The sequence below is a fragment of the Filicampus tigris genome, chromosome 9 (assembly GCF_054856515.1).
Source record: "Filicampus tigris isolate MCC_2025a chromosome 9, RoL_Ftig_1.0, whole genome shotgun sequence".
NCBI lineage: Eukaryota > Metazoa > Chordata > Actinopteri > Syngnathiformes > Syngnathidae > Filicampus > Filicampus tigris.
This window is the reverse complement of record NC_141225.1, coordinates 2,690,001-2,944,640: the sequence shown is the minus strand read 5'-3', so window position 1 is coordinate 2,944,640 and position 254,640 is coordinate 2,690,001. Positions and strand designations below refer to the sequence as shown.

The window sequence follows — 254,640 nt, the reverse complement described above, 5'->3', positions numbered from 1 at the left end:
TTCCAGAATAGGTTAAAGTTCCCATCTGTGCCCTCTCTCAAATCTTTCATCACACAAAAACAGACATCAGAAACAAAATGTCCTTATTTGCATATGATTATCTTTCACACCTTGGTAATCTATGGAATTTATTTGTGAAAATACAGCTGAAACATTCTGTATGTGTCATGTAAATTGTTTTCTCTTAAGTGTGCGGTTTCAGTCAAACAAACAAAAAAGCACACAGAATATTATTGCTTTGTTTTACTCTGCTGTCTGCAGCCTGGTTGCAGGAAGATAATTCCTGTTTAAAAAAGATATCAAAGTGCTGTCACGCACAGCATTACCGTGAATAAGCAATGTATATATTTTGGTGCCTCTAACCGCATCCTACCCTGAGAATTAATGACTGGGACAGAGGAAACGCAGTGTCATTATTTTAGTTGCATTTTCGTTTTTCTTTTTCTAATTTCCCATTTCCTGAATAATGTGTACAAAATGCTTGTGGCTTTCGAACAAACATTTTTTTTTAATATGAGGCACTTCTGAATACATGCTGTTAGTTTTTCCCAGCATTCCGTAATCATTATTATATTGCATTAGATAAAGCGTGATGTAAGTTGCACTCCAACTTTCCAGCTTTGCACCCTTCATATAAAATCAGGCAGTAATTGTGATATTAAGATTGAGATTTCTTTCTTGTTCTCTTTGTTAATAGCCATATGAAATCATTCTACTATAGTGTTATTTAATATGTAAAATGCATTGCTATACATACAATAAAACATGTTCTGGAGTTTTTATTTTGATTTTTTTTTTTTTACCCACCTGTGCTCACCTTACAGAAACATTTAATCATTTTCAGTCAAGATGCAAGAGTTTGATCTAACTTTTCTAAATGTGATAGTGTGGACAGGTTCCTGCTCACCACAACCTAAACTGGATAAAGGCATAGAAAATGGATGGATAAATACCTATGAATTCTTACACACTACTCAAATGTTTCAACATTAGGTTACCTTGTTCAAACTTTTTTTTTTAAACATTAAAAACAGGGTGGCATCGTGGACGACTGGTTGACTAATTAGCACAGCTACCTCACAGTGCAGGCGTCTAATAGGCTACAACCTGTGGAGTTGATATGTTCTCCCTGTGCCTGTATGGGTTTTCTGTGGATACTCCGGGGTCTTCCTGCCAAAAAACATGCATGGTTTGGTTCATTGAAGACTCTAAATTGTTCGTAGGTTTGAATCGTAGTTCGTTTTTTTTGTGCCCTGCCAGTGGGAGTGCAATGCAGTTCAATTATTACTATTAAGCAGCCTTGTTGCATGAACTGATGAATCTTGCTCGGATCGGAGGCGGAACCTCTTCTAAGAGAACCGGTCCTGAGAATGGCTCAAAGTACTATTTAACATCAGAGTACCACAGTGCCGATCTGAGGGATATGATTGGCAGAAGCAATTCTGAGTTCAATCACCCGAATATATAATATATATAAGAGGAAGCATATAAAGACTTGAAAGATAAAAATCTTGAAACAGCATCACCAATTAAACAGCTCCATGACAGATTAAAAAAAAAAAAGCTAAAAACATTTTCCCCTATTAAAAATAAAACACTGCAAATGGTACACTAAGGAAGTAGTTCGCAGGGCATAGGGGAATCTGTTTGGCCAAATGGTTCTGGTGGCCCTGAGTTGCAAGCTACATATGAGGGCAAAAATAAACTTTTTATTAAATGCTATAAAAAAAAAAAATTATCGTAGTTTAGCTATTTTTCTGGTGTGAAATGTTAATGTTGAGTTGTTTATCACTAAGACAATACAAATATAAAGAAATCATAGTGTGATTTTGTTTGATTGATGGACAGTCTCTCTCCTTACTGAAAATAATGATAGGTATGCAATCCTATACGGCCCGAATATGTCACTGTTGGAGTGCAATAGTCCTGCATCAAAGAGAATCTGCATGTTTTTGTGTGGCATTGAGTGATGTGACATGTCTGTAAAAAATGTACGTATTTGTAAATAACGAGAGCCAAGGACTCAACTCAACATAAGCGTAAAAATAGCTTAGATTTGCTTAATAGATCAGAAAACTGCAATCACTCGTAACGAGAAAAAAAATTAGACATCACTACTTATGCCCACATCCTCTAAAAATATCAGCCACCACCTCAATATTTTTTGCTCGGTGTTTTCCTCATTAAGCCACATAAACTTTGTAGTGAGCGCCTCCATGGAGGAAAAAATATTAGCCATAATAGTTCCAGAGCTTGATGTGTGCATTAGTACAGTTGTCAACATAAATTGAGGTGATGATTGATCACAGTTTGGACATCATCAGGTGATGTTTAGTACTCGTATATTACATGTTTAGACTGTCCCTGGCACAATCACAGTATGGCAAGTGGGGATATTATTTTGGTGTCAGCGACTAGTTTCATAAAAGAAGCCACAGTAGCCACAAAAGCTTTTGGACATCAAAAATGAAGATCGATTTTATTTCCTTTTTTCTATTTATTTCTGATGCAGTCACCCAACACATTTGCTAATTTAATATAGCCTACCAAACAAATCCCTCCATGAAGGATAGACACAGCTGCTAGTGCACTGTCATTTGCTTTATTGAACAACACATAAAATAAACACATAACACACACATTCCATATATGAGCTGGACAGCTACAACTGACTTCGAGTCACTCAACAAGCAGAATGGCTAACGTTTAAGCCAGTTAACAGCCAGCCAACTCTACACTCTCATTTGTTGACTCCCACATAATGTTTAGGGGACACTCTTTGTGTTGCAGGAATGGTATGTTCCCGTGGAAATGTGATGCAGAACGGCCTTTTACAATACAGTTCTGAAGACTACGTACATGCCTCGGTGTCTTCTATATGAAACCACAAATAGTGTCAGAAAAACATGGATACCTTGAATAGCTGCGAGTGGAAGGAAGTGTGATATGTCTTTTTCAAGTTTTCAAGCGGATTTAGGCAAATGAGTGGCGGCATGGTATTGCGTATTCTACCTCCCCAGGAAATGAAGTTGACCGGGGATGTAGCAAGCAACTTGGACAATGTCAGGGCTGAATTAGAGGATTATGCTCTGGCATCTGGAATGGATGCAAAATCAGAGGCAGTGCAGGCGGTGACATGCAGACAACTGATGGGCAGGGAATGTCGCCATACACATTTACAAGCACTTGGATTTGTTGGGGGAGCAACAGGTGGATGTGAAAGCAATTCTGGATGTGCTGGAGGGCTATTTTAAGACAAAGAGGAATGCCATATTTGAGAGGTACATCCCATCTGGGAATACTAACCGGAGCTGGGCAGTCCGTCCTGGGGGCGGAACGGTCCGTCCTGGACGGACACCCATTTTTGGGACAGAGGGCAAGGGGCGACAGATTTTAAAAAAGGGACGGACTAAGCAAGGGCAGAGGTGTATTTTAGTCCAGCCCACTAATCGTCCCTCATTCATGTGACGTGGTCGCGAGTTGGCCAAAAGTTCATCCCAACCTACTGGGCGAAATGGGCAAACGACAAAAATTGCCTTCGAACAGTTCAAACACGCCACTAGTTACCCAACTGAGCAGGAGATTTTTCAACAGGAGATACAGCGCGAGTTCTACTACTACGACAAGTGATGAGACCCAGTAGCGCCAGCAGCGTCAGAGCCAGCACACTGGTGATTCCATCAAGCTACAGTGGAGTTGTCCGAAGAGAGGCGAGTGTCAGGTTCAAATAATCCCGATGATGACAATGCTCTATTTTGCACTTGAGCATCATGCTTCAACCTTGCAGACACAGGCAGCCATACAACTACACGAACACTTGAAGCGCTGAGTCACAAACACTGCTTCCAGTCTGGAGTCTGAGTGTGTTAACCTTAGCAACACTTCTAGACCCCAGATTCAAATTACTTGGCTTTTGCAGTTCCTCAAGGTGCACAGAGGCCATTACCAGACTGCGGTCAGAAATTGTGCGTGTCAACGGGCGCACAAACGAGGCCCAGCCTGGACAATCATCACAGCCCACTGCAACCATATATGGCATGTTATTCATCATTATTTGTTTGTTTTTTGGAAATGTGCTAAAATTACATTTTATTTTTTTTAGATAACGTGGCAGCACTTGGATGAAGTCGGGAGACGTGAAAGAAATGCAACTGCAGATGCTTTCTCAGAAGTGCAGCAATACATCGCAGGGGGGAATATCGGACAAACTCAGGATCCACTTGAATATTAGCGAAACCTGCAAACCTCCTATACCAAACTCTTTTTGGAAAAAGAGTTCTTGTGTACACCGGCATCATCTGTATCGTGTTTCTCCTGCGGTGGAGAACACACGCTCGTTCTCCACCGCAGGAGAAATTGCAAGCAAAAAACGCAATAGACTGAATCTTAAAACATTGGAGGAATTTTTTTTTTTTTAAATACAAATTTGTAATGGGAAAAATTCCACAAGCATCCTCATTTTCAGAATATGATACATATTCACATATTTAAAGATATGGAATAATACAATATGAATGCCAACACTTGAATGATATTGTATACACTCGACTCGGTCATCAAATCAGTGACAGTTCAGTCTCTTAAGTGGGTTGCTTGAAGGGTTAAAGTCCACCAGGTGTCAGGATTAAGTGACACAGTTCAACACAGTGTGTCATTGTGTCAGTACACTTTATGACGCCCCATCAACCCATCACTACCATTTGCTAAAAAACTGTCTAAACAAATGTCAACTATTCAAAAGCAACTTGCAATGTTAAAAGGCCACTCACTGCTAAGAAGATCCCTGAGGAATCAAAGCCTGTATCTTTAAAGCCTGGGTTTTGTTTCCGCTGTGGAGAGGATGGTAACATTAAGCCACAATGTGGAAATGCCCCAAATCCATCTTTAGTAAGTGCCAAACGGAAACAGTTCATGAATAAACAAAAGTAGCAGAAACCAAGCAGCTCTGGACATTTAAAGTAGTTGCAGCTCCTGCTAAGGGACAACCAGGGGCGGTGTTGGACCAATACTGTCCATAGTCCGATGTACAACCGAAGAAGCAACTACCAAAAGGTTTAATTGGTTCGCGATGTACAGCGGAAGTCAACTTTGCTGGCCAAACTTGTTTGTGTCTTCTTGATACTGGCTCACAAGTGACCACAATTCCCGTGTCATTTTACAATGAACATGTCATCTCAACCCATTCATTCTCTCGACAAACTTCTTTATATCGAAGGTGCCGCAGGTCAAGCTGTTCCTTATTTAGGATTTGTTGAAACGACAGTAATATTTCCAGAAGATTTTCTTGGGACTAGTTTTGCAATACAAACTCTTGCTCTTGTTGTTCCAGATGCCAGACCTGGTTCCTCAGTTTCTGTTCTGATTGGCATGAATGCTCTTGAAACTCTCTACGAACAGTTTAGCAACAGTGATTCGTCCACCTTTCAGCCGAGTTCACACGGCTATAAGGTTGTTCTACAAACTCTTCAGCTGAGAAATCAGAGCAATTCTGACGACCGTATTGGTGTCGTCGTACTCTGTAGCAAGACCCCAAAGCTCATTCCAGCAGGTGGAACTGTTGTGACTGAAGGCTCTGCTAAGGTGTCTAGCCCAATAAACAGCCAGTCTGCAGTCATCCAACACCCGGTGTCAGGCCTGCCGGGTGGTCTGTGTTTAAGTACTAGCTCGGTTACATTGCTTTCTCACTCGCCCCACAAAATTCCTGTTGACAAATGAATCAGAGCAGGACATCTTCATTACTTCATTATCACTGATTGCAGATCTTGACATCTATGAACGTATTATCTCCAACCACCATGTTGTCTGAAAACCATTGAAATCCTCTTCTCCAATATCCTTCAACTTTGGGGAGAGTTCTAGTCCACCTGAGTGGCGAGATAGACTTACCTCCAAGTTGAACGCCATGCCGGAAGTATTCTCGCATCACGACCTTGATTTCGGTTGCACAAGCCATGTTAAACACCATATCAACTTCACAACAATACACTATTTAAGCATCGTGCCCGACCCATCCACCCTAATGACATCGAAGCTGTCCGAAGACATCTTCAAGAGCTTCTTGATGCCGGGGTTATTAGGAGTCTGAATCACCATTTTCATATCCTATTGTAGTTGTGAAAAAGAAGAATGGATACCTCAGGTTGTGTATCGATTACAAGAAATAGAATTTACAGATGATAAAAGATGCTTACGCGTTCCCAAATCTGGACGAGTCCTCTTCAGCACTCAGTGGTGCCAGACGGTTTTCCGTTCTTGACCTCAAGCCGGGATATTTTCAAAATGAGATGCATGAAAAGGATAAGGCCAAAACTGCCTTTGTTACTCCCCTGGGTTTCTGGGAATTCAACAGAATGCCTCATGGTGTCACAATTGCGCCTTCAACTTTCCAACGTCTGATGGAGAAGTGCATGGGGAACCTGCATCTGAAGGAGGTCCTCGTGTTGATGATCTCATAATCTTCTCTGACACACTTGAGGAGCAGGAACGGCGCCTACTAAGAGTACGATACAAGCTCAGAGAGTATGGACTTAAACTTTCTCTAGAAGGACAACAAGTTCTTGCAGACACCTGTTTGTTATTTGGGCCATGTGGTGTCAGAAAATGGTGTTGAGACAGATCCTGACAAAGTCACTGCTATAAAATCCTGGGCAGTACCACACAATCTAAAGACTTTGCATTCATTCCTTGGCTTCCCAGGCCATTACTGACATTTTAGGGGGGAGGGATGTGCCGCCATTGTGAAACCACACAATAACCTGACTCGTGGCTATCCACCTACACGGAAAGTATATTCAAAGAACAAAGCCTCCAATTCTTCCTTTGACCCAAAGCAACCCATTGATGTTTGATGGACTCCACAGTGCCAGCAAGTTTTTACTATACTTATCGAGAAACTTACTACTGCTCCCATGTAGGGATTTGCCAATCTGTCGCTGCCATACATACTTCATACGGATACCAGCATGACCGGACTTGGGGCAGCCCTTTACCAGGAACAGAATGGAAATCTGAGAGTGCTGCTTTTTCCAGCAGAGGATTGTCGCAAAGTGAAAGTCGCTACCCAGCACATAAATTGGAGTTTTTGGAACTTAAGTGGAGCGTGATCCGTCAAAGGGCACCGCCGAGGCTTGTGAGGGAATTCCCAGTAGATAAGGTAGGAAGGAAGAGTCAAGGCTGAGGGACCTAGAGACCCAGGAACGTTCCTCATGGCCGTAACTATTCAAGTCAACTACAGTAAATACCAACCATGGTGACTTACAGCAGAAATATTCTGGACAGCGTAGGTGGGTTGACAGTCAATGATCAGGGGTGGATGAGGTGACTCAGAAGGAGGGCTTGGAGGCTAGAGGATACTGGCTTTGGGACAGAGACATGAAAAGTGGGATGAGTCTGAAAGACGGGTGGATGCTTGCTTCTCTGGAGAGTCGAGGAGTAGCGGCATGAGGGGAGGAAGGCGGTCAGGTATAGTGCTCCGGCAGCGTTCTCTTATGCGACTGTTAGTCTGAACCACTTGGGAGATTGACTGCTGGAGAGACTGTGGCTCATCCCGACTGAACAGCTGATCTTGAAGCTCCTCAAAAAGTCAGCAAACAAAAGCTGCCTTTTGATTGACCTCATTCTACCCACTCTCAGAGGCTAAAATCCTAAACACGATGGTATAGTCAGCAGCTGACTGAGAGCTCTAACAGGGCTCAGGGAGACCGCCTCCATGCTCTTCCCCCAAAGCAATTTAATAAGCCAATTTGACGTGATCATCTAACTAAGCACGAGGTTGCTGATCGAAAACCAAAGATCAATTCAGCAGGTATCTTCCACAAGCTCCTACATTCTCTTGCATAATGTTCAGGTGACAGAATGTTTGGTTCCCGGTGAAAAGGCACTCACTCCCTGATTAGAGGTGAGGGGAGGTGACGAAGTTTGCAAATAAGGGCTGGACGTCGTATGGGCACCCAGTGAGCTGATGGTGGTGGAAAAGCTCTGAGTCCATCACCTCCCACAGGAGATGCTCGTGTCTGCCGAGCAGTGCTCCCTGAGCCCTGGCGGCTTCGTGGATTGTGTCTTAGTCTGTTAGGTCCATGACCGGCCAGAACGTAGTGTGACTTGAGGAGCGGAATTTGGACCCAGCAGCAGACAGGACACAGAAAGTAGAAGTCAAGTCTTTATATGGACCATTCTACTGAATTGGTTCAAATTCAGAGTTGGAAAATGTGTGAAATTTGTATTCTATTTTATTTGCAATAATTTGTTTATTTATTTATTTTTTTTTTTTTTATTGTATTCATGTTCCACCATATCTAAGGGGCACAAATATAGTAAAAGTACAGTCAATTTTCAAATACTATTTTCTAGCTTTTTACCTAATATCTTGCCTGTCACTACCGAAACACACAATTACAGAAGAATAAAAATAATTCTACTAGCCGATTCATATTTTTTTTCTATTCCCCCCTCTACAGAGTATTTTTTTTATAAATTAATATGTATGGTTTTGACATCAAAACCAATCAAAATGAATTTTTAACAGAATTTAATATGACTTTTTCTGAAATAAATCAAAATTTATATGCTATTTTTCATTGTAAAATGTAGAAAGTTGATCATATTGACTTCAAAAGTCATCATTAATTAAAACAAACATACCCTTAAACAATAATTATCAAAAATTGTTGGTTGATAATTCAATACTTTTTATTTTTGTTAAAACATCAGTTTTTTCAGTAGTGACTGCAACATTTCAGTAGTGACCATATTGTTGCTGCTGTTGCAGTAATACTTTGTGTGAGGGTAGCGTTGTAATCACTTCACTAGTTTTGCTATATTTTAACTTTTAACGTGTATTATAACTAATGAAACATTATTTGTTTCCATTTTCTACTGCTTTGTGCTGTACTCAGGGTCGCAGGGGGTTGGAGTTGATCGCAGCTGACTTAGGGAAAAAGCAGGATACACGCTGGACCGGTCACCTGTTCATCACAGGGCTCTTCATCATTGAAAAACTCTGGTTTCACCTTTCAAACAGAAATTTAATTGGAATGACAAACATTTTTGTAACAGCCATTTCCCTGTATGTATGTTCCCTCTCTCTCTGTTTTTTGAGAGACATCTGGTGGTTTTGTCTTTTCCTCCATGCTCTTCTGACTTTCCTTTGCTCTCTGCTGGATAATTCATTGGTAGACTTCAGCTTTCCTTCTTCCTTCCATCGCTTATTTCTTTCCTTTTCCTTTATTAAATATTCTTTGGATTTCACTGGGTCATTTTAACCCTTCGCCTGTACTCTGTCTCTACTAGGCTTTTTGGCATTTTGGTGTTTTTCCCTTCAAATTAAGATAAAATATGAAATAGAATATTGTTAAAATCAGAGAGATCTATGTATAACATATGTATCTATGTATTATATTATTTACTTTATTTAAAAATAAACATCATATCGTCAATACCGAAACCATTATGTCACAACCGAAACCTTTCTGTATGTTTGGGTAGTGACTGTTTCGGTTTTATTTTTCCCTTCAAATTAAGATAAGATATGGAATCGAATATAGTTCAAATCAGAAAGATCTATGTATTACATTTGTATCTATGTATTATATTATTTAAAACTTACTTTATTCAAAAATAAACACCATATTGTCACTACCGAAACCATTATGCCACTACCGAAATGTTTCGGTAGTGACATTTTATGATAGTTGTTGACAATACTCAACAATGCTAGGCACAATGTGGCTACCACAGACAGTTTTGAGCATGTGTACAGAGATAGAAAACAGTACATTTAGCATTCAAATCAAAAGTGCTCATTTTATTGCCGAAATGAGGTGTTCGGTAGTGACCACATGCTGATTTTCAGACTTTAGAGGGCACATAACTTAATAATGCTGCCAACTAATTACTCGCCATGTTGCCAGTGATGAACTTGAAGGTAATGTCTCTTACTGGTGACATTTCTGAGGATGTGGCTAAAACCAAGTCCTGCCTACAGACAAATACTCTTTGCGTTTCGTTAGTGGCATGAAAAGTTGGGACAGGTTTTTTTACATTGAAAAACTTCTAATTTGAAAAAAATCTACAAAATCAATGTAAATCTTTGACTATTAATTTAAAAGCAACCAAAATGTTCTATTAAAGTAAAGTATTTTTAAATTGGCAAAAATCTTCTACATTTTTTTTTCATGAATTGAAATTTAGGAGTTAGAGATTGGGACAGCCACCCCCCAATAGGAAGTGACATATAAAAGATGACTTTTTATACATTCAGTTTAATAATATTTCAATTAATGCCTTCTGGTAAAATAGATAATAACAAGATATTACTAAATATGCAAGATCTGAACACTTCATTGTTTTTTAAAATTAGATTTTCATTGTGGGACAGCAATTTCAACCAATTCGGTAGAATGGCTCATATTCAAAACAAAACAAAACCACCCAAAAGGTGGGGTGAATGGCACAAACAAAGTAACAAAAAAGAACAGGGCTGGATGCAGCAGGACTGAAGCAAACTACAACGAGGCCTCTAAGAATACTAGGCACGGCAAGGCCGTTTTATTTATTTCGCACATTTCATACACAAGGCTCAATGTGCTTCACACAAGCAAAGACACAACACCTAAAAGCATTTATAAACACAACAATTAACAGGTTAAACAAACCCTGAGTATAATCCGGAAGTCTGAGTTGATCTACTCTGAGATAGGAATCTCTGAGTTTCCGGTTTCAGAACAACTAATTTGAATCAGTTTACTCAACTCGGAATATCTTCACCTGGAGTTACAACTGTGAAAAGGCAGCATGTAGCCCCCATTCGATGAGTCACCTTGGCAAGGAGGGAGGGGCGTGGGAGAACATTGCTTCTTGGGTCAATATACACAGAAAAAAATGGAATGTTACTCATTTTATTTAATCAGGTGGTTGCACAAAATAAAATCATCTGGCTCCAGACACATTTTTTAAGAGGATGTTGTCAGGTTTTCGTGGAGGAGGAACCAAACGCAAGAGGCAAAATTGTGTGCAAGATTAATTATTTAATTTAAAACAAAAGGCAAACAAGGTGCTGGGATAATAAACTAACAGAATGTTGAAGTCTCCAAAAAACAAAAAGGAACAAAACAAATTAAACAAACACTAGGACTAGGACTATGACTGGACTTTGACAAGACTGTACAAGATAGAACAGACGAACCAACAAGGGCTGAACGAAAGCTGGCAATAAAATACAAACAAGTTAACGATACAACGAGGAACACCTGGACAAGATACAGAGGGTAGGAGGAAGCTAGTTGGTTAACACAAGGGACTGGGATGACAAGGACAGGTGGACTCAATCATGATGACACAGACACAGAGCAAAACATAAAACCAACAGTCAAAAACCAAACTCAAAATATAGACCATTACAGATATCTAGACTTAACCCTTAAGGCCTGGATCAGGGGTCATAGATCAGGGGTCAACCTTTAACACTCAGAGCCATTTGGACCCGTTTTCCATGGAAATGAAAACAATGGAAAACAACATTTTTTGACATCCGCAATGAATATATTAGCATATTCATCGCTAACCGCGTTTATAAAGTCCATATTAAAATGAAATGGTCTTACCTCACGACACCCAATTGAGGAGGGTCTTTTTGCAACGAAGCATCTCTTCGATCCAAACAGTATTAAACAAGCCTACGTAATCCAGCGAACATTACTATTGTCACTCGTAATTGTCTAAAAAAGAAAAAAAAGAAAAACAAAACACTACTAGACGGCAGCGGGGCCGCTATTACGCCACACGGCTTCCGCATTACGCGTTGTGTTGCACACACCTCCGGCCGTGAAATTGTACATTATTTGAGTATTGGCTATTTCACATTTTCATTTAAATTGGCTAGAATTGCATAAAAATGTAAGACAAAGTAGGGACGGACCATTAGAATCGATTTGTGAAAAAATTAATTTTACCATATTTGGACTTCCGAGGTTGTCGGCTGACAACAGTGACATACAATTTTATTTTAATATTTCGAGATCACAATAATCTTTACAACTACAATTAAACAAACGAAAAAACCCAAATAAAAAAACTTTGTTCAGATATTGTGTAGTTTTGGTATTGCTGGCTGCCTCCTGACATCAATTGCTGTCAAACGTCTCTGGAGAAAGTGAATGCTAATCACTGAAATTGCACAAGGTCTACTCTGAAGAAAGGAGTTAAAAACTTTGACTTAATAAGACACGATATACGTTTATGAGGCAAATAACATACACCTCAATCGGACACTTAGAATTTATTTTCCCAAGCCATGCAGAGCCACAACATAAGGATGAAAGAGTCGCATGCGGCTCCAGAGCCCCGGGTTGCTGACCCCTAACCTAGATACACCAATCCGAGATTGGACGTCAGTAAGCGTCAAGGCGTTGGATTGCGCCGCGTCTGATTGATGTAGCGAACACCATCGTAACATCGCACCCTGTCACGAAGCATCTGGTGGGCGTTTCAACGTGTTTCAGCGGAAGTCATGACATTTAGTCAATCTGATTGGCTGTTAGCTAGCGATTCAGTGCACAGGGAAAGAACAGGAAGTGAAAAATGTGAATAACAGTGAGCGCAGCTTTGCTGCCTTAATCGTCTTACAAGTACAAGAGCGAGGGTTGACAATGAAAGTATTTCACAATACTGTGTCAAGAGAATGAGGGTTTGCTTCGCGTTGGAGTTCATCGTGAGCGAAAAGTATAGCTGAATTATTTTCAGCTATATTTTTCATTCTTTTCCATTCTTTTCCTCTAACTGTTGCTACTCTCCGTCCTTCCAGGTTTGTGCACTTCATCACCTCTTGTATTATATCATCAATAAATAAAGAGCTTCCATGCATCTTTGGTAAGACAGTGGTGCTAAGCCCTTGTGCAGGCCTTGACTGACTTCTGAGGATATTGTGGCTCTGTGTTCTGCCTTCGGTGACAGGTAACTCGCTCCAGTAAGAGCCCTTCCGACTCATTCTGTTGGACATGATTTGGACACTTTCTTCTTCAGAGGACACATAAAAGCCGTCATGTCCAGCTTTGGTCCTCAAGGGCCGGTGTCCTGCCCGTTTTCCTGTTCTCCCTCCTGCAACACACCTCATTCAAATGATCAGCTCATTAGCAAGCTCCGAAGAAGCTTGATAACGACCATGATCTTTTGAATCAGGTGTGTTGCAGCAGGGGTAGATGGAAAACAGACAGGACACCGGCCCTTGAGGACCGAGTTTGGACACCCGTGCATAAGAGCACTCTTCTGAGTCAGATTGTTCCTGTTAAATTCGATTTCCAGGTGGACAACTGCCACCTGGACAATAGTCTGGGTGCTCATCATCAGAAATTTCAGACTTTGAGTACAACCCCGTTCCTGCCTGTACATCATCCAGCATCTGTAGAACCATTTCAGCTGTGTATCTGTGTGTCTAGCAGCCATGACTCCTTGGATGAAGAAACACAAGAGTAATGTTTTCAGTCGATCAATATGTAGCTATATACAGTAAATAAATACTCACACATACACACGAATGCGCACACGCACACACATGCGTGCGCGCACACACGCACATTTTTATTAATAATGAATTAATTTTATCCATATTAACACATTAACCAAACATAGTTGAGTGTAAAGTTATATTACTTAATACTTGGATTATGTTACTTTCTACATTTTGTAACAGGTTACTGTGTTGGTAGCTGTAAGTGCGGACTCCACTAAATAGACGAGACTCAGACGGCTCCGTATTGAACGGTCACCCCCCTGGGCCACAAGAGGGCGCTCTGGGTTAGCGCATGCAATGAGTCTCTACCATAACAGTAACTAGTAATTGTATCTGAATACATTTTTAAAGTAATGTGTGCATACGTCAATGCTCGCACCACCCACTATTTCATGGCAGAATTTTTCATTTTTCATCCCTGAATTTATCATCAAATTTTGAGCCCATGCTTCGGCCGAATTAGATGGCATAGGGAAAAAATCTTGCTGATTACCTGTCAAGTATAGTCTTCGAGTAATTATTTTTTCCCCCACCATGAAATAAAGATCATGAGAGTCCTTGTTAGACATGTCCACAGATGTTTGTGTTGATCAGTGAAACTGGAATCAGGAGCGCTAATTTTTTCAAACTTTTTCATTGTGATTTTGGGTTATCATGTTGGGGATCCTATTTACATTTTCCCCAGGGTTCACACATTTGTGAAAACCGATGAGTTTTCAGGTACCCCAAAAGGCGATCATTCATTTGTTGGAAGTATTGACTAGCATCCACTGGTGTATCGGGGCCTAATTACAAGAGCCAACAGAGAGCCGAACAACTGAACTACGTTACAACTCACAAGCTTGCAGTGCATTCTTGGATATCAGCATTATGTATTATGTTCAGTTTGGACAAAAACTGTTGCATGGTGACAGCTGCAGATAAAAGTCTTGGTGATTTTTATTGTCAGTATGCTGGAAAAGTTGTAACCTAGTTTTTAATGAGCAGCAGTCAATTTTGTTTTCTGAAAATGAGGAACAGTCATTTCATTATTAGAATGTTAAATGCTGCAGGACTTTGAATTCTTTAGTTCTACTGATTGCAAGAAGGCATTCACGTGTCACTCTTTTGTCCAACATTTGAGCCCCTGTATTATGTAAAGGAGGTGAAACCAACAACAAACCGAGGCTCTGAGAAGCAGAACTAAAAATAGCAATGCAGCGTCTTATTTTGTCACATGGTGGCAGTATCGCGACTCTGAGTAAGTTAACCAACAAATATACAGCAAGAGAAGAAGCGTATGTTTAGATCGCTAAATTACGTGAATTTGAGCAATTTCGCTGAAAATAAATGGAGCTATTTGAGAGACACGAAGAAATGTAAGCGTGAATAAGTTTTGTCTGAGTAGTGATTTATTCTGAATTCTGATTAATGGTGTCGTTTTCATATGTGAGAATAACGTCGCAACGAATGAATCACTAAACGACTAAGTTGGAGCATTTTAATTCATTGCACTCTTGCTCTACTTTTACTGTTTTACTAGAAAAAGTCTTGCAAACAATAAAAGCTTTTGAATTACTTTTATGAGTAAAATAATATGGTGTTATCCTTTCTTTCGTTTACCTTTTGCGCCCACCAGTTTAGCAAATAGGGCACAGCTGCTCGAGGAGATGGAGAGCCGCAGAGAGACCTTGAAGATCCAAAGTAAGCAGCAGTTCAACAAGTCAGAAGTCGCTCATCAAAGGAACAGCGTCCTGCTACAGGTACAACACCCAATCCTGACCAGAAATGTTTTATGGCCACAATACTTGGTGGTGCACCCTCAAACCTAGCAATTCAGTGGCACTCACATACAGTAGTAATAAGGGACATACAAGGTCTGCGTTGATAAACCACGGTGTTGTTGTCTCATGTTTTTAACATTGAATACATTTTTTGTTGTTGTCAGCAAACCTGTTTACTCAAAATGTTAAACAACTACGTGTTACTTATGAACAGGATAAAACTCAAACAGACATGAACCAGACTTGCTGCTCCTCAAATAAGTTGTGCAGTAAAGGGAGTTTTGTAGTTGCACACCAAAACTACCAAGTTCCAGAGACAAATACAGTTATCGAGCCTATTGTTGCAACACATTACAAAAATGATGGGACAGGGGAAACAAAAGAAGAGAAACGTTGAGGAATCCTCCCTCATTAAAAAAAAAAAGTGCCATCCATTTGGAAAAGGACCATCCGTTCAAAAGCCAACATCTGTGACTGTATAAGGCCGTGTTAGTGCCCATGGCATGGATAATGTGCAGATCTGTGAAGGAACCATTGATGATGACATGCGCACATATAGATTTTAAGGCAACAAATGCTGACATCCAAGCAACGTCTTGAAATGTGTTGCAGGCATCAAATTCAAAATGAGTAAATATTTTCATTAAGGAAAAAAAATTAACAGTGTGAATATTAAATATCTTTGTAGTGTATTCAGTCAAATAAAGGTTAAAAGGGATTTGCAGATCATTGGAAAATGAATGAATGTATTCTGTTTTTATTTACATTTTACACAACCTCCCAATTTCTTGGGAACTTCAAGTCGCTGATCACACGTGTGTGCAGATCTGTGTATGTTGTACATGCAGCTGATGCATTGCAAAACACAAATGACTTCCCGGTCCCCACCCCATCGACAGAACAATCACGTATATGTCACTTATCTTTCAGACAGTGTACTCCAGTTGTCGCTTGAAAGTTACAGATGTTTGCCCAGATTATCTGCCAAGTCAAACTCTGTGTGGGGCTAATTACTGTTTGTAAAATTAGATAAAGTAGCCAAACCTCAGAATTACCTCAGACCTCAGAATTACACCTACAACTTAGACAGATCACGAGTGAGTCACAGTAAGAGATGCATAGACGACAGTCTATTTGCAATTATGAAACAATCAGAAAAGTGTCGAAACAGGGTTAAGGTTTTGGACGTTGAGAGTAAACACTAATCGAGGTCATGTTTCAGATTGAAATGAATGGAAATGCTAGTGTAGGCGACTATCAAAAAAGCAATTATTAGTCACCAAGAGGCTGAGTACGGGGAGTCTTTACCTTGCCAGACATGCCACTTGTCCATGCGTCCACAAAAGGTTGCCTGACTTATTATAACATGTTCACTACGTTCCATTAGTGCAGTGCTTCTCATTTATTTTCTGTTATGCCTCCCCTAGCAAGAAGAAAACAATTTGCGCCGCCCACCCCTCACTCTCCACCGCAACTATAAATAATAGCATTTGTCTATAAAATAGTTATAGTTACATAAAGAAAACAAAAAGAAAGAGATATAGTTCAACTTACAAGAATAACCTTATTAACATTATTATTCTGTAAAATCAAAGATTTTAAGTGCATGTTCCCCAGGGTCACACGTGCTCTCCCTCAGACACTCATAAATAATATATATATATATATATATATATATATATATATATATTATTTATGAGTGTCTGACAGTCATTACCCGTTGGAGGTGGAAATAATTGAGGAACCACCACATTTCGCGAGCAACCATAGACGATGTAGCAACTGCTGCTGCTTTGTACTTCTTGCGGAAGTCACAAAATTGACGCAACGCCAAAATACCGTGGTGTGTGGGTACACGTCAGCAACTAAAGCCGCAAACAGTTTGGTAAATTTCACCGCCTTCTCCAAGCGCTGCATCTGGATGACTGCTGTTTCCAGCAGTACATGAGGTTGACCTGTGCCCCGTTTGAGGACCTTTTGGACCCCAACTACAGGCGTTCCATCCCAGCAAGCCTGTACATTTGTCTCTGGTAAATGACAATTTCATCTAATTAATTAGTGTATCATAATACAAATGTATACAAAAAATACAGTAACCCCTACATCGTAGATGGAGAAAATGCCAATGTCTCATCACTGATTAGCTATTTTTATAACAGGCCCGGGGCCTCCTCATGTGTTCTTTGTTAACTACTTGGTGGCCGTGGGCACCACCTGAACTAAATCATGGTGCCTGAAAATAACTTTTAAAATTGTGTTCACTGGCCCTGTGTTCACACAGGAGTTTGGATTGAGCAGGGCTCATGTCGTGTCTTTTTGGAAGCTCTTTCACCAGTCATTATACACACTGTACAGCTTCAACATTGTATTGTATGTAGTGTAAATCATCGGAATTTGATGATGACAGCAGCTGTTCAGCCATATCAATATAGAGTTAAAACAACTAGCGACAGGTTTTATATAGACTGCAGTCTACAGTATCTTATAACTCAATTAAATGTAATGCTTTCTTTGTTGCAGATATACTAGTTTGCCACCGGAGACTCATACAGAACAATCACCAATAGCTTCCGTATCGGAGTCCCCACACCTCCAAGATTGTTCCTGATGTTTGAGAGGTTTGAGGAGCAGTGGAATTTTCCTCTCTGCTGTGGAAGAAACATTTAAATAACCCGATTGAAACGGCGACACATGGACGGCATGGCGCAATTTGCGTCATATCCGCTTGTTACTTGCTTCCGTCAATGAAACACATTATATTCATGTCACTCATCGCACGAATGAAGCAGACAGTTTTCTCCTCGCTTTAAAAGTGTGGTGTCGTACTTACTCTAGCTTTCGCCATGTTTTGTTGATCACTAAACGTGTATATCCAGTGGATTGTGCGCCAAACAGCGTGCATACAAACACTTCCTGCACTACAAAGAGCAAAGATTCCTTGCGGTTGAGCATGTGCAGAGTGTCCCGTGCATTCGGAATATTCCGGCTGCCGTATGCATGCACGCATGTTCGGGTTAGAAAGGGAGTAACCCAGGCATGATGTTCGGGATTTTAAAAACCCGAATAAAGGCATATTTGGGTAATTGTGATCGTTTACATGGCTTTTAAAACCTGAATACTGCCAATATTCATGTTTTAAAATGTTTATTGGCTGCATGTAAATACAGTCAATGGGAATACAGAATCACACACCCAAAACAGCCACCTATTCTTAATATTGAGCAAACTACCTGCATCTTAGCTGCTGTCTGTTGGTGCACAGGTCATCAATTCATATGCCCATCTTCGTGAATATTGTCTGTTTTCTTTAATCAATGTAATACCGTATTCTTGTGCGGTTCCGAATAGAATATCCACAGTGAATTGTTAATAATGTCACAAACGCCACAATAAAAGCAGGTATCACTGTCATCTACTCATTGTCTACATCTTTTCCTGTATATGCTTCTAAAGCACTTATAGAAGAGGAAAACCTGGAAAGCATTTAACAGCTAAATGAAGCAGCAAGATAGACGATGAAGTGGATGGAGGATACTATGGAGAAGATTGCAATGTGTCTGCTGAGATCTTGATCAGTGCATTAAGCAATTTCAGTCGGTTCTTTCCGCGACAGCCTCATCTGCTGTCACATCTTGTTATTGCACCGAGGGTGAATGGAGGCTGCCTCTATCAGATATCCTACTTTGACAGAATCAAATGTTTTTCGTACTTCAACTGTTTAATCTGTTAATTCATACTGTATAATTGGCCAGACATTATGAAATTCAAAAGAGAAATGAAAATGTATAAGGTAATGGAAAGGCAAAAATGTTTTCATATTTGTATTCATTTAAGGATGCATGCATGTGATTAGTTCACATCATTGATGAGAATGGCAACGTTCTGCAGTGTGTTTATTGCAGTGTATTGTCAGTCCCCATGCTTGTACATGTAGATTAATTTTTCTTTCTTTTTTTTTTTTCACAATTTGATCATTATGTCTCTCAATCATTTTTTATTGCCATTTAGTCTGGAACATTTATGGGACGAGTTGTTAATTGTGCTGACTTTCTGTTACTATAGAATGTACAGAAGTTAGAGAATCACCTCTCTGGAAGACCGCTACACCATCCAAATGTCCTTGCCCTTGAGGTAACAAAGATTTCATCAGAATGACAAATACAAATTTCAAGTAATTTTTGTTACTTGTCGATTTTTGGTGCACACGGTGCTTCCGACCTGGACACGCCGTATAATCAATGTGATTGTTCCTCCCAACAATTACACTGGTCAACAGTATATTTTCATAAATCATCAATTAATTTTAATACCCTGATCATGGATAAGAGGATTGATTTTCTTATGCAAATACTTTATTCAAGCGAAGTCAACCCAAACATATTATTTTTTATGAATATGCTCCATGCAAGCCCACTAGTTGAAACAAGGCATTCTGATAAATATTGTGTTTGTGGAATAAGAGTTAATCCACCTGTTTTTAGTCATCACTGGGAGCGGCCATTTTGTCATGTCTTTCAACTGAAAATGATATCACAGATGCTCAGGGCTCACGTAATGACCAATCACAGCTCACCTGTCAGCCATGATTGGTCATTTTTGAGCCCTCAGTGCATCTGTGATGTCATTTTCAGTTGACAGAAGTAATAAAATGGCCGACCCTTGAGATGGTAAAAAATGGATGGATTCTACAACCTAACTCATAGTCTACAAACACAATATTAATCAGAATGCCTTGTTTGAACTAGCATAGGGGCCGGCATAGAACATATTCTTGAAAAAAAAATGTTTGGGTTGACTTTCCCTTCAATTGAAAAATCAAGCATTGGATTCAATTCACGCAAACAGCCCCTCAGCCCTTTTCAAACACACACACATACACTCACACACACACGCACGTGCGCGTCTTTCAGCTGTTACTAAACGCATGCTACTGAACACCAATTGATTGGCTACCCTTGTCTTGCTTTTGAAAGAAAATATATTTGACAAACACAACGCTGCATTTTAAGGGCAAGCAAGGAAACTATCTAATCTAAGCAGTCAACATACAGATACATGTATCTGTATGTACAGTATTTATGTATATGCTCCAGCTACGTATGATATAAGCTAAATATTAGCTGGATATATGTGCATTTGTGTGTTGAACTTGTTGGCTCAATGTTGCAATTAGCCGATTGCATAGCCGATTCTAACTTTGGGTCAGAGCCGGCCGGGCCAGCTCGGGCGGGATCACCGACCCCGTGAAGGGCGACTGCTGCCACCGCGGTGTCCAGCGGCCGCTGCAGCTGTGGAAATCCGTGGGAAGGGCCCGGCGCACGCTCAAAGTCGCCTCCGCCGCCCACGCTTGCCGGCCGGGACGAAGCGAGCCGAGGAGCTGAGCGCGAGTGGGGGCGAGCTAACGTGCTATTGCTACGCAACTTCGGCGGCAGGAGCCCGAGGCTGCGCGCCATGCGCGCACACATTTTTTTTTTAATCGGTCGTACTTCGTTAGTAGCTCTTCCGCGCGGCTAACTGGCAATCAAAACTTAGCACCGACATTCTAAAATCTGAACGGTTCCGGATGAACCGTAATGATGGAACCGATTCCACTCGATTCCGGGTTTTCGGTGGCCACCCCTAAGGGGCACACAGCCGTGCATGTGTCTGCCGAGCAATTCATCCTCATCGTCAATATTTTGAAGCAGGTGTAACACCTCCTCTACTCTAAAGCTTTTTTTTAATATGTATGTATAGATCGTGGTGACCAGCAGCCTTGATAAATGCAGCCGCTGGTTGCTATGGAAACCTTAATCACGCAATCAAAAAAATTGACGGCGTCAAAAGGGGGTTGGATTAACGCCGAGAATAGCGCACTAAACTGACAGCCCTAAAATTAATACAATGCAAGTAAAATTGACTCAAAACTCTCCTTGAAAAATGTACTTTGAATTTCTGAATGAAAAAACGAATAGTCTTTTTCAAGTAAATAACTCTCCAAATGTTTTTCTGAGTAAAATTTACTCCGAAAATTATTCTCTTCCAAGTGTAAATTTTGCTGTGTTTGGACTGGGACCAAATCTATTCTTTTGAGAGTAAAATGTACTCTACGAAATTTACTCTGCTGGTTGCACCTTGGACCATGGCACGGCGAGAGATCCTTCCCAAAGTAAGCCATTTTAAACTAAAAATAGAATTTTTTCTGGATTTGGAAGCAGCATCCCTAAATGTGCCAGCGTACTTTCCAGTTCAATACATAGTTTTCAAATAAGGGGCATAGTAGGATGTAGATAAAGCACTATGTAAATGTGCTCCATTTACCATTTTTATCAAATTTGATGACACGAGGTGGCGAAGTCTGAGGAATGGCGTCTCACCACTGCCGCTCTCCTGACGAACTGAACAAATGAACCAGGGTGCGCATGTCTTTTGGGGGGCAGTAGTGACGTTAGATGATGTCTCTTGAAATTTGCACTGAAGTCATTTCCTGCCCTCAACAGCAACAACTATTTGTGAATAGGGATTCAGGCTACGAGTCCAAACTTTAATAGGGAAGAATATTGATTAAAATCACATTTTAAAAAATCCACCTCATCAGCAAATGCACAACTTTACATGCTTATACAGGAGGTAGTCACAGTTTTGAGCTCTGATATTGGCATTTTGACATCTAACCATTAGAGGTGACGAAAGGCTGCAGCTCTAAGTTGTATTGTTTCTGTCTTCTGTCAGGCACGCTATTGGGCATCTGTGGAAAAGTCCATTCCAACCTGGGAGCGCTTCCTTCTGGGCAAAGAACCACATCCTACTGATTTCCGTGGACCATCGCCCAAGAGCGCTTATCACGAACGTCTAAGAGCAAAGGACCATGGCCTGCCTCCTCGTCCAAAATCCAGACCTGCCTAATAGTTCAACTTTAGTTCTACTGCTTTTAAAAGACCGAGATCACTTGAACTCAGTCCTTCCCAAATAACGTGGTGGGCCCTTCTTTGGGGGCGTGCGCGACCCCAGGGAACATGATTTTTTTCTTTGTTTGTTTGCCATACTAGCATAAAGTGCAATTGCACATCCGCTATAGTAAGTGGCAGTGGCTCTCTTGTTGTCAGAGTGTGCATAGGGAGTATTCACTCTCTGGTGTAGGACTTTTTTGCACAGAACATGCACACACAGCAAAGAGCAGGAGATATCAAGTGCAGTGAAAATACTCTCTACAACTCTTAGTCACGTACTCAGAGTTGTGCAATGTTACTGTCCAAATTCACAGTGCTTGGCCTTGTTTTTCAACATCCTTTACCTACGAATCTTTTGACTCTTTTGGGCTCTTGTGAAGAACATGTATGTATGGTTGTTGTTTTTTTCTGGGCTAACAGTAGTCTGAAACCTCTCCTTTACCACATTTATTTTGTCCTTCTCATCAAAGATGAAAGTGTTACATACTTTAGTCACTCCCTCCCCCACGACGTGAAGAAACGGTGCACACTGCACCTTCACAGATTTTTCTGCGATGTCGCTGGCAGTGCAGAAGAGCTCAAAATGCTGGCTCCACCTCCGCCAATTTTCTGCAAGATTGCCTTGCAGACTGAGGTTCGGTGGAGGTTGAAGCTGTGCCATCGTCGCTCTTTTTTCACTCTTCTGACACCATGTTATATATATATACATATATATACCATGTATTACATTAAAAGGTGTGACGACCGAGTGTGTTTTATGACCATACTTTAATAGCATTCTGTGTATAATGGCAGTCATGTCATTGTAATGACACCAACATTAGGGATGTTTCGATGAGGGTTTTAAGAGACCGATACTGATCATCCATGTGTGAGATTGGCCGATACCAATTGCGATCACATGGATTATCTGTATATTTAAAAAAATATAACCCACAATGTATCTCCCTGTGCCAATGTCACATATACTGCACTGTGACAACACTGGAACAGGGGGCGGTGAGGCCACACTGCTAGTCTCTCATGGCTGTAGACTGCAAAGCATGAGCTGTGGGTGATCGGATTTTTTGATTAGCAATAAAAGATTAAATAATTTTCCACGTAAATTAGCCGATCGATCAGAGCATCCCAAAGCAACACACTTTACTACGCTGTATATCAAGTCTTCACTACGGAAGCCTGTAAGGTTCAGAAGTTTATTCAATCTCATCCTGGATTAATTTTAACGAAAATGCATGTGACCCGGGCGGCACGGTGGTCGACCGGTTAGCACGTCCGCCTCACAGTTCAGAGGTCGTGGGTTCGATCCCGGCTCCGGCCTCCCTGTGTGGAGCTTGCATGCTCTCCCCGTGCCCGCGTGGGCTTCCTCCGGGTACTCCGGCTTCCTCCCACATTCCAAAAACATGCATGGTAAGTTGATTGGACTGTCTAAATTGCCCCTAGGTATGATTGTGAGTGCAGATGTTTGTCTCTGTGTGCCCTGCGATTGGCTGGCAACCAATTCAGGGTGTCCCCCGCCCACTGCCCAAAGACAGCTGGGACAGGCTCCAGCACGCCCGCAACCCTTGTGAGGATAAGCGGTGTGGATAATGAATGAATGCATGTGACCCTGTTTTAGATGCAAATTGGCCATCGGTGGTTTTGATCAAATGTTTGCAGACACTTTTTACTTGCCCCAAACAGGTTTAATTGTCGCCAAGAAAATAATTCAAGGATTTTGAACATGTTAAAAATTTCTTGGCACAATTAAAAACTGTATGCGAACATCTTTGCAACCAATTAATGGCCAATCACAGCTCACCTGTTTTCTGAAGCTGAGCCATGATTGGCTATCTGAACCCTAAGCAACTGTAATGTCATTATCAGTTGACAGCAAGTGGCAAAATGGCCGCCTTCTGGAATGGCAAAATCTTTGAAAACTATTTTTTTTACAGACTAATCTATTATTTTGGTTCATATTTTTATATCCGACTGCTGAGTAATAGTCATGCACCTCACCACACGTCAATGCCGTTCAATGAGATACCAGTTAACAGCGTTGGCTTCCGGGGTCCACCTTCAAGAGACGGCTGGTATTGGGCTGTATCAAGTGGTGTCCAAACTACGGCCCGGGAACCATTCACAGTCCTGCCGTCCACTTTTCATCAGCCCGCGGCATATGCTAAAAATGACATTTGACACGACCTGCAAGGCTAGTTTAAAAAAAAAAAAATCTTTGAGCTGGTCAGAGTAATAAGGGAAGGTTTTGGATAAAATCGGTGTCACCGCTACTAATACAATGGTTTATCCTTTATACTGTAGAGCAGGGGTATCAAAGTCAAATGGATGGAAAGGTGCTGACTTCACATGGTCAATGCCATTTTGCTTCATGACAGTCTCAAATTCAGCTCTGGTGAAACGTGTTCCATTGTCTGAGACTAACATTTTTGATAGGCCAAACACACTAAAACTCTGTCTCAGTTTCTTAATGGTAGCCTGTGATGTTGCTGATTCCACAGGGTAGATGTCCATCTACTTCGAATGAGCATCAGGAATGATTAGGAACATCTCACCAAGGAAAAGGCCCTGCATAGTCAACATGAATCCTGGACCAAGGTGACTCTAGCCATTCCCATGGGTGCAATGGCGCAGTGGTTGGTGACCTTTGATGTTCTTGACATTGTTCGCATGCCTGGACTTTTTTCTATATTTCCATCCATCCCTGGCCACCAAACATAAGGCTTCGCCAAACCTTTCATCTTGGACATGCCTGAATGTGTCTGGTGCAGGCGTTTCAATATTTTGTCTCTGCCTTTCGTGGGAATTATTTCCCTGGCTCCCCAGAGCACACAACCATCCCTCACACTCTGTTAAAATTTCCTTTGTTGATATGGCTTGAAGCAAACATCAGTTTTTTCAGGCCAGCCTTTTAAAGTGAATTCATGAACTTGCGACAAGATCACATCTTCGCAGTCCAGCGTTTGATTTGAGCAGTGTCAATTAATGGGGCATCCAGCACATCCATCGTTAACACTAGTTCAGTCATTTCTTTGTCAGGCGCTGCTTCCGACAATAGCAGTGTGCTGAGCGTGTCTGTGTTAACATGATGTCTACCTGGCTTGCACACAATGTTATACTCATATGCGCTCAGTGTCACAGCCCATCTCTGCACTCTCGGTGAACCCATCTGAGGTATCGTCTTTTTCTCATTGAAGAGGGAGATCAACGGTTTGTGATCCGTATAGATAGTGAACACTCTGCCATATAAGTACTTGTGAAATTTCTTGATACCAAATATGACAGCTAAACCTTCTTTGTCGAGCTGAGAAAGGTGAAAGTGTGCGTGACACAAAGCCTAGAGGTCTCTCGCTGCCGTCATCCATCTTGTGCGATAATACAGCACCCACCCCATATGGAGACGTGTCACAATAAATAATTAACTTTCTGTCTGCTGAGTTCAGCAGATTCTTTGATTCCTGGAAAGCATCCTCTTGCCTCTTTTGCCATGTCCAGCGCACATCACGCCTCAGAAGTTCATGCAGGGGTGCTAACCTGGTGGCTAGGTTTGGAAGGAATTTGTTGTAATAGTTCAATAAACCCAAATATGCTTTGAGTTCAGTGACATTAGTTCATCCATGATGGCTTTTACTTTCTTCTCCACCGGATGAAGCCCCTGAGCATCCACTATGTGTCCTAAGTACTCAACTTCCTTTTGCATGAAAGCGCACTTACTTCTTTTCAGTCTCAAACCAGCCTCGTCCAACCTGCACAGCACCTCATACAGATTACGCAGGTGGCCAGCCTCATCAACCCAGGACCCAGTCACGTGACTCTGTCCGCAATGCAGCCGCTTCGTTTCAAGTATGGAGGAGTGTCCAGCGGGGAATAATAGCAAGGCGTAAATCCACGTCGTCACTCGTCAGTAAATGGTTTGGGCTTGACAAAACTGACGTCGGTGGGAATAACATTGTTCGATGTGCCAAAACGGTCACCGGGAAGAGCAATCCTGTTCCACCATATGGATTACGAGGAAAACTTGGCGACTGCGCAAACATGCTAAACAAAAGCTTAGTAAACGCACAAACACTCAGAAAACAGTCGCTGAGTTGAGCCAACAAACACAAACGCACTCACGCACACACACGCTTACTACTTTAGCGAGCAAGTCAAACGTGACAGCCCGGATGTTTGGTTAACATTCAGTTTACATGCTTTTATTCCGCATCATTCATAACTATCCTGTATTGCTGAGGCATGTTGCGCAAACTACGGCGGCTTATTAGTGTGATGCCAGCATACAGCCAAACATAAATAAAGTCACAAGTCTGTATATCACGGTGATGAATGAGTGGGAAAATGCACTTTTCGGTAAGTTGCAGCTTTGTTATTCATCGTTATTCTGAATACGGTGGCCAATGTATGAGAATGGGTGTTGTCATGACGACGTCTCTTTTTTCTCTCGCTGGGTGACACTCTGTCACACGTCACATATCAAATGCATTTTTTCCCATTCTGGTGTAGTTAACACCTTTTTTTCATTCTGATTGCTCTAATAGTTAGCAGTGGTACACCAGTACTTACTGCAGCTCAAATTGTCACAACATTATGGAATAACAGCAGAGACATTTAAATGACATAAATACAGTATTCCCAAAAATCAATGTAAGTCTATACATGTTTTTTTTTATTGTTAAATATTGTCGTATTATATCATTATGTTTTGGAGAAGCTGAATTTAGCAATTTAAAAGAGATGTTTTTCACAAACGCCGTCTATCAACAATTGGTCTGTGAAGCAAGTGCAGATTTAAAATATTTTTTGTAGAATACTCTCAAATTATCGTTATCGAGTTTTTAAAAAAAAAATATAGAGAGATTTTTTTTTGCCCATATCGCCCACCCCTACATTGCAGCTATAATGTATGAATGAGAATAGCAGTACTGTACTTTCACTCACTGAATCGTTCGTGAACCGGAAATGCAGTACGTTCACTCATTGAATCATTGGCGAACGGGGAATGCAGTACGTTCACTCACTGACTCGTTTGTGAATGGGAAATGGCAGCACGTTCACTCACTGACTCGTTCGTGTAGGGGAAATGCAGTATGTTACTCACTGACTCCTTCGTGAACAGGAAGTTACGTCACTGATTCCTTCGTGAACGGGAAGTTACCTTACTGATTCCTTCGTGAATGCCAATAGTGTGGCAGTATGTTCATAAAATCCCTCCTCCATCTGAGGCTGGCTACTGATTAGTTGTTTGCGAAGATTGACGGCATGCGCGTGGCTGAGCTCAAATGAACGGAGAAAAGAAAGAATCACTATGTTATGTACCTGTTCTTTGCTTGTACATCCATCCATCCATATACCGCTTATCCTCACAAGGGTCGCGGGCGTGCTGGAGCCTATCCCAGCTGTCTTTGGGCAGTAGGCGGGGGACACCCTGAATTTGTTGCCAGCCAATCGCAGGGCACACAGAGACAACCATACAACCGCACACAATCATACCTAGGGCCAATTTAGAGTGTCCAATCAACTTACCATGCATGTTTTTGGAATGTGGGAGGAAAACGGAGTACCAGGAGGAAAACCACGCAGGCACGGGGAGAACATGCAAACTCCACACAGCGAGGCCGGAGCCGGGATCGAACCCACGACCTCTGAACTGTGAGGCGGACGTGCTAACCAGTCAACCACCATGCCTTTGTTTGTACAAAGGTATTTAAAAAAAGAAAAAGAAAAAAAGAAACACTTGAAGTGATCTATTCACTCACGTTCACTGAAAAGATTCATTCTTTTTGAACGAATCGTTCGAGAACGACCCAAAACTAGGGTGATGTAGTCAGTCCCTGGGCTCGCTGTGGGTGATGTAGTCAGTCCTTGTTTTTGTGTTTGGTACTGGTGTCTTTTGTTTAGTGCACCTTCTTCACCATAAACTTCATCCGTGCCTTTATTTAGCCACTCATTTCCGCCACAATCTCTAATTCATTAATCAATCCATTTTATCAATTTGTGTGTGTACTAGCTAGGGCAGTCGGGATTCGGGGGTGATCACTCCATTTTGTTTTCATATGGCCAGACTTCTGTTTATGTTACGACCGCTCCTCAAGATGGCAAGGAGGAGGGGTCTAACATAGGTGTGAGAGTTGGAAGGGGTAAATGAAAAAGTGCGCTAACATTAACACCACACTAACCGGACAACTACAATACACAAAGAAATAGAGTAATCACCCCCGAGACCCGACTGCACTGTAGTGCACACACACGAATGGAAAAAAATGATTGATTAATGACTCAGATGTTATTGCGAAAACTAATGGCTAGAGTGGCTAAACAATGGGACGGATTACGTTTATGGTAGTGATGTGCTTCTTGGGTCGAATCCCTGGAGCGTGTGCCTGTGCCGAGGAATGTAGATGAGTGGTTCTTGAACGGCGGGTCGATTCGCGTGTTGATGACGTACGTGGTGACGTTTGAAGCCCCGCGAAGCGGGTGTACCACGTGACTGATTCAGGAAATGATTCACTAGGTTTGAGTGTACAGTAGTTCGACATAAAAGCGTCAGTGAAATCCTTCCAAATCTATACAAACTTGCGATCTCATATCTATGCACCCGTGCTTCATCAGTACCATGTGAAAGAGTTTTTTTTCAAAAGAAGATTAAATTCTATGCAAAAAAAGAAACCGCCTGAGTCCAAAAACTTTGGGAAAAAAAATATTGTTTTTTAATAAAAATGAAGGAACACTTTATTTTACCTCCTTATTTCACATTTTCACTTGTTGCATAAGCACAAACATAAACAAAGTAACACAGAACAATTCATGTTAAAACACTCTTCAAATAATATTTTTTGTATTCGGAGCATGATTTACACTCCACCGTTTTATTGCAAGCACCAAGCATGTTATACATTTTTCTGTCCACACGATGGCGTAGTCGAGGGAATGAATCATCTTGAAGCCCCTACGTGTGCGTGACGTATTTCCCTGCAGGGCTTGAATGCTTTATGGGGCTTCATTTTGCCATCACTAGTTTATAGCGAAGAAGGAGCACTAAACAAAAGACAGCAGTAACACACAAGAATTCATGTTAAGACACTCTTCAAATAATATTTTTTGTATTCAGAGCATGATTTACACTCCACCGTTTTATTGCAAGCACCAAGCATGCTATACGTTTTTCTGTCCACACGGTGGCGTAGTCGAGAAAATGAATCATCTTGAAACCCCTGCGTGTGTGAAGTATTTCCCTGCAGGGCTTGACTGCTTTATGGGGCTTCATTTTGCCATCACTAGTTTATGGCGAAAAAGGTGAACTAAACAAAAGACAGCAGTAACAAACACAAAATTAAACAAGGACTGACTACATCACCCGCAGCCAGTCCCGTCCACCAGCAACCAAGTCCCTTCTGTCACTGTTGGCCAGCGTCTTTTTGGTCTATCTAATCTAGGCCTTTAAACTAATTACTGGTGCCACACCTGAAAGCAATTGGTCACCCTCCCCCTCACTGTATTGGCTGGCTGAGCTGGTGATGAGAGCCACCAATCAGGAAGATGCAGGGGGAGACCTCCCCCGCACACACAACTTATGAGGTATGGTCTATCCATTCATTTTCTGAACGTCTTATCCTCACTTGGTAATGTGACACCAAAATAGCTTTTAGATGCTTTTGCAAGTGTTCATAATGCATTTATTTATCCTCCGAATTGCTTACCCTCAATAGGGTCACAGGTGTGCTGGAGCCTATCCCAGTTGTCTTTGGGCAAGAGGCAAGATACCCTGAACTGGTCGCCAGCCGATGGAAGGGCACAAACAGACAAACGATTCACACTGGCATTCACACATACAGACAATTTAGAGCTCTCACTTAAGCTGCCATGCATGTTTTTAGAATGTGGGAGGAAACCCGAGTACCTGGAAAAAAAAATGTAAACTCCACACAGGAAGGCTAGAACCAACAACCTCTGCACTATGAGACGGGTGTGCTAACCAGTCATCCACTGTGTTCATAAGTGGTTAAATAAACATAATAACACACTTATTAATCTATCTCAAGTAGTAGTTTTAGTCAGAGTGTTTGGGGATATGGTATGTGCCCCAATAGAGCTGCATGCCTAGCAACGCCTCTGTTTATAGTTTTGTTTTTGAAATCATTTCAGTTCAGGTCATTGTAGACACTCACTTTTTTGTGTATTTAAATTCAACCCCATCCCTTCGCCCATCAATATGTAAAACGCATGTAATTTTACAAATGATGTGAATGAAATACGACCATGTGACATATTTGAAAACCCCGACAAACTTTACCAAAATACATCACCGTCTCATAAAGCTGTCCATTAAAGGGACACTTGGATGAACTTAACATTGGCACTTATATAATAGGTTTGCATTTAAAAATGACATCAGTACTAAAATGCCCACCTCAAAATACATACAAACGCCTTTTCATTTGGAAACAGCTGTACCTATTATAGGTGACATTGGTGACACTAAACACGACACGGGCTTGGGGACATGGCAGGGAATTCTGGACTGTGAATTGATGGAGCTGAAGCAAGATGCACAGGCCACGTTGACCAGAGTTGGTTATATGCAGTGTGTATTGACTCACTGTCAGAACTATTTGAGTAATTTGATTTACAGATTTAAAAAACAAAACTGTTTTTTTCTTTTTTCTTCCAAATATATGAACAATAATGAACAAACTTTGACCTCGGAAGAGGAAAGTAGTGATATTTCAGATAATGAAACTTTTGAGTTTGATCCTGGGACAAATATACGCTTTCTTAAGTCAACTGAATATAAATTATATGATTTTGAGACTAATGTTGACCCAGACACATATCTTTATCACAATTACAAATGTAAATCTCACTATTATACTACAAATAAGTTTGATAAATTGAATATAAATGTCTTTCCACTTATACATTTCAATAGCAGGAGCCTCTATACAAAGTTTCATCAAATTAAGGACTTCTTACAATCATTGAAACATAAGTTTCATGTTGTTGCCATTAGTGAGACCTGGTTATCAAATGAAAAGGGCTGGAATTTTTATTTAAAAGGATATAATCTCACCATGGCAAATAGGAACAATAAAAGAGTGGCATAAAAGGTGTGGCATTTTATGTTAAGAACGATTTTCACTGCAAAGTTATTGACATAACAGTTATTGATGATATTATGGAGAGTTTGACAATTGAAATTTGTTCTTGTAAGTATAAGAATATTTTTCTGAGTTGTATATATAGGACACCTGGTTCTTGTATTGATGCATTTGTTAATATTGTTTCTAATATTTTGAGAAGGGTAAGCAATAAGAAGTTATTATTTGTTTGTGGCGACTTCAATATTGATTTGATAAAATGGAATGAGCATACTCCGCCAGCCGATTTTTTCAACAATATGTTTAGTTTGGGTCTATGGCCACTTATAAATAAACCTAGTAGAATAACTAGAGGAAGCGCCACACTTATTGACAATATTTTTACAAATGCTAAATATCAGGAAATAAGTGGTTTACTGATTAGTGATGTAAGTGATCATCTTCCTGTTTTTGTCATCATACAATACATGAAAAATGCCTGACGGATAAAAATGAAGAACAGTGCATGCTAGTGAGATTAAGAACTGCTGAGCGAATAGATGCGTTAAAGAATCATCTTCTAAACTACGATTGGGGAAAAGTGTATGTGAATGATCCAAATCAAGCTTATGATTTTTTTTTGTCTATATTTTTGTATTTGTATAACAAGCGCTGCCCAATTAGAAGGCTCAGGGTGAAGAGGGTACCCACAACAAAACCATGGATGACAAAAGGTCTACAAAGAGCATGTAAAAAGAAAAAACAACTTTATAAGAAATTTGTACAAGTGAGAACTGATGATAGTGAAGAAAAGTACAAGCTGTACAAGAACAAATTGATAAATATCATAAGGGTGCAGAAAATGAACTATTACAGTAAATCTCTGGAGGAGTGTAAATTTGATATGCAAAAGACTTGGAAAGTAATAAATCACATTATTCAGAACAGACGTCAATCAATGGATTATCCGACTTCGTCTATAAAGAGTGGTGATAAAATAATAAGTAACTTAGATGATATTGCCAATGAGTTTAATAATTATTTTGTGGATGTTGGCAATACACTGCCTCAGAGAATTATAGGTTCCGATGATAAAAATGGGAAGTATAATAACTTGATAAAAGCTAATTTAACGTCCATGTTTCTTAGTGGTGTAGATGAGGTATATTAGAAATTGTAAGGAAAATGGGAAATAAAAGATCAAATGATAAAAATAAAGTTGACATGGAAATTGTTTAGAAGCTCATTGGAAGCATTGTCAAACCTCTGACCTACATATGTAATTTGTCATTTCAAAAGGGAGTCTTTCCTGATAAAATGAAATTGGCAATAGTAATTCCAATCTTTAAAAATGGTAACAAACATTGTATAGAAAATTATAGACCAGTATCCCTACTTCCCCAATTTTCCAAAATATTAGAAAAGTTATTTGTGAAACAATTAAATGTGTTTATTAATAAAAATAACATTTTGAGTGAGAACCAGTATGGGTTTGGGGAAAATAGGACCACTACATTTGCAGTTATGCAAATGGTAGAGGACATTGCAAAAGCTAACGAAGATAACAAATATTCTATTAGTTTGTATCTCGATCTACATAAAGTATTTGACACAATAGATCATAGAAAACTACTATTGAAATTGGAGAAGTATGGGATCAGGGGTGTTGCCTATTCGTGGCTAGCAAGGTATTTAGAAAATAGACACCGATGTGTAATAATGAATAATAACAGGTCAGAGTTTAGAAGGGTTACAAATGGGGTACCGCAAGGGTCAGTTATTGGTCCAAAACTATTTATATTATATATAAATTAAAATAGTAGAGTGACAGATTTTTTCAAATATGTAATTTTTGCTGATGCTACAAATGTGCTATGTTCGGGGAAAAATCTAAAAGAGCTTTTGTGCAAAGTTGGAAGAGAGTTTGATAATATTAAGTCATGGTTTGATGTAAAGAAATTATCTCTGAATATCAAGAAAACCACATTTATGTTTTTTTGGAAATCAGAAAAAAATAAAAGAAAATATCACGTTAAAAATTTGCAATGTTAATATTGAACGAGTTTTTGAAACGAGTTATGATAGATGATAAATTAACATGGAAACAACATATTAACTATATAAAAGGACAATTTTCTAATAAACAATAGCAATATCAAATAAGTCAAGACATCTTCTAAATCATAAAGCCTTACACATAATTTATTATTCTTTGATATTTCCCTATTTAACTTATGGCGTAGAATTGTGGGGATCTACACACAAAACTACAATAAATGCAATTGTAGTTCTGCAAAAGAGAGCAATTCGAATTATTAAGACTCATTATTATGCACATACAGACCCACTCTTTTTCAAATCAAACATTATGAAGTTAAAATACATATATTATTATAAAATCATGCAAATAATGTTTAAAGCAAAAACTCAATGTCTTCCTCACTGTATACAAAAGCTCTTTGAAATCCGGTAGTCTCAATACTGCTTAAGAGGTGTTTGTAAGTTCAGTGTTCAAAAAGCAGTTAAGGGAATTAAAAGAAGATGTGTTTCTATTGTCGGGGTGAAATATTGGAATAATGCAAATATACATTGGAAAACCTGTGAATGACTTTTATTTTTTTTTCAATTGTTCACAAAGCTATTTTGGAAAGTCGCAGAGAATGATTTAGATGATGAGTTATTTATTGCTATTTTTTGTATTTTGTCTTTGTGTTTGCATAAAATGTAAATAGGTAAATGTAGTTTTTCATTGCCTTCAGTGGGAGAAAAGGCCAGGCTTAAATAAGCATTAGCTTCTGTCTGTGGCATTCTGTCATGGGATATATGATTGTAACTGTTATGCTGTGTATATATGGATTGTAATGATGACTGATGACAGAATAAACAATCAATCACTCAATGAAAAAAAAGACTCTGTAGTGATTTAAGGGCATGTTTGTGATTAGATTTATGACAATTTGGCCCGCCCCTTTTTGGGGCGTGGCTTATGTTATGTTTTCGGTCTCAGCTGTCTACGTCACGGGAGGGAGCCAAGCATGGTAATTTGCTTTCTCAGTTCTGTTGATCGCCACCAAAATGCAAATGCACATTATTACTCTTGTCCACTTCAACCTGTGAAAGTGTAAAAGTGTTCTGCACAATAGTTTGGATTTATTGACATAAAACGTGATCTCATCATGATCACCTCTACAAAATCAAAAATACTGTGGCGATCGCTTCTCCACATACACAGGATGAAGCGGACAAGAGCAGCAATGCGCACATGAACCCCGACTAGTTATATTTCGGACATTTAGCGACGCAAAACACGTGTAAACTCTCGGGAGGCAGACGGCGACTGGCAGTGGGCAAGACATCAGGCAAGCATGGATCTTGATTCCACCCCGCCCCCCTTCCCTCCCCTCCCCAGCTATTAGTAGGATAACAGTAGAGCTAATAGCAGCAACTAGCTTCAGGCTGTTCAAACAAAAGGCGCTAGCACAACAACTTTAGCTCCTTACTGTCCGTGCAGCGTGTGCAGGTGATCATGAGCCTGCGTCTTGGGTTGCCTCCCAATTAAATAAATTTTGGTGCCAATTGATCACCGTTTTTGGACGTTATAAGCAATGAAAGTACAATGATTTCCAATGGAGAGTTTGTAATCGGTCCCTCCAGTGTCTCCGACTGAACAAGGATAGAACGGTAGCGGGCGCGGCCATCCTCCTCATTAACAAGAGGCGTTATTCATAGAGTCACTTATTTCCTAATTTCTCCCAAATTTATTGATAAAATGGAAAATGACAACTCATTTCATTTTCCTGATCAAAAAATATATCAAATGAACTTGTTAGTGAAAACATGGCCATCCCGGCCCCATCGTCCCTTTAAGCTGTGCACGTTCCCGAACACACGCACGTGCTCGTGTGCTGTATACCCTGTGAAGCAGACTTCCTGCACTCGCGCGCATATCATCAGGTGGCCATTGTGTTGCTCAAAGCCAGCTCAAACTGACCCCAGAGCAGCAGGTCCCAGCGCCACGGTCATCTCCAAGCCCTGCCTTTTCCTCCTCTTCCTCCTCCAGCTCTGAGCATCCTGCTTTCTCTTCGTGCGACCCCTCCCCCAAATGTCGTCTCTGCTCATGAATCACTCCCGTGTGCGTTTGATTGACAGTTAAAAGATCGGAAACTGCTTCTACAACGTGACGCGAACTGCATTTTGTAGTTTGGATTTGTTTTGTTCCTTTTTTCGCCGAGTCATTTTACGGCAGTTTATTTTTCTCTCTCAAGAAGAAGCAACATTTTTCAGCTCCTCGGGGGATTCGCCCCCACCTCTCTTTCCCCCTCTCTGAAGCTGTGAAGCGTCCTCCTGTTGAGCTACTAGTGGAGTTGTAGCCGAGCGTCGGAGCAGGTGTCGCTTCCGTCCAACACTCAGCAGCATGTTAGATCCGTCTTCCAGCGAGGAGGAAGGGGATGAGATCCTGGAGGTGGAGCGCAAAGAGGTGGCGGCCCCGAAAAGCCTCAAAGGAGAGCGGCCGTCACCGAGCCGAGACAGCGACGCTCAAAGCGGCTCAGGGGGGCTCCAGCCACGGGGCCGAGCGAGCGGTGGCGTCCGAGCCTCGAGCCCCAGTCCGTCGGTGGGAAGCGACAAAGAGAAGGAGGATATTGAGAAGATGCAGAGGGAGGAAGAGGAGAGAAAAAAGAGACTCCAGCTCTATGTGTTTGTGATGCGCTGCATCGCTTATCCGTTTAACGCAAAACAACCCACTGACATGGCCAGGAGGCAGCAGAAGGTAAGATCAGGTGAAAAAGCCCAACTGATCACACGCCCTGGAATTGTGCATCGCTCACATCTCGTACGTGGACAAGTGTACAGACACAACTGTTGCTTCCACATGTGCACAAGCAGAGCTACAGTATACCCTTTGTTTGAGTATTCATGACGAGAAAATGGACCATTTTAGATGGTAAAATGGCTTAATTGCTGAATCTTGATTAAGTAAATCATACTTTAATATATAGTGGTCGTTGTTTGACTGCAATTGAGGAAGTGCAGAGGCGCGGCTGTGACTCTCCATTAGCAAAGTCTCAATTTAATCTCGCAGCCATCATGATGAAGCGGAAAAAGTGAATGGTAGCTAAAATGTAGACGTGCAAACAAAATGCTAATTTATGGGCATGAAATACAAATTGGTAGCCGCGAATAGGTGAAATGGTCTCACAAAACACATATTTGTGGGCTTAACATGCCTATGAACAATTTGTGGTCACTAATGAACATGTTTGTGACTACATTACATTATCATCTATTTGTCTTTTTCCACGTCATGTAGGTGAATATAGGGTTAAAATTGTTGTCAAGGTAACAGAGACATTTTTTTCAAACTAGAGGATATGATATAGCTGAAGGTGAGATGAGAGAGAACACGTGCATTCATGTTCTTCCCATCCATTGTAAAAGCTCTTGCATCATTGCAGATGAATGAAGCGGCAGTGGTTTCTTCCTGCTAGCTTGTTGATCATCCAATCTAGGGAGAAACGGCTCATTTGCATGACCTACCCAAGGCAGAACACACTGAAAAATACCATCTTCTATTCTGTAGATCTTGCATTGAGAAAATCCTTCCATTCTGGATTAACAGGGATCTTGCTTTATTTCTGAGTGAGATTTTCACACTCAAAGACACACTTTTCTAATCTATACTACTATAAGGATACACAGAGGGATGTAATGATACGGTTTTTTTTACCAATACGATACATATCGATATCAGGCCTAACGTTTCAACACAAAGCGATATATCACTTTTTTGAACGATGCAAGTCTATACGATAAAGGACACCTTGATACAGTATTTTGATATGATGATTTGATACAGTAACAATGGCTTTTCTGTAAACAAACCTATACTAGTAACTCCAAATGAACACAACAGAATGCCGTTTCATTGGATTTTATTGTAAAACCAACTGAGCTTTACTGATTCCAAAATGTAAAAAAATTTGATATCAGAACAAGCTGGTTCTCTTAATATTCTAACAAAGTGCAACAGAACAAACTAGTTCTTTTTTATACACAAACTTACCTTATTAAGACAATAAGATGGTTCTTTTCATGCATTAAAATAAAGGTGTAAACACACCCTTTGGATAAAGTACTTCATATATCTGAACAATATTCAACATTCTCTTTTGTCGAACAAAAAAATATATACATTATTAAACTTGTATTTGAGCTATTTAAACAAACATGCTATTGCAATTGTAAGGTTTAAAGAACAACTGTAACAGTAAGCAATTTTGCCAAATCCATACATTTAAAAAAAATAATATTCGCTGGTCTGCATGGTCTGGTAGCAAGACACTTCTCTATGTGCTCTCAATGGACCTCATTTACCTACTGTGCGTATGCACAAATTTGTGTACAAAACATACGTACGCAATTATAAGAAATTCTTTGAGCACGAGGAGATTTATGATTTTTGAATAAATAAGGCAACAACACCGTTTTTGTCTGTCACATTACATTGCACAACAGTCGCCGCTATTGATTCATTTAAGTTTGTTGCTGTTTGATGTCATGTCGCCGGTCGAGTTGCATTTCAGTCGGTATTTGTTGAGGCTATACACAGTCTTGTCAAGACGATCTCCTTTCTTGCAAGATCCAAACACAAACGCATTGTGTTGTCTTAAAAATCTTCTATTCCTCCACGATCTATGTTACGTGCTTGACTTGTACAAGTGACGAATATAAGTTGACTAACTATACATTTTTAAAAATTAAAGGGATCAGGAATGTTGAGTATAACATTATTTTTTTTTAACCTCCAGGATTTTAAAACTATTAGAACTATGAGCGCCATCGTTTTGCTGGTATTGCGCTGTGTTGCGCTGTGTACGGCATACAAAACAACTCGAGCGCAACTTGGAACTCTTTTTTACCATAGGGCAATTATGTCAACAAGCTCCACATAACTCATAATTGTATTTATTTCGACTGTCTGGCATGCACTACCCACAACGTCATGACCATCGCATCTAATAGCCTGTTTTACCACACGCGACATGGCTCCTCCTCCTCGTCCTCCTCGATTTGCAACTTTACAAACGATACATTAAATAAAAAACAATAAAGCACGTATTAATAATTATAGATTATACACAGATTATAGATTATAGATTTATTAATACACATATTAATAAATATAGATAATAAAAATATAAATAAATAAAGCCAATAAATTAACATAAAACACTATATACAATTGACGCCGGAAAAGAGCCGAAAATTTCAGGTCTGAACAAAAGCCAGAGAAAAGAAATGTGTCTTCAACCGGGTTTTAAAAATGGACAGAGACATTGGTTGCCTAACAACCAATGGGAGGTCATTCCAGAGGGAAGGACCAGCAACAGAAAAGGTTCGATCCCCTCTGAGCCTCCGCTTAGTCTTCGGCGCCTCGAGCAGCGCCTGGTCCGCAGACCTGAGGCTGCGGGAAGGTGCGTAGGAGTAGAGGAGCTTGGAGAGGTACGCCGGGGCGAGGCCATTTAACGATTTAAAGACAAATAGGAGAATCTTAAATTGAACTCTGAAATGCACTGCGAGCCAGTGAAGGGAGGCCAGAATTGGTGTTATGTGCTCCATCTTCCGAGCTCCAGTTAGTAGGCGGGCAGCAGCATTTTGGACCAATTGGAGAAGTTTGAGAGAGGACTGACTGATTCAGAAATAAAGTGCATTACAGTAACCTAGCCGAGATGTAACAAAGGCATGGATGACTGTTTCTAAGTGCTGATGGGAAAGGAGAGGCTTTACCTTAGCCAGCTATCTAAAGTGAAAGAAGCTCAACTTTGCAACAGCGCTGATTTGCTGGTCCAATTTAAGATCACTGTCCATTTTAAAACAAAAGTTTGAGACTGTTGGCTTTAGATATGAAGACAGGGGGCCCAGGTCAACAGGGTGGGATGGAGACGAGCCACTGGGACCGAACACCATAACTTCTGTTTTCTTTCCGTTGAAATTTAGGAAATTCAGTGACATCCAGCCTTTGATGTCCTCTAGGCAGGACAAAAGTGGTCTTAAGGAGAAATATAGATTTGACAGTCGTCCACGTAGCATGTCATGTCATGTCATCTTCCAAACCGCTTATCCTATACAGGGTCGCAGGGAATTGCTGGAGCCTATCCCAGCCGTCAATGGGCGAAGGCAGACTACACCCCGAACTGGTCGCCAGCCAGTCGCAGGGCACACATAGACACTGTCACTGAGCGGGAATCGATCCGACGCTGCCCGCACACAACTCAGGCGTGTGTACCACTACACTATCAGTGGACCGCCCACGTAGCAGTGGGAGGAAATACCGTGTTTTCTAAGGATGGTACCCAGGGGCAGCAAATACAATGAGAACAGCAATGGCCCCAGAATAGAACCCTGTGGAACACCATACGATAAAAAATAATTTTGTGTTGTGATGCAAGGCCAGCATCGATGTAAACTATTCCAGTGCCATTGATGTAGCTGGATCACACGGTAGACACATCGATTAAATAGATGTATCATTACACCCCAAAGAGATACCACTTTTATCAGGCAAAGTAGAAGTACAAGTACTAGTATTTACATTACCCACTGGTACAGAATATGTAATAATCAGAGTTGGGCATTTTACTAAAGTTTACCGGTCCATCCGTCATTCCCCAACAGCCTGGGTACCTGTCAGTCCGTCAATTTTTCAAGCCGAACCAAACTGTAATAGTCTTTCGGTCAGGCCGTCAAATTATTTTAATTGCGCTTCCATCAGTAAACGTCACTGGTTCGCCGATCTGTCAATCAGCAATCGGCAATGCGGGGGAAAAAAGGTTATCTGAACCGATTTGATTTAAATGGCAACTATGTACATATGCACTATGTACATCATATTGTGTCGGCTTGCTGTTCAAACGCCTTTACACTCACATACATTTGAACCAATCTATTGAACTGTTAAGTGGGAACCTGATGCCGCTTTAACGCTTAAAATTTTTCTAAAGTTTTGCTTACCATAACCCTCCATTAAACCTACCATTAAAGCCGGGAGCGCTGTTGCGTGTTTCTCCCTTTAAAGCCGGGAGAGGGTATACGTCATTTTCTTTTTTTAATCCAATTCTGGGTCTCTTGGCCAATGAAATGCATCAGAATATACATGTGATGGTGTCGTGAGCTGTCGGAAGATATCCGGAATTCTTTCGAGGAGTAAAGGAGGCACAGTGGATCGCGGGGGCTCTGATATAAGTCACGGCAGTGATATAGACGACACGCTCGCAGACTTTAAAGCCGTGAAACCATCCGAACGTGATGTATGCTTAAGATATATGTTCGTAGACAATGATGATTTCAACGTCTTTGTAAGAGAACACCGCATGGAAATTACTACTCGATTTTTTAAAATGAAAGATTGTCAGTCATCACTTGCATCTTCGATTGAAACAGTAAAGATTTATAAACTTGGGCCTGTGTGAAAGTCACGTCTAAGCTCTCAAATTTTGGGGGAATTATGTTTCTATCTGCTACAGGGGCTAATAATATTATTAATTATTTTGTAGGTGGCGAAAATGACAGGTTTTCAAAGGCGACCGTAGATTTTAGAGAGATGTCTCACAAGAGGCTTCAGCCTTTAATGGGTTAACCAGAATCCCGTGTCACATTGCTGCCAAAGGTAGAAGCCTAGTGGATTAAAATGCTTCCTAGTCCTTGTGCAAACCGAAATAATATTGCCTTGATGATAAATGAATGTTTTTTTTTCTTCTTGTTCTTCTGTCTTTTAGCGGTTGGCAAACAACTTTTGGTGCATTACTGCCACCTGATGGAGTGTGCGGCTGCAAAATACCGTTTTGCAACCTCCTAAACCTACTCTTTCCAAAAATCAAAATAGAAATGTAAAACCTAAGTCAGAAGAACTTCTCTGTAAAATGTCTCTGTATTCAAAGCTACGTTATTACTTCTTAGTCAGCCTGAGTTATTCATGATTCTCTCATTGGTGTATACCGCCACCTTCTGTACATAGACAAAGGAACACAATCTTCATTAGCCCCACAATGGGTAAATTTGCCTAGCTACAGCAGTAATAGTTGATACATGTAAAAAAACCAAAATAGCATGCAAGGAGGACACAGAAAATTTACCCGTTGTATGTGCTGAAGCATTAAACATGATCTACATAACATGAACCTGGACACAGTGCAGAGAATAATGGTTCACGCAATGCTTCTGAAATGGGAACTTAACACAAACATTTTCTTTGCATGAATATGTTGTATGTGCCCCCACTAGTCTAAATGCATTATTCTGATTAATATTGTGTTTGTGGATAAGTTAGTGTTAGTTAGTGAAGCAACAGGGCATGTTAGATGTGTGACCCACACGGATCGCGCATGACGAGTTGGGCCGCACAAAGTCCGCGGATTGGTCGGTGAAAAAAGACAGCATGAACATTTACATGCTCAGCGGTTTTATTTATATAGCACATTTCATATACAAGGCAACTCGATGTGCTTCACACAAGCAAAGACAACAGCTACAAGCATTTACAAACACAACAGTTAACAACATCCAAACACAAAGCAGAGAAAACAAAAGTAGTTTACAATAATTACTACAATGTACATTGACAACATTTAAACACATTAACAGAAAACTTTAAAAACATTTACAAGTAAAGTGTGTTATGTTAGTGTGTGTCGGAAAATAATGAGAGCAAGAGAGAGAATGACTTGCTTCGAAACTTTACTAGACTGCTCTCTAACCAGCATATATGGACACTCCCCCCGACGGGGACCTCCCTCTAACCAGCCATCCCATTGGCTGAGACATCAACATCGATGCACGTAATAGGTTAGATTAACCTTTACACAACATCTCCCCCTTTTAAATAAGAAACATCATTATTTCACTTCAAGCATTGAAACTCTTTTTTTTCCCATAGAACATTGGCAATAACAGTCAGGAACTCTTTTGACCGTCAAATCACAAAGCCAGTGTTTTAGGCGGACGTGAGTGTCTGCCTGAGCTTGTAACATAAGCAGTATCTGGCTCTGCTGCAGGTTGATTTGCTCTCTGTATGTCAGTTTCCTCCCTGTTGGTTGGAACAAATGGTGAACCCTGGGTTGCTCGCAAGTGTGTACGGTTTCTCCTCAACAGTCCATCCTCTGTTCTGACGAGGTATGATCTGGGGGTATCCGTCTGCTGTACCACCGTCCTGTGAGTGCTCTCTGTAGTGATCCATACGCTCTGACCTGGATGTAACTGGGATTGACGACGTGTTCTGTGGTGTCTGTTGTAATATTCCCCTTGTCTTCGTTTTCCTTGAGTCCCTGTGCTCAGGAACTGCTTGATGTTTGGCCGGCGTGGACTCAGTGTTTTGGGCACTTGTGAAAGTGCCCTTAACTGTCTTCCCATGAGTAGTTGGGCTAGAGATTAACCGTTCTCTAGAGGGGTAGCTTGATAACTAAGCAACGCTTTTGCATAGTCCTCTCCCTCTTTCTATAATCCTTTGATGGTGGCCACTGCTCACTCAGCCTCACCATTGGCCTGTGGGTATCGCGGGCTGCTGGTCATGTGAGTAAAGCCGTACTCTCTGGCAAAGTCCTTAAAGAGGGAAGCAGCAAATTGTGGCCCGTTGTCCGACATGAGCACCACAGGAACTTCATGCTGAGCAAAGATGTTCTTTAGTGCCGCTGTAACCGTTCCGGCTGATGCGACATGGAGGTGTGCCACTTCAATGTAGCGAGAGAAGTAATCTATCACTACCAGGAAAGTTTTCTCTTTCCAGATGAACAGATCAGTTCCAAAACGTTGAAACGGTCTCTCAGGTATAGGGGTAGGTATCAGGAGTTCCCGCTGAGTGGGCCTGTGCTTGATACACGTGGGACAGTTTTCCACTATGTTTTTAATATCATTTGAGAGCCATGGCCACCAGACTGACTGACGAGCCCTGGCTCTGCACTTTCCAATCCCTTGTTGACCCTGATGGAGAATGCCAAGCATGTCGTCTTTTAAGGAGCTGGGAATAACAATCCTTTGTCCCTTCAGGAGCAGGTCTTCTGACATGGAAAGGTCATTTCTCGCATACCAGTAGGGTCCGATATCAGCTAGCAGGTGAGCTCTGTCAGGCCACTCTGTTTGGCAGTAATATCTCAATTTACTACAGATTGGGTCCTCTTTCTGTTTCTCTGCAAGCTGTTGCTTCAGTGGCTGAAAGACACAGTCTGATTGAGTCCACGGAAATTTGGACGTCCGCCTCCAGCTCTTTCTCTTCCAGTGTGGTTAAGTGACATACTGGAGCTCGTGACAGTGTGTCTGCCGTGACGAGTTGTTTCCCTGGCACGTGTACAATGTCATAGGTGAACTTTAACAGTCTCAGTCTAAATCTCAAGACCCGAGGAGGAAACTCATCCAGCGTCTCAATTGTGAAGTTCATCCCTAGCAAGCATGACTGTAGGCATTCACATGCCCAGGTTACTGCTAGCGCCTCCTTCTCGATCTGAGCGTAACGTTTCTCCGCATCAGATAGCTGTCTGGAGATGAACACAACTGGTTTCCAGTCCTCACTCTCTGGCTGTTTCTGTATCAGGACTGCCCCTATTCCAAATGACTAAGCATCAGCCGACACAAGCGTCTCTGCATAAGGTGAGTATACAGCCAGGACTCCGGGTGAGCTCAGTTCAGATTTTAGCCTCCGAAAAGCTTCTCTCTGTGGTGTCCCCCAGCACCATTCTGTCTTCTCTGACTGAAGGACCGTTAGGGGCTGTGCACATACGGAGAGGTGAGGCAGGAACTTGCCCAGGTAGTTAGCCATGCCCATTACTCGCCTGACATCAGCAACGTAGGTGGGCTCTGGCATCTCCAGTATGGCTCTGACCTTGCCTGGGACAGGCGTAACACCTTCCGTTGAGAGACTGTGTCCAAGAAACATTAGTGTGCTTTTGGCAAATTCACATTTGTCCTTATTCAAAGTTAGCCCCTCCTTATAGAGTTTCCTCAGCACCTGGTGTAGTCTGATATCATGTTCAGTCTGGTCTTTCCTATACACTAAGATATCGTCAGCATGAAGTACCACACCGTCACAGCCCTCCAGAATTTGTGTCATCCTTCGCTGAAAATGTTCTGGGGCTGAGGATAATCCAAATGGAAGCCTTTTGAAACAATAGCGACCAAATGGAGTGATGAAAGTCGTCAGGAGAGCGCTTTCTTCAGTCAGCGGAATCTGCCAAAATCCTGACGTGGCATCCAATTTTGTGAATATTTTTGCTCCCGTCAACATCGCCAGTGAGTGATCCACATTTGGCAGAATGTGTCTTTCCCACTGCACCCACTCATTCAAATGTGTCCTGTCTATACACAGTCTCAGTCTTTCTTTTGATCTCGGTTTTGGCACCACAACCAGACCTGCACACCATGGAGTGGGTTGTGTGACCTTCAATATCACCCCCATAGCCTCCATCCGGTATAGTTCCGTCTTCACCTTGTCACGTAATGGGAGGGGAACCCGACGTGGAGCAGACAGAGCATATGGTGTGGCACCTGGTCTTATTTGAATTTTGTATGGGGTTCTAAATTTCCCCAGTCCTCTGAAGACTGTGGAATAACACTTTATGACATCTTCTCCCACTTGAACTGTGTGTATTCGCTTCACAAGAGTCGAAGCTTTAATGGCTGGAAGCCCCAACAGTGGTTTTGACAAATTGTTCACCACATAGGTGTCTTGTTCAGTATGCTTGTCTTTCACCTTCAGTTTTCTTCTAAAGATCCCTTTTACCTCCAAGGGCCGCCTGCCCGGGCCATACAGTGGAATTTTAGGAGGTTTCAAAGTCCCATGTTTGTCTGATGTGTAGTGGTGAAACGGGATAGCTGTGACTCCTGCACCAATGTGTAATTTAAACTCTCGTGTCTCTCCATTTAATTCCAGATGTACTATCCATTCATTTTCAACACTGTTCATGTCGATAATCATCTCTCCAAGAAAGGTGAGGTCAGAGTCACCCTCTGTAGAATCATCTGTGATGTCATGGATGCCGCCAGCTGACCGGCATTTCCGAGCAAAATGTCCTTTCCTTTTACATTTGTGGCATTCTGCATCTTTAGCGAGGCAGTCTTTCCACTTGTGGTTTATTGTATTTCCACATCTTCCGCAGCATGTGGCTTTGTCCGTATTTCCTCGTTTAATATGTGTGATGTTCTTGTGTCCTCCTTTTGGAACATACTAGGTTTTGGGCCTTGCCGACATAACCTCTACGTTTTCAGACTGCCTCTCATTCATATTGCCACGCAGTACCGGTTGCTGCCTCTTTATTTCTTCACTGTGGCGTACTCTGGTTATTGTCTTTTCCAATGTGAGGTCAGGATCCATCTGTAATGACTCAGACAACTTTGTATCTTGCAGACCCACAACAATCCTGTCTCTAATAAGCTCCTCTCTTAGTGCTCCAAATGCACAGTGTTCCGCGAGGCTATGCACAGCAGTGATGAACGGTTCCACACTTTCTTTTGGTTCTTGATTTCGTCTATTAAATCGTGCACGCTCAAAAATGAAATTTTCTTGCTCACGCAATGGTTCTCAAAAGCTTGTTTCACATCTGTATATTTCTTTTTCTGATCACTGCTTAAGGGCAGAACACTCAGTATATCTTCGGCTTCGTCCCGTAGAGTATACATCAGTGTGTTAACTTGATACTCTTCGGACTGTTTATCCAGACTTGATGCTATACTGAAACGTTCAAAACGTCGAATCCACTTTGGCCATTCATTTGCATTGCTGAAGTCAAAGTTACCAGGTGGAGCTAATTGGACACTGCTCGCTAGTGCTGGAGGGTTGCCTTGCATTTTTTTTCTCTGTATTATTGTTTAAACTGCTCCTTGGTTTGTTTTCTTCTTTTGGGTTTTGCCTGCTGCCTGGTCGCCTGTTTACGTCACCCCGACGCGACTTCGGCTGAGTCCACTCTCCTCTCGGCCTTCTCGACAGCCGTTAGCGAGCCGTTGTTAGCCTCAAGCGCTAATGTAGTCTCCCGCTCGTCTGGTCCGGATAATTCACTTCTTAGAGGCGTATTACTCCCGCGACTATAACGGTTTCATTCTGTCACCATGTTATGTAAGTGTGTGTCGGGAAATAACGAGAACGAGAGAGAGATTGACTTGCCTCGAAACTTTACTAGACTCCTCTCTAACCAGCACATTTGAACACTCCCGCCGACGGGGACCTCCCTCTAACCAGCCATACCATTGGCTGAGACATCAACATCGATGCACGTAATAGGTTAGATTACCCTTTACACAACAAAGTGAAGAAATAAAAGTGGGTTTGAATTTAAAATGAAAATTTATAAAAGGAAAAAAATATTTAAAATTGTCTAGAGGACCTTAAAGCAGAAGTCAACCCAAACATGTTTTTTTCAAGCATATGTTCCCCGCAGGCCTACTAATTGAAACACGGCATTGTGATTAATTTTGTGTTTGTGGAATATAAATTAAGCAGCAAAATGCATACGATTCGTGACTCAAATCCGTGATCTGATCCAAACTGTGAGTTTTTTTATCCTGACCAAACCTAGAAAACAGGCGAGCCGTGACGTTTGCAATGCAAGCCCAAGGGCAGTTTGATGTCACTTTCATTGGTTGATGCTTACTCCTGGCACAACATCCCCATCACTTCCTCCTCAGCTCACAGTAAATGTCAAGTCATGCTCTGGGAGCAGTAGTGTTAGCATGGAGTGCTACCAGCTGATCCCAACTGTAAACAAGAGCCATGGCTCCGAGCCAGTCCAAATTTGCATACATATTTAAACATTAGTAGAATTACACTGAAATTTAAAAATAAAAATAAACATGTAAAAAAAAGACAAGAAAAGCTTGACGGTCTCACAACGCCTTTGGTCAAAAAGCACATTTAAATGTCATTAAAAAATATGCGGAGATTTAAACATAATCCGAAAATGTAAAGCACGTGGCACAAGTACAGTTCTTACTGTGGCAGTTCATTTAAAGTGACAGGCTGGGCAAGGATAGCTTCAGGGAAGCTTCAAAGAGGTCAAAGGTAACTGAAAGAGACCCACAGCTCAGGTGGGAGATTCTATGAGTCGGGCATTCCACAAATCAGGCCTTTGTGGAAGAGTGGCAAGAAGAAAGCCATCGTGGGGAAAAGAAAGAGTGCCATTTACCATTATAGAAAACAGGGCAGAACATGTTTGAGTCAAATGACAACAAAAAGTGTTTGGCTAAAATATTTTTCCGGAAAAAGAACACCACATGACACCCTAAACCAACCTTTTTGAAACGGATTTGGATACTGATTAAAGCAAAGGGCTACCAGTTTGATAGACACTTGTGAAATAACAAATTTGCTCAAATTACCCTCTACAATATTCCTCGGAAAACACAATGTCACATCACTGGTGAGCTATTCTTAGAAGGGAAGGGAAGCAACATTTCTTCATAATGGAGAGGAGAGCTCATCCCAGTGTGTGGTCAGCAGGATGGAACTAATTACAAGGCAATCTTGGGTGAAAAACCCATTGGAGTACGCCAGACTCGGGTGGAGGAGGTTCACCTTCAAGTGGGAAAAACAACCTTAAACATATAGCCAGTGCTGCAATGTCCCTAATGGTTTTAGATGAGTGCATACTGTATTCATAATGGCCCAGTTCAAGTCCAGACTTACACCCAATTGAGAATCGGTGACAACACTTAAAAATGTCTATTCATAGACATTCTCAATCCATTCTGACTGACAGAGCTTCAGCTATTTTGCAACGTAAAATGTGCAAAAATGTCTTGAGGTGTGTGGGCTTTGTAACAGTCAGTTATTGTAGTCCGGTGTCTCGCCATACGTTGTCGCCTCTTTGGTTTATTATGTCAGTTAGTCACTTCTTTTTCCCTAAACTTCAGTGCAGCTTTTGTCATGGACTTGGTCGGGTGTACCTGACCGCTATGTTCTTCGTAGTAGCGCTCGGTATGCTGGGGAAGTATTGTTTTGTTGCTAATTAAACAACGGCTTGTGGAATATCAAGAAGTCTTTGCGTGCCAAACTTTTCAGATTTGTATTTTTAAAACTATTTGAAAACAATGTCAATTTTGTTTCACTTTCACTCATTTATAGTTTGTGCTCTTTTGTGTTGGTCTATCAACATAAAATTCAAATGAAAAAAAAACCTTTGTGGTTGTAATGTGACAAAATATGGATGATTTCAAGAGGTACAGTTGTAATGTACTTTGCAAGCCACTATGGTAACTACTGTATGTACAGCAGGTTTTGGTGAGGTAGACAAAGAATGAAAGAGTCAGTTGACATTTTGTTTTAAGATCACACTCAAGACAGACACCTTATAAAACACATTATCTAGTCAGCTGGGAAGTGGGCGGTACTGCTTGAGGGCACGAAATGCTGTTGGCCAAAGAAATATGGCTGTTTCTTGCAAATTCGTTTTTTGAAGTGAGCTTGTAGAACATGCATGTTTTTGTTCATTTTGTTTTGTGTATGTAAAAAAATCTATGAATACTACAATGCAGGGGTGGAGCCATGGGTGGGCCTGGGTGTGCACAGGTCCAACCAGATTGACAGTCTGCCCACCCAGTGGGTTCATGAATAAATATGTACTTTTAAATTTGTAGTAAATGATTATTAAATTATTTTTTAATATGTGTTTTTTATTGTATTGATTATTAAGAATTAATATTATTAATTCTTAATAATCAATACAATAAAAAACAATTATATAATGAAGAATTAATATTATTAATTCTTAATTAATATTAATTCTCAATAGTAATAATGATTATTAGGGAAAGTATTCAGACCCCTTGACATTTTTCACTTTCTGTGTCATTGCAGCCATTTGCCAAAATAAAAAAAAGTTCATTTTATTTCTCGTTAATGTACACTCATCACCCCATCTTGGCAGAAAAAAATCAGAAATGTAGACATTTTTGCAAATGTATGAAAAAAGAAAAAATTAAGTATCTTATGGTCATAAGTATTCAGACCTTGACGCATTTTATTCAGTAGAAGCACCCTTTTGAGCTAGTACAACCATGAGTCTTCTTGGGAATGCTGCAACAAGTTTTTCACACCTGGATTTGGGGATCCTCTGCCATTCTTCCTTGCAGGTCCTCTCCACATCTGTCAGGTTGGATGGTGAACGTTGGTGGACAGCCATTTTCAGGTGTCTCCAGAGATGCTCAGTCGGGTTTAGGTCAGGGCCCTGGCTGGGGCAATCAAGAACGGTCACAGAGTTGTTCTGAAGCCACTCATTTGTTATTTTAGCTGTGTGCTTCAGGTCCTTGTCCTGTTGAAAGGTGAACCTTTGGCCCAGTCCGAGTTCCTGAGCACTCTGGAAGAGGTTTTCTTCCAGGATATCTCTGTACTTGGCCACATTCATCTTTCCTTCAATTGCAACTAGTCGTCCAGTCCCTGCAGCTGAAAAACACCCCCACAACATGATGCTCAACCAAAAAGTTCAATCTTGGTCTCACTAGACCAGAGAATCTTATTTCTCATAGTCTGGGAGTCCTTCATGTGTATTTTTGGAAAACTCTACTCCGTCAGGCCGCTCTACTATAAAGCCCCGACTGGTGCAGGGCTCCAGTGATAGTTGACTGTGTAACTTTCTCCCATCTCCCTACTGCATCTCTGGAACTCAGCTACAGTGATCTTTAGGTTCTTCTTTACCTCTCTCACCAAGGCTCTTCTCCCACGATTGCTCAGTTTGGCTGGAAGGCAAGGCAAGGAAGAGTTGTGATCTTGCCAAACGTCTTCCATTTGAGGATTATGGAGGCCACTGTGCTGTTTGGAACCTTGAGTGCTGCAGAAATTCTTTTGTAACCATGGCCAGATCTGTGCCTTGCCACACTTCTGTCTCTGATCTCCTTGGGCAGTTCCTTCGACCTCATGATTCTCATTTGCTCTGACATGGACAGTGAGCTTTAAGGTCTTCTATAGACAGGTGTGTGCCTTTTCTAATTAAGTCCAATCGGTTTAATTAAACAGAGCTGGACTCGAATAATGGAGCATAACCATTTCAAGGAGGATCAGAACAAATGTACAGCATGTGAGTTAAATATGAAGGGGTTTTGCACTTATTTATGATTAAAACTTTAATTTAATCGAAAGACTATAACTAAAACTAAATTGAAATATCTTATCAAAATTAACACTGCAGGGAAAGGGAAGTTACAGACTTGCCGCGTCGTGAGACTGCACAACATCAAATTAAATTCTGACACATTTTAAAGTTAAAAGATAGTTTGATCGCAGATTGCAGAAATTAAAAACTTCGTATAGACAACACAAACAACTAACTGCAAATAACTGCATTGGGTATGTGCCCATTCACCCATTTCTTCTGTAAAGGAGAAAGGACCAGCTAGCTATGACCATACAAGTGTGTCAACTTCAGCTATATCTGCTCCTGCGTTCAATATCATACACAAATATTACACCTTTTGATGGACCTATTCCTTTGTATTTCACAGATAATTTTTTTAGCCCTCTAACTACCGTATGTGAATAAAGAAATATTTATAATGCAAGATGAATATAATGTATTTTGTTTTAAATTAGTAATTGATTTTACACATAATTTGGAACCAAACTAAAATTGAATAGCCACTTGGGAGCCGAAAGAGCCGGTTCATTTTGGGCAGCCAAGCCTTATAGAGACTGTTCTCGAAAAAGAGTCGACATCACGAGTGCCTCTCTCTGTGGTAACAATTTATCGTATCTGCATAATTCATGAGGACAGCATGTAAGCTACTAATGATGAAAGCCTTGCCAGTTGCCCTGCTGTGTTTTTACTCAAGCACACACAACCACATATGAACATACACCACATGCTTGATTGTCTGTGTGTGTGATGGTCCTCTCACACTCCCACTTATACAAGGCCATGAGTGTAGCAAAATTATAGGTCGTGGGTGAGTCACCCTACCAATCAAATCTATTGAGACTCTGATACTCATCAGCGCTTTGAGGCCACAGGACAATTAGCATCTCAAATTCTCAGGCTTTTAGAGAAATTTGGAACACTTCTTCCAATAGGTCTCCATAGACAATGAGAAAGCTGGAGGTGGCGCAAATACATACGGCCATCGTGTTGACCAATCACGGCTCACCTGTATTCTGAAGCTGAGCCCTGATTGGTTATTATGGGCTATCACTTATATAACTCAAGGATACTTTGACATGGTCACCATGGCCGGGGATCAAACCCACAACCTCCAGGTTAGGAAACAACCACTCTACCAATGAGCCATGCCACCCCACATCTGAGCCCTGAGCATCTGTGATGTTATTTTCAGTTGACAGCAAGTGGCAAAATGGCCACCCCCTGACATGGACAAAAAAACGGGTGGATTTTACTTCTTAATTCATATTTCACAAACTCAATATTAATATAGGCAGCCCCTAAAATGACATGGAAGTAAAACTAAAAAAACAACTTGGCATTCCCTCTCAAAAAACTTTGCGTTCCCTTGCCATTTTGCGAGACAGTTCAAAATTTTTTTTAAAATGCTTGTTTGAAAAAAAAGCATTCACTTGGAAAAAAAACCCTTTGCATTATCTCGCAATCTTTGCGAGGGAACGCAAACTTTGCAAGGGAACGCAAATCTTTGCGAGGAAATGCAAAGTTTGTTGTGAGGAACGCTGCGGGTTTTGTTTTTTTTACTTCCATGTCATCTTAGGGGCTCCGTATTAATCAGAATATCGTGTTTAATTAGTAGGCCTGCACAGAACATATGCTGGAAAAAAAGACGTTTGGGTTGACATTCGCTTTGATGATATGGATCAAAACATATAGCAAAATAGTAGCACAGATGACATGGTCATGACTTGGGTTGCACGGTATACCGGTACCAGTATTTAAAACGGTACTATACCAGCATTTAAAAACAAATGGTACTTTTATTTCATTTTATTGAATGTGATTGAATTGGTAAATTGGAGCCTGTCTCTTTAAGCGAAGCGCGGCCAGCGAGTGGACGTAGTTGCCCACGCGCCTCCGCCTCCTTACATGCTCACAGGGTGAGAGAGAAAGTGAAGTCGTGCAGACAAAGCAGGTGGAAGACAACGAGGAACAGAGATAGCAGCTGCAGAAAAGCGCATACTCGCTGATAAAATGGGGAAACCGAATGACAAAGGACACTGAACACAGAAGCACCGCAGTGCAAGCGGTGCTACAAAGTCTGCCTCGCGAAGGGAGGCAACATGACAAATTTGTCCAAACATTTGAAGGACAACCAAGCGGAATTGTTCCGCTACTTCTGTCAAGAACGACAGGTGATACTGTTGTTCATCAGTTCACTACATTGTAATGTCAATGAAATTAGTATAAAGCTCCTCCCAGCCCAGTCGTAAACTTTCAGTAGCCGACATACAGAGCTAAGACATCTTCAGGGGGTGAAATTAAGCTGTTTTATTCACCAAATGTGAGTGATTTTTGTATTGTTTAGTAATTTATGAAGACCAGTGGTCTAAAAAAAAAAAAGTAAAGTCCATCATATCTTTCTCGTGTAGAAGCTTTTAATAAAATATTGTGAAGAGACACAATGTGATGGCTTTGATTGAAAATCAATTTAGACAGACCAACATATGAAAAAGTAATTCTAACAAATGACAATTTTATATTACTGTATTGTCTGGTAAAAAACAGTTTGTCTAAGTAGAAATTACTTCTGTCTAAGTAGAAATTACTAGACAAACTGAAAATGACATCACAGAGGCTCAGATAACGACCAATCATGGCTCAGCTTCAGAAAACAGGTGATTGGTCGTTGCCTGAACTCTGAATAACTGTGTGTCATTTTCAGTCGACAGAAGTGACAAAATGGCCGCCCCTAGAGATGGATAAAAACGGGTGGATTAACCATATTCCACATCCGTAATATTAATCAGAAGGCCTTGTTTCAACTAGTGGTCCTGCATCGCAAATATTCTTGAAAAAAAATGTTTGGGTTGACTTCCTCTTTAAAACTAGAGCCACAATTTTTAAACTGTTACTATGGCCGCACATAAAAAAAAAACAGCATATGAGCTAGCTTTGCTGTGTATTTGTCATGGTTTTGCTGTTTTGTTTTTGTTGTTTGTTTTTTTAGTGGGGCTGCCATTACATTCAACACAGTGTTAAAACGCTTTGTTGAACTTCATTTTTTTTCAATTAATTTTTTTTTATTATAGTCCGATTTTTTTTCACCTCCCATTTTGAAAGTGAACTTGTTAGGCAAGACTCCTCAAGGTTTTTTTCCCTCGATCTCATGTGCGTCAACGTGCATGTGTGAACTGCAGGTAGCTGGTACCTCGCTTGCCGAATATACTCTGTTCAATCTCGGCATTCGGACAAGCCTTTTATCAGACAGGCAACAGCGTGCCCATATTTGTGGGCTGACGTAGCGGCCGACCAGGAAGTAAAAAGTAAGGCTTTAACTACTAGTTTAAAAAAAAAAAAATTGTATTTCATTGTTACATCGGTCGACTTGCACAAATCTGAAAATTTCCCTATTATTTTTGATATTTGTTTTCTTGTTTTACTTCAATACTTTAGGCTTGCCATATCGTAGTGGTTTCTTGTATGTTCCACTAGTTGTAGTCAATAAACATTGTCCATATATAGAAGTGAAGCGTGAATTGTGTGTGTTTGGGTCAAGGTATTAACCTCTATTTTATTCCAAGAGCTCACAATTTATTCGATTGTAGCGCCTTCACATTTTATGACTGATTTATTGAGGTTTTTCGACAAATTCCCCTCCAAACCTAAAACCTTGACGTGGTGCCGCTAAAGGCGGGCAGGAGTAATGCAGGCCTTGCTCCCGGCCGCTACAATACAATACATCCATCCATCCATCCATTATCGATACCGCTTCTCCTCACAAGGGTCGCGGGGCGTGCTGGAGCCTATCCCAGCTGTCTTCGGGCAGTAGGCGGGGGACACCCTGAATTGGTTGCCAGCCAATCACAGGGCACACAGAGACAAACAAACATCCGCACTCACAATCACACCTAGGGGCAATTTAGAGAGTCCAATCAACCATGCATGTTTTTGGAATGTGTGAGGAAACCGGAGTACCCGGAGAAAACCCACGCAGGCACGGGGAGAACATGCAAACTCCACACAGGGAGGCCGGGGCCAAGATCAAATCCACGACCTCTGAACTGTGAGGCGGACGTGCTAACCAGTCGACCACCGTGCCGCCCCAATACAATACAATACAATACGATACAATTTTATTTATATAGGGCGTTTCGTAACAGCTAGAGCTGTAACAAAGCACTTTACAAACAATACAATAAATAAAAAAAACAACAAAAGGCTGTGATACACGTATTAATAAATATAGATATAAATAAATAATATATATTATATAAATAAATAAAGCCAATACTTTAGCAATTTACACTCTTACGAGTGACCCCCGTGTAATCTTAAATTATCTCTGTGAATTGAGGTTTTCGTATACATAATTTTTATTGTGTGGAGAAATTATTAAATATTTTGGCTTGTCTGTACTCCATTCTGAGTCCTCAGCATGGGATATTTTAGTGCTTGCCACTGCCTTGCCCGCATATGTAAGCCTTGTTATCAGATAGCAGCTCTTTCCCTGATGAGCACTCTTTCAATCCTTTCTTGGTCTGTCGATGTGTAATCTGGGATTACCCAACCATTTGTCGTTATGTCACCAACAGCATGAGCGGGAGAAAGCACACCCTAGCAATCACGTTTTACTGGATAATTCTGCTGTGTACATTCTTTATTAATGCACAATGCTACTATTGGAGGTACAAGCTATGTTTTTTGTTGCAATTGAAAAGGAGAAGTGGGTGGTGTTTATCATCAAAATAAAAAATGCTTTAACTGTGTAATTAATTACTGATATTAATGTGTTAATGTAATGTATTAATTTTATGTAATCATTAATCGAAAAGGGAGGGCTGGAATTGTCAGGTGTGATTTTGATTTGCAGGACCAGAGGTGGGTAGCAACGTGCTACATTTACTCTGTTAGATTTCCACAAGTACCTTTTGGGATAAATTGTATTTACCAGAGTAGTATTGATGCAACATGCATTTTTCAAGAGGAAACAGTACTTCTACTCCATTATATTGAGCTGCATTCCATTTGCTACTTTTATTCATATGTACCGGTACTTATAAATTTTTTGCTCAGGCAATATATTTTTTTTCTTTCTATTTTTTTGTCGTGTCTACGGATTTCGCGACGGACACCATATGCATATGGCACAGCTTGCCAACTGTTCAGTAACATATAATAAACTGTAACAAAATAACAATTAAAGATCTACAAATTTAAACACAGAACACAGAATTGCAGTTGAGATCATCTGCATTTGCAAAAATACAACACAAAATGCGGGTAAAAAGGTAAATGTCTGAGACATTAATATCAATAGGAGCTCACAATAAAGGTTGAAATTAGTCAGTGTCATCATATCTTGAGGTAGATGCACTTTAACAATAGTCACACTCACACAGTAGAACCTTGTCAAATCTCAGGTCAACACGTAGAGCATGAAGTGCAGTAACAATTTACTACAGCAAACAAAGAGCAATCCAAACAAAGCCAGGCCACTACAACTACTGCAATTCAAATTAATTTCAAATTAAACAGCCACAGGATAAAACGAAAATAAAACAAGAAGTATACTGTAACTACAATAAATTCAGCTGTAAACAAACGTGTCCACCATAGCAGCACGAGGCACTTCCAGAAAAGGAAAGCACCGATGAAACACTTTAGGTTATGTCCATTACAGCTCAAGTCTTTTAGTTTTCTCCATAACAGCAACAGCAGCCACAACGTTCACAGAAAGCTTTATCTGACTCGTCTTTCACTGGCTTCACCCACAGACAATGAGTTCCCAGACCTTGTTGTAACTGTATTTCATTTTCTTTGCAGTCTTCTTACTTTCCTTAGAGCCCTCCATTTTCATTAATTCAGCACAAATTTCTGGAATGCGTCGCTAAAATGCTTGTTTTTGGTAGGTGTATCTTTAAAAACAACTATTGCCTGCATGTGCGCCCGGCAGTTTGATTGACAGCATACGCCTGCCTCTCACAGTCCCGCACACAGACAGTCACACCCGCCCAAACTCCAACCCCGCCCCACCACACACACACACACACACACACACACACGCACACACACTGAGCCCGAGACCCGCCCCCATAATAGTCTCCACTGTGTGTCGTCTGCTCTCATCACACAGGCGTTTAATAAAAACAAGATTTTAGACGCACGTTTGAAAATTGCTGCCTGCCGATCAGACATGCGGGACATCGAGTCAATTTGCGGGACGCATTAAAAATCATTAAAATGCGGAACAGTCCCGCGCAAATCGGGACATCTGGTCACCCTATCCATTGCACAAATCAGACCCAGGCAGTCACATGACTGCATGCAGTCTTTGGGGCCCGTCAACGTCATTTCTGTGAAGAATGGCCGATGAGGTTGAGAATAGACCGGCATGTGACGGTCATGTAAAATCCAGCTTCTTTCACCTTAGACAGCCGGCTAAAGTAAAGCCGCTCCTTTCCCATCAGCACTTGGAAACAGTCATCCATGCCTTTGTTACATCTCGGCTAGATTACTGTAGTGCACTTTATTTTGGAGTCAGCCAGTCCTCTCTCAAACGTCTCCTGTTGGTCCAAAATGCTGCTGCCCGCCTGCTATCTGGAGCTCGCAAGATGGAGCACATTACACCGATTCTGGCTGCGCTTCACTGGCTCCCTGTGCATTTTAGGGTTCAATTTAAGATTCTCCTGTTTGTCTATAAATCATTAAATGGCCTCTCTCTGAGCGTCTCCACTCCCACGCACCTTCCCGCAACCTCAGGTCTGCGGACCAGGCGCTGCTCAAGGTGCCGAGGACCAAGCGGAGCCTCAGAGGGCGTCGAGCCTTTTCGGCTGCTGGTCCTTCCCTTTGGAATGACCTCACATTGGTTGTTAGGCAAGCCCCCACTCTGTCCATTTTTAAGACACATTTCTATTCGCTGGCTTTTGATACGACCTGAGACCTGTATATAGTGTTTTATGTTAGTTTATTGATTCCACTTGTTGTATTGTGGCCTTTTTATTGTATTGTATTGTATGTAAAGTGCTTTGTTACAGCTCTAGCTGTTATGAAATGCGCTATATAAGTACAATTGTATTGTATTGTATTGTATAGTTCAAGTTACATTTGATGCTTGCGCATAGATATTTTAGTGATAGTTATTTTTATTTTTTTGAAAATCCAAAGTTACTCACCAGTTACTCAGTACTTTTTTCACTGAATATTTATTTACTGTCACTCAAGTTATCATTTGGAGGACTACTTTTTACTTTTACTTTAGTCCCATTATTGTAAGTGTTGAGTATATGCATGTAGGTATGTATGTATGTATTTTTTTATGTATTTATTTATTATTAATTCATTTATGTTTGTTGGAATCATTATTAAGTTAATATTATTTCAAGTTGAAACACTCTACACATTTACCTGACCATTTTACCAATTTTTTTTTTTTTTTTTCAGTACCCTTTTTCTTTTCCCTGAAGTTTAGAATGCCATCTGAAAATTTGGATTTGTGATTTGTGTGATACTGGAGCCTGAGGATGCACGGGGCTAGTCAAAGTTATCTGAAATTGGCTTCACAATGTGATACCACCTCCACCTCTGTTGCAGCTTCCATGCTGACTGGAGCAATTATTGCAAAAAAGATAGCAGCAGATGAACGTTGTAGAGCCATGATATCTTGTTTTTCAAATAACCAAATGGCAGCTGTAGGGCCATTCTTTTCTTGTACAGATGATTAACCACCTACTCACCATAGTTCAGTTTCACACTCTAGTATTTTGTTTTGGACAGGAAACCCTGATTTGGTAATTATTCATTGCAGCACAACCCAATCCAACTCATGCATAATAATAATACATTGAATTAGTATAGCACCTCTCAAGAAGCCCAAGGACACTTTACAAAGGCTCACATACATGGACAAAGTGTATGTGTGTGTGTGTGTGTGTGTGTGTGTCGGGGGGTGGGGGGGGGTAGATGAGTGTAACTGGTGGTTTTATGGAGACTGTGTGCTGAACCTGGTGAACAAGTGGTGCTTGAGATATTGTTTGAGGGTGGGGGCTGCAGCACTGAAGGCTCTGTCTCCATAGGTTTGGAATTTAGTTTTGGGTGTAAAGTAAAATATCTGCTTTCTCAATAGCACTTTGAAACAGTAATTCGTGCCTTCGTCACATCTCGATTGGATTACTGTAATGCACTTTATTTTGGAGTCACCCAATCCTCCATCAAACATCTCCAGTTGGTTCAAAATGCTGCTATTCGCCTTTTGACCTGTACTCGTAAGAGGGAGCACATAACTCTTACTCTGGCATCCCTTCATTGGCTCCGTGTACATTTTAGAGGTCTTCATAACCCCTTAAACTTATGCCCCATTTTACCTCTCTGAGCTCCTCTACCCATGGTCTGCGGACCAGGCGCTATTAGAGGTACTGAGGACTAAGTGAAGGCTCAGAGGAGATTAAGCCCTTTCCGTTGCGGGTCTCTCTTTGGAATGACCTCTCGATAAATGTTAGGCAAGCCCCCTCACTTCCCATCTTTAAAACTCATCTTAAAACTCATTTTTATTCTTCGGAGCTTGACTCAACTTGGTTTTGGTTTAACTGTTTTTGTGCTTGAACTGTCTTCATTGTCAATTTGCTTTATTGTGTGTTATTGTATGACTTACTTTTGCTCCATGTACAGCAATTTGTATACAGCGGTGGTTGTCTTAAAGTGCTTTATAAATACAGCTGAGTTGAGATGAGCTCAGTTGAGTTTAAAAAAATAACGTTAAGAACTAACATAAAGCAAAAGATTCTCTCTGTCAAAGGTGTTAATTTATGGAAAAATTCTGAAAATGAATTGAAAAGGTGTGAAAGGAGATAAAAAAAATATTATATAGAAAATTCTAAAAATTTCTAAATCTAAAGTGTTGAAAATGGCTTGCTCTCAAACGATGCCGTGGAAATGGTTGAATACATATGCCTTATTTTGGGGTCCCCTGAAATGCGTATGTAATATTTGTAATGTGAATGAAGTTATGCAGCCAATGTTATTTAACATTTAGGAGTAGTTACATTTATTTTACATTACATTTGGTTACATTTAGTTACATTTATACTGTCTTACAGCTAGTTGCATGGCCTTTTGAGGTTCTCAAGAGGATGATATGGCCCTTGGTGAAAATGAGTTTTACTCCGCTTCGATGTATTTTCCCTGCCTTTCATCCGCAGAGAAGTATCTCCTCTCTGGAGTGGCAGTTTTGACAGATTTGACATGTCACAACAGATGGCTCTTAACATGCACTACTAGAGTGGATCATGATCTTCAGAAAATACTTCATGGCTGCTGAGTGGCCCAGGGGATGATTTCCGAGGCAACAAAATGACTACAAGCACTCAAGTGTTAAAATAATGAGTTTAGGAAACGTCTGACACAAAGAATAAGAATACTACAGAATAAGATCCATCGCTATGTCTCCTTGTCTTCTCTCTGCATGTGAGAGAGCCCCTATCTAGCCTATCTGTTTTACATGTTTCCCTCCTCCAATACACCTGATTCAAATGATCAGGAATCGTTATCAGGCTTCGGCAAAGTTTGCTTTAATTTAATGTCAATAAAATCGTATGTATATTATATTGTCGCTGTCCTGTGAAAAACACTTATCTACAATTTTGGAAACTTTTAAAATTTTCACATTAATGCGATGGCTGTAACGCGGAAACACCATTCATGTAAAAATAAGAAAATGAAAAAAAATGGAGATATTTGTTTTTCACATGACAGCGACAATGTATTAAATATTGTGCCGATTGAATTTATATTTGCACATTTTGAAGTTGACATGAGTAGAGCCGTGCCCATGAATTTTAGTGACCATTGGTTACCGCTTTCTGACACTAGGTGACAACAAAAAAAGCAAGCCAGGATCACAATATCACAATACTGTACTTGCCTCCTTCCTTCAATGGCAGAGTCATGCTGAGGTGCAACAAACAATCCCCGCTCAACTTGTGCTGAAGGCGTCACAAAAACGAACCGTAAATCACTCCTGAGTGTTAATTTGTATTACTGATCTACAGTATTGTACGGTATATACACGTTTAAACCACACTTGTGTGGCAGAATTGTCTTGTCATGGTGAACGCTTACCAAACTACGCATATTTACTAAGTTTATACCTGTAGTAGATGAACTGTCATTCATATCCTATTATGCATCATAGATCAAATAGATAATAGACAAAGAATGGTTGTTGAAAAATACATTAGAAAAGGATCTTGAAAAAAAATTTCACGTTAAACTGCAATTGCAAAATTGAGGGAAAAAAATAGAAATGATTTGTTGCGATTATTTTCCATAATCGTTCAATCCTAGTGCCAACGTGTGTGGACGGCCCTTTTGCGCTGACATTAACTATTCGTTAGAGACACTCACCTTATATACAATGTAAATAACACACACACTGTACATTTTTTAAATTTATTTTACAAAAATGAATTGATTTTCAGACTTTTTTCACCACATCATTCACAAAAGCAATCGCTAATAGATTTGTGACTTTCCCCCGAGGAATACAACTAATTTTCAATTTACAGCAGCGCATTTTGCATTGCCAATGATGGTTAGCACGAGAACAAGTACAACAGAGATTGTGCGTAAAATGTTCGTAAAAGGGACATTCGTAACTAGGGTTGCCAACTCCCTGAAAAATAAATAAGGGACACCTCAACTAGGGATGGGCGTATCGATACCAAAATATCAATATTCTGATCCAGAGGCCTCAATTTTAAGTATTGATCCTCAAGATAAAGTAGTGACATTTGCAATAAATTCACATATAAAATATAATTATTCATCTATAATTTAGAAGGTTGTATTGTTATCCAATCAGAATTTCCACTGTGTTGCCAAGGGCAACGAGCTTTCTGTTTTCTTTGACTACTGAGACAGACATGTCATAGCATGTTAAAGCTCACCTTTAATCAGTTCAGCAGAACATTTTCACATATTTGTCCACTTACTCTTCATAAAAGAGAAAAATAATGTAAACGTTTTTTTTAACCTTTTTTTTCTTATTATATTTATAGTTAAAGCGTAGTATATCGACTGCCTGTATAGTAAAAATTATGCATATCTGTTTGAACTTGTAATAAATGTAAGGCTGTGTGTGTATTCTTTATCTATTATTCATCAATGTATTTCTTTTATGTATTATTAATCCATTTAACGTACTTGTCAATCAATTGTACTTGTTTATTCCACCCCAAAATTATTATATGTTGTTTGTCCATACAATGCTGACATTCATTGCACATTCCCATATTAACCTTGATCGGAGGGTTAAAAAAACCAAATAATCCTTTGCATATCATAGCTATCTCTGGCGTTGCCTGGTGGACAACAAATTTGTCATGCTGCTTTGTTGACTTCCGCTATCTATTTTGGCAAGCGACATTACCTCGACCAACAAGATAAGCGGATTCTGTATCCTGATATGCACGAATGTGCTGTCAGCTCATTGGTCACAGAGAGATGATGTGTGAGCCTCCACTGCACACTCAAAGTGTGCGGGGTCCTGCCAGAAGGTGTCACGAGTGGCTGAGCTTGGCCGCTGGTTTTGCGGCGATTCAAAATGAGAATTGCAGTTGCACGATATGGCAATGTCACAAATTAGCAGAGCTGGGCACTTGACCATTTTTTGCCCGTCTGGCCGCGACCCTCCACCCTTGACTTGGGTACCCTTCCGGCCGCGACCTGAGTTGAGCTGAGTGGTGCGTTCGCCTCCGTGTGGGAAACTCATCACAACATGTGAGACAGCAACTCAAGTGTGTTTGTATTTTTTTATGTCACGACTCAAGACGCCGATTCAACATGCGTAAACGCCCACCAGACGCTTTTTGACGGGTTACGACGCTACGACGGTGGTCACTACACCAATCAGACGGCGCAATCAGAAGCCACGACGCTTCAAGACATCCGACGTCGGATTGGTGTATCTAGGCCTTTAGAAAATTAACTGAAATTTAAATAGATAGTTACTTGAAGTTAACACAGTTTTAAATTGATTTGTTATCAGCCATCAGATTTAAAAAAAAATCCCGATAATTCTACAATTTGACGTCAAATTGCCGAATATCGGCCGGGCCGTTAATCACTTATCCCTAAATGTCATATGTAAACATTTTCACAAAGCGGCGCGCACATTTTCAGGTCCATTCAACAATGAATTAAAAGATGTTCTCTTCCCATTTGAGTTGTACAGTTGTACATCTGATTATCTGATTGGCCTACATCTGTCGGCCAATCGGATGACAGATGAACAAGTTTGGAAGAGGTTCTGAGGAACGGTTCCACTCGAAAGTGTCATGAAAAAGCGACCACACAGGGAGGAACCAAGCTGTTTCAGGGGAGAACTGGTGCAATGGAAAAGGGCCTATTGGTTTTTACATGGTGATAGTGGAGAATGCTTCCTTTGGTATTCTCCACGATCGCCCAAGGTAACTTCTATAAGCAGTTGTGTGCAACTAAGAAGTTTATGTGGTTGTGTTTTCTGATAGCTAGAGTCTTGAAGCTTACACAAATAACATAACATTTTAAATACCAGCATGCATGCACTTCCACTGTGAGCACTAGTCAAGACGAATTGTCACCACTGTAGTGCTTCCCATCTGAATGTCACTTAGACAATATTCATATGGATTAAGAGTAGAAGACAGATGGTTCCTCTGTAGCTGTGAACTTTGACCCCCATTAAGGAAGCTGTAATCACAGACTACTTCTTCTGTAGCAGTGGCCATGGCAACAGTTACCAGGGCTCCGGACGGCAACTGGTCAGTGTGTCGAGTCTCTGAGCAGGGAGTCTTATTGGTCATTTTTCAGGCGAACAATACTGTTTCAGTTCAGGGATCCTAAGTCACTAAAACATACAGTATAACATGCATTCATATTTAATCAAATGCTACTCACCCAGTGATTGAATAACAATGGCAAATAGACCCACCTTATTGGTTCTGATGTTCAAATCAGTAGACATACTGATGCAGTATGGGTTTTAATTCTGATGAACTATAATAGTTTTCTCCTTTTTATGTTTATGTTTGTATTAGATCAATAAGCAGCAGCTGCAGACAGTCAAAGAGCGTTTTCAGGCATTTCTCAGTGGAGAAACACAGATTGTAGCTGACGAGGCCTTCATCAATGCTGTCCAGAGCTACTATGAGGTAAGTATAGAAAGGAAACTGACGTCAACACCAATGTGGATAATTTTCTCTTTGTTTTCAGGCTGTTGTGGATGTGATCGGGCTTATTTTTGTATTTATCCTCTTTAAGTCATTACTTACTATCATTTTAAACGCACATCTATTACCATTGTGTTACCCTGAGCCTATAACTGAAGAAGAAGAAAGGAAATAAAGAAGAGAAATGACATGTTCCTTCACTATTTTATCGTTCATTATGCAAACTTTGCTATCTTTTATGTTCTTTGTATAGGTGGAGGGATACTAGCAAATGAACAAATCCATTGTGTTTTTACTGTGCTTTTGACAAATAAACATCTTCAATCTTAATGTAGAGCACAGTGGGCTAGACACTCCTGGCTCAGGTCTGTGATAGCGGGTGGAGTTTGAATGTTCCACACATATTTGGGATTTCTCTGGGTATTTTGCCTGCCACCCAGATCCTAAGATCTTCCACTGAAGGTAAATTGAAGAGTTTAAATTGCCAACATGATAGGCTATTGACCAGTCCAGCGTTTACCAAATCGAATGAAATTGAAAAATATTATTGCATCAAATATTATTATTTGATTCAATGAGATGACTTTTGCAAACTCATGAAATGAATAAATGAACATTTAATGTTGCTTTTACCTTTAACAGCCATTTACAAAACGGGGGCCATGGGCAAGTTTACAACCCTGGACTTCATAAATGAGAGGCAGACATGTTAACCACCTGCCCACCATGGTGCTGTTTACAATATCGCATTACTCAATTTTTTTTCTAGATTTTTTTTTTCAAATTGCAAGACCAAAGCCAACAAGTCACTCAAAGTATTAGTCTAATAGAAAAAATCGTATGAGAAGGAAATGAAATACTCAGTAATCTACGAGAAAACCATGGCAAATTTTAGAGAGGAGAGGTGGAAAAATTGTGGCTGGTGGAAAGTCAGATATAATTTCTGAATCAATTGTTGTTCTGCTACCCAGAAAATGGTCTTGGGCAGAACGTAATTGACATGTGTTTCCCTTTCATTTCGGCGGATACAGGTACATAAATAATCCTTACTGCTCATTAAATCCATTACAGTATTTGACTGTACAAACAGTCAGTCAAGGGCACTTCCGACACTTTCACAAATCCATAGATATCACAGAAATAACACCATTTATTTTGCTGTCTGCTTTTGTGTGAATGCAAAATGGCTGCCTCATCCTAGCACTTCAGCTCACAAGGAACATTGAAGACACTAAGATGCATTTGCATTAGTTTTCATGGAAAAGGTATACTAAGCAACCCTAGAAAGAAAGAAAATCCTATAAATTCAAAAGTGTAATTTGTATCTTCAGAGAACATGTTGCAAATCATGAAACTTTATTTTGGATTCATTTGGGACACAAAAGACATTTTGGCATTGTCCCCTTATAAAACCCGGTTGAAGACACATTTTTATTCTCTGGCGCTTGATCCAACCTGAGACTGACGAATTTTGGGCTGTTTTCCGGTGTCTATTGTATATCGTGTTTTATGTTAAATTACTGATTTCACTTGTTGTATTATGGCTATTTTGTTGTTTGTATGTAAAGTGCTTTGTTACAGCTCTAGCTGTTATGAAATGCGCTATACAAATAAAATTGTATTGTATTGTAGTGTATTCTATCCATCAGTCTATCAGTAAAATGAATAGTTTTCATTCAGTGGGCAACGTCTTTACCATTATTGATGAAAATTATAGTCGATAATTACAATCATGATTAAAATTCCAATAGAAAGGTCAGCTGGTATTGTCTTTTGAGCTACCAATATATAACTGTATATTTGAATTACAACCAACACTTCTCTCCCGTCTTTTTGTTACTCTAGGTGTTCCTGAAAAGTGACCGAGTGTCTCGAATGGTGCAGAGCGGCGGCTGCTCAGCCAGTGACTCACGCGAAGTTTTTAAAAAGCACATCGAGAAGCGTGTGCGCAGCTTGCCAGAAATTGATGGCTTGAGTAAAGAGACTGTTCTCAGCTCATGGATAGCCAAGTTTGACAACATTTACCGTGGGGAGGAGGACCCAAGGAAACACCAACAGAGGATGACTGCCAGTGCTGCCTCTGAACTGATCCTCAGCAAAGACCAGCTATATGAGATGTTTCAACAGATTCTAGGTATCAAGAAATTTGAGCACCAGCTTCTATATAATGCCTGCCAGGTAAGTCTGCATTTGCAGTGTATTTAGTACAGCAAATACTTCACTGGCATAGCAATTAGATCGATCAATTGATCAATTTTCAAATGGTGTCTTGTTCAGGATCTAACTAACCTTCTACCCGGACAGTTTACCAGCCGATCATATGACCTTGATACGAAGCGTTTGATATTTGTCCTATCTAGCCAAAGTGAATGGAACAAAAACAAGAAATACATTTACCAAAAGAGAACCGGATTTGTGCTAAACAAGTCTTCGTGGATTGGACTCAAGTTGACTTGAATTGCTGTTTTGGTGTTGAGGTGTGAAAAACTAAAAGATTTCAGACTTGACCGCCATTTGGGAGGAAAAGACTCTGGACTTGATTTGACTTGATTGTTGTGCAGTGCATTTGTTTGGTATAAAAATAAATAACTTAATTAGTTACGGTATGCATGCGCATGCACGGAAATGGCACTGCCATGATCAGAGGATTTGCCTGTAAATCTGATTGACACTGTTGTGATTGGCGCATTAGCTCGGCACTCAGTTAGACCCCTCGTTACTCAACTCACCTTTATAGAGCATTTAAAACCAGAACCAGACCTGAAGCAAAGTGTTGTATTATAATGATAATAATAATTAATAATAATAATAAATACATGCATACCGGTAAATAAATAACAGTAATACATGACATTTTATTTAAAGTGAAAGTCAAGTCATGCATTTGTGGAATATGAATTAAGCAGCCAAATCCACCCGTTTTATCCACGTCATTTTGCCACTTGCTAATGTCTGAAAATGTCTCCACACTTTTCAACATTTTTTTAAATATTTTGAATTAGAAATATATATACATACTGTGTGTAAATATATGTATATATATATATATATATATATATATATATATATATATATATATATATGTATATATATATATATATATATATATATATATATATATATATATATATATGTATATATATATATATATATATATATATATATATATATATATATATATATATATATATATATATATATATATACTGCATATATCCATCCATGCTCCCGGCCGCTACAATACAATACATCCATGCATCCATGCATTATCGATACCGCTTATCCTCACAAGGGTCGCGGGGCGTGCTGGAGCCTATCCCAGCTGTCTTCGGGCAGTAGGCAGGGGACACCCTGAATTGGTTGCCAGCCAATCGCAGGGCACACAGACACAAACATCCGCACTCACAATCACACCTAGGGGCAATTTAGAGAGTCCAATCAACTTACCATGCATGTTTTTGGAATGTGGGAGGAAACCGGAGTACCCGGAGAAAACCCACGCAGGCAGGCACGGGGAGAACATGCAAACTCCACACAGGGAGGCCGGGGCCGGGATCGAACCCACGACCTCTGAACTGTGAGGCGGACGTGCTAACCAGTCGACCACCGTGCCGTGTATATATATATATATATATATATATGTACACACAGTATATATATATATATATATATATATATATATATATATATATATATATATATATATATATATATATATACACACACAGTATATATATATATATATATAGGTGTATGAATCGTCAAAAACACAATTGAATCAATACTTTTTATTTGCCTTCAGGCTCGAACATACACAAACAGAAGTCCAATTATAGGGATAAGATTTCAAGATCAGTTTTGAGCAGAGTATACTCACAAATTTTTATCAGTGAATTAAAGTAGGCTGCATTCAGGTTTACGACTTCACGTAAACTCACGCACTTCACGTCTGAGACAGCAATTTGTGCTTGAAGCTACAAGACTGAGTTTTATTTGCTACCGGGGAGCAAAAGTCTGCACGTTCCACGTTTTCCCTCCATTACAGGGAGTGACAGCACTCACGTTGTTAGCTTCACCCACCTCTTTCACTTGCCCTGCACAGCAAAATATAAGATGGTAGGTGCTATTGGTGATCATTAAGATTAAAAAGTGACTCATTATTGTGTTATTTGTTTTATATCAATCTTTGGTTCATTTTAAGATTACAAAATTGAAAAATTGGTCACAGGACTGAAAATTATTTTAATATTTAATTGGTTTTGTTTATGTGACTCAGACATTTATGTTAGTTTGTAAGCCACGGAGGCCACAATCAGTCTGGACTGATCTACCACAGTCCATTAAATGATCCATCAGCATACCAAAGATGCTCCTGATTGATTGTGGCGGCTAAAAGCTAATGTACAGTACAGATTCTTTAGTGGCACATGTGACTTAACTTTTGAGTCACATAAACCTGACCAATTAAATCTGAACATTTTTGAACTTCACAGGAGTGATCCGAGTAAAAAAATTATATATTAAAAATCGAGAAAATTAAAAGTAAAAAAATGCATCATGAATAAGAAAAAACATATTTACCTTAATTAGTGTTGCATGGGATAATGGTACCAGTACCGTGCCGTGATTTTTCGTCGCCAAAAACGGCTCGATACCATTTTTTTAACACACCGGTATTAAAAAAACAAACAAAAAAACATGCGCAGCTCACCAACACTGTCTTAAAGGTAAGTATAACCTGTACATACGCATTAAGGCGCCTGTCTACTGACGTGAGAAACGCCTTAAGTCGCACGCCTCCTTCTGCATGCGTACAAGAGGAAGATGGCCTCAAGCATTGAAGCAGTCATTGAAAAGCATGAAGCGCGAAGTTTCTTATATGGGATTTTTTGCTTATATGCTGCCATGGCAAGCCGACCAACATGACAAAGCTCGTCTGTAAGGCTTGTTTTAAAACTACCGTGGCTCGAGGTGGGAAAACGTCCAATCTGGCCAAGCACCTCGCTGACCGGCATCCAGAGTTAAACCTCCAGTTTAAAGAGCGACAGGTTTTGATGCATTTCTAACACATCCCTCAAAAATAAGTTGAGTGTGAATTATTTTGCTCACAATTTGTATAATTTGATAAGGTATTTGACTAACTAACTGACTAGAGAAGAGTAGAAACACACACACGCACACGCGCACACACCGACACTCGAAGCAACATTGCATTGAATCATTACCATTTAAATGAACATATTTGCTTGAGCGTAATGGTGCAAATGTATTGTCAATATCAACAATGGATGACATGAAATGCAGTCAAATAGGTCAAGAATATGGCATGTAATGGTACATCTTACAGTAAATAAATATACATCTATATATGTACATACATTGACATGTATACTTTATTCTTACATAAACATATAAATGCAGATGCAGTAGGCTGTCTGAGGAAAATATTGATACCCTTGTTTTCCAAGCAAAGAATTTACAAATGGAAAAAGAACTGCCAAAACTTTAGCTCAGTTTTGTGTTCAATAGTGTTTAACAATGTTTGTCATGCTTGCAGATATTCACAAGTATTAACAATGTTCAAAATGTTATTTTCTTATCAAGCTTATCCTGATATTTTGAATTAATACAACAATAAAAACTAATTTAAAGTTTTCTGAATTCTTATTTTTTGTCAGGGTACTGTTTCGGTACCGGTACTTTAAGCAGGGATAGTATCAAAGTCAAAATGTTGGTATCGTGACAACACTAACCCTAATTAATGGAAGTGCACATGATTAAAAACCGCTACAGCTAAATTTAGCCATAAAAACTCATTTGTACATATATTGGCCGCGTCGCTTTATTAGAGGCGGGTCTCCACATTATAACCAGAGCTGGGCATTTTATTAAAACTTCCCGGTCCATTTATCGCCTTCCGCCTGCAGCGTGGGTACCATCCATCTATCCGCCTTTTTGTCTGGCCGGAACAAATAGTAATCGCCTATAGGCTGGTCCGACTAGCATTTTAAACGGGCTTTCGTTATCGTTGCCTTCTACAAACATCGACCAACCTCCAACATTTTAACACACGCGACACAGCTCCTCTTCCTCCTCGCCAGGGAACCTTTTTTACCCAGACTTGCTGTGTGTCAGTCAAGCAATTCATCCTCAGACACGTCAATATTTTGAAGCAGATGTAACGCAAAGGAATAATGACTCGTAACTACTTTTACATGTTTTATACCACAAAATTAAACCATGGTAATTAAATATATCTGTCCTGTGAAAAACACGTATGTCCAATTTTTGATTTTTTTTTTTTCGCGTTAATGCGATGTCTGTATCAAGGAAAGCCCATTCACCAAAAAATAAGAAAAATGAAAAAAATGGACATACGTGTTTTTCACAGGATAGCGACAATATACAGAATAGGGAAAAGTAAAGAGGCCAGGAGCATCTTATATCAAATATATACGCAGTGTAATAACACCTTAAAATTTGGAAACAGTCAAAATGACGGGTTTCGTAGTCATTGTGTTAAGAAGACGAAGTAAATCAGAAGTTTGGCACACAAAAATACTCTGTTTCGACCCCACCCCGAACTCTTTTTTTCCATGGGGAAATTAGGTCAACAAGCACCAAATAAGATCATTATTTTATTGATTTCAACTTTCTGGCATGTACAGACAGTCGAAACAACGATACAGTGTCATGATTATCACATCTAGCAGCCTATTTTACCAAACGTGACACGGGTCCTCTTGGCCAGGGCTCAGGGACTTTTTTACTCAGACTCGCTGTGTGTCAACTAAGCAATTCATCCTCTGGCTCCTCAATAATTTGATTTTTGAACCATATGTAATGCCTCCTCTGCTCTGCCAGATTTTTTATAGATCATGGTGGCCAGCAGCGTTTCTCAATGCAGCCACTGGTTGCCATGGAATCCTGGCAGCGCTGTCCAAGCGCGATGTGCGTAAGGTTAAGTAGAGCTGCCAAATTGACGGGCACACCGTAGTTAATGAACAATAACTCGGAACAATTTTTAGATTAATACCATAAAATTGCACCATGGGAATGAAATATATGCAGAATTAAGAAACGTCAAGAAGTCATGAGCATTGCTAATCTATATACACAGAATAATAACACATCAAAGTTTGAAAACAGTCAAAATGATGGCTTTCGTAGTCCTATTGCGAATACCAGTAGATGAACGCAGCTCGTTACACAGGAGCATCCCAGAAACTTTTTCAGTCACTCTTTTGTCACATGAGGCTTATCACGGACATGTTGGAGTTGGAATTGGCCAGAGTTGCTGTCCTCTCGGGATAATTCCTATTGACACTACAGACAGTCAGACAGCCCACCCTTCCCTTACGTCTGCGACTCTAACCGCAAATGGCTGATATGAAGATTCAGTTTGATTGGTTCACTGTCATGTGTTCGGTAATTTCATTGGTGATATGTGACGAGCCTATAGGTAAATCCATTGGCGGCTTGACACACATCAGTAAAAATTCATAAACCGCGTCACATTAAAAGCCGCAGGGGCAAAACGTAGCGGCTTATAGTCTGGAAAGTATGGTCACCCAACTATATCACCCAGCTACATCACTGTGCAGCTCAAGTTTTTATATAGTGGGCGAGCGGCAACTCATGCCAGGTGTTGAGGTGCGTCACTGGTCACCCTTTTAGCCAAGCCCCAAAAAAGTGAAATACTAAAAAACAGGTTCACGCTATATCTTCACAGATGAGTACTATAGAGTTATTAGTCTGTGCAATTGTTTTCAGTAATTATCGTAAACATGTCAAAGGTTTTCAAAACAAATCTCACAATTTACTTCACAGGGTTTTTAACATTTAGGTGTAACATTTGATATTTGAATTTAACTATTTGAATAAAGCTTTAAGTTTACATATATTGTTGTAAATGTGCAAAAAGTTACTCTCAAAACTGTACAATAGTTTTATAAACATTGTTTGAATCTTGATGTGACAAAATGTTATTTTCAGCGTGAGCCGAGCCGCTTCACAAATGACCGCGTCCAAGAGGATCCTACAAGAGCCATGTCAGCTAAAGTGTAAATAAATTGTTTGAGAAAAAGAAAACGCTTACACTATAACCAAAAACAACAATCCCAGAGTATGATACTTCTGATTAAGTGAGCAGCAGAGCTTCTTCCCATTAGATACGGATTTAGAGACACAGCAAAAACAAGGCACACATTTGAAAAACCCTGGGGGAACTAGTGCCGGGCAAGTCAAACTCACTGTGTGTGTTTGTTTCTGAGTTAACTGTGGTAGAAGACATTGATTTTTTTTTTTTTTTTTTTTTTTAGGGTCAGGATATTGCTGATTATGACCATGATAAATGACAGTGCTAAAACACCAACATGTTCATCCTTGATGACTGTTGGTACCAAATACTAAGCTGGTTAAACCCCGTGTGTCTGTTTTTGTTTCTTTGCATCACTTGTTTTAAGTCACCATGGAAAAATGCTTTGATGGTTAAAGCTCAAGAAAGGTTATGTAGACAAGGAGAGTGCACGTGGTGCAAAACCAAACTCTAGGTTCATTAGTTAAGACATATAAAAAGACATTCTTGACATCTACAACCAGGAATTGAAAAATGCAAGACAATCATTCTTCTCAGAGGTTATCAATAGAAACAGTAATGCCCGTACATTGTTTACTGTTGTAGACAGACTGACAAACCCCACAGCATTAGTCACTTCTGCACTGCTGTCCAACAACTTATCCAATGACTTTCCAGCCTTTTTCACACATAAAATATTTCACATTACCGGTAGACAAAAAGGTAAATGGCTCCCTCTCCGGAAATATCGGATTAATGCCTTCAAAAAGTCTTGGTATTGCTAGATCTCAGTGCTGCATTTGACACAGTTGATCTTAATATACTGTTCGACAGACTAGTACAGTGGGTGGGACTTACTGGCACTGTATTAAATTTGCAAGATAGGGACTACTCAATTGGTAGTCATGAGTCCGTGCGATCAAAAAACACACGTGGGGTTTCGCTAGGGTCCATTCTTGGACCACTTCTATTTATTATCTACATGATGCCCCTTGCATGCATTATCATACTTATGCACGCACAACTTTACATTTCAGCGCCATCATGTGACTATAGTACCTTACTTTCATGAAGTAAGAGTATTCATCAAATTAATGAATGGATGAACCCGAATTTTGTCCAGCTCAATCCAAAAAAGACAGAAGTGATTGATTTTCGCCCCAAAAATGAAAAGTCCAAGATCAGCGGTCACCTTAAGTCTATGTCATTGAAAGCTACAAATCAGGCCAGAAAACTTGGTGTAATTATTAACTCTGACCTGAATTTTAACAACCACTTCAAAAGCCGTTACTAAATGTGCATCTTTCCACCTGAAAAACATAACTCGAATTAAGAGATTTCTGTCTCAGCTAGGGCGGCACGGTGGTTTTGGTTAGCACGTCCGCCTCACAGTTCAGCCTCCCTGTGTGGAGTTTGCATGTTCTCCCCGTGCCTGCGTGGGTTTTCTCCGGGTACTCCGGTTTCCTCCCACATTCCCAAAACATGCATGGTAAGTTGATTGGACACTCTAAATTGCCCCATAGGTGTGATTGTGAGTGCGGGTGTTTGTCTTTGTGTGCCCTGCAATTGGCTGGCAACCAATTCAGGGTGTCCCCCGCCTACTGCCCAAAGACAGCTGGGATAGGCTCCAGCACGCCCCGCGACCCTTGTGAGGATAAGCGGTATAAATAATGGATGGATGGATGTCTCAGCTAGACACAGAAAAACTTGCTTGCATGCTTTTATTTTCAGTAGGCTGGATTACTGTAATAGTGACTGCGTTTACATGCAGCCAATAAACCTTTTAAAACTGAATTTTGGCAGTAGTCAGATTTTAAAAGCCATGTAAACGCGTGCAGTAACACGAATGTGCCCTTATTCGTATTTTTTAAATTTTGAATATCATGCCTAGGTACCCGAATATGCGTGCATGTATATGGTCACCGGAATAATGTATTCTGAATCCATGGACACTCTGCGCATGCTCAACTGCAAGGAATCTTGGTCTTTGTAGTACAGGAAGTGCTTGTAGGTGCACTGTTGCGCAACCCACCGGAATTACACATTTAGTGATCAGCAAAACATGGCGAAAGCTAGAGTAGGTGCGACACCACACTTTTAAAGCGAGGAGGAAATCGTCTGCTTCATTTGTGCGGTGAGTGACATGAATATAATGTGTTTTATTGACGGAAACATGTAACAAGCGGAGATGACGTAAATTACGTCATGCCGTCCGTGCGTCGCCGTTTCAGTCGAGTTATTTAAATGTGGGTGGTAACTCTCCGCTCAAGCCATGTAAACGGGTTATTCTGAATGACTCAGACATCGGAATTTTGACCTTAGCCCGAATATTGACTGTATGTAAACATAGTCAGTATCTCTACAGGTCTTCATAAAAAAACAATCAGGCAGCTTCAGCTGATCCAAAATGCTGCCACCAGAGTCCTTACAAACACCAGGAAACTGGACCACATCACACCTGTCCTCAAATCCCTATACTGGCTTCCAGTGAGTCAAAAAATTGAGTTTAAAGTCTTGCTGCTGGTCTATAAATCTCTAAATGGTCTTGGAACAAAATACACGCAAGATGTATAGTAGCCTACGAAGCATCCAGACCCCTCAGGTCGTCTGGGACAGTCCTCTTGTGTGATCGCAGAACCAGAACCAAACAAAGTGAAGCAGCATTTAGTTACTATACTCCTCACCTTTAGTGACTATGCTCCTCACCAGAACAAATTCCCTGACTACTTGAGGTCTGCTCAAACTGTCAGTTCATTTAAATCAGGGCTGAATGAATTGATCCTTTATTCTCTTGGTTTAATCCCAATTTGCACACTATCTTTGAATTTATCTAGGATGATGCTTTGTTTTAATAATTTTAATATAATTGTTTTAGATGATTTTGTTGTGATTTTTGTAAGGTCTTAATATTTTGTTTTTCTTTTTGTAATGCTTTTAATATTCTATGTAAAACACTTTGAATTGTATACAAATACATTTGCCTTGCCATGCCTTGCCTAGCCTTCATTCGCCAACTTTTGTGTGTGACAAATTGTGAAAGATTTATTTTGTTGTGGTGATGCTAATGATACACTGAAACACACATTTGCATACACAGACACACCCGGTGGCTTTTATCTGAGGTTGCTATGGATACTGTACACAGAGGCAACCACTCTTTCCTGTTTCCGTACCTCTCCCATGCTGACATAACACATTTGAATAAAGACTGATTGTTTGTCTTTTATAGTCAGTGAATTTTTCACTGTTAATCCATCCATAGAGATGGTCATTTAAATAAATGAGAGGCAATGTAAACAGGTGTGGGTGAGGTATGCAGCTTTTAGATGATTAATAAAGAATGCTGATGACAAATGATGATATGATGGGTAGTTTGTGTGTGAAGGAAGCTGCATCAAATTTCAAATTGTGCTATATGCAATACTATTGTGAAGTACTTTGTGGTGTGGCGTAGTGCATATTACGTTCATGATATTAATGGTTAAACACATGCTTTTTAAAGTAACCTGGATAATGCATCAGTCCTTCCCTAATTCAAGTAAATGCAGTTTTGTCTGACATGTAGAGTACGTCAAAATGTATATGTACAAAGTTGTATCAGTTTTGTATTAGGCTGCCTCTAACAATGACAATTACAAATGAGGGATTCCCAAGCCTCAGGAGGTGAGAGTGCCCTCAAGGGAGTGCATGAGATAAAACATTGTGGCAGTAGTGCATATTAGCGTGTGATACGCAAGCTATATATTGTTTTCCTGAAGGGCTTTCAAAGCAATTCATGCTTTGAGATCTTGGCCCTTATGTTAGGTCCACAGTGTGTGGGTTCACCATTACTATGACACTCACTGACCTGATCTAGCTAATATGTGAAGCAACTGTTTTGTTCTGATATTTAATTGCAACACTTTTTTCCCCCCAGCTGGACAACCCAGATGAGCAGGCAGCACAGATCAGAAGAGAGCTGGATGGACGATTGCAAATGGCAGATCAGATCACCCGTGTAAGCAATTAAGAATGAATGGATTTGACTGAAAAACTCTCCTTGTAAAATTTACTTAGAATTTTTGAGTGAAAAAAAAACTTTTTTTTTTTCATTTGTAGGGATATTTACTTGAAAAAAAACGTAACTGAGTTTTTTTTCAAGTAAATATCCCTACAAATGTTTCTGTGTTAGCAGGGAACATGCTGCTAGCTGGTGACACCAGCAAGACCATCAAAATTAGGCTGGTTTATACTGGTTGCCAGTGAAAAGCCTGCTGGTCTTGCTCGTGTCAACAGATACCAGATTCCCTTACTGTTATGGTTCTAACCAGTGTTGAACAACATTCTCTATTGATAGCAGTCAGACAGTGAGGTAAGATTAATCATAAAATCATTTTTGAACTAGTTAAAACTTTAAAAATGGACAATTAAAGATAAGATCACTATAATGCGAATGCCAATTTGTTCTCATGCAAAGCCTTTACCTGGATAAATAAAGGTTCAATAGAAACAAAATGTAGAATATACAGTATTGGAAATGGAAACATAAATAGCTAAGCCCTTTTTGCCTTTTCTGAGACTGCCTCCTCCATCCCATCTATGCCTTAACACATCCAAACTCTACACCAGGGGCGCCCATTACTTCGATCGCGATCGACCGGTCGATCGCAAAGGCATTGTGGGTAGATCACCATCATCCGTCCTCACTACCGTTCACACCAACTGCGTTGGGAGCGTTTCTGCCGGTGCGTTTCAATTGGAGTCAATGTAGTTCGCGCAGGCGGGCGCGGTTTCGTGCGGGGTGATGCGAATGATGCGTTTGAAGCGGTGTGACACGGAGCGAAGCACTGGAAATCCGCCCATTCGCTCCAGTCAGCGCGTATAAACAAGTCATCTATTTTACCATTCCGCCTCGCGGCAGCCAGTCAGCGTCTGGCATAGTACGTCACACAGAGCCACACAGCGTCCTGTTCACTCGGCGGCTTTTTTTTAAACATTTCTTAAACTTTACCAAGACAGCAATATTGATAGCATTAGCATAGTATGCAAAAACGTTGACTTGTTTTATACGCTCCATTCGGCGCGTATGGGCGGATTGTTGTTGCTGCAAATCTGCTTGAGGCTGGCTATCAGCAGCTACTGTCCGGACTATGCGTCCCTGGCTGATTCCATTCAGTGCAAGTCATCAGAGTATGGTAATTACAAAACGCTTTTTTTTGTTGTATTGTGCTATATAGGTTGATGCAGTCATGGAAGGTACACCATCATATACGGTATATATAAAAATAATTCGCAATATATTTATACATAACGTGTTTTGCATTTTTAGTAGATCATTTTGACTCAGTCATGTCATAAGTAGCTCTCAGGCTGAAAAAGTGTGAGCACCCCTGCTCTACACAATCAATAGTCCTCTTGAGTGAAGGCTAAATAGACTGTTATTAATTGCTATTTGTTACTATTAAATTACTCAATTTGAACCATGGTCATACTTTATAATTGATAAATAAATAAAATAATGATGGAATTAACATTAAAAATCGAGTTAATAGCTGAAGTACCCTAGATGCTCATGCCATTAACTTAATTTTAAGGGGCGCCGGCCCAGTACATTTATTGTTTAATAGCCCCTGACCGGACACACCAAAAATAGCATACACAGACCAATTCAGCAACACAGGAACAACTGTGCTGGTAAATCAGTTTTACCAGTATCTTGTACTGTTCCACATCCCATGATGCTCCAACAGCATTCTCATGCTGGTTCACTGGAATCCCATGCTGGTTTACCAACATCTCATATTGGTAACCATCACTACCATGCTGGTCGACCAGTAACACCAGCATCAAACCTGCACAAACCAGCATTGCCCATCTTATGCTAGCAAATAATCCTTGCTGGTCGATGTTCGTTTTCATTTTAGCAGGGTACCCCCTATAAAACAAGCGCCCAATATGATTCTATTGCACAGAGGCAGTATTTCATCACCATGCAGCCATTACATTTAGCCTAAACACAAGTACCCCCATTTCAATGTACCGGTATACAACTTAGCCGAGGATGTGCCATGAAACAAATTAAGTTTATAAAAGTATACTATAAGTATACTCACCAAGTGTACTACAAGTACACTCATTTATATACTACTAGTATACAAGTCATATACTTATAGTCCACAATTTAGTTTACCGGTTTATACTTGAAGTGTACTATAAGTACACTCATTTATATACTACTAATATACAAGTCATATACTTCTAGTCCACAGTTTAGTTTACAGGTTTATACTTGAAGTGTACTGCAAGTGCACTCATTTATATATTACTAGTATACAAATTATATATATCTAGTTAACACTTTAGTTTACAGGTTTATACTTTAAGTATAACAAAAGGACACTCATTGATGCACCATTATACTTGTACAGCACATTTTAAGATAGCTTACTGTGCATTTCCAAATATATAATAAAAGTAAAATGAAAAGAAAAAAGTCACGATATCAAATATTTCTTTGTTGAGAAAGGTAGTCCAGGATTTCAATTGTTTCCATTTTCCCCATTTATTTGTTTCACATAACTAATATTACATTTTTTCCTCTAATTATCTTCCTCACATCTTGGATTGTGGATCAGGGAACTTCACCTGAGTATGTGCTGTGAGTGAGAAAAAACACGTGAAATAAAACATTTCTCAAATGTTATTTTTCGGTAAACCACTCACAATTAACAAGACATGAAGGGTTTTTTCTATGCCGCTCTGAATTTAACTTTAGAGCAATAAGCAATACATGCTACAGGGGAACTGGATAAAATGGTATAAAATGGAGGTAGTGTACACTACATAGTATCAGAAATCATTGTGGGTCGTTTACAATCCTCATACAATGCATTCACCAAGTATAGCATCAAGTTTTGAATCCATCCAACTTTGTTGTCCAAAGGGCACTCCGTGATTTGTTTTGGGTAATTTTGTTGATCCTCCGAAGTCATACAAGAAATCTTGCCAACCTCCACAGCCCTATCTTTAAAATACCGGTAATAAATGGCAAAAGCCATGGTCTTATTTTAATGCTTATAAAAAAAACGAGACGACACGAAGCAAAGTATCCGTTTGAACCTAGACCGTTTTTTTCTTTTGATTCAAGTAAGCGTTGGCGCCAAGGTTTAAATCTGCTACTCTCGCCGCCCATTGGTTACGTGGCAGCGCCTGCTGATGATGTCACGCTGTCATCGCATATTTCTGTAATTTATTTCTTTTCCGTTATGTTTTTCAAACCATGGTTCTTGTGTTGGTATGTTCTGAGTTACTAAAAATAAACAAATAAATAAAAAATAACTAAAATAAAGTGCATTATTGCCACATTGGTGAAGTCACTTCCGCATATGTCCGACGACATTTCCTGCCCGTTGTCGCGAACGGTAACAAATGTGATCGCGGAAAGGGGGGAAAAAGATGCGATCGGGCTGCAAAGTTGTATGTATGCGAAATATCTATTAATAAAACGTGTACATGTTCTTCCTCTCAATAAACAATAACCACATTCCGATTCCCAAAGCCACCATACATTCTCGTGACATTCTCACGTGACTTCTTCTCGCTATAGGTTCGCATAGGATATCTGTACTGCAGAAACTCCCTTCACATAAAAATTTAAAAATTGGGGCAAAAATGGACATAAGTTCAATGTTCATCCAATGTAAGTGAACAAATACTCTCTTGCAGTGCATTCATCAATCGTTGACCAACCGTCTTAGGACTACTTTATCTATTTAGCGGACTCATTATTGCCATAGTCCATTCGTATTTTATTTGCTTGATTTTACCTTGAGTGCGATGCCGGTGTCGGATAAGGCTAAATACTGCTAGCATGTCAAAGACAAGAACTCCTCTGCTTGTACACCATGGCTCCATCTATGGGTTTTTAATAGGGTTATCATGCATAGTATAATTTAATTGTAAGAGTTGTACTGAGTCGAGTGGTCATTTATTTGAGCAAAGTTACGGCGCTCGCTCGCTCGCTGGACGCGAGCGTAGCGCACGGCCGCCGGGCCCACGGGCGTACCGCATGGCCGCCGGGCCCGCGAGCATGCTCCGTTGAGTTAACAGCTTCTTCTTGTTGGTTTAAATGCTTCTTCTTCATGTTTGGAGGCGGAAGCGCGCTGCCTAGATCACGCACCATGCTGCGCTCGGGTTTGTTTTTCTTTTTTTTATTGAACGTTTTATCGAAGGCATTTTCTATTGGTATCGATCACGTGCCAATCGCGATACATATCGATATCGAATTATCGGCCCAGCCCTAGGTGAGGCACTGACTCCTCTGGAGTCTGACATAAAAATATGAACCCAAATGGAAGATATAGCCTGTATTTCAACGATTGACCTATTGAAACATTTGTTTTCAAAGCTTTTAATTATGCTTCAATACATTCCACGCTGTTCAACAATGTGATAGCAAGAAAATGAAAATAATATGAAATATAAGGCCAAGTACTTTTTTTTCAGCACTGCCACCGGTCGGAAACAGCTCTGTACTTTATTGGCCACCATGCACTTTCAGTAGCTTTTCTGGACGATCAGAAAGACAAAATATGTCACACACAGTCAGGAAATATATTCGACTGTTGAACGTCAGCATGTGCAATACATCTGTGATAAAATTTGTATAATGGCGATAGAAAGACAAACAGCAAAGGTTCTTGTGTAAGGGCACGCGCCAACTACCTGCGTTAGCAATTAATGTGTGCGTGGTCGCTGGAGGCACTGTGCAAGTGCAATGCGTCTGTTCCCTTCTCGCCCATGTTTTTGAACAGGAAATACACGACTTCACCTAATTTATTCATTTTAATGATGAAATCATTTACTTTATTGGATTGAACAAGAAAATCAACATAAAGCACCGACCAGATAACTAAAATGGAAAATAATCTAATGTAATCATTATTAGTTTTTTTTGTTTTGTTTTGGTTTTTTTACTCTTCACATGCAGGTGTGGGCAAAGGGAGACTCTGCCTTCCATGCCTGCCTTGACCGCACATCCCTGGACGGAAGTGCAGATTGACTCGCTGTGACAAAGGCTTTACCTGTTTGTTTGATTTCACACTTGAAAAAGTACATTTTTCCATCCCATATAAGGATTTTACTTGATCTCACAGTATTGACTAGAAAATGGGGTGGTCTTAGAACAGGGGTATTAATCATTTTAACAGAGCGGCAAATTGATTTTTTTAAAATTTGAGTGACATCCCAGGGCAGTGGATGCAGTGTTTTAAATAGTATCCAAAGTACACAGCCAAAGCAATAATTATGGATTTAAATATACAATGTGTGATATTATTTTTGTTGTGTGTTTAGTTCTACAGTAAACTCCAACTTGGGTGTTATTAAACAGTTTAAAGCACACTCTAGGGCCCAATCCCAATTCTTTAGCTTATAATAAATTCAGTTTTTTTCCTAAATAATATAGGACCAAAATTAAAAAAAAAAGAAAAATCCACGCTTGAATTCAAGTGGTTTTATTGAGTGGGAAAAAAATCCCACATTAAGAAATAATTGTTTACATTAAATAATGTGTGCCACAATTAGCACAGCTAATGTTAAAGCAACATGCCAAATTCATTTTCCTTCATTCTATTAGGCAGTGTGTATAAACATCCATCCATCCATTATCGATACCGCTTATCCTCACAAGGGTCGCGGAGCATGCTGGAGCCTATCCCAGCTGTCTTCGGGCAGTAGGCGGGGGACACCCTGAATTAGTTGCCAGCCAATCGCAGGGCACACAGAAACAAACATCCGCACTCACAATCACACCTAGGGGCAATTTAGAGTGATCAATTAACCTGCCGTGCATGTTTTTGGAATGTGGGAGGAAACCGGAGTACCCGGAGAAAAGCCACGCAGGCACGGAGAGAACATGCAAACTCCACACAGGGAGGCCGGAGCCGGGATCGAACCCACGACCTCTGAACTGTGACGCGGACGTGCTAACCAGTCGACCACCGTGCCACCCCAATACAATACAATTTTATTTATATAAGGCGTTTCGTAACAGCTAGAGCTGTAACAATGCACTTTACAAACAATACAATAAATAAAAAAAATAAAATAAAAGGCTGTGATACACGTATTAATAAAAAAAAAAGATGAAGTATCAAAATAATGACATACCCTGCGCAGCGCCTTTTATACTATGTACAACCCCCTTTTGCCAACAAAACAGCACCTAATCCTCTCCTCTACCTGGGGCCTCTCCTCTGCACTCTCCTCTTTAGCGCACTCCAGGTTATGTTTCTGCAATAAAATAAAAATGTTTTAAGGCTTTATCAGTGGTGCTAATAATTATGGAGGACACTGTATTTTGGTGATTTCCGTGATGATAATGTCAAATTTAATTTCCACCGAGGTAGCTTCAAGTCCTCTACTTGTATTTTCTCCTTCTGGGATCCCATTGTGAAAAATGCATCAATTATTTCTAGATGATCATGTATTCATCTCAAAATGGACAAAGTGTTTCCAAATGTGCTTTTGCTCTGTGGACAACAATACACCTGCTGCCACATTAATGCATGGGGGGATCAAAGTTTGTAGAAGAGTGGATAGAACAGAGAACAGCAGATGTTAATTGACTATCGAATCCGACATCTAGTGGAATCCCTGTGAATAGCAAGAACAGTAAATGTAAATGAATTCATTACTTGCTTTGGTGGGCTGGCTGATTATAGTTGATTGGTTAGAAACTTAAATTGATTCTAATTACGTTATTGTGAACAGGTAATCACTATGTTATCTCCCTGGTTCAATTAGCTCGGTGGAAAATTCCCTCGGTTTGCCTCAAGGGAGATGGAAGCCATGTTCATCGAAGAGCTGCGGTCATCAGTCAACCTGCTGATGGCCAACCTGGAGAGCATGCCGGTGTCTAAAGGTGGAGAATTTAAGCTTCAGAAACTGAAACGAGGTCACAACACATCAATCATGGACATGGGACAGGAGGATGAGAACACCCTTTCCAAATCAGACGTGGTGCTATCATTTACCTTGGAGGTTGGTGAACAGTGATGAATGAAGGAGAGTGGTTTTTTTTTTTTTGTAAATAAAAGCCAACGTTTAGCCTAAATCCAGCTCATTTATTTTTGTTTTGACAACAACAATTAAAGTATTATCCATCCATCTATTTTCGATACTGCTTGTCCTCATCAGGCTTGAGGCTAACTAGAAATAATCCCAGTTAGGCAAGACTGGCCTGGACTGTTCACACCTATGGACAATTTAATAAACCAAACTCACATGAATTTGGAATGAGGGAGGAGTAGCAGTAGTGGTAGTGTTATGGTTATATTAGCGTTTTTCATATCGGACAACTTCTGCCCTCCGAATATCTTAGGAACAGAATCCTGCTTCATTTGTGTTTTATTTTCCCGAAGAGATGGGCGGATACTAACAGAACATTCCCTGTAATTTTAATTTGTTCCCTGTAGGTAATTACCAGGCCACAACCCTGGGATAATTACATACGGCATTTGTCTGGTGTTTTCCAGCTGTTTTTGTTGTTTTTAATTGAATCCTTTGCACTCTTTAGATTTTTGTAGTTCATGTAACAATTAATGGGTACAATATCAATGTTAGTGTACAATTTTCAAAAACCCTCATAGACTTTTGAAACTATGATAACCATGAATGTTAGGTTGGCTTACATGAATTAGTTGTCAAATCAAACTTGTAATACTTACAGTATATTTGCAACATCCACAAAATTGAACAGGGGATGTCACTAATCTTTGTCAACTGTGGATTTGTGAAACCCTTTGAGACTATTATTAAGGGTGATACAAATACATTTGACTTGACTTGCACAGCTTTCTACTTTGATATTAAGAATTGTTATCATTTTTGCCCAAAAAGTCATAATTGAATTTCTATACCATTTAATTCACAGGTGCCAAACTCCAGTCCTCGAGGGCCACTATACTGCATGGTTTAGATGTTTCCCTCAAACAGCCCACCTGATTCAAATGTTCAGCTCATCAGCAAGCTTTGCAGGAGCCTGATAACAACCCTGAAGGAAACATCTAAAACATGCAGAATAGTGGCCCTCAAGGACCGGAGTTTGATACCTTTGATTTAATTTATAATACCAAAGCACCTGTTTATCATAACCATGCAGTTACTGTGTGTTTGTAGAAAAATGCAATGCCTCAGGGAAGATAAAATGCAAGAATTGTTGTCGCATAATTTAGGTTTAAACTATATTGAACCGTTTCATTTGGCCCTTACGTCCTCTTATATAGTGTTAACCCGTGATTGTGATTGTGTGTGTTGCAGGTGGTCATCATGGAGGTACAGGGTCTTAAGTCTTTGGCTCCAAACAGAATCGTGTACTGCACCATGGAGGTAGAGGGTGGCCACAAACTGCAGACAGACCAGGCTGAGGCATCCAAACCCACGTAAGTTTCCCTTACACAAAACCTACCGCACACGCAGATATCACACACTCAAGTGTAGCTCAAGTCATTAAACATACATTTGTCATTGTCAAGTGTGTACTTGATTTAAAAGTGTATTCACATACAATGCAGAGCTCATACACCAGATTTATGCATGTTCTGGAAACACCACAGCAGCGATTCTGCATGCTGGAAAAAGACAATTTAAATAAATCAAGATGTCGAACGAATGTAATTCAACACACTCATTTGTCGCTCCCTCCTCTTCAAGCCAAAAATACATAATAAACGAGTAGTCAACGTCATTCTTTAAAAGTCAATGTGGCTTAGTAAAGTATTCTGTATGTCTATATTTAGTAACCCCAAAGAGAGAAATTCTTCCTACCTCATTCCGAAAATGTGATTTTTAGGTTAATTGGAGGACCCATAGGTGTGAACTCTTCTCTGTCTATAAGTGCCCTGTGATTGTCTGTGATATAGAGTACCCCACCTATCACCTGAAGTCAGCTGGGATAAGCCACCCTGCGACCTTAATTAGGACAAACAGTGTCGAAAATGAAGAAATTAAATAGTTTGTTTACCATGTAAGCCTCAAAACATGAACTAACAGAATGTAGATTTAGTCGATGTCAATTTCTTTGTGTCTCCGTCATGCAGTCCATTGGACTTCAAATAACTTAAATAAAAAAACAGTTATGTATCCCACGTGTTAAAATAGTATCGCAGAGGTACTGTGTGACAACACTACATTGGTGTTGTGGTTGGCATGTCTGCTTCACATGAACCGAGAGTTTCTGGGTTGAATCTCGGCTCGGGCCTTGTTCTCCCTGTGTTTACGTGGATTTTTCTCAGCCTTCCTGCCACATTCCATAAACATGTTTATACAGGGTTAGTAAGTGGGAAGCTGAACGTAAGTGGTTGTTGTTGGAGTAATGCACCTCTTGTCCAAAATCAACTGTGATAGGCGCAAGATTACACTGACCCTAATGACAGTAAAAGGTTTAGAAATGAAATGGTAACATTGGTGTAGTACTGCCATCTTATGGTGACTAATTAGACACAACTGAGATTTTTTTTATACATCTATTTTTACAAACCATATTTTCAAGGTCCAACCTTAGTTGATCGCCTACAAAACCAGTAAAACCATTCCAGTGCCATGTACTAAATGCAATTTATTTGAGTAACTGAGCCACTCACCCATCCAGTTACACATTATAGTGGATTTGAAAACTAGCATGACCGTGCTCTGACAAGCTCTTTTTATCTAGTAAGGTAGAATGAAGTTATGTTTTATTTTTTACTGTAAGTTTAATATACTGTATATTTAGTTACATTTGCCCAAACTTCACTTTCAATTGGGTTTACTGACTTGATTACTATCTTGGCTTTGGAACGAAAGCATTATTAATCGTGGGTGTGGCACAACTGATGTGATATAAATCATTGGATCTTTTGTAGACAATAAAGCAGAAGAAATTCAGTGTATGCGGGTTTGATTTTAAAGAAACCATTTTATTTATTAAAGCACACAAACACACTCACTAACACTGTTATAGTCTGTTGGACTCAGAATTGAGGAAACAGCTTCTTTGAGCAACAAAAAAATGTTTTTAAACTGTTAGCTTCTATACTTTAAATAATGTTTAGTGAGTTTTGAAAAGCATAGTGTCCTGGATCACATTGGTGATTTTCATGCAGCTGGTGCAGGCTCACATAAATGCTCACTGTGACAGACTGACCATCGGTCCAGAGTAGAGTATTCCCTTCACCTAAAGTAAAGCGGGAATCCATGGTTTATTTAACTGCATGAGAGAGCTCAAACATTACACTCAAATCTTCACCGCGGTGCTGACCTGTTAATTCATCTGTGTCTAGTTGGGGAACCCAGGGGGATTTCACAACGACGCAGCCCTTACCTGCTGTCAAAGTGAAGCTCTTCACCGAAAGCACCGGAGTGTTGGCCCTGGAGGATAAGGAGCTTGGAAGGGTAAATCCTCCAGCCACAAACCAACTTTAAACCTGCACACATGTACAGAGCGGACACCTGTAACTTATTGATGCTGTTTTTAAATGAAAAAATACAAAATATTCACCAACACCTTCACTACCATTGCCTCTCACCAAGCCTGGGCCCCCTCCCCTTGTCGGTCTTTTTCCACTTTTGAACTCCCCAATTTCCCTGTAATTGCATATCTCATTCATAAATCAAAGTCCTCCACTTGTCAGGTCGATACCCTCCCTACATTAAATCCAGTCTCCCCTCACTCCTTCCCGTCATTTCAGCCATAATACACTCTTGTTTTTCCACCGGTAGAGACCCATCATGTTTTGAAACCTCCAAAATTCTTGAAAAAAAAAAAAATAGTTGCCACTCACCTCCACTCTTACTTATCACATACTAGCCTTGAGCCTTTCCTGTCCAATTTTCGTCCTCTCCACATTACTGAGACTGCTCTCATATCATATCATATACCATCCTCCTTGACCAGAGTGCATCCTCTGACACCATTATACACACCTTCCTCCTCAATAGACTATCCTGCATTGGCATCACTCACACTGGTTCATTCAGATTGGTTCCATTCCTACCTCAAAGACGGCCCTCAGTTCATCAGCTAAAATCCTTTTCATCTTTCCCCTCCCCAGTCACTTCAGGTGTGCCCCAGGGCTACCTTCTCCCCTTGGCGCTATTTTCCATAAATTTATATTCTCTTCCAATGACATTTACGGTTCAGCCTCTTCCCTTACCTCCTGCTTATCAGACATTAACTCCTGGTTCTTATCTACTTTCGAGAAATCAAACAGCGACAAAACCAAAATTCTCATAATTGGCCCCAAATCTATAGTATCCAAAGTTGACAACTTTACCATCCCACGAGGTCACTCCTTAGTCTCACCTTTGCTTCAGGTTAAGAGTCTAGGTGTCATCCTCGTATCACACTATCATTCCACTGACATATCAAGAGCATAACCTGCACATCATCAATAGACTCCGCCCTTCCCTCACCCCCCATTCTATCACTATCCTGGTCCACAGTCTTGTTACCTCCTGTATTGATTGTTGCATCTCTCTCCTCTTTGGGCTTCCTCACAAGTCCCTATAAGCGTCAACTGTTCTATTAATGTAATGTATTACTTGTAGGTTGTGCTCCATCCAACTCCTAACAGTCCCAAGCAGTCTGAGATGCACAAAATGTCAGTTTCTAAAGCCTGCTCAGACAGTGACCTGAAGATCAGATTGGCCATTCGAATGGATAAACCCCAGAACATGAAGCATTGTGGGTAAGTATCTCTAAAGACATCAGAGTGGTTTTATCCTATTGTCATGCTTACTCCTGTACTTGATTATTTAAATGCTTACAATTTTTGTGTCAAGAAAAAAAGTTTCCGTTCGCTTGTAAAATACTTACAAACGTTATTGTGATCGAACGGCAAATCCTTATGTGCACAAATGTACCTCTGGGTGAACTTCTGTACACCACCCTATTGCAGTGGCTTCTGAAATAACTCTTTTGGTAGACATAAACCCAGGAAGTTACACCCTTTTGGAGGGAGCAAATGCTGTCTTTATTTTTCCACTTCATCATTGAGGCTGACTCTCCATGAATGACCAGTCGAACTTTGCTGAATTTGCTTACAATAATAATGGTATGTTAACGTTTGTGTATATGAAGATGAGACTTAGTGTACGAACAATGACAGATACTGGATGTTTGAAGCATTGCTGCCATTGCCTTCGATTATACCACAGGTACGGAGGAAATCATTCATTTATTCAGTACTGGACCAAATGACTTTGTAAGATGCACTAATGAGTCCAGTATCAATCCACTGTGCCTATATCATGATGCGCCTCACAGTTCATAGGTTGTGGGTTCAAATCTAGGCTGTGGCCTCCTTATGTGGAGTTTGCATGTTCTCCCTGTGCCTGCATGGGTTTTTGCTGGGTATTTTGGTTTCCTCCCACCTTCCAAAAACATTTATGGTAGGTTAATTGAACATTGTTGGTAGGTGTGAGTGTGAATGGTTGTTTGTTGATATGTGCCCTGCAATTAGTTGTACCAGCCTCTCAACCCAAAGTCAGCTGGGATACTTGGCTGCAGCACACTCACGACCGTGCAGGTGACGTTAGGCAGTACAGTACAGAGAACGGATGGGTGCATTGCAAGAACCGGGTGTCAACAGTCATGTATGTGAGAATGGCGACCCCAAGTGGATAACAATGTTATCTACACCTTGGCAACTGTATGAACTACAGTTATTGAGAATACTGTTGTCTTGTGTTGTTTAACAATCGCGTTGTATAAACCTCACTAAATGGTGAATACTATAATTCTATATTACATGCTAAAATAGTATTTATGCCCTGACCTAGACAAACAGCAGCAAAAGCATGGACATCAGACATTGTGTTTAACATGTTTATTGAAATCTTGGACCCTTATAGCGGAACAATTTCAATATATGAACAGGAAGGCCATACGAGGACCACAGTTGATAGTGGAATCCAGTTTACCCATAACACTGGTAACTATTTATAGTAGCTGTCCATGTGAATGAATTCAACCAGGACCGTCAAGCCACGGAACGTTTTCCGACAGAAGAGTCCTTTTGCTCTGAGCAGATGTCTCTTTTATTTTAAGACTAATCAACGGTTTTCCACGAGGGAATGCACTCCACTGTTGTTGGAAGGACATTAACACGCATAAAAAGCCTCGCAATAAACTTTTTATGAATATTTAGCAAGGGAACGCACATTTTCTTCTTCCATGTCACCTAAGGTGCTCCGTATGAATATGACATAAACATTGAAGTAAACATTTGTTGAGATTTGAAGCATGAATGAACAGCCATTATTTAAGGCATCACATTTATTTGATTTATTTTCTTTTTGACAGACATCTGATTTATATGACATCCGACATTTCTGAATTTATGGAGCTGTTTGAGTTACTTCTTACGAAATTACTATGAATGTAACATGTATTAATCATGTAGTAATATGAAGTGTATTAGCTAGAAATGTTTTTCTTTTCTTTTGTGATTGCCAATGTTACTACACCTCAATCAAACAAATCTACGGACACACAAGTCAGACAGAATATCAAAGCGGAAGTCAACCCAAACATGTTTTTCAAGAATATGTTCTATGCAGGTCCACTAGTTGAAACACGGCATTCAGATTAATATTGCATTTGCGGAATATGAGTTAAGCAGCAAAATGCACACGTTTTTAGCCATCTCAGGGCTGCCATTTTGCCACACGAAAATGGGCGATTAGATTGATGGCGAAAAATGGGCTTCCGAGTATGCCTAATCCGACATTTTGTTTTTAAGTTAACCGTTTATCGCCTACAAAATGGGCGTCCGTCATAGGCGGATAGGCGGACCGGTCCGTCACATAGGGGGAATGCCCAGCTCTGGTAACGAACAAGATGAGACATGATGGCAAAACACGAAATAGACTTCAATCCAAACAAAACAAATGCAGCAAAACACAGATTATATGAGAACTCTTTTCCTAACTTCTAATTAGTAATAATTGGAATAATTGATGTATTGTAGTACTGTGGAGCCTTTCTGTTTGCCCTTGTCCAACACTCCGTTGCATCAATGTTTTCTTTGAGAGAAGGCTGCCAGACTTCTCTGAAAGATGTCCCTTCTGCCACTGAGGCACTTGCTGCACCAAACAGGCGAGCCTCTTTTGAGTCACCTCGGAGACGCTGTTTTATTTAGACCGACAAGCAGAAACGGCTTAGAGAAGGACCTGGGGGAAAGGCAGACTAAAGCAAGCTCATCAGAGTTTCTCTCAGCAAGCCTGTGAGCGGCAGCGAACTGGGGTCCTCACCCTCGGATGTTCTTTTAAAATAAAAAAAAATCCCTCCCGCTCACTCCTCCTTCACTGTCTCAGTAAATCATTCTTCTTCTTCTTCTTCTTCTTCATCTTCTTCTTCTTCTTCTTCTTCTTCTTCTTCTTCTTCTTCTTCTTCTTCTTCTTCTTCGTATTATTATTATTATTATTATTATTATTATTATTATAGTGATCTTGTGAAAACTAATTCAAATTGCTCTGACATTTTCAGAATACGACTACTGTTAAAATACACCTATATGCCAGTCTTCACATTTCCGTACTCATGTGCTGATCAAATCAAAGTCTTTATTTTATTTTTCTCTCGGGCACGTGATCTAACATTTTCCGTTGTAACTGTTTGTAGTTTATGGTAGGCTAACTGCACTAAAATTAATTAGAACCTTTGTAATTGACATTATTGTCATTAGTGTTTTTCACAGCATAAACATTTTTTTATTAAATTTAACCAGCCCATTCTGTACGCAATGCCACCTTAAACTGTATGTTTGTGAAGCAAATACAAAAATGACTTTATTGTTGTATGTAAGCCATTTTACTTGTATTTTATTTTATTGATGAACATGAGGTAATCAATACTGTTATTATTTACAGCACAGAAAAAAAAAAAAAACATTTGTCATACTACAATTACCACCACCCCTTGTGTCAGCTCAGAAAACTTGTGTTGCTAAGAAAACCCTGTTATGGATTTTCTGGTTGTAATATCCCACTTCAACCAGGTGATGTCCTAGTAGAATAGACTTCAGTCGATTTGTTCTCCAAGCTAGTGGGACTCCTTCTGTGACTGTCACAAAACATCAACATAACAAAAAATTGCCTAGAAAATGTATTTTAACAGTTGCGCAAATGACATTAATCATCATTTTTTGTATAATTTAATGTTCATACGTTGTTGTTTTTGACCACACAGGTACTTATGGGCCATTGGCAAAAATGTATGGAAAAGATGGAAGAAACGATTCTTTGTTCTTGTTCAGGTAAGAACTTTTTTTTTTCCCTCAAAGCCTTGGTTCCTACAAAGTACAGACCTCTTTGTAACTCAAATCAATAATAAAAAAAAAAAAAAAAGAAATATTTACTGGGATCATGTAACATAGCATAACTTATTACTCTTACATTAATATTACATTGCTGCATTTCCAATAAGTGTAAGATTAAGATAGTCATTGATAATAAAAGTGAATGTCATAATTTTATACAATTACATTAAATGAAAATATGTTCACCTATTTTACTAATGTACTTATTTTATTTCATTTTTATTTTTTATTGTGTGATGAATAAGGTCTGAGGTGAATAAATTATGAGTTTGGTGCTTGGTATTACAGAGTGGAGAAGGTTGAATCTTTAACATCACCTCTGCGTTGAGCATTACACTTTTCGTTGTTGTCGATAATGCGGTGCAGGAGGGAAATGCAGCCAAGATGTCGTCCCTCGGCTGTCAAAGGAATGATGGAGAAGCCAAGCAGGCTTTTGTCGGGAGTTTGGGGGCTGAACAGGCTTGTAGCAGCCATTTCCTGGTGACTGCATCGGGACATGGGCAGCATGCAGGGGTGTGGGGTGGGGTGCGGGGCAGGCTGTCTCTTGTGCATTGGAGAGAATATGTCTCAGAGCTACACGTTGACAGGGGATTGACAAAGTCGAATGAACACTAGCTGGCCTAACACTTGGAGCTAGAAAAGCCCGAGCACTGCCAACTTGAAGCCTCTTGGTTGCTTCAAGCTAAATATATTGCAACTGACAAATACTGGTCAATCGACTACGCACTCAAGTGTGTTTAAGTATAATATGTGTGCATGCAGCAACGGAAAAAAAACATATTGTGTATGTGCTTTTCACTGCTTTTCGATATAACTTGCCCTACAAAATGTGCATGGCTGTGTTTTTACTGTGCAGTTTTATTCAAACATCCTACACATATATATATATATATATATATATATATATATATATATATATATATAGTGTGTGACGGTGCATTTAGATGTACTCACAGCAGCGCTATGAACCCTTTCACTAGTCGTAACTCGGCAAATGTCAAAATTAAAGCATTAACTATGGAGATTAATTTAAATTTCATAACGCACAAAAAAAATTTACTCAGTTAACTCCGTTTTTTTTACTTCCTGTAGCAGCTGAGCTCTGCTCACTGTGCAGCCAAACTTAGAGGAGAGTCATTGTCGCAAAGACGGACTTTTACGTAGTTTTACCTTAAAATGTTGATTGACAGCTCATTGGAGAGATCCAAAATAATTTGCACACTTTGCACAGACAAATTCAAATACCATATTAGTTGTACGTCTTTGGTGTATCGTTCAACAGTTGTATTTTACAGGAAAAGAATCATATTCAAGGATCAAAGAAAGCTATTAGAACAGTCTTTGAATCGAAATATACTTTTATTTTTTTTCCACATTAATTCCAAGATTTTACTCAAGTAAATATTGGTTCCAAGCTTCATAAAAAAATGTAGTTGAAAAATATGATCGCGATTAATTATGGAAAATGTTGCGATTTATTAAAGAATTTTAATCGTTTGACAGCACTAATAACTTTATGAGAAAGTGAGGTTTTGGGGGTCACATTTATGTGTCAGGTGTGCCTGCCCAGGTTGAAAAAGCAAATACCGACAGCAAAAATCAACAGCAAACCTGATTGAAGCGCCCTGTTAGCCTTTCGAGGTTTGTGCAGGTGACTAATAAAAACAAAAAAAATCAAAAGAAATGGCAACGGCAAGTCGAAGCAGACTCTACTCACATAGGAGAGTAGAGTTGCACGATCCTAGATAATTTTAGCTGAGAAATATATGATTAAGTCCATAAATCCACCACGTCTGTACATATCCATGCAGCCCATGCAGGCTCCATGTTTTTGAAATATTTTGAAGTGACATCACTGAGTTGAATATGAAGACAAAACTAGATACACTAGTAAAACGCAAGTGCCAATCGTAGGCCCCAGCCGCCACTGCTTTGATGTGAGATGTGAGAAAAAAAAAAAATTCCATTCATAAAATCAAAAATACTATAGCCAAAAATCCTCATTTTTAAAATTGAAAGTAACAATGACCTGAACTTTGTGTTTCAGACATTCATCGTCTAAATTTATGGGTTCCATCCTTATGTGTTGTATTTTATTGCTGTCCTCACATCACCTCCTCCGCCTCCTTGTTTCTACAGTATTCTTAATCAGCATGGGGCTGAGTGTCCCTCCTCAAAGCATGCAGACAGATTACAAATAAAGCTGTGCGTGAGGCTGGTCTCAATGTACTGGCACACATGTCCATGTGCTTAAGAATGCTTAAAAATACAGTATTTTGATATTTATTCATTTAACCATTTCATTCAACCATTAAAGAATTTCTTCTGAAAATCCCTCATACGCACTTTTCAATCATAATGAGGCGTTAATCAGTGTTTAGAACATTCCACAGAATACTGACACACATCTAAGTGTTTTATGATTGATCAAAATACTTTGCTATACTTTACTATTTTCTGTGATTTTACAGTTTTATGTCATTATAGGATACAACATATCATTATTTCTTATAATTTCTACATAAATCCTTGCATGAATGCATGAACAACATCAAACAAACTTGCATCAAGGAGATGTTATCATTAGTGGCATATTATTTTGATAAAAAAAAAAAACACAAAACAAAACAAACTGTATACTTTTTATAATGCTCTCCAGGTTCGGTGTATCTGCCCATGCAATGACAATGAAGGCTTTCTATTCTATTCTATTCGATTCTATTCAGACATATTCACAATTACTTAATCAATTTCATAGAAAAATATACAATGGGAGACAACTCATTTAATACAGCAGCACCTATACATGCACATTAACCATATGCCTTTTTTTAAGTAAACCAGCCCCCTGTAATGAGTATTAAAAAATACCAAAAATGGACCTTGGACTTATTTGATAAACTGTCATATTAAATCGACAGAAATTGACATAGGTGAATCCTTTCAGTAGTACTGTTTAAAATCCTCCCTTTGCTCCTCCCTCTCTGTGTCCTCATAGGAGTTAGAATTTACTGTTAATGGGCATACAGTCAGTGAGCTTGCCAGCCGGGGCGTAGGCCTGGGGGGAAGATATGCAAAGACTTCCCCAGGGCTCCACGCATGTGAGAGACCTCTGGGAAGCGTCATCCTTCACTTTTGTTTTCAATGGTCAGCACCACACCCCACATCTCCCACCCTCGAAAAAAAGAAACTATAGTTTTTGATCCGTAAATTCCGTCAGCAGCACCCCGCCGTCCTTCAGGAGGATTATGTATGGGGGCCAAGATTTTATGCCACTCCACTGCATGTCAGCAGCACCCTGGCACTCATACTAACACATGCACTGGACACAGATGTTTGTTTCTCTCATTCCAATTCAAATAAACAAATAAATAGTGAGCTATGATTAAATGGAGCAAAAATGGGCAACGGTAATGATAATAGTGTGTTGGTATTGAGTGGAAGAAGTTCAGAATTATTCCATATATTGTGGTTTAAGCCAGGTACTTACGGCATTACGGTGTACAGTATAGTAGAATTGAAATGTGGCATAAAGCACACCCTGAGGCAGCCCAGTTGGGAGACGTGGGAGGGATTTGGTGGAACAAACCAAATGGAGGCTAGGGGGATGCTGTATTTTGTTGTTAAAATATTTTGTTTACACTAACTATTGTATGGTTATACACTTTTGTAGCATGCTTAATTTAAAAAGGACAGAAATAAATCATAACAGACAAGCTCTCAAATTTTAGGGGTGCTCTTATTCAATTTAAGGGTGCTTGAATATGCTTGAAAAGCTTGTGTCCTCTTATTTCTTGTATATTTATGTATGTGTATTTAAACAGTATCCGACATCATTTTTTTTAGTGCCGCCTGCATTTTAGATTTTTTGTGCTGAAGTTTGTTTCTACATACAAATACTGAACATACCTGACGTGCATTTGGCAATCATGTCTGCCTTTTGCCTGTGTTGGGTGACAGATGAGGAGTTCAGTGGAGGGAGAACCATGCAGAGAAAGGCAGTGGTAGAAAGGAATGGTGTTTTGGGGTGGCGGGTGGGGGCTGTCATTTAGTCTCAGATTTGCCTCTGTGGTTTCCTAAAGGCCAGGGAACTGCTTTAGAGTCCCTCCATCCTTTACTTTGCCCTAGGTCTCATCAGTGTTGTCGTTTGGAATCTCATTTGGCACACATACACACACACACACAGAATGCAGCTGCGGTTAGAGTGAGAGCTGCCACTTGCAGCAACAGAGGTGGCGACAGTGGCTGATTGGCCAGGCCTGTTGATTTGTGACGACAGGCTGGTATGACTGGCAGCAACTGTAGCAGCAGAGTGTCACTACACTTCCTGTTACTGGCATAGACGGTGGCTGTCACGTTAGATTTCAAAGTAAAACCAATGTATCAGTCGATACTGGCCTTTTGAAAAAATATTTTTTATGTATATGGGTCATTTTCATATAATCTGATCAATAATGGTAGAGTCATAAGCAACAGAATTTCCTTTTGAAAATCAATTAATTTTACTCATATGAGTATTTGAATTATTGGTAGTTGTTATTCCAACGTAATAATTGTTTCTAAGAAAAAATTATTCTTCTCAAAGCGGAAGTCAACCCAAACATATTTTTTTTCAAGAATATGTTCTTTGCAAGCCCACTAGTTGAAACAAGGCATGCTGATAAATATTGCATTTGTGGAATAAGAGTTAATCCACCCCTTTTTAGTCATCTCTGTGGGTGGCCATTTTGTCACTTCTGTCGACTGAAAATGACATCACAACTGCTCAGGTAACGACCAATAACGCATCAGCTTCAGAAAACAGGTCAGCCGCGATTGGTCATTACCTGAACCCTGAGCAGTTAAGTCATATTCCAAAAACGCAATATTTATCAGCATGCGTTGTTTCAACTAGTGGGCTTGAAAAGAACATATCCTTGAAAAAAATGTTTGGGTTGATTTCCCATTTAAGTAGTATTTTTCGAACCTTTATTGCCAGAATGTCTTTACCGTTACCCAAATTAAGTTTCCTGATTTGCAACGTGTTTATTGAAGAAACTAATTCCATCTATGTATATACGGGGATTTTCTCCTATTGCTTAGTATACTTTCCATGAAAACTACCGCAAATGCATCTAAAACACATTTGTCAAAGTCAAGGCCCGCGGGCCACATGCGGCCCGCGAGAAGGTTTTCTACGGCCCCTGCAATGATATTGATTTATTATTAGATCCGGCCCGCAGCAAGCCGGTGTGGGTAGCAGATGCGATCGGGTGCTTCATGCGTGCCGATGACATCACGCTTTAAAATATACTGTAGCGTCTTTCAAGAACACAGACGTAGTTTAATTATCACGTTTTTATTAGTCCAACCGGCTAATAAGGGCCGCAGCCGACGCCAATACAGTACGACAACTGTTCAGTCAAAAAAGAGCAACGGCTCTCCTGTTCGTCCTCCACTACTCTCGCTCGCATGCCCTCCCATCCAGCGAGCCGCACGATGCATTCAATAACCTCGGAAACAAAACAACTTGGCAAGACACAAAATACGACCACAACACAGATAACATCTTGCATCTATGTTTGCCACCCCCTGGCTGTTGTTATAACGAACATTACCGCTACTTTTGCGAGGATTGTCCTTCTGTTGTCTACGTGCCGACTGAAGACTTCATGTCACTTTTCGTGGCTTTCAGAATAGGATTGTGGTGAAAAGTTATTTGGAGTAAAGCACACTTTATTAAGAAATACTTCATGTTAGAAATCTCACGTTGGTTTATTATTAGTAATTGTTTGCATTTGAATAATTCATTGAGTTTCAATGTAGTACGGAGATGTACCACACTGTGAGCAGGCATTGAATGCTCCTCGAGCGCTAAGTGTTGATAGCGAGTGACATTTCTTTTCTTTTTTTTCTCCCTTCGACACAGCTTGTAGTTTGTTCGTGCCAGCAAACTCAGTATTTGCAGATTGCCCGTGTTTCACCACGTTTGTTGTTGTGTGTAAATGTTAAAAGGTGAGTTTAATAAGTCAGGTTCGTGTCAGGTAACTGCTGTACATATTATTATTATTTTATTTTTTTACTGCTGTACATAATAGCCTAGATGTGTTCTCGTGAGTGATGCCACGTTGATGAACACCAGTTAGTTATTTCAGCTAGTATGCTAACTATTCTAGTGATGAAACGTGTGAATATGTATTGTATGTATTGTTTGGCTGTTTAATTGCTTAATACAGTGAATTGTAATGTTTAGGCATATTGTTAACAAATGGATATGCATTGAATGATGTTGCTAGGTTATTCTTTGTCTGTGTTGTTGCAGACCACAATAAATAGACGTGTCAAGTGGAATACGGGCCTGTGTTTTCTGACGGGCACACACATTCATACCATCCCACTCTAAAATAGAGTCAGTTGGAGACATCATACCAGTCATATGATCCTCACCGTTTTCTTCAAATTATGTACAGTTCAAACAATCTTGCAGCCCGAGTCAACCAGAAAATTGTTTCCAGTTTGGCAGGAGAAACGTAAACGAAAGTGATGTAAGAGCTGCCTCGCAAAAGTAGCAGTAATGTACTTTATTTTATTTTTTATTTCGTAACTCCAAAGATAAAAACACAACAGCCAGGGGGTTGACAAACATAGAGGCAAAGAAATATATTACAGAAATATAAAGCATGACATCATCAGCAGGCGCGAAGGACCAGTTCCAATCTGGACATTTAAAACATTTCAATGAACATTTTATCAGTCCGGCCCTCGGCTTGTCGCAATTTTTTTTATTCGTCACTCCGTCCATTTGACTTCGACACCCCTGATCTAAAGGGACCTACTTTTGTTCCCAGTGCAAGTCTCTGGTATTTGGCTAGACTTTGCACAGGTAGAATTGGGCTTAACGGGGGGTTTGCGCCGTTGTGCCTCATTGTGGGATGGAACGTAGATGAGTCCCAGTCAATCATAGCGACATCACACATTTGCATTTAAATCAGGGTGGTCGCAGCGCACGCCATGTTTGACATTGCTGAAAGAGAAATAGACTCGCTGGGGTCTGTTCATGACATTGATATGCGCTAAGTGCCATTTATACAGGTATACTGCAAGACCCCCCCTTGCGGATGATGTGACTTGGGAGACAGCATTGCACCCACGATGTGTCTGTTTCTGTGTCTTTACGCCGAGCGCACGGATGCCTGGCGATCAAAATAGTGCATTTAATAGGGTCTTCAGAGTTCCTTTTTTTTGGTTCTTGGTGACAAATCTTTTACAAATGCTTCGTTACTCATCCTATTTTTACCGTTAATGCCGCTGGAGAGAGCCTCATGATGTTGTTACAATACACCAGAGGGATCTCTGAGCTGCAGTGTCAGGATAAGGCAGCCATTTTTCATATAATAGCAAACAGCAACATAAATGGTGTAATTACTGAGGTGAATGTGTCTAAACTATTGCACGTTGTTATTATGATTGTATAGAAACAAAAGTGTAGTGGGTTTAATAAGTAGTTAGCATCATTTATGCACTTGTAGCCGCAGAGGTGGAATGGCAAAACAGGTAAATTTTGCAAATCACATAATTTTTATGAACCTGCGTTTTTCTTTCCTGTTATGCAAAAGTGTATTTCAGTTGGCCATTACCGTTTGCTCTGTCATTCAGGATAGCTTTTACCATGGCTGCTAAAAATTTTAAATAAACAACTTTTGAAAATATGACTTTGCTGTTTCAGCATGGGAGACATTTGCCCAAGGTGGTTAGTTAGAACTTTTGTTACAACTCTTTCCCATTATTACCAATTTGGTCAGAAGTATCTAAGTACAGTATTGCTATTTTTATTGTTTAAAGATTGTGTCTGGAAAGTACAGTACTGGAATATAAAGTGTGATATTAGAAAATCCCCATTTTCATTTGTAAACTATTTTTCTTTCTCATGCTATAAGTTGACACATCTGAGCTCATTCGCAAACCGTTTCTTGGCTTCATACAGGTCAGTCAGTACACATTTGCCATGTGCAGCTACCGAGAAAAAAAGGCAGAGCCTGTGGAGCTGCTCCAACTGGATGGCTACACTGTGGACTACACTGACCCCCAGCCAGGTGACACACAGTTACACAAAAAAATTGACATCCGTTACTTTGGTTGCTGACATGATGAAATCTACGACTACAAATATGACAATTATTATCATTGCTACTTGCAAGTGTGCATGAGCAAAAGATTACACAAATGATTACTGCTTTGGTCTGCTGGCTACATGTCTAGGAAGGCTGAAAATGTATTTTTATTTCGTCTGTCCCTCTGTGCGGCCTAGTACCAAATGGGCTGCGGAACGGTGGTTGGGAACCACTGGTGTCGACCACAAGCAGGAGACAAGACTGTTGACTTTCACACCGTTACCACAAATTTAAACTATAATAGCTACACTTAAATGGGCCGCTGTGCTACCACATGCATGGTTAGTACAGTAGTGACGGAAAATAGGTCATCCAGTATTATATAGACCACTAAAACGGGCGATCCAGGATTGCTTTGGCAATAAGGTTTAACTCTGTGTAACAATCTACAGTCTAAGACTAAAGATTTTGAAATTGTTTTAAGTTAAAACTACATGAGCTCAAATCCCGGAGCGTGCTGAGGGTGGCGCCAATGGGACAGAGGCCCTGAGCATCATTTTCTGGGGCTCCAAAAACTGACGTGGGCCTTCACTCTGTTTTTCTCGCCACTGCTCAATCTTCATATGAATGTTGTGTATATTAAGCTATGTTTTGTGGGCAGCATGTTTCCAATGTTTTTGTTAGCTTGTACTGTGCTTCATACTTTGATACTTGAACACTTGATCAGGAATATATTCATCCTCCAGGCCTGGATGGTGGTCGGACGTTCTTTAATGCTGTGAAAGAGGGCGACACTGTAATATTTGCCAGTGATGACGAGCAGGACCGGATTCTATGGGTGCAGGCCATGTACCGGGCCACTGGCCAGTCCCACAAGCCAGTCCCTCCTACTCAAGTCCAGAAATTAAACTCTCGAGGGGGCACAGCGCCACAGCTTGATGCACCAATATCTCAATTCTGTAAGTGCTTCTTCACTCTCAAATTGTCACTTCTCAAATGATCATTATTGCAAAAACAAATAAAACACACACCCATCCTGAAATTGATTGAAAAGACTTAGAATATGACTATTGGATGTTCCGTCCTTACCAGTAAATCAGGAAAACTACATCCAAACCAAATTTCCTGTATGATGATCTTTTCTTTCCACATTTTGTTCAGTCTAATACATCGTCTGACAATGCTTTCTGCTGTTTCCTCTCTGCTTTGCTCCCTATTGTAAATTTGCTGCACATTCTAGTGTTGGTGGCTTTGCTATGTGTCTTTATGTTTCTCTGTTTGTTCCCTCTTCCTTTTTCCCTCTTTTTAACCTTGACCCCGCTATCTTGTAGCTGGATTGAACGGTAAGTGCTTTCCAGCCTCTTTTCTCCTTTCTCTTGTTGTTGCCAAGTTCTTCTCTCCTTGTGCAAACATTGTGTCTTCAATGACACTTACAGAGGTTACAGATTCCTTTATTATTTTACAGGAATCCATAAATTATTTTACTTTTAAATCAATAACACTGGCCAACATTTTCTTTTACTAAATTATTATTTTACTATAATTATCAGAGATGCAAGTAAACTTTTTTTTAGATGAATGTCATTCTCTAATTTCTAATCTACTATATATAATCTTTCTCTAGCACATCAAGTTTCATAGTACTTCTTAATAATGTAATCCGCAGAACTGAGCATTTTACAAAAAATTCCTGGCCCGTTTATTGCCTGTCCGTTTATCCTCCTTTTTGTCTGGCCGGACCAAATAGTAATCACCTATAGGCCAGTCCGCCTATCATTTTAAACAGGTTTCCGTTAGCGTTTCCGTCTACCAACTTTGACCAACTTCCACTACCAGCCCCCGCTGAGCAATATTTGAAATGAAAGACTCACCGCGGCCGGACTAAATGCATTTTTTTTTTAAGACACAAAAGATTTCAAAAAGCCATGGCCGATGGGAAACGAAAGTCTCGCCGCGGTCAATGAAGCCTCACCATGAAAATAGACGATAGACGTTTACATAGATGGAAACAATGGGCTTCCGACAATGCTTAGCCCATCTATTTTTTTAAGTTTCCCGTCTATCATTTATCGCCTACATAATGGGCGTCCATCATAGGCGCATAGACGGACCGGTCCGTCACATGGGCAGAATGCCCAGCTCTGGTAATAACAATACTATAATATGCAATATAGTAATATTTACGAATTAATGGTGAGGTTCAGCAACAGGTGGATTTTTTTCCTTAAACATCATAGCTAAAAATTACAATTGCATGGTACAAGTAAACAAAAAAACAACACATATCAAAAACCTGATGTGCTGGAAAAAAATAAAGATCTTTTTAAAATCAAAAATACTTCTAGGGAGACATAAAGACATCTTTGATTAAAATTCTCTGTTGACTAGTGTAATGTATTCATAAATTGAACAAAGACTGTTTCCTCTACCAGTTCAGGGTTAGGCAAGAAATGGAACAATTATACCAAATAAAATTGACTAGATTCACATTTTTGAAATTATTATTATTACGATGGCTCAATGAGGTTACACAATACAGAATTGTGCCAAAATTATCATAAAGAATTGCCTTTAAAGTCACAAAACTTTGGAGTTAAACCCTCCATCAAGCATCATTCACATCTCAAAATGTACATATTGTAACCGTTTGGCATTTGCAAGTTTCCCTAGTCACAGATGTTTTAAAAAAAAGTCAAAATTGTACTCTATTATTGACCGAATGAGGTTTTTATGTGTTCAGGCCAAAGCAATCATAGTATTGTTTTAATGCAATCTCATGAAATCATGGTGTCGTTGTTGGTAGGTTTAATTCATTAATGGGGGTTTTTGGCTGAGTTTGAAATGCCCTATTCTGTCGATGCTCCTTGAATACAGCTCATGCACAGTCAAAAGTAAAAGTGAACATATTTGTCTGTGTTCCCTTACATTTCCAACCCCTGGTAAAATTTATAGAATCACCAGTCTGAGACTCTGACGTTCATTCAGTTGTTCAAATTTTTAGGAAAAAAAAGCAGATTGCAAACATGACACAACACTGAAGTGATATAAGGATAACTTTACGAAACACAAAAAAAAAATAAAAAAATCAAGGAATAAAATGTGGTTGACAGTAAGTCACATTTTTAGGCCAAGCAGAGGGGAAAAAACTATGAAATCACTGAGTTATGAGGAACAAGATATCTAATAAAGGAATAAAACTGGGTTTCTAAAATATATAAAAGAATTAAAAAAAAAAAAGTCTTAAAATTGACTAGAGGACCTTAATCAAAGGTATGAGAAAAAAGAAAAGTTTTTAATCTGGATTTAAAAGCATCTACACTCAGGGCTGACTTCACGTCTCTTGGCATCGTATTCCATTTGCGTACAATGTAATAGCTAAATGCAGCTTCACCATGTTTACCTTGAACTGTCTGTTCCACTATTTGACCCAAGTCTGCAGATCTCAGAGCCCCACAGGGTTTATTTATTTCATTCATGTATACAGGTCCCAAACCATTCAGTGATTTATAGACCAGTAGCAAAATTTTAAAATCTATTCTACACTTAATTGGGAGCCAGTATAAAACCTTTAGGAATGGGGTAATATATTCCGATCTCTTTGTTCTGGTAAAAACCCGAGCTGCAGCGTTCTGAAGAGCTGCAGCTGTTTGATGCTCTTTTGAGGGAGACCAGTAAGAAGACCGTTACGATAATCAAGTTTGCTGGAGATGAAAGTATGAATAAGTTTTCCTGGTCTGCTTGCAGCATGCAACCCTTCAGTCTGGATATATTTTTCAGCTGATAAAAGGCTGATTTAGTGATTGATTGTTTATGATTGCTGAAAGTCAGGTCTGAGTCTATCAGTACCCCAAGATTTCGGACTTGGTCTTTGGTTTCTAAAGACAGTAACTCCAGGTGTTTTCTAACAGCAACCCTCTTTTCTTTATTGCCTTTTGGCAATTACAATTACTTCTGTTTTGTTTTGGTTTAGCTGAAGGAAATTTTGGTTCATCCAGTTGTTAACTTGCTCTAGGCAGTGACACAATACCCTGATTGAACTGGTGTCATTTGGGGACATTGATATATATATAGCTGTGTGCCATCTGCATAATTGTGATAGGCAACATTGGTGTTCTGAAGCATTTGACCCAAAGGTAACATATACAAACTGAACAGAAGGGGCCCAAGGACTGACCCTTGAGGAACCCACATGTCAAGGCTCTCCGATCTGATTCAAAACTTCCAATGGTCACAAAGTAACTTCTTTCCTCTAAGTAAGACCTAAACCATTTTAGGACTGTTCCATGTAATCCCATCCAGGTTTCTAACCTGTTCAACAGTATGTTATGATCAATTGTATCAAATGCTGCACTGAGATCCAATAAGACTAGCACCGACACCTTCCCTGCGTCAGTGTTCAATCTTATGTCATTTACTACTTTGATAAGAGCTGTTTCTATACTGTGATGATGTCGGAATCCTGATTGGAATTGATCAAAAAGTCAGTTCGAGTTCAAGAATTTGTTGAGTTGATTAATAACCACTTTTTCAACAATCTTGATAAGAAGGGAAGGTTTGAGATGGGTCTATAATTTACTAACGAGAGTCATCCAGCGTTGTCTTTTTTAGAAGGGGCTTGACTTCAGTTACTTTCAGGGGTTTAGGAAACTTGCCTGACTGAAATGAGCAGTTGATTATTTGCTGCAATTCAGTTAGAACAGGATTCACAATAGTTTTGAAAAAGTCAGACGGTAATGGGCAACTAGTTGATGGTTTCAGCTGATGAACCAAATCTGTTATAGTTTTTTGATCCACTGTATCAAATTCTGTCATGGTAACCAAATTATTCCTCTGTGATTTTAAGTGCTGCATCATTTTGGAATTTGGCTGGTTTGTAATTATGTTTGACCTGATGGATTGTACTTTATCACTAAAGAAGCAGGCAAATTCATTGCATTTATCTGTTGAGAGGAGTTCTGGCGCTATTTGATTTGGGAGATTTGTCGACCACAGCAAATAGAGTGTGTGTATTGTTTAGGTTCTTACAAATGATTTCAGAAAAGTGTTGGTGCCTAGCTATGACCAACTCTTTGTTAAAATTACAAAGATATTGTCTGTTCAGGTCAAAGTGAACTTGAAGTTTAGTTTTTCTCCACTTACACTCCGCTTTCATGCACTTTGATTTCAAAGTCATTACATTCATAGTGCACCTCCAAGGTGTTTTAGGTCGCCATGAAATGGTCTTAGTTTTGAGAGGAGACACAGCATCCAGGACATTTGAGATTTTCCAGGTAAATTTATCCAAAAGTTCATCAACAGTCTCTGCACTCACAGATGTTGAGGCAGCCATAATTTTCATAAACATATCACTTGTGTTCTCGTTTATATATCTTTTCTTAGTAGACACAAAGGTTGACTGAACTTTTGGGATTATTTGTACTTCAAAGAACACACAGAAATGATCTGAAATAGCCAGATCTTGAACATCAGTTGATGAGATGTCAACACCTTTCGAGATCATGAGATCAAGAACGTGACCTTAAGTATGTGTTGGACTTTTCATATGTTGTGAGAGACCAAAGGTGTCATCCATCCATCCATCCATTATCTGTACCGCTTCTCCTCACAAGGGTCGCGGGGCGTGCTGGAGCCTATCCCAGCTGTCTTCGGGCAGTAGGCGGGGGACACCCTGAATTGGTTGCGTGAATTGGTTGCCAGCCAATCGCAGGGCACACAGAGACAAACAACCACACTCACCTAGGGGCAATTTAGAGAGTCCAATCAACTTACCATGCATGTTTTTGGAATGTGGGAGGAAACCGGAGTACCCGGAGAAAACCCATGCTGGCACGGGGAGAACATGCAAACTCCACACAGGGAGGCCGGGGCCGGGATCAAACCCACGACCTCTGACCAAAGGTATCAAGTATAGTATAAAGTTATTTTGTATTTTTATCCAAATTGTTGTCAACATGAATGTTAAAGTCAGCAGCTATGACCAGGTAGTCATAGTCCGTACAGATTACTGACAGGATTTCTTCAAATTCCTCCATAAACTTGCCTTTTTGTTTTGGAGGTCTATAAATTATTACAACAATAATTTTTGGATCACCTTTCACTAAAAAACTGAGATATTCAAATGAGTTAAAATCACCCAATCCAATTTATTTACACTGAAATGATGATTTAAAAATGGCAGCAACTCCATCGCCTTTTTTGCCAGTGCGATATTTGTTCAGGAAACTAAAATTTATTGGTGTTGCCTCATTCATAATAGTGTTTTGGCAACCTTCTGTTAGCCATGTTTCGCTGAGGAGAATTAAGTTAAGATCATAAGATATAATTATGTCATTAATCAATAGTGCTTTGTTAACTAGTGATCTAATATTAAATAGAGCAAATCTTGCAGTGATAATGGGAGACACTGGCTTGCTCAGAGATATCCTAACTAGGTAAGAAGATCTAGACTTATTTCTTCTCTGTTCTTTAGGTGACTTTCTGTCACTTGTAATCACAGCTATACCACAAGTTTCGCTAGTTTCATTGGGCCTGACCTATTCTGGAGACAAGCATTGTGTGTAGCGCATATGCAGTCTGGACCAGACCGGACTTGAGTGAAGTTTCATCATGAGCAAGGAGGGAGATCGGCAGGTAGGTGGCGGTTTGCTGAGTCTTGTTGGAGTCAGCTGTTTAGTAGATAGCTGTTTGGTGAGTCTTGGGGTTGGTATAGGCGAATGGTGATCAGGAGTAAGAGGTGTGAACATGGGGGATGGAAGTGGTGTCAGTTGAATTCCAATATTGACAAGCTTGTTCATCTTGTCGGTGAAATCTGGGAGGGAGTCGTTCATAGACAACGGGTTTTGTGTCGTCAGGGCTGAGTCGTTCGGGGGTGATGTACTGTCCAGGGGTGAATCCAGTGGTGGTGTTTGGCAGTGTGTAGATGGCTTCAAGGTTTGGGTTGAATCCAGCGGTGAATATGGCCCAGACGTTTGGGCTGATGAGGAAAAATCAAAACACAGAACCCTTGTGTGCTTTCTGCTGCATAGTCGTTTGACACCAAATAAGGCTTTGTTGCCTATTATCAGTGTTTGTGGCCCAGTAGCTGATCTCTCATGGTGAGAGGGTCCACTTGCATACCTTTCATTGGTGCTGTGATTCACCTAAGCTTGCTGGTCAGATGACAGTAGGGCAAACCTGTTTCTCAGTTCGATGCCCGTGTTTTGTTTTCTTTGTCTGTAAGATGGTTTCCTTTTTCTTGCCGGTGCCAAAGTCCAAGACTGATTTCTTGGTGTTGATGCGACCTCTTGGATGAGACCAATTTGTTCGCGGTCAGATCTGGCTGTTGGGTGACAACTCCTCATTTTTTACTTTGTTCCCTGCAAATTCCATGGAAGGCTGGTGGATAGAGCTAGCTGTCTGTTAGCATGCTCATGTCCACTGTTTGGAGACACTCGGTGCGTGATATCATTGCCTGATTTTCCAATCACCTCCACAAATACTTCGAGGCGATGCATTTTTGCCTCCGGCACTGCCATCTTCTGAAAGAGTTTGTGGTTTTCTTCTGTGGAGACGGGAGGCATCTTGCTTCTAGTCTCGTTGCTACTTGATGTCTTGTGCTAATTAGCAGGCCGTGCTGACATTATCGTGAGGACACATCAACACATGTAATACCATGGATTACGCCACGGGACTGATTCACTGACTGAGGTAGATTGCAATTTTATACCTTATCCCTTTGCATGCGAACTATGTCCTTGTCTGGGACTATGGGACATCTCTAGAGCGTAAAAATCTCTCTAATTCGTCATTCATGTCAGTGTTGTACACTTTTTTTGTCTCTTTATTTGAGCATCATGTTTAAAACAAAATTTACAAGTTTCAAAATAAAATTACAATTGAATCTCAAAAGGAGTAGGTTGAAGTTCAAAGAACTTATAAATATCCTTCCCCAGTGTTGCATATATATCAACAGTGGTTTACAATAATAATACAAAAATAATATAATTAAATAATTAATGATTAAACAGGGGCGGCACGGTGGTCGACTGGTTAGCACGTCCGCCTCACAGTTCAGAGGTCGTGGGTTCGATCCCGGCTCCGGCCTCCCTGTGTGGAGTTTGCATGTTCTCCCCGTGCCTGCGTGGGTTTCCTCCGGGTACTCCGGTTTCCTCCCACATTCCAAAAACATGCATTGTAAGTTGATTGGACTCTCTAAATTGCCCCTAGGTGTGATTGTGAGTGCGGATGTTTGTCTCTGTGTGCCCTGCGATTGGCTGGCAACCAATTCAGGGTGTCCCCCGCCTACTGCCCGAAGACAGCTGGGATAGGCTCCAGCACGCCCCGCGACCCTTGTGAGGAGAAGCGGTATAGATAATGGATGGATGGATGGATGATACCTTTGGTCTCTCACAACATATGAAAAGTCCAACACATACTTAAGGTCACGTTCTTGATCTCATGATCTCGAAAGGTGTTGACATCTCATCAACTGATGTTCAAGATCTGGCTATTTCAGATCATTTCTGTGTGTTCTTTGAAGTACAAATAATCCCAAAAGTTCAGTCAACCTTTGTGTCGCCTAAGAAAAGATATATAAACGAGAACACAAGTGATATGTTTATGAAAATTATGGCTGCCTCAACATCTGTGAATGCAGAGACTGTTGATGAACTTTTGGATACATTTTCCTGGAAAATCTCAAATGTCCTGGATGCTGTGGCTCCTCTCAAAACTAAGACCAAGGCACTCTTGTGCAGGAAGTAGCATCGTACACACCTCAGTTCAACAATCTTCAAAAGCCATGTGTTTTGTGTTTTCTTTGTTAGTTAGTGGCTTTTTGTGGCACTTACTGTGTTGAGAGAGTGAGTGATAAGAGTGGGAAAAAAATCGAGGAGGAGGATAAAACAGATGAGGTGAAGTGAGAAGTGGGATCAAATTCAAAGCAGTTAAAACTCCAATGGGGTGCTAAAACTTTTTTGATTATGGTGTCAAGTGCTATGTCTTGCATCGTCATACCTGTTGTATTCTAAAAGTTAAGGCAGAATAGCATTGCTCTTTGTTTTCATGCATTATAATAATAGTTTGACCCTGCAATAGATCATTCATACATCATATCACATTTGGTTCCTGTGGATTCATAGACATCCATCCTCTGATGCATTTTATATGAGAGGAACACAAGTCAGTTTTGTTTTGTTTTAAATCACATTAGGATTCTCCATGTTTATAACAATACTTGAGAATTTAACATGTACCAAAATGGTATCTTAATATCCAAACTGTTTATATTTGGACATTTTTGCTCAAAGATGTTAAGACATTCAATCAGTTATATTTGAGCTTCATTTGAACAGCAAGTTGCACTACGTAGGCTGTTATACAGGTGGTGCTGGGGTGAGGGTGTTTTATGCGTAACATACGAGGTCAACATAAATCTGTGACTTGGTTTAAGTTTGACATCTATGAGGTTTGTCGTTTGCACGCAAAACTAGTGGGTTTGAATTAGACGCCTATGGGATGTAGATTTGTAACTCATTATTCAAGTACATGCGCACTTTGTGGTTGCTCCACGTCGACTCAACTAAGAAATGACTGACAGCAACAATGCCCCCCCCCCCCCCCATCTTGTGTAAGGTACAACCGAGAACCAGCCGGGGACTGTGGCTTCGTACTGATCAGTCCACCTCACACAGGGCGGCCGCCAGGTCACGCAGCATCACCATGGTGGGAGATGTAGAGAAAAATAAAAGAAGGAGGAAAAAATTTCCTCCAGAGGCGACCCTGGGGCATTGCGCTGAGTGCATCATCCACAATTTTACGGCCGGCCCTTTGAATTCCAACAGAACATAAACAATGAAGAGACACGGTGGCCACAGATGCCCACATATCGGGAGCTAATCAATCAGAGGAAAGTTTTTTTCCATATCAATTTACGGAGAACAACGATCCAATCGTAGCAAAGCTCATTTACATATTGATTTTTTTACTATTAATAAATGTCACAGGCATGTGTAATATTTCTAACCCAAATTATCTTGAAAACCCGATAAAAAGACATCAAAGATTACAAAAAAATTATATTGTGGCATGGGGTCTTTAATGAAAGAAAAAAAAATCACAATTGTCACTGAAATAACTTGAATCGGACGAAAACAAATGATGTATTGAAAATTGAAAAAAAAAACATTGGGATTGTTTTTTTTGGGGGGGTTCAATAGTTATTTGAAAACACCATTGTGAGGACAGAAATAGTGGTACCCATAACACAGTTCTCAAGAGAATTTTTTTTTTTTCTTAAAACAAACAAAACAAAAAAAAAACGTCCAAAATGGAGGAGTCGTATTATACACGAGTATATGCAAAATTACGAGAATTCGTCACATTGCATGAATGTTGATTGGTGCCTAAGGGTTGTGAAAGGTGCTTACTTTCACTCCAATATGTTACACATTTTCATACAATTATGTGACAACCTCGTGAGTGCATTGCTGGAAATAGGCCAGACAGAGGACCAATGAAACAAACATAAACAAAAGCAAACATGTCTGATGTTGTATTTTGTACAAAATGACACATGATGGCAAGAAGTATTTTCCAAAGCAAGTCTTTCTCGCCACATCACCATTTCACAATGCTCTCGCCATTTGGTAAACACTTGCGTATATCTAGGACATTCTGGTGCAGTTCTTTTTTTTTTTTTACGATCGCGTGTGACTACGCAAGAGGAAGCGTTGACAGCTTCAACAAAGGCTGACAGCCAAAACTGGTAGCAAGGTAAGAGAACGTGTTTATGCAAAAAAAAGAATGTGTTTAATACAAGAAATACCAATCTACTAGGGATGTCATGATATCCAAATGTCATGATACGATAATATCACGATATGAACCTCATGATACGATAATGATCATGATATTGTGGGGAGGTTGGCGATATCAAAAAAGCTCACGATACTGTATAAAATCAAACAATATTGTAAAAATATAAATAAAAAAGCTCATATAAAAAAATAAACCACCACAATATTCTGTTTTGTACTTAACAACAGCATTCACAAAGAAATAGGCTTGGCCAGTCATGGGCTCCTACTGGCTATTATACTGTGCGTCTTAAACATAGGTGGCATCAAATTAAACTGAATAAACTAACCAACAGAGGGTGCTAGGACTGCACAAATGGAAAACAACTTGGACTTTTAAACAGATTTGCTGCTATTAATATCGTAACATGACAATGACGATATATTGCGGCAATTTTGATATCGTGATATCACAATATTACCGATATTGTGACATCCCTAACAATCTACCAAATCACTGTGTAGATAATACGTAGTTCAGTTTGAGCGTGAATAGGAGGTAATCGGATGAGCGTATGAAACAAGAGTAAAAAGAAAGATCTGCTTTTGACGGGATATTTTCATGATACAGTGTAGTATATGACTGCGTATTATTCTCAAGAAATTAATGTAATATTTTGTTGCACAAACTGTTTCTTAAGTGGCAACTGACAGCCGCTACTGTAATACATACAGTATGACTTCCACAATACCAGTCTAACCCTGCTTGACTTATACCGCCCCTTCAGGTGTGCCATCACTTCATTGTAGATTGCTGTATTGTTTTCATTTCTGTTTTTATCTCAAATGATCTACTGGAGTGAGGATGAAGATGAGGGCCTCACACGCGGACGCACAGGTAGTGGGCCTAAGGCGGTCTTAAATTGCCAATTACATCATCCACAAGGAGATGTATGTTGATGTCATGCACAGACTCAGACGCAAAGTCGACTTCTCTTTCCGCAATGTCAAGCTGCCGTGCGCTGCGATCGCCCAGATTTGAATGCAAATGAGTAATGCCACCTCGATTGCGTGAGGAAATGTTACGTTTCATTCCACAACGGCGCAAACGCCCCGTTACGCCCAGTAATGAGGCAAGACACATTTCTATTCTCTGGCTTTTGATCAGACCTGAAATTTTCAGCTCTTTTCCGGTGTCTATTGTATAGTGTTTTATGTTCATTTATTGATTTCACTTGTTGTATTATGGCCTTTTTATTGTTTGTATGTAAACTGTTACAGCTCTAGCTGTTATGAAATGCGCTATATAAATAAAGTTGTTTTGTATTGTATCTTCCTATGCAAACTCAAGCAAAACACCAAAACAAAGAAAACTCCACCCATGCACATAAATAGACTGTACTTTGCGCTCGACTTGTGCGGGGAACAAAAATAGGACCCCATGTGTATTTTCAGTAGCAGTGTTTCTTTATATTGTGCAAGGTGCAGTTACTGTATCGATCGAAGAAACAATTACATTTCAGTACATGAAATTGGCCGACATTGCACGCGAATGTGCGTGTGCATGACCATGCTGGGCCAATAACCCCCCTTTTCTAAGTATGCCAAAGGAGGGGTTATGTTGTGCTCTAACAAGCCAAAAGTATAGGCCTTTAGATTTGCATGGCAAGCATGGCATGGACTGCCTCGTGTGAGTATGCCAAGGGTGTGTTAGAATGTTGTGTTTAATACAACTGCTGAGTCTCATCACAGCTGGTAATTACCAAACTAAAAGTGCCAGGCCACACATTATACATGTGTCTACTCCACAATTAGGCCAAGCAGTAATCAGTTCATTACAAAATAACTGCTTGCCTGTTCACACACGTATGGGTGCAATGAATAACATCCTTGTACATGCAATGACACGAACAACTTGATGTGTAATAAAGGTCACGCCAAGACAAATATAGCAAGACTAATGTAAACAATATTAAGAGGATGAAGATTTAAGTCTGAGGAGTTTTGATACACAATGTCTCCGTAGTCTAAAATTGGAAATAATAATTGTAAAATGATTCTTTTGCTTACCTGAGAGCAAATTGTTGAGTAAAATGTTGAGTTTTGAATTTTGAGATCTGCAAAATAAAGGTTCTCAAAATGACATTGTATCTTTTTTTTATTTTTTTCATCCATTCTGCTTCTCTAAATGACCCTACAACCTGATATGTCATTCTGTAAACTATCACTACATCATTGTATATTTAAAAATTAAGTGCCAAGACATCATATTGGATAAATCAAAAGGGAAATAAAAACAGTCATAAAATATTATATGAAAATATAATACAAATATTATTGTTGTTTGGAGTCTTTCTGGTGGTGTGTGTTTGTTTTGGCTGTGACGCAAATGTTTCTGACAAAATATCCAGAATGTTCCTTAGAGGTTATGATAGCGGTTGGGATTTTTAGTGAGTTTATTTTAAGGCACTGGTAAATGTTGGTGTTGGTATGTTTTTTGTTGTTTTTTTAACAGTAATCCTATTTAAAATGCAAAAATCTTTTGACCACGAGTAGTACAGCAGACACGTCCCGGATCCTCTCCTCTGGATCTATAAACAAATAGTAGCCATCAATCATTGTCAGGGCCGTCCTTCCCCAGTCCAGATGGGCGGGGGTGACGGGTGGGGGTGTCACAGCAAGTTACTGTCCATCCCTCCTGCATGCCTCCACTCCCTCTCACTCACATCAAACAGACCTGACAGGCCACCAGCTACAGTCCAAAGGGGCACAATGTCATTTTTTAGATTTTTTTTTTGTCTTTTTTTTTTGGGTGGGGGGATTTTTGAGGGGACACAAATATGTGGCTTCAAGCATCTTTTGTTTTGTTTGTTGACTAGCAGCCTGTGTGCTGTCATTCGGCAGCTAAGAGGACGATAGCTGACAAATCTTTTGATAACTGTGCAGCAGGCAGTTTCAGGGCCAGTCTTGAGTTATAGATCTGCCTGTAGTTAACAAGATTTTATATTAAAAAAAATATTTTAGTAGCAACTAAACAGATCACCAAGGCTTCTCACATGCACATAAGAGAGAAAAGTCAAGCAGCTGCATGCTTTTCTGGCTGTGCGCATTCTCCCATCAACTTAAAGCGGAAGTCAATCCAAACATATTTTTTTCAAGAATATGTTCCCAGCATGCCCACTAGATGAAACACGCCATTCTGATTAATATTGCGTTTGTGGAATATAAATTAAGCAGCAAAATGCACATTTTTAGCAATCTCTTGGGGCAGCCATTTTGTCTTCTGTCAACTGAAAATGACATCACAACTGCTCACAGCGACCAATCACGGCTGACCTGTTTTCTGAATCTGAGCCGTGATTGATCATTGGGAGCAGTTGTGATGTCATTTTCAGTCGACAGAAGACAAAATGGCCGCCCCCGGAGATGGCTAAAAACGAGTGGATCAACACTTATTCCACAAACGCAATATTTATCAGAATGCCTTGTTTCAACTGGTGAGCTTGCATAGAACATATACTTGAAAAAAAAATGTTTGCATTGACTTCCGCTTTAAGTATCATATCGGCTCGGATGGCGCAGGAGTCGCCACGTTACACCGATACCAAACTCACACATCAAAATAATATGAGTCATATTGTAATATGATTGCACAGCACTACAAGGGCACATGAAGGAGCCAGATTGTCAGAAAGTAATCTAATGTATGTATATTTTGTTTTTCACAGAAGTCTATAAAGTCTTTCTATTTTTGCTTCAATGCAGTGGCAGTCTGTGTACACATCCTGGGAAATTTTGGCCCAGATTTTGGCCTTTTGGCAAGAGACAGCACTCCCTGACCAAATATAACTGCTTGGTGTCTTTTGACGCTTCACCAGCACCTCCACCTCATCATGCTTTCCATATTTCTATTCCTTGAGGGATTTTATACTTGAATCGGGCTACAGTCTACCTAATACCAATGTATTAGCGACAAGTTGCTAACTCAGCCTAATATGTCCATCCATCCATCCATTATCGATACCGCTTATCCTCACAAGTGTCGCGGGGCGTGCTGGAGCCTTTCCCAGCTGTCTTTGGGCAGTAGGCGGGGGACACCCTGAATTGGTTGCCAGCCAATCGCAGGGCACACAGAGGCAAACATCCGCAGTCACAATCACACCTAGGGGCAATTTAGAGAGTCCAATCAACTTACCATGCATGTTTTTGGAATGTGGGAGGAAACCGGAGTACCCGGAGAAGACCCACGCAGGCACGGGGAGAACATGCAAACTCCACACAGGGAGGCCGGAGCCGGGATCGAACCCACGACCTCTGAACTAGCCTAATATATTCATATTCACATATTCATTTGTGACTGGTGAAGCTGATTGACTTCAATAATCTAAACCACTGTCGGCACACCTCTTTTTTTAACTGATGGATCTCTAAATATGCATTCAGTCATAAGCACAGTGTTCTGATTAAATTACTTTGGAATTATTCCATGCAGAAGAAAAATTGAAACTGGCTCTCCTTCAAAGTGAAAGGCCTTTTAAAATCTAAAGGTGTGCTTTATCGTTTTCATGGATTTCGATGACATTCACAAGTTTCAGGAAAACTCCATGTTCCGTAATTTCCAGACAGCCACCATTGTCAATGAATCCCGCCTCTTTGGTAGGGCTGCTTTCATTCACAGTTTATGTCTGCTGGGTGTGTTCGAAGTCTGGATGGGAGAATATCCAAGATTGAAAAGACACTTCAAAAAGGTCTTAGATGAAAACAGGAGAATTGGGATCTATGTGCTTTGCTGTATTCATTCAGCAAGAACACTGTCTCACCTGCTGCATTGCTGTGAATCAGAACTGTGATACACAGTCATAAAATCTATCAAAAATAAATTCCTTTACAACTAATTTTATTCTATTGCACCCTGCCTGTAAAATAGCAGTACAAGTAAAACTAGTAATATTGTGTTGCTAATGAGCTGAGTTCTACCCTATAATAATTTCTTTCTTTCTTTCTTTCTTTCTTTCTTTCTTTCTTTCTTTCTTTCTTTCTTTCTTTCTTTCTTTCTTTCTTTCTTTCTTTCTTTCTTTCTTTCTTTCTTTCTTCCTTTCTTTCTTTCTTTCTTTGTCTGTCTCTACCTCATGCCCACCTATTTGGATGGGTTCTGCGCGCAGATGCAGATCGAGCCCAGAAGCACGGCATGGATGAGTTTATTTCAGCCAATCCCTGTAACTTTGACCATGCTTCACTCTTTGAACTGGTCCAGCGCCTCACTTTGGATCACAGACTCAATGACTCTTACTCCTGTCTGGTAAGCAAATTGTAAAATGCAAATTGTTCCTTGATAACCAAAGTGTTTCAGAGTGGTATATGTTGTGTCTGTTACCTTCAGGGCTGGTTTAGTCCTGGTCAGGTATTTGTCTTGGACGAATACTGCGCTCGCTATGGAGTTCGAGGCTGTCATCGCCACTTGTGTTACCTGGGTGACCTACTGGAGAGGGCGGAGAACGGAGCAATGATTGATCCGACCCTTCTACACTACAGCTTTGCCTTCTGTGCTTCTCACGTCCATGGAAATAGGTAGACATACAATTGCAGACGATAGTTTGTCGGGCTGCCACATACGATTATTTAGCTAGTCCACTAATCACCAACAGTAGTCGGTATTAGTCGACTAATCGGATCATATGTAGATTTGTAGAAGAAATTGAAGAAAACATGGTCTCCTTATTTTTTCCACGGATGTATGTCATGCTTTGAGTGCTCCGATTTCTAAACTCGTGAACGTAACACTCGTGAAGGTGTGTGCTCTTCCTGCTTCGATGTCAAGCAAAGGCATACAAAAACGGTGTTTTGGTTGTTAATAAATGTGAGTTCACTGACTAATGCCTCCGTAATCCATAGTAGACACATCAATATGTTGGCGTACTAAACAGGATACCGTGAATACCTAGTGATAGTTTAGTCGCTGACGGACGGCCGTTTAAACTCAGAGGCGGACCGGCCTATAGACGGGTACTATTTTTTTACCCCCGGCAAATGACGGATGACGGAAGGGTACCCACGCTGCAGACGGATGATGAATAGCAGACGCTCAATTTTTAGTCAAATGCCCAGCTCTGCGTGTCACAACGTTACATCAAACACACTCCGTAACCTTGTGTGTGTTAACTCGAGCTAGCTTCCAGACATGACTGTCTCTATGTCAGAAATCAAATCAGGCATCAGCCACAACATGCTTCCTTTTTAGATGATTGAGCATCATTGACTAATGCCTCAGTAATAAACAAGAAATTGACTTTATAATACATTAGCTGGCAAAAGGACATTACGTTACATAAAACACACGTGGTAGCCTGTCTGTGCTAATGTTAGCTTCCAAACACAAGTGTTTCTATGTCAGAAATTAAATCAGGCATCAGCCACAACATGCTTCCTTTTTAGATGATCGAACAACATTGACTAGTGCCTCAGTAATCCATAGTAGACATTATAATACATTAGCGTGCAACAGGACATCGCGTTACATAAAACACACATGGTAGCCTTTATGTGCTAATGTTAGCTTCCAACCACTGTCCCTATGGCAGAAATGAAATCAGGCATTAGCTAGTGCTTCCTTTTTTGATGCTTGTTTATCACTGCCATGCTGCCATGAAAGGGAGTTTTGCATCATATTTTGGGTGAAATGTGCCCAAACCTTTGGACTCTGTTGCTAACATGGGCCCAGCCGTGGCTTCTTACCCACAATGCTTCTGTTTACATCACGGATGACCTGGATTACCACTACTGCGCATGTGCGTCACAGACAGGCATACAGCCAGCGGGAGAAGTGGGAGACGAGGCAGTTTCGCTGGGAAAAACAAAGTGCCAAATAAAAAAATATATATAAATAAACAACTTGTCGAAAATTAAATTACTTGTCGATGATTTTGATCGGGTCCACTGATAGTGTAGTGGTACACACGCCCGAGTTGTGTGCGGGCAGCGTGGGATCAATTCCCGCTCAGTGACAGTGTCTGTGTGTGCCCTGCGACTGGCTGGCGACCAGTTTGGGGTGTAATCTGCCTTCGCCCATTGATGGCTGGGATAGGCTCCAGTAACTCCCCGTGACCCTGTATAGGATAAGCGGTTTGGAAGATGACATGACATGACATGATTTTGATCGTCGATGTCGTTGCGACTTATCGTGGCAGCCCTAATTGTCATTCCTCACATCAACGCTTGAGTTTATCTGATAAAAGTTGTTTGTGATAAATGGAACATTTATAAACAACATACAGTATATATAAAAGTTGTGTGCTTCATCCCTATCAAGTTTTATATTTTGTATTGAATCTCATCTTACATGTTTGCATGTTAACCTTTTATTTTTCCTTTGCCTTTTTCCTATTTCTTTTCTAACCTCCTAACCATGTCCACTTTACAAAAATAAATTTCATTGTCCACAAATTTCTAAAAATCGGCACAACCGCTGTCAGTCAGCGTGTGTCAGAGCTGTTAAACTGGCCAGTCTCAGAGGCCGAACTACAACAAGCACTTTTTCCCTCTTCTCCTGAGCCCTCTCCCCAAAGCATTAGGAAAGAACTCAAAATCATTGAGTTCATGAAGAAAAGAGATCTCAGGTCCCCACTTTTCTCAGGACCAAAAAGGTGAGTTACTGTATTCTGTAATTTTTAGGAAACGTCTCATTTAAATAACAAAACAAGTAGTATTCTCAATGTTCTTCTGATGAGCACTTGCTAGTGGGGCGGGATTAGCTCCCTTATCATAGGAAGAAACCATGAACAGAACCAGAATTAGGGTGCAGCGGACATTTGTCTAGACCAGATGGTGTTTAAGAATGCCAAACAGTGGAATGGGCTTGATGTTGGAAAAGAAGAATCTATTCCTATCAATTTTCACCATTATGATTGTTGAGCTATAGATGGGCAGAGGCATATCTTATATATATTAATTTTGGCTTTGCTTGACAATGTACGCTAGTTATCTAAGTTTTAGTATTGAACTTGTGTCAAATCGGGTTTGATGTGATTGGACATTAAAGGTGTCAACATCTCAGACTAGCATTTGCAGATGACACATAACAAATATGGACGAGGATCACTGTGGTGTTGAGGAAAGAAGTTCTGGGAGGTGTCTGCCACACAGACCCTCTGCCCTCAAACCCAAGCCATCCTTGCCCATTCATTCATCCTTTCCTCCATCCTCCTGACCAGTGGAGGCTCTCCCTGGTAGGCTTGGACAGATGCACAAGGAAAATAAAAGAGAAAGAAAAATGAACAGTATAGTGTAATGACAAATGTGTAAAATGCTCATGTATAGGATTTTTCCACAAAGAGATTTGGGTTCATTTGATTTAGACCTTAAGAGGAAATCTTCTACTCTGAGAGCACGGACTTCTCACTCTGCATTAATTTTCAAAACAAATGTCATAGCAATAGTTTGATAAGTAATGGTATGCCTACATGTGTATCAAATAAATTGTCCAAAACAGTGACATCCATACACATCAAGTGTGTCAAGAGAGACCTAGCCAGTTGCTCCATATTGCCTGGAGGTGCAGGCTTGACAGGTTGACAGGTTGTCACTTATGATGGCTGAACATCTCTGCGACCAACATTGCTGCGCATCCCCACACAAAAAAGCCACACACCTCAACCAGACCAACTCCCAGCAAAACACAAACTCCCAAAACCCATAGCTTCCTTCAAGATGTCTGCCTCATGTCCAAGAGATGTTGATGCATTAAGTTGTGCTCACTCTCTCAGCGGCCTGCGACAGTGTCACTACTTGGCTTGCGTCCAGATTCCTGTCATGTCTGTTTAAATAGTCCACTAAAAGATTGCTCCATCATAAATACATGACATAATGACACATCTAAATATCAGCTAAATAGCATTTCATTTGCTAATACAATACAAAATGCATGAATGCACTTTTAATTCATTTTTGCTCTTTGTGTAAAAACGGAATATATTACTAAAACAGTAAGCGTGTGAAGGTTTTGTTGCAGAAAATCTTAAAAGCAGCATTCTTGGCAGATATGCCAAACATACTCTTAGAATTTTTTGTCTGAGAAATATTAAGTTAGTCAGAGCTCTTATTAAAATAAATTCATCATATTCAAGGGATTCTTTTCTAAATTTTATGCAGTGTCAAAGAAATTTGAGAAGTGAAATGAGATAACTTTTCAAAATAACAAACTATGAAAACATGATCAAAACTGTTTGGATTTTCCAAGAGACTAATGCCCATTGTGGTTTGAATGAATTGATATTAATTACTACAGCTACACATAATTAGATGTGTTTGTCATGTAATTTATTAACTGGAGTAATTTGTTGCCAGCTGTCCGTCTGTCATTGATGGCTCATTTATTTTGTATTCACTGAAGCTGTGAGGTCATCAGGTTGTACAAACATGAGGGAGCTGACAAAGAAAAATGTGTTGCTGCGAAAAAAAAGGCCTAATTAGTGTGAAATGTAACTCTTATAATTCTTGTCTCTGTGTGAAAGGTGAGGTACTTTAATATTGTGTATTTTCATCATGGCACCCCATGACGTTTGCCAGCCTTGTCAAAAAACAAAGGCTACACAGAATTGACAGTGTATGGATTTAGTAAACTTAGTATGAATATTCATTTACTAAATTTACTAAATACAGAGTAACTACTTTCTATCATATATTGCATGTCCAAAATGCATTTACCATTTGTTTATTTGATGTATATACATACAGTATAATATACATATTTACAGAGGTGGGCATTTTACTATATTTTGCTGGTCCGTCATTCGTCATCCCTCATAGGCAAGGGTACCCGTCCGTCATTTGTCTGTCCGTCATTTTTCGTGACAATCTCAATTGTAATTGTCAGTCCGTCAGTTAATTAAGTCCGTCAGTTAGACCGTCAAAAGCCCATCAGTCCGTCATTTTTAAAAGCTGCCCCGTCATTTGTCAATCATCAGCAAAACGGGTGTCTGTCAGTCTGACGGAATGCCCACCTCTACGTATTTACTCTAAATTCATTCAGATTTAAAACAAGCTCCCTTTGTTACTACGTTAGTTATTATCAAACCACCCCAGTAAACAAATGAAACAACATGGACATTTTCTATTTCGTGCCAGTGAAAGCAACTGGCTTACAAATTCAAAGCCTTTCACTTTTAGCCATCTTCTCAAATTTCAGCAGCAAAGGTCTACAGGTGTCTTGTAATGTTCATGCAAGTTGAAGGGGGTGTCTGGATTAGATGATACTCGATGCTAAGCATGCTTGGACCTTATGATATCAAACACCACACTAATGAATCACTCCAGTATGTTTTCGCCAACACCCTCTCCCAATACTCGCGCCGCAGTTTCCCGTTGTCCACTGAAAGGACATGTCAAAAAGAGGTGGGGGTCGGCATGGGGTGATGGATAGAGGGTGTGTCATGTCTCCTGCTTCTCATCATACTGTCACAGCCACCAGTCCAGTGCCTCTCCTGTCACATGCACTCTGCTCACACTCCACCCAGGCCCAACCATGTCACATAGGATAAATACAGTCGAGATGCACATACTCACAGATGCACACCTGCTTGACAAGCCTTGTTTAGTAATATCGAAAGAGAACTTCACGTTAAAAATGTCATATTTCAGATAATAAATGACAGAGAAGATTGTGTCTTCAAGGGCTTCTTGTGTGAAGCTGAATGTAAGCAAATACTAAGATAGTCCAAAAGTTATAATTGTAAAAGTGTTACTTTGCCAGGGGCTCTCCAGTGCTCTCCTGTATGTCCTCCCCCATGTTAATGAATAATTGGCAGTGTTGCTCTTAAAATTATTTTGTCATGTTTCAGACCAGATGGAATTGGTACTGTAACTGTGGAGGAAAAGGAGCGATTTGAGGAGATTAAAGAAAGGCTTCGAGTTCTATTAGAGAACCAGATTACGCATTTCAGGTAAGCAATATCAAACAATTATACTTTTACCTGGTTGTCATGACCATGCTAAACTCAGTATGATTAACCAAATGTTGCTCCAAATCTCCAAAAGGTATTGCTTTCCATTTGGACGACCAGAGGGTGCACTGAAAGCAACTCTATCTTTGCTTGAAAGGGTGAGTGATTTGTATCACTGCATGATTAGTTATTTAAATGGTGCAATGCTAAGATTATAACTTTTTTTCAAACTGTTTTTGTTGTTTAGTTAGTTACTGTATAATCCCAAGATCTTTATGTCAATATTGTATGTCCATGCTGATGATTATAAAAAAGTTTTAAGGTACATCGGACTTTCATCAACTGTGCAGCACAGTGTGCAAAGGGAGTTGGAAGGAGTATCGTAGCCCTTTGCCATTCCACCTGGCAGTTTTACCTGAACGAAAGGTGCACAAAAGTAAATTTGATGCTGTACTTGAACCATTTGGAGTATCGGCATAGTTTTGGTCTCTTTTTGAAATTAAAACTTAGAATATTTCTCCTCAAATGTCAGAATCTTTTTAAGTGCTACTGGCACTGAATTATGGAAGTTTGAATACATAAAAGGGTCATGCGTGGGTCGGCCTTCTTTTATGTGTTCAAACTTCCATAATAATAAAAAAAGATTCTGACAGTTGAGGAGAAAAATTCAAAGTGTTATCTTCAAAAAGAGACCAAAACTATGCCGATACTTTTCAGGTAAAACTGCCGTGCCTGCGTGGGTTTTCTCCGGGTACTCCGGTTTCCTCCCAAATTCCAAAAACATGCATGGTAAGTTGATTGGACTCTCTAAATTGCCCCTAGGTGTGATTGTGAGTGCGGATGTTTGTCTCCGTGTGCCCTGCGATTGGCTGGCAACCAATTCAGGGTGTCCCCCGCCTACTGCCCGAAGACAGCTGGGATAGGCTCCAGCACGCCCCGCGACTATTGGGGTGATATTCTAAGAATTGACACCAGAATAAAAAATACACTAACAATAAAGATGTCTTAATTTTGTAAATTATTAAGACACTGCAATCTTTAAACACTCAGCAGCAACAGCCTATGACTCCGACACATCTAAGTATTCAAGTTAAAGACAAGTTGTCATTGCAGTACGTAATATGTACACTTTTTGTGATTAAAAAAATACATACAATAACAGTTACAATTATTGATAACTATATTAAAACTCTTTTTATAATGAAATACATAACTATAAAGTCACTATAACACTGAAAATTTCCCCACTGTGGGATCAAAATAAAGGGCTTCTTATCTTATCTTATCTTTTACACTTTTTAGGCATTAAAACCTTTGAATGTGATGTGCAACAGCCAGAATGTACCCAAACAGGAGACCGCAGTGTGTACATATATATATATATATATATATATATATATATATATATATACACACACACACACACACACACACACACACATAATCTATACCGCTTCTCCTCACAAGGGTGTGCCGGAGCATATCCCAGCTGTCTTCGGGCAGTAGGCGGGGGACACCCTGAATTGGTTGCCAGCCAATTCCAGGGCACACAGAGGCAAACATCCGCAGTCACAATCACACCTAGGGGAAATTTAGAGAGTCCAATCAACTTACTATGCATGTTTTTGGAATGTGGGAGGAAACCGCAGTACCCGGAGAAAACCCATGCTGGCACGGGGAGAACATGCAAACTCCACACAGGGAGGCCGGAGCCGGGATCGAACCCACGACCTCTGAACTGTGAGGCGGACGTGCTAACCAGTCGACGACCGTGCGGGGGAGGGCGACAAATAAAAAAAAATGGCTTAACTAAGCATGGCCGAAGGTGTATTTTAGGACCCGAGCCCTCTCTTGTAATGGTATGCCCCAGTAGCAGGTGGGAGGCGCGGGTTACGTGACGTGACAATGAGGAAATACAAACACGCTTGAGCACACGTTGCTGTCTCACTTGTTGAGATGACAGTTTCCCACACGGAGACGGATGCACCACGCTACTCGTTGCTGCAAAGTAAGCATAAGCAAGCTACTCACCCACGTTCCCCCTTAGCCGCCACCTTCCAGATCGTTTTCGCAATAAAACTAAATGCATTAAATGCAAAACAACTTGTGTCCACGAGTATATTGCTGACTCAACTCAACTGACGTCGGCACATCAAGGTGGAGTTCATGCACTTCTTCTGGCGTTCACTACTTCCGGAAATACGACATAGCAAACTTGCTGTGTATAGGGGTTTGCTGGTATGCTTTTATTTTGAAGGCCAGGAAGGAGGGGAAGTGTGGAAAATAAATAAGTAACTTGACTACGACTTCTGGCTGGCTGTTGGACCCAAATAATTATACAATAGACAAATCCAGTCCGTGGCTCGCAATGCAAGTAAGCACACGCACGTTGGCTAAGTACTACTGGCGCATTTGAAGCATGTCCACAGCGGGTTCAAATTGTAAATTAGTCAGCTAATGATGTTTAAAAATAAATCCTCTGCCGTTAGAGCATTTCTACCGCGGCGACGTCAATCATGGATGCTTTTTTTTTTTTTTTTTTTCGGGATTTGACGCTGTCAATTTTTTTATCGCGTGATTAAGGTTTCCATAGCAAGCAGTGGCTGCACTGATAAAGGCTGCTGATCACCACGATCTATACATGTATATTTAAAAAAAAGCTTTAGAGTCGAGGAGGCATTACATCTGCTTCAAAACATTGACGATGAGGATGAATTGCTCAACTGACACATGCACGGCTGCGCCCCCCTGCCCCGGTAATAGTCGTGACGTACATGTTGGTAGTGTAATTCTTAAAAGTTGTTCTTCCTTATCTTCAGAGGCTGTGGTATGGTTACAATATAGGTTTGACTTATGTATTCCTTCTTGCATCTTCCTTGCTAAAGACAACCGACACGGCAGTGTTTTGTTGCGTCTTTATTCAGACGTGAACAGCCTCGCTCTAATTCACCTCTCTCTCTCTCTCGTTTCTTCTTCGCTCAGGAAATGCGCCTTACCAAACCAACTCATAAAGTAATAAATACTTAAGCACAATATAAATAAATACAGATCTACTCACAAAGCAATATTGCAGCATTTAAAAAAATAAAAATAAATGCAAAATAATGTATGCAATCTCCAAATTAATATAAAAAAAAAATTCCGGGTTGCCACTTGCTCCTGTAGTTTATAACAGCATGACACACAAATGCAGCGCGAGAGCCACACGGGACAATGTCAGTGGTCCACCAACTGTTTCTCATTCATTTATCTGACATCATTTACATTAAAATATGCCCACAAAAGAATTTTAATAAACAAAATACCTTTATTAGACACTCGAGCAGCGAGTAATAATCTTTTTAGTCATGCCAGAGCACAATAAAAGTGACATCCGTAATAGTGAGTTTAAGCACAGTCCAGAAAACCAAGCGGAGCTTGAGCAACAAGTCGCCCTCTACCAGAAGAAGCAATAAATATATCTGTCAGAACAACACCAATGTAAATGACTGTGGATGCGCACGTGTGTGTGTGTGTGTGTGCGTGCGTGGGGATGTGTAAGGTGTGTGTGTGTTTGAAAGGGCTGAGGGGCTGTTTGTGTGAGTTGAATCCAATGCTTGTTTTTTCAATTGAAGTGGAAGTCAACCCAAACATTTTTTTCAAGATTATGTTCTATGCAGGGCTCCTAGTTGAAACAAGGCATTCTGATTAATATTGTGTTTGTGGAATATGAGTCAAGCGGCAAAATCTAGCCATCTCAGGGATCAGACATTTTATCACTCCTGTCGACTGAAAATGACATCACAGACCGAGCTTGCACGCAGAAGTGTGCTGGGTACAAAGATAGAGCCCACAGTGTTTAATGAATTAATTTCTATACTGATTCAGAGGGTTTAATGCGCACTGTTGTCATATTTGAAATAAAAATATATATGTGTATATATAGTAGTGCTGTCAATCGATTTAAATATTCAATCATCATTAATAGCATTTTTCATAGTTAACTTATAGTTAATCGCACATTTTATTTATTGTAAGAAAATACCTTGATTTTTCTGTACTATTGTTTTCTTGAATTTTAATACCCTTAACATGAATAAGAGGATTGGTTTTCTTATGAAAATGCTTTATTAAAGTCGAAGTTAACCCAAACATATTTTTTTCAAGAATATGTTCTATGCAAGACCACTAGTTGAAACAAGGCATTCTGATAAATATTGCGTTTGTGGAATAAGAGTTAATCCACCCGTTTTTAGCCATCTCTGGGATTTCGTCAATCTCTGGGGGCGGCCATTTCGTCACGTCTGTCGACTGAAAATTACATCACGGTTGCCCAGGGCTCAGGTAACGACCAATCACAGCTCACCTGTTTTCTGAAACTGAGCCATTGGATTGTTATTTGAGCCCTCAGGGCATCTGGGATGTCATTTTCAGTGCACCGCAAGTGACAAAATGGCCACCCCCTGAGATGTATAAAACAGGTGGATTTTGCTGCTTTATTCGTATTGCACAAATACAGTATTAATCCAAATATCAAATTTAGACTTAGTGGTGCTGCATAGAACATACTATTTTTGTCAAGAATTTTTGGGGGGTTGACTTCCGCTTTAATACATTCATCCCAGAGCAAAGGTTTTTTTCTAATAAGATTTAAGATTTGAATCCATCCTGTGCCTGTGTCTGAATGATGAAACATGTCAAAATTACCAAAACTATCCAGAGCACAGTAAAGAAAAAAAATTGGGGATAAGAAAAAAAGAGGTGGAAAAATGGGAGAAACTCCTTTAGGTTGGTCCAATTAGATTTCGCAACAGCAAGTCACTCGCATGATTTGTTTGACAAGAACGATAGTCATGAAATGACTAAAATGTTCCATTTTGTATTTTTCAATTGTGTGACATGTTGTCGTATTATTTAAAGGAAATGGTAAAAATTATGCTACTCTGTGGCTCGTGAAGTGATTACCTGGAGATAACCTTCCACCCTGATAGATATTACATGTTTGTGTGTGACCACCCCCACCCTGCCATAGCTGCCATGGCCAGGGAGGGTGATTTTTAAAAACATACAGTAATAAAGATGATAATATGTGTTCAGTGAATTGATTTCCACAATGATCCAGAGGGTTTTATACACGCTGTTGTCATATTTATGAATGAAATACGATAACATCCACCACACATATCTGCGGAATGCAGAATATGTCTGCCTGTGCCTCGATCGCATTCACCAAAATCGTGTTACACTCCCTGTGCTCGATGTGGTTCCAGCAGCTACCAGTACTTTCAACCACCAAATTGTCCATTGTGCTGGGTGCGTCTCAAATGAAACACCCTTGGTATGGCGAAATGCCCAAAAAATTTAAAGCCGTCAGCCAAATTCCCAAGCACACTAAACAACTGACACAAAAATCTCGATCCGCCAGTTTCTACACTTGAGCGCACCTGCAACTGTCTAAAAATAATACCCATTATTATTTATTTATGTATTCATTTATTTATTTAATTATCATTAAAGTTTTTAAATCATCAATACACAGCTATGGAACGGGGACAGCAACGATCAGTGGTGGGGATAGATATATATAGATGAAGTCCATATTTAAGTCGCCAGCGGTAATCACCAGCTCATTCTGCATTCACAGCCATTGATGGCTATGGATGCCACGCCGGCTAAGTGAAGTGACAATGCACTGGTCATGCAGGGATTGCTGTGTCCTTTTCCACACGGAGATGTCTCCATGTCAGATCTGAGTGTGACATATTGAAAGGGAATGAGAGGAGACACTTACTGTATGCAGGCCCATAACGGTGTAAACCACCCTTTTTAAAATGCACACATCTGAGAATTTACCTAGCCTGCCTTAGTGCAGTTTTAAACCTTGCGCCATGCTGGACTTGCACCGGACACTAAAATAGAGACCCACTGTCCCAATACTTGTTGATGTTCATTTGTATACAGAAATGAAAGACCTATTTCCTTTCTGAAAGGTTTTGATGAAAGATGTTGTCACTCCGGTTCCACAAGAAGAAGTCAAAGCTGTGATCCGTAAGTGTCTGGAGCAAGCAGCTCTGGTCAATTACCAGCGCCTGTCAGAATATGCTAAACTGGAAGGTAAGCTCCTCATACATCATTTCTACCAATGTGGTGTGTTGGTATTGTTGCAATATGGAAAAACTTTCCTTGTTCAATATAATGCTTTTTGACCCAAATCTTATGAGCACACTAAACTAATAAATAGTAAATAAATAAATAGTATTGTAATTACTGGAAAGCTTGAAACTGTTTCTGGATTTTTGTGTATTTTTTTTCATTTTCAAGGCTATTTAATTAGATGAAGAGGTATTAATCCATATTATTCTATATTATATATATATATATATATATATATATATATATATATATATATATATATAGTGCTATTTTATTTCTTCACAGCCTTGACAATTGTATCCTGTACTTTATGTTGTTCTTTTAAGTGACAAGTGCCTTATATGCATGCTCCCTCTGCCTGTACTGTTTAATAGTAGCAAATGAACTGTAAGTAAAAATGCATTCAATGTTCCTCTGTTCTCTTTGCTGGCTTCCACCATACCTCGGCTTCTCTTTCAGCTGAGTCCTATATTGGCTCAATCTCTATTTGGTCATTCTTACAGCTGAATAGATGCTCCCTTTCCTTTGCCTTGCTCTCTGATGACCATACTCACCTCTTCCTTCTCCTTGTCTATTGGTACTTGCTGCTCACTCCCTGGTGTTTAACAACAGGAAGTCCAATAAACAAATCACAACGACACTCTGCTGCGGCAGCTCATATTTGTGTTGCAGGTTTTCTTTAGTAGACATCATGAACATTTCTGAAAAAAACAAAAATCCATGGGCACTATTGTGTGCTCAGCGCAAGTCTAGCGCAAAGAGCAGTCTAACTGTGCACATGGGTGGAGTTTGTGCCATTGTAGGATGGGACATCGCCGACTCTCGGCCAGTAGTTGTGGATCCCTCCCATTTGCATTAAAATCAGGGCGTTCTAAGCGCACGCAGGTGTGGAAGACGCTCTCCAAGTGCCCACTTCACAGCAGTCAAATTTACATCATCTGCAAGTGGAGGTCTTCTTGCAGTTCCTTATAAACGTACTTTGCACGTCCATCTCTTGTATGGACTCCAGCGAATCTGTTGATGCTCCCACCATGTAGACCGCACGCACGCCTCTTCTACACTGAATTTAAAGGGAATGAGAGGAGCCGCTTACATTGACCGGAAAGCAAGTTGGCTTTGGTACCGCCCACATCGGCGCAAATGCCATTTCTACCTGCGCCCATATACAAAAACACCAAAGAAAGAAAACTCCACTCATGCACACAGTTAGATTGCGCTTTGCGCCACATTTGTGCTGGGCACAAACAAAGGGCCCAATGTGTCAATTCAACCAAGTCTTATCTTTTAAACCACATGTAGAGTAGATGTTTTTAAAGTTCTTCTCTCAGTAGTTGAACATGCTGTCCAGATCTACTTTTACAAAAACTGGTGATAGTTCAATTGAATGATTGTTGTGACCTCACTAGAATTCACACTGATAATGCAGTCACAACAACCTACAGTATACATCTGCCAGCACCAAACATGCTTAGTACGTAAGCAGAACACAAGTCACCTGACAAAATGTTAACTTTATATGATTAAAAATAGAATAATTAGGGTGTTTATTTTTTATTTTTTATAATAGACACATAGCTAGTAAACATGCACAAAATTAACAAAAATCCAAACACTCACACTCCAAATGTGTCTTTTTGCTGTAAGATGATGTCTGTAAAGAAACTACACCTGCCTGAACAAGCTTAGGAAGTCAAACTTAAGCATCTCTCTTCGATTGTTGGTTATCCCCCCCAAAAACCCTCCTCTCAATACTACTGTGCTTCTTGACATCTGAGGAAAAAACATGCAGATTTGATTGAACTGCTTCTCTCTGTGGAACGAATGGTTAATCCAAGGTAGACTGCCCAACAAACTTAGCAGCCTCCACTTAACAACACACTATGCAGTTGCCATTTAGAAAACAAATGCTTGGATACAAGGATTATTATTTTGTTATCTAGAAATGTGCTGCAATACTGACAAAACTTTAGTTTTTTGCTTTTACCTGCCTTTCCCTTGCTTACCCCCTTTGACAGTGAATACAGAGAATACATTGGTACCTCAAAGTGTGACCGCAATCTGTCATGTGACTTTCATAACTTTCGATTTTGAATAGATGTGGACTATTTGTCCCTCGTGTCCAAACTCTTGCCATCGTAAAACCTCTATGAAATGCACAAGCATGTTTTAAATAACATTTTAACATCATACCAGCCTGATATTGACATGTTAAAAACAGGTAAACACTTTAACACTCATTTTAATGATGAATGAAAAGTGATAAAAAGCATTGCACTCGTTTTTTTTACAATCACACCTAGGGGCAATTTAGAGTGTCCAATCGACCTACCATGCATGTTTTTGGAACTGAAAACCCACACGGGCACGTGGAGAACATGCAAACTCCACACAGGTAGGCCAGAGCCGGGATGGAACCCACGACCTCTGAACTGTGAGGCGGACGTGCTAACCACGTGCTCGACCACGACTGAAATATGTAATGGGTAAATGTATAAGATATGTACTGTACTGGTAACGTGTGTACAAATCTTAACTGTCACATCAGCATAAAAAATAGTTAACCACAGTTAATATTTAAACCGAAATTTTAGGCGAGGTCACCTTTTTAAACATTTGTACGGTATTGTAACTAGAAGGTAACCAGTTCACAACTCAAAAAGTACAAAACATGCGGCCATAACTTTGACAGTGAGTGTTTACACAATGAATGTCATGGCAAGATGTTTTATTTTTATTTTATTTTAATTTAGCTTTTCTTTTACGTACAAATAAAGCTATACAAACCAAACCTACCAAAATAAAACCTAACATCACTTTACAGAAGCGAATCTGACTATCATGACCAGGGATGGGTGTCGATAAGACTTTATTGATACTACTACTCTTAACAATACTGCTTATGGATCCGGTGTCTGAACGGTATTCTTATCGGCACTTTTTTTGTTTGGAATAACATCAAAACAAAAGAACTCACTCTGCTTTTTTAAAAATAAATGTATTTGTCTTGCAACTACAATGACGTTAATGTAAAATAAATAAAATTAATGATTTGAACAGATCACAATTATACTGCTAAACAATATTCCGTCTAATTTTGCACGCGTCTGAGCATTCAGACAAATTCTCTAAGCATTCCTTGGACGACGGTGAGCAACATCAGACATGCACACGGCTGCCACCAAACCAGTATCCCACCTGTCCAAAACCTGAGACCATAGCCAGTTACTTGATGTAGGCATGTTACAAAAAACAACAAAAAAATCAAACCAGCTTTATATCAAAATAGACCACATAATTTAATAGCAATTTGTGACATAAATGAAATCAGTCCTAGTTTGTTGCTTTTATTTTAGCACATTTTAAGCACAATTAAGTCTCAATTCAATTCATGTAAATATGGTCCCACATTGTCCACTCATCAATAATGGAGAAAATGGCATTGAATAAAATAAACATTTCTCGCCGCCTGACCTCTGAAACGCATGAAAGACCATCATTTATGGGACTTGTAAACCACGCCCATGTTTGGACTTCTTGAAATGAAAGAATGAGTGTAGAAATGTAATGTGTGTGCGTGGTGCGCGCCAACGTCACCGTGTGCGCTGATAGGGTGAGAGCAATTGCTCACACGCGCAGCTTAGCGAACATTGCTGCTAAACATCAACAATTATTTAGCGTAAAAAAAAAAAAAAAAAACTTGTGTAGCGCAACAAGACTGGAACATGCAGTTGGGCTGCAAAAACCACTTCTGCGAAGTGAGAAGCACATTTTCTGTATGTTACGCTTGCTTGTGCTCCCCCTGACATTTTAAAGTGTGTGGGACACGATTTTTACAAATTTTAATATGTTGTATTAAACAATAAATTATCCATGTCGCAATGAATGGTTTCTCAAATTGAGTATTTCCTTGATTTAACATTACTCTTTGAAAATCTTCCGGCGAAATCGTGGAGAACGTAGATACGACTTCATTGAGCCACGTCTGACTTGCCGGCTGTAAAGTGTGCTCGCGTCGTGGTTTTTCTTCATTTTGTTTCTCCTTTAATTGAACAATAAAATCATGACTCTGAAAACATAATATTCACCACCAATAAGACAAAGAAAAATCCAAATCACAGACGGACGCACGATCAGATGGTGAGACAGTCTCCATGCCTGCTCCACAGTGGCCAACCTTACATCATTCGCAAGTGGAGATCATGCAGTTCCTTTTAAAATATACTTTGCACGTGCTGATCTCCAGCATTTACATCCCATGTAGACCGCATGCCTCTCTGCATTGATTTTAAAGTGAATGAAGGGAGCTGCTTCTATTGGATGGCAAACAAGTTAGTGCGTTCCCTCCCTCAACAGTGCAAGTCCGACTTCTATCCGTGCCAGTTTAGGAAAACACCAAAAGAAAAAAAACTCCCACCAGGCAAACAGTTAGATTGCGCTTTGCACTGGACTTGCGCTGGGCACGAAATTAGGGCCCTTGAACTTTGCAATTAGAAAATAAAAATGAAGTGCAAACAGAATTTCATTAAAATCATCAATTATTAATATGAAAACTTTACAATTCGATAATCTGGAAATGATGCAATCTGTGTATCATCCAGAAAAAATACAATTCTTCAGTGGTAACAGACCTACACAACAGTTAGAGTGTGATGACATACTCGTAAAGTTGTGTACAAAGGATCCAGTGGATAATTGTGCATAGTGCACAAACTATTTTTGACTCAGGAAGGCACATTTTACTGAAATTCGCAATGCCCAATTCAACAATGCACAGAGCAATTAAATGGTTTAGAATTGGCCCAGAAAACCTTAGTCGAACCCGACTGACCATAATGGTCATCCTCTCTGACCCGGGCTTCTCGCATGCCTCGGTATCATCCCTCTTTCTCTGTAGGGAAAAAGAGAGAGATGTATGAGCATCCTGTCTTCTGCTTGGCGTCTCAAGTGATGGATTTAACCATTCGTGAGTACTTCCCTCATTTCCCAGCCTCATCCTCTATCTTCATGTTTCCCTTGCATCCAGCATGCACAGCCACCACAACAAGCGACCTTACAGTGTTGTTTTTAACTTGCTTAAGTCTATTGTTTCAGTCTGAAATGTGTACAGTACTCGTCAATTTCTTGACAGCTTTCCTGCACAATCTGCCTTTGATCTTGTTTTAGCTGTACTGCCCAAAAGCACATTGTCTGTCTGCAATTTGAATGCATTTTTACTTTGCTTATGTGTATCCGCTTCAGTGTTTAAGATCATGATACACACGAGAGGACAACATACTGCAGTCTTTAATGAGTTTGGGGGTCGCCAAATGAGTCTTGCATACATAAAGTAACTTGGCCATTCAATTAATTAACTACAATATGAACAATTCACGTCACCAGCTGATAATGTTGGCATTTGTTCTGTACAGTTTGGGGTATTTTCTCCTCTGTTCAATACTAGATTGTCTCAGAATTGAGGTTATTTGTGTTTTCTGTTCTTCTCTCTTGTTTTTTTTTTACAATTCCTGGTACTTTCTATTCTACAAAATGATTATATTTCTCTCTTCCTCCTTGAATTGTTCCCTGTGTTATGAACCTCCTTTCCTTCTTTGTAACCAGTCTCAAAAGTGGGCAAATGTCAGGAAAAAATGGACGATTCAGGTCCATTCTGCCTTTCCTGTTAGCTTAGCCAGGCCATAAAACAGGTTGCCTTAATTTGTTGCACTCTAAATGTTGACATATAGCAACCACAGTCTTTAGTACACGGAAATACCTTCGTCAGACTGAAATGTGTAGTGTGTAAATGTATCAAATGTAATTTCATGAAGTGGAGTGAACACATGATTATAGGTTTGCAGCATGTAAACAGTAAATTGGGCAGTTTTGGAGGTAGAATGCACAAAGATGATAGACTCCACTTAACTTTCTGTCTTTTATTCTTCCTCTCAACATGTTTGTTTTTCCCTAAATTAACACCCTTGTAGAAGTTGGTCCTCCTTTAGAGGGAGTGTTGTACAAAACCCAAAGAAAAAGTAAAAAGTGCTGTCTTTCATGTGATTTTATGTATATACCATATACTGTAACATAATTACAGTATATACTGATTGAGGGCTTTGTTATGGCTGTTAAAAGCAGAATCACAGGGAATTGTGTTGAATGTGTTCTTCCGGCATAATTAATTTTACTACTAGAACTTATTCTTAGAAGCATCAGAATAGATTTGGTATTTCCCATTTGGTGGTGCTACACTAAAACCTTACAGGAAAGAAGAAACAAGTTGATTGGTTACATATATGGAGAGGTTATGTTTCTAATGGGAGATAAAAAGCCAGAGAGGTACAATCATCTAAGACACACTACGCTACCAAATTCTGACCTTCTGGCGTAAGAGACATTACTGTGGGATGTCCTAACAAGTCCTCATTGTAACAGTACAGAAGTCCCATTCTGTGGGAGCTGTCAGCCATGTTAACATGACTTGAGCTCCTGCAGGCAAATAACTATCAGCCAGTTGTCTTTTCCACAACATCACTGAACCACTTGACTATGCCACTGGGTGGACTTAATGGGCATGACCCTGACACGACCGGTTGAATTTATTATTATTATTTTTTTCGGGGCAATTCTTCCTTTTCAAAAACAATATTGCACAGTTTTAAGTTTAATTTGATCAGGTTTTACTTTCTGATGGTGGTAGTGTCTACTGAAGAGCTGCACTGTGTAAAGTGAAATAAGGTAGACAAAATATTAGTGGTTTACAGTATGTACTGTATGCAAGCACATGTAAAATAGTGTTTAACTTAAGATGTGGTCGTGTATAATGTTATAAATCTAGAAGAAAAGTGCATTTTATTTGTGTAAAATCCTGTCATATTATTTGCATATATTTTTTAGATTTCCTGAGATTTTATTCTGACAGGATGCCACCCATTTGTTTCCTGAACGTTGTAATGTGGTAATGTTTACACTTTCACTACAAGATTTGTTTTGTGCTCATTCAAAAATAGGAAAAGGCCCAAAGGCAAGTACTGAATCTGATATTTACAGCTCAGAATCCAGGCCATACAATACAAACTCCACCAACTCACGTCACAACTCTATTGTAAATGATAATGCACAAGCCAATGGGACGATAGATCAAATGGATAATGTGGAGATAATGTTTATTAATGCAGCGATGCAACGGCATCACAGTCCAAAATATATTGGAGTGCATTATCATGCTTATACCATGGCCTTGAAAAATTAAACCAAGAGAAGATTGGCAGTTTATATATATGTATACATATATATCTCACATCAACCAATTAAAAACAAACAGTATATTAATAGAATTAATAGATGCTAGCCATGGTATAATTCCATTCCACTCACCGTACATGATAGAGATGCATCCCATAATTTGAACAGTTGGGCAATTCATATCAATGTGAATTGACTGTGTGGGCTGAATACGAAAAGCCAGGTTATAAATATGGAAAAGTAAGTCCGATAAAATGCACCATTTTTTTTTATAACACAATTTCACTACATTACTGCATGATGAGTGTTGAATGTTGTTTGCATCCCTCATGTCGACCATATTTTCTCTTGATGTTGCCATCACTCTGCTGCCACACTCACAGAGATGTGACACATTACTACTTGTTGACTTCAAACTGTACTTTCGCCTCTAATTGATACTGTTTCGACTATGAGCAAAACAATCCTCAAACACCAGCCAGCCCTACTCAAAGCATGCTCTAAATGTTTTAAATGTGTCCATAAAATTATCATTAAGTAATTTAAGGATCCCTTTTGAGACCAAACTTACTCAAAATAAAAAATCCAAATGAAAACCATGTGAATAACTTCACCTTTTAGCTCCAGTTGTTGGCAGTAGGCAAGCTAACATGCATGTTCTTTATATAAAATCTAAATGTCAAAGAACATTATTTATTTACTGTCTCAAGGATGTGTTTGCCACCTGTGCAACGGTTGCATGCATTAAACTTGTGTATAGCCCTTTGATAAAGAAAGTTAAGATTTTCTTTCAGATGAGACTCTAAAATTTGACCTTTGTGCAATAGAGAATGTTGGTCGATTAGTCACTCCCGCGAAAAAACTGGAGGACACCATTCGCTTGGCTGAGCTCGTAATTGAGGTGCTGCAGCAGAATGAGGAGCACCATGCTGAGGTCAGTGTAAATGCACACACACACACACACACCCACACACACACACACTCACACACACACACAACATGAAAACACTACCATATAATTTGTTAATGGTAAGGGTTTGTGCATCACCTAATAATTGCTAGTAAAGTAAATGACATGTTATTCTTGATTGTTTTAATTGAGAATTGTATGGACAGCAGATTTAAGTACAATTCCGTATTTGGATTGCTACAGTGATTTTCAGAGTTTGGGAAGAGCATTTCAGAATGTTTGTTAACAATAAGCTCCATTATACTTCTGTTTGACGGTACAGTGATTGCCTACCAGCCCCGAATAACGGAAATCTGCAAATAATTCATGAACATTATTGCATTGAGGAAATATTAATCGCAAAAATTCTTGCCAATAAGCATTTGCCAGAAAAACAACGGTTGACTCCCCCCTCAAAAAAATGTATATAAAATATTTTGAAATGTTTAAAAAAAAGGGGGGGGGTTGCCTTTTTTTGTGATTGACATGGAACTGTCCCATTTAGTTAGAGTTGAAACAAATAATAAACATATGAGCTATATATGTATGTATACGTATATGAGGTATAATCATATAAGATGTCCACTGGTTCTAAGGAAATCAAGCTTATATCTGACGTGCCTTTACCTTATACTGTGAAGCTGCAAGAGACCAAAGTGTCATTAATAGCACTTACATTTCAACTCAGAGTGCCGGATAATCCCCACCAAAAGTAGCAACAATTCAACTGTACATAACTAGAAATGACACTTTAACTATTACTGCATGCCTCCATGGCTGTACAAAACAACACATTAAAGTGGCATAATAACACATTCAAAGGTGATAATTTTAATTACAGCAAAGCATTCTGGGAAACACCAACATAGTTTTTGTTAATGACAGATGACACATTAACTGCCAATCCCATAATCCAACGCAAAAACTGCATCCTGTAGACACATTTCGATGTATGACAGAAATAAATAAAAACAAAAAACAAAGTCAAACTCAACATTGTGCCATTCTGATGACTGTAGCTGTTGTAATGTGGGAGCCATGTGCTTTCAAATAAAACTCCAAATCGCCAGCATCCTGTTTGAAGTGGAAATCTCATTGCAGAGGTGAAAAAACTGAAATATTTTTTGTCAATAAATACCATGACTAAAATACTATAATTGCCAACTCACAACACCGACTTGATCAGATTACCTTACGCTCTAAGTGGGCAAATAAATGTGACTTCTTGATAAAATATCCCATATTCAATTGGGCTAAATCTTCCCATAGGTACTGCATACCATCACCTTCTAAGCTTATGGAAAAATGTATTACAGTGTTGATACTTGAGGTGAATGAGCAAACTTGTCAGTTCTTCTGGGGTGTTGTTGTTACAGGCCCATAGAGTGGATTTGCATGAAGGAAAATGAATGTTTTTGATGTGCTTGGGAGTAACCCGACCCTTGATCGTGCCTCCACTGTGACTATTCCATGGGGATGTATGAGTGTGGCACAGCTCCATGGCTTCTTTTCATCTGTGTGGTTTGATGAAGGAGCAGTGAGTGTTTAAGTACTGTACTCCATACTATGTCTGTCAAGGAGCTGTTTCCTCTTTGGCCCAACAGGGAAGCCTGTGAGTGTCTGTGCCCAAGCACAGCGTTTTCTGCTTCAGAGTATACACATAAGATCAAACTATGAAGTGCAAGTGCGTTTGCATGCGTGTGTGTGATATATATATCCATATATATACAGGTATATACACTCCTGATCAAAATCTTAAGACCAGTTAAAAAATTGCATTTTGCTGTGTTGTATCTTAAGAGGGTTCTAAGTAGAGTTTCAAAATGCAAAAAGAAGAAATGGGAACAAGAGACCAAATGTTTTGAGCATGCAATTTATTGAAAAGAACAATTTAACCGAAATAGGCTTTTCATCAGCTGATCAAAAGTTTAAGACCATAGCTCCAAAAAACCCCTAAAACAGAAATTAAAGTCTACAAAACAGACTCGGTAATGAATAGCTCCACCATTATTGTTGATCACTTCAAAAATTCGTGTTGGCATGCTTTACGCGAGTGTTTCCAAAAGGCTTGTAGGAATGTTGCTCCAAGTGGTGAAGATGGCTTCACTGTCTGGAACTGATGTCCATTTTTGTAAACTTCCCTTGCCATCCATGCCCAAATGTTCTCAATTGGATTTTGATAAGGGGGACATGCAGGATGATCCAAAAGAGTGATGCTATTCTCCTAAAAAAAATCACCACACAGACGAGGGCCCTCATTCATGAGGGATGCCCGCTGCAACATCTCCACGTAGCCAGCTGCTGTTTGATGCCCCTGCACAACCTGGAGCTCCATTGTTCCATTGAAGGAAAAAGCACCCCAGATCATGATGGCGCCCCCTCCCCTGTGCCGTGTTGAAAAAATCTGAGGTGGCATCTCCTTGTCATGCCAGTAGCGTTGGAAGCCATCTGGACCATCAAGGTTATTTTTTTTCTCATCAGAGAATAAAACTTTCTTCCAACTTTGAACGTCCCATGTTTGGTGCTCCCTTGCAAAGGCCAAACGGACAATTTTGTGGCGTTGAAGGAGACGTGGCCTTTGAAGACGTTTTTTGTTTTTGAAGCCGTTCCTTTGCAGATGCCGTCTGATGGTTATTGAACTGCAGTCAGCACCAGTAATGGCCTTAATTTGGGATGAGGATCGTCACCTGTTTTGACGGACAGCCCTTCGGATCTTCCGGCTCAGTGCCGGTGAGATTTTTTGGGGTCTACCACTTGATTTTTTTTGTTCCATAAACCTCAGGATCTTTTAAGAAATGCAAAATGACTGTCTTACTGCGTCCAACGTCAGCAGCGATGGCATGCTGTGAGAGGCCTCGTCTATGCCGCTCAACAATCCTGCCACGTTCGAAGGCAGTGAGTTTTTTTTTGCTTTTCCCATCAAGAGGTCTTGACAGTGTGATTACTTGACAGAAAATGACATGGGATCCACATTTTTGCACAGATTAGGGCTTTTAAAGGATGTGGTCTTAAACTTTTGATCAGCTGACGAACAGCCTATTTCAGTAAAATTGTTCTTTTCAATAAATTGCATGCTCAAAACATTTGGTCTCTTGTTCCCATATCTTCTTTTTGCATTTTGGAACTCTACTTAGAACCTTCTTAAGATACAACAGTGCAAAATGCAAATTCTTGCAATTTTTTAACTGGTCTTAAGATTTTGATCAGGAGTGTATAAATATATATATATATATATATATATATATATATATATATATATATATATATATATGCATATGCATATGAACAGTATGTTGAATGTATCTTGTGTCTTTTATCTTTCCATTCCAACAACAATTTACAGAAAAATAGAAAAATATGGCATATTTTGGAGATAATTTCAATTGCGATTAATTACGATCAAATCTTTTTTAAGCTGTGATTAACTAGATTAAAATTTTTCATCGTTTGTACATATGTAGGTGTGCGCATGCGTGTGTGTATTATTATTGTACTGTTTTAAGTATATATGTCGGATTTTCACTCTGTGCAGCACTTTGTATGCAGGTGTGGTTGTTTTTAACCCTTTATAGGACACTCATTGAAATACTATGAAATTGAAAAAATTAACTTTAGAGTGTTATGGGGGCCATAACCAGAGTTAAATAGAGAGAATAAATCTAGAAAATAAGATAAGCGGTATAGATAATGGAAGGATGGAATAATAATTAATAATCATATTACTAATTTATTTATTTATTTATTTTCAATTCAGATCACGGTCATGTGATCTGTGATGTGGGGTGACCATGTGATCTGTGATGTGGGGTGATCTCTTGTGAATGGTTGAGTGAGGATCACATGGTTCTTGACCTCGCTGAGGTACAAGAGGGTGACCATTTACAAAGGGTGCGGAAAAGGACCAAAAATAGTCATTTGCACTTTAAAAGGGTAAAAGTACTCTAGCTCTAAAGTGGTGTATTGTTTTTACAATGTGATATAAATAAGGCCGAATTCAGTTTAGTCTCACTCGTCTCCTCAACTCTATCTGAAGGCCTTTGCATGGTGGTCAGACCTGATGGTGGAGCACGCCGAGACCTTCCTGTGTCTCTACGCGACTGACATGGATGCAGCTCTTGAGGTGCAGCCGCCTGACAGCTGGGACAGTTTCCCCCTCTTTCAACTACTCAACGACTTCCTGAGGATTGACTGTGAGTAGGGGCAGGAGAAAGACATACCTAGTTTTGCAGAATACAGGACTCGATTCAGTACACAATATGAAAAAAAATAAGGCTCAACACGGTACAATTTACACACAGTTGAAAAGATGTAGTGATCCGTTTGTTTATATAGTTGTTACTTTTCTCATTTCATGTCACTCATTGGCAACAGTTTCCAAATCTAGTGGCTCCAAATCAAAATTTGTTTTTACATTTTCTTTTTCATCCTTTTCCGGATCTTATTGTTGGACATACAGTAGTACACTTGATATTATAAAATGTGCATTACATTTTAGTAATCATTTAAATTACAGTGCAGTTATGCCTTCATTGCAGGACACTGTCTGGCAGTCTTTCAAAAATTACAAAAATGTCTAACAGACAACTGTCAACTGCAAGTTGTTTTGGGGTTGTCTTATATCAAATGAACGCAGTGTCAAAGCACGCCCTTTGTCAAAAATAGGATGTTCAATGTTTTATTAAATGTGCTTTGGGGTGTTGATTAATTTGAAACATCATATCGTCGCTGTCCTGTGAAAAACACTTATGTCCATTTTTTTTAATTTTCTTATTTTTACATGAAGTTACAGACATCGCATTAACGCAAAAATTAAAAACATTTGTGCTTGTGCTCGTGGTTATTTATTGCAGCGCGAGATTTCAACCGTTGTCACCTCAGAACTGTTCTGCCAAAATGCCACCAACACATCAAAATTTCAACCTGGGCAACTAACACACTGAACTGACTGCATATTTGTGTTCCTCTACCCCGCCCACAGGGAGCTCCTCAAACAGACCACCCAGTAACAAAAACTGTAAAAGTTTGGAAAGTTCGGAACTGCTTTAATACTACAAATTGGGTTGTGTTTAATTCAGACTGCCCCTCTGAGTGAGGACTGCTCCGTAAATGTATGCTACCTTTAGTCCAGACGTGAGGTGAGCGTTTCACCTCGCTTTACTTGCTGGAGTTTGACCCCGGGAGTTTGTACCGGACGTGGCCGCTTCATTCGAGCACACCTGCAGACAAATGCTGCATTTCAGCGGGTCGAGAAAAGATTTCACTGCAGACTGTCGTAGAATCTCAAAAACCACCTGTACAGGACACTGTGTGTGACATAGAACATTCCTGAAGCCGATTGGCTGCTGAGAGGCAATGTGTGACAAAAGTTAAATCCGCTCACATGTATTTACGCCGGGCCGCGTGAATTGCATTGATTATATACAGTATGGAATCGCACCACCAGAAATGCTCACCTGAGTTTGGTCTGACCGTAGTATCAGAGGAAAATGCCTCAACTATCACGGGTTACATCAGCACATACATCAACAATATTGCCACCACCAATTGCTGCAATATCTTTTGGAATCAAAAATCCTGGAAAAACTGTGAGGTACGGCCCATGCAGTGAGCACGCTCCGTTGCATTTGCGTCTGGTGATACTGACGTCTACAAAAAACGTATACCAATGCGACCACGTAGATCCATCAGTGAAGCCAAGAGACTGCACAGGCTGAGGTGTTTACAGCCTTCTTTAACCTTTCTCTGGTTTACTCATCTCTGCCCACCTGTTTCAAATCCCTCACCAAAGTGCCCTTCACCAGGAAAACCCCGGAATCTGTTGCACTCACTCTGTAGTGATGAAGTGCTTTGAGGAAGTAGTCATAACACACATGAAGAAGGAAATCCCAGACACACTAGCCCCCTTCCAATGTGCTTATCGTTAGAACCGCTCCACCGATGATGCAGTCAACACAGTCATTCATCCAGCCCTCACACACTTAAAAAAAAAAAAAAAAGGACATTTATGTTTGAATGCTGTTAACTGACTTTAGCTCAGCATTCAGCACCGCTTGTGAAACAGGGTGAAAATGTTCAAACTTTACCATACGGTACTGGAATGCTCTCCAGCATGTCATTAAAAAAAGCACAACACATCTGTGGAGTAGCCTTCGCACCACTGCACCACATATATGACCCACAAAGCAGGCACAGGCACAGAACATTATCAGGGACAGTACACATCAACCACACACACGTTTCAAACTTCTCCCATCTGGCAGACGCGACAGGAGTGTCACAGGAAGAACAAGATAAAAAAAACAGCTACCAACACGCGATTGGCCCGCTGAACAAATGACATCACAATATGTCAACCACACTTCATCAGTAATTTTCTTTTGTAATCTAGTTAAATTGAAATTTTACACTGTGCAATACCACTAAATTATTACTACCGCTGAACCGAATACACTGTTTTTTTTTTTTATATACATTGGCATTGTTTTTGAATTGTACAGACTCTAAATACATTGTCTAGCCCCATTTTTCTTCACTATTTAGCTTTCATTATTTCATATTGCTCTTTTTTACCTTTTATATTTTTTGGAGAAGTGGAGGGAGACTAGCAAAGTCAGAATTTCATTGCTCAGTGCTACGGTTATTTTTACTGTGGATGTGCACTGCGATTCGCTGGTGACCTGTCCAGGGTGTAACTCGCCTGCCCGCCCATTGTCTGCTATGATAAGCTCCACCTCACCGATGACTCTAATGACGACAAGTAGCATAAAAAATAGATGCATGATTGGATTTTAAAATTGCAAAATACTTGGTGTTTTCATGACAGTACTGTTGAAGTATTTATATTTACAATTAAATCAACTGCATTTAATAAAAAATAAATTAAAAAAAAAAAACGCCACTGCTCACAGATTTAATGCTTAATGTTTTTGCTATTTATTGTGACAAGTTTATCGAAGCAATCGCCGTTTGGTGCTGCTTTTGTAAAGTATCTCAAATGCCATTTTTGTTGGAGCTTGGTGTGTCTTTTTCTGCCACTAGTTTGTGTCTACATGTGATCTAGAATTATCAATACTTCTGTGTGTGAACAACATACTGTAAATGTACGATGAATTGTGTATTCAACCAAACGTGTGTGTGTGTGTGTGTGTGTGTGTTTGACTGAAGATAATGGTCACATCTTGACCACGGTTGCTGCGGGCCTGCAATTTCTATAATGAACTGCATTCTTGCCTGAGGGAGCACCACGGAGCTGTCTGTGGTCCTGTAAAGGATACGCTTCACTCTTCACGATTCTAACTCAATCAGTTGGGTGCTAATTGTCCCTGGGGAATGTGTCCCCTTTTCTTTGAGTCAACCGGGAGTCAAGGAGAAGTCCGATTATAATCTACTCATTCGTAGTAACCAAGATAATTACAAATCTGCTCATTTGGTAGTGCCTCAAATGGTCCCCACTTTGTAATACTGAAAATGTCAATTGAAAGATACGGAAGTATATAGGTGGACATAGGGAAAAATTCTACAATGAGCAATTACAAATCATTAAAAAAAAAAATCTGTTTAAAACTGAGAACACACTGCATTTTTTTAACAGTCGTTAGAAGAATGTAACGCATAGACAGGCACTTGCAGTGTCACTGACCACATGATAGCTCACCAATTACATTTCTGATTTGCAAGTAGTCCAAAAAAATGTGTTCATGAAGTCATCGCAGACAGCAAAGAATCTACGATACAACCAAAGATACAATAGGCGTCTGTTACCCACATACATACTCTACCCAAATTGTATCTTGATGGAAACATCTTTTCCACAGAAGGTCATCTGATCCAGTGCCCCTCAGCAGTGCACTTATGTAGCAGTAAATAGCCTTAGTACCAGACAAGCGCCAAAATCAGGTTGCCTGTTCGAGGAGGTAATGAGGACCAAAGCAGTTGTGTTTGGGTCGCGGCAAGCCCTGCAAACGCACTCCTGGACACAACACATCCAAGTGGACAACAGCCGCTGAAGTGGCTAATTGGGAAAGTGGCACTCACGGAACACAACAAACATTGCACCTACTGTGTATCACTGACCTTGACTCCAATGCCAATACACACAAACACATACATGCTCAGAGGGGGAGAGAAAAACAAAGCGAGAGAGAGAGGGAGAGCAAAAGCAAGCACGCTGCATGGAGCCGTGAGCCATCACTTTAGCACACACTGGCCTCCATTTTATCTCCTGCGGTCTTTGTCAGTGTTGCCTTTTTACCAGTTGGAAGCTGGCAGAGACAGGGGGAAGTGTGTGTGATTGGTTCCAATTAAGAAATATCCTGACAACTTCAACCGAGATTGGACACACACTCCTTCTGCAGTACTGTGTCACACCTGTGAGAAGACATGAAAAAGTCGCATCACCAACCTCCTGTGATGTGTTTTTGTTTTAGTTTCTGAACCAAATTTGACAAGTTTCACAATATATCACCAAATTGTTCATTTCGCTCAGTTATGATTGAAACAAATGTCTGTTATTAATTTACACTCAAAAATTCTCACTCACAAATTGTCAGTTATCATGCTCACCGATCCTAGACTGATTAAATATGCGTTAACATTCACAGTCATTTTTCTTGAAACAGATAACCTTTGCAATGGGAAGTTCCACAAACACCTGCAAGACCTGTATGCCCCCCTGGTGGTTCGTTACGTGGACCTGATGGAGTCCTCCATTGCTCAGTCCATTCACAGAGGCTTTGAAAGGGAATCTTGGGAACCTGTCAAGTAAGCAAACCACCTTTCCCATCTTTATATCCTCGTATAGGGTAAGCAATTATTTATAGATTAATAATCATATTACTGCAAAACTTAACAGTGTAAAAAGAAATAAGTTAGAATAACTTGAACCTGTAAAACACTTAGAATGACTCTTTCCAAATAAATTAACCAAACTCATGGATTAATACTTGTAGTAGTAACTCAGTTGTTAAAAGTACAATCAAATTTTGGAGTATCTCGTTTCGGGACACTTGGACATGGCCACAAGGGGTGAGTGTGTACTGCATTGTATACACCATTGCATACACTGAAATATGCACATACGTCATCATGCGATGCAGCTACCCATCAGTGTGGCGTGGCTCAGGGGGTTTCAGTAGTCGTCTCCCAATCACAAGGTTGTGGGTTTGACCCGCAGCCCTCGGGGCCATGTCAAAGTGTCCTTGAGAAAGATACCAAGACCCAATTGCTCCACATAGTGTGTCATCCGTAGGCGAAAGAGAACTCTTCAAGTGCTGAACACTTTGAATGTAGAATAGTGAGAAACCAATGGAAGCCCATTTACCATTCCACATTTACCACATCTTTCACACATCATTCACATTAATTTTGATTACCGGTAATAATTATTAAGTAAAACTTAATTCACTCTAGTTATTGTAGTCAAACCAAATATTTTTATAATACTTAAAGAGGAAGTCAACGCAAACATTTTTTTTTTCAAGCATATGTTCTATACAAGCCCACTAGTTGAAACAGGGCATTCTGATAAATATTGCATTTGTGGAATAAGTGTTAATCCACTAGTTTTTATCCATCTGTGGGAGCGGCCATTTGGTCTTCTGTCTTATATTGCACAAACACAACACAAAATTAATCAGAATGCCGTGTTTCAACTAGTGGGCCTGCTGGGAACATATTCTTGAAAAAAATATGTTTGGGTTGACGTCCGCTTTAAGTTGTTTGAGTTACTGTATTAACCCATTAAGGATTTGGGGAGCTGTTGAGCCAGGCGCTTTAGTCTTTAATGGGTTAAGCCTAAATGCATGATTGCAATCTGTTTACTCAAACTATTTGAGTTGAAATAATTCAAAAGGTTTTAAAGTTTTGAGTTGGTTTTACGTTATGATCTAAACTATGTATAAACTCACCAGTCATGATAGACAGTTTAGAGTCTTCATTTAACGTGCATGTTTTTGAAAGCCAGAGGGAATCGGGGTTAGCCTCATTCGATATTTAAGCCAAATGGCAGTTATTATGATGACAAGCCAAACGCTGAACAAAAATATCTACTGTACTGTAGGTCTATTGTGCTTTCGCAAATGTGATACCCTCAAATTACAGTAGTGTGTCTTTTTATTTATTTTGTCAAAAGTTTGGTCCTTGTGTTCTGTAAAGTGTTTTGTTACAGTTGCAGCTGTTGTGAAGGCGCTACATGAATAAAGTTGGGTTCGCTTGATCTTTTATTTTTCAATGTTAAACTCACTCTGTGGGTTATATAAAACGAAAAGTACTCACTTTGAAAATGTGGTGGCTGAAAGTTCATGCATTTCACTATTACAGTTCTACCGAATATTTCCTGGCTTGCTTTAAAATCAAGACAACCACCATGCTGTTGTTACTTAAAGTGGAAGTCAACCCAAACATTTTTTTCAAGAATATGTTCTATGCAAGCTCACTAGGTGAAACAAGGCATTCTGATTAATATTCCGTTTGTGGAATAAGAGTTAATCCACCCATTTTTAGCCATCTGTGGGGGTGGCCATTTTGTCACTTCTGTTGACTGAAAATGAAATCACAGTTGCTCAGGGCTCAGGTAACGACCAATCACAGCTCACCTGTTTTCTGAAACTGAGCCGTGATTGGCTGTTACTTGAGCCCTGAGCAGTTTTGATGTCATTTTCAGTCAACAGAAGTGAAAAAATGGCCGCACCCTGAGACAGCTAAAGAAGGGGTGGATTTTGCTGCTTAACTCATATTCCACAAATGCAATATTCAGCCAATCAGAAGGTTTATTTTGTCTTGTCAATTATCCAGACATGTTGCATTTTGTTCTTGTTTAGGGTGAGAGAGAGAGAGTGAGAGACAGCTAGCAAGTGTTTGTGCTTTTCCTGATGTACTTGTTGTTCTGCCGTCTCCGAAGGCCACATAATACCTGCATTTTCTTGTAAATAAATGTGAGTTTACTGACTAACACATTAGGTTTTACAGAGATGTTTAGCCATGCGCCTTAATGGGTTAACTTGAACTGTGTAAACTCCGTAATGTGTACCTTCCATGAGTGCGTCACTTTTACAGTGCCTGTCAGTATTTGTCTTCTTTGTTTTCTTTGATTGTGTTTTTCTCTGCAGGAGTATAGCTAGCACTCTGCCAAATGTCAATCTTCCAATGCCCAAAGTAGCAAATATAACAGTGCCAAGTGTTAACCTTGCACAAATGCCCAGCTTTTCTCCACCCAACTGGATGACTTCAAATGATGACTCAGAGTGTGTACTACTTGCCTCTTGAAGGCAGAGACATGCACACGTCTTTGGCATAAATGTGGCATCTAAATGGCAAGCAACAGATTGGCCCAGCATGTATCAGAGCATTCTCTTTCTTTTTATTTGAGGTGCAGTATTAATGTTAAACTATGGTGTAATAACACGAACAAGTAGATGCGGGAAATTAAAAATGTAATTTTTCAAAGAATTAAAAAGGAATCCCTTTTAAAAATTCCAATACCATGTACAAAATTGAGACCAAGATGGTTGGTGGGGGCTCACGGCGAAAATAGAAGATTACATAGATGGGAAAAAATGACTCTAGTGGTAGAAATGCGCACCAGTCCTTAATGGGTTAAAGGTGGAAAAAGGTCTAAATTTATTCATCTTGGTCTCAACACTGTAACTTTGATTAATTACAATTTGCATCGCAAAATAAATTGCTAAATAACTAAAGTTCACGGTGTGTTAAAAACAAAAAGATGAATTGCGGCTCAGCATTTATATGAGAAGGAAATCTTAATAATTAATTAAAATAAATTAAAGTATCCAAAATGTTGCCAATGCAACTTTTGTATTGTAATAATCAACAATAATCATAATGTGCTGTATCTGCGCAAATATTTGTTGCAAATAGAAAGGTTTATACAGTCCTTCAAGCCACATTTTTGCCTTGTGATGGCGAGTAGCATGTGGCTGACTAATCTGGCTTCTATGTTGTAAAGAAGTTGAATATTTCCATCACCTTCCTGGCACTTTCACCCTCTATTGTTGTGTGCTGTTGTGTGTTTGGGGTAGTTGGAGTGAGAAAAAGTTTTTGTTGTCCCATGTAAATTGTAATAGCAATGTTTGAGATTGACCCTGGTAAGAACTGCTCTTTCTTCCTTCCCTGCAGCTGGTTTCCATTTTGCCCAAAGAGTCGTTCCTGTTTCCTGAGGACAAATTCAGTGCCCCCATACATCTTAAATACATATTAAATCTTAAATCTTAGGATCTTAAATACATATTAAAATGCTTTACTTTACTTTACTCTATCAGGGAGAAATAGTAAACGCTCATTTGTTTTGGTGTGTTTTTTGATTGTTCGATTGATTGGTGTTTAGAAATGTATTTTGTGGAATATGTGGGTGCTCCGAATTTGGACTGTAAATGGACATCTCACTTGTTTGAGATCAATTGTAAAACCTAAATGCTAAATTTTTATGTCTTGCTTTTAAAGCAATGGCTCAGGGACATCAGAGGATCTCTTTTGGAAGTTGGATGCTCTGCAGACCTTCATCCGAGATCTCCACTGGCCAGAGGAAGAATTTGGCAAACACCTGGAAACAAGACTGAAACTCATGTCCAGTGATATGATTGAATCCTGTATAAAAAGGTACAAAGGAAGAAAGCAGAATGCAAGCAGATAAAGTTGGAAAAAGTGACTGAAACTGTTTAATCACATTACAGTAAGGACCAAGCCCTACCGTGAATAGTGACAAACGATGAGTAATTGACATTCCCCTAAAATGTTTATAACTGTCAATATTAATAACGTAAACTCACATTACTATACCCTTAAATATAAACGGCTTCCACCTAAGCATGCATAATACACACAGCAATAATTCTCTCAACTTTATGCAGTTTTCTCAACGGGCTTGAGGAAAAAACACTACAGTCTTCCTTATCTTACCTGTTTCATTCTTCTTTATGGCCTGTATGGTACTCTCGTTTACTGCATAATGGTGGGATATTGCACCCAACTCTTTCCTGCTTTGAGCATATCCAGGAGGTTTAACTTCACCTGGAGCATCTTCACATTCTTTTTTTCCTGGCACTTCCTTTGTTTGCCAGAAGTCGAAGAAGGAGCGTTAAAGAAGGGCACCAAAATATGCTGCATGCAGTGAAATGCTCATACTGTACTTCAATTATGATGTCTTTTTTTTTTTTTTTACCAAGAAAAGCACATACACACAGTATTACAGGACTGTATTCTATATCTGTATTGATTTTGATATTATGAGATAATTACTTAATGAATGTTATACACGGCATATGAAAATAAAACAAAATCATTTTCAGATTATTTTTGCAAGGCTTCAGAAAACCACAACGTGGTGAATTCACAAATAGTGAACCACAAATATGCTGGATCTATTGTTTACAAACCATGTAGTGTATAAATTAACTGTCAGTAAATGTACATGGGAAAACAACTTATGTTCCCTCTGAAGCATTTAGTGCTCTTTTTCATTCAAATGCTTCTCTTCAGGAACTATATCATACTTACTTTCTACTAAATATATTAACAGAACATTAAGTTATATATTCAATTTTAATTATTAAAGTGGAAGTCAACCCAAACCTATTTGTTTCAAGAATCTGTTCTATGCAAGCCTACTAGTTGAAAGACGGCATTCTGATAAATATTGCATTTGTGGAATAAGAATTAATCCACTCGTTTGTCACTTCTGTCGACTGAAAATGACATCACAGATGCTCAGGGCTCAGGTAACAACCAATCACGGCTGACCTGTTTTCTGAAACTGAGCCGTGATTGGTCGTTACCTGAGCCCTGAGTAGTTGTGATGTCATTTTCAGTCGACAGAAGTGACGAAATGGCCGCCCGCTGAGATGGCTAAAAACGGATGGATTTTGCTGCTTCCACAAACGCAATATTAATCAGAATGCCGTCTCTCAACTAGTGGTTCTGCTGGGAACAAATTCTTGAAAAAAAAAATGGTTGGGTTGATTTCCTCTTTTAAAAAGCATGGCAAGAGAGTCCCTGTGTATTTTTAGCTATTTGGATTTAGATTTTATTGCCATTTATTTACAGTAGGTACAGAGCACTATGGTACATTTTTGGGGAGTTTCCTTGAGTCAAGCTTTGGCAATACAATTTTAAATCAAAGGAAAAACATCAACTAGTTAGCAAAGTCTAATAAGTATTGAATAAGTTACAATAAACCGTTGTTCATGAACTTAATACAATAGTGTAATGTAAGAATGAACTGTGGATATGGACTTATATTATTTAGAAAAATCTGTATTGAGGCCCCGAATGTGACTTGTCTTTTCCAAAGAACGCGCGCAGCCTTCGAGGCCAAGCTTCAAAGGAGCAGCCGGGCTACAGACTTCCGAGTGCCGCAGTCAATCTGCACCATGTTTAATGTCATGGTGGATGCCAAGGCCCAGTCTGCCAAGCTGTGTGCCATGGACCTGGATCAAGAGGTAGGTAGGACCCAAAATAACATGCGAAGAGCTTGTGACACATGCTTTGAACTTGAATGTGGACCATTTTCAAGTGTGGAAGAAATAGAAATGGATTTAAATTAGTTGACCCTTTAGTAGACATCTGTCAGGTAAGAAAAATATATTTTCATAGTTTAAATTCTAAACATTTGTGACTGTCTTAATACTGTCAAGGTCTTTCATTCATTTTCTCAGTCATATTTGCATTTTTTGTTTTCCTAATTTCTTTTACATTATTAATATAATTTCACATGTGCAATGCCAATGTCACCTCCAGCTCTCTACTTCTCAGCTGCTTTTTTTCTCCTCTTTGTCTTGTGAAAGTTTGTCAGAGCCTGGGTAAGTGTGGCCACAAATTAAATTGTAATCACACCCTCCTTTTCCCAATTGTATAATTAGTCGTCAGTTTTCACTGTCTGTCTTCCTCCACTTTAATTGTTTGGATATCATTAGCATATGTGTAGATATTATTGAATATACATGGGGTAGAAGTGAGACATCTCATCTTTCGCAGAATCTTGAGACTGATTCCCATTACTGACAATGAATTCATTATTTCTCAGTCCTTAGCTTTTCTGTTGGTGCCACAAGTGCAAACAAAAGGATTCATCATGGTAACACTGCCTTTGAGTTTCCATGACAGCCGTTCTTTGGCTGAATGAAAAGCTCCTTTGCCAGCCAAACACAGAGTCACATTAGGGCTGCGCGATTATGGAAAAAAATATGAATCATGATTATTTTAGTAAGAATTGAAATCATGATTATTCAAATGATCATTTATTCTTTTACAAAAATGTTTAAGCGTAAAAACTATTGAGACAAATAAATGTAAGTAAGTTACTTTTGGACCAAACAAATTTATAAAATAAGTTATTGCAAAATTGAAAAAAGGTGCAAATTCAAGTATGATTTCCTTATGTAAACAGTGTGTTGGATATAAATTAATATTAATACCGTATTTTCCGGACTATATATTGCTCCGGAGTACAAGTCGCACCAGCCATAAAATGCATAATAAAGAAGAAAAAAGCATCTATAAAGAAGAAAAAAGCATATATAAGTCACACTGGAGTATAAGTTGCTCCACCCCCTCTCGGAATCCAAGTTGTCTCTGTCCCGTAACGCAAATAAATGTGTCCATATAAATCAAATTAATAAAACTGTGCGCTTAGTACACATCATTTCCACCGAGCTATGATGGTAACATGTAGCTAACAACCACATATGTAGCATTACAAGAAAGTTACGGTAAGATAACTTTAAACTCAGCAAAACGGTCGTAGATCGATTAAATAAGTCTTTTATTTATCGCCGACCATGTAGAATGTTTCCAAGTCTCCAAAAGTATTTTTGGATTCGGTCGTGATTTTCTTTGTTCTCTCCTCTTCCGCTCTGTGCGTGTGTGTGTGTGTGTGTGTACGTGTGTGTGTGTGTGTACGTGGGTGTGTGTGTGCGTGTGTGGCTGGCTGATGATGCAACACCAGAGCCAGGCACGGCGCATTTAAAGGAACAGTACACTATTTCGTATAGATGGATTGATAGACAGTCAAATTGTCTTTTTATCATACTATTTTAATTACTTATTTAACACAATATTAGATTGTAACCGTTTGGATTATTCATGCATTTTAATAGCTTTAAGGATTTATCTTATGTTTCTTTATGTGGGTTACAATAACATGTGAAATTAATATAGAGGTAATCGTCATGGCTTGTGAGTGCTGACTTGTATTTATGATGTTTTGTCTCCCTCTGCAGCTTGACCAAGCTGTAAAATGGCTGTAAACACGTCAAGATAACATGTCCCTTAGCAGAATACGTGAATTATGAACTGGAGGTTGCGTGATTAAATCTGCCAATGAGAAGTCAAGTTAGAAATATTGGGGACAGATTCAATTACGCTAAGGTGCCTGCAGAGGGAGACAAAACATCATAAATACAAGTCAGCACTAACCAGCCATGACAGTAATAATGTGTTAATAATTTCACACATAAGTCGCTACAGAGTATAAGTCACTATGGAAAAACTGTGACTTATAGTCCGGAAATACGGTAATCGTTTTTTAGTATTATGCCAATTTTGTAATCGTTGAGTGTATAATCGTAATTGTATTTTGATTAATTGCACAGCCTGAAATCACATACAGAAATGTAGTGTAAATTTAATATCATTGACATTTATTAACAATAATTAGAATCAACAATCCCATTTCAAAATAACAATAATTGTCGTATCAACTGTTTGACAACTGTCGTAATGTTTCGCTAACAGCGGACGAAGGTGAAATGAACGATTCGCCTCTTGAATGGTTTTAGGTGAACTAACAATGAAGTGATTCATTGAAATATAACTGGATTAATAAGTAATGTATGTAAGGGATGAATTAAAATATAATCATAATGTATCGATCAGTGTTTTTCAACAGTGTGCCGCGAGATATTGTCAGGTGTGCCGTGGGTAATTATCTAATTTCTGTGCCTGCGCGGTCTAGTGCCTGGCAGCGTAATCATGTACTGTAGTTACTATATTGTAGTACTCTTCCATACCAGTAGGTAGCAGCAGCAGCAGGTAGCTTATTGTCTTTGTTTAGAGACGAGCGAATTAGTGACGCATGTTTATCCAAACAGGCCCATGTTTTACACTGACAAAGTATCAATATGAAACATTATAAAAGACTTTTTTCTTTGTGTTTATTTCATTCCTACTCAAGACGTTGTAATATAACATCATTCTTCAATGTTAAAAAATGCTTATACAAACCATATAACACTTTTTTTTCACAATTTCAGCTGGTGGCGGTTTTTTCAATGAAAAAATGTGCCTTGACTCAAAAATGTTTGAAAAACACTGGTATAGATAACAAATGGATGGTTGAGATTATTATACATTTCCATTGTGTGTTGAAAATGAAAATCAGTTACATCATAGCCATTGAACAGTAAAAGTGTGACCTCTTTTCTCTCTCTCACTCTTTTGCGCTCTGTCTCCCCGCTTCTCTCACTCTCTCTCTCGCTCTTTTTGTGTGTGTAGAGACAATACCATTCCCAAATTGACAATCTCATTGAGGAAACGGTGAAGGAGATGATAACTCTGCTCGTAGCAAAGGTAAAGTGCCCAATTGCTTTATCTGTACTAAATTATGAAGAACTTTATCAAATTGTTTGTCTTGGTAGAATACATGCACCAATGGTAATATCTTTTCTTATGCCACCTCAAATTCAAGTTTACAGATTTCTCACCAATTTATCCTCCATCTGAAAACCAACATTATTATACTCAACATCTCATCCAGCTTTTCAAGTTTTAAATGTGGACTTTAACAAATAAAAGTGTTTGAATTAACCTTTGACAAGGTGCCATTAACAACATAGCTCACAAAGTGCAGTCTTCCACAAATAAAATAATTGTAATATCAGAAAGACAGTCCTTGATAGTGTATTGGTCACATTGTGTAGCTGCTTTTCACACTTCTGACCTCAGTTCATAGTCCCATTCACTGTTTCCTTGCAATTGACTGGTGATCAGTCTAAGTTAGCCTTTCGCAACCCACACTCCCTGTTGAACATCTTGACAAAGTTGGCGCATCTCCTTTTCCATTGCGCATGCCCCCCAAAAAGTTAAATAAATAAATAAATAAATAAATAACATGTATAGCTGATAAAGATGCTAAAAATAAATATAAAAATGTTCAATCCTGGAAGTGTGATCAAATCATGACAAAACAATTTAAAATATGTAGCAACGCAACTTTGGAGGTCTTGGATCGATTGAAAAAATATATATATATTTTTTGGAACTTCTAGTTTATTGAAATTACCAACATTTGCTTAAACTCAAAAGTACACATTTTAAATTTATTTGAATCTGGTTTAGCAATACCTGACTCATTTTCTGCTGTGCATACTTGGCAACATATTAAACAAAAACAGGACCATGAAAAAAAAGAATACTGTACTAATACAAAATAAATTATCCGATGGAGAAATTACCCATCTTCTGTGTTGCATTCTAAGCAACAAAATACAATATATTTTATAAATAAATGGCTCCTTTGAAAATAAAAGTTAGACTGTACTTATGCTGTCAATTATATTTTCAACATCAGCAACTTATTAAGCAAAATCAGGGCCTTAACATAAATCAATCTTGGGTTAGAGTTAAGTTGGAACCGTATAGGTTAGATCCATCCATCCATTACCAATACCGCTTATCCTCACAAGGGTCGCGGGGCGTTCTGGAGCCCATCCCAGCTGTCTTCGGGCAGTAAGTGGGTGACACCCTGAATTGGTTGCCTGCCAATCGCAGGGCACACAGAGACAAACATCCGCACTCACAATCACACCGAGGGGCAATTTAGAGAGTCCAATCAACTTACCATGCATGTTTTTGGAATGTGGGAGGAAACCGGAGTATGCAAACTCCACACAGGGAGGCCGGAGCCGGGATCGAACCCACGACCTCTGAACTGTGAGGCGGACGTGCTAACCAGTCAATCACCGTGCCGCCCTATATGTTTAAAAAAAGCACCTTGTAAAAAATAAATTTGATAAATCACCCATCTTCTGTGGTGCATCCTTATCAGTCGCGTATACATAAAAAAAATAAGTATCTCCCTTAGTACTGTATAATTTGAAACATCATTGTTTTTAAATATTTCAAACATTGTAACACAGAAGCATTCAAATACAGTAGTGTACCAAGGGTCAATGACTGTATTTTAAGTATAGGCCTTACATAAAACAAACACACTTTTCCCCTTCAATTATTTTTCTTAAACCATTGTACTATGGTGTACAACTCTACTAATAAATAAATAAATACACAAAGGTGCAGCTATACTTGACACATTTTCTGCTGTGCATACTTAGCAAAATATTAAACAAAAACAGCACCATGATAAAACAAGAATACTGTACTAATACAAAATAAATTATCCGATGGAGTAATGACCCACCTTCAGTGGTGCATTCTAAGCAACAGATTACAGTATAATTTACAAATAAATAGCTCCTCAGAAAATAAAAGTTGAACTATACTTATCTTCTGAAGTATACTCTCAGCAGCTTATTAATTAAACAAAAACGTTGCTTTTTATGTCCGGCTCCGCAGTGATATAATGTGCCATAACAGTCAGGTAGCTCTGCTTAGCTCTTGACGTCCAACCGTCTGCGGTTAAAGCAACAGCGGGGGCTGCTGACAAAGCCGTCGCTCATTTGGCTCCCGTTTTATTGTACAATGCAGGAATTACGGTACTGGTAAAATAGGTAGGCGAAGGAACCTTATAACGGGGCTCAAGTGCATGTTAAGAAACCCGCCCTGTCGATTTCTTTTGCCCTCTCGGAATCATGTGCCAATGGCTGTCTAACACTGGTAAAGTTTTTTGCACGGGTGCTTTTTCTTGTCGTCTGGTTCCACTTATTTTTACATCGAGGTGATGTCGGTGTAAATGTGTTGCCATGTTTGTTGTATTTCCACCGACGTCGTTTAGCATTGTGTGACACTTGCGGCATACCGTTGTAGTTTTGTCTACGACACACTTTCCATCGGGCTAATTAACACGAAAACCCAAAAACTTCCAAAGACGCTAGATGTGAAGTTTGATGTCGCTTCTTCCACTTCAGGTATGCTTGTAACCATGTTGCAACCGCCAGCTAGCTTACCATGTGACCTCTCAGCAGCTTGGGCCAAATGAATGTGGGAGGAGCAGTACTGTATTGCGTTCGCCATTGCAGCCTATAAAATGGCGGAGTAAACCACGTAGCTTCTATACATATATATATATGTATATATATGTATATATATATACATATATATATATATATATATATATATATATATATTTTTTTTTTTTTTTTTTTTTTTTTAATAATATCAGCAATGTCTGTCTTCCCACTTACAGTAGATCTAATGAGCAACATGTTATATTATGATGCAAAGATTACTAGCATAAATCAAGCTGGAGTTTGTTACTGATTATATCCTGTTTTATTCTACTCTGTTTCAGTTTGTGGTTATCCTGGAGAGTGTCTTAGCAAAACTCTCCAGATATGATGAAGGAACACTCTTTTCTTCTTTCCTTTCTTTCACAGTAAGTTGGTTTTAATGGAAACAAAATAGGGGCAGGGGGACAGTCTACAGATGTAATTGTCAGACAATATTTATTGATCTAATCTGCATCTGTCACGTTAAAATGTCGAAACAACAAAGTTGCTATTCCATACCATAGAATCAGTTCTGACACGCAGGTTTCTATTTTGCAAATGTGTGATTGTACAAGTATTACAAATCCTTTGGAAACTGTGATACTAACAATCCCATAGAGGCATGATACCTGGCTCACTGTTGGTAGAATCACACTCAAATAGATGGGAGTTGTTTACAGAAAAGAGAGGGTCAATTAAAGGAAAGCCACGGTTAGATGGACAAATCTTTTCAAAGATAGCATTTCTTACAATAATTCTACTGTATCCGTGTGACATTTTCCACTGCAAGGAACAATAATAATTATTTTTGGATGTTTCACTTTCACTGAATTGTTATCCAGCCCCAGACTGCATTTGTTATCTCTTTTCCTTGAGATAAACATGATACTGTAATTTCTTGCATGGTCATACATACACAGCAATCTTTAGAAATGATGTATGTCACCGACAATTTCACAAGATAACAAATATTTTGTATTATTTCTCATTAATTTTTTATGTACATAAGAAAGCATTTCATATGAACATAAAAGAAATTCCTCAGTAGCTATTAAAAAAAATCTCTGTCTCTGTGCCACATTGGGACTAAAGACAAAAACACTTACATTTTGTTACCAGATTAACAATAGGCATTTAACTGCAAGCTTTACAGTTTAATTTACTCAGCATTTTTACGTGAGAAGTGATATAGCTAGAATTCTGACTGGTTGTCATTCATATTTCTCTCTCCTTTATGACAAGGTGAAAGCTGCCTCAAAATATGTGGATGTACCTGTAAGTGAAAGTTACAGTTCTGTGTCCAAGTCTTTGTCTTGATTTACACTGTGGAACAAACATTGAAACCCAAATAAACATTAATTGTTCTTATCTCCCCTGAGCAAAATACATTTGCTTTGTTACACGTATGGAATTTGTTGAGTGAAAAAAATATAAAGAAATTTCCACAATCTGTCATTTTTTCATATTCCAAAACAAGTTTTCACATTGAAAATAATCATTTCCAAGGTCAAGCTTTTGCATTCATTAGCTTTTGTTAATGGTACAAACAAAAAGGTCACATAGATATAGCTTTCAAAAGTTTTACACCTTAACACCTTAAACAGTGGTAGACATCAACGCCCCCCCCCCCCCCCCAAACACTGCCAAACACAGCTAGTTGCACAGTAGCGTCCCAGAATCTTTTTCATTCTCTCTTGTTGTAACACGAGGCAAATTCGCCAAATGAACTTAAACTAAACTATATTCTATTGCCCACCCCTGGCACATCTGGCAATTTGGTGACCAAAAGTAGACTAGATAAAAGCAGGTCTAAGTTGTGGCACAGGTGGTGTAACGCAATTTTGATGGATTTGATCGAGGCGCAGGTAGACGGATTTTGAGCTCCGCGGACGTTTGTGGTGGACGTCATCATATTTCATTCATAGATATTAGGAGAGCATTGGGTAATTCCTCTGACTCATTGTAGAAATCAATTGATTGAATGAATTTTTGTTATCATCTTAAAAATATTTTAATAGCACTGCCCTGACATCGCAGCAGAACTATGGGGAGTGGCATGCGGGGGGGTCACACACACTTCTATGGTCAGGGGTGGAAGGCGGTGGTCTCCATGTATATATTTGTTTAATTTTGTGAGCAATTTGACGTTTCACAATGAATGTATAGTGTGCAAGTACTAAATACGGTCTAAGTATGAGCCTTAAATTGGTTTGGACAAAATAAAATTTAGGGAGAATTATGCAGAAAGGTGCTATTATCAGTAGGGTTTGATTCACAAAGTTTGTTCCATTGTGGTACATAGAGTATGTGTTTGTTGTCTATGTTCTTGTCCCTGTGCAAATATTGGACAGTGTTTTCCTTTGTCAAATTATACCGGATGTTGTTGATATGTACTGTACGGTATTTGTGTTTCCTGTTTCAAATGCATGTGGCCTGACACTGTCAGCCGTGCGTAGAATACATTGTGGGCTCATGTTGTACAACACCCCCCCATTCTGTTGTGAGTGGCAGTGACTGTGGTGCACATTTGGTCGTGTGTGTTTGAGCTGTATTAGCTGCCAACACTTCGGCCGTTGCAACATGACAAATTTCAAATTAATGCCTTGTCAGTAAATGTGAAGAGGCAGCGCTTATGCTGGCAGGGGTCGCAATTCCCAGTCCAGCATGCTAATTGTGTTCTTGATATACAAATCTAGAATTCCACTGTTAAAAAAGGGTTTACATTTACACGACACATCACAACACAAATGTGCTAATGGAGTTCAGAGAATGCCATTTTTTTTGTCTTGCATGATCTCTAGTTTAAAAAAAAAAGAAGAAATGCATTTATAAAATAAAGCAAATTTGCACCGAGATTTGAAAGGCAAAATATGTTTTTGAAAGCGTGCTAAACGTTTTCACTCCTGAATTGTCCGCAGTGAATATTTTAGCTATCAGAATGGCGGGTCCCCTCACAATCTGCTTTCCCTGTAAAAGCAAATAGAGATTTGTTTCGTGGCCCATTTCACTATGCACATGGCCAGATTGTAAGAGTTGCTTGGCAGCCAATTGCCATTCTCTGACAAGTACTGACTAAAAAACATGAGTGCTCCCGTAGCATCTAGACTTCAGGGATTGTTTTCTTCAATCCTATGATTCAAGAGTGATCTGAGATTGATACGGGGTTTTTTTTTGTCAAATTGCTTTCACTACAATAATTGCAAGTACACATGAGTAATTGCTTATTGTACAACAACAGTTGCTTTAATGTGTAACAGGATGCAAGGTGATAAAACACACATTGTGTGTTCACTAGTATATCATGCTTATAAGTGCAGAAGCATTGCGTAAAATTATTTTTGCAGCTTGTATGATTTACTGTAATTGTAAATTTTTTGGACCACCAACACATGATGCCTCCCCCGCAGGAAGTACCGTAAAAACAGCTTCCACTCTTCTCGTAAGACTTAAGATGTTGCAGTGTGAATGTGGGCATTGTTGTCCATTCATTGTTTATTTATTTTTTTCTAAATAGAACCTTAGTAATTAAATGAATTATTATATATTGGTATATACTAATTTGCAGCGTATTTGTTTTTTGTTTGTTTGTTTTTTATCCTCATCTGTTCTTACCTCTTCTTTCAGAAGCCAGGAATGGATGTGGCTGATGGTTATGTGACCTTTGTTCGACACTCCCAGGACATGTTGCGGGAGAAAGTTAATGAGGAAGTGTACATCGAAAGATTGTTTGATGTAAGTTTACAATTCTCCATTTGCTACTTAACTCCTCTGCATCAATCTTCTGCCAAAATTGCATCCGATCATCCAGTTGTTTTGTGATACTGGCTACACTAACACTTGATCATCTTTCTTCCTGTTGGGGGAAAAAAAAAAGTAAACCACTCATGCTTTAATCAACTTGCAACTCAGCCGCATGACACTGTTTGCTTTAAACACATAAGCTGGTTTCAAGTAACACCAAAACAGCATACAGTGTCTCCAAAAGGAGGATTGCTCCCCCCCGCAAATGTATTTAAGTAATCCTTGCATCTGGATGAGTTGTAGTTCTCTGTGCCTAATCTGAGGGCCTTTTTACTGATGTACGTCCCATTTATGCCTCACTTTGTAGTTTTGTTTGCCGGAATAAATAAAGCATACATACTGTATCTTGCTTTTCAGTGTCAGCACACATCAGTCAAATAATTTGAAAAAAGTGGTACAAAAATCTCTTGGCTGAACAAAATTGTTTTCAAGTGCAATGAAGAGGAGCAATGCAGCATCATGTATGACAAAACTGATGCTATTCTATCTCTCTAAAAGATTGCCATATTTGCATCTGTACAAATTCCACAACAACTGTGTTTGGCATTATAACGTGTTCGATCTCTGACTTGTCTTTGACGTAAACTGTGAGGACTCAAGGCCCACTGCAATTGTGGCCCCTTTCTTCACTGCCCACCACAATTGACTACACAGGGAAAATGAATCAGAACCTGACCAGCTATTTCATTCGCATAAATGTGTGTGTGGGGCAGTGGGGTGGCGGGGCGTTGGTTAATCTCTGAGTCGAACCATTCTTTCACATCATATTAACCAGGATCACACAAACATGTTTACTTCAGCAAAGATTCTCAGTCACGATTGAGTCATTGCTAAACTTAACTGTTTTTGAATAAGTCAACAGTGTGTTTATGTCTTCTTGGATATTTTGGAGCTTGCGTTATCCAGAGCTCAGACAGAGCTGTTTTCGGCTAATCCAAATCAGCATAAAAACAAATCTAGCACTGTTTCAATTGCTTCAACCCTTTGTTTTTCTTGTAATGTTTGCTCATATGCTGTTTAAATAAATAAAGCATTATTAAGTTAAATCACATCCGTCAACCTTTTCAACCGAATTGACCTCTGATTAGCATCAGATTTGTTATAATCCTTTGAAATTAAATTTAAACTTGCCCTTTAGATATTCCGTATACTGTAAATGACTGCATTTGTGTGCACTCTTGGACCAGTGTAAATCATAGCAAAAAACAAGCTATTGCAAGATAAATATTTCAAAATGACAAATTCATACTGTAAATGTAGTTTAAAGTCTAAACAATGACTGCGCAGCATCTGTTTCTCTAAAAGTCACTAATCTGTCTCCATGGCGGCGAATCGTATCGTTAACACGGAAGAATGATGAGTTGTAATGTTCAGAGGAAGGCATGCTAAGGCTAAGCCATGCTAAACTAAACTATTGTTCAATGTCGTTATGAACCACTGGGCTAAATGAATGATGTCAGTACAATTTTCACACAGGTCTCATTGGAACCGCCTTCATTGCAGCGGAGTGTTAACGAATTATGAATACCAAAAATGGAAAATGATACGGTGGTGTATATGTTGGCCAAGATTGAGATTGTTTGTTTGCTTAATAATGTTGCATTTTGATTTTGACTTTTGAGGTCTGCAGAATAAATGCTCGCAAAATAAAATCGTATCTTATTATTTTTTAAACTAATTCAGCTTCGCTAAACGAATATACAGACCCTTACATTTCTTGTAATGTGCCATTCTGTTAATAAAACTTTCACTGCATTATTGTATGTTTAGCAGTTAATTCAGTTCAAGACGTTGAATTATATAAACCAAAACTGAAATAAAAACAGATAAGATGTCAAACTTTTGTCACTCAAAACTATTCGAAGAAAGAAAATATAATACAGTAATAACGAAAAATGAAACTAATAATGTTGTTCAGAGTCTTTCTAATAGCACTTGTTTGCTGTTTTGGCCCGAGACGCAAATGTTCCTGACAAAATCCAAAATGTTTCTGACAAAATATCCAGAATGTTCCTGAGAGGTGTTGATAGGGGTTGACATCTCTGGTAACCACACACCACATTATCTGTGTTGTTGTTGTTTTACTTCCCCTCTCTAAAACATTCTTTCCGCCCAATCGAGTTGCTCAGATTGTAGGTCACATTAATCGTGGAAAAAGTTGAAAAATTGCTTTATCTTGGTCTTTTTTTTAATATCACAAAAATCACAAAAAAATATATATCCACTGAATGTGTATGTGTATAAACATTTTGTGTGTAATTCGTACTTACAATATGTGAGTTGCAACTACTGTATTTTGTTTATATGCATGCAGAAAATGGTAGCTAACCAAATCTCTCAGTTACTTTGGAGTACATTTTTAGATTATATAATTATGTATTTAGATAATCCACATTGATAATGCATCTGATCTGCAGATTTCAATGTGAGTTTTTATGGTTAATCCTCTTGGGACCAGTGGACATATATATATGTTTGCCTGTACTGTATCTGTCTGTGCCATTTGGTTGAAGTGAGGCCTTCAGGTGCAATCCGTCTCCTATCCTCTTCCTCACTGTTGGATGTGACAGAAGTGTCCAGTGCTGCTTGTTGCTGATTCTTGACCCATTGCTTTGCCCAGTATCTGTTTTTCCTTCACGAGAGGTTTTCTGTCAGAATTAGTCTCACTGTGACTTCTCTTTGTTGTCATGCTGTATTAGTTCTGCCTGCGGCATCACAAAGGCCGATGAAGGTGTCTCTGGCTGCTCTGTTGTGCTTTTCTTGTCACTCTATTCTTGTTTTATTAGAGGCTCTTAAACCCTCCAACTAAGACACAGCTTCCCGAGTCTTAAAATGTCAATGTCTTAGAGTTGTTGTTGTTCTTCAATCAAGAGAATTAATCAAGATTACTGGATGCATGCATGTGCCTATGTTATCATTACGCACATCAAGTGAGACAGAAACCATTGTTAATGAATGGATTTTGCAAAAATTTTATTTTAGTGACCAGAGAGTGAATGAAATATACCTTCACTTTATTCCTATCCTTTGTGTCATCATCATAATGATGACCATGAAAGAAAGAAAAATATCTGTCAGAAAATAGTGAAAACAAATTACTCCTATTATCAGTTTTATTTACCACAGACTTAACTGCTCTATTTACTTGTTCACAATCGTGAAAATACATTTTATCATGTTTTTGTGATCTGGCATGTTTATTTTTTACTGCCATCTGACAAGATTATGGCCTTAAAATCTCTTCAAAGGGCCTTAGTTTAGACTAGAATTCGACTACAACTCTTGTCAAGTACTACAGTCTCTCTGATTAATTGTAAAGAGATCCCATTTCAAATCATATCAACACGTCATGTCGGAAACAACCAAATGTACTATGCCTATAGCACCATTTTTAATCTGTCGATGAACATGTTTTTTTAGCTTTTCTTGCTCCAACTGTGTCTTGCCTGGGAATAACTATGGGTTCATTAAACATTTAGCTGAGTTTTCCTCCTGAAGAAATAAGATTTTAATTTCATTTTAATTGAGATTATGCCATGCATTTGACCTTATAATGCCAGTAAGAAGATTATTTAACTATGGCCTCTTAATTTCAGAATATATGTCAGCACTCACAATTTCATATATACTGTGACAGTAGACAGGCCCATATGTGGCCTAATACTGGTAAGGTTAAATAACCAAAGATGCTTTAAGAAATTAAACATAATCTGAGATTAACTCTGTTAACAAGTGCTAACACATATAATCTGTCATCGACTAGAGTTTATGTTTTATTGGTGCAAAACATGTGTAACTGATAGTTGGCCCATTTCTCTGCATAAATAATCTACTACTGTGTTAAAATAAGATTTACAGGGTTTTTACGTTTTCTTTTTACCCTTTGCCAAAAGCAATCCAATCATGAGAGTTTTATCATTACATTGCTCTGGTGAAAATCCACTGAAGGCAGGTGTGGCATAATGATTACACTTGAATGGTTAATCCTTTGCAGGAATACAGCTTTCAGGATTTTACTTTTCAACGTCTGACTGCTTCGGGTTCTGATTGTTTTTAACAAGAATCACAGCACGAAAATAAACAAATCTTTAAATTCACTGAAAACCCAATCTTCATATTGAGTACATTTTAAGGCAAGGCGTTACCCTCATCGAATTGCAGCTTTGATCAGTCATTTCCTGCCATGTTCAGGATGATACTATACCAAAGATTTATTATTCATATAGTATTTGTATTTTATTTCCTTTTAAAGCAACCCATGCATTCATCACATTTCATCACAACATGTGAAATTTATGGTAAGAAGCCAAAAATGTAATCCATCCATCCATTATCTGTACCGCTTCTCCTCACAAGGGTCGCGGGGCGTGCTGGAGCCTATCCCAGCTGTCTTTGGGCAGTAGGCGGGGGACACCCTGAACTGGTTGCCAGCCAATCGCAGGGCACACAGAGACAAACATCCGCACTCACAATCACACCTAGGGCCAATTTAGAGTATCCAATCAACTTACCATGCATGTTTTTGGAATGTGGGAGGAAACCGGAGTGCCCGGAGAAAACCCACGCAGGCACGGGGAGAACATGCAAACTCCACACAGGGAGGCCGGAGCCGGGATCGAACCCACGACCTCTGAACTGTGAGGCGGACGTGCTAACCAGTCGATCACCGTGCCGCCCCAAAAATGTAATCCCGTTTGAAAAGCCATTTAAAAATTTGAAACTTTCAAATTTGGAAATCATGAAGTTATGGGATTCAAAATATATTTGAATGTATGGTATTTGACTGGAATGAATAGGTAATGTTTACATTTCAGTGTTTGAAAAAATAAACTTTAAATTGCTAATAAATAAATAAATAAAAACACACACGGGAGCCAACTTTAACTACTGCTGTGCATATATATTTACTCCATCAAGTTAATTATAGTTATTAATAAAGTTTATTGATATGCCATTTCACAACACATATTTTCTCAAGGCACTTAAGATATGGAGCAGGCCGAGAACCGCACTCTCAAGCATTACAGAAAACCAAGAAAACAATGTGCATAGCAGTAAGTAATGATATTAATATTAATAATGACACAATGATCAACAGTAAAGATGATGGTACATTACAACTATTAATATAATTACAACTGGAAGCACAGGCACAAAAGAAAGAAGACATGTTGTAAATAGGAATGAGAGAACAGTGCAACATAATAACTATAATTGTCATGTTGCTACAACCAGTTATTCAAGTCATTCAGTGAAAAAATAAATCAGCCAATAAATGTAAAAATAAATCCAAAGATATACTTCCTAGGCTGAACTTCCCATGGAAAGAATCTGTTTCTCAAAATTAACCACAAAATGTTTCACATCTTTGGGTGCTAAAAATGGATGAATATTGCTTATTTGCTTATGTTTATTCTAACTTGGCCTACTTACAAAAGAGTGCGGTGAGTGTGCCCTGTGTGTTTATGTGTTCAAATAATAGAGAAAAATTAATTTGGTCCTTTTGCCCCCTCCCCTCCTTGGTTTAGTTCTTGAAAGAGTGGCTGAAGGGGCCCAGATTAAAACAGATGTGCTTAAACGACACTGGAGAGGGGACTTAACACAAGACAGCCAGAGATCATTGATTAAAAAAGCCATGCCTTTAGCTTGAGACAAATCCAGACCGGCACTGATACACCACATTTTCCTGCCACATGCCATTTGCACCAAGCAGAGCCAAGTAACATGGCAGCCAGGTTTGGCGGAAGAGGGGAAATGGGGTTAAGGAAGAGGAGGGCTGAGCTGGCGCTGTACAACTTGAGCGTCTTAAAGCCAGCCCCCCTTTCTCCAAGCCTCCCCCATGGTTTGAGTTGCAGATACAGGGATTACACAGGTCAATTATATACTTAATCTGCCTTTGCCCGGAGGGGATTAGGAGAACGGCTCATTGATTGATTTGAAGTATTTCCGTTGACCTTGGATGGTTATCAGCTTCACAAGCGTGGCGAAATTGCACTTCTGTGTGACCAACTTTAAACCGCTTTTTAATCGCAGCTGCTCCTCCCGTCTCGCTCGGCTCACCAACTGCTGAATGGCGGAGGCGGAGTGGGGTGAGGGCAGGGGTCAGATTGAACTACAGATTGAAGGATTTGAGATTGTTGTCGTCGCCACCACTGTACTTTGCTCACAGCGGGTGATGGGTGGCTGATGTTTGTGTGTGGCAAGAGCGTGAAGGGGAGTGGTTAAGTTGTAGTGGGGGAAAGGAATTCCAACAAACAAGTGGGCGATGAAGCTGCCGTCATACCATTTGACGGTCCGGGATTCTTTCACCTCCTAGATCCGCTCATGAACCGCCAGGCCCACAGCCATGCCAAGTGAACAATTTAATCAACGCTGAGCTCAAGAAACACGCAAACTTAACTCCCTCAGACAGTCAAGTGCTCTGAAATCTTATATTTGGATGTGTACTTTAATGTTTTTAAATGTATGTAATCATATAAAGATTCTTTAGTCTGCTCATATTCTGGAACTGTTTAAATATGACTAACTGCTACTTGGGCCAAACTAGTAATGTAACTATTGTACATAAACTAGCCTATATGTCACAGTCTCAGGATTCGCGGCCTATGATAATTATGTCGGTCTTGTCATAGTTGAGTTGTTTGAAGTTTCATTGCATCGAGGATTTTATTTCAGTGGGTCAATTTGTCAATGTGAAGCAAGTTGTTGTGATAGATTTGGTGGCAATGTGAATCTGCATGTTGTCATCTACAATGGAAGTTCAGGCTGTGCTGGCAATTGATTACCAGAAAGAGTGTGAAAAGGAGAGGACCGTGCACCAAACCCTGGGGGACACCTTGGGAAAGAGGAGTGGTGGGGGAGGTAGCGTTGTTTATGTTGATGCATTGTCTGGTTGTGAGGTGGGATCTGGACCAGGAAAGGGGTGTGCCAGTGATGTGGACGCAGGTTTCCAGATGGGAGAAGACAATGGAATGTGTGATCCTGTTAAGGGCAGCTCTGAGGTCGAGCCAAATTTGTTGATAGAAAGGGGAGACTGGCGTTTAGAGAAAGCTGTTGATGATGTTAAGGTTGAGTTCAGGTTTATTTGTTTGAGATTTTTATTTATTTTTTGTAGAAGTTAGGTGACTGCAGTAAACTTCGGGGTCCAGGACTGACCAGGATTTGACGGAGGACTTGTTAATATTGGAGATGAGCGGGGCAAAGCGATGGAAGACTTGACATTCTCTTGCCGATGTGATTTTAATGGGTTTCGGAGGGGTTAATGGGGGGAAATGTGGCAGCAGCTGGGTGGAGCTGGGTGACAAAGCAAGTGGAGAGATGTTTTGTCAAATGATTTGAGAAATGTATTTCTAGTGGAGAAGAGGGTTTTGGTGATGTTGCAGCGAGCAAGTATGAGTTGTAATTGGACATGAATAGGATCAGGTTGGTATTATATAAGACACGTTCGGAAATTTACTCTGACACCCGTGCACTACTCTGACATGCGTGTATGTTTGAAGAAGCAGGGTGTACTCCCTTCCAATTCATTTCCGATCGCAGTAAATGTTCTAAACAACAACAGCTCGTGCTTGAACTTTTCCACCTGTACAGCCTAATGCACTGGCGCACCATATCCCCAGTTGGAGCGCCTTGAGTGTGCACTGGCACTCGCTTTTTGGTGTACTCTGAATCACTGCACGGCACAAAGTTTCCGAACAGTGAAGCAGTGTCCCATAATTGAGCCCATAATTGAAGTCGTTGAGTTCCAGGCTTGGTGGTAAACTATTAATTTGGTCTTCTTTTAGAGCCTTTTCAGTTGTCATTTACAGGATTTTATAGTGTGGAGTCCAGAGTGTGCCAAAGGGACATGCTGACTGAAAAAGACTGATGTTGTTTTGATGAAGGCTCAGGCAGGAGGATAGTGTTGAGTTGTTATGGCGTACACGGTTGGTAGGTGTCTTGAAAGAAACAAGAAGGGGAGGCAGATCATTTTCTGATGGGTTGGGTCTGGATGGGTTGTTGATGTCCATAATGATTGCCATGTGGTTGAAGATATGGAGGTTGACGCTAGTGATTTGAGGAGACGCTCGAGCAGTGGAGCAGACCAGATCTATGACGTGTCAATGTGGGAGTTGAAATCACCAAGGAGGAGAACAGAGAGTGAAATGGCACACAGCTGGCTCTGAAAATGAGAAGCGAGACAGGAAGGAGGGGGTTGATTTTTGTAGGTAATGGCAGAGATCGTGTAGTGGGGCTCGAAAGTTTAACAAGGGGTTCAAATAATCAAACATTAGCAGTGGTGATGTTGGTTATTTTAAGACCCCTCGCATCCCCCTGTAACAAGCCGACATGACTGCGGGATGGTTTGGAGCTTGAACAAGTTTATGCGTGGCTTATTGTGATGACTTGAAGAGGACCGGACTCTGACAACAGTGTGGGGAGAGCAGTGGCAGGAAGGGGCAGTGATGGCTGGAGTTGGTAGGGGGAGTACCTGAGCTGTTGTGAGAAGTTGTACACTGAGATGACACTCTACACTGAAGAGAACGGAGCTGAGTGCAGAATGTAAATAATCAGTCTTGTGGCAGCGGGAGAGGATGAAAAGTCACAAAAGCCGTCAGGTCACAAAAATTTCAGAGCCCCAGAACAGGTTGAGGTTATCATATGAAGTGTGTTCCTCAGGCAGATAGAAGCCAAGTGTGGAGAGAGAATTCCACTGAAAAATCCATTTTCCACCGTCATTGAAGACAGATTGGCCCACTAATTAATAAGGAAAAAAATTAATAAACTCAGTTTTACTGATTTCCGGTTGTCAGCAGGACTCATGCTCTTAGCCAATGTGGACTGTATTGTTACAGACAGAAGGATGGATAATAAACATGGCTGGTGTGGGATATGAAGTAGGTAAATAACAATTTACAGCAATTATCAATTACCGCCATTAATTTTTTTAGATTCAGATTGTGTGATGTCCTTCAAACTTAATGTTTACTAAATAAAAAGTGACGGAAAATAAAGAATTCTATATAATGTAATGAGCACACAACATCGCTAAACGAAACCTTGTAAAAGAATTATGTCGCAAGATTCACTATCATTAACACTGGAATACTGCTGGAACACTTCTTGTTTTCAAGACTATTGTATGACCTCTTATGTGTTCAACAAAGATCCTATAACATAGGTGTGAGAGGGGAAATAATGGCCATAGTCATGGGTTGCACCAAAAATAATTTTTAAACAACCCAACCAAGTGGGATATTTTAGATTGATTGCGTGTGACTGCTCGGAAAAAAAAAGGTTGCGGTTCTGTTTCATGAAGTCTGTAAGCAGCTTAGAGTCTTGATAATTACAAACAGGGAGCATTTTTTTCCCCCTTTCGTTTCTTTGGGACGCCAAATCCTGGATGAAGATTCCCAACTCTGTGTTGCTGGGAGGAAACAACTACAATCACTAAAGCTATAATCATCAGAAGCAGAAAATACAAGTTTAATGGAGACTTCTCCTTTATCAGGTCCTGCTGGTTTATTGATGAGGTCTGGCGGGGTGAATTGATCAAGGACCCACATGTTATCTCTAGGGTCTCTATCACCCTTTTACATGCCTCCTTTCACCCCTCTTCCCCTTTTCCTTGTTAAAAAGGGTGGTACGGTGGCATTTGTTTGATTAACTTGCCTGACAAAAGTGACAGCTGCTCACGGGCGTATGTGGATGAGTGGCCCAGCGCCGCTCCCTCTTTGTACATCTGTCAGAGTCGGAGCAGGGCGAGCGGGGTGAAAAGAGACAAATTGGACCCAAAAAGAAGGCCATTCACCTTCACCAGACCCCCTCTGGCACTCCACCCCTCTATCCCATTCAGGTGCTCGGCGGGACCCTCAAGTGCTTGCTGGCTTATTCCATTTTCGCTCCCTCTATAGAGTTCCCTGAGCCCACAAGTGTTTTAGCCCTCTTTTCCCTTCCCTCAATCCACCCCTAAGCGGCTCTTTGTGAGGAGAATGGCTTACTTTTCTCAGGGCCCGGAGCTGGCGGCTTTTTTTTTCTTTTTTATTGTCGACCACAGAGCTTTTCTGTTGCTCATTGTGTGTTTACTCAATGACTGGTCGCTGACCATAATTCCAACTGTTTAGTTTCTCACAACACAGCCCACAAACACCATCCTCCTACAATCATGCATGTGTCTATGTGTTCCAAACAAATGGCCATGTTGTTTTTGTTTTGTTTTTTTGTCCCTCGAGCGAACACTACACTTGGAACACAAAGTAGATACAAATCCTGTTCAGATTTTTTTATAACTATTTATTTACCTTCCTTGTTGGTTGTTAGAGCTTTACCGTCCTGTTCTTCAGAACCCCTTCCTTAACTCACTTGATGGCTGAAATGTCAATTGAGCCCATTATGTTGCCATGCCAGCAATGTTCACACTATGGTCAATGGTCAGCAGCAGTTCGCCTTTTGTGTGTGCAACACAATCAAAACAGTTTGAGACCTGTTGGCTTGTTGAGGGAAAACTTAGTCCTACTGCTTTAGTTTTGCTGCTCCTTCCCCCTCCTCAAGCAATCCCCTTGCTTGAATGGCCAGAGACAGTGAGTCAGAAGATGACAACATCTAGTACAAGATGCTGAGCGCCATTCATTTGACATGAAAAGCACCTTTCTTATCTTTCCACATGAAGTCAGATATATTTGCACGTTTAAAGCAACTTTTCACACATACTTTACATGTTTATTTTATTTTAGGTACCACAGCATATGCTATTGACCGATCAAATAAATGCATTTACGTGACGACACCCTTGAAAAACAGGCATGTTTGTCTATGTCAGGGGTGTCAAACTCATTTTTGTCGTGGGCACATCACAGTTTTGGTGTCCCTCGGAGGGTCGTTACACCTGTGAACCGATGTATGTGTGGTTGTATGGTTGCCTTATCACAACATGTATACACAACAAATTGATGTCTAACAAGTTTTGAAATAATCAGCCAGTTAATAGTTTGTTAACTATTTTTCAATTTATTTTAAAGGAGGGATCATTAATAAATGCTTGCAATATCTCAAATGTACTGTAGAAAATGACGACAATTTGAAAGAAACATGTCAAGTCAACACAAATGATTTGCCTTCGAGGGGCTCATAAAATGATGTCGCGAGCGAGATCTGGCCCCCCGGCCTTGAGTTTGACACTCGTGGTCTATGTGCCCTTGCTGGTTGTTGTAGTATTGCTGCAATAAAGGGTCACTTGACTGGAGAAATGTTATCAAACTCATTGACTATGTTTACGTATAGTCAATAACCCGTATAAAACCCGAATATTGGCAGCATTTGGGTTTTTAAAAGCCATGCAAACGTGCGCAAAAAAATGGATGAACTCATCTGCACCCGTCTACACATTTATTTCTATCAGCTTTTCACTTTTTTAGTTTAGTTGTTAGATGCGTCAATGTTGACAATAGACATATTTTATGTTTACCTCACCCGATTATCAGACACTAGTAGTGGGAAGAAGCACCGAGCTCATCAGACATGGCACTCCGTTAATTTACACACGTCACGCCACCTCCTTTGCGCAGTATCATCTTATTGTAAGTGTTGCATTGAGGCCACTATTCATTTTGTTTAATAAAGTTAAGCCACACTTCGGTGATCGGTGCTGGCTGCACCCACGTGATGCACGCATGCGCGCACTTCTTTGGTACTTTTACAACGAGTGAAAAAGTGCATAAACTGTTCCAGTAACTGTTCCTAATATGCAGGAGTGCAATTAATAAAATTCCACTCACAAAGCTCAACTTAAAAGAGGAAATCAACCCAAACATTTTTTTCAAGAATATGTTCCCAGCAGGCCCACTAGTCGAAACACGGCATTCTGATTAATAGTGCTGATTAATCACGGCTCGCCTGTTTTCTAAAGCTGAGCCGTGATTAGTACCTGAGCCCTGGGTAGTTGTGATGTCATTTTCAGTTGACTGAAGTGACAAAATGGCCGCCCCCAGAGATGGCTAAAAACGAGTGGATTAACTCTTATCCCACAAACGCAATGTTTATTAGAATGCCTTGTTTCAACGAATGGGCTTGCATATATTCTTGAAAAAAATATGTTTAGGTTGATTTCCCCCTTTTAAAGACCTCGAATGTTCCAAAAGTATGTTATAGAATGTGCAAAACATAACATAAGGTATTGAAAGTATTGATACTTCATCAACGTATTGATACTTGGTATCACTATAAAAAAGCATTACTATACATTGCAATATTTTTTACGAGCCTTAGTATCAGGTGAACCGAAATAAATTTGTCTTTATGTTGCAGTTATTTGACAACAGCAATACATGTGTGTTTCAATGTGTCCACTAAGTTATACTGACACACAAAACTTTTTGTCACAGGTCTAAGTCAAAAGGAAATTATGCTGCTGAAAGAGAGCATTTGTAAACTTTCTTTTTTGGAGGGGGGGGGGGGGGGGGATAAACCAACTTCAGAAGAAATGCATACTACATATAGTTTAGCTGTCATGTGAAGCAGGGAAAGTCGCATTTTCAGATGTATCAACATTTGTGAGGAATGGAGAATGACATCATTCAGTGCAAGAGCCTGAGTCCCATTAGCCTTGTGTGAAAAGCTCCATGTGCTCTCTGGGGGTCAGGCTTAGACCTGCTGTTGGGTGACAAGTTGAGCATGCAGCTGGATGGAAAGGGGGATTGTGAGGACTGGAGGAAGGGGTGTGTAGGGGAGTGTTCCTACCTACTGTGTGAGTTACTATGGTAATTGAGTGTCTTCATCAATGGGGCCTCTCTGCTGAGCTTGTGAGCCAGACTAGAATAGGCCAGCAGTAGGCTCTGAAAAGCAGACCAGGTAGGATTAGACAAACCCATTGTGCAAAGTGCATAATGTCTTGTAGTCAGATTTAGTTTCCACTCCCTCAAGCTGATCCATACGATTATGTGTTTGTGTGCATATTTAGGTTTTGTGTGTTTATCAGTGTCGGTATGTGCATTTGTGAGAAAAAGCAGTGTTGCTTTTGGTGTTCAGCTTCCTTCTCCCTCACAAGGAAACATGTCACTTGACATTAGTGTTGGCGCATCCACAATCATCATTCCATGCCTCCTGCTAATTGCAGACACAGCTGGGTCTCAGCAGGACATCTCTCTCCCTCTCTCTCTCTCTCTCTCTCTCTCTCTCTCTCTCTCACACACACACACACACACACACATTCTCTCTGCCTCTTTTTCTGTCTGTCTCTCTTTCTCTCTCTCTAGCTACTGTATCTTTAACTCCCTTCTTCGCTCTCTGTTGTCTCCCTTTTGCAAATGTTGGCATGACCATTGACTTGTGGTTATGATAATGCAATGAAAAAAAAATTTAAATAAGAGACTCAATATTTATGAAATTCCTCCTTTAATGTCTAAACAGAAAAAAGATTGATATTGTTATTGCTAGGATGACTACTACTACTATAGCGATTACTTAGAATGATAATACATAATAATAATAATAATATGATATTAATAATAATAATGATAATAATAATAAACATTATCATCGTAATGGGTTTATGGCTTATCATTATCTTGGTTGGCTTCCTCCCACGACTCCAAAACAGGATAACAATATAATATAATCTAAATTAAAATATACTATAAAAAACATGGCTTTATGGATGGATTATTTACAGTTTCATCCTAAATATTTGCACAGTGACATGGCTTTTATGATTTTTGTCTCTTATAGAGCACCACAATAAATTTCAATCAATCCATCAAACTTGATTTAGTAGTTTTCATACAAAAATGCTACTCTGAGTATTTTCCATGAGTTAAAACAGAGGGCCTGGCAAACTATCTCCAGGGAGAAACTAAGGCCTTGTCTACACATTTCAACAACCGTATATCCACCCGCCTGCGTTGGAATACACATTAAAAAAACGCATCCACACGTAACCGCCGAAGTACGGTTTCAAACGCATGCCAAGCCTCTAGGCGACAGTAGTTAGCCAAATACTGTCCATTCAGAAGGAACTTTGACGTCACTTCTACGAAACCAAAAACACGGCGCCAAACTCGTTCGGGAGAACCGACAAGAGGTCAGAATTGCTATTAAACCTTTCACAGAGAAGCAGTGGTTGGTTGCGGACAAATAAGTAAGCAAAAAGCGCATTGAGAATGGCTATAACCAACGCAGCGCCGCGAGAGTCCATGTTGACTAATGAAAACAGAACTCGCGCAAGTGACTTCAAAGCATTGTTGTCGCACGTTGACGACGTAACTCTCCGGGTGTAACTGTCCACACCAAAACGCAGATGCGGAGATATCTGGAGATATCCGCAAATCTCCACTGCGGCCGGAGTTTTGCGTTTTCACTGAAAAAACTCCAGGGACGTATTGATGATAGGGCTAACCGCAGTCTTATATCCGGCATTTTCAAAAACCCCGGCTACGTGTAGACAGGTCCTAAGTAGAGACGTTACTTGGCTCCAGACTTGAAGCAAGTACAGACAGAACGGAACATCCTGAGCTATTAGTTTAAACATTTGAATGATTTTTAAAGAAATTGCACATTTAAGTAGGTGGTCTTCCACAACCTTAAACATGAATAGATACCTACAGGAGGAGCAGCAGAGGCAGAAAGAGGCAGAGGCCCGGTAGCTTGTAATCCCCATGTACCCCCTGTGGTGAGTGCCCCTCATCAGCTCCAACATTCCTGGCTCTCAGCAACACAAAAGCTCCTGAGCGGCCCCTCAAAGAGGGTTCACTGACCTTACAAATCGTTTGACTTTTTTATAGGTTTTGTGTCTGTAAATAATGTGTACAAATACGCATGCTTGTTACTCATCGCCACTTGCCTTCAGGGTCCCGGGTTTACAGTTAGCATTGGAAAATAAATGATGACGTGAGATACTGGGTACCTTTTATTTAGCAGAATAATCCAATAAGTGCATTTATGTACTGTAAATGCTCATGTGTCATTACTGCAATTTATATTTGTTACTCCTGGAACCTTTCATTTGACTTAATGGGCATCAGAATATGGTACCAACAATATAATGTAATGAACATCACCACTTGGGTACAATCAAAACCAGAGCTGGGTAGTCCGGACGGAATGGTCCGTCCATCCGGGACGGACGTCCATTTTGGGGACGGAGGACAAGGGCAAGACAAGTTTTAAAAATTTGCAATTTGTTTCTCCACACACGGACTGATGGTGTTCCAGTCGGTGCAGAAGGGCTGACCAATCGAAGCGCTTTCTGGACCGGGTGTCTCCGCCCATCCGTTCAGAGACTGACGTCTTTGACATATTGACATATAAACAATGACCGCTCTTAAATAAAGCAGTTACATTACAACTCTCGACTCGCTCACTTCTTAGCCAGCTAATGAGCTTTAAATAAACCTCTGCCGTTAGCATCTCTCCTGCCGCATCATGCACGGATGCTTTTTTTTTTTTTCCAGGGTGGGGGAGTACATAAGGACGTAACCACTTTAAAAGGACGGGGTCGGAGGACGGTCATTTTTATGAATAAGGATGGAGGGACAAGGCAGGAATGGTACCCAGGTCGCGGACGGAGGACAGAACGGCAAAAAAGGGTCAAATGCCCAGCTCTGATCAAAACATCTCTTTGACTGCGGTGGCTATTTAGCACCTTTGATGGAGCTGATGGGGAGACGCGCGTGAGCAACAGTTTAGAGACAATTCAAAACCTGCTTTATAGCTATGATTAGAGTTAGGGAAACTACAAAGTAGTTTGTCTTTAGTTCTACATGGAAAAAGTTTACATACAGAAAACAACAACAATCCCAATCGTGCAAAAACACTAATATGCATGGCTGTTCAGTACAGTAATAGGAAAAGGCTGGTCCATATGCACTTCTGAGCACAGAATCTGACATATGTAACTAATGCATTTAGCAGAGGTGGGCATTCCTTCAGTACTGATGTACGGTCTGTCAATCCATCACTGATGGACGTCTGTTTTGATGACAAATGAAGAATGATGGGAGACGTTAAGAAAAACTGATCAACCAACCACTGACGGAAGTAGGTTTTCGTCTGTCACTATAATCATCACTAACCGGGTTAGTACCAAAGAACCTTTTAGTCCGTCACTGACAGACTCCCATTTTGCTGATCACCGATGCAAACACTGTGTCTCTCGTGTGTTTGTGCGCGAGAATGACTACACCTGGGTTACTTCAAGCGAAGAAGAGGAGGGGCTTCTCCGACAGAAACAAAAAAAGAGTTTGAACATCACTAGTCAAGCTGGTGATCAGTGGTTGTGTTGGCTGCTAAATGACTTATCAATGTTGGCTGTTAAATGCTACGTTGGTTGACAGTTCAACAGCTGTAAACAAGTCAATCCACTCACCAGATATGTCAACTTTCTTGCTCCTTATTCTCCAATCCTGCTCCTTTTTTTGTCTAGGTTTTTGCCAGTGTAGGAATGGAACTTGTTCATAAATTGAGGACTTCATTTAATGATTATGAAAACGTGGTTAAAGCAACCCTGAATTGGTTGCCAGCCAATCGCAGGGCACACAGAGACAAACAAACAACCGCACTCACAATCACACCTAGGGGCAATTTAGAGTGTCCAATCAACTTAACATGCATGTTTTTGGAATGTGGGAGGAAACCAGAGTACCCGGAGAAAACCCACGCAGGCCCGGGGAGAACATGCAACCCACAACCTATGAACTGTAAGGCAGACGTGCTAATCAGTCGGCCACCTTTTTTTAACCAAAGTACTGAAATTACTTGAGGACTTGTTTCACCCGTAGTTAGGAATTTTGGCTCATTTAAATTAAGGTTCGGGGACTGCAGTTCTAGTATACTCACCTGCTATATAATTGTTTTCATTAAGCATAATACTTCACATTTTAGAGCAATTTGATAGTTCTGTGAAAATCTTTTACTTGTCTGTTTATGAAGAAAATGTATGTCTTGGAGTTGTTTGGTTTTGCATGATGAAATGACATCAAAACCCTCTGAAAGATGGATAAAAGATTAATATTTTCCAAATTAGCCTTGTAATTGCTCAATTTACTGTCATGGCTGTCTTGGGCTGTCACTTGCAGAGCTGGACATTTTGCTAAAAAAGCGTGGTCCATTCATCGCCACCCCCCTCGCCTGCAGCCGAGTACCCTTTTGCCGTCCGTTTATCCGCCGTTTTGTTCGGCCGGACCAAATAATAATTGCCTATAGGCCTGTTCGACTATAACTTTGAACGGGCTTCCGTTAGCGTTTCTGACTACCAACTTTGACAAACTACCACTAGCATTTTAGCCATTCGTCCTTTGTTTCAGTTGCAGTTCCAGTTTCACTTGACATACATTGTAATACTGTATGTACATACAGTATAATATTTGTCTGTATCATTATTTATTGATAAAGAAAAATATACAATCTGGATGTAATATTTTCAACTATTATTCTTAAAATGTCTTTGTACACAAAAAGGCCTTCATTCACCTCTGCCATTCGGCAGTTGAATAAATTTGTGCCTCCGGTCTCAAATGGGAAACACGGTGTGCCAAAACCCGTAATAACAATTGGAGCATATTAGTAGCTTGACGGGCAGCAGTAGCCTGTCTGTAAGCACTTGAGCTTTGAACAAGAGAGGGTTGTGGGCTCAAACATTTGCTGCTGACAAAAACAATCCTTTGACATCCTTCCCTTAAGTGTCATTTCAATATGCCCTTGAGGAAAGTGAAAGGATTTGTCTACAGTTGATTATACATTGTAGCTTTGTTTCAAGTGAGTGGGATATTAGAAACAAGATTAAATAATTTGATAAATTACCAAAACACCTTGTCCTTTGGCAGCTTTAAAACTTGTTTAATTAAAAAAATAAATAAATAAATTCCGCAAGCTTATCATGTGACCTACAAATCTGAAAAGGCCATTGCCCTTTCATCACACCACATGGCAAATGTATGCAAATGAAAAAGATAAATAGGGGAACAAAATGTGTGCCATTTTTTGAATCATATCCTGCTGGTGACACCCTCCCCTCACCCCTTCCCTCCCACCAAGTGGCATGTTAAGACTTGGGTGTGAACACTGGCTTCAAGGCGAGGTTTGTGTGTGTGTGGCAGTGGGTGGAAGTTTTTGGAGGCAAGGGTGGGTTGGTGTCAGATGGGGGCAGGAGGTCGCTCTATCTCCCAGCTCTCGCTTGAAGCGGTGATGGACGAGCAGATGTATACGTGTACATGTGAGAACGTGTATGCGATGTGTGTTGTGTGTAACGTGCTTGTCGCCTGTGTATAGGTAGGGGTTCATCAGCATGCCACAAGGTGACAAAACCCATTAATGTATGCACACGCACACACACACATACACACACACCAATATCCTGGTTGAAGAAATGGAAGCAGTAGGATCACAGATTTAGGCCCTATCGGGTTATGGCATCATTATGCAGAGTCATATTACGCTTGTTTTGGCTGTTATCAAGCGCTAGCCCCCTGCTGCCATGCACCCTAAATAAAAAAAAAAGAGATGGGGTGAATTCATCTGTTCTGATGATTTTCTTTTCTTTTAATTCTTGCCAAAAACGAGTTCAATAAGAGGGGCAATCACTGTTCATTTTACAAGCTCTGCAAGTGTCAATTGGCTTTCATCTTCTTTAACATGTGGACACCAAAAGATCTTAATCATGCCCTAAAGGAATATCACGTTGTCCGTGAAGTGAAAGCTGTTTTGATGGAGGATGTGCTTTGCTCTGTTTAAAGAGCCTAATTTGCTTCGAGGCATATTCATTGATTTTAAAAGTACATTCGGTAGGAATTGTCGTACTATTCACGTGATGTTCTTGCGTTCCTGGATGAGCAGTTCCCGGATCAGTGGATTGGTCATCGTAGTCTCCTGGAATGGGCTCCCAGTTCACTTAATGTCGCACCTTGTGATTTTTTTTTTCTTGTGGGGTTACAGCAAGTCAAATGTCTATGGAACAAGGCCTTGGGATTGCACAACGCTTAAAGAATGTGTCAGTCAATTTGTGCTCACTGCTTTGCACATATTTTTTAAAACTTTCATTCTACAATTTGAAGAGCACTTGCTCTGCACATGCTTCCTAAATAGTAGAAAACAAAGATGTGATTGATTTCAATCTATAAAATCCATGTTTTTATATAATTTCTTGTTTATGTTGTATTTCCATATTGAAGGCATCAGGCAGAAACTTCCTGTGTCACAATTTGGTAAATTTCATACTTTTCCACAAATCTTTGCGATTGGTCAGAGCACGTGTGTGTGCTATTTTTACAAATTATTGACCAATCTAAAGTGACCCTCCACCAAATCACCCTAAAAAGATTTTTTTTTTTTCCTTGAAGCCTATGTATTATATGATCTCTTGATTTTCTTGTATCTTTTATTATCAGAGTGACTAATATAAATGAATACAAAATTCAAACATACCAATAAAGTGTAAATGCTTTTGAATCCAGTTTTAAAACTGTGAAATTTTCACATATTTACGATTAAGGTCTTTTCAAAACCATGTTTTAGAAAATCGCGTTCTTACACTGTACACACTTTTAGTAATTTTAGTAAACCAAGGCTCCAGACTGCCCCTAAATGGTCGCATTTTGCCCCTAAAATGTAGCGTGAGTACATTTATCATCCACTTGCGCAAGTGCGACCAGTAAATGCTTGTTTGTTTGTTTTTTAAATGAAATATTTCTTGTTGCTGACACGCTTCTGTTCTACACTTTCACCGAAACAACGCCACATAAACAGGATGTTTGATGATGCAAGAAAAAATCATGCCCGACAACTTGGCTCAAACTGGAATTGGCATTAGTCCGGGTTAGCCTAATGTCGCTAGCTTCGGCTGGCCCAATCGCTGCTCGATTCATACCGACGGCAGTTGACCCGCGGGATGGAACAAAAAGGGCAGCGATGCAAAGTAACGCTTCAGCGCCAGATTATTATGTCCAATAATACATAGACAAAAGCTGTTTACTTTATTCATCGTAGATATTTTAGGACACGCCAACATCAAGACACTTTATAGCACTGTGTTGTTACCTACGTAAGCACTTCACTTGGAATACAGCAGTTGACTGGTCACGTTGAACTAATGAGTGATTTTTAAACTGTTTCAATATGTGACATCTCCACTTATAGTCACATCAACATCTAAAAATATTGCCCCCAAATTTTGTATTTCTCTCATCAAGTGACATTAGCTGTGTTGTGAGCTCCTCAAAACGCCCTAAAATCCGTAATACTTAGGCGAGCATTCTAATATTTTCAGAGTTTGATGTGAGCATATGTTGAGATGTCAACATAAATTTTGGTGACTATTGATTGCAGTTTTCGCACATTAGGCGACGTTTAGTTTCCTACATTACACGTCTAGACTGTCGTGGTGCGTCACTGTACGTTAAGTGAGGAGGGTCACATTACATTAGTGTCAGCAAATAAATAGGCATTTGAACCCTTTCATAAAAGATTCCACGAGAGCCACCAACCCTTTACACATCTAAAATAAGGCTTAAATTGTCTTACCAATGAACAGGGTGGCCCGGTCGAAGCGATGTGCCAACACATCCGCCATATTGGATGTGGCTATTGTATGAGCCATTAAATCGGCAAATAATATTCCTAAAATTGAGTTAGAATGACATTCTGTAATAATCCGGTGAACTCTTGCTTGATGGTACATCTCCAAGGAAGAACGAGGCATCTTCACAATTAGCTTCACTTTGCCACATCTAATACAGCTGCGGTGCTGACATACTCAAGAAAGCGTCTTTGTATATGTATTTTAGATGTTTCTATGATAATACTTGCTTGCGATTGTCGCAAAGGACGCTATTCAAGAGTATTGACTGGGAGCGGCAGTGCTACGCGAATATATGGAGCAAATGAAAAAAATAAGTGCTGTCTGTATGGTATTAATAATACTTGGGCCCTCCATGCATTTCATGTGCCCCCCTTAAGGCTGGGCTCTGGTGACGGGTACATCACTATGTGTGTGGCCTTGTATCAAATGTCCCATGGACCGCTACCAGTCAGCTGCCTGATACTGGGCAAACCTTTTTCTGTAATATATATTACCTTTAAAAAGATTGATTCCAAAATATGAACATTATATAACTAACACGTTATACTACATGCAAAACCCCTATACAATGAATTAAAGTCTTGCCTTGTTGCTGTCTAGACATTGATGACATTTCCTGGATCAACGTTCAGCGTTTCAATTTTCTTCAAATGGGTAGAACACTCACATTGGCCCGAAAAAGCTCTAAAAGTTGTTGAAAATCACAGGCATTATGTGTAGACAAGATGTCCTTGACAGACCTCCCAAATGCCATGGCAGCAAGAAAACTTGTGACATAACTGTCAAGTATCTTTTGACATAAATGAGGAGGAGCAAAGCAGAAGAGGACACAAAATGGCTGCTGTGAAAAATGGCTGTAGATGGGATCTGCGTGGCACCGTGTCTAAAAAGTCTAAAGAACAACAAGAAGTGAAGGAGTGGATGATGCAAAGAGGGAGAGCAGCCAGTCACTCCAAGCCTGGCCTCTCAGTGGGGGGTTATGCTTGGGGCGAGATCACAGGCCTGCTGCCATGCTGAAGCCTTCACAGGCACACAGCGACAGATAGGATGCTGCTGGCACCAGGTCGCCGCTCTGATTCACCCCAGTACTGCATGGCTGCAGCCATCTTCTCCTCACCCGTGTCCCACTCGCTGACCTGATCCCTTCATCTTCAGCTGTCACGGCTGTGATTGTGGTATGCTTTTGAGCTTGTTTTGTTGTTGGTCAGGCAAAAGTCTTCAAGAATTTGGTTTCACACTGATGGTGGTTGGTGCTGTTTTCCAACTAAGTAGAAGGGCTCTTTTAAAACATTCTCCTTTTGAAAGTGCATTGCAATAAATTAGAATGGAGTGGTGTACAACTTCATTTATTTCACCAGTCCAATTAAAAAAAGACACAGAGCGAAATATTTTGATTTTTTTTTCTTTTTATTGTGATGCTTACAGCTTGTGAAAACCCCAAATTGACCATCTCGTCGTCATCCAAGTATAAATATTACGTAAGAAATCGTCAAACTTATTTTTTATTTTAGAAATTAAGTAGTAATCTATAAACAGGATTTTCCTATTTGTTTAATGATTCAACATGATGTATGAACTTTTCTATGATATTCTAGTAATTTAGCGAGATGCACCTGTAGGTGCTGCTCATCCTGTAGTCGCACTCATCATTTACTGGTGTGGAGTTCAGCAATTCATCTAAAGTGATGATCGTAGTTTCCCCTTGTTTTAAGACGGCACTATTTTTCACCCAAAAAAGGAAGCAAACCAAGCAGGTACAGTGACAAACACGGAAGAGATCAGTGTGGATGTTTGGATAAGCTTCGTAAAAGAAGAGTAAAACAAATTCTGAATTCCAGTGCAGTGGTACCTCCACATCCAACTGTCGGCATCAGAGAATCTTTCGTAACTGTACACTCGTGCATGTACTGTAAGTAAAATTTTATGTAACAGTTTAACATTATTTTTTACAAGTATATGCAAAGGTTCACCAGTCTAATATCAATCAGTTATAAAGAATAAAATGACAAATGACATCACTAGATACTAGTCACTAGTATCAAATGAGTGGCACAGTTGCCAACTAGTTAGCTCATCCGCCTCACAGTGCAGAGGTCCTGGGTGGAGTTTGCATGTTTTCCCTCGGCCTGCCTGGGTTTTCTCAGGGTACTCCGGTTTCCTCCCACATTCCAAATATTGTACATGCATGGTTAGGTGTGATTGTGAGTGTGAAAGTTTGTTTGTCTATGTGTGCCCTGCAATTGGCTGTCAACCAGTTCAGGGTGTACCGACCCTACTGCCCGAAGACAGCTAATGGATGGATAGTATCAAATGAAATGAACCACTAGTGTTAACTAAATACATAAAACACCCTACATAGGGTAATGTAGTGTCAAGGATATGGCAGCTAGCATGAGAAGCTGACTTCATGGTATGGGCTATATTTTCGTAGAAAGGCACACGTGTGGTCGGCGTATCTTCATCTTCATTTTATTGCCCGGTGCAAGTCTAGTTTATTGTGTTTGGGAATTTGGCAGCCTTTCTGGGCGTTCTGGCAGACTGAGGGTATTTTCAATTACACGCACCTGACAATTTGGTGACAGAAAGTAGACTGTGTATCTGATAAAAGTAGGTCTAAGTTGTGGCACAGATGGTATAACCCGATTTTGGTGAATTTGATCAAGGCGCAGGCGGACACATTCTGAGCTACTTGGACGTGTGTGGTGGATGTCATCGTATTTCATTTATAAGATATGAAATCAGCGTGCATCGATCCCTCTGAATAATTGTAGAAATCAATTCACCGAACAAATTAGCATTCTTATTATCTACTTTAATATATTTTTTAAAAGCACCCCTCTGACCGTGGCTCAATTATGGGGGGGGGGGGGACGTTAGGAAAGGAGGGTGTCACACACTGACACGCAATCTGGGTGTAAAGCAGTCTCTAAGTGCCCACTTCACAGTGGCCAATTTTGCATCATCCGCAAGTGGAGATCTTAAAATTAAAACTTAAAATTTCAAGAAATACTGTCAGAGATGTGTAGTGTGTGTACTTAGTTGATAAGAAAATTGCAAAATTGCGACTAAACTGGGAAATGTGTTCTACGTCATCAGTATTCCAATTCCATTGCTATTCGGGTCGCGCGATCAAGGTTGTAACTCGTTGACTGCCGAAAGCCAGTAAGCGGCTGATACACACATACCTACTCAAAAGGTAGCTAAGTTCGTCAGTAACTGAATCCGGGTCTCTTAATGCTGCATGTCAACATATACATAAGCCGTTGCATAAACACATCCATTGTGCACTCTTCTGCAAATCGATACAGTCATAAACCAAGGAAATCCTATATCTAAAATAAATGACTCCACAAAAAGCTTCTCGATCGCTTTGAGCATCCTTTGAAGACAACAGTATTCAACAAAAACAGGAAACAGCCTACCAAAATAAAACCCGCAACACCGATAACGTGCTTGACAGAACTAACATTCCTCCACTGTCATGTACTTAGCTAGTGATTGATGATCATCATCAACTGAACATGGCACTGAGACAGTAGTGCTGAACAAAAGTGCTTGAACACTGTGTTTTTTCCCACTTAGAATGCGAGTAGTCTTATATTTGTCTTCTCTTCACGTTGCATCCTTCAGAAGTAGTGTCACAAAACAAAAAAAAACAAAAAAGAAACATAAGACGCATCAGGTTATAAGCCGCACCTATCTATGTTAAAAAATTGGATATTTACTGCATTTCCTAAAAAATTTTAAATTGTAAATGTACATGTACCTGAACGGATTCTTTCTTAACAGTGCCCTTTAACACGGCAGCAACTTTGCTGATTAAAACGGAACAGAACCAAGAGAAAATAACTTAGTACTTATCTTCATTTCACTGCCCGCTGCCGCCTCCAACGTCTCACCATTGATTCTTTAACGCTAAGCTTGCATTCAGCAGGGCGGTTTCCTTCCTGGATAGATCAATGGATGGATCAAGATCAATGGCCGTCAACTTGCAAAATTTGCATCATACAAAATTCTTCGTGTAGATTCCGTTGGGTTTTGACCCACATCTAATAACACACTCCTTTTTGTGAGTTAAGGTCCACCTTTCATTGCTCTACTTCCGCATACCACCCAATGCAACGCCTAGTGCTTAACCTAGTGCATAGCGCCCTCGTCTGTTGAACTCCTCCACCTGCAGTCACGTCCTGGTGTCATCAATACACATAACAGGCTCCATGAAGAAGGAGCGAGGATTTGAAAAATAATTAACTGTTTGTAATTTGTCATCCGTGTTATATCTGCTAAAGAAAAGGTAGTGTAATCTTCTTTGCATTGATTTTTTCTTAGTTTTGATTCTAATTCCAGTTAGTGCCCCTAGCGGTGGAAAAAAAATCCACAGAATAGCCGCATCTTTATATAAGATGCATGGTTCCAAACCTAGGAAAAAGGTAGCGTCTTATAGTCTGGAAAATACGGTACTCACCTTCCCAATTTATTGACAGAATCCAGAACTTTCTTAAGTGCGGCTTGACGGTAATTAAGCTGATCTTGAAAATTGACATCAGAGGCCAAAATATTAGCTGACAAGAGATACATCACTGTTAAATAATAATAAGGTTGTCTTTTCAAATTCCTAAAAATGGCACTTTGTGTCCGCCGCCTCTTTATCCAACCCATATTCTTCCAAGTCGTCTCTAGATCCGACGTGCATCCATTCTTCTATGACCCTGACAGTTGAAATCAGTCGCCTTCTATTAGTATCAGCCTGTGCTCATTATTATCCATCAATTACACTTGACAACAGCCGGGCCTCCACAGAGGAACATCTGAAAGCTTTCGGCTCCCGTGCACAGTGTGCCTCGTAGATATTGATGGAGGGGGCACTGGTCTAAATTGAGCAATGACAGCATCTCAAGGTTGAAATGAGCACCTGTATGAGGGATACAAGCCATGTTAATAAAATATTATTCATGTCCGTAACTGATCTTTTAGTATCAGTTAGTATCGCTTTCATGGACCAAACCTCCAAGTGTATTTTCCTAGTTCTGTTAAACGAAAAAAGACTTAAATCTTAATGATTGTTTTCCTTTATCAAACAAATATATTTGTAAAGGCCACCACAAAAATATCCCAATACATCCTTAGTCCTTCAACTTGCAACACGCTAAAGGGAAACTACAACAGCATGTTTCATGGCCTTCGACAAGCGCCTATAGGTCTTCTGTCACCACAACACATTCTCAGAACTTTCTGATGTGTGCCAAGAGCATCATAGTCATTCCTCTTTATGTGGATCCTATTAAGTGATGCCTCATTGCCAGCTGCTTCTTCCTGCAGTAAACACTTAAATAGCACCCTGTGCCTATGGTAGCTGTATGAGAGGAAGAGAAACCATTTTATCATCTCAATAAGGATCCAATGCAAAATCCAATGCAAAATCGCATGGGTGTTTTTGAACTGGATCAGAACATCATCTGGGCAAATAAAGATTTGTTTGTCAGCTTCTTCCCGCTTCTCCTTCACTCATCCACTTACTGTACTGTACGGTTCTCTTCCAGCAATGGTACACCAGCACAATGAACCTCATCGGAACATGGCTTACTGACCGCATGGACCTGCAACTGCATGTCTATCAGTTGAAGATTCTCATCAGAATTGTTAAGGTGACAAGTCAATTTTACATTTTCAGCAAAGTCATAAACAAAATTTCCAAAGTCTGTTGAAGGTGTGAGGCTTTTTTCATTTGATTCTACTGGCCTCACGGCAAAATGTTCATACATATGTGTAAAATGAGTATGGTTGCCTGTATTGGGAGGCTTTGTCCATAAATTGTGCTCCGTACATGAAGACAGCTGCCAACTGTACCATTTCATTACCAAAGTATATTGACAGAGAGCTTCCAAGACTGCTTTCTTAATAAAGCAACCATGTGATTTATGATTTAATGGAATGACCTTATAAGAAGTCTTACTTCTGACATTACAATATTTCAACATGTTTATTTCCCGGTGTGTACAATTCCTAGAAAAAGGTAGAGCAGTATATTTTAGAGAATATTGTACGTCCATTCAGGAACTAAAGCTCAGTTGTGATGCAACAACAAAACTATGAAATAAAGGACATCCTTCCAGTAACACTGCAAGGGATCTCTGGAGTCCTCTATTTGGACCAACTCAATTCTTGACAAAGTGTTTGTCAAGTGAAACAGGTATTGAAAACAAAAAAAATAAATAAAAAAGGCTGTTAACAAGAAATATAGTGAAACAGCGAGACGTAATGCAGACTGAATGGAACTTATAATTCCTGATCACCCTGGAACATAATGCTAACACCAATGGCGAGCGAGCACACAGGAGTCTGTTTGAATCCTAATCACCAGAAAAAGCCATAGCCTAAATCATTTTCAACCCTGGACATTAAACTTCTTTACTGCACTCTTATTTATCCGAGAGTCTGTTTAATGTTTAAAGTTTAAGTTAAGTCAATTTTATATCGTGCCAGTGCACAGCAAACACATTTGGAGCAGGTCTTGAAACATGCGCCTCACACATTAAAGGAAACGAACTGTACACTATGGCGACGGAGGAAATGAGAAACTCCTGAGTAAGACACCTTGATCAGAACAGAGACTCAGGTCTCTTTTCGTGACCGGTCCAAGTGCGGCACATCGCGGGGGCAGGTTAGACTGGATGTTGGTAATTTTGATTAACAAAATATATATAGTAATGATAATAATAATAAAGGTGTTCAATTAATTGATTTCTTGAATGATTCAGAGGTTTAATGTACCTGTACGATGACATCCACCACGCAGGTCTATGGAGCTTGTGTGTCTGTCTGCCTGCACCTCGATCAACGTCACCAAAATCTCATTAGACTGGCGGTTTCTGGAGGCGGAAGTTTGGACGGATTTTCTCATGTGTCGGGCGCGTGTCAAACGGCACACAGGACACGCATAAATACACTGAAAAAAAGTGGTGTGTTGAATTTACTCACTTTTATTTCGTCAAGTGGTTGCCCAAATAAAATTAGATACATGTATCTAGTAGTAAAAATGTCTCTGGATCCAGATGATTCTATTTCTTGCAACCACTTGAAGAAATAAAATTGAGTGTATTCAACCTAAACCTTTTTCAGTGCATAGTGTACATTTTTCGTTTTTTAATTTTACATTTTTTAAAAAAAAATTATCATTTCAATTTTCAAATTTTTTTCATCTTTTGTTTTTCTTTTTCCTATCTAATTAAAAATGTATCTGAATCCAGATGATTTTATTTTGTGCAACCACCTGACGAAATAAAAGTGTGTATAACTGAAATAGTGAAAAGTTAAAAAAACACGTTATACAAATAATGTAAGCCTATTATTAACTGAGATGACCTTTTTAGTTGGTGCCACCATATAGAACCTGATATAATTTTTCAACATGACTAAATACATATTCGGGACTGAATTATAATTATATACTATACTTTACAGTCTTCTATACCTGAGCTTAGAGATATTTTCCAGGACTGGAGGTTAATTGAAGGCAATTTCCATTGAATAAAAACATGTGAGTACGTTTTGCGGGATGTTCAACCAACGGTTCATGAGAAAAAGTGGACTGTGTCTTTAAATCAATACATGAACCTAAGAACACTCAGTTACAAACAAGAGCAGTACTGTATGTTGTGTCTAAATGTGTTTAACACTGTTTCTGATTTGTTTTATGATCTTTTAGAAAAAGTACCGTGACTTCCGCCTTCAAGGGGTTCTGGACTCCACGTTAAACACTAAAATGTACGAGACTGTTAGAAATCGTCTGACCTTAGAAGAAGCCACTGCCTCAGTGAGGGAAGGAGGGATGCAAGGCATTTCCATGAAGGACAGTGATGAAGAGAGCAGCGATAACTAAGTCAAGACGACAAGAATGTCAAAAGGGTTCGGCAATATGCTGCCTAAGAACACACACAGCCTTCCTGAGGTCAAAACACACTGGCCCAATGATTGACATCACTTGCTTTTAGAAGTTTTTGTTCTTTGTTCATGTAAGAGTTTATTGTTTGAGTCAGAATTAATGCAAAGCATCTTGTGTCTGAGACGCTTGCAAGATGACACTACTTACTCAAGTCTTGTGTATGCTTAAGATTGAATTCACCATTACAACAAAATATCAATACAGTCATGAAGAAAAAATAGTTTAAAACATAAATGGACACAATCAACAGCACAAGGTAATTCAATAGAAGCCGACTGGCAAAACCAATGTTATGTTCAGGTGTATTAAAGTATTGTGTTGGTGTCAAAAATCAAAACTTTAATTAAATTTTCACTGATTAATATTGTTATCGCTTCACTGAAAAAGGCACTTGTAAAAAATGGGTACTGGTAATAATTTAACATCAAATCTGCAGAGCATATTATTTGAATTTTTTGGGTTAGTTCTTGTTTTGTGTACTTAAACTTCCAAATGTTCTCATGCAATATGTTATGACATTTTCTTTTCTCTCAATTCTGACCAAGCAGTGAAGGCAGCTACTGTAAAGGCCTAGATAGTCCAAACCGACGTCAGAGGTCGTGAAGCGTCATGGCGTCTGAATGCGCCATCCGATTGGTGTCGTAACTCGCCTGTAAGCGTCTGGGGGGCGTTTACGCATGTTGAATCGGCGTCACGAGTCGTGACATTTGGTCACTCTGATTGGCTGTTAGTAAATCAGCGCCAACGGGAAGTGACAAATACGGATAAACATTGAGCACGCCTTCGCTGCCTTAATCATTTTACAAGTACAAGAGTGAGGGTTGACAATTGAAGTATTTCACAATACTGTACCGTGTCAAGAACATGAGGGTTTACTTCGCGGGGGAGTTCATCGTGAGCGAAGAATATAGCTGAATGCATTGTTTACGTTGTTATAATCCGCCCACGGCCAACAGGTTTCTGGTTGGATTTTTCTAATGAGGAATAGTGACTACCGCCGCCGATGGTATGGAAGAGTATTACATCTCACGCATGCGCAGAAGGTACTTTAAACGGTCAGCGTCGCTGACTGTCGTTGCGGTGTATTTTTCCAGTGTGACGTGCCGACAGCCGGCCGGACGCCACGGGGGGTAAGCGTCTGTCGCTGTTGGCCAACATCGTTTTGGGCTATCTAGGCCTTAAGTTGTATTCTTGTCGGGGGTGGAGAGTGATAATTATGTCCTTTGTCTTTTTGTTGTTAGAAATCCACATAATATATCAACCCAAAAGAACAATGCATTGTATGATGTATTTAATGCTGTTGGCCATTTTATCAGAACATACCAAAATGTCTTCATTGCTGGCACAAGCTTCATTCACTTACTGTATGTATTCTCTTGAGCTTCCTCTTTGATCAGCTTGCAAGCATCCGATCACTAAACTTCCGGACTGTACCACATAGGCTGCAACAAATATACAGTACGGTACTGTACATTGAGACTGTACTTCCACGACCAGCCTCTTTATTCTGGTTCACCACATGAAGAATAGAATAACTGCAAAGCATGCTTCAAAAATACATGAATCAAAGACACGCTGTTCATTACAGTGACTACATAAGAGATCTCAAAATGGTAGATGAGAGAGGCTGCAGTGTGGTAGTTAGCAATTCCCAGTTTGGGGAAAGGCATTTGACTAAATTTCCCTAATTGACTGTAGGAAAAAGAACAATGAATTATTTAACTACTTAATGTTTCAATGCAGAGTATTGCCATTGTGGAAGTCTGCGGATGTAGCTCATGTTTACATGACTGATGTTATTTAGTTTAATTCATCTTAGCTTAGCTTGCAAATCCTTTTCAACTATATTCACTATAAATGTTAAGTGCACCTATATAGCCCTTTATTTACACCATATAGTGCCCAAGACAATATATTTCATGTTAAAACTGATCATCTTTTTTTTTCAGCAAATATTCACTCATTTTTTGATGCCTGCAACACGTTCTAAAAAAGCTGGGACAGGGACATGTTTTACCAGTGTGTTGTATCACCTTTTTTATTACAACACTCCATAAGTGTTTGGGAACTGACAACGCTAATTGTTGAAGCTTTTTGGGTGAAATTCTCTCCCTTTCTTGCTTGATGTACAACTTCAATTGCTCAACAGTCTGATGTCTCCGTTGTCAGTTTTTCGACTTCATAATGCGCCACGCATTTTCAATTAGAGACAGGTGTGCACTGCTGGCAGGCCAGTCTTGTACTCACACTCTTCTACCACGAAGACGTGCTGTTGTAATACATGCAGAATGTGGCTTGGCATTGTCTTGCTGAAATAAGCAGGGATGTCCCTGAAAAAGACTTTGTGTGGATGGCAGCATATGTTGCTCTTTCAGCATTAATTATGGCTTCACAGATATGCAAGTTACCCATGTCATGGGCACTAACACACCCCCATTACATCACGGATTCTGGTTTTTACGCTGATAACAACCAGGATGGTTCTTTTCCCATTTAGGCAGATTTTCAAAAACAATTGGAAATGTGGACTCGTCAGACCACAGCACACTTTTCCACTTTGCGTCAGTCCATCTCAGATAAGCTCGGTCCCAGAGAAGTTGGCATTCACTTTGGATGGTAGAGTTTTAAGTTGCATTTGCAAAAAGCAATGAATTATGTTAACTGACAGTGGTTGTCAGAAGTGTTCCTGAGCCCACGTGACACCATTCAGGGATTCTCCTTTTATACCCATTCATGACAGTCACATGTTTCCATTGAAGCTGTCCACCTGTGGAAAGTTCCAAACAGGTTTTTTTAAAGGTTTTTCCTAGTCTTTTGTTGCCCCTGCCCCAGCTTTTTAGCAGTGTGTTGCAGGCATCAAATTCAAAATGAGAGAATATTTTCAAAACAACATCCATCTTGCCTTTGAAGTGTATTCTATTGAATATAGGTGTAAAAGGATTTGCAAATTATTGAATTCTGTTCTTATTCATGGAAATAGTGGAGATTCAATTAATGGCACCTCTGCGAATTACAGCCAAGTAGTTCACTGCAGTTTCCCTTAATTGCTTGAAGACAATAAATCAGGTCTGCTCAACCATTTCTTGATTTCTTAATGAACAATAATTTATTATTTCCATCCAAGGCCAGTGACACACGGTGTATTCAGCGAAATCATAGAACAATGTCTTTTTCTGACCGGTTATCTCAGAAAAACACCTTCACCGACATTCTTTGAATATTAGTACTAACAAAGTGGCATATGGTAAAATACAGGTGGGCAACAATTTAAGTGCTATCATAACCTTATTGGTAATAGCAGGCAAAACCAAAATTGTTAATAGAAATATAGCATAAACTTGGAAGTTTCTTCCATACACAAGGAAATTGTTTTCATAGATGGAAGAATATTAATATATTCATGCTATTAAATTGAATACATTCTGACAGAGATAAAAAAATATTGATTATTTGTATAAGGGAAATACCATATAAAGATTATTTATGGTAATTTGATTCAAACTTTCATCAGTTTTTGTAATTGCCACAAGTTGTTTCATTAGAAAGGTTTGTTGAAGTTGCTTTTATTGTCGTATTGCACATGCACGAAGTACTGAGCAACAAAAAGTGATGCATGTGCATTGCAATTTTTAAAATGTCAGATTCTTCTTAGTGTTGAAATCAACACAAACCACCTCCTTTTGGACTCTCGCTAAAACCACTGCCATGTCCCTGTCATTTGTTAAGTAAGTTAGTTTGATAAATTCAATTAGCTTTTAACCTGTTTTCATTTTTTCAGTGTTCAATTTCAAACAGGGGGTAGTTCAGTTATTTTTACGCATCACCTTTTTATATGCACCCTTCTTTTCGAAATTGATGGGCTGACTGGCTGGGAGGTTTTTTCAGATGGATAATGGGAAGTGGTGTGTTTCTGTATTTTACTTCTGTGAGCGTTACTTTCCTGTAAAAGTGCTGCATGTAATCGGTATACACTTTTCCAAATGTCCTTGGCCCATTATGTGAAGTTACCGATTTGGAGTTGTCCCGCTTGTGACACCAGGCAGAATGCATCAATATAAAGAGCATTTGAATAAAGGTGAATTGCCAACAGAATTCCTTGCCTCAGTCGTTGGTTTTAAGTGCGTGCGCAGGCTGCATTTAAAACCACAAGCAGAATGTTGCGTAACAGTTGTTTGGTATGATTGTATTTTATTATAAGGAGTACTTTGCATGCTGTGGCAGTTGACTGCAAAAAAACTACATATGTTAATACGCCACTCTGGCCTCTGCCCCACGCTAGAGCATCATTTTCTTAAGAAAAAATTGGAGATTAATGTGGATTAAAGCATCATCTTGAGAGTTGATATTACCGTCCAGAAGGAGATTGAAAGAATTGCCAGAGCTCAAATGACCAAAATCAAATCAAGGGCCCAAGATGGAAGGCTAAAACCAAAGTCAAGGGGATTAGTTATAATATAGTCCCAAATTAAAATAAGAAAGGACGCTTTAAATGATTTTTCTTGTGGGGGTCAGGGGACAATAATCTTCCTACATCTAGACAAGAGAAAAACAAGATTTTGGATTTTGCAGTACATCAAAATGTGAAATGACTTCATTGATTACACCTATAAATTCTCCCACCAAAATTGATGTCGTCAACAGCATTGTCACTTATAAGCAATAGTGATTTGCCGATATATTACAAGAATTGGACATTGTTGAGAAAATTATTAATATGAGAATTGTAAAATAGTGTTGATATTAGTCATAATTATGATGAAGCTATAATGTTATCTTTGTATGTCTCAGGTTCAAGTTTTACTAAAAAAACATTTTCACTCTTGTGTTTTCAACATGCAGCAGCTCACTGACCCATTTACATGGTGAACAAAAGAAATCTTACAGGGGGTGTCCAACCCCGGTCCTCGAGGGCCGCTCTCCTGCCTGTTTTCCATCTCTCAGTGCTGCAAAACACCTTTTTCAAATGATCAGCTCATCAGCAAGTTCTGCAGGAGCCTGATCGTTCGAATCAGGTGTTTTGGACGAGGAAACCTCTAAGACATGCAGGAGGGCGGCCCCCGAGGACTGGAGTTTGACACCCCTGCGTCTAGCTGTACAATGAAAATGCACTAAACAATTACTTTACTCAATTGCGTGTAGACGTGTGCATGTGTGTGTTTAACATTAGGGCAAACTACTATCATATATTAATCAGTCTCTCCCGAGGTGTCAATTGAAACAAAGCAAAATATTGTGTGTTCCTGACAAAGCCATAGTTATTTTTTTTTTTTAGATGAATTGTACAGACATTCTTGCATGATGAAAAGTAAAACAAAGACAGGAAGGGGTCTTTTCAGATAAATGTAATGTCACATGCTTTTGACCCTGTGTGATTTTTCCCCCCCCACATATTTTGCCGATGAGGATAATGAACAGCGAGCATCCCACGTTCCCATCTAATCAGCAGCGAGCACAAGTTGCCGCAGAATACTATTCATTTAATATCCGCATGAATATCCGAACATGATTGGGCAATTGTGAGCGAGAGATGACACCAGGGTGGATTAATGGGCCCAGAGATTTATGGCAGCACAAGCTGAGCTGCTTTCCAATCATGTGAAGAAATGGAAAATGGTAACTTGATCCAAATCAAAGGATCTCCAACTGACCAGCATAGCTGGACATAGTCGCAAGAATGGCACACTGCTGCTGTACTGTGGCGTCCCGCTGTAATATGGATGTGCAAACAAGCCGTTGTGACAAATTGACGTCGTCAAGCGATGTGCCAGACAGAGAAACTAATGACAACACGCAAATGAAAAGAGCCCATGTGCAGGATATCCAACGGCTAAATAAACAGGTTTGTGATTTGTTCTTCAAGCTGTATTTCATTCCGAAAGCTTTTCACGGTGTCCTTGAAGGTAAACGGCGCCTCTCAGCCCAGGAGTTAAGGCTATTTTTGTAGCATTGTTTTGCGTGCCAGAAGTGTCAAAATTGACAACCATTTGAGAGGGCAGGTAGATGTCAGATCCTTTTAATAAAAGCAGTGCTCAAAGCCTCTTATGTTGCAATGCACCAAAACCTTTTATAATGGCCTTAAGAGCGGACAACAAGTCCACTGATTAATTTTAGATCTTTTCCATGGAAAGAGTGGCTTATAGTTCAAAGCAATCTCACACAATATTCAGACAAGACAGAAGAGCAGATTGGGTCATACCTCAAGGGATGAACAGCATAGGACTGTTTGTCCCTTTTCATGGACCTTTACAGTAAAATCCCATATGGGGATCAACATTATCACCGTTTTACTGAGGCCGCTATTATTATTGGATGGATGTCAAAGGTTAATCCCCCTCTGCTGCCGGCACATTTGATTGTGCACACCTCTCCTTCCGCATCTGTTTTACTGGTCGGGTTGTTTAAAATAATTAATTAGCTTTTTTTGATAGCCAAATGCATTGTGCTGCAATGCATCTATCACTTTTTTTTGTTGTTGTTGTTTGATTTACTGTTTTTTGCTGTCGCTTTCACTGAACAATAAAAATCATCAGAATTTATTCTCTGCGCGCAACTGCCCAAAGCCTCGTCTTCACGTGACTCACTGTGGAGCCAGAGGCTTTTGGGCATAAACGTGCATGCGCGCACACACCTGTTATGATTGATTATAACTGCACAAGAAAGTGAGTTGCTTCATTTATTCCTTCATTCATGCAGAAATCAAATCAAGTATGTCGTTGTCATGCCCCTTGGCACGCATATTTTACCAAAAAAATGTACTACGATTCATCAGTATGGTAATCCCTGATGAAGCTACTATTGAGACTAAGACTACTGTACTTGTTTTAGCTTTTTTCACACATCCAAACAAGATGTACAAATACAGTAGATCACAAATACAAAACACACTATGACTCTGCTATTACCTGGAAAAAATGGGCTTGAAAACTCTGCTGTTAAGGAAGGTTTAAAAATACGTATGTCAAGTACTTTGCCATTTTGAAAAGAATTGACAGCAGGTCAAAGTGTAAATAACTCAAGTGGATATGCAAAAAAGGTTAACATACCCCTGTTTGAATGGCAGGTTTTCTGGGGCGGAGCAAATGAGACCAAGAGGCATCATTTAAAAAGTTTTACAAGATGAAATCTTTTAGCGAATTCAAAATAACTGAGAGAACTTGGTTGCATGAATGTGCACACCCTCTTTCGACTGGTAATGTGGCTGTGCTCAGAATGAACCAATTAAAATTCAATCCCATGTCAAATGTCATAATTTCAATGGCCTCTAATTATCGATCAAATAACCTCCTGCATCTTTGCTAACATGCTAACAGTGACTGCTATTTCAAAATTTCGCAATTCCTTCCACCAGTTCCCACCGAAGAAAAACAGCCCCCTAGCATGATGCTGCCACCGACATGCTTCACGACACTGTAGCTATGATGTTCTTTTGCCGTTTGTTGTGTTTGCGTCACGCATTAGGTTTATGAATTTTGGCCAAAACGTTCTATGTTGGCTTCATCAGACCATAAATCATTTGCAATGGAAATTTCAAAATGTGTTTCTTTATAAGATAAGGCTTCCATTTTGCCACCCTAAACCATAGCCCTGACGTACAATATGAACATGTACTAAACATCCATGACTAACCAGTTTTCTTCTCGTCTTTTCAATTTTGGAAGGTCATTTTTGGGTATTGTTGCTGTTGTGCTTTATCTTCTCTACTTGCTCATGACTCTCTTCACTGTGTTCCATGAGATAGTTAACGCAGTGAAAATTATTTGGCAACCTTCTCCTAGTCTGACGGGTATGTTTGAAGAACGAGATCCCTCGAATGCTGTGGAATAACGTCTGAGCAGATGAGCAAGTTTTTAATTTTCCCTTTTTTTGTCCTTTCTAGTTTGGCAGTGTTTTATGGTTTCATTTTTTTCAGAATGTATGATGATAACCTAAAAGTTTGACTGGATGACAGAGGGGCATTCAGTGAGTGTATGTTTCTGGTGACTAATATTAGGCACTTTCATGGGGCAGTGTGAGGGAAGGTTTGTGTGGATGCCGTGTTCAGATATCAGGTCAAAACTTGACAGAAAGAGGAACAAAAAAATAGTTCTGCTTGAGAACGTAAACTCGGACTGACGAAAGGACTCGGGAATGTAGTCAAGCAGTCACCTTTGCTGTTTCCCGCACAAAGTTATCACGTCACCCTGACTTTTTGTCCACATACCCTTCCAAAAGACTTTTCCTCTCACAGAAGCAGGAGTTCTAAAGAGGAGTTATACAAAATAAATGTTAGGGCAAATGACCACTGAGGTGGGCTTCGTGACAAGAAAACAACGGTCACTGTATGATCAAGATTTTTCCCGCTTCTCCATTCACATTAGCCAACGACATTGTCCATTAACAGAATTAACCTTTTTTTTTTTTCAGGTCCACTTGTCGCTGGGCAGAATTTGTGCAAATATGTGCCCCATTAGCTGTCTGAATTGCCATCTAGAAGCCATGGGTGGTGCATGCTCGGAAGGAGAGGCAGAGAGAAGAATATGATATTTTATCTTCCTGAAATGATACATGCAGACCTGAAATTCCCTTTCTTCATTCAACTCATTGACCACAGCAAGTGGGTAACTCAATGGCTTTAACTCTGTTTCATCATTTACGTACTGAGGACACGGCATTGAAGAAGAACTGAGGATTCGATATTTTGCTCAAGAAGACTTCAACATGGGTGCGCCCTGGACAGGTGATCATACTGATTTGGGCTGATCATTCTGTACGCAAATCAACAGTTCCCTATACTGGATGTATTGGGTTTATATTATGTTATCACTGCATATTCATCACTGTCAATAATATTATACTTGCTACTTATCTATAGATTTGGGAGTGCTGAAGCTGACTAGGAATGGCAGTGGGTGCACAAAATTAATGTTATAATTTTTAAAGATGTTATTTTATGGCTGATTATAATTTTGATTAATAATGGTATTATCTACTTATAACAATGCATACCATACCTACACGCTGAGCAATTTATTTAAACAAGACTATGCTTTTTCTAACTACATTAAAAATAATATAGACAAAGTTGAAATTAGCATATTGGCTTGACCCTCAGCAAGCATTCCAGTTCTCATGCGGCCCCCTTTGGAAAAGTAATTGCCCAACCCCGATTTGGAGTCTTCAAGTCATCATATATGAATGTATTTTGGAAAGTGGGAGGCAACCAGAGTACCTGGAGAAATCTCACACAAGCACGGGGAGCACATGCAAACCCCACACAGGATTTGAACCGCCAATATCAGAATTGTGAGGCAGATGTGCTGCTTCATACTAGGGAAATTAATTTTACATGACAACTTTATATATTTTAATTTTACAATGCAATCATTACTCTGGATTGAATAAGAAAAGTACCGGTAGATATTGGGCAATGTGAAAAAAAACACAATGTCAAATAATTTGTGGGGCATTGCGCCCGATGCCTATGAAGCAATCGCTGCTGCTTTGCGATGTGCTAATATCTCGCCATCAAATGGAGGAGTTAATATGTTGAAGGAGAGTAAAATCTCTTGCTACTCACACATTCTGGTCCTATTTCCTCAGGTTTAACGGCAGTGAAAGTTGTCACCATGGGTGCAACGTGTCAGGACAACTGTCTGTGATTTCCTGTGATGGGAGGTGGGCAGTTCGGTTCATTATCAGCTTGATATTTAATCATCAGTATTCAACGGCAGTTATTGAAGAAAGGAAACAGCCATTTGAATCCACTTAATTTGAACGTGTATATCGTGACACATGATTCAAATGTAATAAACTGCAATTTTTATTTCTCTTGCGCTCTAAAATTTCCTCTCAACCCAAGTCTGCTGGGATCAGCTGCAGCTCACCCTTGTGACGATAAGCAGTACAGAAAATGCACGGATGGATGGATGTTGTCGGATAAGTTTCAAATGGTAAACTCTTTTGGAATCATAGTTTGTTGTACTCTATATGAATGGTTTATGCTATTAACTCATTCACTGCCAGACATTTTCAGACCCTCTTTTATCCTAATGTTTGAAAAAAAAATGGAAAAAAATATAAGTAAGTTATTGGGATGCCTGGACTGTGAAAAGACAAATAAATATCTCCTTGGTGAGTTGAGTTAATGAGTTAATATGCAATTTTAAACATTTGGGGGAGGCATCAACTAATCAAGGTTTTTGGCTACTCATGGCATGGCTTGGTCCATATCCCCTACGAATGATTACTGGTGTTCCACAGAGAGTTTGACATCAGACATCTTTCAGAAAGGACACAATGCACAAAATGTGTATAAACTGCCCCACACCAGCACCCTACACCATAAAATCCATGTTATACAGCAAGTTCCCCACAGATTCATTTCTCCATCCCACCGAAAAACTGTGGGACTACTCATTCACAGGCCGCCCTTAATAGTTGTTGTTTAGACTTATGAAATAGCTCGCTCACCAGCAAGCTAGATAAGTAATGTACATTGTACAGTACAGTATGTCAACCATCTGCTTTCTGCCACGGATTTTGATTTGAATTTGGACTTTATTTTGATCACTTTACCATTACAGGGAAAATGTCTTGTTCAGAGCACAGTAAATGCTCTTCGCATTTGAGAACAACTTTCAGGTTGAATACTTACCTGATGGCAAAGAGGATGATTCTGTTGCGTATGAAATATTCCACATTTGGATTTAAATTTTGAGATGATACTGAAAATATTTTTTTATGAATTGATTTCTATAATGATTCAGAGCGATTGTCCCATGCCACTCAATTTTATGTTGTCAAGTGGTTGCACACAATAGAATCATCTGGATGATTTTATTTCGTGCAACCACTTGATGGGTAAAAAAAAAAAAAAAAGAGTCAATTCAACACAGCATTTTTTTTCAGTGTCGAGCTCCCAGGCAAGAGAGTGAGAGGAAGACCGAAGAGAAGCGCAGTTGGTGTTAGAGAGAAGGATGCAGAAGAAGAAAAGGGATGACACACCGTGGCAAGCCCTAAAAGGAGCAAACTGAAAGAAAAACAAGATGAGCGCACAGTATGTCAACAGCAATAATTTTTCAGCCATGATTACATTCTATTTAGGTCACACATTTCATAAAATTGCATCGCTTTATTTACATTTCATCCTCTTATTGTTAGTGTGAAACGCACCAAAAAGTAAAAACTCAAGAGCTTAGAAAAATGCCTGACAGGTTCTCAGTTCGTCTATGTAAGATGTGTGTGCATGTCATAAATTGTGATATTATGCCAGCCAAAAGGCATGGTCTTTGCATGCCTGCAGGCAATTTGCAAGGGTCCCCTTAAATCAATGCTTGAGCTAATTGCCGTTCAAGTTGAATAGAGGGGCCCGAGTTAAAGCAATGGGATCAATGTTTATTGTGTGGATGAAGCGCCAGTTGTGCCTGAATAAACTTAAATTAGAGTATTTTTGCCGCATTTACATATGAGAAGCACAGACAACAGGCACTAATTCTTCCATGCTGAGATGCAGGTGTAAAACAAAACAGAGCCAGGACGTATTTACAGATTATTAACAGAAAAAAAAAAACTGTGTTGGAGGACGGAAACATGCTGGGTTAAGTACGGCACTAAGTCAAGGGAACTGAGGTAAACCTTTACCTTCTCCCATGTTTGAAAATGGAAGAGGATACATTTTGTCCGTCAAACCTTTTCAGGTGAATGAAAAATACATGAAACTAAATAACTCAATATACTGGAGGGAAATTTTGAAATCCCAAATGATGATGCATTTTTCATGCACGACCAAATGAACCTCAACAGATGTGATGCCCAAACGGGATCATGATTGATTCAGTTTTTCAGTGGTATTTTTATCACACTGTAAAAAACTGAAAATAAAATTGAAAAAAATCAACAAGCTTTTTTTTTTTTGTATTTCAAATTGGCCAATTTAACTAAAAGTCTTATATTTTGCTTTTGTGAAAGCTCTCCTGCACACACAGTAATAAGAAATAACGCAACCTTGCATTTTTTTTTTTTTAACAGTGTGGCATATACACTCACTTTTCTTCTCTTAAATAAAATGTAAAATATTATAACGGATACAATGCCAGTCAAGGCTTCAGCATGATTTCACTTGATCCCGCATCAAACTCACAAAACCAACTCACAACCAATGACTATAGTTCTTATGGAAAAGTAAAATACTTCAAACGTATTGCTAGTTCAATACTTCCACATTTTCCAAATATTTTACTCCGTAGGTTTCCATCATGACTCATCGGAGTTACACACACAAACAAGTCAACCCATAGACCAAATGGCTGTATTATTTGGTGGGGGTATTAATAATAATGATAATAATGATAATAATATGTGTGACGTCAAACTTATATTCAGAAATGTAAATAGAGCAAATGACTTAAATTTGCGTTTGACTCATTTCAGCTCCTCATCCTCGGCACAACACTGTCGTCATCTTTACTCACTTCAGGCTCCTGTGCTCAAATGGCCTGCATGTGAACACATGAATTGTACTCGGTCCTTGTAGCTCTTTGTTAGTACAACACAACACAACACTGCGGATTCCAGCAAACTTCTCGTATGCCCCTTTAAGGAAGAAAGACATCCCTTTTGATATCCCTTGTATACTTCTGGACGAGCAATGTCTTTTCTTTTCTGCCCGCCGCTCTTTAATCCGTCCCTCCATTTCTGGAAGAAGAGAACACAAAACCAGGTTCACGCAGTGCTTTAGTAGCAAAAAGTAAAAGAACTTTGTGGGCTTTTTCTTCTCTCCCTTTCCCTCCCTTTCTGAAAATTGCCTCTTATGAATAGGGAGAAGGAGGAACTTTGGTTTAATGGGATCCGAAGGGAGTTGCTGCTCTTGAACAGGTGGAAATATTGAAAGAGCACGTTCAGATGCTTGAATCGGGATGCGTTAAACAAATTGGAGCAGGTGAGCGCACGTTTGCTTGTTTGATGGTTGAATATCTAGACAAGTGAATAACATTTAAATAAGCTCATCTAGCAAAGGATATATGTTTATCTAAAGCCTAATTCTGTAGATATGAGGGCGGGCCTATGGAAGTGGGCGTCTCACTGTCACATTTGAAGAGTTGGGGTGCCCACTGATGTCACCAGACACGAAGACAGTAATCCACTGGGGCGGCGCTCATGCCAACATGACACAGAGAGCATGCACTCGCCTCTTTTTTTCACACCCATCTGAGCATTAAAGAGGCTAACTCAGATCGTACTTTATTCAGTCTCCAGGAGCTCCGATTGCAACTTTTTTTTTGTTTTTTTTTTTTTTGTCCTCCTCTCAACTCGTCTTCCTCGTCGCCCTCACGAGCGTCCTGGTAATTTGTGTGCACTAGTTAATGAGCATTAATCCACCACCCCTGGATGCCATTGTTGCAGAGGGGCTGCCATTTGAATGCAAATGTAGAAGAGGGTGGCAGCAAGGTGCTTATTAAACTGATGTGTCCTCCTGTCTTTCCTGCTGGAAGCACAAGCGAGTGAAAAGACGACTGGAAGGAGCAAGTAGGAATTGCTGGCATAAAAGTTGCGTTGCGCTGAAGAGGACGAAGACTTCCCAGCAAATGTCAAGCGGCGGATCCCTGGAGACAGTGATGTCCTGCGGTCGGAGCGGACCTTCCGCGGCTCCCAAGACGCTCGCCTTCTCCATAGACCGAATCATGTCCAAGAGCTCGGAGCCCAAAGGGAGCGCAGTGGAGCGCTCGGAGAGTAAGAAGCTACTCGGGCTCTGCTCCCCGATCCCCTGCATGATTCCGCTACAGCCGTTCGGATACGACCTCCAGGCCAAGGCCCTGATGAACTACTCGGAGTTTTGGAGGGCGAGTCTCAGGGGAGGTTTTTGCGGCTCCGCGAGCGCGCCGTGCAAGGCAAACTGCGGCATGTGCGCCAAGATGGACTCCGGGCTGAAGCAGCCCGTGTTGACGGCCGGGAGCAGGCTAGTGAAACCGCAGGTGATCCACCAGGCTGTGGCCATGCCAAGTGGCGGCTCCCTCTATTATCTCAACTACCTGGACTCTGCCTATCCCCAGTCGGACTTTCTGGCGGGACACTGGCTCAGCAGCCCGCAAGCTCAGGCCTCCTTGTCGGCCCATCACAGACTTTTGCTCGTGGAAAATGCCAAACTGGCCGGGAGCGCGGGGACTGACAAGATTCCCACACATCAGTATCCTCACAAGGAGCACCTTCCCGGGCAGCTGGACCAGATCGTGAAGGAGAACCACAATGTGAGCGGGGAAAAGAACGGCTTCAAGACTCATAAACTCAGCAGCGCGAGCACTGCAGACGGAAAACCCAAAAATTTCACATGTGAAGTGTGTGGAAAGGTAATGCAAAATGACGTTTTGAAAAAGAAATGAATATGATACAACGAAATTTAAGCGTTAGTTGGAACCAAAATGCCCGCCACCCCCGCTCGCAAAAAAAAAAAAGCAATTCGATTGAGTCACTTACAATTAATGTATGAGCAATTGCATAGGACCGCCGATCACACGCACATAAAAGTAGTCTTGATTCAAAATGTCCTCAATTCCGCAGGTTTTTAATGCTCACTACAATCTGACGAGACACATGCCGGTGCACACGGGGGCCCGTCCCTTCGTGTGTAAAGTGTGCGGAAAAGGTTTCCGACAGGCCAGCACCTTGTGCAGACACAAGATCATCCACACACAGGTGAGAAGAGTCGCAATCACACACACTATTTTTTTTCCAGCCGATATGTTAATCTTAACTGGAATGGCCTTTAAAGGAAAAACCCCATAAATGCAACCAGTGCGGAAAAGCGTTCAACAGAAGCTCCACACTGAACACACACGTTCGGATCCACGCCGGGTATAAACCTTTCGTGTGCGAGTTCTGCGGAAAAGGATTCCACCAAAAAGGTAAGTAACGGATTTCATCAAGAGTGAATTACATCGAACATTATCATAAGTTTTTTTGTTTTGTTTTCTTTTGTTTTTGTTTTTTTGTTTTTTTTTGCAGTTTATCTCGTCCCCATTTGTTTGTTTATTTTCACGCGTGCTTTTACGAAATATTTCCATCGCTTATGGGTTAAACCATAAAGAAAAAATGCACTCATGGCCCTCACAACATGATTTTAATACAACAACAATTAACTGCAGATTTTAATAGATCGAAATATATATTTTTTTAATCTGGATCATCGTGGTTTGAGCCCGTGATACTCCATCACAGGGGAAAAAAGCGATTTTTGAGAAGAACGTGTGAACGCTTATGTAAATTAATATTTGAATACATTTATTAGTAGTAGTAGTAGCAGTTTTTGTTGTTGTTGTTATTATTGTTGTTGCTGTTGGAGTAGTAGTAATAGTGTTTTAATTACTACAACTATACTATACTTTAATTGTTACTTAATTCATTTTACGTGATGAATAAAATATCGATCTATCTATGTATCTATCTTAATAATAATAATAATAATAATAATAATAATAATATTTTGGGTAGAAGTAATCCAAAGAAGAAAAGTCGCATAGGCCCACAGAGGAGCGTGAAACCTTCAGTGGAAATGGGACATGTCACTTTCCAGCGACTAATCCCCCCTTCACGATGGCAGCATTTGCTCTGGGTCAACTGCTAGACCTCAGCAAAGTTGGGAATCTACGCTATTTTTCCCACTTGTCAACACGCTCGATCTTGACAAAGTTTGACAACTTCTTGACTTCAAATGCCACTTTAATGAAGTCTGGTCAGGAGGTGCATCGGGGCGGCTCGATAACTTCCCAATGAACTGTTGACCTTGGCGGGCGAAACAGAAATCTTTCTGCTCACTTTGTGTAAGCTCTGTAAGCAATAGCCTCTCACTTTCCCTCTGATGTCGCCATCGTCGTCCTAAAGCAATAAACCTTTTCTCATTAGTACAAGTGTTTTATACATTACTTTGCATTTTTTTAAATTAATGTCACGATTAAAATTCAATTTCGGAATTAGAAAAATACTGACTTAACAATATTCACTGCTTAAATCAATACCCGTTCAGTGCTGTTGAAAATATTTTTTGACTGAATGTTTCATCTAGTCTGGACACGTACTCGCGCGCGCACGTGCGTGTGCGCGTATGTGTTTGCTTCTCTGAGGTCTGCAATAATTTGGTTGAGATGATTCAGTTTTATGTTTAGACAAACCACACGTGCTATCGTGAAACTTTTCACATCTATACACATCACTTTTTTGCATGGATGTTTTCTTTCTCCCGAATATATATATAAAAAAAAAAAACCGTATCTAGATGACAAATCTTTGTTTTTTAGATAATTCTTCACTATTTCTCATAGTACTTTGGAACCCTTTATTGTTTCCGGCATTGTGATCACCCTTCTAGTTGAATATTTTCTGGAAACATGTCATGTGTCCCTGGCTAGGTAACTACAAGAACCACAAACTGACTCACAGTGGGGAGAAGCAGTACAAGTGTTCCATCTGCAACAAGGCCTTCCATCAGATCTACAACTTGACCTTCCACATGCACACGCACAATGACAAGAAGCCGTTCACCTGTGCCACCTGTGGAAAGGGCTTCTGCCGCAACTTTGACCTGAAGAAACACATCAGGAAACTGCATGACAGCTTCGCTTCTGCCGCAGATCGAGAACCCAGAGAGCTCCAGAGCTGAATCAGTCCCAATCAGTCCCCCAAATGTCCATATCCAGACTATGAGAGGCCTCAAACGGACTGCCTTATGCTCTACATTTGTCACCAAGATTGAAGCTACCAAAGGTCCAGAAAGAAGGTGGACACAGTCCACAGTTGGACTGTTCAGGCAACATAAACTTACCGCTCATAGACTCATAGACTACTTCAAGAAAATTATAAGGATAGTTTTTTTTTCTGTCCAGAAACCCATGCCTGTTAGGAATGGTTAAATTGTACATAAAGGGAAATGTTATTTAAGATATGAATAATTGGAGGGGCACCTCTTTATGTTGTATATTTCACTCAATTTGTTAATACATAAGTTATAACTTATAATAATGAATGTTTGAGCCACATTGTTTCCATCACTGAAATAAAACTTAAAAAGATGCAAAAAGTTTCAAAGTCTTTCCAGTGTGTGAATGCAAGCACAGTGAGAATCATGGAGGGAACAAAATCAGCATTTAAATTCATTTTGATTCAATCGTTTGCTTAAAAAAAAACCCATAAAAAGTAGGAATCGAAATGAATGACGCGATTTAAAAAAAAAACTAATATAGTTATCATTTTATATTTTTGTACTAACAAGAGGAAGAGAATGGATGAATGGATAAAAGCGCCAATTATATGCTGAGGCATACTTGAAAAATTAAACAAACAATTGTGATTATAAAGGTATACAGAGAAGTGAGTGTAATGCTGAAGTGTTCTTTAAACTCACATTGACGTCGTCTGTTCCACTGTGCTCTGTGGCCACTTTGCCTCAACATTTATTGACAGACACGATCTCACTAATACCACATTTACACTTGACTCAGGCGTAATGTCGCAAATGATCAAAAATAACATGGACCCTTGAAAACGAATTACATTAAGCAGCTAAACGGCCTCTGGGGCTTGATGGCGGAGAGTGAATGCATGTGGCGGCCTTGGGTTCAGAATCACATCATCAGAACCCAAGATAATGGAGCACTCAGGCGCAGCTCTTCATCTGGATCTCTGCGTTAATAGACCACAAGTTATTCTCCGCACGGCTCCAAGAACAATATTATCCCTGCACACATTCTGTTGAGAGGTAGATCCGTGCTCCCAAATGGAGATCTTTCTATTAACAGCCAATTAGTGCTCAGGCAGCCCGACCATGGCCTGTATTGTAACTGACTGAATACTCACTTGTAATGTGACTATAACATATACTCTGCTCACCACCTGTCTGTACCTGTCCGTCAAACCAACTTTAAATCAAATACTGCATATATATATATAGCCTGTTAATAATAATAATAATATATATATATATAGCCTGTTAATAATGAGTTTTAAAATATCCAAGTCCTTAATGACTTGGCTTCGGAAGTGTTTGTATATTGCATTGCGGTAGACTGGTTGTTGGAGAGATGCTAGCCTGCTTTCTGAGTACTGATGGGCAAGGGACAAACCTCCTGCGGGGCAACTGAGAGGCGCGACACATGCTGCCTTAACACTCTGACTCTTGTCTGCATTTGTGGGAATAGCTTCTTTGTGGTGTATTTCAACCAAGCAACATGGACTACATGTCTGAAAGTCAATGTCCCGACAATTATGTTAAATGGGAAGTCAGCCCCAAAAAGTTCTTAACAAGGATATGTTCTATGCAGCCCCACCAAACGAAACACGGCCATTCTGATTAATATTGCGTTTGTGGAATATAAGTTAAGCAGTAAAATCCACCCGATTTGGTCTATCTCAGGGGGCAGCCATTTTGCCACTTGCTGTCCACTGAAAATGACATCACAGATGCTCAGGGCTCAGTTAACGGCCAATCATGGCTCAGCTTCAGAAAGCAGGTGAGCCCTGATTGGTCATTACCTGAGCCCTGAGCAACTGTGATGTCATTTTCAGTCAACAGAAGTGCCCCCCCCCCACCCCCCAAGAAGGCTAAAAATGGGTGGATTTTACTACACCGAAAGAAATGCTGTGCATTCAAATTTCATTTCGTCAAGTTGTTGCCAGAAATAAAATCACCTGAATCCCAGTAGATTTTTTAAGCAGACTATACATCTACTTTAACAATGTATTTGGATAAAATGATACTATTTTTTTGCAAGCACTTGAAAAAATAAAATTGAGTAAATTCAACTAGCATTTTTTTCAGAGTACTAAACTCATATTCTACAAAAACAATATTAATCAAGAATGTCATGTTTAGACTATAGTGAAGGCACATAGAACATATCGCAAAGATTTTTTTAGGGTTGACTTCCCCTTAAAGAAAAAGAAAACGTAAGTAACATAATTGAGCATTATAACATGCAGCTGTTATTCTCTAATGTTATTATGCTATACATTTACTCGAGAGTGAGACAGAAAAGCTTTCAATTAACGCGTTGTGATTCACATCAATGTTGTTTTATTTCAAAGGCGCGGGTTCTCTTCAACTGAATTCAAAGCAACGCGTGGGGCGACCGACACTCAGTTCACACGCACGTTGCGTGTGTGCAACGCAAACGCCTTCGTGGCTGCGGGACACGGACAAGATGGGAGCAGTAAACAACCTGGAGGCTACCAGGTTGGCCTTTTTTTCCTGCACGTCCCCTCCTCCCGCTCGTCTTCAACATCTGAGCAACTGCATCAGCATCCACAAACACGTTAATTGACGAACCGGGCCTTTCATTAGAAGCGGAGAAGATTAAGAGCGCTGGAGAGCGAGGCACCGCGCGTTAATCAGCTGTCAACAACATGAGCACATCTTTCTTTGGCTCCCTGCGCCACTGCGGGATCACCGGGGATTGAGGCAATTTACGGGCCACAATGAAACTCGTTTGAGACAGGAAGAGAAAAAAAGAGAGAGGCCGACTTTTTGTTTGGCCGATTGAATTGATTGTAAATGGGAGATTAGCGGGGAAGCTTCAGCAGCGGCCTGTAAGTGCCCGATTCGAGGAGGGGGGGGGGGGAGAGAGAAGGGACCAATTAAGTCGACCAAATGTTAACTTACATCAGTTTCCCCTCAGTTTAGCCCACATGAAATTCCAATTAAAGCGCTCCCCGCTCTAAAGCTTTAATGCTTTTGGAACGGGTGGAGGCGGTGACACTTATTTGTGCTACACATAAGACAAAAAAACAAAGTTCCCACCACATCTGCGATGGGCCATTTGGATAGCAAGTTGATATTTATTTATTTATCTATCTATCTATCTATCTATCTATCTATCTATCTATCTATCTATCTATCTATCTATCTATCTATCTATCTATCTATCTATCTATCTATCTATCTATCTATCTATCTATTTATTTATTTATTTATTTATTTATTTATTTATATTTAATCTGCTTTATAGAGCTCATGTGCAAGAATAAGGGTAAGTCCCTCCAGTCTCTGTCCACAAATAAGTATGCAAGTCAACGCGGTTTTATTTTAATTTCAGGAAAATTGTCCCATCGTTGTCAGCCAGTTGAAATATAATAAATTCTTCACTTGGGGGATACAACAGCCATACAACGCTTTATTTAAACACGAAATCTGTTTGGTGTATCCATTTTTAATAGACGATTTACACTTGATGATGCTGATATTTCATCATTCATGAGCTCAACCTCTTGGAAACATGTTTTTATTTGAAGCTCAGCAGGAGTGTTCTGCGAGGGGTAATAAAATTATTATTTCAAATATTTTAATTTCAAGCTATCGAACAGGATCGTTAAATCTGATTGAAACTGTTCTTCTGATCACAAATACTGGTCGTGCAGACCACATACTGTATGTATAAATGCAATGTTAAAAACAACATCTTTTTAATATGTCTTGGACCTGCCTAAAAATCCCCTCTCCCATGCACCCCTCATTAGGCACTGGCCCTTTAGCACAATGAGCCTTCAGGATTTATTGTAAGTAGTGAGGGGTTAATGAGCAGCGGCTTCACTAAACTCCTAGGCTCTATTCCCGCTTTAAATGAGCTGAACAGAGCAGGGATGGAACAGACCGCATTGGATTTCCAAACGTCAAGAGAATTCATTTAAATGCACGAAAGCTAGATACACTGGTTTTTGCCTGATGCGTGCCTGATAAAGAAAATAAGGTTACTAAACATTCAAAAACAGCAACATCTTGAGCCTTACAGCATTGATGAATGCGAGATGTGATGCATGGAAATGAGCCACTCAAGAAGCGACCAGACACAGACAGACGCGTCATTCACCAGCACCTCATTTAGATTCTTTTACAAAGTCAACCCCAAATCTTTCTCAACCTAAACCTCATCAGAATTTCTTGAAGACTGCGCTGAGCAGTTTGTTTGTGGGATGTGCCAATTGTGTCAGTGTGTCTTCCTGGGCATGTCAAGTGTGCAATGAGCCTGGAGAAAGTTGTTGCTATAAGCGCTGGGTTGCTGGGAACTGAAATGGAAGAGAGATCCCATGGTTCATCTGATGTCAGACCTTCCCCTTTTGACCTTCATCACTTTCCTTGTCTTCCCTAACCACTTGTCTGTAGCATAACATGCGTATAGCTTCAGGGGAACCGCTGCATGTTAATTGGAAACAGAGAATGATGCAAGCCTGATTAATGCCAATTACCAAGAAGATGACACTTAAAGTGTTGTTTATTTGTTTTTAAGATTCCGTGGACTGTGATGAAAGATGCCACACTTCCCCTCATTTCTCTGAAAATATTGATGGAATTTCAATTACAAAATTTACAACAAAATTTGGATTGTTCAGCCTCGCAAAGCAGGGTACGATGAACAATAAACATCGACAAAACGTAGCAACAGGCCTAGCCGGTTGTGTTTAAAAAATAATATAAAATAATTAACAAGAACAAAGTATATGATATGTAAATATGCGACTGGACACGAACTCTAGACAGAATTTCAAACCTTAATATACTATGCAGGGTGCCAGACTGTCCCTAAATGATGGCATTTTGCTCCTAAGATTTGAGACAGTGCAAGTCAACTTTTCATCTATTCTGTGCAACCAGAAAAATTTGCTGATTTTTTTTAATCACCATTCTTGAATATTTTTTTTTTTTTGCTGACAAATATCTGTGTCTTACTTCAGCCCTGTTATCAGTAATAAAATGAAAATGAGTGGAGTGAATATGTACATTGCCAGTCGACTTACAGGGCCCTATTTTTGTGAATGTCTAGTGCAAAGTGCAGTCTAACTGTGCACTTGGGTGGAGTTATCCTTCTTTTGGCATTTTCGCAGTTATAAATGGGCGTTTGCGCGATTGTGGGAGTGAACACAGCTGACTTGATTCCCAGTCAATTGAAGCGGCTCCTCTTATTCTCTTTAAATTCAGCGCAGGTGACAGACTTGTTTGCTGGAGTCCATGCAGGAGATTGGCGCGCTTCAAGTGTGTTTATAAACACAGCGGGGGATTTTACAAAAAATTTGAGGCCGTTTATCACCTCCTGCCTAGAGACGGGGTATCCTTCCGCCGTCCGTTTATCTGCCATTTTGTCCGGCTGGACCAAATATTAATCGCCTATAGGCCGGTCCGACTATCATTTTCAACGAGTTTCCGTTAGCGTTACCGACTACCAATTTTGACAAAAAAACCCCAACAACAACTCATGAACTGTTTGTGCTAGCAATGTAATTTTCCAACAGATTCTGAAAGCAGAGAAGCGGAGCTTTGCATCGATACCACATGGAGGTGGGGGGTGCAAAAATAGATGATTACATAGATGGGAAAAAATGGGCTTCTGACTATGCTTAATCTGAGTATTTTTTCAAAATTTACTGCCTATTGTTTATCGCCTACAAAATGGGTGTCCATCATAGGTGGATAGGCAGACCGGTCCGTCGCATAGGCGGTTATGCTCTGTTTTTAAGGAACTGCAAGAAGATCTCCACTTGCAGATGATGTAAATTTGGTGGCTTTAAGGTGGGCACTTGGAGACTGTTCTACCCCTGATCATGTGACTGTATGTTCAGGTTAGCGGGCCACTGTGCTCCTAGTAAAAAAAGTAAACCTAGAGTCCTGCAATGGATTATACATTATACTCCATATATGACAAGCGAACAATTGAAGTTAATTATTTTGTGGTTTATTTTTGAAGTTTTGTTCTTTCAGGTAGCACGCCCGCCTCACAGTTCAGAGGTCGTGGGTTCGGTCCCGGCCCCGGCCTCCCTGTGTGGAGTTTACTTGTTCTCCCCGTGCCTGCGTGGGTTTTCTCCGGGTATCCCGGTTTCCTTCCACATTCCAAAAACATGCATGGTAAGTTGATTGGACTCCCTAAATTTCCCCTAGGTGTGATTGTGAGTGCGGATGTTTGTCTCTGTGTGCCCTGCGATTGGCTGGCAACCAATTCGGGGTGTCCCCCGCCTACTGCCCGAAGACAGCTGGGATAGGCTCCAGCACGCCCCGCGACCCTTGTGAGGATAAGCGGTATCGATAATGGATGGATGGATGTTCTTTCAGGAGACTTTAACAGGGAAAAGACATGTGTTGATTTTGATTGATATGGAGTTCGAGATGTTTTGGGCTCCTGTCAAACATCACAGCAAAAGTCTGTTGGTGACCAAGTACATCATGCTTTTATTTCTTTCATTCTTGTTTTTAGATTTTTCAATGGTGCCGTGTTACTTGAAGATGATAATCATTCGAAAGGTAGATGCTGTGGAATTGGCCACAATACATTCAAGAATAAATTGACCACAAAAAACGACGGTGACACAGTGTATATTAATGATGCTTCTATTAGCTCCAAGCATTCACAACATGGTTTATACAAAAATGTAGATCTTTGTCTAGCTAATTACACCGCATTAAATTCAAGTTGTCTGTTCCTGTAAAAAAAAAAAAAAAAAAGAAAAAGAGCTGTATTCTCAATCCCACTCAACTCTGCATCTCTCCACTCTTCTCTAGCGACATTATGCAGTGTCTCATTCTTGGGTAGGATCAGTTGATTCGGGGATGTCCGGTGCCACTGCTAATCCTTTTGACCAGACCTGACCCTGCTTTTCTCTCTCTCTCTCTCTCTCTCTCTCTCTTTCTCTCTCTCTCCACACACACGGGCTCATATATATATATATATATATATATATATATATATATATATATATATATATATATATATATATATATATATATATATATATATACATATATATATATATATATATATATATATATATATATATATGATAGGAATAATAACACATATGGATTAGAGGTCCCAGAAACAAGACACCTCAAAAGGTGGTTGAGAAAACCCCAACAAGATCCTGTGGGATTTCCAGATCCAGACCGACAAACTGGTGATAGCCAATCAGCCTGTCATGGTGGTGGTGGATAAACATCAGACGATAGCAGTCGTGATGGATGTAGCAATCCCGAATTATAGCAACATCCGGAAATTCGGAAAACGAAAAGCTTGAGAAATACCAAGGGCTGAAGGATAGGCTAGAGAAAATGTGGGGGGTAAAGGCAACAGTGATGCCACTAGTGATTGGGGTACTGGGTGCAGTTACCCCCTAGTTGGGTGGATGGCTCCAGTAGATCACTAGGAACAGCATCCGATATCACCATGCAGAAGAGTGCAATATTGGGAACAGCTAAAATCCTGTGCAGAACCTTCAAGATGACCCCTGGTAGAGGACCCGAGCTTGAAGGAGATGTCGCCCAGTTTTTACACTTGACACACAAAAACAATAAAAACAAATGAACTAAATATATCACTCACTATTATCTACAGTTCAATAAAACGGCTTATTCCAAGAAGTATCATAATAGTAATGACGTAGTACCATAAAGCGTCATGCCGTTTTCATTCTATGATCAAAATAGTTGTCTGCGCACTAATGGACATAATAATCAGGCTATGAGACTTCACTCTGTGTTGCTGCCCTTATTCCTTGCCATTGATATGAATCTATTAAGGCGATTTGGACTTTTCGTTAGCTTTAGCTTTCGGCTAACGTCAGACTCGTCCACTAGCTTCCGCTGCGCATGTGTGAGCACAAATTTACTGGAGCGGACCACATGAACTGTGCCACGTCTGCAATTAGCGTGTTGTTAAATATATCACCAATATCTCCTTGTATATAAAATATATACGTATTTTTGCCTGTTTTGAACCTTCTTGAGCAAAATGACCCATGATGTCCATTACAATCAGTGTTACCGGTCTGCACGCCCGAAGTTAAAGCCCAGATAAAGTACATGAGTTAACCAAAGTCATTTAAAAGCTTTAATATAGAAAACTTGAATGTATGAGGTACAGCTGTGAATACCATCAGTTCAAAATGCAGCTGTTTCATATTCTTATTACTGCACTTTTGTTAACAATGGCATTCTTTGTGTGGTTTAGCCTGATGGAAAATAAACATTGTTTTTGTCTTTTTATTCTGTTCATGTGTCTGCTCATTAACTAAATTGCATTTGAATTTCAAAAAATGTGTCAAATATTTTTATTTGATTGCAGTAGTATGAATTAATAATAAAGCCTGTAACTCATTAGATTAATGTTTTAATCATGTCACACAGCTGTTAAAAACAAGGCTGTTGTCTGTCGTCATTGCAAGATTTTTGGGGGTCATGTAAATTTACTTGGGTTTTTGCCATGTAGGGCAGCACCTTGATAGGTGGTTAGCACGTCTGGCTCACAGTTTAGTTTGAATCTTGGGTCAGGCCCTCCAGTGTGGACTTTACATGTTCATCCCATGCTTAAGTGGATTTTCTACCCTATCTTCTTCCCGCATGCAAAACCATGCATGTTAGGTTAATTAATTTTACATATGTTGCTTGGTTGATTGGTAGTAATTAATTAGCTTGGAAAAGCGCTTAAGAGTTGAAAAATACGCCTCTATATTGATCAAGTATATTTGACTTTTATGGCACCATTTTCAGCACACGAGTACGTGACATTGGACGATGAGGAGGACACAAAAAAAAACAATGGCATAATGCAGAGCAAGGGGTCAGCCACATACAGCAAGCAAGGTTCACACTGGCAAGTTATTCCACACTTTTTTTTTTTTACAAAAAGTGTACTTAGCAAGTTTTGTTGAGCCCCGCACATTGAACATTTCCAGGACCAGGAGTGATTTACAGGAGCGATTTACAGTTGGAGATGGGTTACGCCACGCAGGTGACATTAAAAACCAACGCCGGGCCGAGTATTTTTAATGAGCAAGAGCTGGGAGATGAGCTTAATTGCCCAAAGGAGGATCTGTACGTCCTCTCAAATCTTCACCATTCCTGGCGGCGCAGGCACCGGCTCGTTGGTCGTTATGTCCATAATGCGAGTGGAGTCTGCGCCTGTAAATTAAGCCGCTGAGACACTGGAACAAAGCAGCACTACGTTTATCAGGCGCGCAAGTTAGAAGGACATACTGTATGAGCACCGCATTGTCCATGCATGTGTGGGTCACGAGTAAATGAGCATCATGTCTGCTACACACTGTCCAAAGTAATATTTGGTGCCATCAAAAGACCATCCAGCGCAGCATCTTTCACATCAAAGGTGGAATATTACTCGGTAGATTTATTCCATAGTATTGGTTGGAAACGATATGGCTTCATTCATTCAGGATTAACGCGGTAGGTGCATTCCTTTCGGCAAAGCTGTGTCATTATGTGCAGTCTAGTCTTGATACACGTGGTGGCTAGTGTTCAGTGAACGGCCAGCGATAATTATTTTTAAAATCATCAGGATTGTCAAAGGAGATTTCTGTACAGGATGTGTCTGGTGTGCTGTCTTGGTCATCTTTAGTACATCAAACACTATAAAGAGCAGTAAGTATCATTTTTTTATTGTCTCTTACATTAAAATACAATACAATTGAACAAGAGGATATTAATCTTTTTTGTGTACCAAGCTTAATTTATACTGTATATTCATATTTACCTTCTTTGTAAATGAGTAATTAATGTTTCCCATTTATATGAAACAACTAAATAATCATTGACAATTAACCTGTGTAGTGTGTACTTACTTGTACCCTTACCATTAGCGCAATCAACATTATATTTGTCTCAGTTTGTCTTGAACGCTTGTTTACAAATCTATACTATCAAGGTTGTTTCAAACAAGCATACTTCCTCACAGGAACAAACTAAATCTTCCATATTTCAAGAACTGTACTCAATATTACCATAAATTGTGAAGAGCAAATTATTCGAGCGAATGCGGACTGTATATAAGAGTAAATTGATCATAAGTGTGATGGACTTCAAAATCAAATACAGCTCCCTGGTGCCTTACATGGATACTGTATGTGTCAAGGGAGAATCAATATTAACAATAGGCAAAAGTACACACGCACATGCCCACTTAATCCCTCAGTCGATGTGAATTGCACTGCACATTTTGAATTAACCAGGCGACGGCAGAAAGACATCCATGGAAGAGCAATCAATATATAGCGAATAAAGTCAAATTCCGCTTTCCCAATCTCCCTCGTGGGCCTTCTCTAAAGGCAGTAAAGTAGCTAAAGTGTCTTCCTGTCCGGCAAGGGAAGCATTTTCACATTACTCACAAGCAGGTTCTGTTTAAGTGCAAGGGGGGTTGTTTTATTTGGCAGAGCTACCGTACATGAGATGAGAGCAGAGAGGTATGCAAGCAAAGTGGGGGGCCCTTTAAAGGAAGTGTACCCGGTAATACTTGAGCGTGAGCAGAGGGCAAGGAACTGCGTCAAGCTACCTTAAGGCCAGTGTTGCTTCCTTTTAGTGTACGCCATGAAGCCTTGTATTTAATATGAAACAGCATGACAGCAGACAGGGCCACTCTAGTGGAAAAGACAAAGACCTGGCAGTCTGGGCTCTTAAATGGAGTTGACATGCCATGATCAAAAGAGAGACTCTGGATTTACAAACTCATGCGGGGTCACAAAAAAGCCACAAACAGCGCCAACAGGCACGATGCTCAGCTGGCGCTCTGACCTGTGAAATTTGAAATGTTTTAACTGAGAAAGAAAATGAAACATTTCATTGGAAAGCCCCCCAAAGACTTCTCAACAATATCATTTGCAATCTAAGCACTTGAGAGAGATCTACGATCTCTGCAAACCTGAGATACAAACCGACAGATTTGGTGTGTGCAATAATGCACCCCAAATATTTTCCCTCTTCTATTCTTCTTCGCCCCTTCACTTGGCATTGCTTACACCCACAGCATATTATTGAATGACACGCATCGTGCAATTACCCATTATCCAATCAACTTGAATCGACACTTAAGCATTTACACGGCTCTGGGCCCAGCCAATTATATGCCTGTGTTCCCTGTAGACTCACACTTGACAAAGTGCATTGCATTATCTTGTGGCTCCAAAATCATGCCCTCGCCTGAGAAAGAGGAGAGCTGGAGGACAGTTGGGCGACTGTGTGAGGTCTCTGAGGGATGTGGGGAGGTCTGGTCCGTGACAAGAGCAGAGACTCTGCCTCAAGCACCCCAAGGCCCCAACCATGAGCTAGTCATTTGGAAGGGCTCCAGATCGTGCTCTTCAAAACGTTTTAGATAATTTGCTACATTGCTTCTCCATCTTCTTCCCTCCCACTATCTAATCCTGTCACCCATGATTGGATGCACAAGGGTAATACCTCCCCACCATTTGCCTGCTTAAATCCTGCCCTTGACCTCACAGCACTTGCCCCTCATCACCACCCAGCTCCAATCAGTCCAGACTGGTCCAGTCAGTCGTGGCCAGAGGCGAGATGACCCCTGAAGGCGCCTGCAGCACTGGGGCCACAGCTGAGGAGCTGGGGCAGCTGCCAACCACCAGCTACTTCAACCCTGGCTGTCCGGATGATTGCATTTGTCAAGCCGCCACTCCGTGTCAGGCCGTCACAGGCCTGATCACCGTCAATTAGTGGTTAAAGGAAGAGAAGGGGGGCATTCTGCTTATGTACTGAGAGAAAGTAACACATGATGAGAGTAGAGAGCTTATTAATCTTGTCTGGCAGAAAAGAAGCAGTTGCCGTGTTATTTTTAGACAATAATAAATATATATAGTTTAAAGTAATTATCGGTCCCACGTGGACACTCAGCTTTACATTTTAAACTCTAAAATAGACAAAATGGGGATTTTTTTTTATTTAAAAAGAATATATGATTGACTTTGTTTAGTGCCCTCTGATTGGCTGACCACCAGTTCAGGGTATCCCACCTCTCGCCCGAAGTCAACTGGGATAGCTTCCAGCACACCTGCGACAATCATGAGGATAAGTGGTTCGGTGAAGAATGAATTATTTGTTTAGGCTGACAAACGAGACAGTCCCACCCTATCTCACCCTATAAATTAAAAACACTGAAAAACAACAGTTCTTCTTGAAAATATATACATACATACAGTATATACTGTGTGTATATATATATATATATATATATATATATATATATATATATATATATATATATATATATATATATATATTAGTTTTAAATACTCCGGGAAAATATAATAATAACTAAGAAATATAAACAACAGACAACAAAACCAATTGAATCTCACCAGTAGCTCTTTCAGACTTGACGTTAGCTCTTTTTTTAGTTACTTTCTCCCTCTGCTGGTTTAAACCTAGTATTACCATAAGAATGATCAACTCCCAGCAGTCCGTGTTCGTCATGATTACATTAGACAGGCCTAATGTGATTGTGCAACAGTGATCATATAGTCCTATATATGAGCCATTCTACCGAATTGGTTGAAATTGCTGTCCCACAATGAAAATCAAATTTTAAAAAACAATGAAGTGTTCAGACCTTGCATATTTAGTAATATCTTATGATCTATTTTACCACAAGGCATTAATTGAAATACTATTAAACTGAATGCATAAAAAGTCATCTTTTATATGTCCCTTCCTATTGGGAGGTGGCTGTCCCAATCTCTAACTCCTAAATTTCAATTCATGAAAAAAAAATGTAGAAGATTTTTGCCAATTTAAAAAATACTTTACTTTAATAGAACATTTTGATTGCTTTTAAATGTATGGTGAAAGATTTACAATGATTTTGTAGATTTTTTTCAAATGAGAAGTTTTTATGTAAACTACCGAAACGCAAAGAGTATTTGTCGGTAGGGCTTGGTTTTAGCCACATCCCCAGAAATTTCACAAGTAATAGACATTACCTTCATGTTCATCACTGGGCACATGGAGAGTAACTAGTTGGCAGCATTATTAAGTTATGTGCCCTCCAAAGTCTGAAAATCAGCATGTGGTTTTAAGGACCGTCACTACCCAACACCTCATTTCGGCAATAAAATGAGCACTTTTGATTTGAATGCTAAATGTACTGTTTTCTATCTCTGTACACATGCTCAAAACTGTCTGTGGTAGCCACATTGTGCCTAGCATTGTTGAGTATTGTCACCAACTCTCATAAAACGTCACTACCGAAACGGTCACTACCGAAACATTTCGGTAGTGACATAATGGTTTCGGTAGTGACAATATGATGTTTATTTTTGAATAAAGTAAGTTTTATATATATAAAATAATATACTACTATATATTATTATATATGATATAATATAATACACAGATACATATGTCATATATAGAGCTTTCTGATTTTAACAATATTATATTCCATATTTTATCCAAATTTGAAGGGAAAAATAAACCCGAACCGGTCACTACCAAAACATACAGATAGGTTTCGGTTGTGACATAATGGATTTCGGTAGTGAGAATATGACGTTTATTTTTGAATAAAGTAGGTTTTAAATAATATAATACATAGATACATATGTCATACATAGATCTCTCTGATTTTAATAATATTCTATTTCATTTTTTAATCTTAATTTGAAGGGAAAAACACCAAAATGCCAAAAAGCCTAGCAGAGACAGAGTATAGGCAAAGGGTTACAATCACGCAGTGAAATCCAAAGAATATTTAAGAAAGGAAAGAGAAAGAAATAAGAGATGGAAGGAAGAAGGAAAGCTTAAGTCTACCAATGAATTATCCAGCAGAGAGCAAAGGAAAGTCAGAAGAGCATGGAACAAAAGACAAGACCACCGGATGTGTCTCAAAAAACAGAGAGAGAGGGAACATACATACAGGGAAATGTATGTTACAAAAATGTTTGTCATTCCAATTACATTTTCATTTGGAATGTGAAACCAGAGTTTTTCAATGATGAAGAGCCCTGTGATGGACAGGTGAGCGGTCCAGCGTGTACCCTGCTTTTGCCCTAAGTCAGCTGCGATCAACTCCAACCCCCTGCGACCCTCAAAGCAGTAGAAAATGGAAAAAATTATATTTCATTAGTTATAATGCATGCTAAAAGTTAAAATATAGCAAAACTAGTTAAATGATTACAATGCTACCCTCACAGAAAGTATTACTGCAACAGCAGCAACAATATGGTCACTACTGAAATGTTGCAGTTGTAACAGGCCCTGGTTTGGCAGGCGTGTCAGCAGATAATAGTCCTGTAAATGCAGGAGAAATGATTAGCAAAGGAGATCGGTTGCTGCTTGTTCAACAGATCTTGCCAGAATGGCAAGCTCACAACAGCTCCAACACCCGACACAACGCCACTTTACGGCAGCCTGTCGTGAACAAAATCGCACCACTGGTGCTACGCTGTTTCTATACTGCCCCCTGCTGCCTAAATATGTTCACACAAATATTTTAAGTCAACCTGGAAAATCCATTTCCTCTTATCAAATTGAACATCCCAAATTAATGACTAAAATGTGACCTCATATTTTGTGTGGGTCACACAGTCATTACTGAAAAAAATGATGTTTTAACAAAAATAAAAAGTGTTGAATTATCAACCAACAATTTTTGCTAATTATTTAAATTCAATTCTTTATTTCGGACACGGTGGTCCATAGTAAAAACAGTAAAAAATACAGAGAACATACAACATACAAAACAGACAAATATCCCATATCCCATATTTACGTACAAGCTAAGACGCCAATGCCTCCAGAGCCTTGAAGTGAACCTGACCGTACTCAGGGCAGGATTTACCAGTGCAGAAATGATGCCGTTTGTTGACTTGGACATTCTACACATACAGCTGAACATAAGGTTCCTGAGTACAGCAGGACATGTAGAGACACGAGCACTCACAAACATTTGGCTCGCACTGCTCCCTCTCGGGACATTGAGAAGCATTCTCAGGCCATCATTGTATGCCACCTTGAGTCTCTGCATGGAGCTCCTTTTGTAGTGCCGCCACAAGTGGGCAGTATACATTGGGGTGCAGAAAGTTTTAAAAAGAATTATCTTAACAGGCTGCGAGTAGATACAACATTTTCTTTTCAGCATATTAGCCTGTGCATACATCATACGGCATTGTCTCTGAATATCTATATCATCAGACGGTTCGTCACTCAAATAATGTAGATGTGTAGATATTTAACTTCCTTGCATGTTTTAAGGACAGTACCAGAGAGAGAGAAGATAAGGAAAGATATTTTCTTGTCTTCCTTACTTCTGACGATCATGATGTTACTCTTTTTACCATTAAATTTAATGTCAAAATCAGAGCCATATTGGGAGCATATTCTGAGTAGCTGCTGGAAACCAGCACTTTATGGACACAGGACAACCAGATCATCTGTGAACATCAGGTGGTTCACAATAGCATCTCCTTCTAAACAGCCTGTTCTGCAACTGTTCAGTTGGTTGGATAACTCATCCATATAAATATTAAAAAGGAATGGAGATAAAATACTCCACTGCCTAACTCCATTACATACATTGAAGGGGGCAGATGTACATTCACCCCATTTCACATACATTGTCTGGTGTGAGTACCAGAAAATCAGAATTCTAATAAGTGACACGGGAACCCCTCTATTTTTCAATCTATAAAACAATTTTTCGTGATTCACACGATCAAAGGCCTTAGAGGCATCAATAAAACACATAAAAATTGTGGAATTTTGTCTGTTGTACAAATCCAGAATCTCCTTACGAGCAAAAATGCATGTATCTGTGCCATGTTTAGGTTTAAAACCAAACTGGTTGTCAGAGGTCAGGATAAACTGTTCCAGCCTATTCAGTATAGTCCTCTCCAGAACCTTGGATAGGATACTTGATTTTCCCAGCTTTATCTTTAATAATTGGTGTTAATAAAACAGATAACATAGAATCAGGTAAAATACCATGAACTAAAAACCCCGTAAAACAGATGGCAATTAGGGGACAGAGTTTTTTGCTCGCAAATATGAAGTGATATCTTATCTTATCTTATCAGATATCTTGTCCATACCACATGCTTTATTGTTTTTTAGCAACATTATTGCACCGTGGACCTCTTGAGAGGAGATGGTCACGTCTTCATTAATGTCAATGGTACCTACTGTGAGGATGTTACTCTTGACACAGTTGAAAAGCTCATAGTAATGTTTCCTCCATAACTGAGAATTTTCCTCCGAGCCACAGACACCAACAATATTGGTTGGTAACGAGGTTTTACGATTATTCATTCTCTTAATTTTTTTCCAGAAATCAATAGGACTATTGTTTTGTAGTTTTCTTGCGAGAGAATCAGACGTCATTGTGTTTTCATTCCTTTTGATGAAATGTAGAGCATATTTAAAACTTACATGTGCCTGTTTCTTATACTCAAATAAAGGTCCATATTTTATTCCTCCTGACTCAACCTGAAGGCCCTTCTAGCCTCAGCATGGAGTTCTCCCAACTAATCATTCCAGCCTGTCTTGGCTTTGTGTAGTTTGGACTTATATAGAGATGCACATGAGACATGGAGGGATTTCATAATGTTATCATACAGAGAGCATAGTTCAGTAGCATGTAGGGTGCTTTTACAATTAATATCACAACATACAATGGCATCCTTTGGTAATTCAATGTTACTCAACAAGACATCAGACTGTGCATAATATTTATTAAGATCTTCCTCAGTGAGGTTACACCAGTCTATTCTGCCCCATGAGAGCTGCTGTCTACTGGTAGAAGAGTAGGTATGTTGCCCAAGTTTAAACAGAGCGAAAAAAAGCACATGGTCAGCAATGGCAAATTCATAATGAATCCTCATGGCCTCCAGAGAATCATGTGCATCAGCTGTGCAGATGCAGCGGTCAAGCCATGAGGTCGTGTGCCACGCATAAGTATAGCTATTGTCAGGCAAAAGTGCTTTGCTAGAAAGAATCAGTCCACTTTCAGAGCAGAACTGCATCAGGTACTTGGCAAATAGAGAGCTGCTTTCGGAAATATCTGCATTCATATCGCCCACAATATAAAAGCAAGTGGAAGGATGATCTTGAATAAATGACATTATACAAGCCAGTCTATTAAGATATTCATCCTCATTTTGAGAACACTCACATGGTGTGTAAATGTTCAATATGATTAAGTTTTTATCACCACACTTAAGCTCAATACCTATAGCCCAGTCAACACCCAGTCTAACCACAGTCACCAGCTGATCATATTTTTTATGCAACAGCACAGCAACATCACCAGGTATTCTGCCATGAACTATCCTGGTGCTCGGGTCCGTGGTAGATTCACCCGCCCCATAGAAGTCTTGATGAAGTGAGTTCAGTCTCTCTAGATCCTGTTTAGGTAAAAAGGTCTCTTGGACGCACAGTACATCACATGTCTGCAGAAGTTTGTCCACTACACAGCGGCGGGCTTTATCAGCTGCATTGTGCCCTACACGCAGCCCTCGTGCATTATACGACACAATATTGAGCCCATTCATTTAACTGCGATAAATGATGATTGTTTAAGGGTATGTTTGTTTTAATTAATGATGACTTTTGAAGTCAATATGATCAAATTTCTACATTTTACAATGAAAAATAGCATATACATTTTGATTTATTTTGGAAAACGTCATATTAAATTCTGTTAAAAATTCATTTTGATTAGTTTTGATGTCAAAACCATATATATGTGTCATGTGTCATCTTCCAAACCGCTTATCCTATACAGGGTCGCAGGAGCCCATCCCAGCCGTCAATGGGCGAAGGCAGACTACACCCCGAACTGGTCGCGAGCCAGTCTCAGGGCACACAGAGACAGCGTCACTGAGCGGGAACCGATCCCACGCTGCCTACACACAACTCAGGCGTGTGTACCACTACACTATCAGTGACCTAAAACCATATATATTAATTTATAAAAATATTCTGTAGAGGGTGGAATGGAAACAAATATGAATCGGCCAGTAGAATTATTTTTATTCTTCTATAATTGTGTGTTTTGGTAGTGACACATTTTAGGGACAGGCAAGATATTAGGGAAAAGCTAGAAAATACTATTTGAAAATTGACGGCACTTTTACTATATTTGTGCCCCTTAGATATGGTGCAACATGAATACAATAAAAGTTTTTCTGAAATAAAATAAACATTTCACACATTTTTCTGCTCAGAATTTGAACCAATTCAGTAGAATGGCCCATATACATTTTTGTAAGCTATATATTTTTGGTTTACATTTCACGAACAGCATGTCCTGAAGATACTTTTTACATTTACAGTATACCTAATAAGTGACTGCTTCAATGTGACGGAGGAGGGAGCCGTAGTCTGTGTCTTATATCAGCCGCGGTCAACAATATATTAAAAGTCTGCTGGTGTGGAATTGGTCAACAATGTTAATGTTAAAATGTGGCACGGAAAGTGTGCATCAAGGCTCATAAACAGTGCGGGCTCATGTCTGTATGGGGCCTCAAGCAGAATTTGATTGGGTGGCCCTCTCCCATCATGTTTATAGAACGTGTTGAGATAAATTACTAAATAAATCCTCACACTTTTTGGTGACACACTTTTTGATAAGTTATAAAATAAGCAGCACACAAAAGAGTTTCCTCTTTTATTGACTTACATAGTACTTGTACAAAGAGGAAAAACGTCAACTATGTGAAAAAGGTATGAAAGTTTCACAACTAAAAAGTGAAAAAAGAAGGGGATAAAGACAAATCTACAACCACGTGTCCTTTTCTTGGAGCTCCTTCAATGTTTCGCTCATTGTCTAGGTTACGTCCTCTACACTAACCGAGGGCAGAAGATAGTCAATGTGAATTTTTTGTCAGGGTTCGTTCAATGTCGCAAATGGTCTTGAAGCTGTTCGCCAGACATTTGCCATCAGTTTAAATGGTTTCCAAACTTGTGTATGTACAACATAAACACACTCACATACGTACAAACAACACTATGGAAGAGGATTAGGGCCAGTGGGGGAAAAAAAGGTTGGCAAGATTCTCACTTAAAGTCAGAATTCTGACTTTGTTCTCAGAATTCTGACTTTAAAGTGAGAATTCTGAGAATAAAGTCAGAATTCTGACTTTTAAGTAATCATTCCGACTTTAAAGTGAGAATAAAGTCTGGGAATAAAGTCAGATTGTTTTCTTATTATCGTGTGAAAGTAATTATTTTGATTGATGGCAAGAATTGATTTTTATTTTAGAGTATTTTTAGATTAGTTGTACAATTATTTTTTGGATATGTAGTTAACCCATTCAGTGCCAAGGAGATATTTATTTGTCTACTCTTTTCACAGTCCAGTCATTCAATCCCAGTAATTTATTTATATATTTCAAAATATTTTCAAACGTTAAAGGGATCAGAGAGCCAAGACGGTCTATTTTTCAATAACAAGCTCAAGTTATGTATTTTTTTTATCAGGAAATGATATTAGCTTGCATTTGAACTTTTATCAATTTGTTTTGGAGAAATCAGTACAAAAATAATGTGTTCAGGAACGCCTACAAGAAATTAGCAATTTGACCACACACCCCCCTCCCTCCATGCATTGTGACATCTTGGCCTTAACGATTACATTTTGTCATTCAAAGTCATTGTAAATAACATCACTAATATTGTCAAAATAACAGGGATCAATCAGCCTCAATACATGTGGGCATCTCTACTTTGATGATGGTGGCAGGCAGACGCGGCGGCGCTTGAACAGCACTTTTAATATATATTCTGATTTTAAAGTTTTTAGACACAGGCCGCATCCAAAACTGGGAGCAAACTGGATTGAATGAACTTTACCCGCTGCATCTAAATACAACCTTTGAGAATGATGGAAAACCAAAAAAACATTTTGGATTCGGGAGCATGGCGCTGTTTGATACCTTCATTCACCTGTCCTGGACATCTGCCAAACACCGGAGAACCACTATGTTATCGTTATTCTTTGCCTGCTTCTTTCCAGAGACGTTCACCAATGCCCTGGTCCTCCGACAAAAGCTACCAACAACACACTAGAAAACACCATTCCATTACCGCTGCTCTTACCGGTGGCGGCAGTGGTCTGGCGGCGGTGGCGGGTGGACCGGGAGTGGCGTTCGAGTTGTTGGAGGTGGCCGGTGTGGGTCCGCTGGGTGATCCCCGCGTCTCTGGTGTGTCGTTGGGGCCGCAAGGGCCCGCTGGATTGGGTGCTGCCAGCTATCGGGGAGCTGAGCGGTGCTCCAAGCCCAGGTGCACTGGTCACTGCAATCACGCCCTACTAGCATCGTGAACCTCAACTGTAGTTCCGAGGGCAATACCGAATGCGTTCGTGGGCGAAGAGTAAAAGCGGCCACAGTAAACCCTGCCATTACAAAACTAAAAAAGCTGCCTATTCTGCAAACAGTTAATAATGCTCGAGTTCTCTGGGACCCCTTGGCTGCACCCAAGGGCTTACTGGGTGGGCTTTTAAACATACGCAGCATTATTCCTAAAAGTGACCAGATTAAACACCTGCTCTAAGAATCCAACCGGGACTTTCTGTGCCTGTGTGAAACATGCCTCCATAATTGTTCTCCATCAGCTGCATTGACTGTTCCTGGATACGCAATTTTCAGAAAGGACAGAACTGAGAGAAAAGGAGGAGGTCTTATGATTTATGTCCGTGATCATTTACAATGTAATCAGATTCAGTGGTCCTCAGACATGGATTTAGAATGTATAGGTCTTAACATTGAACTGGCACCTCAAATGTCTTTCTCCCTCATAGTATTGTATCGGCCACCAAAATTTCCTATAAATACATTTTGTGAGCAGTTTAACATAATATTTAAAGAGTGTAATTTTAACAAAGAAGTCCTTATTATGGGAGATTTTAATATGAACTTTTGAAGATAAAAAAAAAATGAGAAAACCCCGTAAGACCTTAGTATCAAAATATGACCTTGTACAGCTTGCTAAAGGTCCAACAAGGCTAACTTCTACAACCCAGACTCAAATTAACTTGATGTTTGGTAATAGATCTGATAGAATTACAAAATCCCTCAATATGGTCACGGGATTATCTGACCATAATTTAACCCTCATAGCTAGAGAGTTACCAAAAAGAAGGAGTAATCAAATTACTAACAAAGGGGGATGTTTTAGAATTCCCAAAAATGAGATAAATAATTTTAATGCTAAAATGAATGAAATTAATTGGTGTGATTTGGTTACAGGATCAAACGTGGAAGCTGATTGTCATACATTTATCTCTACAATTAAATCAATATTAAATCAATTCCAAAAAGAAACAAAACTAAAATCTTTCAAAAAACAACTCTTCCATGGATAGATAAGGATATATTGAAATTAATGAAAGAGAGAGATTCCGCCTTAAAGGTATCATTAAAATCCAAACAGTCACATGATAAGCGGAAATATATGACATTTAGAAATAAAGTAATTAAGGAACTAAGACATGCTAAAGCGGCTCTCTTCATGACTAAAATCATTGAAGGTAAGGGAAACTGCAAAATGATTTGGGACCAGTTAAAAAACTGACAGGGAAAGACCAGAAAACTGAAGGAAGTAAAATTCACCTGCTGATAGATGGATGTCCTACTGAAAGCCCATTACAAATTGCTTCTGCTTTTAATGTACATTTTGTTGAGTCAGTTAAACTTCTAACACACAGTCCATCTATAGAACAATTACATGTTGATCCAATAAATCCAGCAAATCCAGTATTTTGTCTTGGTGAAGTCACACAATCTGAGGTGATCCAAATAATAAGTATGCTCAAAAACTCCAGATCAACTGATGCATTTGGGATGGACTCCATACTACTGAAGACACATCAAGAGACACTGTCTGGTCCCATCACTAAAATGATAAATACATCCTTTAGACAGGCCTTGTGCCCTCAGGACTGGAAGCCTGCTATTGTTACACCAGTCTTCAAGTCAGGAAATTCAAATGAGGTCACAAACTACAGGCCTATCAGCATTCTCCCTGTGGTATCAAAGATTGCTGAGAGGTGCGTAGCCGATCAGTTAGTGACCCACCTTAATACCTCACCATATAATCTAAACCCCATGCAGTTTGGTTTCAGAGCCAATCATTCCACCAATACTGACACTTGTTTTTTGCTTGAAAATGTGAAATCTATGATGGACAAGGGGGCTGTCGTGTCGTCGGTGCTGTATTCCATTCCTGGACTTGAAAAGGGCTTTTGATACCATCAGCCATAGCGTTCTTATCACCAAACTCTCAAACCTTAATTTTTCAGTACAATCCTATTTAGAAAATAGAACGCAATCAGTCAAGGTAAAATGTGATAATAATTTAGGTGTGCCCCAGGGCTCAAACCTGGGTCCACTTTTATTTAGCCTTTACATAAATGACCTGCCATCAGTTTGCTCAGGATGTGAGATACAAATGTACGCTGATGACACTGTGATTTATGTACATGGGAAGAAAAAAGAGGATGTGGCAATCAAACTGACTTAAACTATGGAGCATGTGTCCAAATGGCTGTACAACTCATATCTCCATTTAAATGTCCAAAAGACAGAGTGTATGTTCTTCACAAAGAGAACATCGGATTTACCAGATCCTGACGTGTACACAGTAGGGCAGGGGATCAATGTGGTAACAGAGTATAAATACCTGGGCATCATTTTAAATTCCCAGCTCACATTTAAAAAGCATGTGAAAAAAGTTAAACAGTTAAATTAAATTTGGCGAATTTGAGATATATTAGACAAAGTCTAAACCCTGAAGCTGCCAAATTATTTTTCCACGCAATGATTATGCCAGATTTGTCCTACTGTGTCAGCAGCTGGTCACAAGCCCATAAAACTACATTGAAACCAATTCATTCTGTCTATAAACAGGCCCTGAAAGTCCTTGACATGAAACCATATCGTCATCACCATTGCAACATACTGGATGAATATAAACTGCTGAATTGGGAAAACTTTGTTAGTTTCCAAGATGCCTCTCTTGTTTTTAAAATTTTACATGGCATGGCCCCGCCGTTGCCAACAGAATTGTCACGTATAGAGGTACGTCAGTACGCGTCCCGTATTGAGTTGTAAAGGTGCGCACTTTGCCCCGTAATATCGTCAGAATGAAAAATAATGTGTAAAATGTCAATGGAATTAATGAACAACAGTTCCCTTTATATGACAATTTACAGTAACGGTCATAGGCCCTCCCCTGCTCTGTGACCAATGAGGTGACAGCACATACGTGCATATGGATACATCCATCCATCCATTATCTGTACCGCTTCTCCTCACAAGGGTCGCGGGGTGTGCTGGAGCCTATCCCAGCTGTCTTTGGGCAGTAGGCGGGGGACACCCTGAACTGGTTGCCAGCCAATCGCAGGGCACACAGAGACAAACATCCGCACTCACAATCACACCTAGGGGCAATTTAGAGTATCCAATCAACTTACCATGCATGTTTTTGGAATGTGGGAGGAAACCGGAGTGCCCGGAGAAAACCCACGCAGGCACGGGGAGAACATGCAAACTCCACACAGGGTGGCCGGAGCCGGGATCGAACCCACGACCTCTGAACTGTGAGGCGGACGTGCTAACCAGTCGACCACCGTGCCGCCCCCATATGGATACAGAATCCGCTTATCTTATTGGTTGAGGTAATGACGCTTGCCAAGATAGCGGAAGTCTAGGGGTGTAACGGTACACGTGGGTGTATTAATGAATCGGTATGGCATGTTCGGTTTGGTCCACCTTGCGTACCGTTGCTGATCAGTTTTTATTATTAGCGCGAGCTTACGCACGGACGCTATTGACTGTTGCTCGCGGGAGAGGAGGGTGGTGGCACAAAAGAGAGAGCCAGAAAAGAGCCCGAGCTTGAAGGTCCCCGCGTACACTGCGGTCTCCCATTTGGGAACATTCTGGCTTTCCTGTTCCCCATCGCCGATGGGGAAAGGTGCGTGGATAAGTCCGAAAGTTGTGTGCTGACATCGCTACATGAGATCTATGTTGCAGCTAGCAAGTCTAACATGCACGGCATCATCCGACTGTGAATGTTTCTTAAACGAAGAAGTAAGCAGGCTTTTTAGCCCAAAACGTCAAACTTAAATAGTGACCTTTATCATCAGAGCTGGGCAGTCCGTCCCTGGGCCAGACCAGTCAGACCCTCCGGCCAAATTTGGGGGCGGGGTGGCGTTGACTGATAAACTTTTTAAAATGGCTGGACTAAGCATGCCCGGAAGTGGATTTTAGTCCGGCCCACTAATCGGCCCTCGTGCATTTGATGTGGTCGCGAGGCGGCCAAATTTAATCTCAGCCTACTCAGTGAAAGGCTTCTTTTTAGGCTTCTTTCTACTGCTGTTATCAGGATTGTGGTATTGCCCCCCCCCGCCCCCTCTTGTAATGGTATGCCCCAGTTGCAGGTGGGAGGCGTGGGTTATGTGATGTGACAATGAGGAAATACAAACACGCTTGAGCACACGCTCTTACATGTTGCGATGACATACAGTTTCCCACACAGAGACGGATGAGCCACGCAGCTCGTTGCTGCTGCTGCAAAGTAAACAAGCTACTCAACCACCTTCCCACTTAGCCGCCACCTTCCAGATAGTTTTCGCAATAAAATTAAATGCATCGTCTAGTCATCTCGGTCCCTTTATGGTTGTAGCAGGCATGATATCCATTGTTGTCGCTGTCTTTTTGAAGCGACGCCCGCCGACTTGTTTCAAAACAATTTGTGTCCACGAGTTGTGTCCCAAGCTTTTTTTTGGAGTCGGGGGCGGAACGGGGCGGGGGCCGAGAATGTTTATGAATATGGCCGGAGGCTCGCGGCCGGAAGGGTACCTAAGTCAAGGGTGTAGGGTCGCGGCCGTCAAGTGCCCAGCTCTGTTTATCATATTGTAGCGTCTTCCAGGAACACGCCGTCAGACGTAGTTTAATTATCACATTTTCATTAATCCAAGTAGTGCTGTGCAATTAATGGAAATTCAATTACGATTTCGATTATTACACTCCACGAGTATAAAATTGGCATAATCGTAAAAAAACGATTATTAATACTAATTTTGAGTTGTTTTGAGGCATGCGCACACGAGTTACTCCGCCGTGCCGGCCTCTCCAAGCTAGCTAGCCCGTACCCCGCAAGTCACACTGCACACGCTCCTATTCAACGTTTTAACAGAGTAACAGACCTAAAAATGGCACAAGACCCGCCACAGGAACGACTTGTAAACAAGTAAGGCAAGTCGAAATCGGTTATTTGATTACATTTTGGGTTTGCCGTGGAAGCAAAGACGTATAAAGTGCAAGTTGTCTCTGCATCCACCGGCAACACAACGAATCTATTCAACCATCGTTTGGTTTACGATGATGTTATGATACACCAAAGCAAGGATACACCGAGTTAGATTTGGCGTCGTCTGCAATCGGCACGAAGGATTTATTTCAAATAACATATCTTATGCAAATATACAGTACTTTTACTAGCACAAAAATAGAAACCATGCTAATCATTATTACTGTGACTTAAGTTAAATTTCTTGTGTAGTCCATCATATGATGTCAAATTTTTTGTGTTCATTTTTGTTTCAAATTGCTTCAAATGCAATTTGCAAACATATTATTGGTCATTATATTGTAATACAGTTTATATATGGCCTACTGTAATTTAGAAGTATTGTATAGATTGCGTACTAGTATGTACAGTCAACATTTAAATTAGTTTGACCTGATCAGCATATCAAATTTATAATTTATCAGAAGCAAATTACTTTAACTTTGTTTACTATGTGTAAATATTACTTTAAAAACAACAAAAAAAAGGCTCCGGACAAAGGTATAAATGTATAGATGAATAGCATGTCTGTTATTCTGTCAAAATTGGCATTTTACTCCAAGCAGTTTACTACTTTGGCAATTTATAAGTGCATAGCAAGTTAACTCGTTTGTTTACACAAGAAAACCAAGGAAAATCCATTATCTATACCACTCTTCTCACAAGGGTTGCGGGCGTGCTGGAGCCTATCCCAGCTGTCTTTGGGCAGTAGGCGGGGGACACCCTGAATTGGTTGCCAGCCAATCGCAGGGCACACAGAGACAAACAGACACAATCACACCTAGGAGCAATTTAGAGTGTCCAATCAACCTACCAAGCATGTTTTTGGAATGTGGGAGGAAACCGGAGTACCCTGAAAAAACCCACGCAGGCACGGGGAGAACATGCAAACTCCACACAGGGAGGCTGGAGCCGGGATCAAACCCACAACCTCTGAACTGCGAGGCGGACGTGCTAACCAGTCGAGCTCTGTTCCGCCGTGTTTAATTTAAATCAATGTAATTACCACTTTAGTTTCGAAAACACGACCTCTGAACTGTGAGGCGGACGTGCTAACCATTCGCCCACCGTGCCGCCCCACAAGGACACCATACTTTAATTTATACATTTGCACTTTAAATTGTTTTAATAATAAATGTTGTTGGGTCCAAAACGAACTTAAATTATTATAGTGTTTCAAATAATTTTGTCTTAATATTTTTTATATGTTTAAAACTGTTCTTATTTTGTAGCAAAAAATAAATAATCGTTTGAATAATCGTGATTCATAATTTTATTCATATCGAGCAGCCCTTATTCCAAGTACAACTGCTCGCGCTCTTCTTTCTCCGCTACTCCACTCGCTTGCCGTACGATGCATTCATAAACCTCGGAAACATCAAAACTCAGCAACACACAAATCCGACCACAACAAAGACTACCCAATTCGTTACAATATCCTGTTGAACATTCGAAGATTTCAATGCCTAAAAAGTGTATACAATTCCATATAGACTTTCTAAAGTTACTGTATTTTTTTCGTTATAAAAAGAGTTTTAATATAGTTAGCAATAATTGTAACTGTTATTGTATGTATTTTTTTTTTTATCACAAAAAGTGTACTGTAATGACAACTTGTCTTAAACTTGAAGTAAGTGGACAAATATGTGAAAATGTTTTGCTGAACTGATTAAATATGAGCTCATTTTGAGCCTCAACGGTGACATGTCTTGCTAAGCTTTTTACTCTGCAGTAGTCAAAGACGTTTCTGCCAAGGCAAAAAGATCGTTCCCCTTGGCAACACATAGTGGGAATTCTGATTGGATGACAATACAACATTCTAAATAATAGATTAATATATGTATATATGTGAATTAATTGCAAATATCACTTCTTTATCTTGAGGATCGATTATTAAAATTGAGGACACTGCATCGGAATATCGATATTTTGGTATGGCTACGCCTATTCCTAGTTGTAGGCAGTCAGGTCGGCCGTCCCTGGCGATGAGGTGTCCCTTATTTATTTTTCAGGGAGTTGGCAAGTCTACAGCCCACTCACAAAGCGACGCCGCTGTATCTCTGGCTGGACAGAATTAAAGCGTTCACCGCAACGAGACCTCCTCTGTAGCAAACATGGTGCTCCTGGATGGCTAACCGGCCGTGGCAAACGTGGCTGAAGGTGGACATGGAACTTGGCTGCCTAGACGGCGGATCTCCGTGAAACGGAAGCCCATATCTTTTGAAACGTTATTTTCTCATTTTCTCGAATCGGCCACTTATTAGCGATCACACACCGCAGCGGTGATGCCGAATCTGGCAGAACACCGGCTACTGGCTGACCGGTGGCTGCGTGGAGCCAACTCCTACTCGAGCGGTCAGCTCGTCCGAGTCACAAACCCTCATGTATGGACAGTAAAAAGAAGATATCCTTCTGCTAACTTTGACTGTTCGCAATCCAAAACTAATCCTGCTTCGACTAGCCGCGGGAGCTAGCGGAAGCCAACAGCCATGGCTGCTTGGCTGCCTAAGGGAAAATAACAAAGCATTTGCATCGTTTAATGTCTGAAAACTAGGATCAATTGACACTAAAATTCATATGCATCATTGTCCACTCCAACCGGTAATTTAAAAAATGAAAAAATGATCAGCACAATATGTTTGATTTTGTGGAGGTGATCGTGGTTTTTCTTCATAGGAGCTCACATTTGATGTTAAGATAAATTATATATTGTGCCGCCCGCTTTTATATTTTCAGTTTGAAATGAATAAGAATGTGCAAATGAATTTTAGTGGCAATTAATCACCTTCAGACAGACAGCAGGTGACAACAGAAGTGAACAACCAAAACAAGGAACAACACGGATCAAGCCTCCCTGCGACGACGTTGATGGCCTGGACTGAGAACAAAAGAAAAAAACACGCCCCAAAAGTGGGCGTGCCAATTTGCATCACAAAAAAGCCCATAAATCACTACAGATTCGTTTAGGGGGGGATTTTGGTGCTGCCATATTTTTTTCATACAGACCAATTAAATAATTGTTGATGTTCAGCCCAATCAAGTGTTCCTTCAAGGTAAAAGAGGGTCTGAGAATGTCTGGCACTGAATGAGTTAATACAAAAAAAGTTGTGGGAGTACACTATCTAATGATAGTGAATTTCTGTGAAAATGACAGAAAAATCACAAATTGTACCCCAGTTATGGGGTGGCCATAAAGAGACAAGGGGTAGTCATGGTCACCCTTGGCCCCTGCGGTTTTGAACGCAGTGTATGCTAAGATGCAGTTACGGACGATGACCACTCGAGAGCGACTGAGTGAACGTGTGCGTGTGCGTGCGTGCGCAACAGTAGGATAGATAAATGGTGCAAGACGGTTAGTTAACACACACTCCAACGAGGTGCTACGGTAATCCCTTACATTTGTCCGCGGGGTTTAGAGTGATCGGCGTTGTTGTTGTTGAACCAGTGTTGTAAATGTATTTATCCTACTAAGCCCCCAGTGTTCCTGAACGCTGCATGACGTTTCAGGTCAGGGGGCGGCGAAGCGATGTGCGCGTGTCCGTGCCACTTGCGAACAGAATACCGCCCCCTTTACACACCAAATGACTTCTACTTGGATCAATTCACGCGCGCTTTGACGACACAATCGGTTATGTTTGGGGAAATTGTCTTTTGGAAATTCTTACCATTCGACTCCCAAGGCTAACTTTCATTTTGGCTATTCTCCTTGGAGATTTAGATCACATATTCGGTGTGTGTGTGTCGAGGTCACCGATTCTGAAGTGACATTTACGTTTATTCATTCATTCGTCACAACAATGGCATCCCACGACTTTAATTTCTTACTTGCGACGGATTCGTATAAGGTCAGTGAATCAGTACTTTACATTGCATTCGTCTGTACCCTGTTCTGGGCACTTACTAATGTCGTTGTGCTATTGAAACGATTCACAATGACTCAAGTGAAACGTAGATTTACCGAAATGGTTTTTAGGTAATGGGCTACACGTCTGGAATAGCGCACAGTAAATAGAATGGAAATGTATTTCTACTACAGGTGGAGGCCACTGCATATACTTTAGAGTCTTCAGACCACCGTGTTGTTGAGTTAGAGGAATCGAAATAATTTGTTGAATTCATCAACACTGTTTCTATTAAGTAATATTTGATGAATATAGCGGTTGATGGTCTTTAATGGGTGATTGTAATCAGTGACAGATGAAAGCAATTGTGATTCACGTACTCCTTTAAACTGTAAACACGCTTTTCAACATCAACATTATGCATGTACTTTCAATATTCAGTTGAATCATGGGTCTGTGATGTTGTATCTTAAATTTAAAAGAAATATACAATACAGATTAACACGAAAGCATACGCGTGTGTATCTCACGAAAAGCTATTATGACCTTTGACCCCAGCTACCTTAAGCCTTCTGGTTTTAAAATGTTCTGACTTTCGTGCTATTATGGAGTTGGACAAGCCCCAAATCACAACAACATTGTTAGAGTAGTAAAATTACTTGAGTTTCTTGCTCTGATAAAAATAAATCATCCTTGACATGACAGAATTGAGAATGGAAAGCTTTTTGACAGGCGTGTGGTTTGGGGACGCAGGTATTGATATGAACTAACTCCTTGCGGGTACTTCACTAAATCAGCTGATAAAGCAGTACTGTGGAACCTCCAAAGATTTTAATTTGTTCTAATTTGAAAACAATATTTTACATATTTGTACACAAGTTTACTGTTGCAATAGTTTGACAAAGAAATCATAAGTTTCCAAAGATGTCTTGTAAATTATATATATATTGACAGTTTCACCTCAGATACCAAAATAAAGTGTTGTATGATAACTCGGGCAAGCTATGTCGATTGGTAGGTTGGTATGAAAATGATGCACATTATGTATGTTCAGTTGAGGTAAATGTCAGATTTCACAGTCATTCTAAGTTGTGGTGTTGCTAAATGGCAAAGGTCTGGATGATTAATAGCTGGCTTTTTTAAACTTCAACCAGCCCCTGGATTTAGATTTTTTGAATATTTAACAACACATAATCTGATTTGGCAATGCTTGTGGTAATGCTGCTCAAGGGTTCCAAGGATTGTGATAGTCAAGCCCTTCTTGATTTAAATACAGTAATCAAGTCAACTGTCTTTATACATTAGTTTCATTCAGTGTTGAGTTGTTTTAGCCTTTGTAAAACAAGTGGAGTATTCCCACAAAGGCAAATAGATGCATTTGAAATCTTGTTTTGCTTCTCTTTAAGAGGTCATTTTTTTCAAGGTTAGCGGAAAAAACTAATGCAATTCAGGCTGTTTTTATTCCTATGTGCAGTTTACTGTGGGACAGCTGTACAATAGTCTTCTTCTCTTTTTGATTTAGTCCTGATTATTTTCAGGGCAGATACTGATACAGATTATTATGTGTTAAGGAGGCCAATAACATCATATTTGCAGTCAATAGTCATTTTCAGAAAAAGGAAAAATATTGTCATAAAGAAATACAAACTCCAACTCTTAACTTTGTTGTAATTTCTTTAAACATATTTCTTCAAACAAACGTATATTGAACAACTTTTCAGATTTGTGAAATATTGAATGTTTTTTTTTCATCTTAAGCAATAGACATTTTTAAAGTTTTAAAATTCTAACAAAAAGATTAGTAAGCACCCAACGTTATAATCATGTCTGAAAAAGGTTAATTGAAAACTTAAACAAGTAAATCCTCCCTGTGGTTTTCTACAATAAATGCAGTTTTCCAACATTTGACAATAACGGAAATGTTAAACTTTGTTTTAATTTCACACAAAAAAACAAAAGATGTAGAGCAGGGGCGCCCATTAAGTAGATCGTGAGCTACCAGTAGCTCGCGAAGGGAGTGTTGGTAACTCTCATTAGCATTAGTATTAACTCAATTACTGCCAACCCTCACAGTTTTATGCTATTGATACAGCTGCCAGTCATAGGCCTGATGCATACCTCACCGTTTATACCTATATATTGTATATGGGGTCAGGTAGTCATGCCAGGTACATCAATATTGTACATATTGTACATACAGTACAAAGAATTCCAAGTAAATTTTTAAATAAATAAAAGTACGGTAGTTAGTTTGAAGTCATTTTATAAGTCATTTTATAAGTAGCTCGCATGCTGAAAAAGTATGGGCGCCCCTTGTGTAGAGAGTTCTCAGGCTCAGCAGTGTCTCATAAAGTCAAGTGAAAATTTGAATTAGTAGTTCCCTGAAGTTAACACAGTTTTAAATTGATAATTGATCTCTTGTCAGCTGTCAGATTAAAAAAATTGTAATAATAAAGAAGATGTCACATGCTGACAGTGGTCAAAGTGGTGAATATCGGCCGACATGTCCTGATTTATTCTTCCTACTGCTTGGTCAAAATGTAACATTGTGCCAATGCTAACTTGTGGAAGGGAGTGTAAACCAAAGCAGTATGCTATGTTGAGTCAAAAGTGTTTGGAATGTGTCCTTCAGTGGCTGATCAAGTGGTTGTTGCTGCTGATTATTCAATTAGTGCTACAGAGACACAAAGAAGGACCCAATATTTTATGGTATACGTTTGTTTCTTATCTGTACATGCATGCTTAGCTAAGTAGAATATCCTCTTGTTTCTAAACTTATGACTTTGCTGTTCTGTAATGCACGTGGCACGATTACCAAGTGATGAATGACCACCCTGTGCAGTTACATGATTAGAAATCTAAATAGGCTTATTAAGATTGTGGTTCCGACTGTTCACTGTGCTGTGTTTGTTTTTTTACTCAAATCACACGCTGTGTTTGTTTTTTACACAGATCACACACTACAAACAGTATCCTCCCAATGTCAGCCAAATCTACTCCTACTTTGAATGTCGTCGCAAGAAAGGCTCCCAGTTAAGCGAAGTGGTGTTTTTTGGTCTCCAGTATTTGTTGAAGAAATATCTCACTGGTACGTTTACTTCCAAAAACAGCTGAAACCACACAAACACGTTGTATAATTCATGTTTGATGAATATTTAGTGAACGTCTTTACGGTTGGCCAGTTCTATGGATGGCACGTCTTCCTGTGATTGACGTTATAGTAATCAATTGTTTTTCTACAGGGCGAGTGATTACAGAAGAGAAGATTCAAGAAGCAAAGCTCTTCTACCAAATGCACTTCAAACAGGCTGTATTTGATGAAGAAGGCTGGAGAAAGCTTCTTGAGGTATTCGAAGAGTTATAATGTTCTGTACCAAGATATTATTTGAATACAAAAAAAAAATACAAAGGTCACAAAGACCATGTTCCTTAACACAGTGATGCATATCAATTAAGCATGCATGCTGTATATAATGGCTGTAATAGTTTGAAAGAGATCGGGAAATGAGTATAATAATTGAATTGTGATCCTTCAAAGTCTTGTTTTTAGAGTTGATCCTGTTTTTGAGCCACATAACATAATAACACATTTATTATTGTTACATTTAGGATCTAAGCTCTGTTCACCAGGCTGAGCCTATGTTTAAAAGATGGAAGAATGAGAACATTTCATATCACAATTATCACGTCCAATAGGGCTGCTCGATTTAAGCGATTGTGAACCGAAACCGAATTTTCTGGATAAAACGATGTTAAAAACGTTTAAATCGACACGTACGTTTTTTTTTATTTTTGGTGTATCTAAGCCACCGTTTTTCCTCTGCATTTCCGCTTTCTCCCGCGAGCGCGCAGTCTGGAAAAACTACAACACCAGCGCTACCGGCGATTCTGCTATTTGCTCAGGCAAGTGAGGGTTTAGTTAATAAATCGGGCAAATATAGATCTGTAGTGTGTGGCCCGCATGTACAATACGACCCGTAAGCAAGTAACTCAACGTCTGAAAGGCGTCACTTTTTTTCTCCTCTACAACGGACCTGGTCATGACTATGCATCTGTACTTAAGATTGACAGTGCATTGTATTATTGAGTGACAGTTTTAAACTAATCTTTGATTTATGTTTAAATAAGACCAGGGAGAAAGGTGAAAGGCTAGTCACTAGCTGGTTGGCAAACTGACTTGCTGACAGACTGTTTGGTTTACATACTTGACTGTCTACCTTCTCTCATGTTGATGATTTCGTTTCAGATGGTATATGCACTTTCTTCTTTCATTATTGGTTTAATTAAGAACAGATCTGAAATCTATTGTGTAAGTAAAATGCTGTTAATCCCAATGGATTGTTCTGTGTGTATTAAGTTAAAATGACTGGCATTTTGAGTTCAAAGAAAGAAAAATTAAGATTAAATAAAAGACATTCAAAATACCGTATTGGCCCGAATATAAGACAGCCCTGATTATAAGACGACCTCCTCTTTTTCAAGACTCAAGTTTGAAAAAAGTTTTTTTGAACACCAAATTCATTTTTATACAGAAAATAATTTCAGTACATCTGAAACAAATGATTATAACAGTATATTTGAGAGAAAAAAATGTTATTTTGCCCCATTCAAATCTTAATACCTGAACATTTAAATATGTAAACTAAAGTGCAATCACATTCGTAAATGAATGGCTTCTGTTTTTTTAAATGTAAATAAACCAATCTATTGTGGTCAAACAACAAAATTGCAATAACTGCATTAACCCTCAAAGTGAAGTCTAACTGTAACTGTAGTCTTGAAACAAATCTGAATAAGGAAAAACTTTGCAATAAAATAATGCAAACTGGTTTAACTTGAGAGTAGCTGAGATCTGTCATGACAGAACATTACTCCTCACAGCCATTATCTGCCTCGCTGTGCCGCACGTCATCCTCACGTGACAGGAGCTTTGGCCTGGGGAGTCAAGTTCAGCATTCGCTTCAATGATATCTGGCGCCATCAAGCGTCGTGAATGGGTATAATGTCTAGGCCCCGAATATAAAACGACCCTCACTTTTTCAGTCTTATTTCAATGCAAAAAACACTGTCTTATATTTGGGCCAATAAGGTACTTCATTTTTCATTATTTTTTATTTTACAAAGAAATCGTAATCGTAAAATCGGGTTTGAGAGGAAATAGTCGGGATTTTCTTGTTAGGCAAAATCGAACAGCCCTAACGTCCAACATTTGGTACGGTCATACTGACTACTTTTACTACAATAAATTTAAAAATAGGCGCAAGATACCAAAGGCATTGCAGAGTGCTTCATTTTCAATACACAACATAAAATCAGCAACCATAGTACTTTTTGACACTATAAACTGTAAACAGCAACAGCCAAAGTGAATTTTCACTCAAATTAATTAGAAGATCTCTTTGCTTGACACAGTACGATTCCACTGTGACAGCTCCCAAAAACATGTTGTTTAATTAGCACTTCTCTCACTGTGTTAGTCAAAACTATGTATTGTCTTTGGAAAGACACAATGCTCTTGCATCTGAGATTGTTATATTGCGCAAGTGGTCGTAATGTTGTGGGTAGGTGTTGTATTTTCTGATTTGAGCTCACGTCATGTTAAATGTGTTACCTTTGTATCAGAAACACGATGGACGTCTTCCCATCCGGATAAAAGCTGTGGCTGAGGGCAAAATCATACCCAGAGGCAATGTACTCTTCACTGTTGAAAATACAGACCCAAGCTTCTACTGGCTCACTAACTACGTTGAGGTAAATAATGTTTACATGTTGTCTTTTGTCAGGGGTCACCAACAGATAGCCAGACGAGTAGTTGGCGGGCCTGTTCACCAATGATGGGACATGGTGATTGCCTAGGACTGTTGAAGAAATGATCTTTTTAAAATGTAAAGACTTCCAGCGATTTTTAGAAATATTTGTGTATCGTATTTTGGTTTCCCACCTGATGGTATGATTGTAAGAAATCATTAACATGATTAGTGTCTTCACATTGATGAATATCATTAATTAATAATGAATTATATTCATTCACTCATTCTCTTCTGTTTATCTGAGGTCGGGTCGCAACAGCATAAGTAGGCAGGCCCAGACTTCAGACTCCCTATCCACTTCGTCCAGCTCTTCCTCGAGGACCCCATGGTGTTCCCAAGCCACCCGGGAGATATAGTCTCTCCAGCGTGTCCTTGGTCGTCCTTGGGGCCTCCGCACAGTGGCGCCCGGACCATCTCACCAGGAAGGCGCCCAGGTGGCATCCTAACAAGATGCCTGAGCCACCTCATCTGGCTCCTCTCAATGTGGGAGAGCAGCGGTTTGACTTTGGGCCCCTATCGGAGGACGGAGCGTCTCACCTTATCTCACCTGTGTATCCTGGATCTTATCCTTTCGGTCACGACCCACAGCTCGTGACCATAATTGAGATGGGAATGCATATCGACTAGTAAATCGAGAGCCTTGCCTTTCGGCTCAGCTCCTTCTTCACCGCGACAGACCGATAGAGAGTCATCACTGCAGATGCTGCAATGATCTGTCCGTTGATCTCCTGCTCCATCCTCCCCTCACTTGTGAACAAGACCCCAAGATACTTGAACTCCTCCACTTGCAGCAGGATCTCATCCCGGATCTTTGGCCAATGGTGCAACACCAATGGCGCCTTGTGTGCGCCAGGCTTTCGCTCCTAGGATCATTGGGACATACAAACCCCTCTACCGCGATAAGGCGACGGCTCTGGGAGTGCAATAATGACATATAATTAAAGTTAATGTAAATAAACGTATTCCAGAAGTCCTGGTAACCCTTTCAGTTTTTCAATGCCCAAGAAGTATCTCTCCGTTTCAACATAGTTGGTGACCCCTGCCTTAAAGCGTAATTGAAATCACCTATGCTGTCTGTTTTCATTTGTCCCATAACTATCCTGTTTGACAACACCCTCTCATTGTTTGCTCTAGACCATGTTGGTCCAGATGTGGTATCCCATCACTGTGGCTACCGTATCCAGAGAGTTCAAGAAGATCCTAGCCAAACACCTGAAGGCCACGTCAGGAAGCCTTGAGGGTCTTGACCTGAAATTGCATGACTTTGGCTACAGAGGAGTCTCTTCACAGGAGGTCAGCAAATCTGTTTTTCATAGGTTGTTTGTAAAAATATGTTTTAATACTTATTGGTTTTTACAATAAAGACTGTTGTCAAGTTTTATTTTTTATGCTATGTTCTGTGGTTTGGGCATGTGGTTGCCTTTACACTATGTCTGACCCAGTGTAGGAGGTTGTAGAAGGCCCTGGACTTGGTCTGGATCTGCTCACTCCTTGCGCCTGGCAGCTTGTTGTTATGTCCCCCAACAATAACTGAGCAATAGAGCTGGGCAATTCTGGAAAAAAACGATATAATCATGATTATTTGAAATTACGATGATTAAAAATTATGATTTGATTTCAAAACTTAATATTTATTCAACTACCAAAACTCTACTACTCAAAACTATCATCACACCCCCATGCCTATTCACCCCTGCATATTGAACATTTTATTCTTGAGCATGTCAAGCACAAAATGACTTAAATATGAAATATCATGTGCAGTTGAAGCCTCTTACATTTTCATTCTGCTGCATCCACACCTTTGCTGCTTTGCATCTTTGCACACATTTAAACCGTGAAAAAGCATCTCACTTATCACTTTATCGTATTCATCTTATCTTATTTTGCTGTCAAAAGTCTTGGCACTTTCTGGGCTAACCTCGGACTTAGGTATCTTTTTCATAGGTTATGAAAAATGTATGCCTTTCAGTATTGCCCTTCTCTATGTGCTCGTACAGCGTTTGTGTGTGAATATTGAAGCAGCGAATATATTTGAAGCAGTATCACGCTTGGAAGTCGATGCCAATTTTCCTTTAGCATGTCAATGGGATTTTACATTGACTTTAGCATTTGGCGATTGTTCTAAAACGAAGCATGTCTTGAACTTAATCATACAGTGTGTTTAGTTTTCCACTTCACTCCAACTGGGGTGTCAGCTTAAAGCACGCTCTGGGAGGACAGAAACACGTACACGTCATACGCTTGCTGCACAAGCAACGTGGTACATTCAGGGTCGGTTCACAATGTAGAAACTTAAAGCGCTGTTCGGCACATTATTCATTTTTCTTCGATTCTAATGTTTTTATGATCGCGAGAAGCCAAAATTGAAATCACGATTAATTGCCCGGCCCAGCTGAGCACCACATCAGTCAACCAGCTTATTGTTATAGCAACACACTTGCTCTCACTCTCTCTGCTTTCTCTGCCCTCTCGTTCTCTTTGTCTCGCCTCTCCTAAGGCACTGTCCTGTAACATGCCCAAAAAACAAAATTGCTAACTTCAACAGGAGGACCAGTTTAACCTACTGTGAAGCATCTTTGAGTGTCCAGAAAAGCGCTATAGAAATCCAGTTTTTTACTATAATAATAATAATAATAATAATAATAATAATAATAATAATAATTATTACTTCTCACCAAAGGCATCCCCAAAGGAATGCATGACTAACTTGAAGAACAGGACTCAAAAAACATCTACGTAAGCTATATTTGTATATTTCAAAGAGCCACGTAAATAATTGTATGATTTCTTTTTCATCGATCTAGTCTGCAGCTTTAGGTGGAGCTGCTCATCTGGTGAATTTCTGCAGTACTGACACAGTAGCAGGCCTACTAATGGCCCAGCGATACTACGGATGTCCAATGGCTGGTTTCTCCATTCCGGCTGCTGAGCATAGGTACAAAACACATCAGTAACTTCATAACTGCTGTCTGTAATTTTTGTATTTCATGATATCTACGCGCCCAGGGCGCTCGCTCTACTGTGTTTTTCATTTTTTAGAAGATTTATGGCTCTTCGCATTTAATACGTAATGGCTCGGCCCTTTTCATTGCCCACACACTTCTGTCAAGGTAACAGCTTTGACCAAGATCAACCTTCATTTGAGTGTGAGAAGTAATGTTGGCGTACGGCCGTCATGTGTTCAAATGTTTGTCATTAACCGGCCATCATGCGCCGAAATGCAATTGTTAAGAGTGGGCAGGACGGACGGCAGTGCTGCCAGCTGTGATGGCCAGGACCGGCCCGGAAATGCACTGGTCCTTCGGGAAAATTTAAATATTTTCCCGGCACATTTTTGGGACTGGCTTCTCCGCTGCAATCACAAATCTACCGCAGAACTTCTGCCTACACGCACAACAACCTTTTGCTTTCGCCTAGGAAGTAGACGTCTAGTGTGATGAGTTTTGGACCATGTTTACAGGTGACAGGTAACCATTCATTGTTTCAATTAAAGAGACTCTATAGTACAACAAATAGCATACTTACTGTAGACAGTATTTCTTTTATAATTTAAGACTTTTTTTTGCCATATTTTTAGTCCACAAATGGGAGAATTTGCAAATGCTGGACTGCGACTATATGGAGGTCCACATTTGGACAATGTCCGCTCACTTACTAATTAGCGCATGAGTATGTTTACTAGGGGTGGGAATCTATGGGTACTTCACGATTCGATCCGATTCCGATTCTGAGGCCCACGATTCGATTCGATTCCGATGCATCACTGCATTGTTTTACGTTTCATAGTCCATGCAAAACACTGGTACCTTTTTAGAAACAAAAAACTCAAGGAAGAGGAATGATTTATATTTCACACTTTGACTTCGCTGCGCTCGTATGAGGTTTTGCTTGTTCCGCCATCTTGTCACGTATTAGCTAGCTAGCTAGCTAGCCTAGCACAAACATCTGACATACAAACGCACTTAATCACTTGTGCATGCTTTTAGTTTTTTTACTTAAACTTTAAATATTGATTATTAATACCTATGAATCGATTCAGAACCTTTTTAATACGCCGAACAATGCATCGAAAAAATAATTATCGTTCCCACCCCTAATGTTTACAGTGGTGATAGACATCATATAATTAATCCAGCCATTCTTCGTATCAGTTATTAATGCTGCTACCTTGCACAATATAATCAATTAGACACAAAATAAAATATATTCATAATGATGGCTAAAACCAATTTTTATGAATGAAGAAATTGGATATGTAATAAGACAACCATTATTTCTGTATTTACTGACTAAGGTGTTTTGTTAGCATTCATATACATAATTAATCATTCTTTCTACCTTTTTGCATGCTTTTTTTCAAGTCGTCTCCAAATGTTCGGCTGTCTAAAATAAGGAAAATGCTCTCCCCTTTCTTCCAGTACTATCATCTCCTGGGGGAAAAGTAGAGAGAAGGATGCATTTGAGCGAGTGTTGGATGAGTTCTCTTCTGGGCCAGTCTCTGTGGTCAGTGACAGTTATGACATCTTCAATGCGTGCAAACATATCTGGGGGGACAAGCTGAAGGAGCGAGTCATGGAACGTGGCCACGACTCGTGTCTCGTTATCCGGCCTGACTCTGGGGACCCCGCAGAAACTCTTATTGAGGTAAATAAGATGGCGAGTTTAACGCTGTCATATCAGATATTTCCCAAGCAGGTTCTTTGTATCGTCTTAGTTATTAGTTTTAACGAAATGAAATTTCCTGATTTAGATGTCTATAGTCAAAAAAGTCTTTTTTTTCCTTAAATGTTATAATAAAATCAGCTTAGGCCATAAATGCCAGGACAGTGCTGTAGCATTCCAAACAACTGCACCTATTTACTCCAACTGCACTAACTGTTTTGCGGAATATTGTGATGTTTTTTCTGTAACCGACACATTTATTCAAATGCTGATGCATTGGTATGTGGAGTCTGGAAACTGACCTCCTTCTCACATCTGACTGGCCAAAAAAAAAGTCAAGATTAGGATGAGTAAAAGAAGAGCGGAACAGTGGGGGTAATGGTGTCAGGCCACACCAAGAATTTGGGGTCACGTCGGAGGTCATTTTAGAATGCAGAACAAATGAAAAGAGGCTGACAGGATTCTTAACACCATTGTCAGTAAATTGTGCGGCGAAAAATCAATTGATGTGCAGACTTAAAGGGAGCTTGAGTTCAGCGGAATACATGCATACTGATTTTATTAATTTTTTTATTTATTAATCTTAACCAACATTGAGCGACCCAACTTATGACGTGGTCAAAATTGGTAAGTGTGTTCAAACAGATTTAACGTTTACAGTTGTCAGCCCAGACAGTTTTCCGAGCAGATTGGGGAGGAAAAACATACCCAACACCACAGGATAATCGGTCAGGATATCTTTCAAAGGGATTCGATAATAGCCTCTTTGTACATATTGGTAATCTCGCCAAAATGCTGTCAAGTCTTTTCCCGATTTTAACAAAATTGTCCTAACCGCTGGGCTTTGTATGTCCTCCTTGAAAGCACAGAGCAGCAAAGAGAAGGGAGAAAGAGAAGGGTATTAAGATGTATGCCTTTTCTTGCATACATGCAGAGAGATGAAGCTATTAGTCAATATTCTTCTAAATGTTGTGATTACGTTAGCTATAGGATATCAGTATGCTAATAAACAATCTCAAGTAGTGATGGAATATGCGTGAGGTAATGTTGCTGTTAGTTTGAACTTTTAACCGGAAAATGCCCGTCATTATGTTCTTTGTGCATTTATGTTGTCATTACAGTATTTGAAATCTGATTTGTGACAGACAGAGAGACCAGAGAATTGGCTGAGCTTTAACCTTAAGATCATTTTTCCCCATACCAAAAAAAAACTCAATTTCTCTGGAACACATCAACCGATTTTCAAAGTTCTTGCTGAGTTATACACAAGTTGAAGTAGCCATTCCATCCTCACTCAGCATTTTGACAGACTCATTTGGGGACATTCTGTCATGTTGGAAGTCAAGAATAATAGCTGATCTTTTGTATAGGGTCATTGACTGATTATTTAGTTTTGTTTCTACTATAACAAAGGTTATTTAGCCTACAGCAGCTCACATTGTGGATAGCATACGAATGCTTTTTAACTCTAAATTGTGTCTCCCATAGGTCATCAAGATTTTGGAGGAGTGTTTTGGATGTTTGCTGAACTCTACAGGATACAAAGTGCTGCCCTCATACCTGCGAATAATTCAAGGGGATGGCATTGACCTCAATTCAGTGGATGAGGTAATGATACTTGCATTTGTAATGTATTACATTGTGTTGTACTTTCATCATCACTGACGTTGGGCCAAAACCTTGTATGTCCAAATTTGGTCAGTTTCATATTGTTTTGACAAATGGATACTATTGGTCGGTCCCTTTGTGGCTGCTTTTTTTTTTAAACAATATAACGTTTTGAGAATTCTGTTACATGCAAACTCCACACAGGGAGGCCGGGGCCGGGATCGAACCCACGACCTCTGAACTGTGAGGCGGACGTGCTAACCAGTCGATCACCGTGCCGGAACTTATTTATATTCTTTACAATTAGATTCTTTTTCTTTCTTTTTTTTTCCGAAAGTTAGGGCAAAAGAGGGTCTGAAAATGTCTAGCAGTGAATGAGTTAAAGGAAAATTAGACAGAAGTGGTTCTACATTATTAAGCAAATCATTGTTTTTATGCGTCATTGGTATTGGTTGGCATAATTTCTGCTGATGTAAAGTAAAGAGTTGCCCGATTTCTTGTGGAGTTTATGAAAATTGGACAGTTGAAAAAGTCATCCATCCATCCATTTTTCTGTACCGTTTCTCCTCACGGGGGTCGTGGGTGTGCTGGAGTCCATTCTAGCTGACTTTGGGCAAGAGGGAGGGCACACCCTGAACTGGTCACATGCCAATCGTAGGACACATGGACAAACATTCACATTCACACCAGTCTTTAATTAACCTACCATGCAAGTTTTGGGAAATGTGAAGAAAATCCACACGGGCACTGGGAGAACCTGAAAATTCCCAACAGGAAGGCCTGAGCCTAATAATGAACCCACGACCTCTGAACTGTGAGACGGCTGTACTAATTTGTGTTAGTCAGGAGGTTCGTTCTGATGAAGGCATATTCAGAAAATCAGGCACTGCATTGTATTAAGAAAGCAGCTGTGAAAAAGCCTCTGATTAGCTGCAGGCATGTATTTGAAGTTGTTGGACTCTCTGGAGTCCCAAGAACCCAGTGCAGGATTAGGTAGCGCTAACAGAAAGCATTGCGAAAGTAGAAGGGTGCGGTTTCAGCTGTTTTACCTTTCTAATTTGGTCTAAAAGCAAAATACTGGTGACCGTCTTAAAGTTCAATCGTGAATGAAGTTTTTGGGAAATGCTTTAATTGTAGTGACAATGGTTACAGTAGCTTCAAGTGCTTTATTGCGCATAGTGAAATGTATGTCATCTTAGTAGTTGCCTTGGTGGTTTTCTGCAGATTCTTCACAAGCTGAGTGATGAAGGCTGGAGTGCAGAGAACGTTTTCTTTGGTTGTGGCAGTTCTTTGCTTCAGAAACTCAACAGAGACACACTCAGTTGTGCCTTCAAGTGCAGCTATGTGGAGACCAACGGCAAAGGAGTGAGTAGAATTGTCGAAAAGTGATTATTTGACTCCTTAAAGCACCATTTTTTTTCATTCCCCACCCTGGGCATGAAACCTGTTATTGTAATTTTCTATATCATGAATATGCTTAAATAGGAAGTCAACCCAAACATTTTTTTTTTTCAAGAATATGTTCTATGCAGGCCCAATAGAAATCCACTCGCTTCTAGCCATCTCAAGGGGCGGCCATTTTGTCACGTCTGTCGACTGAAAATGACATCACAGTTGCTCATGGCTCAGTTAACGGCCAATCACAGCTCACCTGTTTTCTGAAGCTGAGCCATGAGCAACTGCGATGTCATTTTCAGCAACAAAATGGCCGCCCCCTGAAATGGCTAGATTTTACTGCTTAACTCATATTCCACAAACACAACATTAATCAGAATGGCGGGTTTCAACTAGTGGCCTGCATAGAACTTTTTTTTTTTTTTAAATATGTTTGGGTTGACTTCCCCTTTAAAAGTAGAGAAAATAACAGTGTGCTTGGAAAGTGTCACATGAATTAAATCAAGCTTCATTTGTTTAGCACCTTTTGTACAGCAGTGTAGTACGAGGTGCTTTTTATAAAGACTTCTATTCAAAACAATTGTCAAATAGAAGCAAAGAAAAATCCTATATTCCCTGTTAAATGTGACATTATACTTTTTTATTAATTAAAATAGTTCCCAGTGTCTTAATAACCTGACATGCTTCAGTCCACATACAAGGATTAAAAAAAATGACAGCCCACCTCAGGGCTCTACACTAACTTTTGCACTGGTAGCACTGGTGCTACCAACTTTTTTCAGGTGGCCGCACCACACAGGATTTGGTGGCACCCTTTTTGGGGATGTACCATATTTGCTGATGTACTGTATAGTCATCTCATTTGGCATACTGTACTGCAATCGCATATGATGTAAAGCTTGACAGTGACTCAAGATATATCTGCTTTAATAACTGTTTGCAACAAGCAGTGGCTGCCAAAACAGATCAGGTAATTTTATATAACTTTAAAAAAAAGACCAAAAAAGGAAACAATATCACAACAACAACGTCAGTAACGTGGCAAAATACACATCCAGACTTGGATATTTATGTATTGAATTTATACAGGAACACGTCACAGTCACGACCTTCCGTCTTGTGCATGCGGTCTGACAGACGGACAGAGTTAGAGTGCTGAGAGTGCTGAGAGTGCTGAGAGTGCTGAGAGTGCTGAGAGTGCTGAGAGTGCTGAGAGTGCTGAGAGTGCTGAGAGTGCTGAGAGTGCTGAGAGTGCTGAGAGTGCTGAGAGTCCTGAGAGTCCTGAGAGTCCTGAGAGTCCTGAGAGTGCTGAGAGTGCTGAGAGTGCTGAGAGTGCTGAGAGTGCTGAGAGAGAGCGAGAGAGAGAGCGAGAGAGCGAGAGAGAGAGAGAGCGAGAGAGAGAGCGAGAGAGAGCGAGAGAGAGCGAGAGAGCGAGAGAGAGCGAGAGAGCGAGAGAGCGAGAGAGCGAGAGAGCGAGAGAGCGAGAGAGAGAGAGCGAGAGAGAGAGAGAGCGAGAGAGCGAGAGAGAGAGAGAGAGAGAGAGAGAGAGAGAGAGAGAGAGAGAGAGAGAGAGAGAGAGAGAGAGAGAGAGAGAGCGAGAGAGCGAGAGAGCGAGAGAGCGAGAGAGCGAGAGAGCGAGAGAGCGAGAGAGCGAGAGAGCGAGAGAGAGCGAGAGAGAGCGAGAGAGAGCGAGAGAGCGAGAGAGCGAGAGAGCGAGAGAGCGAGAGAGCGAGAGAGAGAGAGAGCGAGAGAGCGAGAGAGCGAGAGAGAGAGAGAGAGAGAGAGAGAGAGAGAGAGAGAGAGAGAGAGAGAGAGAGCGAGAGAGCGAGAGAGAGAGAGAGCGAGAGAGCGAGAGAGAGAGAGAGATTAAAGTAAGCAAATGTGTAAGAAAGGGTTAAATTAAAAAGAATTCCTATAAAGAAATAACTTTAAAACATCGCTAGATAAGGTCTTACATCATACATTATATAGGTTAAAATTGTAAAAAAAAAAAAATGAATGGCTAAAAGTTGGAAATTGATTTATTTTTTTTAAAAGGAAAGCTTTAGTGAAAGACATTGCTTTTATGTAGTAAAACAATGACCAGCATAAAATAAAACCAAGGTAATATTATGAAATTATGACCATAATGATGACAATGGATCAATTGAAATGTATTTCATGTACTGCACAATAAGATGTATTTGAAGACATACAAGTTTTTACAACGGTATATGATCAAATGAGACACACCTTTACATGCACAAGTGTCAGATAATTGTAAACCATAATTAAAAATGCATTACAGAAAAACAAGTCGTGCCCTTTGCTGGGCTGAAGCCTGGAAGGAAGTAGACAAGTCATTAGTGCGATCATATTGCATAAGCCCTGAGTTACATCACATTCCTATACATAACACTGTCAGGAACTGCGTTGCGTATTTCTTTCCCCCATTTTCATGTTTGCCTGCTGGCTGTCTCATTTTGGAAACAAAACATCTTCCAAGTGCAAGTCCTCTGTAAGATACAGCTCAACGGACACACTTTCAGTGGGTTTAAGGTTTTTCAGTTCCCGATTTTCGATTAGATTTTGTTTTTTTTAAATCGCTACCATACTTGTCTCTGTGCGCTAGTGAGGTGCTGCTGCCATTCGCAAACGCAATAGACGATGATGTTTGGCGTAAGCGTGTCAAGTAGGGCTGCCATAAACAATTATTTTGTTTGTTGACTAATCACCAACAGTAGTGTTGAGTTGCACTAATACTATGAAACTACCTATAATGACCCAAAAAATACTTGTAAACATATTTCACTTTTTTGGGCACCAACCCTTTTTTTTTTTTTAATGTAGGGGACAGTGAAATCAAATGAGTAAAATTAGGGAGAAGCGCGCTGCTAAATAAAACTAAACAATCCAAAACGTTTAGGGTTTTTTTCTCTCATATGCATAATTTAATCTACACATTCACAATGTGGTATGCACCTGAAATGGGAAAAAAAACTTTAAAGATTCGAAGGAACATGATTTTTTTTTAGCAATCTAAATTAGTACATTCTACCGAGTCGATATGTTATGTCTTTTATCATTAGGTGTTGCCATTAACCCTTAGATGCACGAGTGACTGGACCGTACACGCTTCCATAAGTGGGTCAAAAATGACCCGTATTAGAGTCAATGTGTTTTTATGCCATTTTTGTCATTTTGGTTAAGAATAATCACTTGTATTATATTTAGGACCACACAACAATGATTTCATGTTTGGAATATCTTCATTTTTTTCCCTTTTAAACATTTTTGATGTTGCAACCTGCGTTTCTAAATTTACTACACAACTGATATTTTCCCCCAGATTCTTCAGAACTTCTTCCCCTTGTTCTCTCCCCGTGTAAACTATACCATCTATTGCATCACAAACCCAGAGGATCTTTAGGCCGTACTTGGCCGGCTTGCTTGACATGTACTGTAGAAACTTGCACCTAACCCCGAATGGCACAAGCTGGTCATCCACAGTGACACAATCACTGGGGATGAATGGCTTTTTGTAGTTGACCAGGAATAGGTCCCATACATTGCGGAAGGCTGCCATATAGTCTGTTACCAGTCAGAAGGCTCTGGTCCTCTGATCATCCAAGCACAAGGTATGGTGAATGTCTGCAAATTTTCCAATAGCCATAGAGGCCTTATACATGGGAATATGTAGAGAACTCCCAAATAGCTCTCGGACTGATACATCCCAGTTCTTCTCACTTCCTGCAAGCAGGGTCAATCCAATGAAGGTCATAAATCCATCTTTTTTCCATTTTTTCCAAGGTCATTTTTCCATTTTTTTCCTCTGGCTGTGGCCACTCTACATCCTTCCAAGTTTGGTCACTTCATCACCTCTTGTATTATATCATCATTGATAAAGAACTTCTGGTGAGGCAGTGGTGCTAAACCCTTGTGCAGGCCCTAACTGACTTCTGAGGGTGTTGTGGCTCTGTGTTCTGCACTGGTCGGGAGGTAACTCGCTCCAGTAAAAGCCCTTCCGACTCATTCTGTTGGACACGATTTGGACACTTTCTTCTTCAGAGGACACATAAGAGAAATTTTCTGAATCAGATTGATTCTGTTCAGTTGTATTTCCACTTCCACCTGGAGAATAGTCTGGGTCCTCATCATCAGAAATTTCAGACACAAGAGTCCAACCCCGTTACTGCCCTCCATCATCCAGCATCTGAAGGACAATTTCAGCTCTGCATCTAGCAGCCATGACACATTGGATGAGGAAACATTAAAGTAATGTGTCCAATAGATCAATATGTAGCTATATTAATAAATACTCACACACACAAACACACACTGCATATAGTAATGTTGGCTAACTCTAGTTATGATACATCAGCACCACCTGCTTTTTCAGCACGGCCAGAAAACGTTTTTACATATACACTAGTTATGAAGTAGGCTAATATGTTGATAAACAATAATAACACACTCTTTCACACAACAATCATGAATGACACTCACACACACTAACGTTAACACAATGCATATACTAATGTTAGCGATCTTAGTTAGCTAGTTAGTTTTTGCTAGTTATAAAGTAGGGGAATTTTTATAAATAGATTCTTAAACGCAACAATATGTTAGCGTACCACAGCAGGACACGCACGGTAGCCTGTGTGTGCTTCCTAAAGCTAGCTTTCAGAAACGACCGTCCCAATGTGAGGAATGAAATCGGACATCAGCCACAACGTGCTTCCTTTTTAGATGCTCATTTATTACGGCATTATTAGCTATGAAAGGGAGATTTACATTGTATGAAATGTGCCCAGACCCAGTTGCTAACTCTAACGCTAATTCGGGATCCCTGACACCATTACCCACAATGCTTCTGTTTACATCACGGATGACCCGGATTACCACGACTGCATATGTGTGTTGTAGAGAAACATGCAGGCCAGGCCGTGGGATACGAGGCTTTTTCAAGAGGAAAATAATTTGATATAGAAATAAACGACGTCCACGATTAAAACTAAATTGCGAATTTTTAAATTAAATTTTGAAATTGTCGCGATAGTAATCTAATCTTGGCAGTTCGAGTGTCAATTAATTTATCCAATGTGCGTATGCAGTTTGTTTACAGCAGAGAAATGAGAGAGCAGCTATGGTTAATATGGTGTTGCGAATCAATTCTTTTATTTTTTTACACCGATGCATATTTCAAGCACTTATATCGATATAAAATAGATTTTTGATAAATCTTTACATCAGTAGACAGTGGTCATTTTTTTCCGGTGAAGAAAAACTCTCTTACCTTGCTGACAGTTTTGGCTGTCACTTCAGCCTACATCGGAGCCGTCACTGCTTCCTCGTGATGTGTCTAAAAGCAGCTTCCCTCCAACCCCGCGCCGCCGTTCACTGGAAAAAGGAGCAAAAAGATCTCTGGTCCAGCCGGACTATGCATCCGCACTTAAGCTTGGCAGTGCATTGTACTATTGAGTGAGTTTTGCACTAATCATTGCTTTATGTTTAAGTAAGACCAGGGAGAAAGGTGAAAGGCTAGTCACTAGCTGGTTGGCAAAATGACTTGCTGACAGACTGTTTGGTTTGCAAACTTGACTGTCTACCTTCACTCATGTTGATGATTTCGTTTCAGATGGTATATCCACTTTCTTCTTTCATTATTGTTTTAATTAAGAACAGATCTGAAATCTATTGTGTAAGTAAAATGCTGTTAATCCCAATGGATTGTTCTGTGTGTATTAAGTTAAATTGACTGGCATTTTGAGTTCAAAGAAAGAAAAAACACATTTAAATAAGACATTCAAAATACTTCATTTTATATTATTTTTTTATTTTACGAAGAAATCGTAACCCTTTTGAGGACAAGCGGTATAGGTAATGGATGGATCGTAATCATAAAAACGTGTTTGAGAGAAAATAATCGGGATTTTCTTATTAGGCAAAATCGAACAGCCCTAAAATGAGGTGTTGCTCAAGTGTGCACACACCCTTATATGGTAGGTGGAAATGTGGCTGTGCTCTGACTTAACCAATCACATTCAAACCCATGTTAAATGGAAGTCAGCATACCCATGCCAACAATGGCGTCTTTTCAAAATGGATGAAAAGATGAGAAGAAAACTGGTTAGAGAGGCTGCCAAGATGCCTACAGCAACATTGAAGTCGCTGCAGGAATTTCTGACAAGTACTGGCTGTTCAGTACATGTGACAAAAGTCTCCCGTCTTGTACATACATTAAGCTATATCTGGACTAAAAGGTGGTGGGATGGAAGCATAATTTTACAAAGGAAAAACTTCCAAGCCTTGCTACCTTCAGCAAAAACGCACTTGAAACGAATGTGTGAATATGTGCCCTGTGGCGCTATCCAACCTGTTTTATGAAGTCGATGTCTCCCTCCTCCAACACACCTGATTCATATGACCAGCTCATCAGCCTACTTTGCAGAAGCCTGATAACGATCCTGATCATTTGAATCAAGTGCGTTGGAGGAGGGAGACATTGTACTTTATAAAACAGACTGTACAGGAGCTCTCGAGGACTGGACTAAGGCACTGGACTAAGGCACTGGACGAAGACTGGTCAAATGAAACCAAGGTTTAACTAGGTGTTTGCCGCAAACACAACACTGCTTATCCCCAAAATATAGTGGTAGCAGCATCTTGCTTTGGAGCTCTTTTTCTTACTGGGCTTCACGTTCAAGGAAATTATGAACAGTTTCAAATAGGAGTCTGTTTTAGCACAAAACCTTCAGATGTCAGCTAGAGTGGCAGCAAAAATTGCAGAAAAGCCTGCTAAAACATCTCAACTTTATCTGGCTTTAACCCATTAAGGACGGGAGTGCATAACCGCGTTTCTACCACTAGAGTGCTAATGGCGGACGCTGTCGATCGCCGGGAGCTCTGATAAGTAACGGCAGTGCTATATAGACGACGCGCACGACCAGTGGAACCAGTCGAACGTGATATGATATGGTTTGCAGACAATGACGATATTGACGTCTGTGTAACAGAATAGAGGATGTTAATTACTAGTGTTCAACATATGTATTTTGTGTGTATATGTTACTACAGATACTTTGCAAGTGATGATTTAATTATGAATAATTTTACATCCAAGTGAGTGCAATTCTTTAGAATTACAAAAAAAATTGCGCTTATTTTGGATTTTTTTCGAACGGCGAGGTATCGGTACAATATCGGCATCAGCCGATGCTGCACAGCCAGGTAGCGGAATCGGTATCGGGGCAAAAAGGTGGTATCGAAACAACACTAGTAATTACCACTCGATTTTTTTTCAATTAAAATAGTGCTTCTCTTTTGCACTGACACGTTATTTTTACATCTTCGATTGAAACAGTAAATAATAATAAATTCAGCCTGTGTGAAAGCCACATGTCTACGTTCTTTAAATCTTTTGGAATTATGTTTCTGTCTGCTACAGGGGCTGAGATATTAATAATTTTGTAAGTGTTGAATTTCTGGGAGAACTTCAGGTTTTCGAGGGTAATTCCAAAGGCGACCTTAGGTTTTGGGGAGCTGTTGAGACAAGCGCTTTAGTCCTTAATGGGTTACTCACAGGGGTTTTAAATAGTGACAGGTAGGGGTGGGCGATATGGGCAAAAAAAAAATATATATTTTTTTTTTTTTCAAAAAACTCTAACAATAATTTGATGATATTCTACAAAAAATATTTTAAATCTGCACTTGCTTCACAGACCAATTGTGGATAGACAG

General features: G+C 39.8%; 4 protein-coding genes and 1 pseudogene across 13 annotated transcripts in view; 4 read left to right on the top strand and 1 right to left on the bottom strand.

Moving 5' to 3' along the window:
- The first annotated feature begins 14,606 nt into the window (after positions 1-14,606).
- Positions 14,607-22,942, top strand: cep15 (centrosomal protein 15). 3 transcript variants are annotated; one of them, XM_086039823.1, is made up of 4 exons: positions 14,607-14,744; positions 15,123-15,246; positions 19,330-19,398; positions 21,979-22,942. In XM_086039823.1, the coding sequence occupies exons 2-4, from the start codon at positions 15,154-15,156 to the stop codon at positions 22,150-22,152; spliced, it is 336 nt and encodes a 111-aa protein (XP_085895949.1). In that variant the 5' UTR covers positions 14,607-14,744; positions 15,123-15,153; the 3' UTR covers positions 22,153-22,942. The 3 variants fall into 3 exon arrangements, with proteins under 3 accessions (XP_085895949.1, XP_085895948.1, XP_085895950.1); XM_086039822.1 differs by having other exon boundaries at positions 14,734-14,862; XM_086039824.1 differs by lacking the exon at positions 19,330-19,398 and having other exon boundaries at positions 14,734-14,862.
- A 12,271-nt stretch (positions 22,943-35,213) lies between these two features.
- On the top strand, positions 35,214-191,617 carry cadpsa (Ca2+-dependent activator protein for secretion a). 7 transcript variants are annotated; one of them, XM_086040110.1, is made up of 31 exons: positions 35,214-36,035; positions 63,417-63,530; positions 65,394-65,726; positions 75,542-75,622; positions 82,411-82,647; positions 83,926-84,047; positions 85,926-86,037; positions 87,193-87,332; positions 90,836-90,902; positions 98,929-99,037; positions 99,802-100,014; positions 114,993-115,129; positions 115,211-115,398; positions 117,300-117,470; positions 120,663-120,764; positions 120,859-120,922; positions 126,734-126,857; positions 131,791-131,859; positions 134,945-135,051; positions 139,100-139,256; positions 143,685-143,826; positions 146,172-146,306; positions 147,523-147,678; positions 149,369-149,516; positions 149,862-149,876; positions 152,569-152,643; positions 155,543-155,626; positions 156,483-156,515; positions 158,865-158,972; positions 185,124-185,228; positions 187,289-191,617. In XM_086040110.1, the coding sequence occupies exons 1-31, from the start codon at positions 35,682-35,684 to the stop codon at positions 187,460-187,462; spliced, it is 4,176 nt and encodes a 1,391-aa protein (XP_085896236.1). In that variant the 5' UTR covers positions 35,214-35,681; the 3' UTR covers positions 187,463-191,617. The 7 variants fall into 7 exon arrangements, with proteins under 7 accessions (XP_085896236.1, XP_085896238.1, XP_085896237.1 ...); XM_086040112.1 differs by lacking the exon at positions 117,300-117,470; XM_086040111.1 differs by lacking the exon at positions 131,791-131,859.
- Positions 191,618-200,486: 8,869 nt separating this feature from the next.
- On the top strand, positions 200,487-204,531 carry fezf2 (FEZ family zinc finger 2). The gene is made up of 4 exons (XM_086041915.1): positions 200,487-201,846; positions 202,058-202,192; positions 202,269-202,401; positions 203,902-204,531. Exons 1-4 carry the CDS (start codon positions 201,088-201,090, stop codon positions 204,150-204,152), a joined length of 1,278 nt encoding a protein of 425 aa, XP_085898041.1. The 5' UTR covers positions 200,487-201,087; the 3' UTR covers positions 204,153-204,531.
- Positions 204,532-233,100: 28,569 nt separating this feature from the next.
- nampt2 (nicotinamide phosphoribosyltransferase 2) overlaps positions 233,101-254,640 on the top strand; it is a 46,580-nt gene continuing 25,040 nt past the window's right edge. For both annotated transcript variants that reach the window (XM_086041081.1, XM_086041080.1), the window contains exons 1-9: positions 233,101-233,446; positions 236,396-236,531; positions 236,686-236,789; positions 239,066-239,194; positions 240,388-240,546; positions 242,061-242,191; positions 243,675-243,900; positions 245,407-245,526; positions 246,751-246,891. In XM_086041081.1, coding sequence (XP_085897207.1) covers positions 233,399-233,446; positions 236,396-236,531; positions 236,686-236,789; positions 239,066-239,194; positions 240,388-240,546; positions 242,061-242,191; positions 243,675-243,900; positions 245,407-245,526; positions 246,751-246,891 — 1,194 coding nt within the window. In that variant the 5' untranslated portion in view covers positions 233,101-233,398. The remainder of the gene's footprint in view (positions 233,447-236,395; positions 236,532-236,685; positions 236,790-239,065; positions 239,195-240,387; positions 240,547-242,060; positions 242,192-243,674; positions 243,901-245,406; positions 245,527-246,750; positions 246,892-254,640) is intronic.
- On the bottom strand, positions 247,990-251,161 carry LOC147141658 (uncharacterized; annotated as a pseudogene).

Coding starts and splice junctions, on each gene's coding strand:
- cadpsa (XM_086040110.1), top strand. CDS start 35,682: ATGTTAGATCCGTCTTCCAGCGAGGAGGAAGGGGATGAGATCCTGGAG. Junction 99,038..99,801: donor CTACACTGACCCCCAGCCAG/GTGACACACAGT, acceptor TTCATCCTCCAG/GCCTGGATGGTGGTCGGACG. Junction 120,923..126,733: donor CTCTATCTTTGCTTGAAAGG/GTGAGTGATTTG, acceptor CCTTTCTGAAAG/GTTTTGATGAAAGATGTTGT.
- cep15 (XM_086039822.1), top strand. CDS start 14,834: ATGGAGCTATTTGAGAGACACGAAGAAAT. Junction 14,863..15,122: donor TTTGAGAGACACGAAGAAAT/GTAAGCGTGAAT, acceptor TGCGCCCACCAG/TTTAGCAAATAGGGCACAGC. Junction 19,399..21,978: donor CAAATGTCCTTGCCCTTGAG/GTAACAAAGATT, acceptor GTCTTCTGTCAG/GCACGCTATTGGGCATCTGT.
- fezf2 (XM_086041915.1), top strand. CDS start 201,088: ATGTCAAGCGGCGGATCCCTGGAGACAGTGATGTCCTGCGGTCGGAGC. Junction 201,847..202,057: donor CATGTGAAGTGTGTGGAAAG/GTAATGCAAAAT, acceptor TCAATTCCGCAG/GTTTTTAATGCTCACTACAA. Junction 202,193..202,268: donor ACAAGATCATCCACACACAG/GTGAGAAGAGTC, acceptor TGGCCTTTAAAG/GAAAAACCCCATAAATGCAA.